The sequence below is a fragment of the Polyergus mexicanus genome, unplaced genomic scaffold (genome assembly GCF_030449975.1).
Source record: "Polyergus mexicanus isolate NDT 795.1 unplaced genomic scaffold, iyPolMexi1.0 SCAF_2, whole genome shotgun sequence".
NCBI lineage: Eukaryota > Metazoa > Arthropoda > Insecta > Hymenoptera > Formicidae > Polyergus > Polyergus mexicanus.
Genome location: NW_027223322.1, coordinates 1,625,922 through 1,902,058, shown reverse-complemented (window position 1 = coordinate 1,902,058; position 276,137 = coordinate 1,625,922). Strand labels below are relative to the sequence as shown.

Genomic DNA, 276,137 nt, shown 5'->3' with positions numbered 1-276,137 from the left:
TGCCCGGGCACTGTCGCTGCCACTGCTGCTGCCTCTGTCTCTGCCTCTGCCTTTGCCTCTGCCTCTGCCTCTACCTCTACCTCTGCTTCTGCCGCTTCCTCGTACCTTGGCGAATCTCTCTACGGTCTGTCTCTCTTGCCCGCTCGCCTCTTCTTTCCTCTCCTTGTCCGGTGGCCCTTTTCGCGGGGGAGACCCTACGATAGTAGAGCTCCCGCGCGACCTCCCGCCACTCTTCCCCTCTTTCTTTTTCGCTCTTTCGACAACTCGGCCTCCACGTTCCGAATTTCCTCTCTCCAGGATCGTCCTCCTGGTACTCGACCAAACGCTCGTCCGTCTCGAGGTCTACTTCGCTTCTTCCTGCCACTCGGTCGGAGATCACCGGCACATCGACCGAGACAATTCGATGGTTGGCGAAAGATTTAAAAATAGCAACTACTATTAGCCGATCTTATTATTATTATTAGACTCGGGTAACTTGCGGGTGATGTCGCCATTCCTCCCGTCGAGTGTATCTTCTCTCGCCGATGCTCTCACTCCGGGACACCGTTTAATTTTAGATATTGTTCCCGGAATTGCGAGTTACGATAGCCACGCGTGCAACCGTATGTCATCGCGAATAATACTTTTCATAGATTAAGCGCTATCTAATTCAGTTTATTTTCTACGTGCTGATCGCTCAGAATGTCTATCTCTTGAAAAAAAAAAAACGACTCTCACGACGATCAGCCGTAATCCTGTCGCGGGCAATAAAGAAACAACTTTGTACCCCACCAATGGCATGGATATATAAATCCCTGCGATGGATATTACTTTTTTAGAATACGAAATAAATCCCTTCTCACAAATATAACGGAATATCCTCCCGCGGGAGTAATTTGAGAAATTACTTTATAATAAAGTTGGTACAAAAAAAAACAGTCGCAAAATACAAACGTTCACTTGTAAATTCATTATAATGTTCCGCACGGGTCCGATAAAACTATTTGTATATTTAAAAATACTCTACATATATATATATTTTAAGCCAATATTTTACACGTGTCATATGGCGAATGTCATCGACTAAATGCGCGTGCAAAGAATGACAAATAGAGAAACGTCAAAAGCGACAAAAAATAATTTCAATCTTATTCCTCTATTTGATCAACGTGTGAAAATATCGCGATCATTATTAATAAAATTTCGCTTCGAGTGTGCGACGAGAAATAGCGTACGTACGTTATCTATATCTATTTTTAAAAGCGGAAAATATAGGTCTCTCTTTGCAACGCGACGTTTAATACAACGGGCCACTGGAAAATATTGCAACTGGAATTATACAAAATCGTAACTTTTCGGGAGAATTAAAAAACTTGCGCGCGATAGTCTCCTTTTTTCGCGTGCGAAAAAAAAACCTTTTTTTTTTGTTTATTACAATAAAGCATATTAAATAAATATAGATGAGCTTATAGACGAGTTAGTAAAATGCGCTTAATTCTTTTGAGATAGGATGGCAATATGAAAAATTATTGTAACTGTTCGTAAAGGATACCGCGTTACGATACGTCAAAGATACAATATTTCTCTCATTTGTGTGCCGTCGAATTATTTATTAATCCTTTATCATTTCGCGTTCGATTTCTCGCGGATCATCCGGCTTTATCCGGCATGGCTTGTCCGCGGTGGCGAATCGCGAGATCCGTTGCGACAGAGCTAGGCACACTCCAAGGGGATCACGACCTACTAGCAACGATCTACACCGAATGCTCGGTGCTCGTGGGGCGGTAGAGAGCGAAGAAGAGGGTGGTTGAGACAGAGATCTCTGAGCTAACGCTATGAGAATAGCGGCAGGGGTAGAGGAGTGGGAGATGGGGGTGGAATTTAGAATGATGGAAGTGATTGTCCTGAAATTACGAGGTACGATCTTTGGCGTCGTTAGCAGATTCGAACGTCTGCGAACGTGTCGTAGGAACGAGAAAAAACGAGGAGGGTAGAGTAATTGACTTTGAGATCCGACTCGGCTCCATCGTAGGACAAATTGGAGTGTTGAACTGTCAATATTTGTCGTTCTATATCGCCATTGTCATATATTCAAAAATCTCGATGAATACTGGGTGTACATTATATTGATCTTGTTTATGGAAACGCATTCTCTGTATGTGCATCTCTACCTTACGCGACGTATCAACAGGCATATTTGCCCGACGCTAAATTCCCAAATCTCAAGGAACGAGCGAAACCGGTGTGTATTAATGATCACATATATACAATTACGTGTATTAATGATCACATATATTAGGAACGCATGGTTGCGCGTGCAAGCATCAACGAGTCTCTATAAATAAATACCTATCGCGCTCTGTAATACAATGACAAAGTTCGTACATACGAATCTCGGATGATCGGTGTTAACGAGTTTTGTTACGATGAAGTTTCCGTTAAGATTATAACTGTAACTAGAGAGGGATAATTAAGGGCCGATGATAGCGATTGTTCCAATATTACGACGAACAATAGTTGAGCCCTATTCGCGAGAGGTCGTCTTTCCCTTTATTTAATTTTTAATCATCTCAGATTAAGCCCTTTTGTGTATCGCTACTCGTGCCTACCCTTAGTTCCGCGTGTGTATATGTTTCCTTATTACATATTTACGAATTAATTTATTAACATACCGTATCATAAAACATCGACGAATAAGCCGATAAGCAGGATTAAAGAGCGTCGCATTTTATGATTTATACTTATTAGTACCGTGAGCTTCGCGCGCGGGGGGCAGGGCCGGGGGAGGGGGGAGGGTGGGGGGGGAGGGAAAATCACGCGACTCGAATAAAATGAGCGCGGCACAGAAAGGTCGAATAAAAAAACGTTAATAAGCTTATACGGGATAAACATAATACCCGTTTCATTAGGACGCCACAAAGCAAAGCCGTGCACATGTGTTCGAATATACCCGAAATTTATTTCTCTTTTAAATATCGTATAACTCGGATCGCGCGTAGATATTTCATATAGAAATATCTAAAATAATAAAATAATAAAATAAAACACGAAAATGTGCGCCGACCGTTTCACTTTTATACAATATGACGGGAAATGGTTTCGGGTTACTCGCACACGTGACAAACGTTTTCGTCGTACTTCTGGCAGCAACGCGGTCGCCTCTAGCCGCTGTAAAAGCGATTGTATATTCCAGCGTTATTACGGTCATATAATCAACAGATGAAGCCGCTGCAATTAATCGTGAAAGAAATTAATCGCAGGCGTCACGTATCACAGATAAACCTGATAGCTGATTAACTTCATTCGCGCCGGGGCAAGAGCGTTTCGTTTCTAACTAATCAAAGAATAGACATTATATGTACGAAGGTACGAGGAAAATATTTCGTTGCTACTAAACTAATCTTTATTTTTATATAATATATGGTATGCGTTGGATGCACCAATCTGTACTTGTTTATAAATATCAAACAGATGAGAGTTTCAAAGTTGCTGCTTTACGAATTTGCTTCATTTCTTACGAGACATTCTCCCTCTCCTTTCTCTGTCTCTCTCGCTCTCGATTAATGTCTTATTTATACATTTTAAAATCTAAAATATAACACAGGATGTTCTCTCCCGGCGGACACAACTTACAATCCAGATACATTGCGAAAATAGTTTGACCAGATAAAAGTTAATTCAGTTCTACCTCGAGCCTCGAGTTCTTGCAAGAAACGATCTACGCGTATATTTTCATTCTTAATTAATTCCTCGCTCGCTATCCGAACTTTTGCGTGGATTTAGATTGCGCGCTCGAGAATGCTGAATCTATATACGATACGAAACGTAATCGCGTTGTATGGTAAAAAAAAAAAAAAAAAAAAAAAAGAAGGGACAACTTCTCTGGAGCATCGGTGATATGATATTAATAATTCATAAGACGCCGATGTATAATTTTCCCCGAATGCGAAAATCGAGATAATTTGCGATAGCTTCTCGCGAAGTTGATTGTTAATATATGGTTAATGTGTAAAATTTGAAGTGTACTTGACATACTTTCGTAATAGCGGAGAAAGAACGAAATGATTAATACGTTTTGTACAGCATTATTAACGAGTATCTGATTAGGGACTACTAATTTCACAAAGCTTTGACTCGAATAGCGAGTCAGTGCAAGAAGTTCGTTAACACGCGTGACGTTTCAAATAACGTTGTAACTCGCGTATAATCGAGCTCCACTGTAACAGAGAGGAATTATAACAGATTTCAAAAGAGAAATCCTTTTCAAATTTTTCTCGCGCGGATACGCGCATCCAATCGAGGTCATAATAACATCTCGAAAAAGGTAACAGAAATGTTGGGTGTCAGCTGATAATCATCGATCGGCGACTCGCCTAGTTGTACCGCGGTAGAAAAAAGATAGTCGATTAACATTCACGTTGTGGGAGTTGCGAAAGGAAAACGAGATTTGCGTAAGCAAGCAAGGAAGTAACGCGAGGCGCGATGTATACGGCTTAAAGCGAACAGTCCTTGCCGATAGTTAATTATTGGCGGGCAAAACTGATTTGCAAGTACGTCGTTTATAATCCACTTAAGCTCTAATCGAATCCTGGTTAGTCTCGGGGACAACGGATAGACGTGGCTTCCCTATAACCGACGTAGGTCGCATAGTCGATCCTCGGCATTGGGCTTAATTACGCGCTCCGTTTACAATCTCTATGCGTTGGACGCGTATATTATACGCGAGAGATGTTACAAAAAAGCAAGGTACGCTTTAGAAAAAAAAAAAAAAGGAAATTTCTATTTTTATTTAATAAACACACTCTTGTATGGAATTAAGACTTATTTATTCATTATTTCTCTGTTCTTCGCTGAAATCCTTTCGTTTTTTTTTCTCGCGTGGATGCGTATCCAATTAGGATCATAATAATACTTCGAAAGAGATAACAAAATTTACATATTTATCTCAGCATAACGTTGAAAAGGATTGCAAATATATTTGATTTATCAAAAATCTATTTTGACTATTTTTATGTGAAATTTGGATCACGTTGGGGAAAAAAAAATGTTTAAATCTGTTTGAAGATTACGCGGAAAAAATAAAAATAGCATTTTTATTTATTTATTTATTTTTTTTTTAAATCCTATTTTTCAATTTTCCTCGCGAGTCGCATTTCGCCAAATCTGGCGTTTCATCGTCAGGAATGTGCATAGGAAGATTTTTAAACGTATCAGTTGCAACTTTAAGATTAAAGGGATTATTACATTCCACTAATCGGATTCCGTCCGATAATAACTGAATAAAATCTTTTTGGAGGGCGGATAGGAAAGGACCAACAAAAGAGAACGTACAGTAATGGAGAAGAGCTGGACCAACGGTTAGAAAGGCTCTCATCGAAGATTGGAAATGATCGTCGGGCGGGAAAGGGCTCGACAAACCGAGCTCGGTTTCTCATGCCGATCAGATTCCGAAAGAAGAAAAGGGTACCTTTGCCGAGACACGCGAACGTCCTTTAAAATTCAACTTGATTCTCTTGCATTGTCCCGAACTGTGTAACGCTCGACAAACGTGTTACAATCGCGACGATATCAGCGAATATGCAAGACGAGGCATAAATGACGGAAATATTCGATTCGTCCGCAAATCTTAAATGAATCCATGCGGGTTGAACTACGTAAGAGCGATAGAGAGTAATGAGCGAAGATAAAGAGCCGCGGTGCCGCAAAAAATCGAACGGTTGTGCATGAAACGCGGGAATGGCAATACAAGGGGACTCGAATTTTCAATTTTCTCGCACGATTCTATTTCGCTATACACCTACTTTTCTCTCTTGTAGATGATATAATAATTCGGTCGTATGAAAATCGTTTTTACGCATTATATCGCGAGGCAAGTGAATAAAATTTTCATGTTACGTTATATATGAATTTTTTATATTCACGAATCTCTAACATGTTTTTTACATTGCGTATAACGAAGCAAATGAGAAACATAGAAAAAAATTGTCGCGCGTAGCTTGAACAGAGTTTGGTTTCGGAATATATGCCCGAGAATTGTAATAGAAAGTCGCTGATTTTACGAATTTTTAAATTATCCTGCTGAGAGGACATTGACGTTCGACGGAAAAAAATTTCCAACGTTTATTATTCATGAAAATTATCGATTCATCAGTGCAACCATTCAAATCTGCACCGATAGTTACACGTACAAAATCCTTTTAATTTTCAACATTCTAGTACACGTTGCTACGGCGAAAATGGTCCGTCGTTGCTTCGAATTCTATCAGAATCTAAGGATAATCTCGTCGAAACTGTAGATCTCATCGAAAAGAATAGAAATGTCCCGAATCCTGACAAGTCCGCTCGTTTGTTCCAGTGTTCTCTCCTCCTCTTCTACAGGAAATGGCCTTGGCGACTAAGCGCCAAGGTTCGTCTAATTCGTGTTCGTTTTTTATTCGTCTCGCGTTTACCCGTCTTAAATTATTTTTACTACGACAGTTCCTCCTCGCTCACGTTTCTCTTCGTACAATTTTTCAGGTTCCAGAATAGGGAAGCGCGCGAGCTCGGGATCAGCGCTTATTTTCTCGGACCATACTTCTCTCGTGTGTGTGAACCTTACCTCCATTCTAAATTCTCTAATAAGAGGTCGCATGGCGTGTTCGAGAGAAAGGGAGTTAAAAAGCTTAAAGAACTTTAATCCCTCTTCAAGTGTTACGCTTGAGATCTTTTATATTTTTTCTATTTAATTTCTTTTAATACTTTAACAATTTGAGATACGAGTGTATCTGTAGATTCTACCAGCAAAAAAAAAAAAAAAAAACTTTTACAGATTTTCATGATTTTCTATTACGTTGTATCTTATAAATTTATAGCATTTCGCGCTCTCTGCTTTCTCATCTATCACGATAGAATTGCAGCGCAGCGAGAAGCTAAAGCAAAAAGAAATAATGACGATCGAAGATGATTCGATAAACGAAAATAACAATCTTTTCCTTTCAATAATAATGACCTGGTGATGCCAGCGATAATAATAATAATAATAATAATAATACTGTGATAAATTTAATACAAATCTTTAGTTACAAGGGATTGCATTTTCTTATAATTTTACGACTTTTTTTCAATCCCTGTAAAAACTTGACACTCTAAAACTCTAAAGGGATTAATATATAAATGCAATCCTCCAAGCTTCGCAAATGCAATCCTCTTCGTGCTTTAGTCTCTTTCTCTCTTTTCTCTCTCTCTCTCTCTCTCTCTCTTTCTGCGTTTTCTCCATTATATTTTCAAGTATCGAACAAGCCCGCATCTTTTCATCAAGTGAATAAGTCGCGACTTACTAATGGGCCGTTTCCCGTTTCGCACGGGGTTACCCTTTCTCGGAGATGCCACGATGCGGAAAGCCCGCATAGAAATAGCGCGTCTCGAGAGTCCTAGGGATCAAGGCTAATTTCTTCTCGTCCTCTACGTCTAACATATATCTCCTGTTCCTGTCCGCCCGAGTTACGTTTACATTTTATTACGCCAGCACTGTCCTTATTTCTCATGAAACATTCACTACGCGATTTCCGTTTTTCATATAGCCGTCCGATACCGTCTTTTCTCCAGAACCCCCGCTATACATAAAGATTCATACATGTTGCAACAACAATCGTGTTGTCGATAAACAAATTATTTGAATAATTTTAGTATTTTTTTTTTTTCGCGCGAAGCAATCGACAGCGTTATATTTTTTAAACTCTTATATAACACCTACGTTGTGGAAGGGTTCCCCCCATCTTTCTTTCTCTTTACGCGCAAGTTCCAAGTCGTCGCTAAATCCCGCAGTGGGAGTTCACACGGAAATAATGAGATACGACTTTCCCGAGCTAATTTCGAGCTAATTTTTTCCCTCGTTCTCTGCAGTCCAAACGCTCTATCTTTCTCTCTCTCTCTCTCTCTCTCTCTCTCTCTCTCTCTCTCTCTCTCTCTCTCTCTTTCTATCTCTTTCTTTTTATTTTCTCAACATTTTCCTCTCTTCGTCGGTCAATGACCGTGAAGCGAACGAAAGCGAACGGCGTTAAATCGCTCGTAAAAATTCCAATAGTAATTGGTCTCTAAACTATTTTCAGCACTTCTTGATTTCCTGATGTATCGTCTTTCAAACTCCTTTTGCGTTTTGGTTTTAGCGAAAAAAAAAAAAAAAAAAAATAGTGCGCTAATACCTTTAATCAAAGTTTTTTTCCGTTGAGTTCACGTTTCTTTATGACACACGCTAAGGTATCCACAATCATTACGTTATTAATTATAAGAAATATATTTTAAATATCAAACACGCGCCTGTCTCTTCTCTCTTATTCATCTTTCGCTGCTCCTTTATTTCATTCACTCGCGAAAACACAGTTAATTACGATCGCGCGAGCATTAATTAATAGAATGAACAGAAGGTCTCGACGCTCCCGATGTTAATCGCATTAACGCCGACATTAAATCATTGCTATTTTGTGACAGGACAACAATGCGAAAACTACGATCCGTTCAAAAATTACGTGGCCAAATTAATCGAGAGGAAAAGTAATTTCCATCGAGAGAATTCGATAGAATCACTATCGAAGACTGCCAAGATGGAACTTTTACATCTATCTTAATGAACGTTGATAGGATAATAATAATCTTTTAATAACAAGTTTCTCCGCGTGGCCCTTTACGATATTTTTGTGTTAGGAGTATACTCCCTAAGCATTCCGCCAAATATGTAAACAAAGACGCGTCGCTCTATCACGAAGAATTTAGAAATCAGCTTATTGTCGATACCGTGATATTACTCGATTATTTAAGAAGAGACGCGATAAAACATATAAAAATATATATACGAACCTCAATATCGCGAAATTAATGTGCTATTTCTATTTTATAGATAAAGAAATCGCATAAAATATCTGTCTATTGTGAGTATATATTTAGGTGATGCATTAAGCCGAAAACATAGAGAAACAACGGGGATATTCTGAATTTGAAGCGAGAGAATGGCGCACGCAAGAGGGAAAAGGAGTTCTTTTCAAGGCTCAAAACGCGTTTTAAGATTTCCCAGTCTTTTCACTACGGTATCCATCGGCCGCGAAAAGAGCCTGATCGCTGCAGACAAAGGTTCGCTCTCTTTGGTCGCCCGCACGAAAATGAGTTCCATTCTTCGATTTATCGACAAGACGGGAAGATCAATCGACCCGACGACCTCAGGTCTCAATGACTTGTTCCTACTGCGGTTAGAATCCGCCTCGGAATTTTGACACTGTTATTACTCGCGTTGCTCTTCTCGTTTTGATTCTCCGATAGCAATTCCGTAAAGTGGAAGATCTGACGCATCCTGCTTCGCGGTTGAATTTTCATTCGTCTTTGTGAACAATTCTCGCCAACGATGATAAATATACACGTCGGATTTCTACTAATAATTTAAAAACTTTCCTTTTTCTCGTAATATTGATGGATTCTCTTGAAAATATCATCGAAATACAGATAAATGGATAAAGGCATAATATTTTGCGGTAAGACAATCTTGTCACGAGCGACAATATATTTTGACAATGAGCTTAGCCACGCCATTTATTTTATAGCTTATATTTTTTTTAATCGACTATCCTCATTATAAAGATATTTTTCATCTTTAGTCAACGGATGAGTAGGATCCACCCACTGATACCATTTCGAAATAAATATTATATTATATATATATATGTACACGTAGGAGTTTAAATTCAGCGATTTAAATATAATGCGCAGAAAAAAAAATTTAATCAATTGTTATATCGAGTAAAAAAGAATCCTGAATTAATTTATTGATATCTGTAAATTAATTCATCTCAACAAACTTTTTTTTATTTCTGTCATCTGTAGTGACAACCTCGCTGTATTTGCTAAGGACATCAGATTATTTTCATTTAACAGCAGATTCTCTCTCTCTCTCTCTCTCTCTCTCTCTCTCTCTCATATCTACAAATAAATTTATTTGGCAAGATCTTTCAATTCTATCAATAAAACAGCGTATGTTTAATAACCGATTACGTTTAATAATAGCGATGCGTTTGATTATTATTCTCACATCGAATTGTAGGTGCAATTATGCATTAAAAATAAATGTTTGATTTCTCGGACAAACATTATGTTGTTTATCGATTTATTACGATTACTATTTCAACGAACATCGATCGGGACGGTCTCGCGAAGCTCGACTTGCCAATCCGCCGCGTCGTCGAAAGATCGATCTAGCGAAACGCAAACGCGAACGAAGTTACGCTCTATACCGCCGCTGATATTCGCGCGCGTCGCCATCAAAGGAGCCATCTGGACGTAAAAGTAGTGGAAAATTTGCTGTTTACGACGCGGACGAAGAGAAGCTCCTCTCGATGCGGGCTTTCTTCTCGACGGTCGTACGTGTGTAACGTGCGTACGTGTACTTGTAAAGGTATCTTGCTCTTCGTAATATCATCGTTACGACGCACGTAATCGTACAAAAGATTGTCTTCTCTCTTGTAAACTCGTCATCACAATCTATCGCGAGAACAATAAAAAGAACATAGAGAACCTAGACGAAAATTATACTAGGATTAGTACGCAAATTTGGCCTCTCACGGAATTAAGACAAACGTAAATTGAATGTAAAGTGCAAGGAAGGAACAACTTTAATGACAATAAATAAACACAATCAACCGCTCGGTCTGGCAGAGAGATGGATCCGAAGAAGCGATGCGTGTAGCGATTTTACGCAATACGCGGGTGAATTTAGCGTAGCTTTATAACGAAAAAAAAAAAAAAAAAAGGAAAAAAAGAAAATCGGAATTTACAGAATAGAGATATATGCATGATTTTTTTATTTAAATAATAAAATTCGTTTTGCGATACAAAAATCAAAACTGTATATTGAAACGTCCATCTATCAGATATCGCCGAACCGTATCTTTCCGCTATCCTGTATCGCATGGAACGTTGGTTATTTTGTGCGAAGAGTTTCCTCGTCGTGACGCGCGCGTACGTTTAACACGTTCTCAGGAAATACGGTACGTCCGCGACATATTTCACGCGTGAAAATAATTCGATATCGATAAACGTAAGTTTGGAAAAATGTTACACTCGCCGTCCCTCCAGCGAATTTTACACAAGTGTACTCTGATGTTATATACGAGTAGGTGATCACATTTGATCGATAACGCTTTCGTTTCGAAGGAAGAAAACCGTGTCGCGCGTTGCGTATGATTTTTTTCTTACGGATATCTTATAGATTAAACTCTTTTGACAAGTATTTTTTTGTTTCTTCGCATTGTACTTGATATTTTTTATTATGAAATCCGACGACGAAGATAAATGTAATCGGTCAACGATCCTAATAATGATTTTTATCGCGACCAGTCAATTGCTCTGTTTGTATAAAAAAGGTTTAAAACACAATGGTCGACTTAAAGACGAAATGCAAAGTTATATTCGCGAAGCTTGCTTTGGCAGGAGTATCGAAATGTCGAATAATTTTATTCACGCAGATTGTCATGGTATCAATCTACAGAGCTGACGATGAACGGCTTTAGCTTGCACATAATGAATCTCACGTTCAAGCAGAAGAAAGTTTTCGAAACACGCACGCTTCAGTTATACGTACATGAAAAAAGTTTTATATTTCTACAGTTATAGTATTGTTAAGATTATTCATTCCTCCAAACATAAATGACCTCATTTTATTCAATTTTTCTTTTTCTTTCTCTCTCTCTCTCTTTTTTTACGAGGCTTTTATTCCTTTAATTAACCTGCTATTATGAAGAGATAGACATACACTCGAAACATAAATATACTTATTTTAAAATGTAACAATTCTTAATTAACATAATAATCGCAAAAGTTCAAATATATAAATGAAATAGAGAGAAAGAGAACAAAAAACAAAAAGAGAGTAATATATTTATCCATTGTGTTGTCTACTTCCTTTATTTATTAATCTATTAGTAATCTCTATTTACAAAAATAACGTTACTATAAATTATTTTCAATAGAGAAGAGAGAGAGAGAGAGAGAGAGAGAGAGAATTTTATTCTAAATATTTTGTTAAAAATATTTTAAGAGCATTTCTCAATAAAAAATGTAAAATATTTTACATTAAATTATATCATGACGTAAAACATAGATCGCGCGTAAAAATAAAGAGCTATTAATTTCATAAATAATCGATGATAAAAGAAATAAATGATAAATTTGCTCATCTTTTAGTTGTTCCGTCGTTGCCTGTGATGTCTCATCTTTTCTCTCTTTCGCCAGTTCTTCATTGCTCACTCACTCGTGAAAACGCAGTTTAATACAATCGCGCGCGTATTAATTAATAAAATACAGAGGATCGCGCGCGACACTTTGTGAGGATCGCACATTAAATCATTGCTTTTTGTGACAGGACAACAACGCGAAAGATACGATCCGCTCGAAAATAGCGCGGCCGAATAATTGAGAGGAGAAGTAATTTTACGGTTTTTAACACTTCTCTTAACGTACATCAGAGAATAATAATAATCTTCTTGTCTCTTCGCGTGATATTTGTGCCTTTTCCCTTCTCGATACCTTTATTTTAGTAAATCGCGCGTTTGCGTGGTGACATTTTTAGATTATCGCAATATGGGAAAAGTGGCGTAAGGCAAACCGCAAAACGTCACGAACGCTTAGCGTCAACAGGTAGGGATTCTCGTTCCTTCTGCCTGCTCGACCTCGTTCCTCCTCTGATCTCCCCTTCGCAAATTCATTCCGATTATTTCATTTGTCTCGCGAATCATGGCCCTATGGATGACTTATTCGCGGCTGTAGACTCGAAAGAGGAAAAATATTGTCTAATCTTGCTTTATTAAAGCTAAAAATATCAAATTTTGTCAAACACACTATTACGATCAATAAAAATCGGATTGAGAAGTCTTAATTTTTTCAATAAATATTATGTTTTATTGGCTCGTTTTACACACGTTAGATTTAAACAGTTGAGATTTAAAGTATCTCTTTCCCATTGAATCAAGTACATGTGTAAATCTCTAATTTTATTAAGTACAATTTAATATAATTTTATAATATTATTTATATATACATATATTTAATATATTTTTATAGTAATACTATATAGAAAAATATACACACACACACACTGACAATGAGAAAAATCATATTGCTTAAGACTTAAGCAATCATCTCACTTTTTCTTTTTCTCTTTTTCTCATTTACTTTAAAAGATGTTTATTAATGTTTATAATTTTTATCAAAAATATATTTCCTATTTATATTTTAATCATAAATATTTAATTGCATTTGACCATTCTATAAAATATACAACTGTTAATTATAATTTTTCTCATTTATATAATTATAGTTTACTCTTGATGAAATAATGGTTTTGATTTTATATTAAAGCTGAAAATCTATTTCTCATATAATTTTATTGTCGACCGAAATGATGAAAAGCTCGAAAATGTCGAGTGCAACGAAATGTATATTTATCTACCATTTACACATCCGTATTTTGTAATCCACTTAGTCATAATTCCGTTAATCTTCCAATTACGATTAATATATTTGTTTTGTCCGCTATATTAATAATAATAATATAATACGCGAACGGATTTGTATCAACGACGCTCGCATATATACGTAGAAGGGATCGCGTAATGTTTACATGAAATATTCTGTTCCGTAATGACGATTTAAGTTCGTAACAATCTTTCTTTCGGTCTCTCGTATACTCACGCGCGGTACGCTTTCCCACGTATTACGTCTTCGGGGTAGGAGAATAGGATATAGGGGGTAGGTGAGCAAGAAGGTGGTGGTAGGTGAGGTCACGCTTCGTCTGGTCCTCGGTGAGATTGCACACCGTGACCAACAAAGTAGCACGGTTTACGGGATGTAACTCGCCAAGTGAGTAGAAGGGCGAGGGGTTGGGGGTAGGGCGGAGGGGAGAGGAAAGGACAGATGAGACGGGGTAAAAGTAGAGAGCAACGGAAGGGGAAAACGGAGAGTAAGAAAGACGGAGAAACTAAAACAGCCGAACTATAACAGAATGGAAGGGAACGGATGGATAATGCGAGCGAGAAAGCAAAGCGATTGAAAGGTCGTGTTGTCTTGCGAAAAAAAAAGAAAGACGGCCGTGCAGAAAAGTCGGCAAGAAAGGTAGGAAAAATAGAGAAACTCATACAGAGAGAGAGAGAGAGAGAGAGAGAGAGAGAGAGAGAACGAAGAGATGCGAAGAAACAGCGGAATGAAAGGAAAGAGTAAGCGAGTTTTGCAGATCGAATAATAAAATGAGAGGAGAGATATTCGATTAGGATGATTACGTTACATCTAGAGGAAGACTGAAATCATAAATATAACGATATTTTTTTTTACTGTTATTCAGAGAAAGAGGGAAAAAGACGAGAGAGAAATATATACATAATAATAGTCGAGAGACTCGTGAAGTTGAAAAATCTAGGCAGCGTAAAGAATGTATTAACACGTCAAAGGGAAGCGAGTGCGGGGATAAGAAGGATGAGGTCAGAAGAGAAGATCGCGGAAAGGAGTAAGATATTAGAACCTGACGTTTTGTATACAGTCGTTTCGATAACAATGGTGACGATGCAGTTTCTCTGGAAAGACAAGCTTTAAAGCATTCCGTTCCGGAAAGCTTTTCCGCTTGTGTATCGGTCAAATTCAACAACGGTCAAAGAGAATGCAATGCTCGAGTTGCATGATAGTGGTCTACCGATATATCTCTATCAATGTTTCATACAAAAAAAAAATATATATATATATATATATGTATACATATATGTATTGTTAAAAGTATTTTCTGTGCTACTGGAAAGCCAACCTGAACGATACTATCGTTCATTCGGCGCAATCTATATTCGAGAATAGTTGGAAAAAACACAAAATGATATACATCCGCTGATACGACTTACGCTGATGAAACAGTCGTTTTTAACGCAGAAGCTAATAAACGAGTAGTTGTCTTCCGATCGCGGTATCCGGCCGGGTCGGGCCTCCCTTATTAACAAGCGAAGCTCTGTCTTAAGCAACATTAAATTGACCGTGAAGCGAGACGGAGGCAAAATGAAATAAATGGAGACGAAAGCGAAATGTCGATCCTATCGGGCAAATTGGATTTAATTAATCCAATTAGACGCGCTTCAGCTTCTAATATATTTACAAACTTTGTAAACTTATGATCGACTGTGATGCACTGGCGTTAATTAAAACTGTGCTAACGAAATCGTTAACCTTAATTAACAGAAGTTATTATACATATACGTATAATGGAATAATCTAAACTATATAAAACATGCCAAAAGTTATTTTTTTCTATCAATTTTTTTTTCCATCTCTACGTCGTCTTACATAACGTGTTTCAATTTTTTTTTTTTAATCATTATTTAATAGACATAATCCTTATTTAATATAATCGCGACGCTCTCTTTTAAAGAAATAAGTTACATTAACTTTTTTAGGTGCGCTAATATTTTCTATCGAGAACGACTTTTTGCGATGCTAATTTTATATATTACTATTGAAATATTTTATCGTTAGATATACGTTAGGTTAAAAAATATATTTAAAAATATATATATTTTAACATATTCATTTTTTTATCAATTTTTAAAATGTATTACGAATCCTATATATGTGTATAATTTCGCATATCGTATATCGGGCTGTTCTTTATCGTGCTTATGTTACTATTACATGTAAATTACGTCGATACGTGTGGGTTTTCGATCGATAACGACAATAAAGACAATTCGATGGAACCTTTTCGCAGGATGAAAAACATCCGCGCGTAATGTCGACGCGTCGAGCTTGTAACGGAATTTCAGCTCAATTTCTGGTCATCGCGTTCGCACTGACAACCTTACTCTTAGAGTTTATTGAATTGTGGGAATAGTTGGAAAATAGTTTGTTCGATAAATTAGAACTGCCGAAACGAGTAGGAAAACGAGTTTTAGTAATTTATATTACCACTAACGACGCGATCTCAGTCCAGCGATATTTCAATTTCCGCGAGCCTATCGTATAATGATACAAAATTTAAAAATAATCTATCGCCTATCTCACTGAGCGTCGTCCATTTATTTTTAACATAGCCGAAAATTATTCGTATCAGAATTTTATTGTATAAATAACTTTACATTACGAATCATTATCATCTTCGCTTCAACCTAACTCGAAAATGCAAGACGGATATTCGACTAAACATACAAATTATTGATTCCAGTAATCTATCGATTACCTCACTGAACGTTGCCCATTGCTTTTAAACATAAACGAACGTTTCTCGTATTAAAATTTCACGAATATCTCCGTATTATTAATCATTATTGTTTTTAAACTCGAAAATACACAGAGAACGAATATTTCATTAAACATATAAATCATTGACTCCAGCGGTAAAGATAATCTATCGATTATCTCACTGAACGTCATCGATTGGTTTTAAACGTGTAAATAAACATGTTTCGTATTAAAATTTTATAAATAACTCCGCATTACTAATTATTATTGTTTTCAAACTCGAAAATGCAGAACGAATATTTGACTAAATGTATATAAATCTGTTGACTCTTCACCGGGGAATATTTTTGTTTCACCGATAAAAATTGATGACGCGAGATACATAATATATTTAACATATTTAAGCGAAGAAGTGTTTTAATATCATGGAATTATAATTTTTGAAGCATACAATTAAAATATACATTTTTTTGGCCGTCTCTCGCGAGCTCTCAAATATATTTTAAAATACGCACAATCTTTTTTCTTATCGTCTCGTCTAGAAGAATAGAAACGCGTAGGATTGTACAAGACTTGAAACAAGACATACGATATATAATACAATATTCATAAAAATATTATATTATTGGTATTGAAAATTTTCAGAAACTTAAATCTTATCTTCGTCCTGAGTGAATCTTGGCAGTAGAAAATCTCGTCTTGTTCCCTCATATAATTTACACACAAATTATACATATTTTAGCTTTCTTTAAAAATCAATAATCTTGACAATCTTAATCTTAGTATTATCTTGATAATTATTTAAGAATCTTATCTTGTGATTTTCGAGACAAGACAATATCAAGACAATATCTAGTCTCGATATCTCGTGCAGCCGTAGAAACGCGACACGTATTAGTCGTTTTATACTTTATACCTTGACATATTTATTATAATCGCGTAACGCCTCATGCTGGCTGACATGATCGATTTTACGAGCATTCCCCGGATAATTAATCCCAAAGTGGCAAGACGGACAGAAACGGACTCGTGGGTGAAAGTGCGGGGAGTCAAGCCGGACCGGTACCATGACGAATCAATTATGCAACGACCGAACTGGAACATTATGCTGCTTTCGAGGGGTGACCGTTGCAACGGGAAAAGTGAGGGCGAGGAGTGGATTGATACGGTTAGCGACGGAGATCGATCGACCGGGGTGATCGATCGACTGTGCGGCGGGACGCGGTTCTCACGCGCGCGGTCTGTGTAACGGTGTATTATGTATACGTTGAAGAAAGATGCGCTTTCTCCAACTTTCAAACTACGAGCGAGCGAATTTGTATTCTATAGTTCTCCCGAGAGAGAGACTGTCGGAAGGGATTTCCACGCGATAATAAGATTAAGCCTATTATAAACGAATATACACACACACATATATGTATACAATATATATGTATACACGTATAGGATATCTCTCGCTCTCTTTAAGCGTATTTTTTTTATCTACAGATTTTTCTCGAGCAATTTTAACTTTGTTTCTCTCAAATTCTGTATGTAAAGTGTTTAAATTTTTAATATTATATATATATATATATTAATATTTTAAAAAGTCAAATTAAAATGTGTTTTTAAATTCACTGAAACTTGCCTAAAGAATAAACTTTATTTTATATTTTTAATAATTTTTGGTCTGTGTGAAAATTATAGATATTTCGACATTTATGTAAAAAAAAAATAATCACTTGGGTGAAGGGAAAAATTTGCAGAAATGTGCAAAATGTGAGAAACACCCATATAAAAAGAATGAAATAAATTATGTTATCGCGAATATATAACAATGTAAAACTGAGTAACAACGATGATACGATCGACATAAAAGATGGGCAAGGAAAGGAAATATGTTTCCGGTGTACCATACACCTGCGCGGAGCGGAAACCACCGCGGGACTCGCGTTACGTCTAACATCCGACGTGGATTTAGTTCTCGATAAAACATGCTGGAAAGGAGAATAAACGGAAGGTACAGAATCCATGATCGTTTCCGGATTGTCGGAGAAAGGACCACTCTCGAATCTCGATATCCGACGTATAACCGACGTCGTCCCTCGCGAGATAAGGAGGAGATTTGAAATAAATATGCCGAAATTTAACGGGTTGAGGAAAAAAAATCCATCGTTTTACAAGAGTGTGAGAAACTTTCCTCTTTCCGATAATAGGGTATCGGTAATCTCTCGATCCTCGCGATCGCGCGTCTCGCGTACCGTCTCGGAAGGTGGAAGTCTGTGTAAGGACAGCCCTGCCATGCCGATGCCGGGGGAAGAAGGTGAGGCAAGAACAAGAGCGGAAAACTGGCGCTCGAGGGAAGAGGGGACGCGGACTGATGGCACCGACGATATCTCGCCGGATAGACGAAGTCGACGAAAACTTTGCTGCCCCGTCTTCCTTGATAGTTAAAAGTTTTCCACGGCTCGGTGTTGATCTACTTCGTCCGCGTCCGGATTAATCGCCACGATTCGCGCGTATGAACCAAGTGGCTCGAAAGAATCTCGCGCGACAGCAGCGGCGTGAAAACGACGGCATAAAGTAAATTGAAAACAAAGGAGAGAAAAGGGAGGGAAACGGGAGATAGGCGGGGCAGACGAAACGTAATCGGTTGTGCGCGCTTTTGTATATTTATTCGCATCGCGGGCGGCGAAACGCGGCACCGTTCACTCATGCAAATAGACAACTCGGTTACACGCTTACTCGGTTGCCGCGGCAACCCTTGTAAAATTCCAAAGCCGCTCGCTCTCGCTACCTCTTTCTCTCTATTTTCTTCTTTATTTTTCCCCCCTCCCCTCTCTCTCTCTCTTTCTTTCTCTCTCTTTTCTCTTCTCGCTTCTTCTCTCGGCGATTCCTTGAAAATTTTTATACCCAAAGTAACAAGGTACGCGCGAATTCACCGGGCGTACGGCTTGGAGCATGCTTTATGATTAACGTGCCTTGAATAGACGTCGAGCCTGGCATTGCGATCTGTCCTGGATGTGGCCGTCCAACCTTCGGCTGGATGCACGTAACGCGGATAAATGAACAACAGCCTAGAAAACTAGTACGATTCTTAAACGTATTCATATCGCCGTCGTGCCTAACGCAGAGTAAGGTAGGATATTTCGATGATACGTGAAATTTCGTGACAATCGTTTAGTCATCATCTGTCGTATTTCGTACATTAATAATAGATTCATCAAATTGCTCCGAAACAATTTAGCGCAAAACCCTGGTATTCGCTGTACCGTATGCATTCGTGTGTGCGTATGTGTTGAATCGCTAGTGGAGATAGATTAGAGTAGAGAATTAAGATTTTCTTTTTAAAAAAAATATTAACGCAGTAATATTTCACACTCTTTCATCGCTTTGTTTTAAGGAGGCATTTTATTTTCTTTGTATTTTTAATATTATTTTTTGTAATAGTATTACCTGTCGTAATTTTTTCAATTTCGTTACGGACGCACAAAATATTCGTTGAAAAACAAAAAGTATCACGAAGAGGCAGCGTTCCTCGAAGAATATTTTGAGTATATATATACATCGTCTTACTCTACATATATTCCAAGAATATTATAAGAATAGAATCGTTCGATTTAACTCTAAATAGAAATCGAGTTTCACGTCAGCTAACGCGACATACAATTTCTCGTACTCTATTTATTATATGAAAAACAATCGTGATGACAACAGTCGAATGAATGTCGGTCGACGGACAGCGTGACAGCAGCAGCGAGTACATACTTACATGGCACATGCGATAAATGATTCGAAGAAGAAGGCACCGCGTGTAAAAATCAATACACGATAGTAGTCGCGTCGCCTTTCTGCATTTTATAGTTTTGCCAGCGACGTACACATACGTCTCTCTCTCTCTCTCTCTCTCTCTCTCTCTCTCTCTCTCTCTCTCTCTCTCTCTCTCTCTCTCTCTCTCTTTCTCTCTACACGCGCAGCACATGGCTGCCCGTACTTAAATCCAGCGTGCCTCGAGAGTTTAGCGCGGAGCTCTCGTACGGAAAAATAAATTCCAGACGGGTCGATGGGAGCGGGGATGGCGGCGGCGGAGAGGATCCCGGCTGAAAGAAAACTGTGCAAAGCGAACGTAAAAGCGGAACGAAAGAAAGAGCGAAGGACGCGAGAAGGAGGAACGGCTGCATACAGACGGAATTGGATTAGTTCGATGTACTTTTCTCTTGATGGTCTCCCCCCCTCTCTCTCTCTCTCTCTCTCTTTCTCTCTCTTGCTCTCTCCTCTCCTGGCGTCTCCTTTCGTTCCCCAAAAAAAAGATGCGCTCGCACACGTACGCGCGTGGTGATGCCGAGGAATCCAATTAGTTGTATTTCCGCTCGAAAGAGTCTCGGGGGGGCCTATGCAAATAAATTTAGCCTAGATGTTTTTCTCCTCTCTCTTTCCTCCTTTTTCGCATTCTTCTCACTTTGTCTTCTTCTTCTTGGAAAATCCGTGGCAGGAACTCTAATTTCTCTCGTTACATTGTATCTGCTTCCTTGGGGACTACTCGATTCCGAGACATAAACAAGAGGATTTCCCGCGCGACGGCGCAGCTCGGCTCGCGATAATTTCTTCTCCTAAAAGCGTATTCGGGATAACGGTCCACGAGCTCAGCGATGCAAAGCTGCCGGTAGTCTCTTTCTCTCTCTCTCTCTCTCTCTTCTCTCTCTTGGCTTTTCTTATTTTGCCTCGCAGTGTGCCAGCGCGCACGTTCTCCGATTTAATTTGGCATTCATTAGCGGACGCCGCAATGAAATACGGTGAGCTTCTGCTACGCGGAAATGGCGAGGATTAACAAAGGGAATAAAATATTTTCAGCGCGCGTCCCCTCATAAGATCATTCGAGAGTGGAGAAAGGGGTGGGGGAGGCGGTAGACATTTCTGTTTTGCTTTTCGATTATTTCTTCAATCTAATGTAACTGAAATATCAGCTTTTCACGTGTCTTGCAACTTGTGGTCTCTTACACGGAAAAAAAAAATGCTGTTGCTTCAATTGAAGTCTACGTCACGGGCTGCCACGAACATACATAGTTGATTCAATGATATTTTTATTGGACCAAATATCTGGATTATTGAAACAACTATCCAGATATTTGGTCCAATAAAAATATCATTGAATCAACTATGTATGTTCGTGGCAGCCCGTGACGTAGACTTCAATTGAAGCAACAGCATTTTTTTTCCCGTGTATATTTTCGATATTTCTGTATCTTTATTTTTGCTAGCTTTACAATTTAAATATACATACATATGTATGACGTATTATCTTCGTTTTATAATATTGATAGAGTCACTTGGCAATCGAGACAATATCTATACCATTGCCCGTTTTTAGTTGCAAACAGACGAACCCGTTTTAACATTCCACCTAGCTATTTAAGCTTCTCCATTTCTGTAAGCTGTTCCATCTCCTTTTAGCGTAATCCTTAAATTTCTTAAAACTGACGCAAATATCTCTCAGATTATATGTTGATTACGCGTACCAAATTTCGATAACATAGTGCAATCATCACAGAGTTAAACTATTTTCTCCGCATTATTACCAGGCAGATATTTGTCGCTTCAATATCCCTCTTAAAAGGGGAGTTTTTTAATGAACCAAGCAGGATATGTATTCTCGATCTGGTTTGGTAAACACGGAAAATGGAGAACAGAGCGTCCGAAAAAAAGTAATATATCGCGAGGGGGAAAAAAATATCCGGATAATAATAAGCATCTCCGATTCAATATAAAATATATGAAATTGCTTCATTGAGATTGTCTTCATCCGCCGCTGTTTCTGAGTCCTGCGATGCGAATTAAGCGAGCGAGAACCCAACGCGGTCGAAAGAATAGGTCTGCGCAATATGCGTTCGTACTACTTAATACGACGAGATGCGCATCTACGGATACGGTAAATGATGCAAGTTTTTTTCCCTCTTAAGAAAATTGGTACACCCGAATTAATGCGCTCCGATGAATTTCTAAGATATCACACTGTTCAATTACACAATCACCGCGTAATTATAACAATCTTTTCTCTCTTCCACGCTGGTTGTTAGAGAAGTCTCTTTTAGACGACGAGCGAGGATGCCAAAGTAGAGGAGGCAGAGCGCGGAGAAGGAAGTTGAGAAGAAAAATAAAAAGTATCCACACGAAAGGAGTAGTAAATGAAGGTGATTAATATGCATCGGACTTAATATAAGGGGAAAAAAAAGGGCAAAGGAAACAATTTCCCAAGAACCGGTGCTACGAGAGAGAGAGAGAGAGAGAGAGAGAGAGAGAGAGAGAGAGAGAGAGCCGTTCTCTGCGCATAGTGGCACGAGACTCGAATATGTATATATATATATTTTTTTCTTTTCTTTTTTTTCGGTCGTCGCTAGCTCGCGCGATAACGAGAGAGAGGAATAACGCGTACCGATTACATCGGCTATGGACGCACTTTGGTGCGCCTTTCATTAACCACGTTCCAATTGTTACCCAGGGGATAACGATGCGCGAAGAGCTCTTCCCGGACTTTCCCGATTTCGATTTCGCGATCCTTTTCCACTATTGCCGCTGCCCGACGATTACCTTTCCTCTAATGAGAAAAACCGGAAGAAGAATTCTCCCAGAGAGAGATTATCGTACGTGTGTGCGTGTATAAACTCCATGGAGTGCGATTCTTTTTTACGCATCTTATATAGTGAGCGATACGCGGCCCGTTTCGCTTTACGAGAGAGAAAAATTCGTCTCGCGTGGATAATTCCTGCGTACCGGCCACATATCACGGTCATATCGCAGATTTTATTCGACATTCGCTAATTGGCTTCGAATTGCCTCACAGTTTGCGCGTGTGTGACCGCGAGCGTTATATTCGGCAGCAACGAGACAAAACGTCATCGCAACAGTCGCCTTGTTCTTCGTATATATGTACGATTAATAATAACCGAATTCGCCGGAGCGTTATTAACGTCGCGGCGGCATTCTAATTGTAATGTCGGGGAGATATCGATTTCTAGATTAATACTAATTATATCAGAACGAGAACAAAGCACGCCCATCTCGTAAGCCTCGTAACGGTAAAACAATAAATGGCCGTCATTACGATGATTAATTAAAGGAACTGCAACGATCGAAGAAATGTAAACTAAAAACATATAAACGGGGAAATATTTTCGTAGCGATATATGTATATATCGAAAATATTTTCTTCGACCTGCAATTTTGAATATTTTATCAAACATGTAAGAAATTATTGTACAGAAGCTAAAATAAGAAATCGTCTTGAAATTTCAGAGAAATTTAATTTTATCTTATTTTTAAATAATTCCATTTCTTCAAAAGAATGACGAATTGAAAAATGTTATATGTTATTGTAAAATTTGATCTTGAATTTCAATGTCCAGATAAAAAAATTCTCGCTTTTCTAAAATGTCTCTACATTAATGAACGTACGTTGAAATTTTTTTTAAATTGTTACCTTCCTATAGATTTGTATACTTGTTTTATGGTTGACACACCCCTTGAAAATTCACCCGATATATTAGATAATTAGATACATGATATGCGTGAACGATATCGCTTATTTATAATCATAAAGTGAGCCAATTATGGTCTGCCTGTAGTATTCAAAAACATCTACGACGACGACTCGCTAAATCGCGATATCTTCGCGACGCGAGACGCGATGGATCGTAATTACCCTAGCTCGCTAAATAAGCGAGCGAGCAACCATTATAAAGTTCGTTGTGCCAGGTCGCACAATCGCCGCGAGACCGCACTAGCCCGAACACGCAAAGGTTGCGGAATCCGGAAGACTGCGGAAACTGATGCGGTGAGAAAATCAAGGCGCGGCTCTAGCCACTTGACAGCGACCCTTTATTTATGAGCCGATTTAGGGTCGTGATTCTTGTTTGTTAGACCAGAACAGGAGGGATGTGCTAATCCCTAGTTCTTCCAAGAAGCTCTAGAACGGTGTGCGACGCTCTAACGGCTCGCGATTTATTTTCGTTGAATTATTAGCACACGTCCCAAAGTGCTCCCGGGACCCGACATTGTCGAAGGGGATCCTATGTACATATACATATGTACTGTCCTATGGGTTCTATTAATGCGTCGCTTTAATATTATCCCCGCCACCTGTATTGTTTCCGCCGTAATATGTGTCTCGCGACGTGTTTCCGTATTAAAAAAAAAAAAAAAAAAAAAAAAATCGTATTATCCGATTTATGATTAAAAGGCATATTTCGGCTTAACAAGGGTTTCCTTGCACGGTGATTAATTATACTCGCAACGTTCCGCGAAGTTCAGCAGTAATATCTGCGAACTTCGCAAACTTTACTGATAAACTGCACGTTGACAGGTCTAACAATTTATTTCCATGTTGCACGAAGGACGCGAGGTGAGAACCGCGTTAAATTTCTCGAGCGCGAGTCAAGATAAATATCGTTCGACTGCATTTACGTAAACATAATTTGATTCGCAATCGAATCAAATCGATATCCAACAATATAAGTAGCGCATATTATTCTTTAATCGCTATGAACAGCGCAGTAAAAATCGTGAAGAAAAGAAGTCAATAATTTTTTTTAGAATCTTTTTTACATTTTCACATCTTCAAACTTATCAAAGTATTTTTAAATAGAATTATAGAAACAATTAAGTGAAAAGACTAATAGATAAGAGCCAAGGCGCGGGTATTGATACGCGAATTTATTATTGTTAAATTTTATTAACAACTGTGCGTTAAAATGTATGTTTCGAACTGTTCTTTAGTCCATCTTTAGCATAGATTTAAATATATAAAGATTTAATTGTATGTAATTTTTTAAAACTTGACATACACAATACTTGTTGTTGCAGTCAAATTTCATATTAAAATTGTAAGAATTTGTTTCCAAAATCTGTGCGAGTTTTAGTGAGCCTTTCTTTCTTTTTATTAATTTTAATTTGACATTTAACTGCAACAACAAATATTGTATGTGTCAAGTTTTAAAAAATTCTACAATTTAATTTTTATATATATTTATATTCATGCTGAAGAGACGGACCAAAAAACGGTACAAATACATACATTTTTTAATGCACATTTATTAATAAAATTTAACAATATCCGCGCCTTGGCTCTCTTATCTGCTAATCTTCCCACTTAATTATTTGTACTCTGATTATTATAGAATTATAAAAATATAATAGAATTATACAGTTTTTTAAAAATATTTTTCTATAACTTAAATGATAGAAATTTATAACGATCTCTAGTTACAGATACACGATTGCATCTCTCATTCCATTTTCTTGGAAATAAAACACTGAATTTGTAATTTGCCTCGAGAAGAGCTGGAACTGAAAGGGTTCAACTTTCACGTTTTATTCCGCCAGTTCTAATGGCGAGGAGGGAGCAAGTTGGATTCTCGGGTTTATTTTCGCGAAAATAACGTGCATTCCGAGTTCTAACTCGACATAATAACAATTTTATTGTACAGTAAAAGCGATGCGCGTGAATGTATCTCGCGGGAGATTGGGAAGCAACGTGCGCACGTGGACTGAAAAAGAAGATGCGGCAAAGATGGGACATACGCCGCGCGCGCGGTAGGGATTTCCCGTACGTATTTTCGTGCGAGATTGAAAACTGAGCCGCCGATGCTTCGATAACTATACGTCATACGATCTCTACTTCAACGTCAAATGCAACGTTATTATTGTGTATCGAGTCACGCGTGAGAGATTTCAGCGGTTGAATAGTATTGACGATTCTCTCTTCTCGAATCGTTAGTCGCGAAAAATCCTCTTTTTAATCGAATCGTCATACTCATATACCGGGAGATCACTAAAATCTACATTTAAAAAACATTTGCTAAATGTCGACATGAACTGATTAATGCAAATAATTTATATCACCCGCGTTCCTTTCTCTCTTTTATTTATAAATTTTCTATATTTTTTTTTCCACTGTATTCCTATTTTTTTCCCCATGTATTCTTAATTATCTCTCTTTATGTATCTTCCTTTTCTCTTGGTTATAAAAAAATCAATACCACCTACGTGCGTAGGTTGTTTTTATCTTATTTTATCATGTCTTTCCACTGCATTTTTGTGGATTATATTTTGTTCTTTTAAGATAAGGAATATATATTTTTAGAGCACACACAATAACATTATTATTACAACGCTATTATTATTATTAAACTCGCAAGTTTTGTGGTTAAGTATATATATCCATTAATATAACGGATTAATTTAATTTTTATTTTATTGTAAATACACATATCTTGTCATGTATGTCACGTGGGCATGCTATTCATATTTATCGATTGTTAAAGGGTTAATCGAAACTGTTTTAAATTCTGATCATATAACACAGTTGTTTTGTCGATCGTGTACAAGAATTTATTGTAATATTCCATTTGTGAAAAAAAAAAAAAAATGAAATATGAGGAATACACGTACTAAAAATACGTATCATCGGAGATAATCCCAAAACGTGGTATGAAAATTACCAAGCATTAATTTATTACTCAGAGAAACACTTTTATTTTTTCATACTGCATATTTCGTTTTTTGTGATATAATATTTTTTTTTTTTTGTATACTGAAAGCATTTGAAAGTATAGCTATTAACTTTATTGATATTTAAAATTTTTTCACATTATATAACGAATTATATTGCGAATATATTTACGTTTCTTTATATTTAATGATTTCATATAATTTTATCGCAACATGCAAGTATAATTATCACTTACCTAAATATAAATATCACAACGTGAAACAAATTATAATAGAAAATCATGCCTAATAAAAATCATAGTAGACACAAATGGAATGAATATAAAAAATGTATGAATAACTGAAAGATCTTTCTTAAATGATTATGAATTATGATGAACGTATAGCGCTGAAAGATCTTTTGAAAACTAAATATTCGAGCGAGATAACCGCGTCTTGCCTTATACATCTTTTATCTGTCAAAATTACAAAAGCGAGAAAAGGTCGCGTCAAAGATCGAAAATCTTAAGACCGCGATATGGAGCGTCTTAAGATAAAGTAAGATATATTTTAATGATATATATCGAAGAAATTTTGCAATAATCTTTTAATTATTGAATTACGTATACTAATATAATTTGACAAAGTTGTCACTGGATTCCTAATATTTCTAACGTTATCATTTCCTGCATGATTAGTTCGTTAGCAAGATTTTATATTTCAAATGTAAAACTCCCCAACGCAGTAGTATTTTATGAGATTTTTCGAGCGAGATAACGATAACGTTGCACCTGGAAACGATCGTTTTCGATTTTCCGATTTCAAATGTGTAGAATTCAGTTGTAAATAATATAGAGAAGAACAAAACCGTGATTGATTTTTGCCGTTAATTGATGTTTCCTCGATATACCTTCGCACTAAATTTGGGCGGGTTTCCCTCGAAATTGGAGGATTTTGCGATGAATTTTTAACGATGGTTGCATCATCATATAAACGTTCAATTAAGTATACAAAGGCATTGATTTATGAATGACATCAGGTATAGCTGAATTAATAATATTCAAATTTCTCTGTGATATTTAAAAAAACATACATTTCTCGTTTATATAATTGATTGTATGTTTTAATTATTTCGGTATGCTCGCGGAAAACGAGAAAAGTCCGTGATAAATCGCGTGTCATAACTTATGACACCTTATGACTCATAAGGTATCTTCATATTACGAATCCATTGAACATTATTAACGCAAAAGATTACGAATAGTAATTTTCTCAAACGAATCTTTCCTTTCCGTTTGTAATTATGAAATATTTTGAATTTAAATTTCTAGATCAATTTTAATATATATCTTTTTTCAATTATTTCTTCGTCGGAACGAAAAGTGGAAAAAGTCGTCAGTTTATATATTATAATAAATCAACAACTCTGACATATCTAATCTTATCTCTAGAAAATTAACGAACAAGACTTTAATAAAAATGGACATGTATTATGGATTTTCTCTTTTCATTGATTCCCTAAATTATTTTTAAGAATCTAATCATCGGGGTTTATTTAAAAATATTTATCATATTTTTCTCTATCGAAAAATCTTCTCTCGTCGAGCGTATTTTAGTATATTTCAAGATTATTCGTATTAATAAGGTTATTGGAACGTTTTAAATGGTTAGCCATATCGACAAACTTAAATAAACAAATCGTCGGAGTTTTATCCCATCTCTGTTCATCTCACTCTTATTCGATCGGATTTATCGGAGTATCGCGTGTCGTGATTTCGCGTTCAGACGAACGATTCGGAGAGATTTTAATTGCGAGCGAGATATATCGGAATATATATCGAAGTGGAATCACGATGATGGCAATAGTTAAAGCGGCATCCGAAGACGGCGATGAGGTGACGGGAATGACGACGGGTCACAGCCGGCACTATTTTAGCCGCTTCCCCAAACCGACCGGAGGAGTACTCTTGATAGACGTATCTGGAGCGGGCGCGCATCGGAAAATTCCTCAGATATTTGTTCGTCGTCTGAATTCCCGCGCGTATGAACTCCCCGTGATGGATTAAGCCTTTTGCGTGCTATCTCCCTTCATTCATGCGCCGATACGCGTGCATACACAGTACATATATATATATATCTATCCCGGCATTGACGCGATCGGGCGAAAATGAAAAGCCGTGCGCAAAAAGTACATCGCGGCAGTTTCACGACTGCGCTCGCAATTTTTTCTTTCTTTTTTTTTTTTTTTTTTTTTTTTCCCCATGCGATGCACCTCGGCAGTACTCGTATGGAGGAAGGCATTTTCCGGAAGAGCGTATAACGGTCACTTTATAATTAGGCCGCGGTGAATTTTAGACGCGCGCTCTCTGGCATCTGTTGAAATTGTCGCGTCGCGTCGCGAAACGCGGGGGGGTGGGGTGGGGGGGGGGTGATATAGACCTCGCTTTAGATTCGCCGAACGGCGTCGCTTAAATGTCGCGGAGAAAATTTTCGTTTCCCCGTCCCTTCTTCATCAGATCCTCCTCTCCTCCCCCTCCCTCCCCGCCCCTCCTCCCCCTTCCCTGTCCTCGACTGTGATTGGAATTTTCAAGTGGGTTCCTCTATCGTCGAATTGACGACGATGCTTGGAGTGGCGTCGACCGGACTGACGGAAGACGACGACGAGGGCGCGGGATCTTCGAAATTAATGAAACTGAAATTCGCCGAGAGTTTCCTTTCAACGGAAATCATGGAAATGCCTATCGATTCCGGGAGGACCTTACTCTTTCACGAGGGAGATACGGCGGCGGAGTTAGGGCGTTCAGGGGATAGTTGTGGAGGGGGGATTGGATTGGGGGGAGAGAGATGGTAACTAGTTGTCGCGGAAATCGATTTTCGTCGTTGAGGGGTGGCATTACCCACCGGAATTTGTAACCTAATATTATTCGACGTCACCATTCGCGCGCGATTGTTATTTAACAAATCCCCCGGCGAGTCCCGGAGGAAATCGCGCGCGTTCACCAAGCGAACACCATAAACCGCAAGGCTGCGCTTCTCGCATTTTTATTTATTTATTTTTTCTTTTTATTTTCTGCACAATTGCGAGATATTCTCCCGACGTTATTTGTCAACATTGCAGAGGAACGATAATACGTTGCTCGATTATCATTAGCGTATATAAACAGCATTACTACTAACTATCGAGAATCGATTGAAAATGTAAAAAAAAAAAAAAAAAAAGTCTCGTATCTCGCATAAATCCCATCGTTATATTCGGCAATATTCGGTTTTGTGGAAAGCGTGGTATTTCGCTCACGCTATCGTGTCTCGCTGTAACAGAAGGAAGGATATTAAACGACGCTTTTTGCCAGCTCGGAATGTTAATACGTCGGTGAAACGTCGAGGTTGTTTCGCATATTCGCTTAATCCCGGCAAATATTCGCCCGGTGAGGAGCATTTACCGAGATCCCGCGACCTCGAGCGTCTCTTTCGCGCGCAAAAACTTTGCTCGCGAAAACGGGACGGATATTGAACCGTGTTTGGTGTTCGTATGCGAAAAATGAGCGGGTTGCGTAACGCTCGCAATTTCCACCCACGATTGCTTTACATAACGCGCGTGCGTGTCTCCTTATAAATATAAATATATCTTTCGTGTCGGATGTTCATTAAAGCATATATTATCGGACAAATAGTGTATTACTCCTTTCTTTCTTGCTCGCCATCTTTTTCCTTCTCTCTCGCTTTCTTTCTTCCTAGATTTTCTTTTACATCGTAACGCTGTTCTCGCCGCCTCTTTCATCCTTGATTACCCCGTATCTCGTCCTTATCGAGAACGACAGATCGCACTGGACGTTATATCGAGTTATTGCGCTCTCACATAGATAATACGTCTCTCGCGCAATGAAATTCCAAAACTTTTTTTACATCGCCACGTTTGTGCAAAGCTTCGCTTTTAACGCGGTTTGTACTTTATCATTTAATTTCACTCGTTGAGATTATTCCGCCGCGGGCATTGTAACTGCGTTTTATCCCACTTCGCTCCATCGAAATATTCAGAAAAAAGATTCTGTTATTCGCGATATGTATTATATGTTTTCGACGGAGAAAAGTTTAGATGCAACAATAAGCATTCGACGGTAAATATTGTATCTCTATACAATGAGATAATGATAATTATAATTTGCGTTTGTTGTTTTTAACTAGGGCTTCGAGACAAAAGGATCGAGCGCAAACAATGCGTTCCAGCAGAGCTCGAAAGAGTTCCAAGTATGTATAAGTAATATTCGAGTTTTAAGTTTGTATTTGTATATGAAGATCGAACGGAAAAGAGTGACGGTCGAGCTGTTTGATCGAGTTTCGATATCTAAAAATTCAATTGTCAAAGAAATTGCGCGGAGAAGAATTCGAAGCGATATGCAATCGCAAACAGAAATATCCCGCTCTCATTTGAAAGATCGAGACAATTTATACTGTAAAAGAATCGACTGAAACTTTAGACAAAGTGTCTAAAATATCTGCAGCTTTTTTTGCAGACACGCTGTGCGAATTTTCAAACAGAATGCTGCCCGAGTCTTCAGGCGCACTTCAATTTTAAATTAACTCTTTTGAACTTGCAGAGACATAACTCTGACGATTAAGACAGATGGTCTAAATTTCTTTCAGACACTCAGATTTCTGAAAATTCGGACAAAAGTGTGTGTGAATCTTTAGAAATTTTTTACCGCGTAAGATTCGAGAGATTTTTGTCTTAAACCATCGAAAAGTTTCGAATGTTAGTTTTAACGCGTTTCTCGTTCGTCAATCCTGCTAATTATCGCACTATGCGTTCGCGATAAGATGAAAGAGATTAGCATTAATTGGATTGATAAATCGATATCCGGTCAAACGATCGACGCGGCAGAATCCTCGATCCAGTCAGCTACGCGCCAATTATTCTATCCAGCAGAGCATCCACCTCTCGCGTTTCCACGAGCTTCGGCCCGAGTTATTGCCCGGCTCTTCAAAGGCGATATTTTCCTTCGCGAGCGTATGGCGGAATCCATCTCGCCGACTTATTCATGCGGTCGTCGTTTGAAAAACACCGGACGACGGAGACGGTATCCAACTTTTCTATACAGCGCATCAACAATTACAAGACCGTGCAATCGAACAAGATTGCGAGTAGACTCATAAAAAAATGCAATTTTCTATTTTCCTTGTTTCTTTTCGTTGCGTCGCGTCGAAAGTGAGAGATATTCTCTCTCTCTCTCTCTCTCTCTCTCTCTCAATTTGATTCAGTAATCCATTCTCAGCGCAGGATACACTTCTCCGGTTATATGTCGGTTCGTCGTCGGTCAGAATTCTTCCATGCTGTAGCATCTTCTCCTCGCCATTTGATAAAAGCATAATTTATCACGAGCGAGAAATATCGCTTTCCTTCAATCACTCGATTGTCTTATCGCGAATTCTTTACCCGGTCGATCGTCAGGCGGCTTTTCGCGAGCGATTGTCGCGCTTTCCATCCGGAAATAATCCTTCGTAGGATGAGTGCGGATATTTCTTTCCCGCGACACGTACTTCTCTAATTAAAGAGCATGTTACATAATCGAATGCAAATTGACTCGAATAAATAATTTAATAAATAATTCTTTTCATCTTTTTATTTGACCAATCAATTCTGTCAGTTTCTATCGACGCGATAAGGCATATATCTTTACCAGGCATACCCTGATATATCCTTACTCCGTTTAATTATACCGTTTAGTGATTGTATCTGTTTGGATCGTTAATGCGACGTTAAATGGAAGCTTCATTCGACATTATACGAGAATAATTGGATGCGAGATGTTAATACAACAATCATGATTTATTGAAACAATATCGATATATCTCAGCGAATCGTGAAAATCGTTTAAAACCACACGTTTTATTGCCTGTCTTATGCGTTCTTTATCTCTCGGTTTGAAATTATTATCGTAATACAAATTATTATCGCATTGAAGAATCATACTTGTCCGCGGTTATAAACTTAACGATAACGATCTTTACCAAGCCAATCCTGGATAAGCGGTGTCGAGAGGACAGGCAATGGTGGAGCAAAGTTAAGTAATAGCGGTGTGTGTGTGTGTGTACTGCGATATCGATCCATCGATATCAACGCATTCCGCGGGCGGTACGTGTGGGAACTTGTGGTTTAGCTGTTTGCCTCGCCTTCGTTCCTTATGTAAATTACATTGTTTCCCCAGCGATTCGCGAGTTCTCTTTGGCGCGCATCTCATTCCCGCTTTTCTCCGTATTCTCTCACTCCCCGCGGCTTATTCCGAGGCAAAAGGCAGTGATGAGCGAGATTAAGACTAATGTCTGCGAACAGCGGTTGTAGAGGATGCGCTTATGTACGCTTTAGACATTAGCACGCCGGCTGCGTGCGAGGGGAATAAACCGATGATAACCGCGGAAAAACCTCCACCCTCGGAATATTAGAATATTATATTCTGCAGGAACAATTATATATATATATATATATATATATATATATATATATATATATATATATATGACGAAATTATTCTTGATTGCGGCTAGATTAGCAATCCGGCAGCTCGAGTTTCATCGTTTTATTAATCATTCTTCTAAAGATGCGATATGCGCTAGACGTGATAAATGGTTAACGTTCACGTTGGATACGCAATTATATCCATTATCTAATCTTTAAACAGACACATGGAACATTTTGAAAAATTCACATATATATCGTAATTATTTATAGAATAGAATAAAAAACGATGCCGAGCAATGATTGGCAATTAGCGTTTAATGTATAAGCGATTTGTGATACACTAGAAAGCTTAGAAAATAACTTTGTGAAATAATAGAATAAAATTTGTTTAATGTATTATTTTGAGCGTTAAGGACCTAGTTTAATCTAGCAGTATGAACAATTGATGATTTTTAGACATTTTTCTTTTGAAGACTTCTTATCAGAAATTGACTTTTTTGGCATTTTATCGATGTTTAAACTCAATATTTTAATACTTTAGTAGTGTTTTAAAATTTTAGATGTTTAAATCTTTTTTTTATTCAATACGAGCTTCTGCACGTAGCATGTTACAAAATGACGGTGTGATATCTTGCTCCTCGTGCAATTATCTGAAATGAAAAAATAACTCGGTTTAATTTTATTTCGTAGGATATTTTTGGTATACCGGACGAAATTAGAATTAAAAAAATTTATGTTTGATATTTTTCTGTTTTTTTCAAGGAATAAAAAAATTTCAGTAAAATTAAAATATCAAATTTTTAAATGACGCTACTTTACTATAATTTATCAATTTTTTGTAATAATGATTTGATTTAGTATCCCAAAAATATTTTATGGAATAAAATTAAACTGAGTTTTTTCATTTCGGACAATTATACGACCGTGCAGCGTGTCGCACGGTCATTTTTAAACTCTGCTATGCGCAGAGGCTCATCTTAAATAAAAATAAGCTAAGTGTCCAAGATTTAAAGACACTGACGCAATATTTAAACATCAATAAAAACATATGTGAAATGTCTCAAAAAATCAATTTTTAATATTCTTAAAAAAGAATTCCTACAAAAATTATCAAATATCTTTCATACTATTTGGCCCTTAAAAAAACTCTTTCTCTCGTGGATAAAAAACTAAATTTTATAATGCATATCAATATATAAGCTTTGTTGATTTGGAAAAAACTCCGCGTCTAATAAATGAAACGATACTCTTTTGATGCGAAAGTGTCGAGACGGTGATGAGAGCTTGCGGTTCATCGGCGTGAAATTAATGACAATAATCTTAACCCGAATCCCTCGTTATGATGAGAGCTATGCATCGATTCACATCGATATCCCCGTACTTCGTGAAGCCCGTACGTACGGGGAATTACGTACGTGCCTGTGGCTTAGCTACTTAGAGACGCCTTGCTTCGCGATTTCTCATGTAAATTGCGCCGTTTTCGGTTGACGGATCACAGCCTAAATGTGGAACGTTGATGCATTCTCTATGTATACGACATGCGTCAAATCGATGCCGCCGTTCCGTTCTTCCGCATCCCCGCAATCCCTCCCTCCCTCTCTCTCTCTCTCTCTCTCTATCTTCTTTTCCCCGATTCGCTTAACTCTGTCTCTTTTATTTCCCCATTTGTCTACGATTCGCCACAATCGTACCCGATACACTCGAATGCCAGCGAATTCCATGCGAAAGCCGAAACAGTCGCGATAATTGACGTAAATGTTCCACCCATCGATAAAATTTGAATGAAATATCTTCGATCAAAAAATTCTTTCTTAAGATAATATATATATATTTTTTTTTTCCTTTTTTTCAGTGCGATAACTCAGAGAAGCAACATATTGCTTTTGTCGAGCATGGGTTGTTAAGCATCCGGCGGAATCCTCCAAAAAAAAAAAAAAAAAAAAGAGACAGAGAGAGAGAGAGAGAGAAAAAAAACAGTTCTCTCAGTTATTAAATCGCGTCGTGTTATCTGCGCGTCCGCAGCGAGCGGACGTGGAAAATCTAATCCTTTGGCCTGTTCTCCATGAGTTACAGATTGAATCTGCACTTTTAATCAACGCGTACAAATCGAGCATTAAATTCGGATGTATAATTTAACACGACGAGATAATCTGTTGTTAAAAATATATGTCTTAATTCCTTCATTAAATCGTATACGCATTAAACAACTTAATAAATTGCAGTGAATAATCATCGACGAATTACGGTTTAAAAATACAAATATTCAGCTCACCTACCGTGGACGACAAACCGAAAATGCACCATGTAATTATACATACATTACGGATTAAATGTGCGTTAATTAATTAAATGAGAATGAATTACTATGCCATCGGTAAGTGAAGCGAAATATCGGAATAATTTTATTCAACTTTCGCGATACGGTCTTCTTCGAGAGAAACGGTCGTATATAGGTAGTATTGTCTCTTCTTTTTCTTTCAAAATTCTCCCAAAACAGAGAAAAGATCTGTTGAATTATATAAAATTTGAAAAAAAAAGAAAAAAAAGAATTTGAATTCCATAAAAAAGCGCGACAAATGCGATATTCCAATCTCAGTAAATCACTTATCATTGTTTAATTATGTGAAATATATGTATAGATGGAATAAAAACCCTACCTTATTGAAATCTTTCCTTTGAAAGATAACTCGATAGTATCAGAATCAACAGAAATTTTATCATTAAACCAGTAAAGAACTAATTTTGTTTCAATATTTCGCTAATTGCTTATAATATTCCCATCTATTTTTTGCAGCGCCATATTAGAGGCTGTAATAAATACAGAAAAAAAAAGGAGAGAAGAAAGATATTCCTTCTTTCAGATTTTTCGACATGCAAAATCGGCGAAGTGAGTTAACGCGACGTATTACATTATTATACAGTAATATCGCTGCGTCTCGAAGATGCGTGAAAAATGTGTTCGCGAAAAATATCGTAGCGGCGTCTTCTTATCGTCACTCCGCGCCTACGGAATTGTCTGGCTGGGTCCTGCCAGTATCTACTTGCTACCTATTGTCCTCGGTATAGGCGTATGCGTCAACCGCGGTTTGAGTGACACATACCTTGATTTATATTTGTAGAAACTGTGCCACCCGCGCACACGCCGGATCCTTATCGGTATCGGATGAATGCAACGTTTGAAATTGGAACGTGCGCAGCGAGATAGATTTATTCTATATTCGAGCGGGGGCTCTCTGTTTCAGCGAAGCGGAGATGCGTTTCGGATTTGTTTTCGGTGCCCGCAACGAGTCAAAATTTGTCATGCTTCTAGCATTCAAATACCCCCCTGGCTAATTCTGTTATTTTGAAATTCATTCCCTCTCTCTACAATATTGACATCAACGAATTATAATTTCGATGTATTAATGTAACTCGGTTGTCGCGCGTTGCCGCTTGTATTAACCGGTTCCAAAGCGACCTTCCATCACGAACGGACGTTCCATCACACCTTGTACAAACTCTGTTTGTCCGCGTCCTTCCAAATCTGCTCGTCGTCTTGTTACGCTTGTTTGCATACCATACAGTTCGGGCATACAGATGACCATCGATTTGATCGTTAGCAACTGTCTTGTATAGTTAAATTATTCCTCGAAAATAGCGTGCCAATACTTTGTTTGCGTTCGTCATATTCTTTTATTTATATGCCATTTAACTGGATAATATTTGAATGCGAACGCGCTGCGCAAATCAAAGTTACCAGTGTGTATCTAGGTTTACGAGAAGTCATGTTATCGATCAAACTTCTTTATTAACCATGGAAATAGTTGTTCCACTTTTGCGAGAACGCTTCATTAACGTTTCCTAATGCGCTTAACTTAAAACATGACGCGATCACGTTATATCAACTTGACATGTCATACCCGACATACACGTGACTGTTATAATTTAACGTATAACATGAGCTGAAACCATAAGACATTCGCTACAATTGACTTGTAAAACTTAATCATTAATTATTCATTGAGAAATATAATACGACACGATCTCTCTCTCTCTCTCTCTCTCTCTCTCTCTCTCTCTCTCTCTTTGTTATCCTTTGAGATAATATTTATATTACCTTTGTCGAAGTAATACATATTTTCTTTGTCAAAGTAATTCGTACATGGATCGACGCATAAATTACAGCTCTCTTATATTATTCTAAATGCTCTTGCTAGCATGTGTCACTCTTGTTTGTTCATAATTTCCTTCAGAAACATTACATTGAAACGAAATAATAAGAGTGGCAAATTTTGTGCAAATTAACATTTCGCTTGTATCTTTCAGCTTTAACAAAAAATAGCTTAACAAACAGTAAGAATAGTCGGCATTATCATTGAAAAAATGATGTCTCCGCCAAGTCGAAAATATAGGATAAAATTTTTCCCGAGACTTTATTCTCGAGAACGTTCATTTTGAAAATGGAGAAATTAATCATAGGTTTCGCCATTTTCAGCTTTTCCAAATCAATTTTATATTGCAATGTCCAGCGCATCTCAACAACTGTTGTCGAATAATGAATTAAAAAACGCTGCATGTATCTTGTAACAATCTATTCATAAAAATAAAGTAAAAATAATCGAGAAAGCGGAGTCATTTGTAAAATATTATTACTGCCCCTCTTTTCTTAATAGAATATTATGCTTTTTATTTATATTCTCTCTCTTTCTCTCTTATTTTTTCTTTATATAAATATTTTATATTTGCATATTTTTTATTTAATCTTTCACATATGCAGAATCATCCGTTTTCCCATTCTACCAATCTTTATAGTTGATGGACGTAACTCTCGCTTGTTATAATTGAAATATCAATTTGCGCGAGCCGTATTTTCGTTAATTGTAACGTTAATTAAATATTAAATATGATATGATAAATAGGATGTAGAGCGCAAAGCGTATATTCCGAATTGTCTGGATGCATTACGCAACTTCTACAACATTATAACGAACACTTCTGCGTAACGTAATGTATGGCTACATTGGCGAAACGATGCGTAAACTTTGTATTTTATTCTGCTTTCGTATTATCGCGTTACCCCTTGTTGTATAGCTGTTTACCGACCGTGATTGTGTTGGCGTATCTGTACATACTCGGTATATTCGCGTGCGAGAAAGAGTAACAAATTCTGTTAAAATATTCTTATATTCGAGAAATTCTCATAAAATATTCACTTTTTGATGACTTTATTTAAATGCTTTTAAACTTAAAAAAATGATAGAAACTTAATGATAATATTTATAATATTTCCAATCAAACAAGATTTTCCATTCGCACACGAGTTACCCTCAATGTTATTATCATCGCAACTCTCATTAGAATATTAGGTAAAACTGCATAAAAGTTAACGCACCTCCGATTTTATCGCCACTTAAATATGTTATAGGGGAGATTCTTCTGAGTAATTCCCAGCAAGAAAAAAAAAATAGAAGACGGCATTGGTTTAGGAGATGCAACAAATTAAAGTTTAACAATTTCAATACTTTTTCTCGAGTATTATAAAGTAATATTAGGAAAACTGAAGTTTGCGTACGTTGTATTTATTGTAGAACAGACATGGAAAAAATGTTTGTTTACATTTACGAGATAGATACATGGTCATAAATATTTTGTCAATAATGTGTTTCTCGCAGTTCGTTAACAGCTTTCAACATGTAACTACACGAATTTGTGGAGAGGGGTCCCGTTCCTCCCCCTGCATCCCCATCCAGAAAAAAATCTAATCTAACTCAATCCGATTTTATTTTTTAAACTGAAAATAGTTTTGGCTTAGATTAGAATTTTTTCGGGGTGAAGGTGCGGGGGGAGGAACGGTGCCCCACCTCTGTCCACGCGTAAATGTCATAAACAATGTTTTTTAATGAAAAAATAATAAATTATACAGCATACATATAATTTAATGTCAAACTTTAATTTGTTATATCTTCTAAACCAATGCCTTCCCCCACTTGTTTCTTGCGGGGAATTACTGAGAAGAACCTCCCCGATAACATATTTAAGTGACGATAAAATCGAAGGTGTGTTACCTTTTATGCAATTTTATCGAATATTAGAATCGTTATTAATGCAAAAATAGAACTGCCGTTCTCATCATTTATCTCAGCATCTCTTCTGGCTTCAGCTCTGACACGCCAACATTCTAGTGCAAACAAGAAATCAGAGCGCAAAATCCCAGATATATATACCTTACCATTCCTTGATTCCTTTAAAAAAGAATTTAGAAAACAGGACTTAAAAGAGGAACAAAAATACGGAAATATTTAAAATCGTACATATCTAATATGGCGTAGCAGTGGAAGAGCAGTGAGCAAAGCAGAAAGCTTCAGAAAACGAGTTCGGAGGCTAATCGCGAAGGTTTTCCTCGTGAACGATAATTCGTTGAAGTGACACGGTACTCGTTAACGTATGCTCAAACAGATGTAGCATCTCCACGGACAGAAATAAGAGTAGAAAGTTACGGTTCATTCGCATAGTTAAAGAGCGGGAGAGCGAGCGTTTTTGCGAGCTATTTGCTTGAGTCAGCGAACGTATCCACGCCTTCATCCTCTTTTTTTTTTTCTTTAAGTTTTCCTATCTCCATCAAAATTTGCAAATGGTATACATCGATACCCTCGTAGCCCTTCTTAACCTGATTGTTCTATCCGTTTTATCAATTCGCACGCCCTGTTTATCAATTTTCTTAACTTCGAATACTTGCGAGTGATATTGCGGAAACGTACGAATCCCCAGGTTGGCTTCACGGCCAACCTTCAACGTTTATTTATCGTTCTTCGATAAAAAAAAAATCCCAAAGTTAAAGTTAAACTAGTCTGAGAAATTCAGATAATTCGCGTATAATCTGATAAGTACGCAAAGTGAAGCAAAGTTTTTTCTTCTTCCTTATTAATGATACGAAAATAAATATAAGAATAAACTCTATTAAAGGTATGAATAGGGCTGATGAAGCGAAGGGACAAATTTCGATCGTATTTGAATGCGAATAAAAAGTGTTTATGCAGTTTACATAAAGAAATTAATGCATTTATACACGAGTTTTTTTTTTTTTTTTTTTTTATTTCTACCTTTATTAACTTTTTTTTATTTCTTTCTATCTTTGTCTCTCGTTTAACTTTTAATTACATTTCATAAATTGTCCAATGTATTTTAACATTGGCATAATATAAATAAAACAATTTCTATTTATGAAACATATTAAATGATAAAATATAGAATTAGAAAATGGTTGAATAAATTATTCATAAAGAATGAAAAATGTAAAAATTTCCTATATTTTCTTAAATAAAGAGATCACGCTTTTAATCCTGATTGATGAATTTTCATCGAAATGATTTCATTGATTTATACAGTATCGTAGAACGAGAATTTAAGATATAGTAGTTTGAAGGAAAATGATTCATTAATTTTCGATTTTCTTAAAAATGAAAGTTTGAATTAATTTTTCGAAAATATTATGCAGAATTACTTCTTTCCCACTTGTATAACCAATGACGGAGCATTTCTATATCAATTCCGTCAATGGTATATCTCTCAATATTTAATTAGCTCATCGAAACGCATGAATCTCTCTCGCACTCGTTATCTGTCATTGTCGTAAATATTGAAAGCGATCGTGCTTGGTCGTATAAAAACCGTCTATATATCTACCTCTAATATTGGTCTGTTTTAATTAGATTTGCGCTACTTAATTAATTTTCATTTAAGACTCTTTTAAAGCGACTCGCAAGCGGCAAGGGTTGACTATCCTGAATAGAGCCGCATCCTGCATCTAGGGCTAATGATACGCAAACGAGCATGCGTTCCTCGACTGTGGGATGCGTCGATGCATGTGCAATTTAGTGTAGAGGATTACGGAGGATGAGATCCAAAATGAGCTCGTCGGACGCTAATTTTGCTACTACCGTGAGCGAAAAGAGCAATGTACGCGGGTTCACGCTATCGCGTTAATAAACACTCATCATGTAAGATAATCTCGAATCGACATGTAATATCGATGTTAATTGTTCTCATTAACCGCGTTGAATGTTTTCTAGTTGCTCATTGCTTTACCGAACCGTTGCTAAGGGAATCGTCTAATTACAAGTAACGCGAGCGGTGAGGAAAGAGAATAAACGAAAGAGAAAATAAAAAGAGAAAGAGAGAACGCAGAGAGGAAAGTATAACGTTGTGTATACAGAACCATGTGTCGTAAGAACTTGGCACGTTGACAAAAAGACCGCGTCTAATAGATCAAATTAATCCAAGGGTAGCTAATTTGTAGCACGCGTCTCGCTTTTTGAACAGGAGAGTAAAAAATTATGGAACAAAACACGAGGAATTTATTTGAAGGAATAATTTAAAACCGATCGTCGCATTTCTCTTGCGCGAAATGCAACTGCGCGTTAAAATATTCCCTGAAATAAATTCTTATAGATCGTAAAGTCCGCCGTTTAATCCGCATCATAATTTTGCAAGGCTAATAAAAGATATCGCGTATATTTTACGTATACACATAATACATACAGATACACACACACACACACACACACACGCGCGCGCACATAGAAGATAGATGTCTAGCTTTAAACGCGTATTATAGAGAGATGATTAAGAGTGACGACTTTGCTGGATTATTCCCGAAATAACTCGTTAGGCTGCGCGTGTCCGTTATAGGGTAAAGTCGAGCGGTGTGGCAATAAGTATCGGACGCGAAAATAACATAGCGAAAGCGGGGATGGCGGACCACGTTTCCCCTCTGGGGGGCTAATGGTATACGCGGCCGGGTACACGAGGGATCCTCGGTGTTACGTGCGTGTGGTGCCGTGCACGAGACTCGCACGAGGGTCGCGCGCGAACAAGGGATGGAGGGAAGGGTCAGAGAGAGAGAGACAGAGAGAGAGAGAGAGGATCAGGGGCAAAGTGTGGTGGCGGCGGAGCTGTATCGATGTCCGGGCGCGTTCGCCACCGCCGGCGTACACGCCGCCAGTATCCTGCGAACGAGTGGCACGCCGCCGCCTCTCTCTCCGGTTCCCGGCCTCCCTTACTATCGCATCGCCAGGACTGCCGCCACCTCCAGCTTTCAACATTTCGCTTCCGTCTACTCTCGCGCGCTCCGTTACCTCCGTTCACCCCTCCGCGATCTTCAGCGATCCTTAGCGCGACTTTGCGAATCATCAATCGCCCGTGTAAATTCCCACGTTCCTTTTATTCCCCGGATCGAGGAATCACGCGCGATGTGTGCGTTTCGACCGATTCGAAACTCCTTAGAATACGTATGAGACACCGGTGCGTGCGCGCGCGAGAGAGAGAGAGAGAGAGAGAGAGGGAGAAAGATAGCACGCCGTGCGTTATAATAATTCTATTCTCCATCGTGATTCGATCGTCCCGGAGACCCTCGTGTCCCGGCCACATTCTTCCGGGCTGTCGTGATCTAAGGTCCTTCCGCGCTTTTCGCGAGCGCGCTTCGTGCCGCAGCCCCGGGATCGTAAATGTTTTCCGCCAAGATTAATCGTCCGGAGGGGAGCGAACAAGGGAGGATCTACCTCGTCTCGAGAGCGAGAATGTGGCTTTGATCGTGAAAATAATCTCGATCGCGACCATCTTTTCTTCTCTCTTTCTATCTATCGATGGGGTCCGAAGTTTTTTTTTTTTTTTTTTTTTTTAAAGTATTTTTTGGACACCTGGTGCAATATTATTATTTTGCACAGCTTGTTTAAGAAACTTTTCCCGATTTATTATTTTATTTATTCTATATTTATATACCCCTTGCTTTACATTTCGCGCACTTGTCATATTAATGTATTAATAATCTTCTACATTTGTTATAGAGGGCATTAGATTAATATAAATAGTGAGACATATGGGAGATTAAATACACAAGGTTTGAATAAAATATGACGGATAAATAATTAATTTTTGTTTAGCAAATATACATATATTAAAAAAAAAAAAAAAAAAAAATGATAAGGGAGATTAATCTCGATATAAACGTGATTATATGGAATGGAAAAAATAGACAACGAAATAAAAAAGAATTTTTAATATTTTATATATACAAATGAAATATATTAATTCCATTTTGTTGCGACTTATATTATAGGTACAAAGAGTACTGGAGTCTTATACGGATCTAGATCCGAGAAGACCCAGGCACTGAGCGCGATTTAATATCGCGCCATCGTTATATTGTTAAAAAGCAGGAAGGGATATCGATCGTAGCAATTTAAAGCTATTTGTAAAAGCCGCCATATCATATTTACTAAAACATACTTACTTGATATAGGGATGAAACTTTTTTTAAGCTTGAAATCGCAATTCGCTTGTTAAGGTCATGAGAGAGAGAGAGAGAGAGAGAAATAATAATTTCTAAGAATTTTTTTTAATAAAACTTCAAACTGTATCTCGAATAATTTTGAATTCTCAACAATCAATAGTATTATATTCTAACAATGTTTTATATTTTTAAATTAGTTTGATATTATATATGTCGTAGAAAATATTATTCATCAGATGCTGTACAAATAAATATCGCGCACATCAACTGCAGACATATATATTACGCGTATTATTCCGTTAAATTAATGAGAATACAGGCGATAGGTACAAATGCTTGAAATATCACAGTTGTTCCACGATCTTAAGCATGTTTACGATTAGTATGTGTTTAGCAGACACGCCAACAAAGAGCTCGCAAGAGGGCTGTTTACGAACTTAGATTCGTAGAACTGTGTATATATTCCGCGTAAAAGTGCACGCGCTAAAGATATATTCCCTGGTTAAGATGATAAGTTTCGTGATAAGATAGAATTAGAACAGCCCTCTGATGTTAGCTTTCTTCTCGCTCGCTATTCCGAAGAAAAATAATGAAATATTTCTAATACTGCCATGTACAGAGATACAGTTTCTCTCGGAAAGATGAAAAAAACTTCGTGGACTGGGCCACCATCCATGGGGCTGTTATCGACGGCAGATGTTCGATGAATCCAGCTTTTCGCTCTGATAGCGTGTTGCTCTGTATATCAAAGGTACATCCGCGAGCCTTTTGACACAGCAATAATATATCGGAGAGAGAGAGAGAGAGAGAGAGAGAGAGAGAGAGAGAGAATATACACGAAGATGTACATCGAATTTTTGGATGAGAGAGAGAGAGAGAGAGAGAAAGAAGAGGAGGGAAAAAAAGAAAAAGGGAGACGAAAATACGTATGCGAAATGCCCGAGCTATACAATGTCTGTGAATGCCGGAAATATTTCGTTTACAGGTCACACGGCTGCTGCGATTTCCCGCGTAGTATCTCGCGAGACGAGACGGGCTTTCGACGCGAAAAGCCGAATGCTGCTGCGAAAAGAAAAAACTGCGAGCCTGAGAAAAATATGCCGGGGGACCTGCATCTCTCGGGGAAAATAAGAGAGCGGGGAAATTCGTTTTCGAAGCGATCGTAACTTGCGCGAGCGCGCTACTAGCTTTGCAACGCGAAACGCGAAAAGCGATTGTGAATTATATAGAATAAAAGTGTAATTAGCGGCAGAGGAAAGAGAGAGAGAGAGAGAGAGAGAGAGAGAGAGAGAGAGAGGGACGATCTACGACGAGAGAGGAAAGAGGGGAGGCAAGGAAAAATCGTATCGCGGAAAATACGGTGGGAGAAAAGAGGAAAAGATATCGCGCTCCGATGATTCGAAATACACGATTACCGCGAAACTAATAATAAACAGGACGGCAAATTGAATTAATCGCTCTCTAACTTGGTTTCCGATCCATTGGTCGATTTCCGTGTATTACTCGCCAAGCTCATTAGGAGCTGTTTAGTTGCGCAAGAATTTCCGGAAGTACCGTTGGCGCTCGGTATCGGCTACGCTCCCAGCGACTATCGTTTCCTCGTTAACGATAATGCTTCTGAGTTTAGAGAATACAAAAGTCCATACTACGAGCAATCAACTTACGTTCAAATGTTCCCCCGGTAATGGGAACCAAATCGCTTTCCCCTTCTCCCCCCCCCCTTTCCCCCTCCCCAATCTAAACTGGGAAAAGCCGGCTGGGACGAGATAGGTATGGGAATGAAAGGAAGAAGGAGAAAGAGCGCATCCCCCCCAATTCGCCCGCACACCGAGGCTTGCATACAATTAACTCCGAAAACAAGTTTCTCGTTTCTCGTACAGAAGAAAGCATTCGGCTACGAGTCTTTAGACGTGCCCCCCCGCCCCCCAAAAAAAGTATGCTCTCGGGATGTAATATCGGTTTGTAGGACCGATGGTATCTATATTCGAGTAACATCCGAGAACATTCATATTCTTTCTCTTTCTTTAAGGGATCATCCTACTTTCGACGCTCTGAAAATAAGGCGATTTTTGGAAGTTTTTTTTTTTTTTTTTTTTTTTTTTAAGAACAGTATAAAACATATTAATTCTAAACTTTGCACATTTATCAAATAACGTTTCAAATATATCCTGAATTTTTTGCAAACAAAAATGTTTGTTCGTTTCGGAGTTGTAGTATAGTCCAACCAGGATATTTAAAATAAAAAAAAAATAAAAAGATTCTTAATCTGTATGAGAGAGTGTAAACTAGAATTAAATCGATATTTGCAAGATTCGAATTTTGCGACTTACAAAACAATTTTTTGGTGAAAAATGAAACGTTTTTTTCAGACGCTGCCATTTTTCTACTTTTCAATATTTTTTTTTTAAATTCTAATTCACGCGATAGTCACATTCATACAGATTAAGAATCTGTTTGGTTTTTTTTTTTTTATTATTATTTCAGGGTGGGATTGTGTTCGCCACGAATAACAATTTTTTTTTAGACACCCTGGTTGAGCTGCTATAAATCCGAAACAAAAACAAATATTTTTGTTTGAAAAAAATTCAGAATATACTTGAAATGTTATTTAATAAACGCGTGCAAGGTTTAGATTTAATGTTTTATATTTTTCTTTAAAAAAAATTCCCAAAAATCCTCTTATTTTCAGAGTGTCAAACTAGGAAGATCCCTAAAAATAAATATTTTCTTTCTAAGAAAATAAAAAAAAAAATATATATATATATATTTATTTATTTTAAAAATTCTTTTTTTCATTTCTTGCACTCTTCTATAGAATTTAAAACTGAAATCAAAATCCTTAATCACTTTTTTTCCTGGACAGTAATCGAAAAAACGCGACGCGGTCGACGCCGCGAATCGATGTTATTCCCTATTTAGCCGATAAATAGATAGCGTATTATGATTTTAAAAGAGCATTCTCCGCGCTATTCGGCATCCGTAGTTGTTATCGAGGTAGAGTGAATCGTGATGGATTGGGCACGGATCAGGTGGTTAAATTCAGCTGGGCGAAACTTTGCACGCTCGCAGATCCATTCCAGCGAATACTTTTAATGCGTTTAACGCGCATACAACTTTCGAATAAACATATTCTCCTGTGTATATACGTATATATAAACGCGTCCTCTCTCGCGTCATTACCCGCGGAAACGAAACTTTATGATTCTCCGTGCCAAGGGAACGGCGGGCCGCGGTCTTTGAGCCCGTCGATGCTAATTACTAACCATCATTAATACAGAGGTTGCTATACCCGACTTGATCCGCCGTAACATCAAACTTTACGAGAACGCTTAGAGATCGATCGAAATATCGGTCAATGAACAATTTTAACCGATCATGATCGCGAGCAAGCGATTGTCCCGGCAAATAATCGTGCAACCACCGTAATCGGCTCTCTCACTCGAATCGTTCTTATTTCCGGCCATTATACATGTACAGATGTATCGAGCGTGGTTTAAAGTATTAGACGTTAATAATTTCGTTAGTAGATAGTACTAACATGTCGATATATCGATCGTCAACTACGTTCTACTCGGTAACAAAAACCGATATATCGGCTTTTAGGTATTACGAGGGTTAATAGTTTAATACTATACTCAAAGAGAGAGAGAGAGAGAGACAGTTCTCTTGAATACAAAACTACAATCTGTAAATTACAAGTGTGACGTTTGCGAATTTTTATCTTGGAGCCTCCTTTAATATCTAGTTGAAAATAGAAATATCGCACATTTTAGATGCCTCTTATCTGAAAAAGTAGCATATATTTCGATTTGAATATTTATGATTATTATTACAACGGGAAAGGACAATTCTCTTTGATTCAAATAAAAAAGTATATATGATATAAAAGCATAAAATAGAAGAACAAATTACAAAGTTGACAATTAGAGATTGACAATTATGAATGATTAAACATTTAGAGAGATAATGTCTTTCCTGAAATATAAATCTAAACGATATTAATAAATGCATATTTATTAACTAAAATATTATTACTATTACTTAACTAAAATATTAATACTATATGAAATTCCTCATTTATTCAATATCAACAGTCTTAATGTACAAAAAAATTTGATTAATATTGTGACCAATAATAGACATAAGTTTTACTGTTTACTAATTAGACGTAGAAATTTGTTTTATTCCAATTTAATCAAATAGTTTGCATCTGTTTGCATTTTCAACTTTTTCAAATATTTTCTGTATTACACGATACACATATAAAGTTATAAATAAAATTCATCGCGTATATATTATAAATCGTATAAAGAGATCTTTAGAAAAACTTTAAAAAATTGAATGTTTAAAGCACGCAAAAGATGCGACCTATTTAAATACGAATGATACACTGTTCCATCGATAGCATCGGCAACAGTTTCAAACAATATCCCGATGCAAAACAATTAAACGGAAATTGATAAACGATGAAGCTAGATCCGGTTTAGGAAAGTGCAGAGAGAAATTCGATTGCGCATACTCCGGAAGAGCATGAATTCTCAACAAACATCGACAACTCGCAGCCGCGATAAGCATCGTGCTATATAATAAACACGCGGAAATCGCGTTAGCGGTTTCGTGTATTACGAGTGTGCGAATTTACAGTATAGTGACTTATCGCGATAAACCAGTCCAACTTGCAATTACAAACTTCAAGTGCGAAAGAAATATCCGAGAGACTCGCCGATTTATCGATGCTGACTAATAATAATACTCGTGCGATGCGACATAAAGGGCTGCGAATAAAGAAATGCATCAATGAAATTACGAATGTCCGTATATTTGACTTTAGCAATAGTGTGTACGTGTGTGTATGTGTATATGTTTGTGTGAATAGTAATAATAAAAATAATAATCGTCGTAATTATAGTATACATCGCGTCTAACGATCGTAACGTTCGTAAGAATAGAAATAATAGTAATAGTACAATCGATATATAAATTGCTGTAATAATAATTATGAACTATATATACTGTAAAAAAATCATCACTACCATCTTTGGGAGACAATGTGTAAAGAGAAAGGATAATCAAGGGGAGGGGAAATTGAACGCCGTAGAAAGATTAGAAAAGTAGGAGAAGAGAGTCGAGTAAAGATACAAGAATACAAAGACACGGGATACAAAGAAAAGGGAAGTCCTTGTATAAAATTAGTTCGCGCTAGTTAAGGTAATTAATAATATTACTATCATATAATATTATATCCACATTCCTGCCAATCGTAAATAACCGTCCGAAAGTGCAGTATTTTTGCCAAAGATCATTCTCTCTCTCTCTCTCTCTCTCTCTCTCACTCGCACTCGCTCTTTCGTTCTCTCTTTGCACTCTCTCCCTTTCTTTCGTTCGGTATATCCCACTCGTTCTCTAGTCTCGCGCGATAAAAAGTTCCCTCCATTTAAAAAGCAGTCTTTCGTTGCACTATACGGAGCTTTCCGCCCCTTCCTGTGCCTTCTCGTGGATGGTATAAAAAATGTTTCGTCGCGAGAGTATCTATGCATATACGTTATCAACGATAACGTTGACAATTTACAACAGCGTTTACAACGTATTGCAATTTCACGATTGCAATCCGGTATCGCTAAAAAAAATCGCTGTCGATCCAAGTAAAATGTATCTCCGTGTGTGTCGCGTATGTGAGACACGTCACATATTTATTTATTTACACAAATAAAGAAATGAGTATACAATCTCTCTCGCGTAGCTTGATTTTTGTCGATCATTAGAATCGCTATCGCAATTACCTAATCGTATCGTAAACACGCGCGTCGTATTACATGATGTCTTAGTATTAAAAGTACAATTTTTTAATCATCGACAAAGATCGGTCACTTTAATCGCTCGTTTCAAAACGCGCGACAAGTAAAGATATGTCAGCCTGACCGCAAGCCTAGACAAAAAGGGAAAGAGACATTTTCAAAATTTTGCTTACCACGATATTTCCCTATAGCATCAAAATTGTCTTATTCTCAAATTCCAAAACAAACAGTGTTTTCACAGTCGCATAATTAACGTGATCACAATCATGTTTATTAACCGATAATTCTTACGTTAATTTTACTAATTCTTACCACACACTTGCTCTCCCCTGTCATGTTTCCCCATGTTGCTACATTTCTAATGTATCTTTTATCGATGAAATCCCTGCAAGTATTACGTATACTAATTACGTTCAATGACTTCGATATCGTAAACAACATGAACGAAGAAGTAGCGCAATTGGGAATTTGTTCCTTCACCATCCCGTTATTAACACTGTAAGCTCGCTTAAATCGGCTAAGGATAATCCAAAATCAATAAAAGTACATTAATTATTAAAGATTTTCTTTCAACCAGGGGAGAGTATCTTTGAGATTATAAGATCAGATCGTAATAACGCTTTGGAAGCGAAATAGCGATCCGCGATCAAGAAACGAGAGGGAAGACGGAAGGGTGGGTTGCTCTCTTTTAGTGCGCGTCCTCTCGCTAAGTTATAAATTTATTACAAAAGCTGAAGACTATATCGTCTATGTTGATCGTTGACGACGTTACGACGAAAGATTGTTGTGCGAATTTGGTTTCTCGTAGTACAAAGACGCGTATTGAACATAACAAGAAATTATTAAAAAAAGAAACTTGACTATACAACATCGTTTCAACCTCGCGCGTTGCAAAATCCCTACAGTATAATTAATCTACTATTTGTGTAAAAATGCGATTTTCATTCATCCAATGTTATCCTACCACGTTATCTTATATCGCGTCATCGTCATCGCGTTTGCCAGTACGAGTCCGCGGAAAGAATTCTCAGCTGCTATAACTATACAATTAATTAACGTTAGTAATTACTCTCACTTAATTCTAATTTTATTTCATGATATCGCGTCGTACGCAACAACGTCGTCCCCATTTATTATGGCGTCAGTCTGTTATAACGTGTTCGCTTCTATTAAAACGACGTTACACATTTTGTTAAGACTACACACCAGAATTGAAAAATTAACAAACTGACAAAAAAAAAAAAAAAAAAAATCACGACTGCAAATATTATACCAGCTTCTTTTTTTTTATTCCTCGAGATTTCCGATTCTTTATACGACATTTGCAATTTAATTATCGGTATTTTCTTGCCACGGTTAGCAAGCAAGAAAAATCTCTTAGAATAAAGTCTTTTTTTTTTGTACAGATCAATCCAGCGATATTGCACGAACTTTCTTATGCTGAAAACAGTTGCACGGTATAACCAAAGAGAAGAAGTCTCTCTGATACAACAATCAGTCAGTTACATGATCGCTGTGTCACTGGTAATTCATTAACACTGTACTTACGTCTATCTACTCGCAATTTTAAAAAGATCAGAGCTCAAATAAAGTTTATGTTTTATTACGTTATTCTCTAAATCATTCTTCGTATAAAACATTCTTAATTATTATGTATTCATCAGACACATTAAAATACACTTTGTTCCGTTTTAACATTAAGTTTTTGCGAGAATTAAAGTTTACATATACATGTCAACGCGAAACGAATACAAGCTTATCGTAGTGTAATTAAAGCGATAAATTTGTTTTTTTTTTTCTTTTTAAGAGAGGGAAAATACATGGAGAATACCTTCAATACGATTTACCAGCATGCAATACTTTGTCGTGCGCGCTTTTGGAAAAATTTGCTCCGTGTTTCAGCACCGTGTTAGGCCACATCGCGCAATCCGCAGGGCGAGCAGGTGAGAATACAGAGAAATCTCTTGATGAGAAGATTCACAAACGTTAATGTCCCTGGTGCGCTTCGCATGGGCTGACAGTATCGTTGGAATCTATCGTCGCACTCTTCGTCCTCTTGGTATTCATAATTGTAATTGTACGATGTTGAAAGATTATGCGGATAATAATAAGAATAATATTGACGATGACGTTGATGATGTTGATGACGCTGCTGATGCTGTTGTTGATAAGGATGCTGGATACGATGCGTGCACCTCCTAGTTTCCAAGACGCTGAGTCCTGACAGTGAAGGGCGGGCGAATGTACGCGCCGACGCTGTATATCCCGATACACGCGGACGGGGATTGTGCGGTGTTGGTACTCGCGAAGATAATCTTGGGGCCAGATTTGGCCTCATTCGGAATCACCAGTTGGCCATCCCTGGTTTGTTTAATGTCATGAAATAAATCTGGCACGAACTACCGCCTTTCGCCGACGAGAAGAACACCTGAAAAGCGATATCATATATAAATTTCACGTAAACAATAAAATGACAAGCCTACAGAATTCTTTATCCAAAATTTTGATCAATCGTAAAAGCATGCGTATTCGCGTCGAGATATATCATACGCACCTTATCATTACGTTCACAGAGGAACTTGAGCCGTTGAGCCTTCTTGTGCATGAAAACCCCGTCGAGGTGACCGCTCTCCACACTTCTAATTTCGATCGCCTTGTTACCCCAACCCATGATCTGCCCCGTGCCGATGTATGCGACGCTCGTAGGCATCTCGCCCCATTGAAGAACCATCGTTTTGGATACTCTTCCATAAGTGTTTACGTATACGCCCTCGTTATCGTAACAAAGTAGCAGTTGCATGCCATTACTATTAGGCAATGCTACTATACAATGCGGACAGATGGGGCCCTGGGTCTGCGAGTAGAAAAAATAGTGCACGATAATATACATTGTCATATGGCTTTAAAGCAAATAGAGGTAAGTAGATAGATATACATGACAACTTTTTATCAGCTCTGATTTGAGCGATTTATCATTTTGAAAAATCGCTTAGAGAAATTTGATAATAGATACAAGTTCATAAACAATACATACATATATATGTATATATACACACTGATGTCTCCTTATAGATAAATCTGAACAATTTACAGACGGATTGATTTTGACGAAGAGTTTGGTCGTAAAAAAAATATCGTTTCCTGTTGTAAAACTTGTTCAATATAAAAATCTGCCGATATATCGTTAGTTACTGTAAAATATGTGTATGTATTCGTGTGTGTGTTCATGTTAGTATTCAACGATAAATCGTGCAAGAGAGATTTATCACCGGGAAACCTGCCCAATTTATGAAACGAGCATGTCGGCCAATAAATCGTATCGTGTATACCTACCTACCTTTCCTATCCTATCCAATTTTGAATCTGATTTCTCTTACGTGTTTTGGTAAATAAATGTCGTAAACCGTAGCGGAATCCAAATCAACCGCGTGGAAGCCGTCGGCGCTACCGTAAATAACTTTTAACCTTGTACCCTCCTCGACCGTAAGGTCAACCAGTAGCGGTCTATGCGCGAGTTCGCCGAAAGATTTGAAAGCCATGAATTTGTGATATGGCTTTGGCGCCCAAGCGTAAATCTCTATGGAATCTTTCAGCGCGATCACGAGAAACTTTATCCTCTCGTATTTCACTATTTTGAAATGCACGGCGCCTTGCAGATCGCCTACGTTAATCCAACCATTACGTCGTTCAACTTGCTGCAAATAAATAAAATAATATTTTGTGGTAAAAATATTCTCATGCTAAAGATCAGGAAAGACAATCTTTACGATATATAAATAAAACTTACGTCGCTATGACCATCCGTTCGCAGAATCTTACTCTTCAACCAAGATAGATAGTAGACGCGTACTCTGTTCTTCTTACCGCTGATTGTAACAAGAATATTTTGACCTTCGAGGACCTCCATCTGTTGAAAACGTCTCCTGCTGATCAATTGATAAACCTTACCCTGACCGCTTCTGTCCAATAACATCAAGCCGTTCTCGGTACCGATTAATAGATTTACTCCTGTAAAATGGTTAGAAATCGATTACACAATTCGACAAAGCTTAAATGCCGTATAATCAAAGAGATTTTGTACAAATGGCTGCACATACCCCATAACGCGGCGCAAAGAATCTCGCTGTTAAAACGCTTCTTGTATTTGCGTATCTCGGGCGTATCCGATGCTAAATCGTGGCTGGTGGGTGTTACGTTAACGTTTACGTGAGACTCTCTTCTCGCTGGACCGGCCCCGAATCCGAAAGTCAGGAAAGACCTCTGTTTCTGTTGAAGCGCAAACGGAGGTGGTGATTTCACCGCTTGTCGATACTGCAACAGAGATGACTCTGCCGTTTAAGAGACCCTGGGCAAAACACATCAAATGACACAGTAAAATTTCTACTTGACACACAAAAAAAGATGCTAAAGTCCCAGAAAATTTATCTTCAACCCAAATACCCGAAAACACTACTGGCAGAAAGATATAATCGTAGAAAGATTTCAATAGTAAAAATAAAAGAAGAAAAAGATAACGTGCAAAGGATAAATGAGGAAATCGAGAAAGAACAAATCAGTCAAGTCAAATATGCGATATCTACATAGCATTCTTTCACAAACAGATATTACCTCGTTCGTAAAGTTAAAGCTTCTATACGCAAAGTAACAAGGAACGCAAAAAGGAACAGGCATATTCGCAGTAATAATAAACCCATATTATCGAAAGGATGCATTTGATAAGCAGATTCGAAATTAGCAAACTCCGTGTTTAATGGCACACATTCACACAATTATTAGCTTATTTATTATCGCGTCGCGTCGTTATTGTCGAATACACTCGACGAGAGATTAAACACTCGTAGACATCGTGATACGCGCGGATTCATCTCGCACGTTTGCCACACACGTCTCACGAATGAGAAACAAAATCCAGAAAAAGGATAGAAGGAAGAGAGAGATGTGAGAACAAAAAGCAACGGTGGCCGCGACGATCGTGTTAGAATATCGCCGTTTATACCATGTGACATCAAGAATCAAGAGAATAGAGGATCCCACAAACCAACAACAAAAAGAGGATAAAACGACCCGCGCGCACAAAAACTGGCATTCATCTCGCGGTGTGCATAATGAAAAAGATCACTGATCAAGAGCAAAGTAACACGAGTATATGCCCTTATCCCTTCTATCCCCTCCCCTCGCGCAAACGCGAGGAGGGAGAAGGAGGGGGGGAGAAACAATGTTGAAATTGTGTAAATGGATGAATATAGAGATACTTACATTGTAATTAGTATTGGGATTGGAATGGTCAGTAGAGGGCCCTGCCCTTCGGGTTAGAGCTCCCGCGTGTCCCACAACACACAACATAATCCTGAATTAGTCACGCTGACAACCGTATAATTGATCGCTTATAGGGAGATCGCACGTGAAACAGAGACATGGCGTGTGGCCTACGATTCTACTGATCAAAGCGTGACCGTAATAAAAAGAAAAACAAAAAACCTTTCGTTATTCTATGTAACAAGGCCTGATTAACTCTACTAGCTCGTTTTGCGACTTTCACGTCTCTTCTTGCACGTGGATTGCCAATAAGAGAGGTTCATATAGTGCTCTTGCACCCGTATAATCGGGATATATTTTATTCTTCGACATAATTAGTGTATCTGTTTTTTCTTTCTACAGAAACACTAACTATCTAAAGTCAGGGTAGAAACGATGAAGAATATCATATATATATGTCTGCGAGAAACTATCTCATTAAGCGAGAGATGTGCAAAGAATATTTAAGGATGCCAGGGTACTATCGCGTACGATTCTTATGGTAACGAACTGGGGATGTACGAGCCGTTGAATCACAAAGGCTTCTCTGATATTGAACCTGATAAGAGATTCGAGTAAAAAAAGATGCGTTTCTAAACCGTTACTAGACTAGTGGTAACTTTCATTCTCTCTCTCTCTTTCTTTTTAAATCTTTTTTATCAGAAGTATATAGGAAATACGACAGCTCTAGTAATAGAATCGAATAATTTCTTTTGAGAGTTGATATTTTCGATAAAGTCAAACTCGCGAAATTGTTCGTGCTTCTGCTAACATTGTACCTTCATGTACAATAATGTTTATGCACATAAAAAAAATAATAATAATGTAAAATCAAAAACCGTCGAGATCTATATACCAATTGCTAAAGTTCATAATAAAATAAAAATGCAACTTAAAGGAATAAAATAACAGATTGATACGTATAGTTAACAAAATGCACTTTGTAGGCTATCACGAACAATTAACAAGACACTGACACAAAGCATAAGCCGCCTCCTGTGTGCGCAGACCCTCATAAACTTAAACAATATATAGATATATGTAGAAATCACGCGCGCGAATTGATTTCCACGTATTCGGAATTAAAGTATTGAAGCGTCGAGCAAACTTCTTATTGCATCGTATCGTTTTACTGTCGTTGCCACTAGTCTCTCTGTTCACAAGAAGCCTGGCGAAATCTAAATAATGTATCGAATCACAGGTTTGCGGATAAGAACATAATACCAACGCGCTACGTACCTATTTTGCGACGTATGCTTAGAATAATCGATGTAAGATAAATATACATAGTATAAAAACGTTTTTCTTGATCCAATCAAAAAGCATTACTTCTCGGACAATTCGGTAACACGGAAAAAAGCATTCTCATTACTACTGAACGAAATGCTAATCATCTAAGATTTTTTTATCAATCATTGTACGACGTTGTTACGTCACATCGCTCACAAGACTCACAAGTCTCGACGAGAAACATAGAAGTATTTTGTATAATAAAGTAAAAATAAAAATAAGTTGTTTGAAAATTTGATGCATATGCGCGTACTCGTGAATGAAATTTGCGTGAGCGATTTTTGCATTAAATGTTTAATTTTCAATAAAAATTGTCGGCTTTTTTATTATTATTGGTTTACACTTTGTATAATACATCGAAAGGTATAATACTCATACATGAGTGTACACGAGTACGTGCATAAATCGATATAAAGAACAGAGAACATAGGATACATATAGACAGATGAATCTGACCTCCTCGCTAGTCGACTTGTCCTGTCGTTGACCTGGTGACGAAGTCAAGAGATCCGGTAAGACCGAACTGGGCCGCGAGCCTGGGGACGAATCTGATCTCTGGAAATCACCTCCGCCTCTTGAACGATCACCCTCGCGATTCTGTAATCACCAGCGATTCTCCATTTAATATGAGACAGCCGAGACAATGACTGAAAGAAAAAGCGAATACAAAGAGAAGGCTCGAGATCGGGACCTGAATTTCTATTTTAGATTGTTTCGTGCATGAAATTCCTTCTTTTTATTCTGGTCGTTTCTTACATACGTAAAATTGATAATGCACTTTAAAAGGTATTATTTTTTGCTTTGTCTATCTTTAAGAATTCAGATCTCGATACTCTGCGATATAGATAAAGTAAGATAAAGAATTACGCCGAAATTATAGGAATAGAACAGTAAGAGAAATAAGGATTAGAAGGGAAATATTGTCAACGATATGAAGGATAATGAAATTATGTATGAAAGTGCGGATTATGTCACGGAAAAGCGGAAAGGCAAGCAGAAACAATAAAAGAGCGGAAAGAGAACGAAGACTGCAAAAAAACAAAGACGCAAAGAGAACAAAAGCTATGAAAAGAACAAAAATAAGAAGAAAAACAAAGAGCAAAATAATGATGTTAAAAAACTTATATCGACAGCGCACATTTAAAAAAAGAAATAATGAGTTAACAAATTAATGAGATTAATTTCTTCTCTGTGAATAATAACGCAACAAGTTGTACGACTTATATATGTATTATTGATCAGTATGTGTAAAGTGCACAACACATAAAAGGAAAACGCAGTCATGCGAACTGTCGATTAGCTAATATCGATCATATCTAATTACTACGTAAACTCAATCTCATTAAATAACAATATTATCAATTCACTGAACGTTTTACATTCGTCTTATTATGACGACACATAAAAACAATATATCAGAAACATTATAATATAAATTTCTAAAACAGCTCATTAAATATTAATTTCAATAGAAACGTAAACTTTACATCCACGTTATATAGTCTCGACAAAGTATGCAAAGTCACAATCGCAATCAAAAATTAAGAACATATGCGTAATAATAAGTAAAAAATAATAGATCATAAAAATAATAATATACAAATATATATATATATAGTAGTTGCAACGATGTAATAATTTATCATTTTTTATGCTTCTACTATAGTATAAAAATTAGACTTATACTAGAGAAAGAAATTAGCTAATAAATGCAAAATTGAATGCAACTATTGTTTTCATTTAGACATTGCACGACGTTAATGCAATAATTACATTCAATTTTTTTATAGCTAACGAGCGTAAGATAAAGGATATCTTAAATTCGATGCGTATTCTAAGCCTTTCTCTAACGCACGTTAATCTCGACGAGACGGCGATAAGAATAAACATAAAATCGTTGCATATCATGCCAAAAGAACACATGTAAGATAAAATAAAGCATGCTTAGCACGTGCTGCAACACGAAGACATGAAATGAATGTTATACGCGTTTAACGTAACGGATATATGGTTTGGGCACAACATTCGTTTATTGCAAGCGTCATGCAAGACGGTGCTCGTGATAACAGTCATGGCCTCGTACGACGTTTATAAAATGATCCATCGTCACTCTATATTTCAATCTCGATTGCTCTCTGAGATCGTTCTCTCTGCCTTAAAATCATCTTCCTCTTCTCCTAATATTCAATCTTTGTTTCGGAACAGTCTCATTGCCTCCTTCTATTTTTCTTTATCTCTTTTTTTCGGTCGGAATCATGCAGATAATATTAGAGATTGCGTTAATGACAAACATACACTCAGAAAACACATACACGCCAGATTGATTATTGATCTTTATTAATATTGTTCTCGCGGTTTTTCGATCTCTGTCTCTTTCTTTCAATTGCTTTCACTTTTTCACTTCCTTCCTTTCTTTCAACTTTCTCTCTCATTCTTGAGATGCAAAGATTGAGGTTCGAGTAATAAGATTTCTAATAGACTAATACGCAAAAGAACGTAACGTGGCTATTGCAATGTTAGTCTTTTTAGTATTTTAGATAGCATTTTAGTATATAACTCAGATTAATATACATAAAAAGAGTCAATATCAAAATCTACTCTATAGTTAATGCAATTATTTTTTATATCGTTCAAGATTCAATAAACAAATTTATATGTTAGTAAATCGATCTTTAATAAAAAGATCAAAAGAGTAAAAATCTAATTAAAATCCAGGATCCTCGATTATACGAATGGTTATAAAATTATTAATTCGTTGTTAAGAGATATTGGCTTAGAATGTATAAATGTCAGAATTTAAATTTATAAAATGTTAATGCAATCTTTATGAGCAAATATTAAGTATATCACGATTAAATACATACAAATATACAAGTAGCACTAAATAAAACATGGAAGCATATCTCTCTGAAGCTCAAGGTATAATAAATATAAAAATTAAATCAGCTTGTATTTCAAGAGAGATATATATCAATGTTATAACAATATTTTTGCAAAAAATACTTTAATTAAGATATTTTGATTGCTGAGATTTTTTATAAACGGTTCTTTTTTTAAAACCGCACTTCCGATTATTTTTATCGATTTATTAGTCACGATTAGAATGTTAAAATAGATCCGCGATCCGGAATTACGCGAAAAAACATTATATTAGAAATATGTTAACGTAATCCGGGGAAATAGTCTTCGTGATTCATCATCACGAATTTTGATGCGTTCTTTTTTTTTTTGCCAAATCCCGCGACGTGTCATTGCGCTGATGGTAACGACGTTGTCGAGTATCCCGAAGAAATTCCATGCTGTTAATCCTTCAGTCCCAGATTTCGTCGTCGTAGATGTATGTCGTTTTTCTGCATAGCATAGTACGCATCACTCAAACAGTAGAGGACGAGGCTCATTTGCCGGGAAGGATATAGAACGATGAATGGAAGACGGAGGAATTCTAATTTACGGAGTAGCAATTAATAATTCGACATCTCTCTTTTGTTGATTTGTCGCTCGTTAATAATCTCACGAAAAATCCCACAACCATATTTCATTTCAAATAAAGCATCAGAAGTTTACATTAGGCGAAACATTGTATTATGATTAATAATGTTAAATCCAAATGCAACGCGAATTAACGCTACTCGGCAAATACGACACATTTGCAAAAAGCCTCCTTGTTGATAAAGAATAGAGGAAAAAGTGAAGAAGGTTATTATATCAGCAGCACCTCTCCCACAGCGAGAATCTTCCCCATGTCCTTAAGTGTAACAATAGGAACTAATAGTAGAACACTAATAGTAGTAGTAATAATAGCAGTAACAGTAATAATGGAATGTTATTAAAGTAAATATAAGGAGTAGTAATACTAATAGTAATGGAATTAGTAATAGAAACGGCGATAATCTAACGTTGCGCTTCAACGATCTTCCGATATAGCTTTTAAATGAAAATGATGAAAAATCTAATCGAAATATAAGAGACTGTATTAATACTGCTAATATGATACTGATAGCACTAGTAATTAATAATGTATCGCTACTATTTATTTGATAAATCGTGGAACTGAATGATGATATATGATAGAAAGAAGAAATGCGCCTAAAAATCGAGCGTAGCTGATTTACTAGCTTTCTATGTGATTGGTTATGCCGTTGGATGTCGAAAAATCAGTCACAATGGTCTCGGGAGAAAGTGTAAAGAATCGAAGTGTCTATGAGCGTAGGTAATTTCGTTAATTAATCAAATATAATCTTATAATTAATATTTTTTTGCAACAAACTGTACAAATATCGTACAGCATGACGAAAAACAATATAATAAATGAGATATCTCTATAGACACTTTGAAGATACATTCTGGAGATGGACGAGGAAAGATAACAGGCAGAAAATTTCGATAGGGTGATAAGAAGGGTCTTTCAGGCAAGCACACAGGCAGGAAGGGCTCGCAAAGTTTTTTCGCGAGACTCGGGGGGAGGGGGGCTCGCAGGACTCGCTTAGGGGACTGACCTGAGTGACAATGGGGCTGTACTCGCTGGCCGTCGTACTGGCCGTGGATTTAATCGTTCCCGCATCGTCGACTACGGCAGAGGCCGTAGCATCCGAAGGTCTACAACTGCGTCTTCTTGCGTTCTCGTCTTTATTACGTCCGAAATCGAACCTTCTCACCTCGTGCCTATTACCGAAGACAATCTCGCTCTCAGTCTTTTCTCTCCTAGGCCTCTGGAGCCCCTCGCGGTTCAACGAGAAATCCGTTAGAATCGGCTCTCCGGAACTGAGCCCGCCGCCACCGCCTCCCTTCTTACCGATAATACCGGCGACGCTCATCTCACTTCCGCGCCGATTACCGCTAGCGAATATACTAGATCTCTGCGACAAGTCCGATGACTTCTGCAAGTACGCCGAGTGTCTCGCGGATGGGAAAAAATCTGAGTTTTCACGGCGAAATGCGCGCGTGAAGGCGTTCGATGCGTTGCCCAGTTTCGAGTCGCTCTCTTGCCGCCTGTGAACCGGTTTCAATTGATGTTGCTTTTGGTGATGTTGCTCATGTTTTCTTCGGGCCAATTGCTCCTGTCTCTTGAGCGTTCTTTCGCTAGACGAAGAGGAGCGATCCTCATTGGATCCGGTGGACTTGCTCGCTTGACTGGCCGCTTCTTGCTGATGCTCCTGTTTCATTTTATCCAATTTGTCGTTAAAACCCTGAAAGAAGCGGGTGAAATCCCACTCCTTCAGGAGGAGCTGCTCATCTATCTCTGAACGCCGGATGCCGCTAGCCGTTGCACGATCGTCTGACATCTGACTAAGTTTCTAGAGTGCGCGTACGATGGCGAAGATAATGGTACGGTGACAGAGAAAAAAAACAAGAAAAAAGAAATACGTGCGATAATAACATCGTGAAACGATGACTGTCAGTGAATGGTGGTGAAGTGTAATGATATAATGTAATAAAAAAAACCGACTATCTTTGCCACGGTAGTGAATGAATTAGGAGTAGAAGCTGAGTGTAAATGAATGATAAAAGTTTCAAGATTAAATATAGAATTACCCATACAACAAAAGATCGAAAAAAAATAATAATAATGAGGATGATGCGATACATCCATTACAATTTCACTACCGAAACAATATAGTCTGTCTGTAGCAACGTGCTATAGACATGTGTTCATCGTTTATATATAAATGTGCATGATGTATCGTACGACAGCGGCAAAAGTACAGACACAAGGCAGTGCACGGTAGATGCACCGTATAATGCTCGCTTGTAATATACAAAGTCCTGACAAGTACGTAGAGCGAACAATGAAGGGAACGGACAATGCCATTAAATTAGTCCCGATTATCTCTCAGTTACATACATATTTGAAAAAAAAAAAAAAAGAAAGAAAAAAAAACACAGATATGCAGCACAATCGCTTGTGTTTCCTTTCCTTCTTTTATCCTTAAGTCTAATCTTCCACTCTCGCATTAATAAAGATCTTGGAGCAAACAAATAATGTCATTTAAGCTTCGATGTAATTATGACACCTGTAATTTATACGAATAGTAAATTAAATAAGAAAGGAAATACAATCTACTGCTTTGTGCGAACTACTAAAACGTGATTATACACAAGTATTGGTACAAATTACATAACAACGTTATACGGAAACTTCAACGATATGCCGAAACGAAATTATCCGAATGGAAGATACATAAAAAATATAAATATTGTAGTATTTAATTTGCATCGCAACCTTGAGAAGAAAAGTACTCACTCGTTTCATGACTAGCGTACGATCGCCCGATTCTTCCTCATCGGGGGTTGGGGGGAGCGGACGATTCGGTGCTCCTCCTATAAAGATTAGATAAGACACGATGTTGAATCAATCGCGTAATATCATTAGTAGTGCTTCTTGAAAGTAGCTACCTTTCGGCTTATCTTCGTGATGAGAGTTTTGGGCATTATGTGAAGATGACGATGACGAATCGGACGACGGTCTGAAAGGAGAAAATTCAGGACTGCAGCAGTAGAAATAGAGATTGCAGCGGAACGACGTGACAACGGATGAAGCACACGTAATGCGTTGCCGATGTTGCGAGGCGAGGCGAGACGAGGCGACCAAGACGACCATATGACACGAAATGTCGAAGCGTGGGGTAGGCATGATGGAAGATGAAACGAAATGACATTAGTAAGATTAATACGACACACTGCAATCGCGTCCTATATTCTATTTATTACATTATAATAAAAGCGTTAAAGAATTAGCTTTGCATAATGTTATAAGATTATTTTTTAATACTTGTCTCTTATTGGGAATAATTTCATAGTAAAAATAAAAAGTATTATAACTGCACTTTTAAAAAATATTTTGTGATCGTTTTTCAAAATCAATCGCATCGTACTGTTATAAAAACTATATCCCTCCGAAAAAAAATAAGCTTCTTATATTAATTTGAATGTAATTCCAAATTCTTTCTCACGGTTCTAATTTCAAAAAAAATACTAATAAATCTACTGAAAAGTTGTACATTATTCGTATATATTGTATACAAATTATTGCAATCATAATTTTTTTTTCATTAGAGTAATTAAATTAATATATGTTAATTACATACGTATTATTAATTAGTTTAATTAGATGACGATAATGGAACTTTGACATAGCGAGTGACATTTAATATTTTACAAAATATTTCTAAGTAAAAAGTTTGAGATAACTGTCATGATAACCGATTGAATGTTAGTTTATGGAATCTTTTTACTTACAGTGGCTTGGGTGGATCGCTAGCCAGTAATGTACCGTCGTTTCTCAAGTTGTTTCCTCCAGCATCTTCGAGATCGTCATCACTATCACTCTCGATCGACAGAGCCTGGAATGACAGAAAATGATATATCATTTTTAGAGCGTCATTTTCGCACTCGTGTGACATTAATATCTCTGCATCTTTCTTTGTATACTCTTTACCTTAAACTAGACGCAAGGCGATGTTAACGTGTCTCTCGCGCAATAAAAAGTAGAAAGAAAAGAAAAGGGATAATGTAACAACAAGGGGAAAGGGTGGATGCAGGCATAGTAAATTTTTGTTGCCGAAATATCAATCTTTGTCACATCGTGGCTCCAATCGCTTACTTGATCAAGAATACTGGAAGATTGCGGCATCTGTTTGTTGTTCTGATCGTTACTTGCAGGTTGCACTGAATTCGACGTAGATGAGGCTGCAGGGCCCTTATGTTGCCTGTTCGGCCTTGGCGGGGCCTCGGGGCCCTGTGACACACCAAGCTCGATGAGTTGAGCAGCCAGTATCTCCATGTCCTACCACCCACACGCATACACGCACAACCCCGTTAGTCACTGTTCCGAGACCTTTGTGAATCTTTTGCTAGAAGCCACCATCGGACAGCCAAACAAGGCAGAAAGGCAAGGAAAATTTCGAAGGGAACATAAAGTTATACACTTATAAGCGCGAAATACTATTAACGCGCAAATAAAACTTCAACAGGATAATTCAAAAATAAGTGATTCTACTTTATAAGAACGTGTTTTATTCGCTTTAAGAGGAAAGGTCATCTAAAAGTTCCTGGCATTAATAAACGTTATTTAAATGCTCAAACGCGCTTACGAACTGATCGATAATTTATTTGATTACTATGTCGTACTGTTATCAACAAATCTTGTATCAAAACTTGCGAACTTGTTTTTTATAAAATTTTATCGTAAAGAAACATGTTTAAGTCGAAAAGAAAACGGATCTTATATAATTTACAGATTACCTATATCACTTTTTTTTATTCTTAAAATGAATAAAATATGCTCCTCAAATATTCTGATTTTAGAATCATCCTGTATAATGTTAATATGATCAACTTAACACGTTTAATAAATAATATTATATTAGACTAGAATTTCTTAAAGTAGATCAAAGCTAAAATATAATAAGTTAATAATTTCAAACCATCAGATTTTAATTTAATGAATTAATTAACGATATTCAATTTTTGTTCAGAACATATAGCTTAGCATATGTTATCCAAAAGATGAAAGAGATATATTTAATCATTATAAAACACAAAATCTAAAAATATGATATTTTATGACATTCATATTAATTTTAAAAACTTCAAAAATAATATCTTAAAGGAAAAATATTTTCTGTATCATATTTGTTTCTTGAAATTATGTTTGTGTAACATCTTTTTATATCTTCAAATCTAGAAAAATTATTCAGATGTTCCTCTATTTTTGGTGGATCATCAATCTATATCAATTATTATTAAATGATTATAAAATAACCAATATATTGCTTTACTATGATATCTCTCTTTAATCGTAGATACAATTAAACATATATGTTATGCTTATATTTTAATAATATAGTAATAAAGTCAATATTTTCTCGAAACTCCAACAAACGTGTTGTGTATGTAAATTTCAATATACATACAATCTGATAAAGAAAACCCAATTAAACGGTCATTTAAAAGCCCAATATGGGATAATGCAAGTGCTTAAGCAGAGGGACATTAAGAGGATAGATTTGTTATTATAAAATAAATTTAATAATAAAAATCAATGCATTCCAGAATATTCTATATGTGAATATTTAATATAAATATTAATAAATCTATAGAACCTGTTTTTTATTTATTGCAGAAATAAATTTACTAGATGGATTATTTAACATCATATTATCCTTAATTATGATATCTATTATCTTACACGGAATCATATTATAGCTCACATTTTTTTATTATGTACAAATGTAATTTTGAGATTGTAAGAATTATATTATTTATATATAATTTCAATTAAAAACTGTATTTACATCAAATAATATATTTATATAAATATTCAATTCTTAAAGAAATATTAGTAATAGTAATATTAGAATATAATATTTTTTCAGTAATATTTTTTAGAATCAAAAGATTGTATATTTGATCTCTCTTTTTAATTAGCATAACTTTTCTTCATTTCATGAGAAACTTTATTTCTTGTCAAAATAAAAAATTATTTTCATAAATTTATCAATAAAATAATTAAGAACATATTTCCAAGTCAAACAAATGAATTAATTCTTGCACTGATTGTTATTATTAAATAATGCAAGCATCTGCAGGAAAGCGAGTTGTCAATATACATGTAAGAGAAAAAGAGAGATAAAGTGTGCGTGTTATCTTACCTCTGGTTTCTTCGGTGGCAGCTACAGTAGGTGTGAACATAGAAAAGAAATAAAAACCAAATACATTCCAAATTCAAGTGCCAGGAGCGCTTTTGTGTATACTTGTGTATGTGTAATAGAACGCATCAGCGTGTATGCCAATGACATATGCAATAGGCGAAGTAGAACGCGTGCATAATGGATACGATAAAAATATATAATATGTCGCAAGTATATAGAAAAAAGGACATATAAAGTGTGAGCTATGCGTTATAGAGAGAAAATATATATGTATATATACTTGTATTGAGATAAATATAAATTTAAGGCAAAACTGCAAAGAAAAGGAAACGACAGCATATGCCTTTCTACAGATCTGGTCATCTATATATTTTGTCTATTTATATGATAATCCTTATTTGCAAAATGTAATGCAAAGAAAGGACATTCGGTTTGGATAATTAAGAAAGAATATAAAGTCCGCAAATTTATTCATAAAAACTTACCATAGGTTTAAAAACACTGTTCCTTTGAGGCGCGGGCTGTCCACCGGATCCTCCGCTACCTCCTCCTCCAGCAGGTGTCTGATGATTAGAAGGCGGTGTAGATACTTTGTGCGGTTGCCGAGGATCGTCCCTGGGTGTCGGAGGTAATGGACGAGACGGAGGTTGCGGATCTGGTACCACTATTCGTAGTTATACTCATATTAGTAACGCAAAATAGATTTTATAAATAGGCCAATAGTATGTCATTAGGGGCAATTAGGGATTAAAAAGCCAAAGGTAGATTAAAAAAAATTGACAATTGCTTGGTCTAATAAAAAATAAGCAAAAACATCGTAAAAATTGTATTAATCGTTCAACAACAAATTACTTAATTGAGATAAATTGTTTCGAATCATATAATTATGTGATTAAAATATTTCCTGAATAACATACTCGACTTATAACGTAAATTTTAATTTACGTAATTCTGGTTACGTAATTTCTTTACTACGTAAATTCTTTTATAAATCTTAAATGTACCTATAAGTCTGTGCGGTATAGCGGGTCTCGCGGGCGGTCCGGGTTCCGGTACCTCTCTCTGAGATCTGTTTCCAGGTTTTTCTTTAACGGCAGGTGCTTGAGGAGGTATATCCTGCGTCAAAGTCCTGCCTTCCTGAATTTGTTGAAAATTACGGCGCAAAGTGTCACCTCCAGGTGCTTGAACTATAGACGACGGTTCGCCCGCCAATGCCGGCTCGTCTTCTTCGTTTTCACTACCGCTATATCGATAGTCGTCTCTTTCTGTAATGAGTAATGGATATATGACAAGGTGCCGCTGTATTTTAAACAAGTTTCAAAAATATAACTTTTTCTATTAATCTTCGCACCTTTCTCCTGTTTACGCTTTTTACAGCGATCGATGTGATCTTTAAGCTGTATTCTGACTTGTCTTTCCGTAGGTTGGTCCCGTATAAATGGATGTTTGAGGAGCTGTTCTGTATAGGGTCTTTGATGATAATCCTTAACTAGCACCGTTTCGATAAATCCGTGAAACTTTTTGGCCCACTTCTTCGACTTGAGCCGCGGTGGTGGGTTACGAGGAATCAAAAATAAGGCCTGTTTAACAATGTACGATCATATAGCGACATATAATTTTAAATATGAGAATATCTTTTGTGATATAAAAATAGATTTAAACGTCAAAATTATTGAGAAAGACTCACTCTCATGGGATGCAGATCGCAAAGCGGAGGTTGTGATTCAGCCATTTCTAAAGCGGTAATTCCGAGCGACCAAAGGTCGCTTCTATTGTCGTAAGTGGCGTCTGGATTTTCATCACAAGCAATAACTTCTGGTGCCATCCAGTAAGGCGTACCGATAAATGTATTTCTTCTACCTATCGTTCTGTCCAATTGCGCGCTAACGCCAAAATCAACTAAAAGAATATGGCAGCATAATTAGTGCATCAAAATAAAATATGTCGCATAATAAATATTAAGTTTATGCAAAAGCTTCATCTTTTTTGTAAAATTTTATCTTAAAAATAAAGTAATCAATCTAATTATTAAAAAAAAAAGTATATCTGTCTTCTTGAAATAAAAAAATGAGCTAAAAAATATCAATAAAAATTTTTTAAATGTGAAATATTTCGTTTTCAATTTCATTTTACGAATACGATGTGAATTTTTTTCATCAACCTAATTATTTATATTCAAATCTGCTTACCAAGTTTGACTTCCGCGTTGTCAGTCAACAAAACATTTTGCCCCTTAATGTCCCTGTGGATGACTTTATTGCTATGAAGATAACTAAGTCCTCTCAGTATTTCTCGCGAGATATAAGCTATCCATTCTTCCTTCAAGCTCTGACCCTTTGTTGACTTGACAAGATCCGTCACGGAGCCAGCTCCGCAATATTCCATAACCAGCCATAATTGATCGTCTTTGCCGGGTGATGACTTCTTTACGAAGGCACCGTAATACGTAGCTATATTTCTATGATTCGAATACTGCAACGTAAAAAAAACTCGTTTGTATTAATTTATTCTAACGATCATCCATAGTGCCTTATGAAATTTATGCACACTCACCCGCTTGAGTACATTTATTTCTAATTTAATTTCCTCCTCTTCATCCTATAACAATAAACAAAAATTTGTTAAAAGATTGTATGATATTTAAAACATTAGCAAATTTTTCAAGTAAGTCATTGTCGGAAATTTGCATCTCTGATCTGTGTTCTACTTGTTATATCTGTATAATTATTTAAAAACTATAAATTCAAGCTATTTATACATAATAATTATGAGAATAAAATAAGAATAAAATTTATAAGAATACAATCATTGAAAGACAGACAGACTTAGACATACTATAAGATAAAATCAGAATGTGAAAATTTCTTTCAGTTATCTAGAAAAGCAATCTGACGTTAAGTAGGTAAGTAGAGTTGAGATTTTTTTCTCGCGTGTTACGTGAGAGAAAAGAAAAGAGGGCACTCAAGAAGAGATATATGAAGAGAAGTGAAAGATAATCATATCATTGAATTCCGATTCAGCATCCGTCAATTTGAGAAGAGAATATAAAAAAAGGATAGTTACGAGCACGATATGGTAATATTATAACGCTTCTTAATTTTTTTGCAGTAGGTATAAATAGAATAATAAGAAAGAATGCTCTTCACCCCTCTTCTTCCTGTTTACTAGGAATATTCCATTACATAAATATATCGCTACAAGATGATTCTCATCGCAATTATAAAATGACTTTTTCATAAGCTAAATATAACGATAATGATAGAAAAAAACTATTCTATTACGCAAATAATTTATTCGAGTATTGAACAATTGCAAACATTGAAAAAGCATTACTAAGCATACATCTCTCTCTGCTTGATTATATAATTAATTCTAGATCCTGGAAAATATCGAGTAAATCTTTATCGCTCACAGGTTCATAGAAATGGTCTTTGTCTTCTATCGGCGATAATGATACGCGATAATTCTCTATAGAATCGTTTCTAATATCGTCTTTTATGCGTTTTCTTCATGCTGATAAAAACTTATCTATCTGCGGTTGTGGGACGCGCAGGCATTACGCCTATTTTCCAGAATTGAAAGGAATCTTTCCCGACAGCTGTAAATCTCGCGTAACAAAGTTTTATAAGCTGCGGCATGACTGTGTCATATTTTACTCCGACGCGAAACTCTTCGTATTATCCGAGAAACCGATCTCGCAACCGCAATTCTAACTCTTCAATGATAAAGTGAAGCCAAGTGCCGTACAGTAACGTTGTGAACCCCGCAAAATGAGAAAGTAATTAAATCATGCAACCGAATACTTGCCTCCGTGACGTCCATGACCTTGATAGCCGCCAGCTGACCGGTCTTGGTGTGCCGACCCTGCGGAGCAGAAAAGCGCATTGTCATTATCATCCGTTAAACGCATAAGACCCCGAAGCATCGAGATGATGGAGTGGCGGACTTGTATACTCCGAAACTTATCTCCTAACGTAATCTCCTATAAGAATTAACCGTCGGGGTTCTCCAAATACAATATTTTTTTTATAATACCTCTACACCTTACTTATCCACGCAAGTTAAGTAGTATCAACTCTCTGGTCGTTTAACCTATCGATAAAACGTCTACCTACGATGGTTGGATATTAAATGGATTATTAAAAGAAAATGACGCACATGCTGCAATTGGCGCGAAACAAAATGCATCCCCCGCGTCGTTATAAGCATCTCATTTCTCTCTCTCTCTCTCTCTCTCTCTAGCCGCTGAGAGATAGAGCAAGCAGGGTGGCGTGTGTGGCGGAAAAAAGCGTCACCGCACTCTTTATGTGCGTACGACCTTTTTTTCAACTACAAAGCCGTGCGCATACAAACGCAGACTATGGATATGCGCGTCTCGACCGTCTATCCTCTCAAAGAGAATCGGCCATACAGTCTCGTCGTTCTCGGTTGCTCGCTCAACGAAAAACTCCACTCTTGCGGACTGCCTCTGAATCTCCACCTACGTGTAAATGTCACTTGACTCGTATAAAACCAAGAGTTTTCGATTCTAAGCGAGAAATCGAGGAGAGATACGCGCGCGATGCAGAGAGAAAAGTTTTCCTCAAATATTATTGTTTTACGGCCTTTTAAAAAGTTTTTCTTCTCTTCTTTTGGTCGAATTCATTTCTCTACAAAACAACGCGATACTGGGGAAAAAAAAAAATAGCAAATTTATTCAACGGCTGTTATGCGCGAAAACTTTTTTTTTACGGTGATGATACGTGACAAATTGCAATATTAAACTAATAGCACTGTTGACTGCTGTTATTTAGATAGAAGAGCTTATTTTTTCGAAATATAAATGACAATGGTGAGATAGTGTTAAGAAAGACAAACAATAGCAAGATAAAAATGTAATCTATAGTTTTAAACACGCTATGTACATAATTCAGTTTATCGACATATTACGAATAAAAATAACATCTAAAAATAAAATGCACTTCTATCTTAAAATGTCGATAAAAGAAAATGTGACGAAATCATTTTTCGATTATCTTTTTGTCAGCACAAACAAGTAAAAACTGCAACTTAGGGAAAAAATCGTTTATCTGAATAGTCTTGAAGTGGCACGAATCGATTGCTCGGAAGTGACGTTTGAATTATAAAACGCATTCGATCAAATCATGCATATGTATAATGAAAGATGATTATTTAATTAAACTATTCTCAGAACTAGCTATATATTTTGTTAGTGTAATGATGTTTGAAATATGGATTCATGTGATTTTGTCTTTTTGGCTTCTGTTAAAAATTATTCTATGTTATATTTAAAAGAATTGAACATGAGTTTATCTTTTTTTTATTACATATCATAAAAGAATTAATGACAAGCGAAAGTGCGTTAAACTATGACAATAAAGGTAACAAAAGAAAAGATCAATCAACGTTGAATCAGATTTTTCTTAGATTCGTAGTCTTATCATCGATTCTCTTTTATAAATCTTATTGTTAGGATAGTATGATTTGTGCAAGATAGCGCGCGCGCATTTGTCTCGCACTCAAGTTTTCACGCACACGCGTACGTGTTCGACTCATTTTGTGCCGTCATCGGCAACGGGTCATCGTCCTCGTCCTCCGCTTCCCTCTCGTTCTCTCCATCTCCGCATAGCCCGAAAGTAAAGCGTTTAAAGAGCACAAGTGCTACAAGATGGAGGATAGATGCGAATGCGAATAGGGGACGCATCTCGCAACCGATGAATGCGCGTGTGCGTTTATACACAGTTAAAAAATTTGATTTTTTGACATATGTCCCAAACGGTCCACACAAATTTTTATGTTAATTTAACGTAATATGATATATTAAATGGTGACACTAATACTATATTAATATTTCAACACGAAATGAATGCAAACTTTATAGTAATTTAAAATAAATTTTATGTAAAATCAATATATATATATTCTTAATGATAAAATTAAAAATATTATATACATTGTATTATTTTAACATTTTTTTCAGTTCTTTTAATAATTTAATATTTGAGTTCAATTAACACAACAGCAATATATTAAATTAACACATAAAAGTGTTAAATATTTAACACAAAAATTTTAACCGACATATCTTTTAACGAGAAAACATAAATTTTCCAACTGTGTAAAATTCCTATGCGAATCTTTTTTTTTTTTTTTTTTTTTTTTTTTTTTTTTTTTTTTTTTTTTTTTTTTTTTTTTTTTTTTTTTTTTTTTTAGGTCGTCTAGACACAAGTATGAATTTCCTCTCCTAATTATTCATCGTAGTGAATCGAATGAGGTGCAAACGAGTGCGATAAATGCAGCCGCATCTGGGTGCGGATAACGTGAATTAATTAATTGTGCCAGAACAACTTTCATTTTGATGTCGTTTCCGTGGAAGAGAGAGAGGGGTTGCCGCCGGTAATATCTCTTTCTCTCTCAACGTATACTATTTATCATCTCCTTTCGATATAAAGCGAATATTATTTTCCGCTTATTCAAATTAATTAATAATACGGGTCTAAAAGTTCATTTCGACGTCGATGTCGATGCGAATGCAATTTATAAATCAGAAATGTAATTCATACATAAATGTAACGTATTACGACACATTGCGTATAAAGAAGCCTACTTTACTAATAATAACTTTAATAACATTTTTCTTCGTAATGGATTGCGTTAGATTGAGTTATATGAACATGCATTAATAAATATTCTATAATATTCTATAAATATTTTATAATATTCTCTAATATTTTGCAATAGGTAACTCTCTCATCATTCTTCGTTCAAATTTTAATCCGTCTATATGGATAATATAGATTACTAGGTATATGATTTGTGTAGCAATAAATTCATATACTCGGTTATCATTTTTTTCGCGTTACAATGACTGTCAACTATATTCAAAATAAAAGCTCATTCTTTCCTAGGCACATTAATAATGCAAATTATATATGACTCTTGCGTCCTTCCGGTCGCGGGATTCTCAACCCATCTCTCTTTCTCTCTCTCCTATGACCATTTTTCACATCGGAATATTCTCCCAAGGATGACCTCGTCAAGGAGAATTTTTTCAAAGTGAATCATCGGTCTCCATCGTGCTCTGTTACAGGTGAGGAAGAAGTCTTCTCTTTCTCCTCCTTCTCCCACACAAAATTCGACCTCTTCATATCTTTATCTTTATATATTCCAACAGCAAGTATATATTTTCTGTCATATATAATTTTTATAAATATGCTATTTTCATTTAACTTTCTAAATTTTTTAAATTATTTTGTGTTCATATGTGCGTGTTTAAATGAACTTAGAATTCGAAATGGCACCATAAGGAAACGAAATAATAATATCAACCGTCTGAATATTTCTGTAAGATATGAAACTGGAACGGCAGGAACTTGTCGTGAAAGACAACTTGTATAAGAAACGGAGAAAGGCAATTTTTTATTTCTTATAGGCATTTCTGCTATGTGATTCACGACGCTTGCTTCTGAGCTCACTAATTCAATCGCAGGTCAGTCTCTAGACACAAAGGAGACATCGTTATCTCTTTTTTATGCAGCAACAAGAAAACGTTTATCGCGCGTCTTCTTAGTGTAAGGAGCCTTACATTTATGCCGAGGTGTAAAACGAATACGAATATCGCAAGAACGCAACGCAATGCTACGCTATGTATCACCTTAAACATGAAAGTTTCCCACGCGCGTAATGTGGTACACAAGTACAGATTTCTATAGGACGGATACGAGGCTCGCGATAACATACCTAAAACGGAAAACATAGACGTGTAGTGTAAGTGTGATATAGGTCCTGATAGATAAGAATTATATGGATTACTCAAACGGGAAGTATGATAACTAATGTATATATATGAAAATTACACACGCGATCCTTAGATATGTGAAACGAAATAGAATATATTATATATACATCATAGAATATATATTCTAACAATAACAAAAGTACTGAAATTTTTCTGAAACATTTTCCGATATCATTTTATCAATACTGTGTCCTAAAAAAGTATCGTAATTCTTAATCCACATCATTTTTATTTAACATTTTTGTACTTCTATATTCTCTCTCGACGATTCCAAAAAACTTGAGAAAAAAAATAATTTTCATGAAATGTTAGTGTTGCAGTTGCAATACTTTTACTTCATGTTTGTCATTTTCGAAATCATTACGAAGCTAAACAAAACATATTTATTTCTCGAAGGAGAAATCAAAATGAGATAAATTATTTCAACGAATTTTAAGACTGTTACCCGGAAATAATATTTAGAATATATGCGAAAATCTTGAACACATTATCTCTTTTTCTTGGAGATATTCGCGCATTATCAGTATTTTCTTCTTCCTGCCGTATCATTTTGATGTTTACTGGTTAATTTAAAATATCACAGCAAAGAATATTATCACGCCACCGTGAAATTAACCAATCGCATAGATGGCAAAACTGGAGAATAATCAAATGTCAGAACAATTATGATAATATATGAGAAATAATATTAAATTATTCCCCACTAAATTACGTAATATATATATAATATTAAAAGTATTATAATACGTTTGAGTTGCGTGACGAGACGAATAATCTTCGGGTTACTCACTTTGTAAACTTGGCCATACGTTCCATTTCCGACCACTTCTATTAGCTCGAAGATTCCAGCAGGCTCCTAAAACACAAATGGCTAATTAATATTTAGAATGTATAAACCATTTTTCATCGTGAAAAATAATATCGGGTTTGGCGAACCGTCCTGTTAATATTTGCGATTATTGCTAACGCGAAAAAAGTTTTTCAATTTTAATTAATAATTAATTAAAAATTTTAATTCAAATTAAACAAATTTAAATTTTTTCAATTTTAAAAATTCTGACCTTAATCAAATTCTCTCTGGAAGAATAAAATGAATAAAAATAAAGTAGTATTGAAAAAAAAAATATATATATATATATATTTTTCGACGAGGTAATTATTTATTACAGTGAAAGAAGTATTGTAACGTATTTTAAATTTTTACTTGAATAATAATCCCACGAACTGATATTACAGAGAGAAAAGAATTCTAGTGAGAATTCTTGAGAATTTCAATCGTCTAACGCATGACCGATAGTAAAAAGCTAACACATTTCTAAAAGTTTTCGAATACATTTTATCGATGCGACCATGCTTCTTATCTCGTAACGATAAATCGATATATAACGTGATAATTTAACCTATATCCTCCGTCAAATAAAAATAGACACGCTTTCTGTAAGAAATCTTTCCTTTAGATACAAAATCTAATGGAATAAATATTTATTTCGGCGACAAATTCGAGACCCGAAGACAAAATACACACACGATTGTCAGCCATTTTAAAAGCAGACTGTGACTGACTGTGACATTAGATCATAGACGTAAAAATACAAACCCAATTTTTATATATAAAAATCACAATTAATACGTTTTCAACCAACTATCCGTTTTTTATCTTGGGATCAAGCTCCGGTTTTTTTTTTTTTAATCTAATTAAATGTATTATGCTCGTTTCATTAAAGCTTTATACTTGTATAATAATCGATATTGAGAATAACCTCGAAATGAAAAAAATTGATCGATTCTCTTCATTATACTTCTCTAAAACGAAGAAACACGAGGGATAATCTACGCCGAAAGATCCCGTTTCGCGAGATGATGTCTCTGTCGAATTGTCAACGAGTGTTGCCGGACGTAGTTTTGATATTGCATATGTATATTATGGCATCGAGATGAATTAGAAGGCGAAATATCAATCTTTTTATACGAGAATTACGTGTAAAAAAAAAAAAGACCCCAATATCATTTGCAAAGAATATCGAAAGTGATGCAATTATATCAACTCTGGCAACATTAATTGTCAATGATGACCATGCACGAATGCATTCGAGCCGTTCGATTTTTTTCTTTCAACTTTACGTCTCGACCACGCGACATTAATGACGCGAGAGAGAAAAAGAAATGGAGAAAAAAAATTCAAGGAAAACGGATTTCTCTCCTTTTCCTCTCATCGTCACTACATCGTCGTCGTTGTCGATTTCCTCGCGAGGTTAATCACCACGTATATATAATAAGACGCGCGTGACACCAGGCGGGTCCAAAGGTAGAGGGAGGATAGGAGGGGAGGGGAGGGGGGGAGGGAGTCAGACGGGTTCAGGTGGACCGGGGGTCGCCGGGACAACGCGATGCACGCGGTTGCGCGACTCCTCGCCTCGCGCGAGATGTCGCGAATTTAATCCCCCGTATTTACGAACCTTCAGAGCGTTCAGGTCAATGTCGTCGAGCGAGCAGTTGACGCTCGGTGCCAAATTATGCGCCATCTTGATATACGCCACTCGCGCTCCCTCACGTTATCTCTCTCTCTCTCTCTTTCTCGGTTGTCCGCTGTTGGAGAGCTCACCGATATTCTAACCACCGACGAGCGAATCTATCGCTTGCTTTCTCTCTCTCCCTTCTTCTCTCGCGCTATCTCTTCCTACGGCTCGTGAGCCGAACAAACATGAAAGGACGAGGAAAGAGAGAAGTGCGCAATTGTTGAATTTCACTTGCGTGCACCAACACTTCGAGAAGCACCGATGAGCGAAGCACTTTGCTAAAGATACCCAACGCACGGCTACGCGACACTTATCGAACTACGCGCGACGACGAACCGCAGGGAGGAGACACACGCGGAATGGTGACGACGGCGCGGCACATGGCGCGCGCGGAACACACCTAGGTAGTGTCCGGACTCGACCCGAGAAACGCGATACGATATAGAGGAGGAGACCGTCAAACCGTACAGCGTCGCGCCTCCATCGCGCTTTTCCACTCTCGGCTTTTTTCTCTCTCTCTCTCTCTCTCTATCTATCTATCTATCTATCTATCTCGGCACGAAGGGTGCGCCAAGTTCGATTGAGAACTCTGCGGTCTATCTTTCTTTCTACGCCGGGGAAGAGAGACGACACGAGCCCGAGACGCGGAGAGCGCCTAACACGACTGGATCACTATATCGTCATAACGGATGAGAGAGAATCGGAACCGAGACGAGACGAGCCGAATCGAACCGAGCCGAGCCCACACACAACGTCCTTTACATCCGTCGACGACTGCACAATGCACACACCGTTTTGTGCACCGCTTGTGCACTCTGCCTACCACGGATCGCGCGCGCCTCTCTCCCCTTCTTTTTCCAAGCTTGCGCACCACGAGCGCACGCTACTCGCTATATCTCTGTCTATCCGTCTTTGTTGTTCGTGCGATTGCACACCGCTAAGCGTTCTCTGACGTCAGTCATTGGACTAAACCAGCATGGCGACCAAGAATCACACATTACATATGTATGTGTGTGTGCTTGCTATACCACCACCCTTATTAAGCATTTATATATATGTATAATACATACACAAATACATAGGTAGTTAGTAAGCTTGGCGAGTAATGTGCATCATCGCGACATTTATTAGTCATTAATTGTTCATTTATTAAAAAAATTTCATAATAGATAAATCTGTTTAGATAGAAAGAACGAGAGAGAAAGCGAATTGTCAACATTATGTTCCTTGTTTAGATAGTTTAGATATTATCCTTACATATTTAATGGGAAGAAAAATAAATATAATTACGTAGAAGAAAAATAAATATAATGTACATATACACACATACCACATGCGCGCGGACACACATACACACAACAAAATTATACATATAAAAGTGGGTATACATACTACTTTTATATGTATAATTTTTGTATACTACATTCCAAAACGCAAGTTGTAAAATATAAAGTCTAGAAAAAATATCTAGATTTTAATACTAGAATTTATAAATTTTACAAACTTAAGAACATAAAAAATTAGGCTATGTTATAACTAATCATAAGGATATGTATATATGTATAAATACATGAGTGACTTTAAAAAATATCTTATTTTTTCGCTTTTAACAATAACAATTTTAATTATATTACAATTCTAATAAATTCTAATAACGAATTAAGCAGGTTAATCAACCTGCTTAACTATCTTAAAATCGAAAAAATAAATTTTCTTTTATAACAATAGCAACAAATTATATAATTACCTTTACTTTAGTAGCATAAATATAAGAGATGCTGCTTATATAGATATTAATTTTTTTTTCTATATATATATATATATATGTTGTAAGCTTCCATAGAGATTTGACCAAGTCTTCAACATAATGCTGCCAACTTCCGGACTGTACTCAAATCACGAAGGAGCATCTGTACAGTTTGCTTAGTACGAGGCTGAACATGTGGCTCCAATGCAAGTTCATCTGGATCCATTGCCTCTAGAGCTATGCAAAATAATAAACTTTTATTTAAGCATTTTGTGATACATTCTTTTTGTTTAATATCTTTTTCTTATTACCACAAATTTGCGCTTCTATAGATGTTAATCTCGTATCAAGATGGCATTGAAAATGTTCAATATGCTCCAATAATCTCATTCGGCATTCGGTTGGATCAATCGGCGCTTCAGGCTCTGGTATAAAAGGTTGCGGGAGTGCAGAAACTTCGTTTTCAACATCGGCTATACTCGATTCTTGTTGAATATTATCAATAAGCGGTCCCGAGTTGAGAGAAAGACTTTCAGATGTAGAATTATCATTCATAGTTTTATCGGCTAGAAAATCTATATATTATAAAAAAAGAGATATATAATAATGGAAAAATATTTTATCCATATATTTCTTTTTCTTATTTTACTACATTACTGTACCTGTATTCTCTGCTTTAATGTCTGACATAGCAACGTTTCTTTCCTTTATGTCTGAATTACCGCTCGTTAATGCGTCCAAAAGTATGTGACTATCCTTTGAGTTCATGAAGCCTTCCCTTTTATTGATAATCCTAGATTCATCAGAATGCGTGCTATCCTCTTCCAAAATTTTCATTAATTCCGAATCCGAAGCGATTGATTTTTCATCTTGATCGTCCTTTATAGATAACTTGACATCCGTTTTTACTTCAACACGTCGTGGAATTTCTAAACTCACATCGGTAAAACTCGGTCCTGCTTTCACTATTTCCATTATTGGTACTGGTTCTATATCTATTTTTGGTATTTCCATTTTTTCCCAATTCTTGGCCCAAAGGTATAATTTGGGATGATCTTTTTTTCTTTATAAAAAATTAAACAAGTTATTTGCTGTAGCACAGATGTAATTTCTGTCAAATAAGCAGACATATCACTTACTGTGCCACATTAATTTTTACGCGCAAGCTATGAAGAAGTTGTTGTATTTGCAAAAGTGCAGCAACCAAGTCATAAGAACGCTTTAACATTGCAGTCCTCTGATTTATCATGTACTGATTCCGAGTTCGGTTAGGCAAACTAAAAGTTGGAAAATCAATATGCAAGTGAAATTATTATATAAAATAATTGTATGTTATATGTATAATAAAAATTACCTTGGCAATTTTCCTTCTTTAATCCAATCCTGATCATGAAAGTATTTCTTAGATGGCCGTTGCCGATACGGATGTTGGCATATATAACATATATATTTTTCAGGAACATCCTTTTCCCTTTCAATCGCATTGCAATGACCGTGTTGCCAGCAGAGACAAAGATCGCACTGTATCATTAAACCATCTTCTTCCATATAACCACATGTACAATTTATTATCTCTTCTCTCCGAAGTTGTTCCACCTTTACCATTTCTCCATTGATCATCATCATCACTCCTTCGCTCTCTGCGATAATAAATTATCACATACTCATTTAAAAAAACTTATATAATATAGAAACAATATAAAATATTCATAGTGAAGAGACATATATGTTGAGAGAAATATGCTAAATGTGTGTACATTTCTTATAAAATAAAATATAATAAATAAAATAAAATAACAGTGATGGTACCTGAAATTAAAAAGCAAAATCAATAAAAGATAAAAAAAATAAACAATGTACCTTCTGTATCATTATTAATATCTGTTTTGATATCCCCTTTTAAGGGATCACCTTTTTCAATGCGAGAATCATTTAGTTGACCTAAGAAACAACAGAAATAATGCAATAGTAAATTTTATCAAAAACATACAAATTAAAAAAAAAATCCCATATATCCCATTTATTAAATCAGAGAAAAAAAAGTATATCTAAGAACTCAAAACAATTGTTTTTGTAGCATTATAAGGTACGCAATTGAAACATTGCACTTACTGTTTTGACTGTTCTCATCACTCTTTGAATCAGATTTTCTACGGCTATATCTGTACATAAGTGCTGCAGGTCCTTCCGCATCCATAGCACTATCATCTAGATCACCGAAACTGTCAGTAAGGTCTGATGTACCTATGTAACATGTAAGATATCGTGTGTTATATATTAATTTTATATTTTGATTTGTAATTTAATACAATTTTAAAACTTGTGATAATAGCAAATCAGTATATATGAAAGCAGTTTACCATGTCGTTTTTTTCCTTTAGTCAGTGAATCTACACTATGTTCGGAGATTTGTCTCTTCTTTTGGCTCTTCGTACGTTCAACGTGCGTCATTTCATCCAAAGGTTTTGCTTTATCGACTTTTTGCATCTCTGATGTTGTAGGTGGCCTTACAGGTAATAATGTTTTGATTCCACCTTGTGCTTTCTCTTCTTTTACCTTCATGTCAAATAATGTACCAGGAGACAATGCACAACTATTTTCTCTTTTCTTCTCGATATCATCATCTATCTCCATACTGTGATTAGATATTGAAGACATTGTTTCAATTTTCATATCCTTCTTCTGCAAATCATTGCATTTCTCCGTTTGATCCATTTCTTCTTCTAATTCTGGCATAACTGAGCCAGGAATTGAAGGAGACGCCGGTTGCATAGTGTTCAATGTTGACTGTAATAATGTAGATGATTTTTCCGGAAGAGATTTCTTCTTAGCAAATTTGTTTATTTTGTCTAAGAATGTCGTCGATTTTTTTGGAATAATATCATCTATAGATTCCCCGATTGTCCTTGCATAAGCCAAATCTTCAACCTTTGGAGTAGAACCCAGAAACTTGGAATATTCAGGATGATAATGCTTGATGTGCATTTGCAGCAAATTTTCTTTTCGAAAATTTTTATTGCATCCTTCCTTAGGACACTTATAGGCACTGTCCTCCATTTCTACACGAAGTCCACCACGAAGTCCAATGAAAACGGCTATTTTTCAGAATAATAATAAATAAATTACGTTATAAAGCATATTATCCACATAATATATGTATACATTTTATTATTATAATTACATTATAAAGAAAATAATAATCAATTTATTAAGGTTTGTAAAAATACAATATCTGTACAAGTACTTACAATAGATCATCTCTGATGAATTAGAGTGGAGTATAAAAGATATATTTCAAAGATTAAAATGTGATACGCGCGAATTATGAAAATCTAACATATTGTATAAATCTTACCACCATCCGTAGAAGATGTGACAGGCGTTGAGATGTTAGTTGTACTGATAGTATTTGGCGTTTGCAGTGATGTATTCTCAGATGTGGGTAATGTTTTTGTTTTGGGCAATAAAGTTTTTATCTTTTTTTCTGGTGTAGCTTCTTGTTTCAAACGAGGTACATGATTTCGTTTTCTACGATGTATACAAAAGTCAAAGTTTTCAGGATTAAAATCATATTGCCCTTGATTCTCCAGGAATACTCTGATATCATTTCTGGATCTGAACTTTTTTCCTGTCTGCTTACTTTGAAACAAAAACATAATTATGTGTAAATTATATTATTTAATAATAGTAAATAACAGATTTTTATATTTTATCTTACTGTATGAATAAAACATCCCACTTTCCAGCAGATGTACCAGCTTTTCTTTGTGTAAAGTGTTTTTCCCAACCAGGAGGTAATCTTTTATCTGGTACTATTATAGAGCGACGTGGTCCTAAAATGTAAATGTTTACATTATACATTAAAATAGTATTGCAATATGATCAGAAATAAGAAAAAATGTATTTCATCGAGAAATAATATTTGTAACTTACCATCATTGCCATCTACAATATAAGATTCTGTTCCTTGTGGTTCTCCATCGATCCATTCAGGACCAACATCTTCTTCGTGATCCGTATCATTTTTAGGCATTTCCTTTTTACTTTTCTTTGAATATGATTTAATTTTTGAGGGATTAGTTTCAAAGCCTCTTAATAAATCTGTACCTGGATCATAACAGGCACCAAATAAGGTACCATCTAATTCGACTTTATTTTCTGTAGAGCTTTCCCCACTTTCTTTGACAACAGTCTCTTCCCTCTTTGACGTTTTATCAGCATCATTCTTCGTGCGTTTTCTCGAGTGAGTGTTAAACAATTCCATAATTGTATGCTTCCGTTTCTTATCCCGTCTTTCTTGTTTGCTGCCTATATACCCTTCTAATTCACTTAATTGCTGTTTAAGAGAAATAAAGAAATAATTTTCAAACAATATAGAAAGTGTAATGTGATGCAGATTTATGTTATATACATGTAAAAAAATTTCAATTTAAAGAAATCTAATTTTTTTTAGGTTTCATGAAATCATTTTTTACATTCTTATGACTTTTGTTGAGAGATAATAATTAAAAATTATATAAAATGATATCAAATCCGATATATTCGGAAAAGAGAGCTAATGATAAATATTAAATATAAATTAAAGATATCGTTCGATTTTACTAATTTGACAAGTTCGAGACGAAATTCCATCAACCTTTGTGATCCATATCAGTTACCAAGAAACAACAACATAACCTCAATCTAATGCTTCATACCTTGGTTGGACTTTCAGCGATCTTGGTCATTTTCGACGACTTGACGATTTTTGCATATCCATCATCAAATAATATATCGTACCTGTCTGCGAAAAAAATTTTCTTAACACTATATGCCGAGGTACAGTACTCCGTTTAAATAAAAAAAAAAGATTATATACATATCCCCCTAAACGTCAAACGGTAGTCTACGGGGACGCAGTCCCTTTTCTCCTCTTATGGGTTTAGGTTAGGTTAGATCGCTTACCGTTTGTCAAGATCGCATTAATTTTGGCAGGATATTTTCTACCGTCCGCCCACGTAGCGAGTACCCTTTCGCCCACTGAAAAGTCTCGCGTCTTTGCCTCCCTGTAGACGCGAAATCGTCGCATTACGAAATTGAATACAAAAAATATTCGACGAAACGAGAAAGCTACAAGATATATGGTTGACGTTTCGTCGCAATTCAAATTTTATTTTTTTACGGAAATAACTTCGCCTCGTAATTCATCTGTCAAAGCTAATTAGGGTTTGGGGTTCACCTCACACCAAAAATTCAGAAAACTAAATTCGAAAAATCGATTCGGCAATATTTCAAGAAAAGTGTTATTGTAATGCATTTACACACATAACAAGAGGAGATATATTAACAAAAATAATTAATACTATTTGTTTCTGTCAAACAATACATGCGAGATACAATATATAATTAATATTGCATCATATTGCATAACAAAAGTTTTCTATATAATCTACTATTCGTAACACAATAAATAATATTTTCATTTTATACATTTATATAACAAAGAAATGAGATTCAATGTATGTAATGAAAAATGAATTTTTTATTTGCATATTCCATCGTTTAAGATATTATTTGGGGATATGACGAAGATATTTACCATCACCGTTGTAGATATAAACAATCTATAGGGTTCAAATAATTCTCTCTATTTAACTCTTGTTAATCACAGCATATTAAACAAACGCTACTAAACCAAAAACTATACTTAATAGCATAATGTTCACTTACGGAGACGGCGGGATCCAAGCTTGTTCGCTTAAAGAAAGACAAAGAATGGCTTATCAAGATGAATCTTTGAGTCTTTGAAGAATGTATTATAGAAGAAAATTAGATAACGAGTGCGAGTTATCAATGCAATATTTTAATAATTTTAACAAAGCATTAACTTACTGCGGTGGGGTTTGCAATATACGAAGTCTGGAACTATCCATTGGTATCCATTCGTCAAATCTCGAACTCCATTTGTCAAAATGTATCAAAACTTCTCTTTCATCCCAATCTGTTTCTACCACTTTCGCAGAATACCTATAAATATTGATCAATATATATTTATTTTATTTCAGTCATAATACCCATTGACTATTAAACTTCTAATTGATATTTTGAACACTTGGAATTTTCATATCACACTATAACTTTTTCACATTCAACGATACTTGCCACTTATCATTAAAGTCTTTTGCTTCCAGTTTAGCACCGGGATAAAACTTTGTGCCATCACGATTTAAAATCTTTGGTTTTAATTCTTCTGATTTGCCAAACTCCTTGTCATCGGGTAACTTTATGTTTTTCAATTCTTCCTTTATTATCAAATCTTTACCATCAGCCTTCATTGTTGCTTCTGCCTCAACAATACCAAGCTGCATTGCTACCGTATTTACTTTACTGTCCGAATTTTCAATCAACTTATCTTTCACTAATGTCACAATTTCTTCCTTTAGGTTTGCCATTTTGCAATCGTTTTCCATTACTTCTGAACAATCAGGGAGATTTAAAGAGTCCGTGGACGATTCAGGTCTGGAGTAACACGTCTCACCACAACTATCCGATTTAGGCGTTCTTGCTTCTGATAATAATGGTGAAGCAGAATGTTCCAAATTAAGTATTTCTGAGTTGATCAGATCCAAGTCTTCTTGCGCATAAGATGTAGAAGATTTTACTGACATAATCACTGGATCTGCAAGAAAAAAAAAAAATAATAATAATAATAAACATCGAATTTTACACTTATTACATAAAATATTTACATACAATTTTTATGCTATAAAATACAGCTAAAAAAAAAATCGATATTTTCGTTAAAGTAAAATCTATTCCAAATGGGTCAAAGGATATTTGTTACAAAAAGGATACTAGGCCTTTTTGAGACACCCTACATAATCTAATAAGAAAGACCGGATTCTAACATAGAGATGTATATACAAATGAAAATGTTTTACCGCCGCTTGCTAACAATAACGCGCGTTTTTTGTCAGTAAACAATCGAACACACAAATGGACATTCGAGTGTCGCGCGAATTATTCGATCGCGAATATTTGCCAACATTCGGCAACGACAATGGGTGCGTTCAGGTGACACAACCGTCGAGTAGCAATCGAACGTGATTGGTTCTTACTTCTAGAACCAACAAATCAACGTCGAGTGTTGACAAGACGATGCTCAACGGTTGTGTTTTCTGAACGCGCCCAAAGAGAAACTGTTGATGAAACAGCGGCATTGTCGGGAGAAAAAAAAAACGCGCTCTTATAAATTACCGGCATCGCGCGCGACGCCGGCGTGGCTCGACGCGACTCGACAAACTCGAAGCTGCCGCGTATACGCATCGAGCACGATGCGACGAATCGAGGAGGATGGGAGTGGAGGAGAGGGGGAGAATGCAGCGGGGGATACATGGCGGAGCAAAGAGCAAAGCGGTGAGGTGGATACAAGGAAGAGGGGGAGAAGGGGGAAGAAAGAGAGAGAGAGAGAGAGAGAGAGAGAGAGAGAGAGAGAGAGAGAGAGACAAATAGATGCGCGGAAGTAACTACGTTGTGCGTTTTACACCTCGCAACGTCCACTTGGCCCTCGCGGCACGAGATAGACCGGTCGTCGGCGCGCTATCGCACGTACCGGGATGATTGTCATAGTCGGCGAAAACCGTGGGCACGCTGCCCCTCTTGAGCAGGAACTTGTGACCGCCCCGTGCGGCGTGTTCGTAGTCGGCGCGTTTGAAATGCCTATGGCAGACGACCTGGCCCGGCGTCGGCTTGAAACTCTCGTCGAATCCGCCGCTCGCCAACCACCTGTCCCTCAACGCGACGTCCTTGGGAAATTTGTGTAGCGGTAGTCCTTTGGCGCGCGCCTCCCGCACGTCCGCCTCGCAGCTACGCACGCAGCATTTGCGCGCCATTCCCATCGCCCCCGCCGCCGCTGCCGTCGCGGTTGCGGCGGACGATACCTTTCCCACGGCACGCGAGCGCGGTATACGCCGCCGCTTCATTTACAGCACACACAACCGGCGCTACATGGCAGCGTGTTTGCCGACATTCGCCGAGCGGAAGCCGCCCGTCCGGGACTAAGGATTTCCGTTCGTCGCCGGGAAACTCTGTTTCACCACGCTCGTAGATACGCTTCGCGGGTAAACTCTTCTTACCGTTCGTCTTTACGACTCGTACACACTCGCTCGGTCCCGCTCCACCTGCCGCATTGACGTACCGCGACCAAACGTTACGGCTACACGCGCGACACTGATCAACCAATCGATACGGCAGCATCGAGCACCGGAATGTCGCTATTGTCGCCGCAACTCGATCTAATGGCGCTAGCGTCGCCGGTGTTACGACAGTGGCGCGAATACGATCGGTAAAAATCGCGTTTACCCATCTACAATAAAAGTGATAAAGAACTATAATTTTATATGTGTAGATTTATCCAACTGGCGTATAGGCAAATTCTCTTATAGAAGACTAATTAAATATAAAAAAGAAGAAGTGTGTATATTTATTTTCAAGTGACAACAAATGCGTCTGAGATTTTGAGAAACTTTACCATACAATAAAAGAAAATGTATATTCATAGTTACGTACTAAGCTGATTTTCTGTATGAAATATAATTAACAAGGGTCGGAAACATTATTGTTTAAATATGGTAAAGTTTATTTAATAACATCACAGATACAATAATTATGTACATAAGAAAGCACCAGCATCCAAGAGCTGTACACTTTCATCTCTATCCCATTGTCAACACTAAGCACTGAAGTACTAAGTTTCGGGAAAGGAAAAGTGCTGCACGAGGGCGGATATTCAACGATTTCAACGAGATTAATTCCGCTCCGAAATCGTATAGTCTAAAATTATCCAGTTCCGTCCGAGACCACGCATTTTTTTCTTTTCTTTCGAACTGAAAATTTGGCTAAGCACCTTTTAACGCACGATTTTACGTACGATGTTTTCCATCTTCGAGATTAGATATTATAGATTGTCCTCAGATGAAGACAATTTGTCGAATACATAAAGTTTCAATTGAGCGTCGTGCCTCTGTGGTGCAGCAGAGTCGGTCTTCGACATCTGCGAGGCACATGCAGGATCTATGGTACGGGATAACAGAGTGCGATTGATCTCAGCCATCGAGGCAGTTGGGTCCTTCAAGGGCAAGGTGACCTCTCTCAAAGAGTCTGTGGGTGACGGAGGAAGCACCACTTTTTCGGGAGCATTTTGAATAAATATCACTCTGGAATGTAGAAATTAACATTGTAATCTTAATTCGAAATATAAGTATGCGAGTGTGTGAAACATTGAAAATAATACAAAACATACCTATTAAACGCTCGCCACTTTCTGCATAATGTAATGTACGCTTTGCATTGAATATACATGAAGACTAAACCACCGGTAGAACCGATTACGACGACTATTAATTTAGTCCAGAAAGACCAGTCGACGAATCCACGACGGGCTTCCTCCACAGATCGTTCGACGAGTACATACAACGACCATGCTACACAAAGAGCGGCTATAGCGTGAAAAGCGACCGCACACCATAATTTTCGCACTTCTAGTGCGGACATTTCGAGTTTCTCCCACTACAAATATTATGCATTATCCATAATATTATACATTTGGTATAATAAGAAAATTAAAACTGTAATCGGATCAAGATATTTTTCGTTCTTGAATTTCTTTTCTCCACTGAAGAACAAGTTTACTTACTTCGCAAAATGGTTTTGTCTTGGCATGCATAATAAATGTGAACTTGCATAATTCACAGGCGCGTGTATCCGAAGCCTTTATCCATTGTTGAAGACAAGCCTGATGCACATAACGCAAACTGCCACTGCAATAGCAAGGCGCTAACAAAGGAGCACCTTCTTCACCTTCGCAATGGCAGATCCTGTTTATAAAAAGTTAAAACTTTCTCATAATGAAATAAAAATTGAAAAAAAATATATATATATTATAGTTATTGTAAATACTATATATACTATATATACTATATATATATATATATATATATGTATAGTTATTAATATACATACGTGCACATAAACGCATTCCATTTACCTGCAAATATCATGGTTGGTTGAGGATAATGTGCTTACAGATGAGTGACAATGATCCGGTATAATAGTAACTACTGTGGCATAACTCGATTCCTAAAATAAGTATAATTCTATGAATCATCAACAAAAGAATTAAAGTATAGCAAGGTATAGTATTTCTTTATTTCATGAAAGCTGAATCTGTTTTCTTGAAATATTGACAGTGAGACCAGAAGATCAATTGATTTACGAAATTTGAGCTTTATCAGATAATTGGATAAAGCTTAATTACTGATTTGCTTGACAAATGGGAAAACGACTATCTTTTGATGAAGTAAAATATCTTTTACGAGATGAGGAAATACTCTATTTTTGTCTTTTATATAATTCATGTCTGCATATAAGTACATTTTTTAATTATGTTATCGTGTTATATATTACTAATTATTAAGATATATAAAATTATATGCAACAACAAAATATTACATTTTAACACTATTTGTATTTTATATTCTTGCTCTTTCCTGATATTGTTTTCTGTTCTTGGCTAAATGATTCAATTTCTTTTTTTATAATGTATAGAATGTCCTATAATGATCATATTTCCTTTAAACTAATGAATTCTTTAATAGCTGATTTTAAATCAATTTATATAAGGAAGGTTACAGTTTATTGTATATAACTTTTTCCCATTTTTAACATTAAGATACACATATTTGTATTTAAAGTTCAAATTAGAATTCTAAAATCTATTTGAAATAAACTGAATAATAAAATTTTATTATCTATTTATTGTTCTAAAATTTAATTTTTGAAAAGCCTTTTCTGTCAATTTAAAATTTGATAAATTCTTTGACGTTAATAAAGAAAAACTCGACTCAAAGTTGAATAAAAAAACCACAGTTTCCAGAAAAGGCATTTTGGAGATACTGTTTGTTATAGATTACTATTTTGTTATAGATTAAAAATAATTATTAATTCTTGATGAATAAAGAATTACCCGTGGTGTCCATTCTGGTAAACTTTCTCCACCAGCAGGACTTGTATTATTAGAAGGACTAATTGACAAGGGTGGTTGCCAGTCAGGCGGATTAACATTAATCTGATGAACCGGCATCACTCTCCAACTTTGCCAAATATATAATCACTGATGAATGAATTCGATTAAATGCATCTTAGGTAAATGACTATTGTATTCCTAATAATATTTCAACACAGATTATATATTCATTTGTGTCCTGTGAATAGTATTCAGCATTTAGGATCAAATTGCAGAGTCTAAAATATACACACACAAATATTTATAAATAGATGTATACGAAGTTATAATTTATGTATGTATATATATATATATATATATATATATATATATATATATATATATATATATATAACAAAACAATAGATAATATATAAAACTTTTAGCTTATATATATATATTGATATATATAAACAAAATATGTTATAAGCTAAAATGCAACATCTATATATAATTATATAATAATGTATAATTTTTCACTTGCAGCAGCAATTTTTTAGACATCATATATATAATGTTTACAATTCTATTTTACCAATGCTTTTGCCAATGCTTCTGCCAAAAATAAAATACACACACACACACACACACACACACACACACACACACACACACATACATACATACATACATACATACATACATACATATATATATATAATGTTTAAACTGCTAACTCTTATCTAATAAATGAACAATTAATTGATTAAAACTACCTACGCACATTTTTAATCAATAGATTAATAAATTAAAGTATAAAAAATTTATATATAGATATGTATATTATAAGATCATACGAACACATCAACGACATCCAATGACATTTCACGCAAGGGTAAAAGATTACACACCGCAGATAATAGATTTTTTTCACGACATTCAAAAATTCGCACGCGTATTTAAAAAATCGTTTTAGCTTAAAAATAAAGTTTTAAAAAAAGGACTAACAAAGTGATAACGAATGATGCACGTCGCGAGTCTTCAGTCTTCGTTTATCAACAAGCGTAATAACTCGTCGACTAGCTCTGATCTGCGAGATTTAGCGACACTGAGAAAACGCGAAGAAAACAAAACGCACTGACGTTGTCATGTATATATGTCCTTACTTCTGCTAACGCTCGCACGTATGTACAAACAAGTCGCGTCACGGGACGACGCACCAGCCGTACAAAGATTGTCGGTCGGCGAGATTTTATTCGCGGAAGAGATTTTAATGTCTCTCTCTCTCCCTCTCCCTCTCCCTCTCTCTCTCTCTCTGAAGCACCGTGGGGAGAGCAGGGAAAAAAAAACAGGTTCGGGTAAATTTTGACACTTCGTCCTGAGTCAATGACACGACACGGGAGACCCGTTCCGTATTGGCGTAGGATTACGTAGGGAGCTCTATACGCTCGTCTCGGCGCATCTGACACACATCGCACACCGTACGTCGCGAGAAAACGCGCCGACACTCGTCTCAATACGCGAAATGACAACAAAACCGCGATCCGTCCACATCGCAGCCCTTCCACCGCAACGGCCTGTGTATCTCATTTTTCTGCTCCGCCGCCATAAGTAGGCGTGCCCAGCCAATACGACGCGGGGGAGCGTCGTCGAGTAACGTCTCGTTGATAATAGCGCGAAATTTCGAATTTCGTGAAAGTAGAATCTTCGCACGCGGTAGGCATCGCTCTTTATAATTGATAATGCATTGAAAATTTCCGATTACTCAATATCCGGCGCGATAAAATCTTGCTCTTTAAATATTATTTATCATCAACTAAGAATTTATTCATAAAACCTTCATACATTGCCATTTTTATACATGCGTATCAGAATCTATTCAATAATCCATAAGAATATAGAGGAAAAATACTTCTTTATGTGTAGATGCAAACAAAATTTAAAAAGGTATCGAAATATCATATTTCGTAGAGGATATTAAATTATACTCATTAAATTCATACTGATTGATATCTGAAGATTCGTAATCATTTGGAGTAGAAGTTAAGTTTGCCTTTTCCACATCTACAATTGTATTACATACAGCAATATTACTGTCAACATACAAAGAGATATTTTCATTAGAGCTGTCAAATGGATACTCAATAATGGTTCCTGGAATGTCTTCTGTCTTCTTGATATTCAATAAATCTGATTTTAATGTCGAGTTGGCATTTGAAATTGTATTCTCGTGTACATATATTGTACTGTTATGTATTTTTTCTTTTACATTGTTAAGGAAACCTGCTTCTGCATTCTGAGATAAACTTTTTTCCTCGTCTAAAATCTGATAAGATTCACAAGTAGGTAACATCTTGTACAATTTCACTTGTTTGATTGGTGTCTTTGTATCAATATTTATATTTGGATCACTTAATGCTGGTTTTGATAATGGTGCCATTAGAAGTGTAGAAGCTTCGATATTTTTCTCACTATATCTGGGAGCACTTTTAGAACGTGAATGACATTTATTAGACACATCATCGAGCTTTAATATCTTGCCGATAGATTGATGGACAGAAGCATCTACCAAGTAAAAATGTATATCAGTACATAATCAAAGTAACATTTAATAACATTTCAATAAATAAGTGATAGCATTAAGTTATCTTACTTTTAATATCAGACGTATTTGGGTATATCTTATTTTGAATGACAATGGATGTATTTGAAGATAAAAGTTTTCCAACACATAATCCTACTGCAAATATGTTTTATATTACAATCAGTATAGATTAGAATTGACCAAGATAAATATTGTAGTCTATACCTGTTACTCCTACAGCAGCCCCGATATAATATTGGGCATTTTCTTTTTTTAACATAATTTTTTTTTTTCTTTTTCACAAAGAATATCAAAAAGATAATTCTATACCTCTTTAAAACAAATTTCATCTATTAACGGAAATATTCTGTTTTGTTTACATAGAGAATAGCCAATAATTTTTATTATTCTTTTGTAAAATAAATCGCACAAGGTCAAGTAATAACAAACTTGATAACCAAAATAATATAAAACGAAATTCAAATTAAAATATATTCAATGCTCAAGATGATCAATAATAAAAATACAATATCTCAAAAAAAATATAAAATGTTATTGTATACCGTCTTATATATGAATTTGAAGTTTAGTGATAATAAATTAATATTATATTTGTACTTTCTCTATATATTATAATTATAAGATCGATATAAAATCCATAAATATTTAAAAAATTTATAAAATATATATATATCTATCTCATTAATTTTAATATTAAAAAATATATGTAGTAGAAAGCAATATTATTTGTGGATTATATAAATAGGTATTTATAAAGATATCAACAAAATTGCATCATTTATCATATATTTCAAATTACTTCAGTTTCACTATTACATCTTAGGGGGCAGTTTTATAAAAAGAAATAAAAATTATTATTCGTATTATATAAAATGTTAAATCTATGTTTTAAATAATCATAATACAAAACTAATCATCTAAAGCTGTCTGGAAGCAGCAAAACTTTTATTATAAAAATATTATACAAAATTTTTATTATAAAAAAATATCCATTAATTATATAATTTTGTTACAAGTCATCTTATGATAAACGACATTTATGTGAATGCGATTGAATAATTAGAAACATAGTAACATGAAAAGCATAACTGACATTTTCTCTGAAACAGAGAAAATATATTTCACTGATCATTAAGACAATGACAGATTTAGAGAAAGAAGAAAAACGAATGAAGCAAATTTAAAATTATTTTTCAAATTATGTGCAATAGAATCACAATATGAAATATTCAAAAACTTATAAAACTTATACAATACTCGTGAATAATATACATATTTAAAGATACACACGAATACAGGATCTTAATTTTGTAGTTGTTTTACAGGTTGGACAATGTTTATATTTTTGAATAGATTCTTTCAAACAGTTTTCACAAAATAAATGTCCACAACGAGTAGTCATGGGTTTTAACCTAGAACATAATGTTTCCAAACATATTGGACATGTTAAAGGTACTGGCATTCTATTATCTGACTCAAATGTGTAATATTCATCTACGTCTTGTTTATCATTTTTATCTTGTTTATCTGCTTTTGCTTTATCATCTTTAATTTCGATAGTATTATCAAAATTCACAATTTCATTGATGCTTGCAATATCAAAATCCATTCTTGTTCTCTCTGTAAGATAATCTCTAAAAAAAAAAAAAAAGATATTTTATAATATCATAAAAAATATCATATAAGTATGTGCATAAGATGCATAAAAAGATTAGGGCCAAATTTACAATGTATTAATTATACAATGTATTTTAAAGCACTTTTAAAAAGTTGACAAAAAATTTATATAATTTTATATCAAACACAACTCAAACATCAGAATATATAATACTAAACAAATAAGAAAAGTGTAGAAGTTACAAGTAAATATAAACAATAAGCACCAATTATTAATTAAAACCAATAAGAATAGTTTTATTGATAAATCATATTAATTTTTTTTATAATTTGTAATAAAAATTTCCTGGACATATGATTTCTAAACATGGAACATAGATTTTTTATACTATGCAAATCTACTTCATCATAAAATTCATTTTAAAATATTGTTTTGATCCCAATCTTTTTTAACACTTTGTATATCTCTCTTAATTTTTATTGGGATATAAGCAAAATATACAAACATTTGAATATTTTCTCTCCTTCCTAGAACTATAGGGAACAAGACATTTCTATGCAAGCTATGTCTAGACGGCCTAGTTATATGACGACTCGTAGATGCATTTTCATTACATCCATGACATGAAGGTAAATGTGAAGGTTTGTTTCTTGGTGATTCTTTAGTTAAATCAATAACATCAATCAGAGTAGGTGATGAATAATCCAAAATTAGTTCTTCTGGATCTGTGGATATTGATGTATCCATATTTGAACCCATTTCTGTATCCATATTATCTAAGATTTTAATACAAAAATTACAATATTTCTTTTATTATAGATATCTAGTTTCATGGTTATAATAAAAGAAATTAAATTATCTAATATTTTTAGTTATTATTATAAAACAAAAATCAACAAAATTTATTTCGATTTATTTCACATAAAAAATAATATTATTTAGTACGATAATAAAATACTTTTTTTTTAATTAAAGAAAGCCTCCAACTTGTAAAATTAACACGTGCATCTGTATATTTGATTTAACGTGTATACGAGGAGGTTAGATTGCAAATAAGATGGTACAATTATACTTCAAATCATGATTTGACAAAAAAACATATATTTATCGTCATCATTCATCATTAAGAATTGAATTTGAGATACGTACCTGTTTAGAGAAGACTGTCTCGGAATTATTATTTTTTATTCTGCTCGTTGAAATGTTTTTTAGATTGGTTAATGCAACGCCTCAAAGCATTTCTATCGTCTTCCCGATCGCAGCCATAAATAAAAGCATAGGCTGCGGTCAGGAAGACGCTAGAAATGCTTCGAAGCGTTTGATTGACCAATCAGGACAAAAAGAGTAAAGATTTCTTTATTCTGATTGGTTAATGAAATGCTTCGAAGCATCTCTAGCGTTTTCTCGACCGCAGCCATAATCACAAGCATAAGAAAATTGATTGGTCCATTTTCTTATGCATAACGAAATTGACCAATCAATTTCCTTATGCTTATGATTATACGCTTATGCAAAAATGTGTATTCCCCGCTTAATTTATTATGTTGTTTCTCTTGATAAGATGTGATAGTGGACATTTCACTTTTCACATACAAAAATTAAGACTAATATATGACATTTCTGCTCTTCCTAGATCGAATTTTAATTGACTCTAACGAGTTTGGACATTAATATTATTCCGTTTGCTCAAGCAGAAAATAATTTTATTTCTATCATATATGGACGCGTATGTATATTTATTCTTATTTATTTATTTTTAATACTACATGCGCTTACGCAAGATAATACGCTATACATATATACACAATATTATACGATCATTCCAATTATGATGATCAGTTCAATAGTCCAATGTCCATCGCACGCAATATACTATAATAATTTAATGTAGGATGAGGGTAAGGTTGTCAATTGATTATCGCGCGTATTTAGGCGCGTATGTGGGTGACGTCTCTCTGCAGAGATGTATTTAAATTTAGACTTTGTCATTTGACAGAGGGACATATTTTGCGAATAATGAGCTACGTTGAACGTTCAACTCATTTAATATTTCACATTATTATTAATTATTATTAATTTCTCATCTGTGATTCCATTCATTTTCGAAAATATCGATATATCGTTAATTTTTGTTTTTTAGCATTACAGTGGGATTAGACTCAAGTTTTTTAGAGAAACCAACTATGTACAAAGTATTATCTAATGTGTCAAAATATACAGTAGGTACATTAGATTACTGATTTTTCATACAGAACTAAAAACTTAATAAAATTGATTGAATCAATACACACATCCACAGGTCTACAAGGAATTGCGTAGAACACCATCGATTCTTCGTGGACCATCTATAACGACTTTAAATTTAAATAAGCAATTACTTCCTAAACAACCTGTTCCTGATCTCAAACAAACTGCAGAACGTTATTTGAGGTACATATCTATTTTTTTTTAAAGCACCAATAAATATATTTATATAATTAAATAATTATTATATATTTTAATTCAAATAAATTATTTATACTTTATTAATTATAGGTCTTTAAAGCCATTGTTAACTGATGAAGAACATAAAAACACAGAAAGGATTGTAAATGAATTTATAAGCAAGACTGGCATAGGACCTCGATTACATGCTAAATTATTGGAAAGATATCAAAATACTGATAACTGGGTACTCATCATATATATGACTAATATATATATATATATATATATATATTCATTAAAAATATATATATATATTAATCAGTTAGATAATGTATTACAATGAATGTTTATTTATTTTTAGATGAAAGAATGGTGGTTGCAAGTTGCATACTTGGGATATCGTGCTCCTGTGATTGTACATTCCAGTCCTGGAACTGTTGGACCACCAATTGCTTTCAACAGACCGGACGATGTGTATCTATTTGCGGCGCGTCTTATTGTTGGAGCATGTAATTACAATGAAATGGTCAAGAGGCAAGTTTTATATAGTTTATAACATTCTTTTATGTCTCTCTCTAATATACTTTTCTATGATCGCGACATTGCAGTGGAAAGATGAAACAAGAAATGGCTCGCAATGATCCGCTTGACATGCAGCCTTATGGCATGATACTTGGCACACATAGGCAGCCCAACAAAAAGATTGATAAACTGTTGCATACAGACGAGGCCAAACACATAATAATTATAAGCAATAATCATGTAAGTATAATTATTTAAATGGGAAGAAATATACTTGGATATATTCTATTTTTATATTACAGTTCTTTAAACTTTGTGTTGTCGATAAAAATGGCATTTTAAGTGAGGGTAAATTTATGACTGCTATAAAAGATATTGCAGATCGCTCATGTATGCCAGGGAAGCCTGTAGGAATTTTAACTGGAAATGACAGAGATACTTGGGCAAAGGATCATAGTTTACTTTTAGGTCTGTCAATTCACTTTTGTTTATCTTTATATATGCATTGCATCCTTTTATCCTACATTTTTCTACATATAATTTCACTTATCATCTATTAAGTTATTATTATGTTGTATTTTTTCAGAGTTGGGTAATAACAGAAATATAATCAAGAATATAGAAACATCGTTATTTATATTATGCCTGGACAAAAATATACCTAAAGACGCTTTCAAGGAAAAAAATAATGCTTCAGTTAGAGCAGTTCAGACTATGACAGGCTTCAACAGCTGTCTAAATGCTGGCAACAGATGGCACGATAAAACTGTACAGGTGAAGCATCTTTGATTAATAAATATGATAAACTATAATTATAAACACAAAACGCAATTTAAAATTGTTAAGATATATTGAAATCATATCTCAATGTTGAGATAAACAAACAAATATTTTACAGTATATAGTATCCGCAGATGGTTATGTTGGTATGGAATATGAACACAGCCCATGTGAGGGTATCCCTGTTGCTGTCCTTCATGATTACATATTAAAATACATGTAAATAATAATCAATTAAGTAATTCATCTTTCTCATAATATAAATAAAAATTTCTGCTCATTTTCAGAGCAGCAAGAGAAAATAGCGCAAAATGTAAAGATTCTAAAGATTTCCCCAGAGCAGAACTATTAAAATTCGAAACTAACAATGTTATAGAGAGTGCAATCGAGAAAGCTATTGATACAGTAGATAAGTAGGTTGATTATCTCTATAAGATAATATGTATATCACGCTAGAGTGTCGTCAAAAGTATAATAAATACAATCTTTTTAGGCTCTCAGATGATATAGATATGGAATGTTTTACATTCGACAAGTTCGGTGCAGATGTGATAAAAGCAATTAAACTTAGTCCCGACAGTTTTATCCAGATTGCGATGCAAGTGACCTTCTACAACTTGCAAAGGAAACCGCCAACACATTACGAAAGTGCAGCATTACGAAGATTCATTAATGCCAGAACCGAATGCATCAGATCTACTTGTATAGAATCTGTGGAATTTGCAGAAATGTTATTCTACGATGCTGGCTGCAAGACTAAAGCGCAAAAGAAAGAAATGATGGTCAAAGCTATAAACGCTCACAAAGAAATAGCTGGACAAGTGAGATATATTCCTCTGCTAAAATTATAATGCATCTTTAATCATATTTTAATAATTTGATACATAACTAAAGAGCTTACGATTTCTTTTGCACAGGCGGCGATAGGTCAAGGTGTCGATCGGCACTTATTCGGCTTAAAAATGATAGCGCAGAGTGAAGGAATAGAGCTCCCGGAATTGTATAAAGATATTGGTTACACCAAAAGTACATATTTCAATTTAACATCCAGTCAGGTAATTCAACCAAAATTTTTATGATATGTGTTTCTGAAATTGAAATGTTTATATATTCTAATAAAGAAACAAAGGCATAAAAAATTTATTAATTTTTATTGTTCAAAGGTACCATATACTTCAGCATCTTTTATGTGCTATGGACCGGTTGTTCCCGATGGTTACGGTTGCTGTTATAATTCACGATCGAAAGATATTCTATTTGCCTGTTCCTCGTTTAAATCTTGCGAAAAGACCAACACGAAAGACTTTGCTCGTGTTTTACAACAGACGTTGTGCGACATGCGAGAGATAGGAAGCGAATAATATTGTAGAAAGATATGCAGTTTTGCTGCAATGGAAGTTCAATCAAGAGATTTATATGTTTATATGCAATATCTGTACAATGGCGAGCAAAATAGAGTGCCTTGTGGATCAAACAGATTTGTTTTCTACACTTTTTTTATCGGGAAATATGTATCAGGAAACTAAAAAATATACTTTACGGAATATTGCGCTACTTAACCTGGTTTGTTTTGTGCATATTACAATTGTATTTTTTTCCAAAGTCGACGTGTTAATTACTAATTTATTATATTAAATTTAATATATTAAAATATAGAAAATCATAAAAATTTATTCATTAATTATATCATCAGCACATTTCACAAAATTATAATTCTGAATGAGATATGAAAGATCTTTCATTAGGGAAGCCCCAGAAAAATGTTGGAAATCCCTTGACTTCTCTTTCTCTGGCTACAATAGCAGAGAAAGAAGAAATGCAATTTCCTATGAAATAGTTGGCTCTTCCAAGAATTGCTAAATCCAAATGAGGCGATGCCGGTGGTTCTTGTCGAAATACTGGTATCTATATAAAGATATGATAATGATAGGATAATCATTAATAATATGATAATGACATGATAAATGTATAAGCTTACCTTCATACGTGCTAAAGCTTCTCCAAGTTTATCCAGCATGTGATTACTGTCAGATGCCACAAATACTGATTTGATATCATTGCCATTGCGAATGACACGTTTCAAATGACGTACTATTAATTCGAATGATGGTAAGCACATAGACATGGTTGCTTTGCCACGTTCGTTGCGATATCCAAGGCACTGAGGTGCAGCGAAGAGATTCGGCGTGAATGATATATGTTCGCAGGCGCGTATCTGAAGAAGTCATAACAGAAAAACATTATTTTCTAGAATGATTAAAATTATATTCTTTGCATTAAAATATAATAATAGCACAATTACCCAATCAATTCCATTCCGCAAATGTATGCCAACAAAGGCACCTTTTGGCAATTTTTGCTTTATAAATGCTTTTGCTTTATTAAGCATATCATTGTTCCAATTGAGACATTTTTGTAAATGCTTGTTTTCAAATTGCACTGGAAAACTGCCAGGTGCACCTGTGAATGCTAGCACTGGCCAAGTCGCAGCTGGATAATGTTTTCGCCACTGCACTTTCATGTTAGTATGATACACATCATAATGGAGCGGACCATAAAATTCTGATCGAACAAAATCTATATTATACGTATCCCAAAAAGGACCAAATGGATTTCCTTGTTTCGCATTGCAGGACTTTTCCTCGCTTCCCGTACGGAGAGAATAACAAAATGCTAAGAAAAAATTATAGAGCGATGAAAAGTTTACTTTCTTAAAAAAAAAAATATATTTACAACTTACATACTCTTTCCTCAGGTGGCCAAACTCTCGGTGCAATGTCCCTCATAAAATCCTCCATCAATAATGCTTTGTGGCAGTTTTGTACATATGAAATGTTAAAATAGGTATCAAAAGGTACTTGTATCTAGAAATAAAATCGGATTTGCATATTGGGCAATGTCAATATTAAATGTTGCAAATGATATTGTATGGAAATGTGGCACTTACGGATCTCATTTCTCCTGTACGAAATTCGACCCACGCTGGTAACAGTAGAGTACGGTTCAAAGCCTTGGCAAATCCTAAAGCTCCTAAGAAATGATCTACTTGATTGCCGAAACGTCCCATGCAAGGACAATAGGCGATGTAGCCATTTCTGTCAATGTCAATATCTTGGCAATATATGTAGCCGACATTCATTAAAAATATAAAAATTGATATTTTGAACATGGCGATGAATTATATTTAATACTTTTAGCCCTCTATAAAAATATACGTTAAAGTAAAATGATGAGTAAAACGATTCTTCTCAATCATAGCATTTCTTTTCACTTCTCATCAGTGCCATTATGACGCAAGCGCGATAATCCCGGTCCAAACAATAACATTGGTTCCCATGGAAATGAACATTGATTAGAAACATGAGAAATGAGACTCGTCGGAAAATATTGGAGCTTTCTAGCAAGACACATAGGTAAATAAAATGTTACGTGATTGGCTATCAAATAAAGAATTTTCAAAGTCTCGAGAATGTTATTATTGATCATTATTATATTATTATAATAATTATTATTACTATCATGATTATTATTTTCATAAAAATTTTTATGAAATCACTGTAAAAAAAAATAGTTTTAGTAAATTGGATAAATTTTTTTAATGATTTCATAAAAATTTATTAGATTTACTAAAACCATTGTTAATTATGCATAATTGCTAATGGTTTTGATAAATAATTACCGATAATCATGCATAATTGCCAAATTAATCAAATATTCAATAACATGTAGATGACATCTGCGTCCCCGACGTAAATACAATTTTCTTGCATTTTGAAGCACTTAGCATGGGAAAAAATGCTTTGCATGAAGTTTATGAAATATCTATGATATCATATATATATTTTCTTTTTTCAATATCAAATCATTGAAATACATGAGTGATATTATTGTATATTTCATGATTCGTTCAGCTCTCTAATCCCAAACAGACATAGTCTTATTCTTGTTGGTAGACAAGATGTATTCCAAATTCATGGCCAGCTTAATCATGGCTCCTTTGTGCGGTCGATATTGGCCTAGTTTACACCAATGTATTTTGATACATATACTAAGTACTACAGTGGCCAATCATCGCCATTGTTCTAAAAAATGAAATTTTTTCTAATCAATTTTCCTATTTAGCATCGAAGACGAACAAAATCGGATACTTATCGATGCTGATAAATTGTAAAAAAAGCAATATAATTTTATATCTTTATTGAGAGCAAACACTTAAAAAATTATTCATTATTTTATGCCTACAATATAATCAAATACAATGTCTCTCAAACAAATTTGTATCGTTAAATAACATAATTTTATATTTCTATCACATAACTCACAATATATAAAAATATTCTTTTGTATAATCATGAATAAACACAAATTTCTAATGAGTTAAAAAAAATGTCTTCAATGCTAGCAAAAGCACTATAGATTGGGATGTTGAAATGCATGAGAATAACATATAATTTTATTACAAGTACTGGAAAGTGTAATAAGACGTTCCACAGTAATAAACATATTTAGTAGGCATGTTTTTTTTTCTTTATTGTGATGTTACTGATGGTGGTGGTGCATTGAGACGAGCTCCTCTGTAGTTTGGAGGAGCATTCATTGGCGTTAATGGTAATAAAGAGCCAAAGAAGACATGTTGAATAACAGGAAACTTTGCCAACACCTGAGAAACAAAAATGATAATTTTTTTTCTGTTATAGAGTCTGATATGTGATTATTGTTTTAAATTACCTCTGCTTTATACATTTTGATAAGACCATTGTTTACTTTCGACCATGTGGATACTGCGCTAACGTTCCACAATTGATTCGAATGTTCGGCAAAAGGTCCTATTTTCACCTAATAAAATAAGCATAAAGGTAAAAAAATATTGATTCTTTAATTTTTGCAGATAATGGATGCGTTCCAATATTCACTGCCAATACTAAAAACCTATAGTATACATAATGTAAGCTATAGATTTTCAGTGCTGGCTGTGAATATTGAAACACAGTCTACATATATCATTATAAGAACACAATATTGTATCTTTGTACGAAATTTTTTTATACCTTTGAAATAAATTCAATACAGCCAAGGAACATGTATTTCTTGCTATACGATTCTACAATAGCTTGGTCCACAAAATGACGAGGTTCTATCCGAGGATGTCCTAAAATATTACATCATATAAAATATATGAATTAAAATTTATATTAAAAAATAAATTCTACAAAAAATTATTACTATATTACTAAAAGACTGATACCAATAAGCTGAGCACTTCCCCATATAAAGGGTATAAATTGATAATCATCTAAACTCCAAACACCATGGCTACCTGCTGGTTCCATACGATATGTCAACTGAAGTCTACGTTCTAATTCAAGATACCTTTAATATTTAAAAGATAAACGATTTAAACAACTAAATAATCCTTCTCAAGAAAATAAAATCGCAAATCGCAGACAAATTACTTAAAATTAAAAATACCTATTAAATACTTTTATTACAACAGCAACTTTATCATCATCTTTGAATGCACCTATCTTAAACATGCAGCAGAGAAACATGAGAAAAGCCATTTCATGGCCTGTTCCATAGTCTATACGAGTTGGATTTCCAAAACTTTCACATAAATATTGAACTATCTCTAGGATTGCACGATGCAATTCTTCTGGTAACACTTGCTTCAATTCGTCTACTGCATTCTGTAATAAAAAAGTGAGTCACAGACTGAAATTATCTAAATCTTAATAATTTTTAAACATAATATTGATGCATAAACCTGCTGCAGTCTTTCGTGCCATGCACGGAATGATTTATTACCAAATCGCTGGGGCTGTTCAGTAGGTGGAATTTCTGTTATCCATTCATCAAATTTGTTTAACATCTGTACAACATTATTTACTGAAAGAGATTGTGGACACTCTGCATCCAAAGCTTTTCCTTGAACAGCTTCATTTAATGCTAAAATAAATCCCAAGTATTCCTAGAAATAAGACATATAAATTTATTATATAAATTATTATATAAATACATAAAAAAATATTAATATTTATGTAAGAATATTAAAACTAAAATATTTATGTAAATTACTCTAGTAATATAATATTGTAAAATATAAAATTAACATAAACAATAAATAAATATAAAATAAACAATAAATATATACAGAAATTATCTCTTACAAAGTATGCTTCAGATTTTTGCCAAACTGCTATATCAGTCGGTATCTTGATACGCTTTTTTGGCACAACAAATTCATGTTGATCAGCTGAAACAATAAATCAATATATGTACATCTTATAAAATTCAAATTTCAATAACACTTAATATAAAAATACATACGTAATAATTGTGCTTCTTTCACAGGAAATTTTGGTGTTGCCATAACGAACACTTAAAGATTTGGCTGTAATTTCTTGACAATTTTATTAAGGAGCGAAATACAGTAGTATTTTTTCCATCACTAAAAGCATTTAAACATTCAATAATGCGTAATTACACGATCGGCTCGTATATATTGTAAATAAGTAAACTACGCAGCCAGACGATGTGTCATTCATAGCTTTGCAAAGGAGTCGTCACTTGTTACAATAGCAAAAGAGTGATATTACCACGAATTATCTTGTCGAGCGTATGGATTGGCTGCTATTGCAAGAAATTACCAGAACCCTAAAAATTCATAATTCGATCGACACGTCATTGGTTATATCTGACAATATCGAAGTTTTGAAACATTTGATAGGCGAATTTTTCGCGCATACATGGTAGTGATAACAAGTAGGTCTGTTCGATTTTACTCGCATTTCTCTAGAATTAGCGATACCATTTTCATCGCGCATGCGCGAGAAGGTAGCTTCATATACCGGTAAATATGAAGTTTAATCTTTTAATTGAAAAATCAGAAAATAGCTTTGCTCTCTTTACAGATTCTTGATCATTTATAAATATGGCTTGAAAATAACCGTATTTCAGCCATAAAGCGGTACGCTAGAGGAATAAAGATAGCATAATCGTTGATCTTTTTCTACTTTTCCTCTTCACGATGGGCAATTAATGCAATTGTGTGTGTATGACGAGAGGTGTGAAGGCAAAATAAGGATTAGGGAGGGGTTCTTTTGTGATTATATAAAATATAATCACAAAAAGTATTTGTTAATGTAATGACAACTTTAATTTATATCTTTTTCCAATACAATCTTATTTTGTAAATGTATGTTTATTATCAATGTTGCATGATATTTTGCATCACTGCGCTTGCGCCAAATAGTAGCTAATCAAAAATAGGCACAATTTACCTCATCACTTTCCCCTCATTGGCTTCAGCCACGCAACATTACAAATTACACTCCGTATTCCGTCCCTATCAGTATATCCTTCAATAATGTAGTTTTATTTCTGTTTAATGCACGATACACACACATATTTGCAGAATATAAAACTAACTTGTTTTGATATGAAGAAACAAAATATATTTATTTTTTGTAATTATTAAATGCATCAGAAAAAAGGATATAAAGGACAAAATGGGTATAATCTTTTTCTAAAAGATTATTTTTTCTTCATGAAATAATATTTTAGAGTAGTCAAAAATAAAACATTGCCTTTTTCGTAGATAAAAAATGTTGCCCTGAGGAAATTGAAAAGAAGCGTTTATTGGCATTGCAAAGGAGGCAACAAGCCCAACTGAAAACACAAACTACACCCATAAATAGTCCAATACAACAACCAAAATATAACGATAGTACAAATGTTTTGAGGCCAAATAAATCGAATAACCGTTTCAATCCTATAGAAGCAAAGAACTTTTTTAGTCGAACTTCGGTTTTAACAGGCAAATGTTATATGATTAGCAATGAAAGATTTGCGTTAGAAACATCTTCATTTGTACCTGCAATTATTGAAACATTCAAAACATTACCAAGTAGAGCATATGGTAATTGTGATTAACTTGAATGCAAATGTACACTTAATATATATATTTATAATATCTATTTGAAAATTTAATTTTTCAGATGTAAAATCTAGAACATGGAATTTTCATATCAACGATTATGACAATTTAATGGAGAAACTGATGCATCATGAGCCTAATATATCTGTTACAAGAATACCACAGACTATTCTGCAGGTAATTAGATAATATATTAATGCAAGGTATAATATAAATATAAGAGCATAGATTTTAAAAAACATTCTTATTTTAGATATTTAAAAAAAGCTTAAAGTCAAAACAGGAAAATATACTCAAACAAGATCTAACAAAAATTGATAACAAATTAACAGACAGTTTAATGCCGTTTCAACAAGATGGCATCTGGTAAATTTTCTTTATAGTAATTATATATGTATATATTTTTTATATATATCTTTATTGACATGTAATAAATTTATTCCAGTTTTGGTATATCAAAAGGTGGTCGTTGCATAATTGCAGATGATATGGGATTAGGGAAAACTATACAAGCGTTAGGCATAGCACATTACTTCCAAGAAAGTTGGCCACTTTTAATTGTAGTTCCGTCATCAGTTAGGTAAATGTTCTATGATAAATATAATGGAAAAATGTCGATGTTATAAAAATACTTTCCATTTCAGATATCAGTGGTCTGAAGCAATATATCAATTCTTACCATCTATACCTATGCATTATGTTCATCATTTCGCAAATGCAAGAGATTGTATTGGAGATGATAAAATCACTATAACTTCATACGATCTATTAGTGCGAGCTGTAGATACTTTTGAGAAATATGTATTTGGATTTGTTATTCTGGTATGTTATATTTAACAAATTGGTAACACAAATATTGCTACTATTTTACTTTGCGAATGAATCACAGGATGAATCTCACGTGTTGAAGAGTAATAAGACTGCAAGATTTCAAGCTGCTCAACGGATATGTGCCCATGCACGTCATGTTGTACTGCTCACTGGGACTCCGGCTTTGTCAAGGCCGATTGAATTACATTCTCAAATCAGTCTGATTTTACCACGTTTTATAAGGTATTTAAAGCAACAATAAAATATTTATATTATATATGTGCAGACCTTTATTAGAGGCATTATCTTGCAGGTATGAAGATTATGGTAAACGATACTGTGCAGGGCAGAAGAATATATTTGGATGGGACTTTACAGGTTCCTCAAATATGCAAGAATTACAATTATTGTTAAAGGCTACTTGCATGATTCGAAGGTTGAAAGCTGACGTATTAAACCAGTTGCCATCTAAGATAAGGTTTTGAGAGAAAACATTTTTGCGATATAAATAATTTCAAAAGACCTTTATATAATACATGTATTTTTAATATATGTTGCATGTTCTAGGCAAGTGATTATTTTAGATCCAGTTTTGATCAAAAGTCGTAAGCGAATGAACGAGATGTCAAAACAATTACAGGCAAACATTACCAATTTGGAGAGGCATAATACTCTATTGCAATATTATACCGAATCTAGTTTTGCAAGACTAAAAGCAGTATGGTATGTATATATGTAAATATACAGTATATTTATATTTTTTCAAAAATGTATCAGCAATCTGTTTCAACAATTTTAACAATGATTATAGCAATTATGTTACCACTTTATTTGAAAATAAGAGGAAATGCCTTTTGTACGCTCATCATAAAAATATTTTGGATGCCATTTGCAATGTTGCTGAATCTATGAAGATAAAGTGAGTACTTATAATTGTAAATTTATTTTTATATAACAATATATAATCTATATTTATATAATAATACAATTATAAGACTCGTCTGAATATAACAAGATAAGAAAGGCAATAAGAGCTAGGCGCGGTAATTAGGGCGCATATATTTTTATTTTTATTTAAATAACATATATTTTTATATATTCTCATATCTAAACTTATGAAAAATTTAATTCTTTCATAATTTTTTATATTATAATGGTGAAAATTTCCAGATATATAAAAATAGATGGCAGAACTAATCCGGAGCAGAGAAAACATCAGATCGATAAATTTCAGGAACAGGATGATTACTTGGCAGCAGTTTTATCAATTACTGCTGCAAACGCAGGTGTTACATTAACGGCCGCGCATCTTGTGGTCTTTACCGAATTATTCTGGAATCCTGGTGTAATTAATATTTATCAAACACATATTAATGTAATATTATATATATAATATATTGATATATATTTTGTTTGAAATTGTGTAAAATTATTTCAGATTTTATGCCAGGCAGAAGACAGAGTACACAGAATTGGGCAAAACGATAATGTCATAATCCAATACTTGGTGGCAAAAGACACCGCAGACGATTACATATGGCCTTTGATAAAAAAGAAATTGAATGTTTTGAATGCGGCCGGTCTCAATCAAGATTTATCGATAGATAATGTTGGCATGACGGCACAGAAAGAACACGGACAACAAGATCTGACTTTCTTTATGGATATCTCTTTATCGCCGGAAGAGCAGTCGCAATCACAGGAAGAAAAGAATGATTCAGTTTCAGAAGCATCTGTCTCCACAAACGATTTTAAACAATTACTCGAAATTGATGAAGAATATTTCAATTGCTGCAATTGGGATGATATTGCTTGATGTGTAATGACTATATCAAATGTTTTCTATTTTCTATAAAAAAAAATTATTATGTTAAATAAATAAATATCTATTTTCCTCAGATGAAAGTTTAGACAAGCATCACAGCATTAATATGTTTCTTGAAATTTTTTTCTGAATTGTAAACGATTATTATATGTAATTATTATTATTTTTATATGTCATTATTTTATTAAATTATATATATATAATTCGAGAGAAGAAATTGTCAAACCTATTTTATCGAAGTTCTTGCATCTATTTATTGTAATATTCTGCAGATGGCAGCTTCCACGCGAAAGAACTTTCACAAGTTTTTCTCGCTCTTTGAGTCCGCGATCACCGGTTTATTAACACGCGCGCGTGAATTTTGGTTTAATATTGTTTATAATAGAAAGTGAATGACAATGTCTCTTTTTAATGTCCGACAATTCTTCAGCGCACTATATCAACGTTACATGTTCTCGTTACCGACGATATACTTTTCTCGTACGCAAAAGGTAAGAATGAATTGTCAGTTCTTCAAGGTTATAGCAAATACCATAATTATTTGTACTCGTTATATAATGATATAAAAAAAAAGAATTGCTTAGTTACTTGTAATTATTGCGTAAAAATTTTATTATTATAATGCGGATTTATTTCGCCTAAAAGTATAAATCTTATTAATCGTATATCGATTATTTTTATAAATTAATCGTGTTTTTGTTTTAGATTTTTATCATCTGCTTTGCTGGTGGTTCAATACTACTGGGAGGATTGGCACAGTTTTTGAAGAGACGACGAAGACATCCTCTTCCACCTTCCAGGAGACTTTTCAGAGATTACAAAACAAGATTAGCAAGCGCTAAAAATTCCAATTTTGGTAATACTTTTGTAATATTATCATGTGACGCAAATTATAAAATTAAACATTATTTGGATGAATATTTTTTATAAACTATTAATGATTAAATATAGATGTACTGTCGCAAGCATCTTGGGCAAGAAGAAGCGAAGCCAGTACTAGAAGTCATATCAGTGACCGTGCATCGCTCATTTCTTCTGTATTAGGAGGTCCAGACGACGATGTAAGACTTACTCCGCAGCAATATGGTGTTCTTGGTGAGTCTCTCTCTCTGAAATTTATTAATAATATTTAGATAAACATGTTTCGTACATAGGAAAAATAACCAGCATCTAATTCTAATATCAAGTCTTGTAAAGTTATTTGATTTATATCTATAATTATTTTGCAATTTTTAAAAACCAAGTGTAGATTTAGCAAATGCAAATATTTTTGCAACATAAAAATTTTAAGAAATTTACGCAATCTTATAGGAAGCTTGCTAAAAAATGTAAAATATTGTAAAGTGATAGATATTGTGTACTTTTATTATCTTTTGATATTACTGGAGATGCAGAGCTTTCTTGTAATTAATTTTTATAAGAAAATATGTATTCAATTTCTTATATTTTTGCATCAAATAATTTGTTTATTTGGTTGAAAGGAATTGGTAGCATTGCTGTCAATAGAATGAGAATTTTTATATGTACATAGTATTTATATTTACATGATAATGTACAATACAGCAGCATATTCACAAATAATACATCTGCATCAAATATAGATATTTTTAGAATAATTCTTGGCTTTGTCAAAGTCGATAGCTAGTTTTTTAAAGACATTTACGTCTCTACTTATCGGCGTATAGGGTAAATTGTCAAGAAGCAATAGATTTACGATCATGCATCGTATAAACTCGTACAATTTTCTTCTTCGAATTTACGTTGCCTTGCATGATGCACGCTGCTTCGTACTTATGTCATGTTCATTTACTCATTGTGGAACATTGAAGAAATATCGTCGTTCGCGCATAGGGATACTACAAATTATATTTGAATTTTTCTATCGTCGCTTTTATTCTCTTTTTCGCAACACTTTGCAAGTCTTTCTTCATCTCGCAACAAATTATTGCTTTTTCTAATAATTAACGAATTGTTCAACAGAGAGTGCTTTCTTTTCTTTTTCTTTTTTTTGTTTTGTGTCTACGTAAAGTTTTATTGAATATCACAACAAGTGTGGTTGATTAGGCGCTTAGACGTTGATAAACGTCGTTATAAACACGGAGACAAAGCACCCGTTAATCCGAAATAAGTGTATCGCGCTAATCCTATGTCGGTTAATCGTAAAATATATGTAAGAATTGTACTTGTAACGCTCTATTTATCGATAGAGAAAATATCTATAAATCATATTATATAAATAAGCTCACTACACAATTACAATTATCAAGGATCATATAGAAATACATATTATATACATATAGAAACTTCTTCAGTAAAAACGCTGACAACGTAATCGCGTATAAAAAATGATACGTCTTGTCTCCTAATCTTTCGAGTAAACAAAAAAATCTTTTCACAAAACACTAAACTCAATAATTTCAAATTTCGCACACGTATCAAAATATTCTATCTTCTTATTAGAAAATTGTTAAGAAATATATATGTCTTAACAATTTCAATTATTATATATACCAGTGGTTCTTCATCTTTTCGCTTACAATCTTTTTCAACAGTATTCTAGGATATTTGCAGATATCCTATTACTTTACAGAGTGCAAGAGATGGGTACACATACGAATCGTACATCATACTTGTTCCTGCTCTTTTAAAGCCAAAAGGAAATAATTATTATTATGTTATTGCATATTAGATAATGTGATTTGCACGATCACCGTTTCGCTGTATAGCTAGAATAATATAGCTAGAATAATATAGCTAGAATTTGATCGAATTAGTGTATACCCATTCATTTTTACACTCCCTATACGTTTCTCTCTTACTTGCTATCCTTATAAATTTTACAATCGTCTAAAATTATATCGGCAATCTCTCAAAAAATATATTGTAGCTGAATCAACTCGCGTATCTTGCTTTTTTTTCTTCTGTTGTGCTTAACTTCTATTTACTTCACCTTCCAACGCTATATTACGCCACTACTTATCCAAGATATTATTCGCGGCGATTGTATAGCTCTTTCTTTTCTTTTCTTTTCTCCCTAGACATAATAATCCTTAAAGAATGTGCCGTCATCTTTTAAAGCGATTAGGATTTCCTAAAGGATCTATAGAATACACTTTGCAAAGGCATAGGACATAATACATTATAGTTGGAAAGTCACGACTCACAGCGGGATTAGAAAAAGACGGAATGTTACAGTGTGTCACAGCGATCAGCTGTTCAACGGTTATAACGGATAAACGTTTCGTAGCCAAGTTAATACAAACAACGCATCGATAATCGCTGCGATCTCGTTCTTGTACTTGACTCATCGTCGAGACTAGCTCATCCTTCAATCGCGAAGATGCATCTTTCTTATTGTGCTACCCTAAGACGTGTGTATAATAATAGAGATATTTGTGTATCATATATATTATATATCGAGTTTCTTTTTAAAGGCAAGCATATATCAGCACCGCGTGCCGACGTGATTCAGCGAGTGCGTGTTCAAATAAGGGGGGATCGTACACGCTATAATCGCTATTACACGAAATTACAGCAATACTCTCATCCGCGTATATTTTTTTTTCTATTTTCTCTTTTTTAAATATTTTTTAATCTTTTTTGTTTCCTTCGGTACGTCTACTGAGTTATATATTACTATTGCAGATGGGGCGGGGAGGGGGGGGGGGAGGGGGAGGGGGAGGATTTAGGAAATTAACATTAAAGGAGGGGTAGCGCGTAATGATTGGATCTTCACGTGATTCTATGAAGGATCAATAGCAGCAGCGGCGAGACAACGAGCGTCAACAGGCTCGATTTCGCGCACGCGACGCCGGAGTAATCTCCCTTGTTCTTGAGAGACAACGGGCCGCCGTCGTCGTTCTGCATGCTCGTTGATATGTCTATTTTCTTCGGCGGTACGATCAGATTCTCGTCATGGTCCATCGAGTCCACCGCGTTGCCCATTTGCCGAGATCGGTGCGTCGTCTCCTGCGGCTGCATCGTCGTTGTCGCCGCGATCGTCGTGGTCGGCGGCTCGGTCGTGGTAGGCGGTGGTACAGTGGTCGGCACCACGCTGTAATTGCTCAGAAAGTAGATGGGTCCAAATTCCGGCACGATGTCGAGCAGAGTCTCCTCCTGTCGAGTGCCGCTGATCACGCGCGACATCGTCGCGCCGTCCTCGTAGTGCGAGATCAACGTTGCGGTATACGGCACTTCCGTATCCGTGTAATTGGCCTTCAGTGTCACATTCACGCCCGTGCCGGGCTCCAGGAAGACTTGCACGCTGTAACAGATGAAAGAAAATCCGTCCATTAATAATAGGATAGAATTCTCAGAATTGATAAATACATGTCCATAAAATTAACCATCCAATTATAAAACACATACAACACATGTGTTTCGCATTGTTGTATTATCCTTCTATATGAAATAATTCAATTTTAGCACCGTTATATCTGGCCTAAAAACTTATGTTCTCTTTCCAAGTACGAGATTCGAAGCAGATACGTCGTTAGTTTATCGCGTAACGCTGCAACTGGAGCGCGGATCTGATGCACCAACATCGTAATTGCGTTGCGTTGAAGCGTCACTTAAGCCGCGGAGTATTCTAGAGCACATGGAGCTGGAAGGGTGGCGTGAAGTCGCAAAATGCACTCTAGTCTCACGTCCGCCGCGCGCGAGAGGTTCAATGATGTACAGGAAGTGACAAAGTGCCCCGAGGGGCCGTCTACGAGCAAGTGAGACGGCTACGAGGAATAAGCTCGCGCTCTAATTATATCTAATTATAGAGATGAGATTTTACGGATACCGTCGTAAAAACCGTACGTTCAAGTTTTTTTTTAACCGACTGAATGTCACGTAACGTTGCTTCGTATCATAAATCCTCGGGATTATTTTCTTCAATCTATTTAAACGCGCAATAGCGTGTCAAGGATTGTTCCACGCTTCGTTATCGTAAGCGAAGCTCGATGACGAAGATAGAGAGAATAAAATTTATTAAAAGCCAAAGGTTAAATAGACATTCACTTCAACATCGATCTCCCTGTATTTTTTTTATGTTTTCAAAAGTAGATTGTTTTATCTTCGAATATCCGTGAAAAAGTTTCAATTTGCGGGAGAAAGAGAGAGAGAGAGAGAGAGATCAACAGCTGAAGAGACAGATACTCACTTGTAGGCCTCCGTGCGATTCTCCTCGTCGCGCATGCCCCACGTTATGTTTGGCAAGGACGTGCCGTTAGCCAGCGTGATCGTGGTGCTAAGGCCGTTAAGGATGGCGTGCCTACGACCCCAGTAGACCGCGTACTTGTACGTATATGTGCAAGCTTCCGCCAAGGATGCCGGTCCCTCTCCATGATTGGTGATCGTCACGTTGTTGAGTATGCGTGATATGCGTGGTTTAACATCGCGCCTCTTAGGCCAGTTGAGTTTAACGGCGCTAAGCTCGTAACGGATTGGCTCGGTCTCTACCAGCAGATCGCCAGTCTTTGCGGATTCCTCCTTGCCATGCTGTAAAGAAGAATCGAATATTAGATAGTCTCCGACTCCTGACGCACAAGTTGATTACTTCGATGCCTCGCCATTAAAACGATGACGGCTGTAAGCATCTCTCCCCGAGGTCTCTTCGAGACGTTTTCATTAATCCTTATTATTATCGAAACCTTATTATTAAGGTACCTTCCACGATTTCGCCCCCCCCCCAAAAAAAAAACTTACCTCGTTCACGTAGATGATGGTGCCCAAGTTCTCGGAGCTGAGCGTGCCGATGTAATGGGTGTATCGCGGCTCCTTCTTGTCCTTGGGGACCATATGCCGGGCGATCAGCGTCTTGCTGTTGACGTACACCGCGCCCATGTGAGGCTGCAGATACGTAACCCATGCGATACGCGCGGCCCCGTCGATGTTCTCCAGCAATTCGTACTTGTCGTACGACTGCACGACGCCGTATGTCGTCACCGTGCAGATCCTCTCCTTGTCCTTCTGCGTGCCGGCTACCCAGATGCTGCCGTGCATCGCGCGGCACACGTAGAGCGGTCGTCTCCTTGCCTCCGGTTTCTCCGCTTGATTGGCGTAAGTTTCATCTGTGTGTGAGAATATCATTATTATTATTATTATTATCATTATTATTCCCGAATATCTCTAGAATTCCTGATCGACCATATCGATCTCCTCGAGATATAAAGCAAGATTCCGATATTAATGTGACGTGAGAATAATTGGTATTAATTCGGATGATTTAATTCTACAAACAAATGTAGAATTCCTCGTCTCGACGCTAATAGCAATGTGACGTTGTACAGCTGAAGATACACGCAACCGCGCATTGTGATAAAAATGTCGCACCTTCGCCATCTGATATATTCTCGAAGCCACCGATGACTATCTCCTTGGATTCGTTTGGGTTGTAATGCGCCACCGGCAGCCACTTGAGAGTGGTCGAGGTAATCAATTGATGAGCGTACTTGGATAGTACGTGGACGCTATTGTCCGCGGTAGTCATCGACAGCAAAATGACGCAGCCGAGCAATCCCAGGGCGAAGTGACAGTTCCTTTGCCAAAGCATCTGCAATGTGCGAAGAGAGTATGTGATTTAAACCGCTGTTAATTGGCCGGCGAGTCAATAACATATGATGTAGAATAAAATTCTTTTACGCAGCGATGCTTTTTAAGTCCTCTAGCAATCCGAATTAATAAGGCGACGAATAAAACAATATTAAAAAATAGCTTGTCTTCATCCTAATATTATCGATCTAGCTTCTGATATAAGTGAAAATTTTTTTGACGATATTCTAAAAACGTTGTTTAATAATTATAATCTCGCGTTACTTCGGAGAATGATTTCGATAGGATCGTGAAGAATTAAATATTGTTTTCTATCTCCCTCACACTCTTTCTCTGGTTTCCCCAATCTTCTGCCACAGATGACCGCTGACATGACCGAGCTATGCAAAAAATGCGCGCGATTTTCCGGCGATTACACGCAACAGGGCGCACTTCCCCCTATCTGATTGCACATTACGATCGCGCCGATAAAGAGTAAAAAAAAAAATACAGACGCACAGAAACGCGAGCATAGTTTTGTGAGGTAACGTAACGCAACGCAACGCAACGAGAGGAACTCCCTAGCCGCCGCCCCTTGGGCTTTGTGATTACGTTTCCGCTTACTATGCCGAGCGTGTCTTTAACGCCGGGAACCCCCTCTCGCTCTCATTCTTTCCACGAGTATAACTGGACCCCGGCTCGGTTTTGCTCTTGGTTTCGTGTTTTCGCTTCGGTTAGTCTGGCGAGAAACGAGCGAAAAGAAAACTCCGCGAGTTTTAACGTACGAGAAAAATTTTACAATTCCTTAAAATCCCTTTCTTCCTGAGAACAAGTTCGATAACGTATTTACAAAGGGAAAAGAAAAAAAATCGTAACGTTCATCTAACATCTAACGGACGGAAGCGAGCTGAAGAAGTTTGAAATTAATTTCGATAAATATTTCTATTAAAAATGATTATTTTTAAGACGAGAAATGATCTCGCTGGCAAAAATTCTGCGAATCCCAAATCATTCGATTTGATGCGGCGACAAAAAGTCAAAAAGGTAGCGTTAAAACGCATCGACGCGGCTACTGCGTCTAATAAGGACACCACGTGGTGCGTAAGTGCTCGCTCGACACGTAATAATCGGGCGGATAAAGTTCGCGGATTGAGAGACGGTAATTCGAGAGACGCAGTTTCTCGTCTCGCACGCTTTTTTACGGCGGCATCTTTTGTTCCGAGAGCTCATACCCTCGAATCCGACAAATAATAAGCTTCCATCAAGTAGGTATATCGACTTCGAGTAACCGTAAACGATATCGTGCCGTATCCGTTTACACGATAACACAGTTACTTTATACCGCTCGATTTTTTGCATCGTATTCTAGGCGTGGAAGAAACTCTTCTTCGGGAAAGATTCCGAAAGATCCTGCTGTAGGATGATCGATGAATGGATGTTAACGGAAGTATAGATTTACAAATATCTCGTTCAAAATGTAGTTTTATCAAATGGATTTAAATATTTTCGTTAGAGAATAACGTGAAAAAAATTAGACATATAAGACGAAGATGAAGGAACAAAAAAGGGACATTTTTGTTTTCGTCATTTTCGTCAAACGATCTTCTCGCAAGAAAGGAGGAAATAAACCGGTTTTTCTACATTCGGATTCTAAATTCGGAGATGCAAAGTCCGATATCTCTCAAGGTCGCTTCTTTCGTTCGCATCTTTACGAATTAATCGATAGCGGATACATATGAAATTACATAAGGGATAAATTATAAGAGAAAATATATAATATATTTTTTCTCTCGTCAGAGAAGAGTTTCGCGGAGTGGAAACGTGCGTGACCTGCCGTAATATCGTTCCGCGATACCGTAGCATGATATCGTAATGGATAGAGAATTAATGATGATTTATCGGGAAGAGCTACGACAACATGGATAGTAATTGAAATATCGTCCCCGATGTTAATTAACGGTAACGTCGAGTGATAGCGGGCGAAAGAAGAACATTAAAGGTCGATGCGAAGAGAGTTTAGCGCACGATACAACTTAAAAGGATCAATTTCGTCGTCTTTAAGAGATTCCGTTCGGAGAGAGTTAATTTTTTATTCATTTTTTACATAGCTAAATAATTTATTTAATGATTAATTTATCTAATGATTAAATATATTCTGTATATATTACGTATATTTAATATTCAGTTATCCCGCGCAATTAATTCTCGTCATATTAATATTCAAGATTAATGAGAGATAAATCGTATGACTTATATATGCACGATATATTTTATTTATCGATATTCCATCTCGCGCACACCAGTCACATCAAACGTTCTCCGCACTGACAAAACGTTCTTCCGCTCCACATTGTTCACGGTATCGCGGAAGTTGTCATTGTCGGTCGCATTATTGTCACGATGGCATCGCTACAATTGTCAGAAAGATTCGACGCGGCTGATAATCCTTTCAGACCAATTCGCGTATATATATTTTTTTTTTTAATCTCACACGTTGCTTTTTTCTTTGGTCGCGTAACACTCGCAAGCATCGTCGTAATCCTCGAACAAATAATGGCGCGTTATATGTTCGTATTTATATAAAATGTATTTAAAAAGACAAATTTATTTATATATCGAGTTATACACGAGTATGATCTGATGAAAATTTTAAGAAGATAAAAATTTTCCAGAGAGATTCACGATTTCATCTGCCGGTCCGAGAGAGACGCATTAGAAATTCCGAGAACATTGCTCGATTTAAAAAAAGTGGTAAATGTCAAAAAGTTATCGACTGTATAATTACGACGCGATAGAATCCGCATGAAGAACATATTGATGAAAACTGCGAAAAGCGTCACGGTTCACATGTTTACACATGCATTCATCGCTTTCGATTCTATCGGAAGAAACGTGAAATATCGGATAGTTGAAAAAAATGTTGAGTAAATAAATATTCGGAAAATACAAAGTAGGGCGCGAATGAATTTTCCCTTTCTGTCGTGTAAAAAGATCTCTAAAAATTTAGACACATTTGTTGTCTGAATTTTCAGATCGGGATCTGAAAGAAATTTCAGACGATGTATCTTACAATTAATCATCAGAGTCGTTTTTCTGAAAGTTCAGAAAAGTATCTGAAAATTCAGACAGAAGATCTCGCGTGCAAAAAAATCTGCAGACACTTTGTCTGAAATTTCGGTCAGTTTTTTTTTTTTTTTTTTTTTAAATGTGCGTTTTTATCATCGCTCCTCGTCCTAATCCATACAGATATAATCTCGTTTTACGCTATACACGTAGGCAGCGTAAAAAAAATCCCGTTAGCCGCCAATTCCATCGGTGTTTGTCTCCGCGTAATTCTTCGCGAACATTCACACCCATTCTATTTTTTTTTTCTCACTCCGCAGTCTTCTCCGTTCTCACGAGGAGTTTGCCTTCCTCCGGATGAGCGTCTTAAAAGCGTCTTCTCATCGGATAGAGCGAGTAAGTTAACGACGCGGATATTGACTTGTAATTCGCGAAAGAACTTACTCGCGCATGCGGTTTTATTATCGTTTAACTTAAGTCCGTCAGGGGTTTATCTTTCGAATGACTTTCTCCGAATTCTGTACGTTGTCGCGCGCAAACGAGATTACGAGTTACAACGCGACATTGACTTTGTAACTCGTGTAATGTGACGAGCGCGTGTATGCGGATTTATTACCGTTTAACTTGGACCGGCGCGACTATGTCATAAAGACATTTCTTTATCCTCTCTCTTTACTCGCGATGGCTCGTCACCTTGTCGGTAAATTAACTGCAGTGTAACTTCTAACCGGTTTAAGGCGGCGCCGAGGTATCGTAAACACGTGTCGGAAGTCGGGACTCTCCTCCGTCTTCCCTTTCGCGCGGTCGCGACGAATCACTTCGCCGAGTCGTGTCGTCGTACATTTTTATTACGCACTTCATCGGAAAGCAAAATCGCGTAGAGACGTTAATTCAGGTCGCTAATTCGGTGCACGTCGTTAAAAAGCCGCGAAATTGCGAGGTGAGACCGCGGTTTCGCTCGCGTCAGCATGTAACGCGATTCTCTCCTTACGATGGATAGATATACACGCGTGTGTAATTGTATATTTATCCTTTCGCAGGCATATATCCGAGTGTATCTTGCGACAGTAGAAATATAATAATCTCGCGCGTAACAGGATACTGGAGAAAAGTTTTTTGATTTATTTAAATCAAATAATTCTAAAGAAAATTATATTAATTCAAATATTTCGTAACGATAACGAATCTCGCTCGCTGATTATAATATCTTTTTTACATCCAGATTAACGTCTTCCCTGGCTCAATGCAACTTTGTGCGAAAATAAAATTTTACATCATCATAGAGTCTTCGACAAAACTTGAATAATCGCGTAGCAAATTTGCATGCCTTGCATGCATTCAATCTTCAGTCGATCTATTTTCTCGGAATATATTGCATAGTCCGAACGTTGCAGTCACGATCGAAAAATCACGATGAAGGTCGAAAACGAGAATACACGCGCGTATCCTCGACGCGAAGATCTCGTTTCCATGCTTTCGAATATATATATATATATATGCAAGGAACAATCTCTCACATCGCTATGCGAGATATTTACGCTGCACATACAGACGTGCTTCTTTTCTCGCCGGTGATAAAAATCGTGGACGTGGGCGTAAGTCGTAATCCGTGAATCGTACTTTGCGCACACTCGCACTCTTGCAATCTTGTAATTTGTAATTTAATAAAAGAGCCAGAATGAGATATCGATCGGATCCAAGACGCTCGTATTCGTATCGTATATTTACAATCGTTTCATTTTAAATTACGTTAGGCTATAATCGTGTGAATAATCTTCAATGATCCATGGATTTTTTCACCTTTTTTTAGGAAGGAGCATTTGTCGAGACTCGATTAATAAATTGTAAAGACGTGAATGAATGAGAATAACGAGTTGATGCGACGACGGCTCGTGTGCGAATCGAGAGAGGATCGATCTCACGTCGTTGCATCGCGATTCTCATTCCGTATACGGTGCCTATGATTATATAGAAGGGGAGAGCCCCCGCGAGATTGCAGTCGTAAAAATTGATATTCAACGCGCGATATAGGCCAGCTTGATGCAGGATGGAGGGAAAGAGAAAGAGAGATATTACGATCGGTGCGTTTATCGCGACGACAAGCGTATCGAAGCTGGCAGAAGAAAATTTACAGGACGTCCGTTAAAGTAGAAAGATGTCCTTCATACGTAATGCGAAAGACCATTTGGGTTACATCTCGCGCGTTACATTTGATGCACCGATGACCTACTGGCCTTAACTGCGGCGCAGACAATTTTTATACGTGACCCTGACAAACGTTTGCTTACTTAATTGGGACCAATGCGTGATGGGCGGCACACTTCGCCAAATTTGTTCGAGACGATTGAAAAAAATTCGGGCTTTAACGATCTTAATCCTCTCGCAAAAGAATTTTTTTCATCGTCTAATCGGCGATGCATTGCTTATTACATTCATTTTTCCACTTATAACTCGTGGAAAAAAAATCGAAAATAGAAAAAAAAGGAATTCTGGAATAACAATAGGTTTTTTTCCGGATCAATTCTGCGCAATCAATTACGCATAAGGTGAGATCAACTGTTGACGACAGAAGAGAGGAGGGAAGCAACGACCCCGATTTCCCATCGATTATCCGCGAATCCAGGAATAGATGTAACCCAATAACGCAACAAACAATAACCAAGTCTCAATAGTTTAAATTTATTGGAGGTTTTTACAATTCCGTGTCGACTTTGGAAATAATAATAATATTGTTAGGAGTCGCCTCTCACGCATCATTTTAACTTATTCGCTAGTGAAACGTTGCGCGGCAACGGTTAGAGATTATTTCCGACGAAATAAGATAATTGACTTTCACGATAAATTCACGCTAATATCGCCGGTATAATTTAAGAGAAAGTGCATGCATGCATTCTGTGAAATGGACCCAAATGCTCATAGTAATTTTCTCTCGGAAGCTCGCGTGCGATGCTTTCGCGTTTATTCCGGCACAGATTCCAAAATTCTACGCGAAACCATTCTATCGTCATATCTATCGTCGCGTATTAAAAATACGGACAGAAACCGGTTGAAAGTATACAATAAATAATAAATAAAAGGGGGATCTCTCTCTCTTTTGCGGGAGAGAAAATCACTCGTTTGAAAGAAAAAAAAAATATATATATATATATATATATAATTAGGCTGCGAAGGATAATTTGTCAAATGTCGATAGATCCTAACAGGATTCTCCGCAGGATGCAGGACTGCGATATTGCGTGGAGATGCGATCGCGCGCGTGTCTCCGCATCGGGGACAACGCAGCCTAACTGCGGGGCACGTTCTCTCGTATAGGGGACAGAGGGAGAGAGGCAGATAGGGCATGCCCTTGCCTCGCGGAATACGAAATGAGGGAAATATCGATTTTCGCCACATGCGCTATCAGCGGACAGCGTTACCATGATAACACCCCCGCTGCCGCTGCAACAGACCTGCTGCAATCGGTCGGGATGGTCGGGAAGGCTCCTTTGCGATCCCATCGCTCTCAGCACGTGCGAGACTTGCGAATGTGGACGAAGAGGAAGAGAGAGAGAGAGAGAGAGAGAGAGAGAAAAGAAAGAAATCCTGCACTCCCCCTCGATAACGACAACAACAACGAAGAAGTGAATTGTGACGACTTGTGAAGCCGAGACGCCGCAAAGCAGAGAGACGCATTGTCGTCTCGCCGGTACACAATTTTCTTTCACAAGAAGAAGTCGCTCGCAAGCGCGTGCACAAAGAAACAAAAGCTCTTCTTCTCCCTCCCACCGCTCTAATTGACTCGGTTTCAAGTGTGGCGTAATGAAAAGAGGCGGGAATGCGGAAGAAAAGCTCTCTCTCGGATGCTGCGTCCGACATTGCATCACCGTGATTTGGAGAGATGGGCCTCTCGAGCGTCTACCTTCACCGAATAGTCCGAAAGAGGAGAAACACGGGTATCTCCCTCTTCCCTTGATTCCTACCTCTTGTATTTCCTAAGTATTTCACTTGGATCGTGCATTCGAAATATCTCTTACTTTCGATAACAGGGAGAAATGTATAAGAAACTACTAATTTATAGATTGAACGGCATAAATATTATTATCTTGTTAGCGCGATCTTTTTCATCGAGTTTTCTCTTTTAAAATTTATTAACATTATTTATTATATATTTTTCTCTTTTCTTATAATTAATATTTTAACACGAACATTTACTTCAAGTGTCTAATAATAATCTACGACACAAAAAAAAAAGATTATAATTCACAATTATAATTAAATAAGGAAATTAATGCGTTCGTTGACCGACGCATATATTTCTTTGAAGAAGAAGCAAATTAGTTTTTGTTCGCGCACGTTCCCGTATCAACAACAGTAACAATGACATTTCGAGCGGCCAAGAGTATATGTGAAATACGAGCCGTTCAGATTCCGGTTACCTACGGGACAAAACGTGTGGATGTCTCAGCTTCGGCACTTATCGTCTTACGTCATGGTGCCCCGCGGATGTTTACTTCCCTCTAGCCGGACGGATCCGTGTTGACCGTGCACTTCAAATCTCGCGAGGGAAGTCGACCGCGAAGAACCATCGTCCATAAATTCACCAAACCGTACTTTCTAACATACGCTGCGACCGATGGGGGGGGAAAAAAAAAAGAAAAAAAATCTCGCGAAAGCTTAATTGACCGTGGAGAAGCCTCTCTCGGAAATCAGATCTCACCTTCTCCCTCTTTCTCGATAGAGAGAGAACTGGCCGATCGTTTCGAATTAAAACGCTCGATGAATTTTCTCACCAGTTTTCACGCTCGAAGGCCATCGCGCGCGCTCGGCCGAACGGTAAATCGATAACGTTTTGCATTGACCTCGAGAGCGACGGTATCTCCCATTTTCCTTCACCGGCCAGTATTGTAGAGCAACGATCCCCGGAGAGAATCTCTGAGTTAATTAACTCGAGATACGGTGAACGCGCGTACAAAGCGCACGAGACGGTATTCTCTCTTCCTCTCTCCCTCGGCACAAAGCCAGGAAAGATCGCAGACTCGCGGATTAGAGAGGGTTAAACGCTAATAATCGGTATATCGATAAATACGTCAGATGCGTAAAAGGCACCATTACCCGGGTATCGCTCCTTCGAGATGCATGTCAGACGAGGGCGGAAGAAAACGACGTCGCGCAATTTGTCACTGTCAAGGGCACCTATGCAACCGGAGACCGTCTCTACATCGCCATTGTTAAAGTCATTTCCGTCGCTCGATTGCCCCAGGCGATATCACGTGGCATCGGGAACTTAACCGCGATTCTCTGCGTCTGACACACGGTCTCTCTTTCTCTCTCTCTCTCTTTGGGATCGTTGCGATATTACAACGATTGTTCCATTGTCGCAGAAGATAATTTTCTCTCCATTCTCTCGTTGCTTCTCCTAGCCATTCTCACCGAACGGATGAAGTCTAGTTACATAAGACAAACAGTGCACGCAAAACACGGTCATCTCTGAGTTTCATCGGGACAAATAAATGGAGAACGCGAAATTCGAGACGAAAACCAATCGGCTGATTTCGAGTGAGTAATATGTTCTTTGACGAGTCTCGAATATAGTTTCTTTTTGGTGAGAATTTAATTAATCGACCCCATGACTCTCTTACGTGAATGTATCACGAACAAGAAATCGATCTCGTATTTATCCAATCCGTAATAATCTCCGCGAAAAACTGCGACGATCGCGGCCGATCGTTCGAAAAAAAAAAAAAAAAAAAAAAAAAAAAAAAAAAAAAAAAAAAAAAAAAAAAAAAACATTATTACTGTTTTCCGCGACCGTTACTCGACTCGGAGTAAATACTAATGAAAGAAAATAATGAGCCGCTCCTTTTCCTCTCCTCAAAAAAGAACAATCATAAGTTCGCTGGGCTATTCGTCGAGTCGAGATTCACCGAGAGGAGCTTCTCTCATGGTTGGATGACGTGGCTCTCCTAGTTCAGTATGACCTCCATCGATTTACTTTACAACCAAGCCGATGTCCTGGGCAAGGAAGAAAGAGAGTAGCTTTATTATATGTACGATTTTATCATCCTTTGCTTCCACGCGATCGCGTATAGATCTTAAAAAATGATATTTATTATGTTTTAGTATATCTTTTCTGAATATACAAAAGAAGATACAAAATATATAAAAATGTAAATATTATTATAGCAGAGATATGAGATCATAGGAAATTTGTCACTGTACAAAACAACAATATTGTATGTATATATAATTTATATAATGTAAATATATATATTATATAATATATGTAATATATTAAATATTATATATTAAATATAATAAAATATATAAATGTATATATATTGTATAATGTAAATATAAATTACGTAACAATTTCTTTTATAAAATTTTATCTGTAAAGAAGCGAATGAATGATGTCGTGTAAAGAGACATATTTATAGAGTGATAACAGAATAGTCATTCTACAAAAAATAATAAAGTTGTTTGGGAAAAGAAACGTCCTAAAAATAATAACGAATCAAGCGCGGCGCGATATTGATTTTCATCTCGAGAATCATCGAACGTGATGTTTATTTTTATCAGACGCAACTGTCAGTTGTGTTTAGAGTCGCTGGAGTATACACAAGCTGTTCGCGAACTGTCTCATTCCAAGGATACGAGGAATATTAATATCCTAGCGAAGGCATCTAGAAAGAAAATGCGAACAGATTCCAGGGTCCTTCGTACTTGGTCGCGTCGTTGGAGGACACAATCTGACACGAGAGATGAGGAGAGGGGAGAAAGACAGAGAGTGTGTGCGAGAGATGCGCGATGTGAACCAGATTATGAAAATCAGAACGAACGGTCGTCGGTGTAGGTTAAAGGCTCGTTGCGACGCGGCCGGGACGTGTAATAATGTCACTTTTATTAGCCTCATCAGGGTCGGGAGAAGCCATCCTCCGACCCACGGGGGCGGGCTTCGTCGCTATTACCTAATATTCAACGTGATCGCGTATCTCATTACGCCGACAATTTGCATCGTTGGACGAGAAAATTTTTTGTGCGCTCCCCGTGAGAGACACAGGACTGCGTGTATGTGTGTGTGTGTGTGTGCCTGTTCAGATTTCTTCCGCGACTCTTCATTTTTCACCATAACTATACTTAGACCTCTCTCTATAACGTGATGCAAAATATTCTAGGTACGCGAGAAAACAATCTCAATAATATATGAAAGAACCAAAGACAACAACTGTCAAGCAACTGTTGACAATTACCATAAATATCAAGATTCAACGATACAAAAAAAGATGTTAAAAGTAAGAATTAATGTTGCTAAAAATTCTAAGGAAATTCGAGGAAAGATTTTTAAAAAAGTCGCAATTTTTTTTTCCCCGAGAGAAGATTTTATCCTCGCTTAGGTTGCATAAGCGGCCCGACCGCGGATGAGATTGTCAAGTAATTATCATATTATGTTTGCGGGAAATTTAATATTCCTCTTCAAGGGACTAGTCATTATCGATATTCATTTATACACTTGGATTTAATTAAGTGTCGTATTAAATGTAATATATAACGTAATGTTATTATTGACGGCTCGATCGAGGATTCACAAAGCGAAAATTAAACGACGAATCGGGTCACTCGATACGAAATTATATTTTGTACGCAAAGGCTGCTGAATTACGCGAATTCTCTACATTCAACCTGAAAATCGGGTTACAACACCCTACAGCTACCTACGATTAATTATACTGAAAGCGCACGTTGCGTAAATGCACCGTGTAATATGCATCTGTCATCGTTTTCCGACGAGTAGCAAAATCACACACGCAATCGTAGTGTAGAAAAAAAACGTGATAAAAAATTTAAATGCAAGGTTTATTTCTAGATGATAAATAACTATTTGGACATATTTCTACAAGCTTCTTAAATGCGAAGGAAAGTTGTTGGCGAAACGCGTTTTAATTAAAGCCACAAAAAAATCAATAATGATAAAGGTAGAGTAATAATACGGGAAACAAAGTAGATGAAACAAGTAGACGTTTATTAGAAAAGTAGCCGGCGATTGCGTGACCTAACATGTATGGTAAAGTTAAAATCTCATAATTCGTATACTGAATGTCAATCGAAAGGAGACAAAGTTGCAGCTGGTTCCGCGAAAAGCGATTATCCAATCTACAATTACCAAATAAAAAATAAAATCCAGCCTTTTCTCTCTTCTTTTTCGCTTTCCGTTAGAGGCGCGGGGGCAGCCCCCTATTTCCCCCTTTCACACGATTTTGGGACGTCGTTACACGTAGTTGCGTGCGTCGAAAGTATCACTTGGCCATCTCATCGCCTTGGAGAACGTTACTCAGCGTCCGTTGTACGTGTTATAAGATGCCACACGCGCGTCACTATCCCGATTAAATTGGCTTTAATGCAATAATATTAGGAATTTCGTAATCGCGCCAATTGTTGTCGCGGAAACTTCGCGATGTGGTATATATGTATTAATCCGTATAATTCCTGTCGCAACGATATACCTTTGGTCACGCAACGGAAAGCGACCCTCTTCCCCTTCACGCAATATCGAGCGGAAAAAAAAATAAAATTAATTGGGGAACGACGACTATCTTTGGATATTATTCCCAAGGAGTCGATTGATATGAAATTGCCGGGCAAAAGCAAAACGTATCAAGGGAAAAATTGACGAGACCCGATTTTGCTCTCGCAATCTCAGCACGAAGGGATCGAAATTGTATAAAGCGTGTTATTGTACGGAAGAAAAAAAAAGGACAAAAACGCTGAGAAAAGAATCGACGGTAACAATTAAAATATTTTCCACTCTCGCTTTAAATAAAATCTCGACGTTCTCGTCATCTTACGTTATCGAGATCATCTCGCGGGATGAATGTATCTCTTCCGACAGGATGCCGTGAACGTCCTCGGGGCAACTCTCGATGAATCATCTGGCGCGGATTTTGCGCTAGTCTCATGATAACCTGTTTCTTAATCAGCCGTGTATGCGCGTTTACTCAAGCGTGCGTTCATACAAGCGCGTGTATCATATAAGCGGCGTGTATAAACGAAAGAGACAAAGGGAGAGGGAGAGGGGGGGAAAGAGAGAGAGAGGGGGGGGGGAAGGAAGAAAGAGCGACGAGGAAGTGCGCGTGTGCTAGGGGAATTTCCAAGTTCACCAGGCACCTCCATCGATCTGCCGGCTATCGCGCTCTCGTGGTGGCGGCCGGCTATCGGCCGTTGCTGCATTTAGTGCCTTGGCGGCATTCACTTTTCCTCAAAGGTTCACGAAGCTCACCACCTGGAGGGCACACCGCCGCCCGACCGAGCTGTTGACCCCTGAACTTGACCCCCATAGAAACGCGAGCCTAAATCGCGCGACGAAATTCGCGTTCGGGTCGAGGAGATGAATTCTCAGGATGGGATTTTTGATAAAAATATTTTGTATAAATTCACAACGATCTCTCTCTCTCTCTCTCTCTCTCCCTTCCTCCCTCCTCGCATGTGAGATTGTAACGATCTTCGTATTCTCGCTTAAATTCCAAATCTCGTTCTCGTGTACGGGTTTTTGTTTGTTGTGAAGTGTTGCGCAATAAAAGGTACGCCCAGGTGTTGCTCCCTCCCCCTCTCAACAACCGCCCGAGGCTGAATATTGTTGAACTCTCGATCTCTCTCACGATAGATGCGTTCCCTCGCGAAGGGGAACAATAAGATTCGCTTTTTTTTGTTTTTTTTTTTTGTTCGGTCGAGGATAGAAAGGCCAGGATCAATTTTATTGATCTATTCGAGTAGTCGCGGGACGAAAGAGGATAAGATGTCGGAATAAGGTTATTAGAGAGATACACCCGGAAATAACGTAATCTTTTTATTTACAATTTGATACTCTCTCCTTCTCGAAGAGAACTTTATCGCGTCGAATATTTCAAAGTATCTGAAATACGTCGCAGGTGCATAACGCCTCGAGTGAATTTATCAAATATCGATTTTCAGAATCCCACCACCCTGAAGACTACAAAAATGGAAGAGCCAGGGCGCATCAAGAAAATTTAAAAGATTCGCGTATATTTAATAATAGTATTTCTCCCAGGACGAAGGAAATATCGCGTTTATTTACGAGAGAAAATGATTCCAAACGGAAATGTATTAGCCGATGCGGGAAGGATTTCCTCCTCCTTTCGAGAAGGAAAGTAAGGAGGGTGGGGGAAGGGTGAATCCTTCCGAGGATACTACGTAACGCCTCGCGTATCCAACTCTCTTGGATCTTTAAATGGCGCTTATCGTGACGAAAATGCGTTGTATCGAAGTACATATATCAATCAGAGATACTATTTGTCGCGGATTCGGATATTTCTTTTTAATGAGAAAATAAAAAACATATTTCTCGCAATGCATGTATATATATATATATATTTTTTTTTCTTTTTTCGTAAAAGAATCTGGGAATATCATCGAGATTCTCTATCACTCACCGTGATTCCGGATCTTCGGTGTACTCGTCGACAGCCTTTTTAATCCAAATAATTCGCGCGCGAGAGCGATAATCGCATAGGATACCACTCGGGGATTTCTCGCTTTATCTTATTCTCGCAAAGATCGTGTTATCGTGAACGATCTTATATTACTTTCGGCCGATGAATTCTCAACGACGAAGTGTCAACGGTCGTAAACGGGCGCGATCAACAGATGACAAACCGACGCCGTCGAACGTAGCCGAGTAACTAACTGACGACTGACGCCAGCGCGTAGCGCGTAATGCGAAGTTCTCCCAGTTCTCCCCCCTCCTCTCGCCCGACTGTTCGTCCTTGTTGCGCGTTCATTGGACGCTCGCTCCGTCCTCGTCGCGCTTCCATTGACCCTCCCTGCTGTTCGCCTGCGCGCGCATTCGCGCATCGTAATTTCAAATTTACGATCTTTTATTTGAATCTGGAAAATGAAAGATCGTAATTGTATTTTTCTCCTGCGAAAGATTAAAATATAATGCGCGAGACAAATCGTGAAACATATATATGTGATCATTATAACGATACGATATATACGTTAGTAATAGTTTTATCCGTATTTATGGCTTGACATTTAACGCGTTTGACGCGTTTGACGTTTATCATTTTGAATTACATCCGTCTAGTGTAAATGTAAAGTTAATCCATCGGGCTTAATTTCGATATACGGGATGAAAATCAGGGTTGTCACACATGCATCCGCGAATATACATACGGGCCAATGTTCAATTCCGACACAATTGTCCCCTTGAGAATTCTCTAGAGCTATCCCCCTCGCACGCTTTATCGACGAACGCGATTTGTTGTTCGAATTTACAAACTAATCGCGATCGTAGCTTCGGCATTAAAAACAGTTGTCCAGATAACATAAAAATATCCGACACGATTGCCGATACGGATGCATCGCGCGTTTAAGGTAAAGATAAAATGACATTTAGCGCGCAAAAGGCGCGAGCTTCAAAGCAACGCGCACGCGCGCGCAATCCGCGAACCGCGTGTCGTATCGACCCCTCCCCATTGGATGACGCATCCTCCAATGATCGGTCGGCGCAGCGATTACGTCATTCTAGGGGGGGGGGGGTATTATTGACGCCGGACGTGTGCAACGGCGTCGCACTGCCGCGTTTTCTCCGGGGAAGCATCCCTCCGTGTCTTACGACATCCCTTATCCAAGGGGTTGCGTAATGATCGGCCACCGGTATGCCGATCCGATGGATCGCGGTAGGTAGGCTTAATCCTTCCGAGGGATTTGACCCGGTGCCCCGGTAAATGATCTCGTACTTCCAAAATGTTTGCCACGCTTAATTTCCTGTATATATATATATATATATATATATATATATATATATATATATATATATACATATTGCTTCGGAAATAAAAATTATTGTTTTGAGTTATAATCTGATTTGGCATGAAGATAAATTTCTTCGGGATGTATAGGGGAGAGAGAGAGAGGCGGGGGGTGGGGGGTGGAGGGAAGAATGTATTATTTTCACTAATGTAGAATTTAATTTCTCGTTCATTTTATTGCTGCTCTAGATGACATAAGAAAAAAGCGGTACTTGTAAAAATAAATTTTGTCCTCTCGTTTCTAATCTTTAACTTTTCAAGAGGTCTTGCAAAGATAATTATTTTGAGAGACGGGAATTTTAACGCGGGACACGCGTTGCCGTGTTTTGACCTTCTCGTTCTTCGCTTAATTTCAGGAATGCGATCTTCGTCACAACCGAGCCGCGCAAACACAATCGAGAGGCACGTTTCGCTGTTGCATATCTCGCCCTGGTTTGAATTGAAGTCGGGGACGAAATTAGCGTTTGTTGCGGACAAGGAGTCACCGGCGTCGCCTCGACCAATCGATATCTCATCCATTTCTCCGAAGATCGGAGGCCGCGTATCGACGAGCGTATATATAAGTCGGTTTGAACTCATTTGACTTACGCAAGTCGCTCGTTGAACGCGAATTTTAAAGCTATAGATATTATGCATCGATAAATTAAAGGGTTTTAGTATTCTCTGCTCGCTCGAATATATTAATAATGTGTCTAACTTGTGTTTTGCCTCTATCTCGCTTTTTCCTTTCATCGGCATTATGTAATTTCTTCGTATGTTTTGATATCCGCAACATGCGACATTTATATTTCACAAACTCATTTCCATTTCATACGATCTTGACATTTGACATTTACTTTTGACGTGTAAAACTTTAAAAATTTTTCAACTCTTCAAAGCTGAAAATATAATTCAAGAAAATGAAAAATGATTAATCGCAATTCGATGAATCGATATAATATTTATCGCATTGCTATTTTATTAATCAGAGCGTCCAAATTAAAAAGCACGAGATATCGTAAAAATTTATCAAGTAACTCTCATTTAGTATATCTCATTTATTTAATTAACGTGCTTCGAAAAGATTAATTGTCATACAACATTGACTTCTCGCTGTGCATGATGATTGAACGATATTGTATAATTATCGATCGTCATAAAACGACGCAGATTGAAAATGATGATGGGTCCGCCTTCTCGGGACATTAGTCGGCAGACTCCCTAAATTAGCACGATATGTGCTCCACACGGACTTCCGTTGTGACAAATTGATGAACGTTCTCTGACGACTTACAGAAGATTGAATAAAGAAAGGGAAGGGAGAAATGAAGAGAGAAAGAACGGCGTCACTGACTCGGAATTCGAATCCTACATCTTCAAGTGATTCCCATTATCCTTGCTCTTACGAACGAAATCGTGCTCTCTTTTTTCTTTCCTTCACTTTTTGCCATCATTTGTGTGTCGATCGACCGTATCGAGATTAGCCTTACTCGAATCCGTTAATTTCCTTAAAAAAAAAAAAAAAAATAATGTATTTGTGCAAATTGAGGAAGAAGAATATATAGAGGGAAGACTATATATCCTCTTTCCTGCTGCCTAGATCTCGAACTAAAGTTTTTGCAATTAAATATTGAAATAATTATTACGTTTGACATAATTTGATGCAGGTGTGAATTCTCTTAAGCTATCAATAATACTAATAACTCATAATAGGCATTTTCTACTGAGCCAAACTTAACTCTCTTTCGCTTATATTTCTGAAATATTTTAAAATTATTATATCTAATCGAAGAGGACGTATACTATACATATACATACATATATGTATAATATAATTTTAAAATTATTTTTATCCTGTTATTACGAGTGAAAATACCGATCTTTCCTTTATTGAAATAAATTGATGCTGTTCATTAATAGGACTCGAGGCGTTGGAAAAGGCGCTCTACTGCTGGGAAGACGCGCTCACCGCGTTTAGCTCGACCCTAAGCAACGACACCCTGGCTCTACCGTCGAAAGCCGACGCGGCTTTCACGCACGATGTGCAGGAATTGCTCGACATGGGTTATCAAATTCAGAGTCACGCAGAACTGCTCTTCCTCGATCAGGTAACGGCGTTATTTCGCATTAATCTACCGATGAGGTTGCGGGAATTGCCTGAAATCATCGTACTCGGTGATTCAGCGAGAGATTCCGGTCCGGGGAGTCTGTCGTTCGCGGACCGCGGTCATCGTGCCGATACCGTTCCATTCCGCTGGCATTCATCATCAATTTCTGCCTTTCTGCCGGTCCAGCGAAAAAAAGAACTGCGGGAATTAATCCAATTTAAATGACAACCGCCCCCGGGGGTAATTAACGCAACGAGTCATTTGACCTGTCGCCGCGGCAGTCGAGAATTGTCGCGGACGTTGGAATGGCATAGGAAGTGCATGACTTTCTCCGATAGCAATTTGATTTTTTACCGTTTTTTTAATCATAATTATATGTATATGTATAAAATCATTGAAGTTCTATCACTTTCTTCGATAATCTTCTCGTTGTTTATCTATTTTCTTTTTCGTAGCATTCCGTTTTATTTCGCAATGAAAGCGAGGAAAGTCTCAATAAAACTTCGAACATCGGGACACGGATGTCTGGCATCAAGGATAAAGCCGATGCCGCATCATCGCCCGAATCGTTTGAATCTGCACGCGATGGGGTAAGTTGTGCAAATAAATACAATTTATTTGTAACGTACAGAGATCGACATATCGAGTACCTGCGAGATGATATTAATTTGAGGATATATATAACAATATTTAATTTTAAGCTATTTTATAATACGTATAAACTATTCTTTATATTAATTTTCTTTTAATATTAATTCAAAAGGGAGTAAAATAAATTAATTCTTTTACAATATTATAAAAATATTTTAGGTTGCGGATTTGCGCGAATTCGAAGAGTTCTCAGAACTCTTTCCACATTTTGAGAAACAAAAACTGTATCATGCTGCTCTTAAACAATATGAGGACAAGGGTATTCCTTGCAGGTAAATCATAGTTCATGACCGGTATAGTATACATCTTTTTTATATGGCTATATATATATATATATATATATATATGTAACTCTCTTATATTGTTATAGGAGATTGCACACGGAACTTGTAAAATGTGGCTCAGACGTAGAATATTTAGCGAAGGTGTACTGCTTACGTCAGGCTTATACAAAATTATTTAATTTACCCGCCGCAGCAGCATTTATGGCGGATATAGGTCGCCAAGTTATTAGCGATTTAATTATATATGCAGATAGAGTAAGAGAATAAATTATTTATCTACCCAAGTAAATAAGTATAAATATAAAAAAAATATTTGTGATTCGAAATTGATTAAAAAAACAAACTTCTATTATAGGAACCTAAAGATTATCTGCTGCATTACGAGCGTATGTTGGAATTCTTGCGAGATTCGCGCAATCATAGTATTATGGAAGAGGAATTGATCGCGCGAGGTGTCAAGTGCATGAATTTCTATGATGTTCTCATCGATTTTATACTCTTAGACGCATTCGAGGATGTGGAGAAACCATTACCACCTATTAGAGCTATAGTTCAAAATAGATGGGTGTCTGCCAGTTTTAGAGAAACTGTAAGTATGAATATTAATTTTTTCTATTCTCTGATATTTTCAACATGATTATCAATTATTCTTAAAGGCGATAGGAACGGCAGTCTGGTCCGCTCTCGCGGGTAAAAGAAGGATGTTGAAATACGATCGAGGCTTCTTGGCGCACTTTTACGCGATCTCCGAGCATGTCATACCAGTCCTCGCTTGGGGATTCTTAGGCTCCGAAGGCAGTCTACGTTCCACTTGTCATTACTTTAGGGATCAAGTGATCGAGTTTCTTGTAGATATATTTAATTTCTTTAAGGTACGCTATACCACTGTTGACGATCTTGCCGCGGATATACTTAGGGAAATGAAGCTAAGAGTAGACAATATAAATCAAAGATTGTCGTTAGAAGGTTGCTAGTCATATAAAACATATACAGACAATCGTTAGCGCAATATATTAAATGGAATTGATATATTGCGAATTGCGTTGCTTGTATACGCAGTGAAAATGGTATCTCAAAGATTCAAAATCTACATTGTAAAGAAGAATGTCACAATGCCAACAACATTAACGAAATTAAACCCACGATCTGATTAAGATTGTAGATGGTGCAAGATATTACTGCGTTTTAATTTTCATTGCCGCACCCGTCAGTAATTACACAAAGAGTAATTACTATCGTAAACAGTCTATTTTTGAAGTTATCTTGTGAAGTAATGCTGTGCGGAAAAACATTGCACACTTTTATCTTGCCATCAATTTCATTAAAAATTTCACACGTGTTTATTAAATTTTATTAAATAACTAACAAAGTAATTGCATAAATCTCGAATAAGTGTTAGTAGTTTCTGATATCCATTTTTACGAACTAGAGGGATAGTAATGATCAATATGGATTATACATAAATGAAAGTCTTATTTATAAAACAAACCTTTATTTATAATATTCAAAGAATTAGCTCATCATGCGCACAATTAAATATATGACATTTATTTTCAAATTATAAGTAGACATTATTAATAAAATAATGATATAATTTTTGCAGACATTTTATAAATCGTATTGTCATTTCTTGAAATTATTATATAATACTATTTGTTATTTGTATTAATAATGTAGCTTCACCGTTTTAATGTATGTTTCTTTTTTATATATTTTGGGATATTCATATTTATAAAATGTTTGTACAGTGACATTTTTGTGATATTTTTTGCATTGTTCAGGGAATTGTCATTTTTATTTTAATAAAGTCTAAACGTACTGCAGTATATAATAATTCATGTGATAAGTTGTAGAAGCATTTAAATGAAATCATATATAATACAACTATTTCTTATGCAGATAAGAAAATTAAGATTTGTTTCACAGATTTCTCTACAGTTAATCTAAAAAGATCACACACATACATTTAAATTTTATTAGCCAATTTTTCCGATGTTTTCATTTAATTTATATTTTGCTAAATAATTATTTGTTACATAAGATATTGGTACTATCACAGATAACGTAGTTTCCGTTGGAGCTGTTATGTTAAAATAGTTACCATTATCAAAATATTTGTATGTAAATTAATACAGATCATATATCATATGATTATTGTATAATTTAAAATCAAGTTATGTATTGCCAAAGTTCGTAAAACGTATTAGGAATAATCGTTTAAATAACGATAGCAGATTGTTTTTTTGCCAGTTTAGTAACATTCCACAATAGTAATTAAGTAATCAATTATATCAGATGTACATTTCATATAAGTATTTTTGAAATTTATGATTTAGTAAGATATTTTGATTAAAATATATTTATTTTATAGGAAAGAAGCGTATCTGATAATGATATATAAATTTTACACATTTGATTTTTTATATAAATACAATTTTGCAAATAAATATCTTTCTAAATATATTTTGTAGATAAACTTTTGATGTATATGTGAAAAGAAATATTATATGTTGTATTATATATTATGTTGTACAATAGGATATTTGTTAAAATATATATATTTGTTGTAACAAGAGATGTTTGTTTTGTATAATCATAGAAATAAAAACAATTTCAATAAGTTTTTATAACATGAAAAAAAAATATATATTTATTTTAAACTATATGTAACACATATAGTTCAATTAATAGTACAAAATATGATTTTATTATATCATAAAATTAAGTATTGAAAATTGACAAAAGAGGGAGAGGAACAAGAGAAAGAAAACTGCAAAATAATTATTTCCAATTCACAATCTTCAAAACTTATTAAAAAATTTAGAACCCTTCTAAAATATATTGTACATATATTTTGATTAATACTAAAAAGCTGAAATGCTTTATTATAAAAAGTGATTATCAAACCTAATTATCCTTTTTTTTCTTTACGTCGCAAATGCAAAAAAAAAAGATTGAAAATGCTTAATTAAGCATATCGGAAGAAATCAAGCTGGTCATCATCAGAGTCTTCTTCATCGCTAGACGGCACGACAGGCATTATATGTTCTATGAAATTTCGGCGTTTATACTCTTCAATACTTTCTATTATGAAAAAAGGAAAAAAATATGTATATAAAATCGAAAAATAAAAAAAATACGATTTATAATTTATCCCTATACATTTGAATAACAAGGCTAAATCAAACAGCCACATCAAATAAACAAGGCTGTCGTGAAAAATGTAAGATATAATTACCTCTAGCTTTAAAAATATTTTTCTTTCTAACATTATCTGCATCATGTATATGATCTGTATCATATGATATAAATGAATTCTTTTCTCTGGAAATAATCAATCTTAACCATGGATACCCTATTGAAGTATGAAAATATATTTATAAGTCTGTTTTGAATAAAAAAAAAAAATTTGTAATACCAAAAAATTTCTGAACAGTATACATTTGAGTGTTTTTGTAAGGTAGATTTTAATTTCCCTTCCAACATTTTTGTGTACCGTCTTTTCCGATATTACTGCTCCAAACAAATATAGGATAAGATAGTATTTTTTACTGTTTATTTCTGTACTGCAACATGCGATATAAAATTAGTTTGACATTCAGCAATGTGTCATGTATTTTTTTGGTAAATGTGCAGAATGCCTACTCTCTTACCAATATCAATAAAATTTTATATATGATTTGATCTTGATGCATAAAATAATAATATAATTAAAATTGTTATAAATAATTGTAAATCATTGAAAGAGACTTTCAAAAACTGTAAGAGTTTTTCAAGATGGAATAATGAAATATATATATATATATACATATGCACATAATGTTATTTATAAATTATATAAAAATAAATTTGTATTATCTTGTACATATCAATACGTATTATATTTCTTCGGTAATAGATTTCCTAACCTTACAAAGTATCATTTTGAAAAAAAGTGGTTCATAACTCTTTCTGCAACACCAATGATTTTAATTATCATTTTTGTATTTCACTCACCAAATTGCATAATACTTTATCAAGATTTTGTATAAAATGATAAAAAAGTCGATAAGCTACATATTTATCTTCTATTTTTCTGTTGTTTATTGCACATATAAATATATACCTAAAGAGCAAATAATCATCCTTGACTCGAAGATAATAATTAGATACATCAATTAAATGAATGCGAATGATGACTGTAAGATCTGTTTGATACCAACTAATTTTTGGAGTACTGTAATTGGAAATAAGCTGCGGGCAAGTCATGGCTGTGACTGCGAATAAGTTTTTTCGCTAAAGAAAGCTCACTCAAACGATGGTGTATATATATATATATATATATATATATATATATATATACACACACACACACACACAGGATGTCCGACAATATATATATATATATATAATAAATAATATAATCGAAATAAAAAGCTTTGATTAAAATAGATATATTGCCATATACACATATTACTCTTATTTTTATCATTCTCCATACATATATATATACATAAGGTGTGTTCAAAAAGTTTACCCGTAGGTTTAGACTAGTATTTAATTGACCAATCAGGACAAAGAAGTCAGCTCTTTCTGTCTTGATTGGTCAATCAAACGCTATTTTATTTTAAGATTTTTGAACTCATCCGTAAGTAGTGGGAGAGAGAGAGAAAGAAAGAAAGAAAGAGAGAGAGAGAGAGAGAGAGAGAGAGAGAGAGAGAGAGAGAGAGACAGTGTGTAAACAGCATAAAATCTCACGCAATCTTCAATTCAATACTTTCAATCTCACTTCTCGATTCCATTCCGTTAGAATTATATTGTGACAAATTAAAAATTCGTGTACAATCGTTAATTTATATAACTGTTGCAACAATCATTAAAGTAATTAATTATAGATACGTCAGCTTCTCTTACGTACAGAATACATATTTATCTTTTATTTTTAGCTTACTTGATTATGACAGAAATTTAATAGAATGAGCCACGTGTAATCTAATAGCAAATTTTCTCTCTGAATTAATAATCTTTTTGATATTACATATTTGTGACAAGTACTTAAGTGTGATAAAAATGATTGACGTAACACCGAAAAAAATTGATGAAAGCGTGCTGAAATTGATAAACAGCATTCACTATGGGTAAGAGAAATCGTATCGAACTTCCAAGGAAAAATCATCTAATGAACTTTTCTGTTTCAGAGATATCAAGGGCACATATAACATTGTATTGGCTACCATTTCCGTGCTGAAGGAAATTATCAACAATACAGAATGGAATATAGCAAAGTAAAAAGCTTTATGTATAATTGATGTTACAATTATTAATTGTAGTAGCATCCATCAGTTTCTTTCTTACAGAATACATATTAATCTCTGATTTATCTTATTTAATTTTGACAGAAATTTAATGGATAGTGTCACACTTAACGGAAAGTATTTGATCGAGGCACTTCCTCTTGAGGCTTCTATTGGAAATATGGTTAGAAGAATGTTGCAGATTATTAGGGAAGAATATATTTCAGAATTAAAGAATAAGATAGAAGAAACAGACCCTCAGGAGTCCTTGCACAAGATCCTTACTGCAGAGAGTGATCAACAAATAGACTTTAATACATCAGTGCCTTCTCTCAAATCTGCCCTCCTTGAGCACATTGTTGAATTTGAAACTGAGTTGGAAACATGGTGAGTTACAGTTATATCTATCCATTTTTAAAAAAAAGACATAGTTTGTCAATGTTGGAACGTATTGAATGTTGTTGACGTCTCTCTTCCACAATGCCAATGGTTCTTTGGCTTTGTGCTTTGTTAACAATTATCATTGTGGAGATGGCATACTTTAACAGTTAGTAAAAACAAAGAAAATTTTAATCCACTTTTCTTTTGTTTGTAATAATATCAAATTGAGATATTTGTGATAATATATTAATATGTGTTTATATTTAATGTAGATGCTTCCAATTAATATAAATAAAATTTTCAATAATCTTTCTTTTATTAAGTACTATTATTATTATATCTTTTTTACAATAAAAAACTTTAATATGCTTGCAGCTTAGAAAATATTACAGAACAAGCCTCAGAGCACATACATTCAAATGAAATTATAATGACTATTGGAAAATCGAAATTGGTAGAGGAATTTTTCAAAAAAGCCGCCAGTAGCAGAGCCTTCGAAGTTATAGTAGCCGAGGGTGGGCCATTTTTAAATGTAGATATACGCTTGATTCTAATATTCCCTCAATAAGAGAGAATCGTAAAAAAAATTTGCAACGAATAAAATAATTACAGGGTCACGAAATGGCCGTGAATCTGGCCAAGGCGAAGATTAAGACTACATTGATATCGGATGTGGCAATCTTCGCAATGATGTCGCGAGTTAACAAGGTCATAATCGGCACTCATACCGTCATGGCGAACGGCGGACTCAGAGCAATCTCGGGAGCGCACACAGTCGCGCAAGCCGCCAAGCATTATTCCGTTCCAGTTATGGTTCTATTACCACTTTACAAGCTCTCACCTCTTTATCATTGTTCATACAATCAGAATGGCTTCAACAAGCATGTTTCACCAATGCAAGGGGTAATCGACAGCGCCAATGCACAGTTACTTGAGAAAATACACGCATACAATCCTGTATTTGATTATGTTCCACCAGATCTAGTCACATTATTTATTTCAAACACGTAAGTTGAATGAAATTAATTTATATAATTTTCAAATCGAACAAAAAAAGAAAAATAAATTTTCATTTTTATTTTCAGGGGTGGAAACGCACCATCTTACATATATAGATTGCTTAGCGAATTGTATCATCCTGACGATTATGAATTGTAAATAACTCATTTATGTATTACATAAGCTAATGTAACCTGATATGTAAATGTTATTTATAAATATAGTAATTATTTTTGAATAAATAGAAATCAATATTTATTCTTAGATTTATATGTAAAGAAAGTCAATATCAACATAGACATAGCAGTGAATTACAATATTTACAAATTTATGATTAACTAAAAATTATATGTAAAAAAAAAAGACTTAGTCTTGAAATGCTATACATATGGGTTCCAGTTGCTACCATCCTCTGGTTGTAAAGAGTTTGTTACCAACAGGATAACATCAACGATCCACCATACACCCATACCGCCTAGTGTCAATAATTTGCCTACCGCTGTTCCAGTTTGTCCAAGACAAAATCGATCCATACCAAGAAAGCCCAGTAGAATGCTGTACAGAAGAGTTGTTGCGAAATAATGATCGCTGTATTTTATGCATGGTACACCTTCGCGGGAAAATGTTCTTGAACCGAAACATTCAATATCTGGTAGCACTGTACAAGATACTTTAGTTTTCTCCACATGTTCATACCAAGACCCTCCAAACTAGAACATAATCTTATATAGAATTGTATATATATATATATATATATCAGAAAAATGTATACAATTCGATGTATGTGTATTACAAAAGATAGAAAATTTGGATATATCGTACTTTGATACAGCCAAAACCTTGGCTCTCTTCCTTGGCAGTCTTATTCCCTTTGTGATCAATCGGGTCCTCGCATTCTATAAATTCCTTAGGTCTAAAAAAATTATATTGTACATATTTTATTTAACATTATTAAATATAACAAAAGTTAACTACTTAAAGACTTACAAAAATTTACACATAACAAGAGGACCTTCGGGTCTGTACTCCAATTGATCAGCGCTTCTGTTTGCGCTAGCATGTACTAAACATTTGTTTCGATTCCATGAAGAACAAATAATTGTCGCAATAAGAGTAAAGTATAATCTCATTTTGCCGTTGACATCTTAAACCCGACTGACACTATTGGACTATTGGAGTTATTGGACTTTCAGAGACTCAGAGTCTAAGAATAATGAATAACAAGAGAGAGTATTTGGTGTTAAGCGAGCGGACGGAAGTAATTATATATAAGTGGACGCTCGAGATGGCCGTTTATTTATTCCTCATTGGTGTCCCCACATTTACTTTATAACGCGAAGTGAGATCTCACATGAGTTTATAATTTTTTCACAGCACAAACGAAAATAATATGGCCATAAAGCATACTCATGTCTCTGCATTTCATCGATATGACATTTTCTAACCTAAATAGTCGTCAATTTTAACTATTAATATCTCGCTTCGCAAGGTAGAGCGACACTTTTTTTCTACTATATTCTTTCGTTTTATACAAAAAACGCGTCGAATGAGCATAATTTTATCGATATCTAAAGTGGGACTGCTAAATTGAATAATTACCAAAAATTTATTTTAAAAATCATGTTGACCTTGAATCGATTGTGCTCTAAGCCAGAAGCTTATTTGATGTATAAACCATTCGCTGATTCAATCTTGTCCAAGAGATTCAAGTATCAATTTAATTCCAAACATACATCAAAGGTATACACGCGCAATATATATTAAATGTTATAATTGTTAATAATATCACTTTAAATAATTTGTATTGATAAAATAATTTATAGAATAAAATATACTTTTTATCTTGTATGTATAGAAGTTTTATGAAATACTTGGTGTATCTGAAGATTGCGAGGATGAGGCTTTAAGATTGGCATTTGTACATTTAGCAAAACGATTTCATCCGGATAGTGGAGCGCCAGAAGCTGATGCTGTTAGATTTTCCGAGGTAAATGTTACAAAAGAATATTAATTTTTAAAATAAATAAAAAATATTTATTTCTCTTTATTATCATGCAATTATTCAAAGTAGATTGAAAGTGCCTACAGAGAAATTCGAAAAATTAGAAATTCTCAAAAAGATGAAAAAGCATCAGAAGTGGAAAACTTTGATATCAAGGTAAATAACTATCTTTTTCCTCATACACACATAAATATGTATATGTCAATTTGTGTTTTTAATTTTAAGCATACAGCACCACAGCATCGTCATTATTTGACCTTTGATGTAGGAATTGGCACACCAAGCAAAAGACAACGACTGCATACAATACAAAGAGCTCAGAAAGCAGTTGACAATGTAATGGAACATAGATTGAAAAAATTGCAAGCCGAAGAACGCAATACATTAATTGGTATGGATAAACAAAAAGCCAAGGATATTAAAACTCGCTATGGTATGGATCGTTTGGTGGAGGACTTAATTCAGGAAGCAATGAGCAAGGGTGAATTCAGTGATTTACCTGGAATGGGAAAACCGTTGAACACTACAAGCGTCAGAAATCCTTATGTTGATTTTGTAACCCACAAGTTAAATCAGGTATATAGTAGGAACATAGAACATTAATTTTAATGATACTTTGAACAACTTGCTTGTGCTGATTTACAATTATAGATATTGATAGACAATGGATTCACTCCGGAATGGATACAACTGTCGAAGGAAATCAGGGAAGAGACTGAAGAATTGAAAAAGAGATTATCAGAAATACGTAATAACTTAGGGGAACTGCCATTAACTCCAGAAGATAAATCAATGTGGGAAAATAATTTGAAAAAATTTGAGACCATAACAAAGCAGATAAATAATAAAATTGATAAATACAATTTGTTGGTTCCCATACTCCAAAAACAAATGCTTCATATCAAATTAGACGAACTTGCTAAGAAAACATTATTAATGCCACCTAAAAATATCAAAAAATATGCAGATACCAGTCACAAAAGTTCGAACCTAAGTATATCTCAGGACTTGTTTAGTTTTATAAGTGATTTGTTTAGTAAAAAGATTACTTAGCAGAACGTGATATAAATATTGTAAAATTATTTGTATATATATACATTTGTTAAAAAATAGGAATAATAGAAAGTAATAATATATAAAAAATGATTATTTAAAAACTTTGGTATATATGGTAAATATATTTGTGTTGTTTAATTAATTCCAACAGATGGTGCCATCTTCTTTTAATTTTATACGACCAGTCGCCAGATGCTTTAAAGCACGAGGATAAGCTCGATGCTCCGCTGTCTTCACGCGTTCTTGCAGAACTTTTTCTGTATCATCCGGAAACACGGGTACTGCTTCTTGTTCGATAATAGCTCCCGAATCAATATCAACCTAATAAGATATTCATCAAAAGCGTCAAATAACAATGAGTTAGAACTGTCTTTTTATCTAGGCCAATTAAACTAAATAAAAAGCGAATTTGATCTCCTTGCTCTCATACCTCAACAAAATGCACAGTACAACCCGACATGCGCACACGTGCCGCTAAAACATCATTGTGCGCGTTTGCTCCTTTGAAAGATGGAAGGAGACTAGGATGAATATTTAATAAAGCGCCTCTCCAGTGTTTTACAAATTGCTCAGAAAGAATTCGCATGAAGCCAGCCAGACATACTATTTCTACTCTAGCAGCGTCAAGTTTTACATTCATGGCTGCATCGAAAGACTCGCGATTTGGATAGTCACTATGTTTGATTACCTACAAATTAAACGAGTAAAAATTAAAAGAATATGGCATTGCAATATTTAATTTTTTTTATTTATAAGTAGTTATCTATACCTATGGCATATATATACTAATTACCACTGTTTTAATGCCGGCTTTTTCAGCACGTTTCAATCCTTCAACGCCAGGCTTATTGGAAATCACTAAGACGATTTCTGCTCCAATGTTCTGAGATAAGTCTTGAGTGGCGTTAATTAATGATTGGAGATTTGTTCCGCTGCCAGATATCAGAACAGCTACTCTCTTAAAAGGCTTGCCCAATGTTGCAACCAAGTTGGGAACATATTGTTTCATTTCCAGTTCGAGGACTTTTTCAAAGTTTTTGACTTGTATTTTAGCCTGGTCTGTGTTAACAAATATATAAATTAAAGTAATTAATGAGCTTCTGTTGCATTAATAGCAAAAAGTTTCTTACCACAATATACATTCACACTTCCAATAACTACAGGATTTTCATCCTTTAGTTTATTTAAAACTATGATCTTGTCCTTTTCGGAACATATTAATACGGCGCCAATTCCGCAATTAAATGTCCTTAACATTTCGTGTTTATTGATTCCACCTATGCCAAAAAACGCACATATTTCAATTAACATTTATGTAAATTATATTATGCATTTGTGTAATATTATAGTGAAATTTAAGTAAAAAATAAAATAAATTATGGTGAAAAAAAAATCAATAATATATTTACCCATCGTCGCTAACCAGCCAAAGATTGGTAAAATATTCCATTTGGTTGCGTCTAACATTACACCCAAGTGACTCGGTAAAATTCTAGGTATATTTTCTACAAGACCGCCGCCAGTGATATGCGCGAATCCTTTCACTAGATTTGTTCGTAAAGCAGGAATGACGCTTTTTACATAAATTTTAGTTGGTTCCAACAATTCGTCACCTGCAACATGTACCTTTGGTTGCACGCTATCTTACGATATATAAACTTAATATTATTAAAAGAAATCTTGTGGTTTAAAAATTGTGTTTCGTACCGATAGTTCGACTGTTTTTTGAGAAAGGTGCGACATCGGAGTAACTTTTGTCGGCGAGTTTCAAGACTTTTCGTACCAAGCTGAAGCCGTTGCTGTGTACGCCACTGGACGGAAGACCGATCACAACGTCACCTTGTTCAATATCGTCTACTCGCGGCAGTAAGTTGCCCTTTTCAACTGCGCCCACCGCAAAGCCAGCCAAATCGTATTCTCCCTCGCGGTACATATCGGGCATTTCAGCCGTTTCTCCACCAATCTGGAAAATATGAATATAATCGCGAGAAAATTCTGACTAGATGTACACATAACTCCAGGCAAAAAATTTCTGCCTAAATTGTATGCTGAACATTACCAAGGAACATCCCGCTTGCTTGCAACCTTCGGTTATTCCGTTTACGACTCTTGCGGCTATTCCAACGTCGAGTTTGCCGCAGGCAAAGTAATCCAGAAAAAACAACGGCTCCGCGTTGTGCGCGAGGACATCGTTCACACACATGGCAACCAAGTCTATGCCTACTGTGTCGTGTTTATCGCATTCGATCGCTATCTGTAGAGAAAAGATTATTACTTATGAATATAACAGTGGGTCAGTTGCAATAATAATTTTATTTATTACTTGTGAGAGATTCACCTTCAATTTAGAGCCGACACCATCGGTACCGGACACCAGAATAGGATCGTTGTAACCAGCGGCTTTTACATCAAAGAGACCTCCGAACCCTCCTATAGTGCCTAAAACACCAGCGCGTTTCGTAGAGCAAGTAGCTGGTTTAATAACGGATACAAGATGATCGCCAGCGTCAATATTCACGCCGCTAATTTTGTATGTTAAATTTCCCTTCTGTAAAATAGATCTGAAGCGTTTGACTGTTAATCTCATTAATCAAATATTAATTCAAATATTATCATTTCTTTTCATGATGTAAGAGTCAATCGAATGTTGGATACCTAGCAATTCCTTTGTGCGCAATGTCTGTTCTGAATTGTTTTCCGTCAAACGATACGTGCCGAGCAGCTTGGGTGGCTCTAGTTGTTGCCATCGCTAAAGTAGATGCTATACTGACAGTGATAAGGACTCTTCCACCTGTAAAAGATAATACATTAAATTATTTAATTATTTAAAAATGTTTAGATGTTTTTTTCACCATATTATGATTACCGTTAGTTACTAATTTGCGTTCCGAAGAAACGGCTGTGCCGCAATGAAAGACGAAATAGTCCTGTTTGTGCATCACTTCGGCAATGCCTTTTATAACTTGACCCTTGGACGAAGATGCCGGATAGCCGCGAGATGCTAAAATCACACCCACGGCAGACACATTCTCTCGCCACGAAACAAGAGACGTGCTTAAAGTTTCTTCGCAACAAGCCTATAATTATAGATATGTTGACGTAATGCAGAAAAATGAAATATTGTATATATATATATATATATATATATATATATATATATATATGTGATTTCTAACAAATTAATATTAAACCTTAATAATCTTAAACAGGTCTGATGTCAACAGTGGTAATAAAACCTCTGTTTCAGGATCCCCGAATCTGCAATTAAATTCTAAGACTTTTGGGCCATCCTCAGTCAGCATTAAACCAGCATATAACACACCTATAATATTTACATTTTATATAAATTATATATATATATATATATATATAATATTCATATATCATTGTCAATAAAAAATAACAAACCGACAAACGGAATATTTTCTCTTCTAAGTCCATCCACAGTTTTCTGGAGAACATTTACTTTCACCTGTTCGTATTCCGTTTCACTTAACAGTGGACATGGGCAATAAGCACCCATTCCACCTGTATTTGGACCAACATCTTTGTTAAAGATTCTTTTGTGATCTTGCACAGGCATCATAGGTACGACAGTCTTACCTAAGCATAAAGTTTAACGAACGACTTTTAAATATTTTTCAATAAAAAAATTATTAATATAATAAAATTTTAAATGCAATTTTAAATAAAATTTTATTCACCATCTGTAAATGCGAGTACAGATACTTCTTCGCCTTCCAAGAGTTCCTCAATAACAACAATCTCGCCAGCAATTCCAAATTTTTTTTCATTTAAAATCTCATCTATTGCATGACAAGCTTCTTGCTGATCTTTTGCTACCACGACACCTTTACCGGCTGCCAAACCCGAGACTTTCACAACAAGTGCCTTAAAGGATGCACTATAATCAAGAAAAGTATAATAGGTTCTTGTTTTATTACAATTTATTAAAATATCTCTCTTTGACAGATTCTTTACTTACGTTTTAACAAAATTCTTTGCATCTGCTGCAGACGTAAAGCTTTGCCATCTAGCAGTAGGAATATGATTCCTATTCATAAATTGCTTTGCCCAATCTTTATTAGCTTCAATCTGGGCTGCTTGCTTCTGTGGTCCAAAACATCTCACCCCCATTTCCTTTAGATCATCCGCTAATCCTTGAGCCAAAGGATCCTCTGGTCCAACCACGACAAGATAAATATTATTGTCTTTGCTCCATTTGGCAATTTTCTGTGAGAAGAATAAGATATAATTGATATTATATATAAAAAAATTAACTCTAAGAAAAATTACAATAAATATATATATAATATATATACAATCTGCATATACCTTAGTATCCTTAATATTTAAGTCAACTAATTGTACTTTATCCACTTGTTTAATGCCAGCATTCCCAGGAGCAACTAAGATTTCTGTCACCTATATTAAATAGAATGCATGTTATTTTAATTTCTATACTTAATCATTCTTACAATTTTCATTGATTGATTCACTTACGTGTGTTGATTGAGATAATTTCCAACAAATGGCATGCTCTCTGCCACCACTGCCAATGACCAGAACTTTGTGCTGCATCATCTGCAAAAATGAAAGATTTACACGTTTGAACCATAATAGTTATACAAATATTTGCATATATAAATTACTTGTTTATTTATCATAATTCATTAGTTACTCATAAATATTTATATATACAATTATTTATTTGTCATTACGAGAAACACTGACAAATATGTAATACACTCATAATATCTAAACTTCACATTTTTCGAGATAAAAATATTTTGTAAATTCTATTATTTACATTACAAGACCGGCGCGTTTGATTCTTTATGATTTACTTTTTTCTTCAAGTTCTGTGTTAGAATGAAAATATCAATCGGAAAGATCGCTAGAAATTTTTCTGATTACGCACGTGTCTTCGAACGAAACGTGAAATGCCACAAGTGGTCGGAAGATCACGAACGCGCTCGCGCGACTACTTTCATCAAGCGATAAACACGAAATAATGCATCGCCAATCGCTTGCCTTACGCGATAGAAGTGGCTCCGCTACGATTTGTAATGTTTACGTTATCATACATATATATTATGACGTAATAATAATATAAAAAACACCTATATATTCAACAAAAATATTCGAAATCGTTATTTCTTTTTTTCATATGTATATAAAGATATCCACAAAATAAAATACAAATGCAATTATATATGTCGTCATAAAATACTTATTAAGAAATTTAGAGTGATAAACATTCTTTTACATACATATATATATATATATTTTTCGATATAATATCACCAGAGTTATCAAGAACTTTGTTCCGAGATTCGATAAATATCTGTAGATAGATGATATGTTGAAAATTAAACAAATGTAAATAGCTTTTATTATTAGATTTATTAATAAGTATTTTATAAAATCCACAGAGAGACATTTATATATATATAAAATAAGTATGTGATAGTCATAAAAAATAAAAAAATAAAATTATAAGTGTATTTGTATCTCTTTATTTTTTGGATGTCCCTTTATTTCTTTTTTTTTAGATGTTAAGTCAACTGATAAAAATTTAAAAGCTCTCTCAAACATGTCCACGAAAGGAATAAGAAAAATATATAATATATAGCTTTGGCACGTGTTATTTCAGTTATTAAATTTTGATCCGAATATATTATTGCGTTGCGGGGGATCTCAGTATGACGAAATTATTTAGAGATTACTTGGCGATCGTGAGGTCATGCACGTCATTCTTATCGCACGATTGTTGTAACTTGTTTGTTACATGCATTTTCCTCAAGGACACAATCTAAATTCTTCCATTAAATTGAAAACAACTTTGAAAATCGGCGATTTGTGACGACTAATTAATCATAAGAAGAATTTTTTAATGCGCGACAACATAAATTAAAGACTTATTTTGCAAATAAACGATTAAAATGCGCTCTTATAAAAAATGTATCAAAATAATTGATAAAAAATATAAAATATTTTATTATATATATTAAAGATAAATATTTTGAACTCTTTCTCGAAAAAGATCCTAAATAAAAATAATAAATGAATTTCGATTTAAACTTTATCGAAACTCCATATATATAAATCGATCGCGCTGATGACATAAATTTGTCGCGAACCGTCCATGAAGTTTGTCCGCTCGATGATATTTTGTTCGCGTGGCATTCGCATTTCTTCAGGATATACGCGACGTAATGATCAAAATTGCGCGACGCGATATCACTAATAAGGTATCGTCTTCGAGATAATATCGTTGAGGCGACGACGACGACAGATCGCTGTGACAAGGATGGTCATGTTTGTCGCCGTGAACCACGGCGGATTCACGGGCCGACTTTGGTCGCGCGAACTCGCACGTCGACTTCGCGGATCGAGGTTGTCGTCGACATCGGCCAGTAAGACACAGTCGTCCGAGGTAGAAGCGGCTGTAGCGGCTGAAGTTGCGGGTATCGCAGCATGCAAAATGCCTCCAACAGTTAGTTCTACGCTTCAACGTATACGAGAAAATATAATCTATATAAAAAAAAAATCCTCTCCCCCAATTTACAGGAAAATATAAAAATTCTTCTCTTCAAAGAATTTCTCAAATATTATTTTATAATATATTATAATAGTATTTTTTATATTCCTAAAGAATGAAATCTTCTATTAAATGTCGATTTCTCATTGACAAATTATGGTCTCATTATGGCCGAAGTGTCTAAGATTTATTTATAACTAGGCATATATATTGATTGTGAAATTCTTAAATGCTCTAGAGCATTACGGTATAAAAAGAGAATCTCTACAAGTCTCTTAACAAACCTTTATTGGAAAGAGACCAACGCGCAAGTTTAGAGGCAATCTGTTATTTATCTGTTCTTTCGCAGATGGCAAAGCTCGAGCCGAGACTACAAACTGTTCGTATATATCGATGGAATCCGGAAACGCCGCAAATAAAACCATACATGCAGCAGTTCAGCGTGGATCTGAACAAATGCGGCACAATGGTCCTGGACGTGCTAGGATTGATCAAGGCGCAGCATGATCCGACGCTGTCCTACCGGAGGTCCTGCCGCGAGGGCATCTGCGGATGTTGCGCGATGAACATAGACGGTGTCAATACCTTGGCTTGCATAACGTAACAATCGTCGTTCTATAATTTTTGCCAATATACTCAATATAAGAGACATTTTGAGGATTTTCCGAATATTTTCTTTCGAGAATCCTATGTATCTGCATCTTCGATGATTTAAAATATTTGTGAGCCGAAAGCTTGGGATTTTGCAGATGCGGATATCTGAAAGAGGAGGCATTATACATCAATATTTTATGTATTATATATACATGTTTCTGCATAAAAACTACTTACTTGTAATCTTTTTATTGAAATAAAAAAGAAATTATTTCTAAGATAAATAATACGAAATTACCTGTGAAACATCAGAAAAGTGAAAGAATCTCCGAAGCCGCTGGTAATCTATCCTCTGCCACATGCGTACGTGATTCGGGACTTGGTGCCGGACATGGAACAGTTCCTGGAACAATTCCGGTTAATCGATCCGTATTTAAAGCGGCCGGGCGAGGACAGTTTTCTCGGTCTGCGGCAAATCTTGCAGAGTCCGAGGGATAGGAGCAAGCTCAATGGCTTGTATGAATGCGTAATGTGCGCGTGTTGCACGTATTCGTGTCCCCCTTATTGGTGGCTCGGCGATAAATATCTAGGACCTGCAGTTCTATTACAGGTAACTTATAGAAATAAATGTGACGTCGAGATAATTTTTCCACAACTAGACACCGATACATGTATACATATACTAGGCATACAGATGGGTGATAGACTCACGAGATATGGCACATAAAGAGAGGCTGGCAAAGCTACGAGATTTTTACTCGGTTTATCGATGCAAAACAATCTTTAATTGTACCAAAACATGTCCAAAGGTGAGTAAACACCATTACTTATTATCTTTTTGCAATACAAATAACAATTATACTTTTCTAAGAGTTCCTAGTTTTTCCAAAAAGACAAAAGATAAAATATTTAGATTAATTCTACGCATTGGTCAATATCTTTTTCGTATCTAACAGGGTCTAAATCCGGGAAAAGCGATAGCGCAGCTAAAACGTCTACTAGCAGGACTTATGAAGAAAGAGAAACCAGACCTCGAGACAACGCTTCCAAATCCCTGCCACGGCGAAGAGCAATATCCTTGCAGAAAAGAGTAAAAGAAATAAATAATTAAAGATGTTTGTTTGCTTCCTTTTATTGTATAGTGCTGTCCATTATTTTGAATAAAGAGCCTCGTATTTTTATAATGCGATAATAAAGTATTTTGTTATTTTATATGAAAAGTAATTTGAATCCATAGCGATAATTATATTTCAGTATTAAATCTACATTTTTTGCGGCACTAAACGCATATATAAAATGTCTTTACTTTTTTTTTGTTACTCTAAAGACTTTACAATTTTCTAAACGAATATTTTATTTAATAGGTAAATCAGTACTTATATATATATAATACTGGTCACAAAACAATTTTCACAATTTGTTATATATCTATTTCATACACAAAAGGTACTCTGTATTATAGTTAAATCACAAATCTGAGAGATTGTACTCGTTAATTTGAGATACGTCAAAAAATAAAAAGATATAAATATATCGCGAAAAATATGTATCTTATTCAACTTTTTAGTTATTTCGTTATCTTACATTTCTATTTAATTGATTTCTCTTTCATGATTTCAATATCAAAATTGATCACAGTCATATTTAACAGTAGATAGTACAACTAAACGGAATGAAAATCCTTAAATATCTACTTTGTATTCTATGTGAGATCATTACAATAATCAAACCAATTTGAACAAAAATTACTCTATTTAATAAGTAGGTAACATCAATGCCTAGTATAACCACAATCACGAGATTTAACGAGACGCCAGATCCCGTAAAGAAAATATTAAATATTGTATTCTGTACTTTACTCGCGAGAAACTGATGTTTGACATATTCTTATCGTAAATTTTCAAATATATTCTCTCACACTACAAGCCGTGCACGTTTTATTATACTTTCTGGATCAGCCTCATGGCGATTTATCAAGACGTTCAAAGGAGGCGCATTTTCATCAGCCTCCACATGTGATATTAGCATGTTCACTTCTTCTCGCATATGTGGATCTCTTAACCAGGGATGTAACATGGTTTTTGTCACTGTTATACGTTTTATCGGATCCACTGTCATCATACGTTTGATCTAGAAAATAACGCAATATTCAATTATAATAATTGTAAAATTGATCGCAACTAATGTAAATATAATTGTTATTATTGCATACCAGCTCTATTGCATTATACGATACATGCGCAAAACGCGATGATGGAAATTCGTACTTTCCATGTTTTATCTGTTGCTCTAAAGTGATATTTTGATTTTGAACATTAAAGGGAACTATACCACTTAAACAAGCATACAATATCACTCCTAAACTCCAAACATCAACCTGAGAGAATTTCGATACAATAAAAAAGATACTCATAATTTGTCACAATTATTTTTCATTAGAAAAATGTAAATACATACTTGATTGGTATAAGAGCTTTGTCCTAAGTTCGCCAGAATTTCAGGAGCAACATACATAGGAGTCCCACAAAATGTTTTCATCATAGTCCTGGCATCTACTATCTTTGACAAGCCAAAATCTGATACTTTGACTAAAGGTCTGTCAGAATCGTTCTTCAATAGTATATTCTCTGGCTATGTAAATTTATTTTCATATCCATTATACAATAAGATTAATATATCAATAAAATGTTAAAGAAACAATATCCTAAACAGTACCTTTAAGTCTCTGTGTGTGATGCCTTGCTTATGAAGATAATGAACAGCAAGTACAACTTGATAGAATATCAGTTTTGCACATGATTCTGATAATTTACCTTTACTTCTTATTTTATCAAATAGTTCTCCGCCTTCCATCAATTCAAGAATAATATACATTGTTGATGGTGTATCATAGATATCTTCCATTTGGATGATACAAGACTAAAATAGAAATCTTTTTTTTTCTATCAATATTTAAATTATGAAGATATAAATAAACATGACAAGTATAACTTACATGCCTCAACTTCTTTAATATTTCAACTTCATTTCTGATATTACTAGGATTATTAAAACAAGCTTGTTCACGGCTCACATTATTCATCTGTATAATTTTGACAGCAAATCGTTTAGAACCATCTTTTGAAAATAGCAGTCTTACTTCACCGCAGGCACCAGCTCCTAACTTACGTCCGAGCGAATACTTTTGCTTTAGTTGCAATGGTAATTCACAACTATTGTCAGACATAGTGCTCATAAATACATAAACTGTAAAAATTATGAAAAATTGTAATTTGTTTTATCTATATGATAATTTTTACAATAGAAATTCTATTACAAAGTGCAGTTACTTGAAAGGTTTATCCTAGCTACAGCTATTTCAGAATTATTTGTAATAATGACGCGATTTCCACGACCAACTTTGACTTTGTCAACAAACGTTCCATTGTAACTCATATCTTCAAGGTATATCACGAACTCGTTATTAATACGTTCTCTGATTATACGAAAATGTACTTTGCTGATTGCATTCAGCCATTTTAACTGCATTTCATTCGTAGTAAGAGTAATGTCGCAGCTTGGGGAACGTCCTAAGGTATAAGATTCTTTTACCATTTCTGTAAAATAAAACAATATTTTTCTTGATGTTTCATTATTAGATGTGTTATTTTTATTTGTATGCAAGAGATATACAACCCTTACCTATATTCTTCAAAGATACATATCTGGACAAAGTTATGCTGGGGCAAAGTCTTCCCCAGACAACTAATGTTGACTCTTGGCTCAACACTCCTTGCGATTGTGTTAAAACATCTGCATTTTGGGTGTCAGGTAGACTGCATGGGATCTGTTCTTGCGATGCCATTCTGCTTTGTGCGTATTTTCGTCGCGAGGAAAAGCGGAAGATTTATTATTTAAGAGTCGCCAGAACACGAAGATGATAATTTATTCTAATGAAAATACATAAATCTAAATAAACAAAAAGAGCTTAAGCACTGTACGACATCGCGGAAAATGTTTTCTTTCGCACACGTGCGCACTATTGGGAGACAAAGGGACAAAGACAAATTTCGTGCATGCTATATTTTGTTGTAATGAAGGATGTCAGAATCCTTGCGAAAAAGAAATAAAAAATATTAATGCTACATCTTTAATATATAGCATTAAATACTTGTTACACATTATTAACATAAATCGTAATAAAGAAGTGTTTTTTAAATTTAAGTAATCTCAATCTTAATAATTTAAATAAGCGCTGTGTGTAGCATCTTAGCACGTGTATGTTAAATATATATTCAATGACAACTCACATGCATCAAAGTCTCATCGAGATTTGTTTTCATCTCCCAACAGTGCCACGTGAATCTAATTAAGTGTCTCACTTCTCCCTAATAAAGTATTACATTTCATAAAAAAAACGGATGTCGCATTTTGTTTAAAAGTCTCCAAAAAATATATATCTAAAAATATTTTAGAAAATCGATAAAAATGTTATAACATCCGATGATATATTATCTCACGAAACGCAAAAGGTTCTATTTCGTATACAGGATGAACGGCAAATCCATTCTTCAAGAATAATTTCTAACCATGAACTTTTGTCTATTCGTTTTTCAAATGGCCTCTTTCGAATTCGAGATAAAGATTAATATTAAATTTTAAGAGACTTGATTAGCGATGCTTACTTAGCTCCTAATTGTTCGGATTTTTAGCCGCCAAGATTTTCGTGCGTCCTCTCGTTCATAATCTGCTAATAATCTGCGATCTACATCGTATATCATTTTTACATTATACGAGGTTTTGTAGCTGAACTTCTTGCACTTTTTGCTTTTCTTTTTTGCTCTTTCTTTCTCTCCAATTTCTAAATATATATATCTATCTCATTTTATTCTATTCAAATTCAACAAAGAACAAACCTATAAATATTGTTACTACGCATGCGTGAAAATGCGCGGCAAAATAAATGTCTTTTAGTATAATCTTATATCGATAAATAAATTACCGATGTTATCTATCGTGGATACTATGTAAATCTTCATTATCAACAGTTTTTTCAAATGAAATGAAAAAACTTTTTGTATTATATATCATATTATTATACACACACTCACACACACATATATACGTGTATATATAATATGTGTGTGTGTGTATATATTCTGTCCTCTCAAATATTATGAGAATATTCCTCCAATCAATTAAAACCGGATTAAATTCAGAATAATTTTTTAAATATATTTAATATCTAAGCTTATAATTAACATAATAATTTTAATTGATTGAGAGGCGAGAGGGGAACTATATTAGTGTAACCAAATAAATATTATTTCTTAGATAATGAGATTGTATCTTTTCTTTCTATGCTTCAAATTATATTAATTAAAAGTTGCACAATCTTTTGATATAAAAGATACTTATAAATTATTCAAATTTAAGAAATCAGTATTAATACATATTATTGCAAGTTGTTTCAATCTTTGTAAAAGATATTCTTCGACGAAGAGCTTGTAGCTTTCTGCTTTTTATAGGATCTCAATAAATGTTTATCAATCGTGTATATCACAAATGACGAAGGGTACTTTATTGTAAATCTACTTGTTGGTATCATCAACTCCCAAGCAGATAGAAAGCAAGTCACAGAAGCTATCATGAATCTTATGAAAGGCGCGACAGATATACATAACTTTTTAAATTACATCATCTCTACGTATAAACACGCACAATAGATGTTTGGTATGCGTTTAACTTACATTAATACTACATTGCTCTAATTCTTGCCCTATTGTACTATATAAAATACTGTCATGCGTGTAGATTAATATATATTGCAGAGTTGGGAAAATTCTTAAGTCTATGAGGAATACAGAAATTCTAATCGAAAATTAACAGAAATATTATGCAAATTCAATTACTACACGCAGATTAATACGAGAAATTTGCAAATGTAGAAAAAGAAATACCGGTTCTAAAAACCAATATGCGAATTATAGGTGATGATATATAGCATATAACGATTTCACACGACTTATAGTGACAATTCTGTTTATTATTCATCAAAATAATTTAGTACCACATTAATTGAGGAGGTATTTCTTCTCAGGGATTTGTATTTTTCTTATATTCGTCTTTGAAAGCTGAACATGGGAGAAACAGTAGGAAAAGATAGCAGACAATAATTAAATCTTTGAAAAATCAATCTTAATTAAGCGATTATCGATTAATGATTTACACGTTTCATTAACGTGTGTGATTATTTCTTTTTATCGAATATGCGAAAATTGGACGCTTTGTTGTATGCGTGTGTGTCTATATGGTGTGGTGTGGTCGATGAACTGTTTGTATCTCTCTGAAATTTATTCTCTTATTTTCCTTCTACCGTCTAAATTATGTCTGCGCGCTATCACTAATAATAGTTAAAACTAAAAGATACAACTAGTACTAATACACACCTCTTTCTTGGGATCCATGCAATGAATTATGTGCTGCCAAATTTTTATATGCATTATGCGTTATATTAAATCTTTTTCCATCTCTTCTCTCTGTTTTACTTAAACATTTTTAAATTTTAATTATTGGACTTTCTAGATTCTCGGCTGTGCATCTTTTGTAATATTATTAATAATATATAATAAATTTGGATGTCAAATATACAGGTCTATTTTTCATTGTCGCCATTCTTCGTCTCAATTATTCTTCAAGTCTCATTAGATAAGAATCACCCGATTCTCTACAAGTATGTGTTTTATTTGAGAAAAGAAATAAAAATTTAACATTGCGTATATATACGTTTGCAAAGCCTTCACTCGGTTCGACATTTTTTGACTCTATAAGATTCGATTATACGTAAATGTATGTAATACATTGTATGTAGTATAATGGAATTCATATTATAGGGACACGCATTTCGCCGAAAAAAATCCGTTTTATACATATAGACATGTAACAATATATTTATTTATCCGGTTGAGAGACAGAGTTTTGGCATATTATTTTTTTTATTTATACCATTGTCATCTTATTTGTGTATATCGTTTACGATGTTACGCGCGTTACGTGTCCCGTGAAATAAATTTTTATCAATGCGGCAGATGAGTAATATACAACACAACTCAGTATCTATCCAAATACACGCGCGAGTCGACATTAGACGAGACATTTGACGCTCGGTACTTTGCATGGTACAAAGCAATGCGCGTCTATACATGCGTGTAATATGTTTATATATTTATATATATTATGTATAGGGTGTTCCATAAAGATTGTAATAACGCTTAAGAGGAAATTCTTGAGATCATTTGAAGCCGACTTTTCCTCAGCGAAAATGTCGAAAGAGATCATCATTTTTTGCAAGTTTCCAATTTTTTCCATCATATATCTTTATTTCTAACTAAGCCTTAAATTAAAATTTTGTCTTTTTATTAAAGTAAATTCTATCTGAAATTAACTAAGGAAAGTAATTTTAAATCTCTATAAAGTTTAGTTTACAAAAGACCCTTCTTTTTGAATCACTTATAACACAAAAATTATTAATACCTTGATATTTTTGCTGAGAAAAAATCATCTTAAAATGATCAAAAATTTACTCTTAAGCATTGTTGCGGTCTTTATGGAATACCCTGTATATATATATATATATATATATATATATATATATATTTATGAGTAAAGGAGCGGAACATCTTTTTCGTTCTTTATTCTTTTTAAGAAAACTCTCGAGGAGAGCGCACGAATATAAATGACAATGAATTCAGTTACCGTCGTGTACGTAGTTTGCGTGAAGGTGGACGCCACAGCCGAAATTTTCGCTACCATCGGTAGAGGACTAAAGAGATTCGACGCGATTTCTCTTATGCAAGATCATAATCGAGGACTATTTTTCTTTTCTCTTTCTCTCTCTTTATATATGTGATCGGCTGGTAATACTTTAACAGATACATTGCATAAGCAGGATTGCGAAGAGAGGAGTAAGAGAAAATCAAAGGAGTTATACTCGTCATCGACATCAAATTTCGCGCTGCGTAAGGGCACGTATTATGTACAAAATAATGCCTACTACAATTGCACAACTGTCTAAAGGAATATAATTCTTGTAATTGTATATGGCATTAATACCCCCCTCCCCATTTCCCTCTCTCCACCCATTCCGCGTCCGTAGATAATCCGTAATGCGAACTCGTGGGAGCGTCCTCTTGATCATTTGAACCTTATGACCATCTTTCGGTTCACTCTCCTCGAATAGTGCAGTTCATTGCCGTAAAACGATGTATTGTAATATAATTACTAATTATACTTTATTATAAATTAATTAAAGAGTTTTTAATCATACGTGTTTATGTGTGTAGTTTATGTATAATAATAATAATAATAATATTAATATTAATAGCATATGTACGATAGCTTTTGTAGCAGCTTACTCTTTCGGCCGATTCCATTAAAATGGACGCGCATTCGTCTTTTCTCTCATTTTCATACTTCCCTTCTCTTCCGTTCGCGATGTCTGACGGAAAATCTAAAATTCGGTGACTAGCGGCACTCCCAGATCTTCACCGTTTGATCGACGCTCCCGGTGACCACGTAAGGATGATTCTTGTGGAAATCTGTATGTAGAAGAAGAATAGAATATTACCAGGAATATACTTTTTCATCTATCTTTTCATATATAAGAAAAATAAAAAAATTACTCATAAATCAAGTGTGTTTTGCGGATTGAGAACAAAGCGTGAAAAAGAAGTATACGAACCGACAGAAGTGCAGAAGTGAACGTGCGCTTCCAGGGTCTTCATCACTCGTTTGTTGCGCGTATCCCAGACTCGTAGCGTTTTATCATCGGACGCGCTGACGATAAACTTGCCGCCAGGATGGAAGACGATGCATCGCACCCAGTTGTCGTGTCCGATGAGAGTGAAGAGGCACACCCCGGCGGCGATGTCCCACACACGAATCGTCTTATCCCGAGAGCCGGACGCGAGAAAGGGTCCCTCGTGCGCGCCCTTGTTGTCCGCTCCGGCCGCCGTATTGATCGACGCTCTCGCACTTTCTGGCGCCCATGCGATGCACTCGACCACATGTTCATGTTCTCTGAATTCGACCTGACATCGAATTTTTGTTATGAATGTAAATATTGTATTATGATTATCTAGGAACGGATGAGAATGTATATCTCGTTAAATTACCTTTGTCTCTTTCGTCGCTATGTGCCATACTCGTACAGTCTGATCGTTTGAGCAGCTGGCGATAAGTTCGCCGCACGGACTAACTCGCGCCATTCTCACCCACTCTCTATGCCCGGTGAGCGTCTTTACGCAATAGCCCGTCGCTACCTCCCAGATCTTGATAGTCTTATCCCTAGAAGCGCTCACTACAAAGTCACCCTGTGGCATAAACGCGACCGAGTTGACGTTATGATCGTGGCCGTGCATGGTCTTGACGCAGGCAAACGACTGATGGAAGTCCCACAACTTGATGGACATGTCTGCGCTACAGGAAGCGAGCAGTTTGCCCGAAGCATCGAACGCGATGTCCTGTACACTGTCGGTGTGGCCTTTTAGCGTTCTCTCGAAATCGCCACTCTCAAAGTCCCATACCTTTCAAGGGAGAGAATAGAGAATAAGCGTAAAAAAATGCATGTTCCTCGAAAAATATGATAAATATAAATTAAGTATGTGCTCTCACCTTAATAGTGGCATCTTCGCTAGCGGATACTATGAGACTAAAAACGGGATGAAAAATAACTCTATTGATGGGGGCTCTGTGTCCGGTCAGACTGAACTTTTCCGGCGGCCTCGGTATCCATTCGGACGGTGATCTCTTACCACGCGTCGGTGCGCCTTCTATGAACTCTTTTTCAGCCTCGGAAAGTTTAGATTCCAATTCCATTACCTACGATATTATTATATGTTATTCAAAAGACTACTCAGTTAACGCAATAAATGTAAATAAATCTTGCGACAACAGCATAAAATCAAAAGACAAGAAAGAAAAAATATTTTTCAACTGTTTTAAAATAAAGAAACTTTATACCTTCTTCTGCAATCGTATGACCGAGGTCCACTTTTTCTCCAAAAGGCCGCCGTATTTCCTCTCCACTTCTCCTGGCATATCGGCTTCCTTTTTAAATGCCTCCAATGCATCTTGATAGCCATTAGTGCTAAGATAATCCGCAATCGCCTTATTTCTGGAAGCATCAATTTGCATTTATAAGCCAAGTGTAAAAATTTGTCAATAATTGTTTTTTTCCTATTTCCGTAAATTTCTCATTTATTAGCCAAATAAAAAATAAAAATTTTGAGAAAAAAATTAAATGGTAAATTTCGTCAAACTTTATTGTTTGCGTCATTCTTATTCATATATCCTTTCTCGCCAAGTATATTGCTGCGAGTGGAAATAAGAGGAAATAAGAGAGGGAGAGATAGCTTTAATCTCCAATTGTTTCGCGGTTGCCGTCTACCTGTTTATGATGTAAAGATAAAGATAAAACGCCGGATAATACCTGCGATCCGGTACAATAGAAGACGGGAGAAGAGGCCGTAAGGCAGGTGTTAGATACGTGGGAAAGAGATTGAAAGTCGGGCAAACTTGTATGCCAGGGTGAAAGGCCTCGAGTCGGCCATTCGTCTCTATTCACCTGACTTTCCTCCACGTGATGGCAAATTATCGCTCGCAATCATTGTTTTGCGATTAACGCGTGACGTATATGGGCGACTTCTAAACGTATGTAAAAGGGGAAAAAACGAACCTGCCTTAACGAGAAGCGTTGCAATCGCTGAATCATCGTGTCGATGTGCTAAACTGGTTTGACATTCGTTCCAATGAATGAAAGAAAATCTATCATTCTGACTTTATGGCATGATTCAAAATGATTTCTTGAGAGCAATAAAAGTATTTAAGCTTTACAATAAAACACGTAAATAATAAAGATCACTATATTTCTGCACCTCAGTGTAAATAAAGTATAATAAAAGCAATAAATTGTTTAACGTATGTAAAATTTTTGACAGACAATGGAAAAATTTTTATAATAATGTGTAATGTTTGTCATGTTATAAAACGCGTGGGATCATAAGAATAAACTAATACAATTATCTGTTACTTGATACCAGAGCAAATTAGGAGTTGGCTCTTCTTTGCACGATCGATAATAAGCTAACATGGACACAAGTCAAGTATAACAAGCCCCAATAGCTTAATCAAATATTAGAAGCTCCAAAAGATAAACAACAGTTCTAAACGTTATAAAAAATACTGATGTCTGTATCATATAATAATTTCACTCTTTTAATTTTACTCTTCGAGGGAAAAGAATTCGTATGAAACTTAAGAAACTTATATACTTAATGTATTAAACTTAGAACGCTGTAAGACAAAGTCATACACGCTATAATATTACAATCCGTGTAGTTAATTATACATAATTTGCGAGAAATTAAGAAGGGATCCGTACAGCTAGATAATGACAGAGGTGAAAAGTTCTTAAGAAGTTTATAGAGTGCGGTGTGAGAAATTTTATATCCCACACGCACAATATGCTGGCAGCAGATGTTACGCGCTGCAGGTAGAGAAGTAGCAAAAGAATGATTCGAGAGGCAAGCAAGCAATTTTCAATGTAAGGACGAAAGGCTGCTACCTGTCGCTGCTACTTCAACCCTCGTAAATTTTTCTAATTCGGGAATAAAATGAAAGACGAGGGAAAGATCTCGAGCCAAGTTTCTCGCTGAAAAAAAAAAAAAAGAAAAAACGAAGGTAGAGCTTGGATATTCGTTCTAACGGCTGTATCCATGCGAAAGTCACGACATTCGAAATTAATTCAAAGTCGATACGTCGTGAGCGAGTACGAGATTTAATTTATTCCAAGCCGCGGATGGAATTTGCTTTGTTGAGATGCTGAGAATATATCTCGGATTGTAGTAGGCTTAGGATATATTTACTCACGACTGATTTGCAAATGATGACGGAACTGAGTATATTTTCCTTCGCTCATAATCGGGGGCGCATAACTTAAAGATTATACCGACGATATAATGTTTCGAGAGACGTTTTCTCACATAAAGAGATCAGAAGGTGAAACGGTACAACAGAAACTTGGTTGTTTCTTTCTTTGCTTCCTCTTTTGCTTTGCGATAAATACATATAGATCAAACCGCGATATTTTAAAATAATGTCCTTGCTCCTTAATTTAAAGATGATTCATAAAGAAATGAACGAGAAGTACGAGACAGAAAATAATTTATTTCTTCTGATTCTTTGCACAGGTAGACGCTGATATCAATATAAAATTATAATTCGCTACATTTAAGCTTCACGAATAAACATGTTGAATTAATTTCCTTCAACTTGTAAACATTCTATTACATGTATAATCTTAATCTCAATATGCAAACGTAGTAAAAATCATTTTTCATATTTTAGTTTTTTAAGATTTTATAACAATCTCTCAATATTTTTTCAAAAATATATTTTCAAAGTAATATTTATATTACTAAATACATATTTATTAATTACTAAATATTAAATAATTTTTCAAAAGTAATATTTTTATATTATCAGTGCTATATACAATACTGTATATATCATAATTATCTTTGCAACTAATTTAAAATAATCAGAGTTTTGGAGAAATTTATAAAGCTGGGGTATCTAAAGAGAATCTCACGAAGACATTTAAAGGTTGAAAGTTCAATTCATATTACGAAATAATATACATGGGATATTGACTATCCGCATGGCACGAAGAACCACAGGCAACCATTCGGCGAAGGTGCGCCTGTTATAAAATCTAATTGTCTCCCTAGTTCACCCCTGTATCATCTTACGGGAAGCTCGAGAGACGCACAGCCTCTGGAGAGCAGTCGTGGAAGGCGTTCTAATTCAAGATGGAAAACAACATGGATGCGATGACCTGACACCTGCGTCGATCAATGAGAGTCTCTCCCTCTTAGCCAGCTGGCGGGGAAGCCAGTTCGTCTCTCGTTCTCTTTCTCGCTTCGCCCCCAAGGTTCCACCTACGCCGATTCGTTCTATCGATCGTGCAGAACGCGCGTGCTCCCTCGACGGACACCCTCGCCGCCGACCGTCATCCTCCCCCTCCCCCTCTTCCCACGAACGTGCCAACCCCGACAGGATCGACGAGATTTTGCGTCATAGAAATTAACTAGCATAGATCGGAGGATGAGATCGATGCTCATGGCTGTGTGGTTGTATTGTGCACGAGGAAGGTGAAAACGGAATTTAATCATAAACGGTCAATTGAATAATCCAAGAGCGTGATTCGAAGGCTCCTTCAATTCGAATTCGATTCCTAAAATTCCGGTACTTTCAAGTCACAAAAGAAAAAAGAAAAATTTTATCGAGAAATTCTAATGATTTCCAGAATCTTTCTAACGAAATATATTTGTATAATTTTGAATATATCAAACAATGCTCTCTATTATCGCAAACACGTTTCAAACATATATTCTTCGATTTAGACGAGAGGAAAGCGAGATTCGATTGCCTCAAGGTCCCGCGAAACATTGAGGACGAGAAGAGAAATGACTAGAGTGTCGCGCAAAAACGCGCGTTGCGTCGAGAGATAAGGACGAATTAGGGACATGGAGAGATAATGACAGCGATTGGCGTTCGATTCTCTCGCATGACAGCGCTCGGACAGGAAACACAGTCGCATTCGCGAGAGCCAAGGAACTCTCGCGGATCATTATTCACTCGCTTATTTGAGTGATTCACGTATACGCGTCGGGTTTCTCTCCTGCGTGAAATCGAAGATTGGAGGCATGGGAAAATTCAAGAGCGTCTCCCACGCGACTTATGCGCCCACGATTATGCAAAATAGAAGAACTAATTACATAGTTAGCTCATTAAGACCCAATGCCAGTTAATGATGTCAAGGTAACTCGAAAGATTATCGCATAGCAATGTAATGACATTCCTAGCATGCATTTCAATTGTTGATAAACATTTACGGAATATTTAAATAATGAAAGAATGATTGTGAATCGAGTACTTCGAGGAGATTTCAAGATTTCCTTGACGCAGTTATCTAAAAGAAGAAAATTTTTGATTAAAAGTACTTAAAATATATAATATAATAAATATAAAAATAATAAAATAAAATAATAAATAAATAGAATAAATACTGCGAGATCTCAGAGAGAAATTCTTCCTCATGCATCCTAGGAATGCATCTGCGAAGAAAAGTTTCCAAGGATTATGAAAACAATGCGCATCTATTTGTGCAAAGTATACAAAAAACAGGTTGAATGCTGCGAGAGAACTTTAGCGTAGGTGGATAAATAGATACGTAGGTGGTGCGAGATATACGAGGGGGAGCCTTTCGTATTTTCTCGATTGATCCGTTCCCAGACTGCAGCACGCTTTCGCATGTATCACCTCCGTAGATGGTAAGAAAGAGACGATGCGGAACGCATTTCCAGAGGAGAATAGCGGAAACCTGGCGTGCGCCAAATGCGCGCAAATGTCAAGATTGGAATTAATAGCGCGGATCGACGAGGAAGAAGTTTTATCGGGAGACTTACAGCTCCTCCCTCTGACGTTGAGACAGCACCATTTTCATGATCCTCGTGTGTGACCCGGCTGGATACCTCGATGGTGAGTCCGCGGAGCCGCGAGTAGGTTTTCCAGTCACCTCTCAACGACCTCAGTGCCGCGTCATCGGCATCGCCTGTAACAAAAATTACACATCCCTCATAGATATAGGTGTACAAAGTTTACATATATCAATAGCTTTAACTCGCCTTTGCAAATGTCGTTAAAATTAAGCGAGGTATTAACATTTTAATTACGATCGATTGCATAATTCACTTTAGAAAAGAAAAACCTTGCAAATCTCTTCGCTTCTCTTTTGATATATCAGAATCCACATCTTGCGATAATATTTGTTTCAATTGTACAAAATTACTCCAGCAAAAAAAAAAAAAAAATCGCTGTGGCGAGCAAGTGCTTTTTTTTTCATTCGCTACCATATTTTATTCCTGCTACGATCTGGCCATACATTGTTAGTCTTGTATATTTTTCTATCGCGGGAAAGGAAACTTCAAGACGGCGATGGACTCGTGAGAGTCGAATTATTTCCGCAGGATAATGTATATCGCGCGCGCGCAATTCGCGCCTGAATCAATGTGTCGAGTGGTTTATTTTACTTTCCATCGTCGAACGCGGGAGGAATCAGCGTGCATGGAATGAATGTCACTCGCTTCGAAACCGAGCTTCGCGTCGCCTGCGCGAAAGCGGTCGCTTTCGTGACAAGCTTAGAAGACGGCATGATTTTGCCGGATCGATAACACTTTTTTCGTCGCGCTGCGTCAAGGGTGCACGAAAGGGAAAGGGAAGGCTTGAAAAGTGAAGCGCGCAATCGCGAGGCGATTATACGGACGGTTATGAGAGCATGATCGATCATGATTACGGTATTCCCCGTTTTATTTCGAATCGGAAGTATGTAAGATCCCAAATTTAAAGGCGCAAAACGATATGTCAAAATGACACGTCAAAATATATCGATTGTCGAGCGTTATCTATTGCAAACGTAGAAAAAATTAAATTTGAATTTTTTTTTTGCCGAGGAAGAATTGATAGGGTGAGCTATGTAACTTGACTGCTACGAATATTTGATATTCGTATTGATTAATATTCTTCTAACTCTTCGTAAAAAAAAAAAAAAAAAAAAAAAAAAAAAAAAAAAAAAAAAAAAATTACAGATTTTCGATTCTGTATTATATTATTCGAGACCATAAAAATTGATGTAACAGTCCGGATCAACAATACAGATAATCAAGATAATATAATTAACTTGTCAAATAATAACGCTATAATCACAAATTTTAATTTCTTCCCAACACAAATTATATTGAAAAGTATTAAATATAAATTATTATTAAATATATAATTTAGATTATAAAAATTAAATACATATAATAATTTCATAATTAAGATAATCGAGAATATAATACAATTAATATATTGTGCGTTTATAATATATTATATATATATATATAATATATCTGTCAAGTAATGATATATTAAAAATTTTTTTACGCCCTGATGATACATTATTATTATTATTTTTTTTTCAATAGAATAATTATATTGAAAAACGTAAAATAATTTTGACAGATCGCGCGCGACAAGAACCCGGATTGTAAATGTGAATTGAACTCCGAATAAGGAAAAAGGAAACAATCCGGAGGAAGGACCTTGAAGGGTTGTAAAGACGCGCGTCGGCGCAGCGCGTCGCGACGCTTCCACGGCGATGGGTTATCCGTCGTGCGATGCGCCGTGATCGATAAACCGGCGCGAGGTAGCACGCCCACCCTCCGGCGATCGCGTATATTTTCGCCTTGCGGTGCATTTAAATATTCATAACAGGCCTCTTTCTCCAGCTCATGGCAACATTGCCGTAACGTTAAGGAGCATGTTGTGCGATCCCGAGATTGAGGAGCACAAAGCGAGCTCTACGCGCCGTTACAGATACGGAGATACGCGTTCATCTCTCTGAAAGATATTTTGATATATATGAAATAATAATGATAAAAAATAATATCTACATTTTAACTGTACATTTTACATATTATATAGTATTGAAACTTGAATAAACGGTTGAAATTTGTATATTTGGTACACTATTTTAATAAATTAATTATATATAATATAATATATATTATATATTTATATATATATATATATATATACTCCTATAAAATATATATTATATTATATATAATTAATATAAAATATTGTGTATATACATATATAATACTATTACTCTTTGGAAATAATTGTTAAAAAATGTTATAAATATTCGAGAAAGGATATATGAAAACAGAAGAAAAAAATTCGTAATGTATGCATTTCTCTGATATAAATATGAATAATGGTATTAATCATTTAAGATTAAAATATACTTTGTTCGAAAAATTGGATCTTGGACTGCACGCGACGCGGTTGGGACACCGATGAAAAGTTGAAAGTAACCGCATATAAATGGGAAATACGTATAATTTATGGTGTCCTTGTTACGAATACATCATAACGCGCAGAAATTCCTTTCGGGACTTTGCCCGTTCAACTCTAAACGGTCAAGGGTTCTCAGTGAAAAATAAGAGGCCTTCGCGAAAACACTGTTACTTTTCTTTTTAAGAAAAAAAAAAAATTTTTTTCGCAGACTACATATAATATAGTTTTCTAAATAAATCGTGCGTGTTTTTTTTTTTTTTTTTTTTTTTTTTTTTTTTTTTTTTTTTTTTTTTAAGAAAATCATCAGTCTGATTTTTTCCATAAATTATTCATTTATGTAAAGATTCTTTTTCTTTTATATAAACAGATTAATAATTTTTCCCAATTCCTTCAACGTACGTTGGATTTTCAATAATTTATTTCAGAGAGAAATTTGTTATATAATTCATTTCAGAAATAAATTCGTAATGATTCATCTCTAGTTCCTTGTACTTTTATGCAAATAACTCGTTTAAATACGCAATTGAATATGGCAAAAAAAATATAGTAAAGTGACTGTTATATGCTGTATCGCATGTAAACGCGTGACGCAATTTTAAATTTTTATCGTCGAGCTTTCTATATCGTCGTTGATCGATTTCACGTTGGACCTCGCTCTGTTATCACCGGTGGTCCAGGTGAGTGACTGCCAACTTTCTTGACCTCGCGAGACGCGCACTTGGATTTGTCTTACGCTGCTTTTCTCGGCCAATCTACTTACACGATAACACATAAAAATATTATTTGTTAATAGAAATCAATCGATCGATTAAGACTGCTATCGACGCAGGGAAAGCAGTCTATCCTGAAATCATACACTCTAATCGATCCTTAAACTTTCACGGTAGAGTCCCGGTCTAACGGAAACCGGTTACAGGAACTGTCATCGCGTTCGATAAAGCCATATACATATCTCGGTCATATCAAGGTTTATATCTTGATATTTTTAGAGTTTTAATTGCAACGACGATCGATCGTTTGAATAAGATAACAAAGGTCGAATTCGATAAAGGATCAAGTTTTTATTAATTCGACGCTTTGTCGTATTGTGTTAATTACACTTCAACCTAATTGACGCGTGCAAAATTTTTAACTTACAATTAATGTCAAATCAGAGATCGAATCTCTTATCCACGAATCATCGCGATTTAATTATAGTCACGCATTATTGCACGGTTAATTCATTCAGGATATAACGAATCAATCGTGCAATTAAACGAGATGAGGCAACGCAGTTACGATGTAAAAAAAAAAAAAAAAAAAAAAAAATGAAGCTAACGCAAAAATAAAAGCCAAGACGTCAACATTTACAAAAATTAATATACAAAATTACTTTTGTCCGGAATTGTTAATTTGTCGCAATGCATTTAAAATATGACTGATTATGAAAAAAGAAAATGATAAAAACATAATATGTGGGGCGAGTCGTAAATCGGGAAAGCATTGACCGTCGACGGAGACATCGACCACCCCGCGAGGTCGAAACGACTTCGATTGAGCTCCAATAGTAGGCCTTGTTAAGATCGTAAATTACTCGGAAAAATTGACAAGATATTTCGAGAAATCATCGCTCTGGCATCGTTATGATAATATATTACAGGAAAATATATTATGTGAAAATTAGGGAAAAGATAGCTCGAATAATCTCTTCAATTGATGTATAGAATATGGCATCGATGATTGATATCGCGAAAGTCTCGGGTTAATTCTTCAATCGACAGGTAGAAACAGAGAAAGAGAGAGAGAGAGAGAGAGAGAGAGAGAGAGAGAGAGAGAGAGAGAGAGAGAGAGAGAGAGAGAGAGAGAGAGAGAGAGAGAGAGAGAGAGAGAGAGAACAGAGTCGCGCGATGACAGCTGATCGCGCATTATCAGAGTCGTCTGTCAAAGGTGCTCACGCATCGTCCGCTCGAAACGCGTGGATGAGATAAGGACGCGCTGGTTTCGGAGATCTCTCTCGAAGGGCCGCGAGACGCGGCAAGGGCGCGGGAGCCATCGTCGCGGCGCGCATCTCATCGCGGCGAAAAAATCAATTCGCATTCGGTGATGTGCGACACGCGAGGGCCATCCTCGCGACAATCGCGCTCCGGGATGTCGCGACAATGACGACGACGACGACGACGACGATTACGACGACGACGTCGACGACCGACGTTGGAATTTGTCGCGACATCGGCGTATCGTCCGCGCGATACGAGTGTCGATCGAAACGAACGCGCGCCGCGATACGCTCGTAATCGCGTTTGTTGTAGATCGCGCGCGGCCATTTTGCCAGAACTCGTCACCCAGTCGGATCGCCGTCGCCGCTTTTCGGCCGCCGCGAACGCTTCGAGAGAAAATCTTCTCGCTCGCCCCGCGCCGAGCCTGTCGCGGATACTCACTTCTGTTTCACGGAGCAGCAGCAACGGAGGGGGATAGACGACAAGGCCTGAGGCGACGACGAGACGAAATTTATCCGCGTGAAAACCGGGCAACCGCGACTATCAACGAACACCTCGGGATCACTTCTGCGATCGGACTGGGCTCCGCAAGGTGGCGTCTGCGCATTTCCGGCGCATGCGCCAACGACGCTGTTCGGTGCGTCATCCCCGATCGTCGCGGAAAATATCCCCGCGCCCTTTAGCGCGAGATATAAAATAAAATGATTACTAAAGATGGCGCAGCTAGCCATCTTTCTGCCGTACCATGAGAACTCCAGGTTCTTGTATTTATATACCGATCGATATTTGATGAGAGAGTGCGCGGCTGAAATCTACATAAATAGGGTGTGTTCCGATATGCACTGCCAGGATTGACAATACCACATGAAATTATACAGATTTATCTTTGTGTGTGGATTAGACCTTTAAATTTATTGAGTTTACCGACTGATTTCTAATAAGCTAATAAGTCCGGATCTACAATAAGGTTTAGTAAACCCTAAACCATAATGCGTCGTCTACAATGGCAGTAACAAGGCTGTAGGAGTAGGAGAGTATACTGTTTTTAGTGAACGAAATGAGCAATTCCCATTTGCTCTTAAAACCAACTCTTAAAATCTTACTCCTCACTCATCTGTATTGCCTACTGCCATTGTAGACGACGCATAAGCCCGTATCAGACTACGCATTGAAGATTGAGATTGAAGATTGAAGATTGAAATTTGACCAATTAGAATAAAGAAATTTTAGTCCTTTTTGTTCTGATTAGTCAAATTCCAATCTTTAATTTTTAATCTTTAATTTTCAATGCGTAGTCTGATACGGGCTTTAAGAAATTGACTAATCACAGTCAAGTATTCTTCTCATACTTGATTGTGATTGTTCAATTTCTTAAGGCTAAAGGCTTACTACATTTATTATAGATGGATGCATCCATTGGACTCAACAGTTGGGTGGCAATCGAATCTGATTGGTTCTCACTTTTAAAACCAACAAATTAACGTCGAGTGTTGACAAGACGATGCTCAATGGTCGCCTTCGGCAGAGACAGCGCTCAATTATCGTCTTGTCAACATTCGACGTTGATTTGCTGGTTCTAAAAGTAAGAACCAATCACATTCGATTGCTATTGAGCACTTTCTCTGCTGAACGCATCCATTGTTGAGTCCGCTGAATGCGCTCTATCTTTCTATCTGTTATCTCGAAGAGTTCTTCGAAAAGGTTAATATTTGGTAAATAACCTATGATAATCCTTGTAATATAATCATAACGTCATTGACTTGATATTTACCAAGTGTTGAATTATTTATGTAAATTTCATGGCTTTTTCACAATCGAATTCTAGAGGTAATCTTGATATAAATGTAGATCATTTTTTTTTAAATATCATTTAGTACATCAGACTATACTAAACTATACAGACTACATACTTTGATTGTTGTTATAGAATTGCAAAATAGAAAGATCTTAGAAGAGCTACAGTTGAAAAAGCAGATGCTATTAAAGCAAGGGGTTGCACCCACTTTAAATTCATCATTGGGTGTTTCGTCAACTGGTTCTGCGTCAAATGTAGTGAGTATATTCTGTCAATATTACCTTTTTAATTGCCGGCAATGTTTGTTTTTAAAACTTCAGCTTGATGACATATATCTTTATGATTAGCCTGCAATACAATCTAATGATGGTGTAGCGATGAGTGCATCTCAAAGAGCAGCTTTGCACAATGCACATGCAGCCTCATTCGGTTACTTTGTGACACAGGACTCTTCTTTCGGAAATCTAATATTACCAGTTCTCCCTAGATTTGATAATAAATGAATTATTATTTGCAAGATCATCAAGTGTATATAAACAACTAAATATTACTAAAGACTGTATGTAAATAATATTAATGAATTATTGAACACAAGAATTGTTTTTATAAGTATTTGTTGGATAAAATTCTGTGGAGAGAAATTGCAATTGACAGTCTTTGAGGAGATAATGGCTAGTCTTCGACTTCGTCAATTAGAAGAGTATCTTCAACAAATGGATGTGTTTGAAAAGCCAAAAATCTTGCTTGAGCAATATGCCACTAGTGCACATATTGCCTCACACATGTTGTACACTGCGCAATCACAGTTCAACGATATAGAAGGTAAAAGTATAGCAGATTTAGGCTCTGGATGTGGTATATTGTCACTGGGTGCCAAAATGCTTGGTGCTGAATATGTAGTTGGATTTGAAATAGATTCAGATGCAATTGATATACAATATAGGAATTGCACTGACATAGAACTTTTTATTGAAGTTATTCAATGCGATATTCTGCAATATTTACCAGGTATGCGTATAAGTTTTCTACTAGATTTTATTAAAAGTAAAAACATATACGACACAATGTCTGCTATGTTATAGGAAAATATGAGAAGTTCTTTGATACTGTTATAATGAATCCACCTTTTGGCACTAAAAAAAATGCCGGCATCGACATGAAATTTCTCGAAGTGGCAATGAAACTTTCGTCTAATGCGATTTATTCGCTACACAAGAGCAGCACGCGAGATTACATTCTCTCGAAGGCGGCACAGTTCGGCGCAGAAGGAAAGGTGATAGCCGAACTTAAATACGATTTGCCGAGGGCTTACAAGTTCCACAAAAAAGCTTCCGTCGACATACAGGTGGATTTTATAAGATTTGAATTGAAACGCTGATCTTTTCCTCTGAGATCAACGCCCGTTTAATTTATTCGAACTTGATGCCCTGAGCCAGAGGAAGTTCGTTTCCGTGATTGATCGTGATCGTCGCGCGTCGCATATACTGCTTCCATGCGTCGCTTCCGCTCTCGCGACCACCGCCCGTAGCCTTCTCGCCGCCAAACGCACCACCTATCTCGGCGCCGCTAGTGCCTATGTTGACGTTGACTATGCCACAATCTGATCCGTGAGGGCCGATCCACTGTGTAAAATCGAGATTCGATAAGTTAATCTGATTATATACTTGAACGTATAAATATACACGTACATTTACACGTGTTAATTGTATTTATATACTTACCTGAAATACATTTCCGATGCTTTTAGTAAAGAGACTACTGCTCAATCCCTGCTCCACATCATTATTAAGATCGATAGCCTCCTCTAAGGAATTCGCCTCCAAGATGTAAACGATCGGGGCAAAAGTTTCTTGTTGGACCACCTCCGCTTCGGGCGGTAGACCTGAGATGATCGTCGGCTCGACGTAGAAACCGGGTCGTTCTATTTGCTTTCCACCGAACTCTATCGTGCCACCGGCTTTCACAGCTTTTTCAACTGCTGCCTACAATCAAGAGTATTGGGTTAATCAAAGAATTTTTGTTTTCTGAAGAATTTTTGTACTAATACACGAAAAAAAGAAACGAACTTTTGCTCAATTTAATACTTTGCTTGAAAGATATTGGAACTATTGCATATACCTTGTATTTGTCGATCGCTTGTTGATTATGCAATGGTCCATACAGCGCACCGTCCTCCAATGGATCTCCGACTCTTTCTAGTATACTTTTGTATGCCGTTTTTAATTTTCCTAAAAATTTTGCAAACATAACAGTACGCTATATTCCGTGAAGATATTTCTTCTATTTACATTATTTATCGCGAATTATGCCTACCTAAGAATTCGTTCTTTATTTTTTTGTGCAATATTAATCTTCTGGTTGTGGTGCATCTTTGTCCAGCTGTTCCAACGCATGAGAAGACCGCAGCTCTCACTGCCATTTCTAAATCCGCATCCTGCGCAACTGTCGATAGAAGAGAAATAGTTATGTACACATGTATTAATGCACGGAGAATTGATTATTTCATCGAGGAGATATACGTACTGATCAACGCATTGTTACCGCCAAGCTCCAGCAAGGATCTTCCGAATCTCTGTTGAATTTTGAGTGCCACTTGTTTTCCTACGTTCGAATTTCCGGTAAACGAAATAAGAGGTACCCTGTAGCGATACCAGATTGTTACAGTTTCCGCACGATTCTATAGCGTATAATGGATCTAAATTCAATTTCTGACCGTTTATCGTTCACCAGAGTCTCCCCGACATCCGATCCACCCGTAATCAGGGACGCAACGGAACCCGGGATACCATTGCGCTCCAAGACACCCGCGATTATCTTGGTGGTTGCGATGGACACCAGGGATGTGCTCGGCGCTCCTTTCCAAACGATAGTGTTACCGCAGACCATGGCGATAGCGCTGTTCCAGCCGTACACCTGAGACAAATCGGCCAAATCAGTGCAAGAATTCTTAAAGTGCGAGAAGTCGAGTTCTGAAGATAACACATTTACCGCTATAGGGAAATTGAATGCGGAGATAATGCCGACCACACCCAGAGAATTCCACTTCTCTAGGAGCGCGTGATTCTTTCTTTCCGACGGGAATAGGCTGCCGGATAGCGTTCGCGACAAGCCGACTGCGTAATCGCATATATCGATGAATTCCTGAACCTCGCCTATACCTTCCGGTAATATCTTTCCTGTACATGCATATATGTGCATGTATATTAATTACAAATAAATTTATACTATTGTATATACACAACTCAATTAATTATACGAGCTGTTATAGTATAGAATTCTCGTTAAAACAATAATTAAATTACCCATTTCCAAGGATACCAAGCAGCCTAGTGGTTTCAAATTTCTTCTGAGTTCGTCCCCTATTTGCCGGACAATATCTCCTCTCGCTGGCATCGGGATAGATGTCCATTGTGGCCATGCTTTACGCGCTTCCGTGATAGCATTGCTAGCTTCCTGCGGCGTCGACTCCCGGATCTTTGCAATCACTTTGCCGGTCGCCGGTGATATCGATTCTATCAACTATATTTAAAAATATCTATTTTATTAACTGTATATAAAATTATTTTGAGCGACGTATATATATTATTGTTATATACAATGTGATTTGTATTCATTTTTATTTAAGATTTTCTTCGGCCTTTTCCATAATGTACAAATAATCAATTTATGATATTATCAATATCGATAAAAAGAGATAAGATCGCTTACCTTGCCGGAACCACCCCATCTTCCGTCATAAAGTCCGGGATTCTCAATGGTAATACCTAATTGCTTTAAAAATCCGTATTTTGGATCAGTCACCAGGTATCTCTTTGTCATTTGGAATCGGGAGATGTAGTAAGGACTCTTTTCTAACAACACACGTAACATTGTCAGTTGTTACTATTTGACTCGTCGAGAACCGCTGATATCAATAAATAGCTTGGGTTATCAAAAGGTGATATTCTTTATCGAGAGGGAGAAAGAGAGAAGGGAGAAAGAACACATATCTTGCACAATCCAAACAGCCAAGTTCACAAACAAGCAAAAGATGGATGGTGATAAGAAGACTCAAATCGATTTCAAAATACCAGTTTTTTTTTAAAGACGCGGAATCGATTTTCTTTCATATCTTTTTAAATATAGAAGATATGGAGTCTTAGGAAATACAAAAATATTTATTTTATTTCAATATCAAAATTTATTTTATTATTTTTTATTTTAATATCAAATATTTATTTTATTTCAATATCATTTATTAAGAAATATTCTGAACTTAAATTTGCAATGACCGTCAAAATCCGAAGAATATATTTTTTTATTTGATCGCAGTTTTTTGATAGAATGCATTTATGTACCATAAAGATTTTTACACATATAGTGTATGACTACATAAGACACAAAATATATGTGGAAAATTGGTAGTAGTACTGCAATATGCGAGTAGTAATAAAAATAAATTACAAGATACGGTCTGTTTTTTACGATTTGTTGCGAATGTTATTTGGAGAAATAAGCTGTCTTATTTATTTGGTTGTTATTATTTATTTGTTTTATTGATGAATCAACAAAATATTCCACTAGAGTAGTCTTGTTTAAATAATATAGTTAATTGATCAAGGACAGAAAATCATGCTTTTATTGCTAAAAATGAAGTAAATATTTTATATTAGTAATATTATCAATTTTATAACAAAAACAATTGGATTAAGGCTTTTATATTACCATCCCCATTCTTTGTAAAACATTTGCTGTCCTGAAGTACCATTTAAATAGTAGACTAAATAACTTATTTCTACCGACCATTTTTCTATTTTTTTCGTTTCTCATAAACAGTAACAATAATCATTATTTTATTTGTTTTCATAATTAAAACAATTTATTATATATGTGCTTATTGCTATTTATTCCGATATTATTTAACAATATGCTATATTAATATATACATTGTTCCGCGGTTAATAAATTTTTTTTAACTATCTAAATGAACTAATAGAAATAACAATAATCTAAATAAAATAATAGAAATAAGAAATAAATTTAAAAAATATAGATATATGTTTTTTCAAATTTATTTGTCCGTTGATGCGCAATCGGTGCGAAGATGATGATCCTGTTGATAATAAGTTGATCTAAACAATCAAAATAAAACAGAATTATAAAGTGGAAAAATGTGAAGGTCAATCAATTAAATACCGGTATATAAGTGTCACTATAATATAATTCGATTTAAATGGATAGAGTCGGCTCAGTTTCTGCTGACAATTGCTGACAATCTGACATATCATACATATGTATATACATATATATATATATATATATATATATATATATATATATATATATATATGTATATATGTATATGTATAATACATGAGATTACATACTCGTGGTGCAACTTTGTCGATTGTCGACGAGTGGAACTGGTGGATATCCATCGGACGCACCACGCACCAGACGCACCAGACGCACCAGACTTGTTAGCCAACCAGACGCCAGTTGAAAAATGGCAGACTGCGAGAAGGAGGAGGCGCACAATCTCGTAAGCTATTTACCTTTACTTAACATTTATCTAATCACTTAGACGGCCTTGCGCGCCGTCTCCCTAGTCGCGAGTTCAGTCGGATCCATACACATCGTCAAATTAATCATCTATCGTTTCACCATCTCGTTGCTGAGCAACGAGGCTTGAGGTTATTTGATTTGACATTTCCTCGATAATTTGCCCTGTGCAGGTAGTATCGTTCGAATCGATGTGTAATATGTTGTTAAATCTGCTTTCAGCAAATGGAGTTCGAATGGGTGCTCCATGAGGAAGTGCACTCCTCGTTGTCGCAGCTCCGAAATATCTTGATGGTACGTACAATAGAGAACCAATATTTCTATGTCCAGATTGATTAAGTCGCTTTATACTATATTATACCATCTGTTAAGAGAAATCGATTCGTAACGCGCATATTAATTGTATATATTCATTTCTAGGAATGCGCTCAGCGATTTCCATTGGCACTCTTTGGTAACGATCAGCATAACAAAACTGACAGATTCGTCTTTGCGGCCCAACACGACCAAGTCAAATGTGTCGCTGTTTTAACAGGCGACAGTATCACAAATGCGGTAAAGAGTTTTAGTGTATTATTGAAATTTGACTAGGATTGGTGGCTATATGTTAAAATTATAGCTGATATATATTTACTGTTATGTTATTGAAGAATTATCTGTATTTATAGGAAGTGAATTTTAAAGTACAACGACAACAGAATATTAATATGAGAACGAGTATTCAGAATGAACATCCATGGAAGTTACAACAAATTCAAGATGCCGCCAATCATTTACAACAAGGCATCGCCCATATAGATAATGTAGACAGACATTACCTTTTTAAAACCTCGGATGAAGTGATGCATATATTAGGTAATATCTTGGGTTGTCTTCAGAGGAGCAGAACCAGTTTAATTGTTCCTAGAAAGAAAACAATTGATGATCTTATCAAGAGTCGAAATATGGTGTGTATTTTCTTCTGCGATGGACATGTGTCCATCTAGTGCAACTATATTAGTAAAATTGAAAAAAAAATCTTTGTTTACAGAAATCTCTTAATCCAAACCTTCCAGAAAATTTGGCCATTAGCTTTTACATTCAAAGCTACAAACTGGTTTTAGCTATTTATCAGTTAGAAAATGCACATGGCAGTGTCAAGTATGAAACCCAGCAGGCGGAATGCAGTGTGCCGTGGTTAAATGACGCTCTTGTATTGCTTACTATTGCACTACAACTTTGTCAACGATTGAAAGATAAGGTTTGTAAAGAATTTCTCTCTAATTTGATAAATTTTCTGATGTTATAAACTTTTCAGATATGTGTCTTCTCCCAATACAAAGATTTTACGGTAGGTTCTCGCGTTCCTTCCGCGATGGGATGGTAACCTAATTTAACACCAAGAGAATTTTCATATTTGAACTTACATATAGCATATAGTGATGCTATGCATAAGTGAAAAAAATTGGCCTCAACCAGTAATACTTGCTCTGGCCTTTGTTTTTACATCTGTTGATTGTTGTCCTTTTATCGTATTTCTCATTGCACTAGAATGTTGTTCTAGCGTTTTTAAATCAGTATAGTATGCGCCTAGTATAATAATAATAATAATTTATATATATATATATATATATATATATATATATATATACAGTGTATTATGTAATATATTAACTATTGAAATGTCGGATCAAAGATTCACATGAATGTGTGAATCAGCAATGCATAATAACAAATTATTATAGGTCAGAAATGGAAGACTAAGAACATTTTGCCAATTATTGGTGTGCCTATCACCATGTTATACTGTGCTCTTCCCATTTCTGCAATAGTTTTCATGAATGTCTAAATCTTTAATTTTGGCATATAACATCTAAAGTTATTTCATCTACAAGAATTGATAGAGAGAATGAAATATTTAATACATCTACTGTGATTCTAGAAATGTATACTGTAATCCTCTCCTTACTGAATTAGATCATGTTTTCATATATTAATAGACACATGAATTTTATCTGTTTTCTTTTACATTGTTTATTGTTTGTGCATAATCATCCATATAGAATTTTTTCCAACTGTCTTAATATCAGAGTTGTCCATAATATAATGTCATTTTATATTTTAATCTTTTATATTTTATCCTAACTTTTAATTTAATTAATGTTGATACTTGATAGAATTAATTGAAATAAAAGACAGATGACTCTATGCATTTCTGTATCAATAATTTGTCATCAGGAATTAATGTCGGTGTGATCAAAATTTTGCGTCATGCAAAAACACTATATCTTTTCGAAATTGATCAGTGCCAATCTTTTAACGTCCTGTTCATTCTTGATCCAATTTCTCATAATACTTACTGACGGTAATTGTTTCATTATTTTGAAAAGTTGATAATACCTGCCACTGTTTACCAACCAGTTACTACTATTTATATCAAGAACCACTTCTACGATAAAAAAATATTGAAATTTTAAGTTAAAAAGAAACAATATTATTTTTCAGACAACCTATTTATATCTGTGTATCATCTTTTGCAAAGAAATTCTTCAAAAATATTAGAATATAAAAATTCAGATGCAATAACTTAGTATCTTTCAGCTAACAAAGGAGATGTGCTAACTTAACAATGACTATTGCATATAGTTATAACAAAGTACTATTTTATTTCTCAAGTATATTATTTATTTATATGAAAATAAGTAGAAAAATGCCATGTGCCTAATGATTCCGAATTTGGATAAAATATGAACCTTTTTACATGGTACAATTTTTGTAATCAATATTTTTTGATTACTAAAATTACCACAGAGAAAATATACATATAGTATGTGTATATTATATGTATTTGTACGCATAAAAGTGCATACAAAAACGCCTATATATACATATACATATATATTTGAAAAAAAAAGAGAAAGGAAAATAAATTGCCGAAAAAAGATATTATCCTAGATTATTAACACAGTAGGGAAAGGATTATTTAAAATTAGAAAGAAGTGCTTAAATATAATAAGTAATAAATTAATAATTCTAAGAATTGAACATATGTAAGGAAAAATAAATAATTTCCATACAAAATTTCTCAACGGCTTAGTGAAGTGACTTTTAGATATTGATATCATGTTTTTAAAAATTAGGGATATTCAACAGCTATAAGCAATTTGAGAAATTTAACATAAAAATTTCTGTGTTGTAACAGTTAAATGGTAAAGTTATATATAACTTCTACTTTAAAGATAGCTGTATAACAAGAATTACTATAAAAAAAACTCGCCCAAGTCATTATTATGTATATAATATTTCCACATGTCTGTGTACTAAAAAAATTAAGACATAATGTTTATTATTTTAATAATTTAATTATAAAACAATTATTCTCGTAAAACATATATATATATATATATATATATATATATATATATATATATATATATATAAAGTTGTAATATTTTAAATATTAAATTTATGTATAAAGCATATTATTTATTGTTAATATTATAAATATAATCTGTTCTATATTTACTTGAGAGTTTATTAGATGTAATTATATTTAATTGTACTTATGTAATTTATATGTTTAATTTATTTGCAACAAGATTAATAAATGTTTGAGTTGAATCATTTTTTATTCTCGTATGTTTTTGCCATAATTTGATTTTATTATGGAAATTATCATTCTGTAAAATCTTAAAAAAAACCGGATAAAACGAATTATTTTAGATTACAGAGACATTACATTAATTTGATATGTTATACTCGAATGTAAAGATAAGAGATTTTTTTTAAATTTCTGGGCTCTTTCTAAGCGCTTGAATTTTTTTCCACCTTTTTCGCACTCTTATAGATAAAATTATCGGAGTTAAGATAGTCAACTTGATAAAATTTCATCGAGATATATATAGAAAAAATATATTCCTATGAAATAAATAGAAAGCAATATCTGTGTATATAAATTTTAGCACTATATAGATAGTGCTATAACTTGAAGCTTGTATTCGAAAAGTACCATTACATGGCTCGTTGGTCTAGGGGTATGATTCTCGCTTCGGGTGCGAGAGGTCCCGGGTTCAAATCCCGGACGAGCCCGAGATTATTTAATTTTTGCTGCATCCATTATTGATATTTTAATCTTTTATTTAAAATTTAAATAATTGGCCGATAATGTTACACACAACAATGTAATGCGCGTATAAATCTCATATATATGAATGAGAGTTGTTTTAAAATAAATAAATAAAATTTCCTTCGAAAACATATGATACAGCAGCATATAGCATATAGCACAACCACAGATGATACACATAACTTGATGTATCATACAGTAATCAGCAACAGCAGCATGTCGCTTGTGTGGAATCCATCTAAGAAATACAGCGAGCGCGAAAGGCAAGTTTATAGTAATACTACAAAAAGCACATGTTCAAATATTAATTTATACACAATTTTTTTAAACATAACATGATAAATTTTTTCATAACACACAGTTTTTTTCACAACTTATAAGACACATTACAATCTATATATCATGCTAACCTATAATGTCAATTTGAATCATAGTTTTCTAATGTCAAAATTAGATAAGAACTAAAGATGTTACAAAAGAGTTTAGATTTTTTCTTTACAAAGAACTTTGCCTTATCTTAAAGAATAATAGAAATTATTTTTAATATTTTATATTTATTAGTGTTTTATTGAGGCTTCCGAGTTATACAAGTATAAATAATATTTGCCATATGTTGTCATATCTGACATATCGCTTTTTACAGGTGGGTGTGCATTTACCCAATATATTTGAACAGCAAAAGGAGTTTGAAGGGCGGACGAAAGTTGACCAAAGATAAATGCGTAGAGAATCCAACGCATCAGGAGATACGGGATGTGTTGGTAGCAGCAGGCTTTAATGTAGGCGTTGAGAACAAGTTACATCCAAAGGAACGCAGCAAGGAACCTCTGTATCGCGGTCGTATTCGCATACAGTTGAAAAACGACGATGGTACACCGATACGATCTGAGTTTCCTACTAGAGATTCTCTTTTGGCATATGTCGGAACTACAATTCCAAAGTTAAAAACTCGTCAGGGCAAACAGAGTTCTAGCGAGCAAGCGTCGCAGTCATCTTCATCGACATCAAAGAAAGGAAAAGGCAAAGGAAGGAGATAAAGAAGAGTATTTGGAACTATTCATAATGTGAAATGGTTCTTGCTTATATTTCTCATTATATGAAACATTTGTGTTATGTGCATACATACATATATATATATATATATATATATATATATATAGATATATATATATGATATATGATCTATTCACATTTTAATTCTATATTGTTTTTATATAAAATATAAAATAAAATTAAAATTAAAGCGATTCAAAGTTTGAGAGTAAAGTTAGTATTTTACCAAGTTCTACTATTATAACTTACAAATCTGTATTAAAACTTAAATTACAATATAATGCAAGATATTAAAATAGTTTTGTCACATTTATAAATTTGTATTAAATTGGTTTTAAGCATAAAAGTTAGATCAAACTAATTAATATTTAAATTTTTTGGAGAAAATATATTTAATATTGTTTGTCAATGAGAGAATGTAATAATGAAATCGTTAATTATTTACTGTATGACGGCACTATAATAATATTAAGAAATTTGAGGTTTTAGACAAGATATAAAAAGACATATTTAATTTATATTATTTTATTATGATTTGTTCTCATTTTTTACTGTTTCGTTTTTTTCCTTATTTTTAATTGCATTAGTAGACTGTTCTGCCTCATTATTAGAATGTGCAATGTTGACAGTTGACATTTCATTTTTATGCTCAGCATTTACATTATTTGTGCAATAAGAATTTGGATTAAATGCAGAAATCAGTGGATGTGATGTGTCATGCATATATTGTGGAATATATTCAGGTTGGATAATATATCCATTAGTTGCAGGATGAAGTACATTAATCAGGGGATTATGGTAAGAAGTATATTGATACGGGGCACTAGAGAGTCGATATTGGCTCGGTTGATATACTGGATTTGCATTGAACATATATGTCGGATTTCCAACAATATTTTGGTCAACAGATTTATCCTGAAAAAGATAAATTTTAATTTGGAATTTATCTGTTTTATCTGTTTACAAACAAAAATAATTATATTTAACAATTTTAACATATCAATTAATTATTTGTCAGTTGTATTAATATATGGATTATTGTAACTCGATATATCAATATACAAAGTGTTACGATTTGATGCGTCAATATTTAGAATATTGCACGATTTTTGAACTTAATTTTAATGACAGATTTTCCGACCATTTCTCAATTCTATTAAAAAAAAATTACAAAATTCATTTAAAAATCAGTCATAATATTATACTAGCTGTGAAACATATTGTATACTTTCTAATGAAACTGGGCAAACATATTCATTATATTATTAAGGAACTTACAGCATTACTTCTGGCAATAGGAAAGTCTTTAAAAGCAGTAGAACTATCATTTTCACCGGCAGATTGATCAGCGGAGACTGGATTTATATTCTGTAATGATTAATATAGAAAAGATATATTTTTAAATACATTCTTATTTTTATTTATATATTATATTTCACATTGTTTATTTCAAATTAAAATTATTCTATGTATATATATATATATATATATATATATATATATTATATATATTATATATATACATAGAATATATATATATATATATATATATATATAAAAGCAAATTCTTTACAGGAATTTTAATTTTATCAAAAATTGTATTGCAGACGTTAGTCTAGAAGCTTTATTCAGAATGAATGGCATTTGCCGAAATTCCTTACACGGGATTGTAAATCATTTTGTTAAGCAGTGCTTACATTAGAGTTTCTGATGAAACTGCCATGATACACAGGATGATGATGTGGCCAATGATGATGACCAAACAGATTCGACAAAATCCCTCCTGGAAAATTGTGTAAGGTATGATGGGAGGGCAATCCGTGTCTGTAGGGATGAATAATTGAACCCACCAATGGGTTTGTTGCGTACAATCCGTGTGCTGGATAACTGAGAGCTGGATTTATCATTCCAACGATCGGAGTTTCTACGCCGGACACAGCTGGATGTGCGCACGATCCTGTATCTGGTACCATGTACAATGGAGAATCGCATGTATTCCAAGAAATTGCACTATTTAACGGTTTTTCACCGTGAAATTCGTTTTCGGGGCTGTTCCCATCGAGGATGCCCGAAAATGAATTTGTTGCAAAATCGGCGCTATTATAAGCCGCATTGAACGCTTTGATAAAATGTGAGTGACCAGCCGTTGGCCCTCCACTGATAAAATATTGTGCCACTTTGTCGGCATCTCCTACAAGGCAATTCGACGGTCTTTACTTTAGATATTAGACACTGGTTGTTGTTCAAATATGTAGAAGAAGACGTTTTTCAATTCTCGTAGCGTTTTTTAAACGTCTCTTATACTACATCTTTTATTTCTCGTATTTATAGATATTAATTAAGTTAATTTTCTACATAAACGAAATTATTTTTATATTGATTATTAAAAATGTGTCAAACTATTTTCCAAGAGGAACGTTTCCAACACCAATTTAAATCGTCTCATCTTTTTAAATTTTTGAATATTTTATGGCAGTAATGTTTGATATAATTGAGATGCAAAATGAGCATAGCATATGGAATGTTTCTTTAAATATTTATGTAAATAGAAGATTGGAATGCTCTACATGGTTACTTCTGTCTTACCCATTCTGAGACGACGTCTGGATGTTAAAATGGAACGTACATCTCGCTCCTCATCCGTGAGATCTTCAGAAAGTGTATTCAGATCGATAGTTTGAATCTCTCTCTGTATACGCTGTATACATTCTGCTCCTAAAATTATATATCGTCGAATGAAAATGTACGATATATTGTGTATGTGATATTATATTTCAGCGCAATCTATCTTTTTTAAGATAAGAAGAACTTGTAATAATACCTTTGTCATTATTGTCAGAAAAATTACATTCACAGCGGTCATATGCAAATATTGCGGAGGCATTACATTGTTTACATAACAAGTCGCAAGATTTAATATCATTTATGCCCAACAGTGTGCTTTGAACTATTGCTGCAAATATATTACATTAATTACTACATTGATTAATTCATTAAAACAACTAGATATATAAAAATTAATGATTACAGATATATCTGCAAATATTTCAAGCAGAATGAAGAAGATTTATAAATGTTCTGTATGATATAAAAATATTTATGTTTTATATATATATATATGAATTTTCTATACATAACAATTAAATATCAATGCAAGTTTTTTTAAAGACTCACATCTAATCAATTCTTTAAATCAAATGGTTCAAGTTTCAATACGTGTTACATAAATGTATTGAACTTTTATATTATATCAAAAAAAGGTTGTATTGTTGATATAATTTTGATAAAATTATAATGTTATTGGATCTAGATTGAATAGACTTAATTAAAAAGAAATATACGAACCAACACAGTACACAATATAAATTAACCACCGAATTCGATGTCGAACAGCCATATCGTTTAATAAATATGTAACAGAAGTGAAAAATATAAAAATCAGGTACAAATCATGTACGTGATCCTTCACCGCACTGCCATAAGAGACATAACTGTATCTTGATTTATAATAGTCGACATTGCACAACTTGCTGATTATTTTTCAAACTGCTTCTCTGGCATCATTAATGCAATTTTGCGTTCTAATTTACTGAATGCAATCGGCTTGCATAATGTCCCTGACATATTGAATGTCACAATTATATTCGGAGAACGATTGCAATATAATATACAATATCTGCGCTCCTAAAAAGTTTGTGTTTCACATATTGCGTCTTTCATAAATTCCGTCGAATTCATTCCAAGGCGACTGAAATTATACAATACACACATACATTTTATATATTGATAATTATGAATTATAAAGACGTGCATATAACAGATTTATATATATATATACAATCAATAACTATCTTAGCAAGTGACAATACATTCTACAATAAATAATTTTGAGTCAAAATACATTTTGCGTAAATTTAAATAATAGAGATTTATTTTTTACTGCGAAAATGCTTCTTTTAACCATGTTTAAATTAAAAAAAAAACATACAAGATAAAAAAAAAGCCTTCGCCGTGACAATGCTTTCTCACGCATTGCCGTGACCAGGATTCGAACCTGGGTTACTACGGCCACAACGTAGGGTCCTAACCACTAGACGATCACGGCTACCGAAGGTCGTTTCAACGAATCGGATTTTTAATGATAACATTCGCGCGACATATCGAGTATTTTCGAACATTACGTAATTGTAAAATAGATTATAATATATCAGATTATTCACGTATACAACTTAGGTGAAAAGGAGAAATATTTTTGAAACGGATATATACAGATGATTTATTGGAAACTTTGTAGGAAAATTATTGGAAAATAAATTATTCGCGCATGATTTATCTGACCTTTAAAATGCGAAACGAGATTATATCCTACGAAAATTATTAATATCTCATAGCTGAAATTTCGTATAAATTTTCATATAGAATAATCGCCTCGGGGGCATCAATCATCGCGTATGGGAAATACATATATTTCTAGAATTTGAATGTGAGAGCGTAATATGAGGCAACTTGGCGGGCTCGCGAAAAATGGCTTCACCCATTCTACCCATTTCTATGTCCATGATTTATGTATCGGAAACATAGGTTGTCGGCCATTGCGGCGAAATATTATCTCGGCAGCGCGACAATGAACTGTACACATACTGGAATTAGCGATTTCTTTGTTTTTAACTGTCGCGACTTTTTCGCCGAGAGAGAGGTGCGTTTAGATGATGGCATCTCTTTCTGGTATTACCTGATTGGTCCATGGCATGTCACGTGACATCGTCTAAACTGAGAATGATATCACACGACATGCCATGGACCAATCAGGTAATACTAGAAAGGGATGCCATAATCCAGACGCATCTCTCTCTCGGCGAAAAAGTCGCGACAGTCAAAGGAATCGCTCATACAGTTCACTGGAGTTCGATGGTGCATTTACATCAATCGCGTTCAGGATCATATATCGATTTACTCTTTGACGGTTAGAGAATGTCTTCAGAGAAGATATTTTCTCTCAGTTAATCTTCCATCATCCAAACTTTCGCGCAAATTAAAAGTGGGAAGAGTCATTATCTTATTTAATTTCGTGAGTAAGTTTAATTAATTACTTAACGATTAATATGTGTCTCATTATTGAAATGTTGTAGACACTGATATATTTACTAATATATTTTGCTTCAATTTTATTATTGAGATATACTTTTTTTAACGGTTGTTCTCTTTTATTTTATCTTATATTTATTATAGCTTATATTTTATATACACATGAGGAAGCAATATATGAGAATTCAGTTATCAATGTGTAAATTATATTATATACAGCTTTCAAACAGAATCAAAATCGTATGATGCATCAGAGGATGAGCAGCATAATTTGAGTGCTGTAATGTAAATCATATTTTGCCTTAATATAAGCTATATTGAAAGCATTAAATTTTGAAAATTTTGTTAAGATAGAGGTTCAATATATCAATATATATATATATATATATATATATATAAATAAAATTTGTAATAATTAGATATTGCATGGATGTTATTTCATTTTAAAATGAAATAACATCCATACAAAGTATCTAAGTATTACAAATTTTATTTGCCTCAAAACTGCATTAATAAGAATGTCAAATATTTCAGAAATCTCAAAATAAATTGGTTTCATCAATCAATAGTAATGAAATGTGGTATAATTGAATATTGATATTGCCATCGGTTCTTTTGTAGGAAATAAATTTGCTGAGTGGTTAAAAATGATTCAGAGTTATTCTGGTGCTGATTATATTACACAAGTATACCGTCGCGGTACGTTCAATGGTTACATCGCAGACGACACGTTCCTGGAACGTCGCGTAGGTGTCTAACACAAGCCACGTAAAACCACTTGCTTCAGCATGCTTTCCCGGTCACAAGACTCTCCGGGAGAACCTACCCCAACTACTCTACCACTAAGCTAATAACAGGGTCTGGTGTCGCCTTGCCTCTCTTTTCCATTCTCGTTATTCTCGTTTCGAATGTATGGGATCGTATTAGGATCGATAGAGAAAATCACGCGTGCGAAAATACTCTATTTGAAGGATCGCGAAGATTATTTTATGATATTGTTGTTACTGAGATTATATTACTGTCGATCACATCTCGGAAAAGATTTGAATGAATATATGACGCGATCTGGCAAGCAGAAAGAAATCTAATGATTTTACAGAGTGTTCTAGAATTATTGAAGGTACTTAATTGTATAATTTTTTTATTGAAATTTTCATCATTGGATGAAAATGTTGAAGGTATCATTATTTAATATTTAATGCATCTATCCAACTTCTCAAAATATAACATAAATATATATTTTTATAATTAAGCTCTAAATTTTAGATATCTATTAAAATTGTTCACAAAATTGAATTAATTAAAAATTTATTAAAAAATGTTAATTCAAAGTAAAAATGGTTTCCAATCCACATAATAATTACGGATAAAAAAATTATCGCAAAACAAGATATCTTAAAAAGAAAATTTGGTTGTATCGTTTCACACACATACACATTTTATAAACGCATTAGTCGATCACATATATAAAAATCTGACGGTATGATTTGAAATTTAACGATACATTTTTTTTTTTTTTTTAATTGCGCATCATTTTCATTGTGTTTCATGTTTTTGTCGCGCTTTTCTCGAAATCTTTGAGCATTTTGTCGATCCGTTTTGTGCAATCAGCAGAATATTTGTGATCAATGTCGTACACCTTTAAAGGTAAAGAGACGCAACTGAATATTTACGTAAATTTCTGGAGGGAGATATAAATTGTTTAGGAAAATCGCTTATACCTTTTTAGTGAAATCAGTTTTTAATCTTTTGTCTTGGAATATCATCTTTTCGCCTGTTCTCAAGTTATCGAAAACTTTTACCCGCAACGGTCCGAATTTCTTTTGAAACTTTTGCACGTCTCCCGCGCACTCCTCCTCCAATTTTTGTATATCGGCGTGAATCTTTCTTTCGTCTGCTCCCAACTGGTCCACTTTCTTGTTAAATTTTTTTATGTCGTTATACGCATTCCTATAATCCTTTCGCGTTTTCGTTTGTATTTCTTCGAATAGCTAAACATTATACGATAAAAAATTAATTTGCGATATATTTAGCACTTTTTATTTTACAAATATGTATAACTAAAGAAAAAAAAAACCCTAAAATTTATTAATTTTTTAATCCTAAAAATTTTAATATTGTCTGACGCATAAAGATTCTGTAAAAAATAAAATTTATTACTTTTTCGATTCCAGTTCTGACTTCATTTTTGAGTACATCCGGTGCTTTCGCGAATTTCTTGAATGATTCGTCAACCCGTGTTTGATTAGTTTTAATCCACGTATTGATTTTCGCGTCGATCTTATCGTCATCATAGTCCATCAGGAATGTATCTTCGTTCGTAACGTTGTCTTGTACTCGTGCCAACACTTCGGAACTCCAATGTAAAACACGATCTTTTTCCTCCAGGAGACCTTGCCACGTTTCAGGCATTCTACCCATAGTTTGACCCATTTTGTCAAATCTTGTCAAGCTTCTCTTTCAGAGAAATTACCAATTAATAATCGCTCGCGATTAAAGCGTAATAATTTGATTTGAAGGATTGCAAATTTTTTACATCTTTATAATCATATTAGATCTCTAACCTGATTTTTTTGAAAATTTTACGCGTCCTTTACCAGGTTTATTAAATTTCCTGTTGAAATCTCCTCTGCCGAAATAACGTTTCGTATAAGAATAATAAAGTTATTCGAGGATCTTTATATCGCCAAACTGAAAATTTTGTCAGCCAGAAATGCTTATTATTACAATCTAATCGGAAAAATTATTTGATATTCGCTTCGTTATGTCAAACACTGCGCTCTTTTGTTCGTCATATTTACGTAATGAAATTTAACGCAGCGATATAATTAAACTGTATAGCAACAGTATAGCAACAATATATCTGAATATTCAAATTTTTTAATATTTCCTCAAACTTCTAATTAACGTCAACATAGCGCAATACAAAATATAGGAGTATGTATATCTTTATAATTGTATAGGGATAATTTTGTCTCTCTTGCACACATATCATATTATTTTGCAAATTATAAGTTTTAAATAATTCCTAAACTTTTTCCCATATTTTTATCACTTGCTTCGTTATCATTAGTTTCTCATTAGAAACAAAAAGATAATATTAATAAGAGAGAATCAGATGTTTTTCCTCGTCGATTCCATCAACTGCAGAATCGGGTAGGGAAAGCACGTGGTCTCTCTCATCCCCTCTTACCCTATGCCGTTTTCTTGTCTTCAATGGGAGTGCGCTATCTATATAAATCTATAATCCATGGTCATTGTAGCCCCCCCCCCCCTCCGCCTCTTCGTACGGTAGCGCCGCCCGACGACAGTTCTTGACGCTAACATCAGCGTTATATTCGCGCCGCTATTGATAAATTTTTCCCGCATGTGGTAAATGCGTATTATAATGACAGGCGATGAAATTACGTGGAAAACGAGCCAGCCGGTTGTCTTTCATAGCTGCCTGAATACGAATGTCGAGTTCGTTCGCGTGGCGGGGTAGACGAGCGATGAGGGGAAGAGCGCGAGGAGGAGGAGGTGGAGGAGGAGGAGGAGCGCGCGCGGGAGCGAGGTCAGAGCGTTGAGCGTGCGCCATTTTGCTTTCGCGTGGTCGCGGGGACTCGGTGGAAAAAGAAAGTAGGACGGATGTCCGCCTGTCGCGGAAAGCCCGCGGGATTGAATCGCACTCGCGCGTCGACGGTGTCAATTCAAAGCGACGTAATCTCCGCTCAGCGCAGGCCAATAATCGGCTTATTGATTTCGATTCGCGGCCGCCTATGTATGTACGCTCGTAGAGAGAGAGAGAGAGAGAGAGAGAGAGAGAGAGAGAGAGAGAGAGAGAGAGAGAGGGAGAGAGGGAGAAAGAGAAACCGCGCGCAAGCAAATACTGACTGCGAAAATTAAGCCCATCGTGCCGGAGACTCTCGGTTTCCGAAAGAATTTTCATTCGTGTAACAAAGGTAATGAAAAAGTGTTTATTATGCGAGTCAAGACTTTCGAATTACGAGATGATACGAGTTTGCAATCTTTTCTTTTTTTTGTATTTTCGTCTTATTTTCTTTACGTATTCTAGAATGTTGTCGATATCAATAGATATTACACGATCCATAATTTATTACACGGTTTCTCTCCTATAAAAACGACTTATTGTCATCCCGTATCAATCGAAATACTCTATTTTTCTTTTTATCTTATTATTAGTACATTATTCACGCCAAAAGACATTAATTTTCATGTCGATTTGGAGATAATACATTCTTATCACTATGTCAGTCTTGTGTAATACAGTTTTATTTATGTACAATTTTAAAATAATTTCTGTCATACTATCAATATACTTTTCCATACGATTAAACTCGAGGAAAGATTTTTTTTTATTGAAAATCTATTTCTATTAAAAGAACGGATATCCATATAGAAGCTTTGTTGATAAGATACTTGTAAGATTAGCGCATTGCAAGATGCTTATCCAATGATCTACGTGTGCCTTAAGATATTTTTGACGGAATATTGAAATTCAGAGATATCTATTAAAACGGACCTACGCATAAACATTTTGTCGAAATATATTTTTCGATCAGCGATAAACGCGCGATTGTCCAACATAAGTAAGCGAGTAGTTTTGATACGCGGTTCGCCACGCGCTCTTTTACAGACTTTATAAATTATTTCGCAGGAATATTCTTCTTCGAAAACGTTCGTAAAACAGTCTCTCTTAACTTTTAATACTGTTACATGGTCGAGGGATTTCGTACTACGGCGTCAGTAGGAGTTAATCCTCGCGACGTTCGCCTCCCAGGGGATCGTCGCGGCTCGGTAGGACCGTAAACCAAGGAGGTTTGGTGATAGAGGGGGAGGGAGGGGGAGGGGGGAAAGGGCATCTTTATGCCCGATGATGATGGGAACTTGCTTTTCACGGAATTATAAAATAATCCCCTCGCACGCGTACCTGCGTATTAAAATTGTCGCGCGCAAAGCGAGAGTTTCGTCGCGATAACTGGTTGACGCTTTTAACGATCCCGGCGACGTTTATTGGCACATGCTCACGTAAAAGCCCGTAATGTACGAGGTGAACCCCATTCTTCCCTCCCTTCCCACTCCACGCCCCCATTGCGCCGTCATAGGTTATTGCACACGTGTATGTGTATACGTGTACAGGTATAACGCGGCGCCCGATCGGCTTTACGGTACCGTTCGAGCGACAAATTCAACTAAGAATAACCGCTTTGCGCGCCGATGTCACCTGACTACTCGTGCGTGCGCGAAGGTGGCCTCGCGCGCGTCCAGTACGGAATATACACTTCACCTGGCTGCTCCTTTGAGGCCGGGGCGCCGGGAAATCGCCTTGGGAATTACGTATTCACATGTATGTACGCGGCTTTTTACAGAGCCTGTGACCTACCTAGCTTTCTCGCCCACGTTAAATATCGCTCGGGATCATCTACGGAGCTCGCTCTGTCGCTCTAGCGATTGAGAGTTCGCAATGTGCCGATATTGCGAGAAATGAATGCGGATATTAATGCAGGGGAGACTACATTTTAATCCTTTAATGAATTTTCAATTATTATTGTATGCATAATATATTTTTTATATTATTAACGTACAATATTAAGATTTCTTCGTAAAAGAGACGCGATTTTGATATCTATTACTAATACACTGACGTGTATTAGTGACAATTTTATCCTTCGCGTGACATCGCAACGAAACATCGATGCGTTGCCACTAATCATGCCGCTAGTGAATCTTGACAGAATATCGTGCGCGCGCCGTCACTATTCACAAATATATGTGATCTCTCTTCGCGTGTACGAGCGAATGTGTATGCGCAGCCTCGAAACTGTTCGATATTTTTACGGACGAATACAAGCCACACAAGCATATCCCACACAGGGGAACGTGTCTCGTCTATTCGACTATAGATTCGATAGTGAATACACGGACAACTTGGTTGAGGATGATCGGATCCTTCCACGCGATAGATCAAAACCGGGATCTCGCCGAATCGACACATCTAAATACGGACCAGCTGACACAAAAAGGGGGCATCGCTTCCGGTTTTATCAGTCAGAAAGAATTGCATGTGTGTACTAGCCCGCGTATCAAAGGAACTGACTGTAATATCGTCATATGTATGTGCATATAACACACAGAGAGTAGTTAACGTGTTATTGTTTTGGGAATAACTCAGGGGCGTTGAATGTGCGATTATTTGTTATTTTATCTAGTATATCTACATTAAATATGATATCTTTACGCGCATTTTATTTTAAAGTCAAAATTACATCTAACTTTTAGGATTATTAGTTTTTTTTTTTTTTTTTTTTTTTTTAATAGAAAATTCTCGCAATTCTCATTTTTTTCCCTATATTTTGTGATTTGTCGTCAATTTATTATGCAACATTTTGCGGTTTTTTCTGTTTCGCAATAGTTTTTCTTGTCAATTCTTTTGCAGATAAATGCAAATTTTACATTTGTTTATAAATGTGAAAAATGATTGCGAATACCAAATCGTAAATTTATGAAATGAAATAAAAATATGCAAATCAAACGTGATAATCATACGATACGATTTCTGCAGATCGAGTAACGCGATTATCTTACATTGCAGATCAATTAATTATTATATAATTCTTCTTTTAGAATTCTATTCTGCGATTTATACTTCGTGTACTTTTTACAAGCATTTTACTTATCAATTAAATGAAGCATTCACATTATATTAAGAAAGTTATTTTTCGAAAACACAGAATATCCCGAAACGTTTATGACAGTAATTCATACAATGGCCTTATCCAAAATTAAGGAATAAACAAAATTTCATTCCATTATTAACGCGATTATCTTACATGCAGATCAATTAATTATTATATAATTCTTCTTTTAGAATTCTATTCTGCGATTTATACTTCGTGTACTTTTTACAAGCATTTTACTTATCAATTAAATGAAGCATTCACATTATATTAAGAAAGTTATTTTTCGAAAACACAGAATATCCCGAAACGTTTATGACAGTAATTCACACAATGGCCTTATCCAAAATTAAGGAATAAACAAAATTTCGTTCCATTATCATACGATTGTAAAAATCTACAATATTTATTGGTTCTTGACAAAATTTGTCTTTTTCTCCTTTATACTAATAATAAAGTATTATAACATTTTTTTTTTTTTTTTTTTTAATAATAATCTGTACACTGATTTCGCGATTATTTCTGGTAGTGTATCATTTTATCAGCACTTTAATTAAAACGATACTCGAGTGATCTTTCAATACGATTAAGAAGCTATTCCGGATTGTCTTGGAATTTAGTTTCTCTAATTGAGTCGGTCACCGCACGCGGATGACCCGAGCGAAATTACACAAATTGTATAGCGACAGGGCAAACACTTTTAACTTTTAAACTTGGCGTACCGGTGTGTCTTGATTCAATTACCCGTCGAAATCCCTTTTGTCGTCGGGTATTAAAACCAGGTCTAATCCCGGGGTTATGGGGGGACACGTGAGACAAGGACGATCCTCGGAGCTGAGCTTCGCTCTCTTTGGAGTAACGGTAATCGATGAAAAAAGCTAAAACGGTAACAATGGCGGCGCTATTCATCGCGCTGCACTTGGTAGCAGGTAAAGGTCGGAGCTATGTTGCGTTTAGGATTTTTTTATAGGCGGAGAAGAGGGAAAACGAAAGAGGAGATAAAGTATTTTCCAAGAAACATTACTCCGCGAGATTTTTACTTGTACAAAGACGTTGTCTAAGATTAAAAAAAAAAATTATCACACAGCATATCGTCTTTCAATATCTCATTGTTATTTATAAAAGAATTAATTTATAGAATTGAGCAAACTTATCTTCTCGGCTCATTTTAAAAGCAAAGTTTGAAAGTAACAAAAGTTTCGTTTCATGTCCCCGTATTTGGTTATCCAAATTTTATTTTCCTGGATTGCATATAAGAAAAATTCTTTCAACATATTAAGGATGTACGGGATGCACGAGAAGAAAATAGAGATCCGTCGTGTCTTAGGATGGTTTGAGAATCTCGGAAGCTAAGGAACGAGGAAATCTGAATAGACGAGGATGGATTCTGGGCACGCAGGACAAATATTTTCAGAGACATCATCTTGAAATCATAATATCAACCATAATATCAACTATATCATTTCGATACGTTTTCTACATTCTAGAAACGTCTACTTCTCGACAACACTTTGTCTCTTTTCTTCTCGCGTTTTTAGATTTCCTTACTATGCAAATATATTTCTTAAAATTTTGTTTTATCCACGTCGGATCTTCTCAGATAAAAAGAAAATTACCGAATTCTCTCTCTTTTCTTCTTTCTACTTTCCAACTGCGATAGAAAAAAAAAATAAATAAATAGAGGACGATAGGAAGCGCGGGCAATCGTGGTTATTTTCGCTCGGTCGACCCGATACGTAGAAGCCATTGTTCGCGCGATCCTAGTTTGGCAGTGATCCTCGGTGTCAGCCAGTCTAATAAAAGCCAGAGAAAGAGAGAGAGAGAGAGAGAGAGAGAGAGAGAGAGAGAGAGAGCTTGCAAACGAGTATCGGTCCCGATCGTGATTCATTCCCTCTGTTGTAGCAACTCCGGTATGGAAAAACCATCGTCACTGTCTGTGTGTGTGTGTATATATATATATATACGTGTACGCTCTATCGCTCTTTTGGGTGAGGTAAAACGTCTTTTTTTTTTCTAAAATGGTAGTTCAAGGATTGCAAGAGAATAACCGACTCGCGGATAAATGCAGAAGACAATAGTTATCAATAGCACTCGCGGCTACTTGCGCTTCCCATAGGGAAGCTCTCCGTAGACGTTCATCCGATGGCGAGCTGCCAAGCAGACACAATCCATACTATAAATACTGCTGCACATCACTACTATCCTATCCTGGCGTACCGGTTACGTTCCGTTTCGCATGGCCACTCTCCTTTTGCGACTTTTTGCTCGCAAAATCGTTCCGCGCTTCTTTAACATGGTCAAAATGTGGTCCCGACCATTTCAACACAGTGTAAACGCTCGACTTACTCTCGACACTATTGTTTTATATCGAGTAGAAAAAATTTCGCGTGTCAAAATTAGTCACGGGTCGTCCAGTTGAGATTCTAATAGACTAGATTTTAACGAAAATAAATTGTAACGTATGTAAAAATTTTATTAGAAAAAACACAATAGAACCTTCATTCAACATGATATGGAAAAAGCAGGAGACAAGTAATTAGCAAATATATATATATATATATATATATAATAATCTATTTAAATAATAAATTTATTTTGTGTTAAGGTAGATTTAGAAAGAGATTTATTTTATATAAATTTATTTATTGCTAGAACGACAGAGAGGAAGAGAAAATCAATTGTCAATCTTCAATTATAGTATTAAAATCAACTTTTACAGGGCAATTGAAGAATTATTGCAGTTATTGTAAGACATTACATACTAATGGAAAACAATGTATCTTCGACGAGGGACAATTTCTGTGTAAAATAGTCGAGGGATTCGTCGTGTTTCTGTGAATAAAAAAATATAACAGTATACGACAATGCGTTAATGTAATTGACATAAAAGCTACAAGCTTTTGCGCGAGAGGCGGGTATACAAAATTTCTGTTGTGTCACGCCACAGGACTCTCATGGCTAATGGCAGCAGCCGTTTATTCAACTCGCGTCCAGACTGAAAATGGTCGAATATCGGTTTTTCGGTATATGATGCGAGAGGTGAATCTGTACCTAGGAGATTTTACATCGTCGAGCGAGAGAATCGATCGTTTTAATATGAGGCAAACTAAAAATATTAGCGGCATGCTGAAAAAGAAAGTGTAGCAGCGGTGGAAGGAAAAGGGCTGGAGGGGGTTGGGGGGGGGGAGAGGTAGAGGGGAAAATGGGACGAGCAGAGCCAAAGAGTGAAACGAGAGGCGGAAAAAAATAAATAAATAAATAAAAAGAAAGGGAAAAGGGAAGTAGCGCGGTGGAGAGTAACGTTTATTGGACGTTATTAAATATAATGCCGCGAGGCGTGTCTTCCTTCGAGAGAGTTTTCCGATAACTTTGTAATTTGCTAAAAGGATCCTCGTTACGGGACTTTTAAGACGGTTCGCGGGAAGAAGCGGATCGTCTGCTATCAGTCCAGTACACACCTCGTTTTCTAACGAGGTTATCAAAGTATCTAAACAATGAGTGTGTGCATGTATGTGTGTGTGTGTGTGTGTGTGTTTGTAATATATGTGTGTATGTCGTATAACATTATTCCACGGAGCAGCGTAGCGATTATATTTTACGATGCGTGTATGTTGGGCAACAAACATTTATTTAACACGTGGATTGTATTTAATTATCCACATTCCTTTCGAGTTTAGCGAGAGAATACAATGTTGAATTTTATTTCAGGAAAGATGTTGAGGACTGACCGATTGTTCGTGACGAGTTACCGGAGGACCTGTCTATTTTTCAAAAACTATCTTTTGCCATTCAAGTTTAAGCGCTACCAAATGACGGCCACATAAACAGGTAAATCCCGTTCGTTTGTGGAAAGATGAGAATGACACTTCTATCTAATAATAAGCCAAAAAATATTTTCTTATAATTCTTATAATAGAACTATTTATACGTATTTATTCAATTGAAAATGTTTTAGCAATAAGATTTTATACTATCATATTTGTCTATATAATCCATGATTGATAAAACATCAATTCTGTTGTATTAACATCACGTAAACCATCTCGTTCATCGAAGTTTTCAAGTTTAACGTAAGATACACACGGGCGGTGAATCCGCCTGATACTCTCTCTTTGACTAAGAGCCATGGCATGTCGTCCTACTGGCAGTGTCGACGAGTGAAATTTACTCGAAAATCGCGTTAGAACCACGAAGTTTCGGCTGTGCGTCTAGTATTTCCGGCGGAGATTATCACGAAAGGAACTCCTGCAACGTCGAGCTCTTAAATTGAATCAAGATTACGATGGCGCTTCGTGCGTGCGGGTCTATCCCTTTCGCGAGGTGGTGATGCACAAATTTTCTCGGAAATTCTCAGAGATGCGCGTCGCAACGTGCGCTTCGCATATTCAACGTCAAGTCCACTTTAATCGATCTTCGATACCGAATATATTGTGTATTTACACATTAAATTTTTGTTAAATAGATTTATTAACTAGAATTTTATTAAATAGATCATTTCACGAGTCTCGTTTCGTTTATTGCAATAATTTTCCAACGATTTTTAATGATATCTGATTTCCGCGTTCTTTATGTAAATAAACATAAGCAGATGTGGAAGAACGATAGCTTGAGTACACGTTATGTACGTAAGTGATAATTATTCGTCGAAGCGCGTTTTACCGAGGATACGACGATGTAGGGGTTGCGGATAATGGGATGCGTTATAGAACTTCGTGATCCACCCTGGCTGCATCTAGCGGATCGGTTATCACTTTGGAGGCTTAACCAAGGATCCGTGCAAATTGAGCGCCGGTATCCGTCCCGTCTTAAGGTGGTACTTCGTGTATCGGCCTCTTTGAGATTCTGGAATTTGCGCTCTGCGGGATGTGAGAGCAAGCGGATAAGTGGATATACCCTGACTTAATCGATTATCCATCCTGCCGTGCGACGAACGCATCCTCCCGGGATATTTGCAACACGCTGATACGTTTACCCATACACACAACGTCGCGTTTTAGATTTAAATTTAGTTTTTCCACGACCACATCTCTCCGCCATGCTAATACGTGGCCTTGATTAAGAACGCTGTAAGCGATTAAAATATTTCTCTTGCAATTTCGCTTTGTCTCTCTTCTACATTTTTAACCTACTAAAGTTTCCTATTGCAAACTATGCACGATGTAACGTTAATAAGCTTTTAATTATTTTGTGTCATGTCGAAATATTAAGTAACGCGATTTTTTTCGCTTCTAATCTCTTTACCTATGAGCTTACGAACAAGATGTATTCCGTTAAATCTTAATTAACATTCTTAGAATTTTTAACGGTATAACTGAATTTTTAACTGTATTTTAATTAAAGTTTTTTCTGTTTCTATTGAGACAATTTTTTTTTTTATACAGTCAAATTTAATTTGATCTATGTATATATATACTTTTAAGTTAAGAGAAGTTATGTTAATTTGTGTGTGTATGTGTGTAGGATTGAAACTATATAATTTTTTTTTTTCGTCTAAACTCCTTCTAATTCTTCGCGTCTTCGAGTTTTGATCGCTGTCGAGTTTAATCGTGTACGTAGAATTAAGGATCGTGTTAACGGGAGGGAGAGATAATCCGTCTCTCGTAGTTAATTCATGGAGATTCGACAGTGTAAAACCTGGGAACGCATAGCAAAACCGGAACAATTTATATCTACCATAAGGGGATATAAGCAAGTTTCTCACACTTTGGTTTATCACTCCCGTAGTCTTCTTTCGCGGTGACTTTAGCAAGGACTTGACTTTAAAGAACTCCTGGATGAAACGCTTCGCCGTAACTTGAAGCATCGCGATATGAAAGAACTGGAAAATTCACGTAGAATTTTTATCGATATCTAAAGGTTCGGTATCGTTTTAACCTTACGCTTTATCGCGCGTAGCAGAGAAATATAAATATTATTTTTTATGTCGAGTGTTTGTTCAATTATTTATAATACATTTTTCTTTTTGCCTAAAGTTCTTTAATCGATTTCAAGTTTTTTGTACGAAAAATGGACCTGCACTCTAGATCTTATAAACGATAAAAATGGACAATAGAACTTTATGCTCTTTGAATGCCACTTAAACGCTAATTGGTATTTTTTAAATTTCATTTAGAACATTTTTTCTCTTAATTAATATTTTATTTTTCAAATGTAGTATGATGACATTTGCTATTTAAATAAGAGAATTAAAATTGAATCTAATCGATTAGTTCGCGCACGTTAAAGTTTCTTTCAATTGGAAAATAATTTTTGAAGAATGATATATTTTTATCGTCTATGCGACGACATGGGTATTTATTGGCAGTATCGTCTAATTTGTTACTCGAGTAAGCAGCTGAATAGGAGCGAAGGCTGCGCTAGTATTTGTGACTGCATTGTATTATTATCCTCATGCGACACTCCTGTATAGATATAGTAAGTATCGACGAAAATCCGACATTGTTCTCGCGTTATCGGAGGTAACACAAATAGGCTAACTTCCAGAGTCATGAACTAACATAAGTGACAAATAGCACGATATACAAGGGATACTTTTGGAATGTGAATTTACGCTCGGGAAAATTGAAAATCAAATTGAAAGATCTAAAATGATCGCATCTGTGGTCGGTCGAATTTGTATCTGTTTAGCTAGATGCATTATTTCTAATAAGTACTAGTGTATAAAAATTTTTCACGTTTGATCGTAAACGGAAATCAAAAAATAGAAACGTGTTGTGACTGGCCGAGGTCTTTTTTTTTTTTTTTTTTTTTTAGAATTTCTTCGCATAAGGAGATCGTGAGTGGCGAGAGATTTCCACGGGGGAATCTCATGGATTAAAGATTACAATGCAGTTATCTTTCTTTAATCTACTTTCTTCCCAACCTTTGTCCATTGCTACTTTCTACATCGAATCTCTAGCTCTTTATTACCGCGATATCTCGTGGGAGCCATTCGTGCTTATTACAAGAGAAGCACAGCGTGCAGTCCGTCGTTTTATCAAAAATTTTTGACTACGAATCGTTAAATCCTCCTTGTAAAATTAACGATAAACGCTTGATATGTTTGTAAGAGAGAACAAGAACCTCATGCGAACGCTAAATTGTTTCTAACTCGATACAAGATGTTCCAAATCTAGCTAACCATTCTTCACTTATAAATTTTTTGATCGATTAAAAAAAAAAACAGAGAAAGAGATAATTTTCGGAACAAGTCGGATAAAAACATTTTCAGACGACGGTAAAAGTACGGTAAAAGGGAAGAATAAGGTCATCGATACATGAATAGCGCATCATTAAAGAACACGGTTAGCCACGCAACCCCGACATTAAGCGGTTTAATCGACGTTCGATACTTTATCTAAGTGATCTATTAGCGTCATCCTCGCCGGGTGGTCCTAGTTGGCCGAGGGACAGTGCGATCTCTATTCACCGGGAGGTAAATCTACGAATGGCGATTGGTCGGCTAGAGTTCTTTCTGGCAACGTGTCCAAGATCATTGTTCCCTTCTTCGCCCGTGTCCCTCATCCGCGCGAGGCAGTTTCGACGCGCGCAAAATGCGCCGTACTCGTGCGTTCGCTCATTCGTTGTCTTCTCTTGCATTTAGTTCGGATCCTTAACTCTAAAATTAGTTTATTTCCCCGCGATAATCCCTTCCTTCTTTTTCTCTCTCTTTCTAAAAAGACACAAGGTTGTTGTCGCCATCGGCCGACGTTGCTTCCGATCGAACGCGTTTGCAATCTTGTCACGGTCCGTTAAGTAAATTCGCAAGAGACTCTCGATCGTTTCTCTTTCTCTCCGTCTCCTTTTTCTTTTAACCCGTTTCCGTTTCTCCCTGTCATATAAGAAAGCACGGTTAACAAACGGTAGTGTCGCGAAAGTGAGAAGAAAACTACGGCTACTGGATCTAAAGACCGTATCGCTCTTCTCTCGTTACAGGCGTCGTCATAAGGAGGTGAGACCCGAGCTTCCGCTGCTTCTTGACCGAGTGTCTTCAAGCTGGAGCTGGCAAAGAGGGCTTTCGGCCTGAGGGGGTGAGTAACCAGCTTTGTTCTTTGTTTTACCGGAAGTCTGCATCGAGTACATGTGTCTGCCGGTAGATGCGATCTCTGATCGTTCTATATTTCTCGTTTTTATTGTATACACGTGTCTAGCAATCAATCAGAATTTCACTTGTTGTTCACCTCTCTATCGGGTCTTCTGGCTTACGTGGATTATTCTTGCACGAAAGATTGCTAAGAAGAATTTACGATAGCTTTGTATAAATCATGTATCCAAAGAACAAAAATAATTTATATTTTACAAATATTTGATGCTTATAAAAATACGTACAATTTATTATAAGGATTATCGGATTAAAATTATTCTGCAAAAGACATCGTTTTTTCGATGTTTGATTATATTATGTGTACATATATATATATAAACAGTTGCAAAAATTTTTATTTTCAACTAGAAAGAGAACTGCTTTCCTCTTCTCTCTTTTAACCTTATTTATCTTAAAGATAAATTTAATATGAATAATGCATCAAGTTGATCAATTTAATATTCTTTCTCCTTTTTATTGAACGTTATCACGATATCGTCATATTTTCTCCACAAATAGAGACCACGACCACGTCCGGTCTCAACAAATTGCTCTGGCAAAAGCGACGATATCCGCCGTATGATTGATGATGGCTGTCGCATAATTGGCGAAAGGTTTGAGTAGCTTTAGTAGAGTAGAAAGCTTTGATGCGAGATGCGCACCTTTGACAAGATCCACTTAATATCTAAATATTAGACAAATGGATTCGTAATGGAGTCGTTACGGCGAATTTAATGTTTATACGCGTGTGCAACGATGAGGATACACCGTGTTATCCGTGACGAGCAACATTTTGGTCATTTCAGAGCCACATCAGAGAGAGGCGTAATGTTCTTGGCACGGCGGTGCGATACAATGTTGTGGCACTTTGATTAGTAGCTCTCGGTAAGAGCGCATGTACACCGATGACCTGTAGTTGACGTGTATTCCCTATCGGCGTCTGTTTGACCTAAAACGCAGCTTGCTCTTGCAATTATCAAACAGACGATACGTCACAATTGACGTTGCCATATGTAAAACAGCGAGATTTTTCAACGCTACACATAATAATCCCGTAAATATGGAATATTTTTTTAATGACAGATTTTCTTTGATTAATCTGGATTCGATTTTTCCTTGGCAAAAATATCGATAATTTTTTAGCTTTATAAGCGATCGAGAAGGAAAAGTTTTTTTGCAAATTAAACTCTGTAGAGCGAAAGAAAATGGAATTATATTTTCTAATTGGTCTCACATGGAGTGCGAATGAAATTTTAATTTGACGCTCAATTATTACAAAGATATATAAGATGAGAAAAATGAGATAAAACTTGCAATAAATAACGATCTCATTCGACACTTTCCCTGAAATAGACTTTAAATGGAAAAATCGATTTCAAATTATTTGTTATTAAAAAGATATCAGATGGTTTTGGGATATTCTGTACGCGATCATTGTTTTCGGATACGAATTTCAGATAAATTTCTTTATTTTTTTTCTCAATTAACACGTACATTACGATTTTTACAGATAAATAATATCTAATTTTGCTATCAATTTTATATATACAAGAGTTTATACATTCACAAAATACAAAAATTAATATAAAAAATTAGCGGACTGCCGCACTAAATTTGATAATCATTTCTTGATGACTAATCGCCGACGGGGATTTGGTTTTGTGTGTCGCGCGTTGTGATTAAAATTAATTTGCGACTCTGCGTTTCTCACTTTCTCTCTATCTATTTACCTCTCTGTCTCTCCACGCCGTACGAAAATTTATACGCTATCACGATCCCCGTGTTTCGACCGTTTCACGCGTGGATGGCGACGTACATTTTCGCGTAAATACATCCCCCGATTTCCGCCGAAATCGGGTCAAGTCAATACTCGTCATTTAAACAAGCGTGATGATATTATATACCGCGCTGCGATATTAACGACGATTAAATTTATCGCTACTTATCGCATGGAAAAAGAAAATACTTGCACCATTTACATTCGATACGTAATATATAAAAGAAATACACATAATCACACTTTCTCCCTGGTCATCTTACCTAATAACATTTAGATAGATAATGTCTTTCGGAATAAAAGAATTTATTTGCTAGAAAGCTTTTCTGTATACATAAAGATGTATCATTCGTAATTTTTATATTTACTAGACGCTGAACAATCGAAGTTGTATCGCGAATAAAACACAAAGTGTTTCGTGGACTTTCTAAAGCAAGTTGACATGTTAAATAGTTCACTGTCTACGTGCACAACGATAAATGTCGGATCATTTTTCATCTTTCTCCGTCAGCGAAACTTTTGAGAAGTTGCGGTTATTTATTTATATTACTCTTTTAAGAAAATAAAACGAATTACACCGGAAAAAATATTACACTGCACAATTTTGTGCGATATTATCTTGAATCCCGTCAATTTTGACAAGCGAGCAAGCAAACTCTCGCCGAATTTTCAATTTTTAAAAAATGGAAATGTGTAATAGGGATCTGTATTTTTTCAATTTTGTAATCTAGAGTTTCGCCCATAGGCATAACTTGAACACGCAATTCCTTGCATATATAGAAAATGTAAAGAAATTATAAAAAGAACTTAATACGCACATTTAACAGAATACATTTGACAGAATTCGAGAGAGGTGACGATAAGCAATTTTACACTCGCTTTGATGTTAAACCCGCGAATCACGGGAGCGCCAGCCGAAAATTCTAGATGAACCGTGTCTTGTCGCAGGGGTGTGGCGGCGGGGGAGGGGGGAGGGATGGGAGGAGAGGAGGGACAGAGAAGGAGAAAGAGAGGCTTCGTGTGAGCCGATGAGAGTGAAAAGAGGGTGCGCGCCGCGAAGTGGGGGTAGGCACGACGGTGCATTTAATAATTAACTCGCTGGATACACGACGATGGATGTCTGACGGGGTTTCGTCAAGAGGGATCGAGGAGCGCAGGGGCAAGGGGAGAGGAAACGCAAGGGGTTTGTTGCAGAAGTGGAGGTCGGTGGAGAATGGTGGCGCGGACGCGGAGAGTAGGGGCGAGTGAATGGTGAGGGTGAGGGAGAGGGGGAGAGGAAGGGGGGGGGTGAGGCGAAAGCGATTGCAGACAGGACGCGAGGGAAAGGGGGTAGTAATGCTTGGGGTAGGTAGGAAGGTTGGCAGCCGGAATGGCTCTCGTGGATGCTGCGCAACGATCAATACACCACGTGATGCCACGCGTCACATCTCTCTCGCTTCCACTCTCCTCCTCTCTCCCCCGCATACCCTTTTTCACTCACTTTCTCTCTCTTTCTCCCTCCCTCCCTCCCTCCCTCTCTCTCTCTGTCTCTCTCCCTTGCCGTTTCTCGGTCTTCGTCTCGCTCCCTTTCTCTTTCCAGCGTAGCGGCGGTCTATCGCCGTTTTCTTGACTTCGTGACGTAATGCCGATCCAAACGATGAGGCGCATGACGCGTTTATTTTATTTCTGAAAATACCTCAATTGAAAGATGTTATATCGTTTCGTTTTAAATGAAACTTTGATCGCTGCAACTTTTATTAGTTCTTTTATCAGTTTTTTTTTTTTTTTTTTTTTGTAAGTACACTAATAATAATATGCCATTAAACGGAAAGGTACGGAGAGAGAAGGAGAAAGAGAGAAATACTGCTACATCTTTTTTTTTTAAGATATTCATAACTATATATGCGGAATCTGTCGGATATATATGACCATTGTCGAGGTCATATAAAAGAGCCACGTATTCATCACTCTTTTACGTTGAGAAATAAGGACGCGCGTTAATAAATTTAAAGATCGCGATATGTATATCATTCTATGCTTCTCATTAGTTATGACGATCGCTAAAATATCTGAGAAATCGGAAGTTCATCTGATATTTTCTGGTTATTCGATTAGAATTGATGTTCTGTCATAATTTTATCGGTCGCGCGGCGCGACGGTCTGCGCGACTCGTTTCCTCGAGTTTGCGTTGAGTTTACGTTTCGAATTTCCCCCAGCACACACCTCGACGATTCGTCGTCTATACATCCTTTGTGTTTGGATACTATGATATACTTCGGGAATGTGATTTATGCCGTTGAAAAGCTCACGTGGATTTAACAATGCGGCGACTGCGAACTACCATTCGCGGAAATCGGCTAACGAATTTCGTAAACTGATTCATACGGTCGCGCATAGCGTAATTTTAGAATAGAATTTTAGGAAATATTTTAGAACGAAAAGGAAACAATCGCCGCGGATGACTTTGATGAATCAATTTCATTAAGTGGATGCGTTAAAAGAAACATGAGTTATAGGGAGCGTTCGAGATTAACCATATTTTTTACGCAGTATAAAAAGCGAAAAAAATATATTATAAAAATAGATTGTATTACTTTCCAACAAAAATGAAACCAATTCTGTGACTTTTGCAAATTGGAGAACGAATCTGCTATTTTTATTCACAAAGAATTTCCTGCTTTTAGTCTTTTAATCACAGAATTATTATTGATTATTCTTTTTCGTGATGTTTTGATAGGAAAATAGATGATCAGATAAAAAAAAAATCGACAAATGCAATAACGCGCGAAAATTGATAGATTTATCGTAAGCTTCAACGTAAAGTACATTTTCAGAAAACGCCGTCTAATTACGCTTTGATATTTACATTTATACGTTTTGAGAGAAATATACACACGCAAACAATTCCATATAATATCACGGATTGTTCTACAGAGAGATGGTATTTCCAGGACTTGAAACTAGACAGCTAGAATTTTATAAGAATCATATTTATGATGCATGGGAGAGAAAGAGAGAGATAAAGAGGAATTCCTTATGCAATTAATGTTGGTAATTATTTTCTAGCAATAATATCCGCTCTAGTAAGGACTTATTATATATATTCGCGAATATTTGTAATTTTGTGCTCATATAAACTTATCGAGAATACGTTTGTCGCACATATATCGCGTATATCCATCTCCTCTCTGTTCCCCCAAAAAAATGGCCGGTGAATTGTCATATTTTTTTCTTCTTCTTCTTCTTTTTCCTTTTTAGCGAAATAAATGAGATGCGAGAGGCTTGTTGCGAAAATTGTTAAACGCGTTTATCGGATGTAATTTGCGCATAGACTCGCGCTTAATATTTCCTGCGGTGAAACTTGGCCGATAAAATTTAATTTGCGCGATGTACGAAGCGGTTCGCCGTTTAGGTGTATGTACCAGTGCGATATATAACAGGCGTAAAAATTCTAATAGGAAAAACTTCGCAAATGTACGAGCGAGGAGGACGCTATAGACAATGGTTTAAGCTGGATACTTTCAACGTTAAATAACGATGTAGAGCAAGATGAAATAAATTTAAATCGCGTGGGCGCGAATTATTAACACATCGCGCTTATATAATTAAGCTCATTATACTTTAATTTGGTGTAAAATATATTCTGTAATTATTACCGTATGGTATTTCCGCGATTTTTTCTGGCATCTGATAAATTCATACAGATTTAGGAAAGACATGAAAAAGTTGTCAATGTTATCGACGTTACTGGAAAATTCTCTGTTGGCGATACTAATACAAATTTAATGTATGTGTGTGTGTGTGTGTGTGTGTGTGTGTGTGTGTGTGTGTGTGTGTGTGTGTGTGTGTGTGTGTATGTATATCGCGCGCGTGTATGCGGAAGGATAACGATTAAGGGGAAATAATGCAGCAGAAAGGATACGTTAGCGTGCCACAGGTTTAAATATTCATCCAAGATCAATCGACTGGATCTGCAATTTCGGATCGTTCTGGACGATGCAAAATAAACGGTCGGGCATCCAACTTTTTTATCCCTTTCTCGTCGAATTTAAAGCGAATGTCTTTTTACATCGACGATATTGAGCTCACTTTTTTTAAAGATGAATTGTCATTCTTGGTAACGTCAATTTGCGTTGAAAAATTATATTATTTTTGTGCAACAGTTGTCAACCGGATCTTTTTTCAATATCTTCTTGATGAAGATAATATATTGATTAAACTTTATAATATGTATATATATATATATATATATATATATATATATATATATATATATATATATTGATTAATGGAGGGAAGTGATCATATTTTGTAAATTTTTAATTTATTTTTTTATATACATTTGTAACTAAACTTTAAATAAATTTTTTTTTTGTCGGAGTAGATGAAAATTCCGTTAAAGTAAATTCTTTATTTGAAATTAAGTAAAGTCTTGTTAATTTTTAAATTTCACAAAGTTTAGCTGGCGAAAAACTATTACTTTTCAATTGCTTGTCTCAATTCAAAAATTATTGACGCTTTAATATTCTCTTTAAAAAAAATTGGCTATAGAAACTACTATAGAACTGCTGTCAAAAAAACATCCAGTATTTTTGAAATATCCTGTATTGATTGTATATATATTTACAGCTCCGAAAGCATCTCTAATTGTTTCCTATATATTTTATAGTGACAATGAGTATTAGATTTTTATTTAGTATATAGTGTTTTCAATGTTAATGTTGGATTTTGAAAATTATTTTCTTGTATTCGGTGCACAAACTACGCGATAAAGATGGGGCTAACTTTGAGGAAAACTCTCTCCACAATATTGCAGAAGACAGATCTTATTGTACTGTCGTGTATATGTACCTGCCTGCGCGAATTTCAACATCCTTTCATTGTTCGCCAAGCTTAGCGCGTGCAAGTTGTCAAGAACAACGAGGTCCCGTATCCTTCTCCCAAAAGTACTTCCAAAGCTAGTATTCTGAAAAGATCTGCAACGCGTTATTTGCGCAATCTATTCTTCGGATTGGCTTTGTGTCGAGCCTTGTGTGAATTCGGCTTCCTTCCTTCCCGGCCAAAAGCGCGCGAAATCAATTTTCTTGTCTTCAATCGATGACGTGACATTGCGCGGCCCGGCATATTTTCAATAAACAGTGTAGCCGACATAAAACTGCCAAAATGTCATCGATCGGGAACGCGTCGATACGAATTAATCGTTTATTTTTGTCCGGCTTTGCTCGGCTTATAATTTCCGGAGAATTTCTTTTTTTTTTCGCTTTTCAAAAATTACACATATTTTATATATATACATTTAAACCAATCTTATTTTATTTTTAAAAATGAATATAAAAGATCTCACCCACATATACGCTTATTGCGAACTGAATGTAAACTAGACAGGAATAGTATAGAGAGAAATAAAAGTAATGAAGAAATAAGACAAATATAGAAATATATCGAAAAGCAATAGGTTTTTTTTTTAAGATCACTCTCTCTTAAAGGCATTAGAGAGAAAGATGAATAAAGGTATATGATTGATAGCTATGAACGTAGTTTTATCGAACGTATTTTCTAGAAATAAGATAACTTTTCCAAATTCTCGCAGGAGCGAATTAAATTCTCTCTCGCGCGCGCATCCCTCGTTCCGTGATTCCGCTATTTCCGCGGTAAAATACAAATGAATGTTCGTCCAGGCACGAAAAAGCCGAGATGCGACGAGTCAGCGCTGTCGGGACTTTTTTTTACGAGAACCATGGACACCGGCCAATCAGTGAGGTGACAATGATTTAGGCGCGCGTTCGCCGGATTGCCGTCCCGGCAAACACGACCACGCACGTGCGTGTGCGATCCCGCGCGGGCGCGTGTGTGTGGGAGCGAACGGCCTCATGAAACATTCATGCCCCGATACTGCCCCGTGTGACACCGCTTAACCCCGGCTCTCCAAAACGCGCGATAGACGAGATAGGCGACGTTGTATTTTCGACATGGCGGTAAGTCACCTCTGGTATGTATCATCTAGTGACTTTATGTATATATATGTATATATATCGGAAACTAATTCTAAACTTTCGTAAATAAATCCTTGAATAAAGTGCTCCGTCTTATAAAAAAAAAAAAGGGGGGGGATATTTGGATTCCCAAACAAAACTCAATTATATTATGCGAGAGATGTCTAATCATAAATATTGGAATTCTTTCGACGACTCGTAACAACATATTTTTCGCACAATTTTTTTTTTTTTTTTTTCAACGATCAATTATTATTGAAGAATGATGGTGATGTTTGGAGCGACTTTTCATCAGCAGGGGCATAATTTTCTGTTTGCAACTTAACTAAACTATAGACGATGGAAGGAGTCGGAGCTGCGACGAAGTTATTAATCCCACTAACAGGAAGCAAAGTGTACTTTGTACGCTCGCTTTGCCTGCCACTCCGTGTTTAACTTTCCGTTCAAAAGCATCAAACCATAACAGGGCGATATATTCGCACGTGGCGTCACAGTTTGAAAGCTCCTCCCTCCCTCCCCCCCCCCCTTCCCCCGTCTCCCCTATCGAACTTTCATTTTCCCATGGCGGAAGTTCGGCGTCCGAACTGCCGATATCACTGACCAAGATATGTGAGCGAGAGAGAAACTTCTTTGGAAGCTTCTCTCTAATTCTTTCTAATTCTATAATTTCATAAGATACAAGAAATCATGCATCTCCGTTATGTCAAAGTTTTATCCGCGCACTCCGAACTATGCGATACCAGAATAAAAGTATAAAAAGAAGATAAAAATGTAGATCAAGTTGTGATATAACACAGTTCTACAAGAAAAACGTAAAAAAAAATTATCTTTTTTTTTTTTTTTAATGTCGAATACGATCCTTGGTTTTGTTTTAATTATCCGCATCTTATAATTATCTTATAATTTCGAAAAATTTGCGATTAAGTAAATATATAGTTAAAGTTGCTAAAAAGGATCATTTTAATGTATTTTATTATATTACAATATAATTAATATAATGTATGCTACAAAATTAAAAAAAAAGGTTCGCGTAATTTATTAGTAGATTTTGTTATTTTGCATTTACCAATTTCGACATTGCAGATTCATATTTGGCGATCTTGAAAAGTCTCAAGTTTGAATAAACACGTTGAAAGATATTCGATAGATGCTCGATAGTTTCGTTCGCTATTTTTCTGTAATAAAAATTCCATATTAAATATTTAATAAAAATGTGTAAAAATATATTAAAATAGTTTTTTTTTACAACTTTAGCCATAATTTTCTCAAAGTTATCACGTGATAGAGCAAAAAGTCAGAATCGTATTCTTTTTTTGCATTAGAAAAAGAAGAAATTATTTTTTCTCGAATTATATAACAAATATATCTATATTATATTCTATTATAACCTTCGTATAATCATAACAGCTTTATAAAACGCCTCTTGAAACGCGTATAAGCAAGAGAGCTTGTTCGACCGTTAAAGCTAATTTCGAGCGAAGCGATCACCTGGAACGAAGAAAAATACAACCCCGATAATGGCTTAATCCCATTCGATTATGGCCGAAGCCCCGCGAAGGAATATGCACCTTGGGGAGTCGATACGGTAAGCGAACGCGTAAGTTACTCCCTTTTCTCCTTGTTTCTTCCCCCCCCCCCTCTCTCTCTCTCTCTCTCTCTTCCTCGAAGAAACTGGAAGACATTATAAATATGATTAATGGATGGTTTAGGAACGGCGTGTTCGGCATATCGATAAGTTCCCTATCATCGTCTCGCTGCCCGAACGAGATGAGAGTGAGGCCAACTAAACCTTGTTCACCAACTCCAAAGAGTATTGATCTTGTTCAGAAAATTGTGGGAAATTGTTGTATTCTCTGGAGGAGTCTTGTATGGGATGTGGCCAATTATTTAGCATCCATAGGCCAGCTATCAACTGACGAGAAAGAAAGACCATCATTTGGAAGCACACTATAGCCGGGGATTTATGGCAGTTGACATAGCATTCATTAAGCGATTTGCATCATACATTAATTTTTTTAATATAACAAAATCTACATAAAAAGAGAACTCAAGATCTGTGAAAAGAATGAATACTCTAGATTAATAATTAGCCCACGTCATTCAACGTAAAGCGGTTTAAATTCTATTTTGGCATTATTTTCTTCTGAATCTAATATTATATTTTTTTTAATTTAATATTTGCGTAAAATGTCTGTTTCGTAAAAAGGAGGATTAAAAATCTTACGATCACAAAATGAAAGATACGCAGAAATATGAATATCCAATAACTAATTAATAGAGTAATAAGAAACCCTCGGGACTTTATATTTCTGGAAAACATTTTAATTAGAGAATGTGGCGCAATTAAAAGTTTTAGAGAAATTCTCTAATAACACACCTTTTCTCTCTCTCTCTCTCTCTCTCTCTCTCTCTCTCTCTCTTCTCGGCTCACCCGCACTCGCATTTATGCAACGATACAGCAAATCATAGCGATAAAACTTGTTTCGTCTCCGCGCAGGCTCGCCAATGTCATTTCCTCGCCTCTTTTTTCGCGTACGCAAGCAACGCGAAAAAGATGTAATTCCAGCATCCGTAAACAACGCGATTACGCTCGCCGCATCGTGCTTCTCTCCTTCCGCTATCCGCGTTTCCACTATCACGGATTCTCTCTGACGACCGCGTGTAATGGCGAATTTCCATATTATTTTAGTTCCTTGCGCTCGTTTCTCTGTCTACACAGTGCTCTTGTTTTAAAATTCTTTATCTCTTTCTTAGACAACGTACGATATATTTGTTTCACGATAATTATGTTTCTATTTGCTGCATTTTTGCAATTGTCAATTTTGTAAATACATATAAAGTAAAGAATATAAGGCCCGGACCCTTTTGTAAGGGTTCGCATCTCGCGGACCTAAATCAAAGATCCGCCACTGTCCCGACGAGAGTTAAAAATATTTCATTAAAATTAATGAAACCCCGCTAACGCTCACACATATATGGGGAGGCCGGGACCATAATTGGAGAGGTCTCGACTATGGCAGCTGCACAACCCTTTGTACGGCCCATCCACCCCCTTCAGTCGCTGCAGCCCTCGTTTAAGCATATCATCCTGTTTTTCTATGTCACCTTCCCTGAATTCAGTCTCTCTCTCTCTCTCTCTCTCTCTCTCTCTCTCTCTCTCTCTCTCTCTTTTTGTTTTTCTCCACCTGTTTTGTTATTTAAAAAAATATTACTTTCATAAAGCAGAGAGATCGAATGGATCGACACGCAAAAACAATACAACCATCATATATCTATGTGGGGTTGTTACGAACCTAGTGAATTCGCATCCAATGCTAAATGTAATCGCTTATTGTTCGGCACACGATAACACAGTAAACGTTATATCATCAATTTATATTAGATAGACAAAATTCGAAATAAAACGTATTTAGTTAAATGTGATGGATATTTATATATTATATATATATATAAAAATTAAATATTCACATATTCAGGAACTCGGAGAGAAATTATTTAATATTGTTTTCAAAATTATTTCCTTCTCCCCCTTTTTTTATGCATTAGATGCTAAAGTATTCGAAAAAGATTTATTCTCAATAATGACGATTCGTGGATCCCTTTACGTGCGGTCCGAGAGACTTGACCCTTTAAGCCAGACGGGCTTTTCTATGGCTTCCACCTGTGTATGGCTGTGTATTGTAAGTCCTCTCTTTCTCTCTCGTAAAAGAATTTTTTGCACACACCCACACGCTCGAACGATTACGTGTACACTCGGGTGAGTTTGCTCGCTCGATACACGTGCATACATGAGCGCGATATCCCATATCGTACTGCACAGAAACTCCCTATTGAGGGAGAGAAAGAGAGAGAGAGAAAGAGAGAAAGGGAGTGACAAAGAGCGGAGAGCTTTCAAAGCTCTCGCGCCTCTCGCCCAGACTGTCATTTCGATCCTGACTGAAACAGTCCCAGCGGTTCTCAACTGGGAAAACTCGTTGCGAAAGGTGGAATAAAGCCTGGCAGGGTTTTCGCCGAGAATTCGATGATTGACAGCATGCGGCTAACGTGGATAACGAGCGACGCGCTTTATGGAAAATGTACATTGTGACGTGATTCTCTCGTACGGCCAATAATATACAGGGCGACCGGTAATTGGATACTATTGTCAGACGATATTCATATTTTATTAATACGAGATATCTTCATATATAAACGCACACATGCGAAATATCTTAAAACCACTGAACGTCCTTTTAATAACATTCTTTCTGTTGGATTTAGATGATTGTTCCTTTGGAGGGATTAATCATTTTCGAGTTATAAACGATTAAAAAATGAGCCTTTCATATAACACACTACATTTGGTGAAATTAAAAAGTTAATAAAATATTTCAATTCTAAAATATTTCTTTTTACTATTTTAATTCGAAGTTATCAAAGATATATGTAATGGAAAAATTTGGAGACCTGCCAAAAAAATGATGATTTTTTTTACATTTGCGTTAAGGAAACCTCGATTTCTCTCCAAAACCAAAGAAATGCTACTAGAGGGATGTCCGGAGCTTTTACGGTATATATATTACGGAATATACTTAATTCTCAAGAAATTTCTAATTACTGCTTCAGAATCTTGCTTCAGAAAGATGGGTTACGATATTCTTTTCATGAAAAATTCACCGCGAATGTTTTTAAAACCGCTGCCGACAACTATATATTTTTGTATTCACTAACTTTTTCTTCTTAACAAATAATGACTTTAGATACGTAGAAAATACGAAAACTTTGTTAATATTAAAAGCATATGCTTGTAGTCACAATAAAATCTTTCTTAATTTCATTTTTTGAAAATACGAATATATCTCGAATACTTTCTGTCGCGTGGTTAGAAGAAAAATGAAACTCAAGAAGTAAACAAGCGCGACTCCCGGAAAGATAGATCTTCTTTTAACGAACACCCGGTATATCCGTTGTGTGTATGCAGCAGTAGTGGGCCCGTTGTAACGCTTCGGCTGGTTCCTCTCGCGCCCCTTTCTCGTCCCGTCCCCTCTCTCTCTCCCTGTGCCTTCGTGGAAAGCGAGGCGGAGGAGGAAGAGAGGGCGCGCAGACACCCCACCTGCTCCCCCTCGTCTCGCTCGCCCCTTTTCGCCCTCCCTCTCGCCTACGCCATGATCAATATTACGCCCCAGAGCTACGGCATCCAAACCGACCTCGAGACGGACTTCTTCTTGCTGCTCAAAGCATCTCTCCGAGAGAAGCGGCGGCGGTGCAGCTTCCGTCTCGAAACTTTTCCAAACCACGCGAAACCGGAAACCGAAGCGAGAAATTAAAAGCTAGAGGAGCATATCGGGTCTGCCTGAATCATGCTAGAGACTCCCACGCTGCGAAGTTTCTCTCTTCCCCCATCTCTGCCTCCCGTCTTGCCGGAAGGAGCCAGAATGGAGCCGATAATAGTCCCGGTAATTGCGTTGTTCGCTTGGGCTGTCATACGAAATCACCGAGATTGATTTCGCGGACACGATAAGTGCCGCGGTTAAGTCCGATCTGGATTTGTCGATTACAATTGAGCGAACAATCCTTTCCCGACAGCAATGAGTTTGTCGCCCCCTTCCAATGTCGTTATATCCCGAATCGTTTCCGCAACGTCGTTGATAAAGTCAAGAGTTCCTCAATTTCGGATATTCCGTAGTAAGATGGAGAGAAATTATTTTTTTCTTACAATAAAATAAGTAAGACGAATATAAAGCTTCACTTTTTATGCAAGTTATAAAAAAACATGAAAATTAACTAATATTCTTTTAACCCTGAATATTGCAAGTTCTTCGTATTGAGAAATTAAGTCAATAGTATATTAACGTTATCGCTGATTGTAACGTGAAAAGGATACACATGCTTATACAGTCAACGATGGTCCAACTAGTTCGATCGTGGTGCCAGCTTACGCTCCGCGTAGATCCATATCACTCTGAAGCTATCAATCTGATCCCTCGTGAATCTTTTGAAAAATACAGCGATGGATGATGCGTATAGCAAAAAGATAAGCTAACAGCTTCGATCAATCAGGTTGAGAACCATCGGAGGACAGATCCCTCGTCTGGTCGGGATATGTTTGCGTATTTGTACAAGTAGTAATATAGTGGTTTGATCAGGCGGGAGACAGCGCGGTAGAGTGCTCATTTCGCGTGACATTCGTCCCGTAATCTTCTGGACGGACTGTACGCGGCTAGGTCAGGGACTGTACGTCTGCCTCTCCAATCTGCAAGCTATTGTAACAACTTCTCCGCGCTTCAGTCAGCCTCTCTCGTTCTCGCTTCCTTTTCTTCGTCCCTTTTTGCGCGGTCGTCGTCGTCGTTGTCGTCGTCATCGTCATCGTCTCCTCGGCCTTCTTTCCGCGCCTTTTTCGGCCTCTTCCATCTGCTCGAAGCGCCTCTTTGCCAATCCTCCGCGCGAAATCTTCCTCCATCGTCTCTCATCTCTTCATCCCCGCAGCGTTATCCGTCAGGACTAGACGACGCGGAACCGCTTGTTTTTCGCCCCCTCCCATCGTTAGGCGCGAAGATCATTTGCCGCTTTTCTCGCGGACGCCACAAAAAACAGTTATAAAACAATGCCAAGAGTTATGAAATAAAGCCAAGTACAAAAAAATAGAGTTCAAACGGTCCAGTAATGATCTTACAACTGCTATTATTAATACTGTAATTGGTACTGACCAATGTATAATGAGGTTGAATATTAAAATGTACGTTATATCGTCGTGAAAGCTTAATTAAACCTTCGTGTTGGTAGCTTTTAGGTTGTAATATATAAAGATCTCTGTAAAATTAGTTTTGTCTCTGTCTATCATTCATTTTTAAATTTTATTATTTTTTTTCTACGTTGAATATAATATATAAAGTTTAATTCTCTTATAATTTAACATTTTATTAAATTTATTATCCTTACTTTTATGTACGTCGTCGTAAATGTAAGACGTAAATACATATTGTAAATTGCATAATGAGAAAAATTATTTTAATATATTTGCGCGATTCGCTTAAAACGCGTTTTACCTATTTATATTCCTCAATCATCTACCACGCTCCGTGGCACTGTCATCCTTCAGGGATAGATAATGGAATAGATAATGGGAACAATGAGATATTGCTATTGTAGAATCATGGTGAAACGGCTGTCTCAACATCAGGGAAATTTTAAATATCGACTACGCGGAAAGAATTATCTATTCCGAGATAGATCATGTCTTTATGTAATTTTTTTTATAGCATCATCTTAAAGCACTATATACAAATGTTGAAAATGACGAGTCGTTTCTTCTTACGAAGTAATTCGTATTCGCCTCGCAATTCTCGAGAGTTTGACGTTTACCAGATCGCCGGAAGAGCAGAAATGGCGTATAATAATTTTCGCGATTGAATAGTCCGTTTGCTATATTTATTCTCGCAAGATACTGTATTTTGTAGCGTCGAATTTTCGCTGAATTTATTCGCGATTACTCGGAGTAGCGCGGATTAGCCAATTTCGCGATATAATCTACGATATCTGCGCAATCTCACTCTCTATATACCGAGTTTCTCCTCTTCTCGTGGCTCACGGTAACTTGATGAAGTCCTTATTAACCGCGAGTTTAAAGCCGCCAGACGGAAGGCCATTGAAAGATGTGCGAAATGGTAGGAATATCGATCAATATCCATGATATTCGCGGATTCTTTTGCGAAACTTTCAACTTAACACGAGTCTTATTGGGAAACTTTTTATTTTCCACCATCACTTATCTTTATAATATGAAAACTGTGTTTGTCCAATAATCCAAAGTTTATATTTAGCATTATAAATATAGAGATTTATTTATTTAAGCACAGGATATATATATATATATATATATATATATATATATATATATATATACGACAATTGTGTTCAACATTTATTGTTATATGATCGACAACAAATTTAATTAAATATTATTAATAGATGCAAAATTAGTTTACAATTATAAAACCAATGTTTTAATTTAAAAGAGAAAAGGCATATTCAGGTATTATTTATACGTGTATAAAGAACTCTTTTTTTCTAATATAATAACTCAATTTCTTTTTATATTTAAAAAGGAAATTGTGTTTCGTGCAAATACCTTCTATATATTTACCGTTCGTATTCTTTTAAGAAAAAGAGAAAGAAAGAGTGCGCACACAAGAAAATAAATATAAAGTATTTGAGACATATAGGAATACACGTGAATCTTAAATACACTATTTTTTTATAATGATAGCGGAGGAAAAATTATTGAGCAAATTATAAACAAACATTTATGACAATTAAATCGTAGCCTTTTATACCTCGTGAATATCTTCCATCTTGTGCGTTGGATAAAAATTCATAAATATAATATACTTCTTTCGCGCGATCGCTTAACAGAGGATAGAGGTCTCTCTTTTAGAACTTCGTCGCGCAGGTCTCCTTCGCAAGTAGATTTTCCACCCTTTTCTCGAAAGCACGATTCTCGGAACTGATTTATCCGGTCCCCTTTTGATGGATGGGGGCCGCCCCGCTTTTAGTTAGATAGCAGCGGCCCGCGAAATCGAATATATGTATATATATAGAGAGAGAGAGCTATACGTACGGAGCTGCACTTAAGAAAAATGTTTGTCGCAGGAGAGAGGCAGATATCGGCAAGTTTTCCCTCACATAAATCCACTTTGTTGCTGTGCCACGGCGTGGGAGCGATCGGCAAAGAGGAAAGACGTCATCCGCTCCAACTGGATAATGCACAAGTGACGGCACATTCCAGGAATTATATCTTAAATTATAAATAAAATAGTGACTGTCTCTCTCTCTCTCTCTTTCTCTTTCTTTCTCTCGCTCTCTCTATTATTCTTTGTGTACATTATTAATATACAATAGATATATATAGAGAGAAAGAGAGAGAGAGAAAGAGAGAGAGAGAGTGAGAGATGGCCACTATTTTATTAATATACATATATATATATAGGTACGAGTATCGACTGTGGCGGATATCATCGTGTAGAGATACGTGAGAATCGCGCGTATTTGTGCGCATACACCAGGCGAGATCGTGTGCGTGTATATGTGTGTATGCAACGTTGATTAATCCCGCAATCGCATCTCGGCTCGAACGATCGAAGTTGCCGAAGTTCCAAAGTGAGGTATTGCCGGATTTCGATGGAAATGCATCGTGGGATGTTGCAAACGATGCGTTCGCGAACAAATCAAACTTCACGCATAATAGCGATAGTGGATTCGTAGAATCGCGCATTATTGTTGATTGAAGATTTGAATGAAAATATCCTCGGTACAGTGTTTTTATTAACGCAATTTGGCCGAGAAAAATCTAAAATATCTTCAACGTTGCTTATGACGCAAAATTATAATTCGTCGAATTTTCACATGTCGCGAATTCAAACGCGATTAAATATCGTTCATCGTAGATGAGATAATTGCGACTCACGTTCGATCAGGCAGATGTGACGGACGTCACAGGACGAGCGTAATTTCCCGTTCAAGTATTTTCCTATTAGCATGTTATATCTGCGGCATTTAAGCTCAAGCGAGCCCAACATTTCTAGCTCCTTGCCGTTTCACAAGTAGACGCGAAGTATTTATATGTAAATGATTAGATAAATCTAGAAAAATTAAAAAAAATTGGAAAAGAGTCAGACACTATTTATAGTACACACTGGTCATAAAATTCAAAGGCCCAAGTCAATCCAAAAACAATTTACCGCTCTTTCTGTACTAATAATTTTACATAAAACAAAGAAAAAAATTAAATTTCAAGAGAAAAATATTTAATTCAATGCATATCTTGCGACGTAGCATGCGAGACAGGCCTGTGTGGCCGAATCGATAATTTTCGACCTCCATAAAATACCCAGTAGGTGCATCATTGTCACAGCACGGGACGTCGATGCAGCATCCTCCCCGCTGGCGGGATGTCACCGCGAAAGGCACTCTAGCGGGCTTAATTGACGTAGACTCGTTGCTAATTAGTTTACATTACGCTCTCCGTATCCTGTAGGTCTCCTACCAAGTCGCTCTCCGGCCTGCGTCTCGCCCTCGATATTGCAAGGGGGCTCTTTAATGTCGAGCTTCATCGCGCCGCACGAGTTGCACAGCACGGTTGTGTATGTACATAACTGTGTGTCACCCGTGCCGCCGTTCGCATTCTGACGCACTTTCGCCACCCTTCCGAGTGCGTTAGACCGCGTTGCGTATTTCTCGTTACCGGCAGCGCCGATAGAACATAATATCACGGAAATGCATCCGGATCGCTGAAAATACATTCGACAGCGATAAAATCTGTAAAATATGACATTATTATCATAGAGCGAGCTGATGATAACGGGGCACGTAATAATGATACATACATGTAATAGAGATGATAATGACGTCCAATCGCGAAACCGGGAAGGTAAAAGAGTCTCTCGAAGATGCAATTATCAGCGCGATTTATTGATATCCGTAAAGTAGGAATTAAATTTCCAAATGATATCATCTTCTCTGCATTCTTATTGATGATCACTATACGTTAAAAAGTATACGAATTTCCTATGCGTCGCGGTTAAATAGTGACATAAAAGAAAACGACGCGATAAGCAGATTGTTTAATTTATAAAATGTAAATAATATAAATGATAATTATGTAGAAAGGGATATAAAATATTAAAAAATTATAAGAGAATATATTTAATTAAAAATAATCAAGAGCTACGCGGTGGAATCTTCCGAAGTAACTTCTCGTTGAAATTAAGTCTCGACCAGTAGCCAGCTTCCGGACCATGTCGTGGACTCAAAGGATGTAAAAGACAAGGGTAGTCAAACGGAAGGAACAAGCTTTCACTTTTGTAAGAATACATTCCTCGGAGCAACACTTTGAAATGCGGTTAACAAAGATAAGGCAAGAAGATAAAAAAACGGGAGAAAAATAGTTTAACGACGATGTCCCCGAGCGTAATCAACTTATGTTAGTTATGAGAATTGAGAAGAAAGGAAAAAAATAATACACACAATATTTACGAAATACATCGAAGAAATTCCCCCAAAGAATCTGCTTTATTTATGAAAGTTTTTGTAGTTTCTGTTTATTATAAACAATCGAAATTTTCTCTCTGGAACTCTCTTTAAAATTGTAAAAAAGATAATCGTTTAAGTCTTTCAATATTTTATAAAAATTACAGTATAATATTACATATTTTCTCCTTTTTTTTCTTCGTTTTCAACTCATAATCAAATAAGTTGCTTACACGTGCGGAGAGACTTTTGGTGAGCTATTCTTCTCCTATTTATTATATTCTCTTGCCTTGCGTTTGTTAGTCTCATTTTAAAGTATGTTATTCCGAGAACTTTCCTTTCCGGAATTAAGAATGGTTTTCTTCATTCGACGATTTTTGTTATTTTTTTTCTTTTCTTTTCTTTTTTTTTTTTATAAAATACATCTTTCGATTCCATTATGCAAAAATTTGAAAGTTATTGATGGATAGTCTACTTTTTTAATCGTTACTATCTTTAGCGTTTTTTTATTGTACCGTGTAATGAGCCTGTCTGTCAGAGAAATTTAAATATATACATTAAACGTGTTAAGTTTTTTTTCTTATATATCTACATATTTAATAATACGATAAAAAACACACTTATTTTTAAACATTGATAAGTTTGTATTTAAAACTAACATTTCATTTTTTTTTTTTTCGCCATTGTCATATTTGCATGTCGAAATAACGAGTGCGCTCAACAATCGAAATAATCCGATCAAACACGGAGATTTAATGAAACGTAATAAATAGGCGGACACTTTATTGTGAATTATACACGTAATCACGATTGACTTCGCCGACGGATAAATGGTAATTTTCTTAAAGACAAAAAAACAACGCGAAAGACAATTTCAGTTATAATGAGAAGATATCATATCGGAGGATACCAAAGACGGAATCCGATTATAAAAAGCAAGAGACGTCGGAGGAAAGAAAAGAGTAAATAACGATCGCGCTTCCTTTGACAATTTAATTCGCGAATTAATCATTCGGTTCTATGGTCCAGCTTTATGCGCCGCTTGAAAAGAAGAAGCTATCCCAAAACAATTGCCTCTCTCTTTTGCTGTATTTTAATTTACTTTGGAATGGCTCATCAATAAGCAAAGTAACGTCTTTCATTGACGCGAGACAGAAGCTTTAATTTACATTGCTATTTAATGCTAATTCGTGTTACTGCGATTTTAAATAAACACTTGCCAGATAGGAATATCACATTTATGGTAATCTTTTTTTCTTTTTTTTTCCCACGGAGATTATAACTGGAAAAAAATTACTATTCGTAAACTTGATATTTTTTCAGAGAGACAGATCGCAAATTACAATTCCAAGGAAATCCACTCGTATTGAAATAAAATTTATGTTTATAATTTATATTGAAAACTCATATTAATAACACGAATCTGATTCCACATATTTTCGTTAAATGTTATTTATTTTCCAATGCATCTTTCTCCGCAACTCTTTCACTTATAATTGTGAGAAACTTTTCACCGTCGAGTCGCCTTGGAGAAACATGCAGTTTGCGAGTGCATTGTCGTGCATACACTCTCGGATACACGAGGCAGTAGTATCATCGTTCTCTCTGTTATTTTCGCTCCAACACCGCGACTGCTTTTCAAATATGTCTCCACTTTATCCGCGATATTTTCCCGTAGCGGGACGTCAAACGGGAACAACGAGACCATTGTGACACGCATATCAATGTGTGTGAGATCCGAGCTTGTATTGATACCGATTTCCATTACGCCTTCATATCCAGTAGACACTATCGACACGAAACTAGTTGGCGAGACTTCCCAATTCGATTTCTACAGTTTAAATTGTATTTCGAAGAAACTGTGATATAAATATACACGCACATATATAGTAAATCTTTGCGTTGCACGATACTTTCATCTAAAAAAAAAAAAAAAATCGTATAAATTTCAAGATTTAATTTTTATACTTAAATTCAATTATACTTTATCGGTTTAGATGAAATGAAAAATTATATAATTTAAGTTACATAATGAAGAACTTTTTAAATCTTTTTTCTCATTTTGTTTTAAAATAAAATAAACAAAACTTTATTGTTATAGTGTGTTGAAAACAAGTTTTATGTGTAGTTTATAATAAACAATGTATTTCTTAAACTTTATGTAATTCATGAATATTGTGTAAGAGAGGTATTATATGAAATACAATATATTCCTTCCGTTATATAAGGATTTACTGTAGTTATCTAGATTGAATTGTCCGAGTTCAAAATCTCGCTTGATTAACGATTCCTTTGTATTACAAGGTTCATTAATTGGATTCAGATACAGATTCATTGCCTCGAGATCGTCATTATTTAGAATTATCGTAGCAGTAAGTGATCGTCAACATTATTCAAACGTTCAACGCCGTGAGGAATGTCCCACGTCGAAAGAACCATCGTGTATGCAAGGCGAATCTTTTGACCTGTTGCAAGTTTTCTCGTCGATTCTAATCGAGCGTCCTTGATGAAAGTTCGCGGACGCGATGCGTTTTTTCTCCTTTCCACTTCGCTTAACGGCTGTTCGTTCGCTATCGGTAGGAAGAAGTCGCTCGACTATGAATAGATACTTTCTTGCAATTATTATACTTGTACTTAAGTCTTTCCGAACACATTCTATTTTGGGATAGCTCGATATGCTGGTTCGATAGATACTACCTGCCAGTTTAAATATTATGAGAAATGTAAAGGAATCTTTTCTGATATATATTTTATATTACACACACACACACACACACACACACACACACACACACACACACACACACACACACACACACACACACACACACACACACACACACACACACACACACACACACAAAATAATATATAAAATATATATTAAAGCAGATTCAACTATACGAGTTATGATATTTTAAAAGTGAGCAAATAATATACCGTTCTTGAGAAAAATCATCAAAAGTGGCGATTTTATATTAATAAAAAATCGCTCTTTACCAAAAAATTACTTAATTAACTCTTAGAATTTTCAAAGAACTAGAGACGTCCTATGCGAGATTCAAACTGTAACAGATGTCCGACAAGAATCATTATGTCTTAAGGGGTTAAGAGGGGGAGAGGGGGGGGGGAGGGTGGTAGAAAAATTTTCTCTAACTCGGATAATATACTTCCCTCTTCCTGCAAATAAAAATTTCGTACAGCCCGAATCCGGCGCTTGGATCACACACACACACACACACACACACACACACACACACAGAGGCTCGGGAATCACTTTCCGAGGTACTTAACACTCTTTCACGGTGATAAGGAGTAAATTCATTACACGTCGATCCAATTTGAAATTCCACGGTCACTCGACCTACCTCGTAGGGAGATAGCCCCCTCCCTCCCCCCCGTCACCCCTCCCTCATCCCGACGGGTTCGCGCGCCCTTCGAGTACTTTATCCCGCTCTCTTCCGGGATTGGCTATATTCCGGTGTTGGGCGCACATGACGAGGGCCGGATATGCGCGCCGGCGGATGCGCGCGGTGCGCGCGCGTAATACGCGCTCGCGAGCAGTGTCGCGTCAGCCCCCGGCCCTGCTGCACCACGTACCATCATCCAGGTCCAAGAACCTATTACCTGTTCTCTTCTTTCTCTCTCTTTCTCTTTCTCTCTGTCTCTCTTCTCTCTTATCAACTGACCAACCAACCGACCGACCGACCGATCGACCGACCGACCGACCGACCGACCTAATCCAATCGACCCATCCGCCAAACGTCAAATCGCGGCCGACCGTCCGATTGTCACGTTGTCCGAGAGTCTGTAGTCGATCGAACAGTGCCCCACCGTTGTTGTCGTCGACGTGGTTAAGCCGTTCCCTACGCAGAGCTAATCATCAATTGGCAAGTTCCTTAAACACTTCATTATTCTCATTCGTATACGGGATTCGATTGCGCAAGTATCGATCGGTTGATGCTACCTAGATCAGTGTTCTCCGATCGATCAGTTCGTTTATCATATTATAGAAATTTGTGTTAAGCTTTCGTTGGCTTGCAAATGGAACGCAATGCGAGTGTTCGAATGTGCCATAACAGCAATTGTGTAAAAAAAATTATAAAATATGTTTTTTAAGAAAAAAAAAGAGGGGCGGGGGGGGGGGAAAGCACTGATCTAGATCATATATATGAATCACGTGATCGATATCTTATCGAGTGTTGAGAACGCGATGAAAGAAGATCAATTGATCGTCAAGAGATTGCGATGGAAAATTGATTGATCCTTTCGGAGCTACAGAAATGTTGGTCACGTGGTATCGCAGAGATAAAAGTCGAAATCGAAAGATCGTCTTCAATGGAGAGATGAACAGGTTTTTTTTTGTTTTTTTTTTTACTGGAACGCACGTGCCAGTACGTGTGTTGAGTATATGTACGTTTGCATGACTGCATGTACGTGGGTGGGCGCACACGAGTAGAAACACGTGCGCGTAGATGTACATGTGGAGTCTCTTGTTTTGATCATAAATGCCACACACACACACACACGCGCGCGCGCGCGTAGATCAGCGACTTGACGATGATTCGGATAAAATATGAAAACGGTAGAAATATTTAAAAAATAATTTTCCTCGGCGTCATTCTTTCGCTTTTTTAAATATACATATATTGTCATTTAATATTTAATAAAAAGGTACTTTGTTAGCTATTTGAATAAAGTAAATATACGCTACGACTAAATTAATATGTATATTGAGGTATCAATTTATCATATATTATTACCATTAATATATATATATGGTATATATATTCCGGTGATTATAATTTATTAAAAATCCGTTAAAAATGGAACGTAATAACATTAAAGTATTACATTAACATTGAAACAATATAATTAACATTAAAATATTATATTAACATTAAAATAAACCGGACTTTTATCTCTTACGCTTATCCGGTATTGGAATGATTAACTCTATTCAAATTTCAATTAATTTTTGCCAAAGATAATTTCTAGAAGGAATCAATCGCGTTCAGTAAATTACAGCGTTGATAGTCAGAGGTATCCGTACAATCGAGAGGCATGTAATAAATCAGAGTTGAATGCAGGTATTTATAAACTGCGTAAACCCTGCGCGCCAAGGAACGGATAATTTATGCGTTATAATTAACTAACTATATTACAGCTATCTAAACTATGACTCACGCATCGAGACGAGCGCGAAACGAGGACTTTGCGAAACCGAATTACGATTAAAGTTTCGCGCCACGTCCGCGAATTACTTAATACAAATTCGATTCATTTCTTTTTCTTTCTCATCGTCAGACGCAGAATCCTTGACGTTGTAAAGAAATTTTGTCAAATGTTACTTTTAACTCGTCTCTTTAAGAATCATTCTTTCTTAGCTAAATGAGCATTTCGTATGAGAAGCCTGCCAAATACTATTACGTAATTAGGAAATCGCGAGAAAGAGCTTCATGGCGCGCGATTTTCAAGAGTATGATATTATAATGATAAAAAAAAATTATAAAAATTTCAGACGCAAACCTATTGAATTATGTTTTGTTTGGCGACTTTGTCGCGGGAGATTAGACGATAGTTTGCGTGCTCCGACAAATAGTGTATATATTCTCGCGTTGAGAATACTATTATTACATCAAGAGACAACAAGTGCGACTCATAGGGGGTATGCACGTCGCGGCTTAAGATGCGGATCCGTTAATAACTCACGCTTGGTGAAAATAGACGCGCCGTTTACAGAAGGGGGGTGAATACGCGCCGCAGAACGCGATGTACTTGGCCGGTTAGAGAGAGAGAAAGAGAAAGAGAGAGAGAGAGAGAGAGAGAGAGAGAGAGAGAGAGATCAGGTCACCGACTGTATTTTCTCTTAACTGAGAGAGATATTTCGGGATGTTTCGCGACTTTTAATCTATATCTCCGAGAGAAAGCTTCTTCACGAATCGCTTTTCTTTTTCCTCGCAATTATATCCTACGAGATACATTCTTCTTTCCTTCACGGCGGCTACGAGCGAATCGCGGAAACAGACGTAATGAAATCCACGTGTATTCTACGTAGGATATTTTTCATTTATTTTCTCCAAGAGAAACGAGTGATATAAGAATTGAATAGGATATCAATCGCGAAAGGCAAACGATACATTTAATTAGAAATTGAGAGAGAACGACTTTAGCAATTTTGCTCAAGATCATCTGACGCGTCGTTCCGCATTACCTTATTTAAGTATCACTATAACATATTCTCTCAATTTCAGATTATACGCATCTTTTCAATTTCCCTCTCTTATCCCTCTATATCGAGTTGCAATTATTAAGAAGGCCCCTTAGCATTCAGCTCCCGACGATACCATCCTTGCTCCCGCTTTCTCTCTATCTCTCCTTCTCTCTTTTGTTTCGTCTTTAAAGGAAGACTCAAAGCTGGAGAGAGGCTTTCACATTATCTTTGCCATGGCGGCAGTTGACAGTGTGTGTCGAAACTTTTGTTCCAGTTACGTTAGTCTGGAAAGAGAGAGGGTAGAGAACGGATAGAGGAAGAGACGTACACAGAAGGTGTCTGTCAAAAGAGGCGTCGTCACGTACCGGAGGCGTATTTCCGCTATCTTCGTCCGCTTGTCCGTTAGCGTGCGAGAAAGGGAAAGACGAAGAAAGAGATAGAAAGTATACATATATATGTACATACGGTGCATGTATTAGATGGCGCATGTCGGGACGCAGAATAACTTGCGTATCTCCCCGAGCTCGGAATTTCCGTGCTCTGTCCACAAAATGCGCTGATAAATATCTTATCAAAAGTCCCTTCGTGTCGCGCGCGTGCCCGTATTAAGGATAGACGAAGAGAAAAACAAACTGCTCTTTACGATAGAAAGACCGCCGCTCGTCACACCGTGAGATACTTCGCAACAATGAGAGAAATATCTTTCTAGCCGTTAATCACGGGATACGCGCTGCAGCTTTTATAAACTCTGATGCGCGAACATCGATAAATTATTGGGCCACTTTTCGAATCCGTCCCTGTATGTTTATCGGCGCGTCGCCATCTCGCCGAGCGATCATAAAAATGTTATAGCAACGCACACAGCTAAAGCTAAAAAGATTTACTTTCATTCTCATGTTTAGCACATTTTTTTCTGCAATTCATTTGCATTTTTCTGCACTTTTACATCGAGGATATTTTATAAAGAGGTGTATTTTTTTTTTTTTTTTTACAAAGATAAAAAAAGAGAGAGCACAATTATTTTGCAATCGCATATCTGAAATAATGGCGGCGAAATTTGTTTATAGCTTACGATCGCACGTGTACCGCTTCTGTCTCTGGCGATGAAATTTTATCCCCGCGATTCTCTCGGTCGGCGATAAAGTACGGATACGAAGTACGAACGGATCAGGCATGAATGACGAGAGCTCTCCAGCGCGAGAGAGTGATCCATATTGACTTCAGAGAGCACAATACCAATCAGATTGGAAGCGGATTATTCGCCCTCGCATTTCATACTCCGTGTCAAACTTTTTTTCACGAGCGCACCGGAAAGTATTCTGGATTTTCACGAAGCGCCTCGCCCATCTCTCTTGTATCGCGGGAATCTCGAGGGTGCAACGTTTGAGATAAGTATTACAAGGAATAAAAGGAAAGTGTTAGACGCACATCGTCGGCGTTTTAATCAAACAATCTTTCACGTGCGATTTTTCATTCGCGTGATGCGGGAAGACGAAAGATTCTAAGGATCTGGGATCAACTACGGCGAGAATCGAATTGGCAAGAAAAACGTGAAATTTACGCTTTACTTTGTCGAATCAGCCTGAAACGTGCTGGCAGAAAAATCGAATTCCGGCGTGTTAGAGATCAAAGGGGCGCGACGAAGAGAGACGAGTAACTTAATTTCTTTATTTTTAGCTCGCTCTAGCTCGTAAGTGCACTGTTAGAACGATTCGTACTCTGAATTTCAAATTCCCAAATTTCTTTCAACCGCCCTTTTCATTCTTTTCTTACGTGCGCTATATAAAGAAAGGGAAATAAATCGAAATTTAAACTGCTTTATATCTTAAACAAAAGATTGAGAGAGAAGTCTAAAAATAATTCTGTGAAAATTAATTTGAATATATGTCAAGAATTAAAGTTAATTCGCTTTAAGGATTAACTGAAGAAGAAAAAAATATTATATTTTCACTCGAAAGTATAATTTTATATCTAGTTTTTCTTAATTAATCTTTTTTTATAAAATTTCAAAATATATTTTTATCAGATCTCATTTGTAATCTGATCAGACATTCAATTGACATTATTCGTAGGCATAAAAAGATGATAGATTCTAAAAAACACGTCGCATGGCCTATTTGTTCCTTGCAGCGGCGACTTTCCAATAAATCACTGTAGATTAAGCTGCAGTTTTGTCAAATAAATATGTAGAGTCATTTTACGAGCGACCTACTTTTGGCTTGGTAATGAAATATTCAACAATCATCCGTCACATTTTTTCAAATTATATTTTCATCGTTTGTGCTTCGAAACAACGCGATGCATAATTCAGTTTTTTATTTATAAGAATGACTTTGGTGTCGAGTGAATGTAACAAAAAACAGACAATTAAAAAAAAAATTAAATAATATTGTCGCAAATAAAGATCCGCCTGTGAACTAAATGTTAGATTATATTACATTCAATCAGATTTAAACTATAATTTGTATTCATTTCAGTTGTTAAATATTTGTTGCGTTTATTGCATAGAATAAAATTTATAATTTGCGGCTGTAATTTGAATTTGTGATCGCAGTGAAAAAAATGCAGTTGAAAGAATTAACTTTTCAACGCGCATCAGAGTAAAATATATATAATTTTTGCTATATTCTTCGAAATTAATTTCATCAAAGGATATAATATATTTAAATCCGAAAAGAAATAAACTTCAAATATTATGTACTGTATCTAGCGTTAAAAATTAAAGATATTTTATTACACGAATTTTTTTGTCCTGGAAACATATAAATCCTCCGATCGATTTGATCCATTAATAAATCAACGAAGACTTTGACTCGTTTCTTAGGTAGAGAATTTATCTAGCGTTGTCGAATCTCTTAACATAGTCTATATCGGCGTGACCGAGTTCGCGGAGGTCTCCGAGGCCGGCGACCTCCGAGAGAGGATGTGTTCCCTTCCGATGGATAAAGCGTTACAAGCGACTCGATCGCAGAAACAAAAGTGCGACATTATTCGAGGATGGTCCGCGGCACGACAAGCGTTCGTCGCGACGAAAGAAGGGGGATCAAGAGTCTGTTCGATCGAGAATCCCTCTCTCGCCGGGTCGCTTGAGTCTATAATTATACGCTGCAAAAACAATCCTTACTTCATGATACAACGGGGCGATGCGTGTTTCGCAGTTCGACGGGGTAATTAGGCGACCAGCCAAGAACGCTCCACGATCCCCGCGCCAAAGCGCGAACAATGTACTAGTTGCTCGATTTTTTTCAATCCTTCCCAAAAAGCATTTCTCGGGATATTCCTCTCCGCTGACTAATTCACGAAACTTGCAGTTTGCGTTTAAATTAATTTTGCGATACAATATCTTTTTCTTTTTTTTTTTTCAAATTTTATTTTGGTTGTATAAATAATTTTATTTAATTTTTCGATAAATTATTTGATATTTATTATATTTGATATATATTTATTATATTTGATATTTATTTTAAATCAGACCTGTGTATGTTCGCGGCAAAATTCGCATAATTTTTTCTTTATAGTCTTTTTATGTTACTTCAGATTTTACGCGAGAAAGATTGTGGAAAGAAAATCATACGCGTTCACTGTACATCTTTGGAAATAATGTAATCATGAAGCTATAGGAGCTTTGTTAGAATGTAAAGGGGGCAATGGAAGAGAGTGAGAGATAAGACACAGTGTGAGAAAAATAGAATTTTCCGCCATATAATTTATAGGTACATACGAAATACATCGCTGTAATGTCGCGGGTATAACCTACTTTCACTTGCAGTATATGAGTTTTTTACACATACGCGCGGGTAATAAAGGAAATAGGTCGAGGGGTAGTTTCCGTTCTATAGGTGGTTTCGCTAAATGAATATTAATGCGCGTTTGCTGCGGGCCAATCCTCGCATTTTGGAGTTTACGAAACGCTCACTATGCGCTTGGAGAATAATTCTTCGCCTCCTCCCTTTTCCCATCCTTGGTAAAGATTCCCCCAAAGGAGTTTCCCCGAGGAGTTTACAAAATTATTGCATCTTTCCCCGATAGGAGAAAATCATATGTTTCTATTCGAGTGAACTGCAAAACAAATAAAATTGATTAATTTATTGATTAAAAAAGGAGAGGGGAATGGGGGAGGAATAATAATAGAGTTGCAGGCGCAAATGTAGAGAAGATAACTGAAGAGATTCACTTTCTTCCTTTAATCAAATCTTCTCTCATTTACCGGGACTCATTTCCCAGCGGAAAATGAGATCCTGAATCGGATTTCAAGCCTTCCCCTACGGGCTAGGTACTTTTTTAATCGGTTGCGCGCGGAAAAAAATATTATCTGAGTAAACCGAGGGCGAGAGAGAGAGAGAGAGAGAGAGTATCAGAATTCCCGAGCAGATAAAAAAAAATTTTCCCGACGTGAATGAATCCGGCGGCACGTCGAATGTAAATGTCCAATACGAGAGATTGAAAAATGTCGAGATAGAGTAGAGACGAGAGTACTGTGTATGCGTTAAGCGTTGAGCGTCAGCTAGTCCGATTTAAATGTACGTCTAGAACCATCCACGCGATTAAACAATCGATCCGTCCTCCCTCTTCGCTTTCCGTCACATCTCGAATTTCTTAGAAAAATATACCGGATCGCCAGCATACTTGGACGATATTCAATTTTACCTCGTAAATCTTTCTTGGAGAGGATATACTACATATTTATCCTAGTCGTCGCGCGAGCGATCCCCGGGTGTATTCGTCCAGGAACGATGGCGGCCGCTTTTCCTTCAACGGGCTCGTTTTGTTCCCAGATGCGTTAATCTTACCGTCTCTCGTCCACGTCTGCTCGCAAGCCGTTCGGTAACCGCGGAGCCAGGATATTTCGTGCACGTAGTCAATTTACTCAACGAAATGAGCAGCTTACCAGAGTAATGGATCTCGCGACAGAGCATCATCCTATTAACTGACGGACGACGAACTCGAGTTGTATTAATTAATAATGAAAAAAAAGATTTGTAAATAAACTGGATCTAATTGCAATTTGTAGAACAAATTATAACTTTATTTACAAATAATTGAAAGATGTAATTAGAAAAGCAACGACAAGTTTAGAAAGTGCTGTACTTGACGAATTTTACGTACAATATAAAAAAGATTACATCATCGAGGTTTAAAGGATTTATCTTCCGTTTTAAGAAATTATCAAGAAAAAGAAAACTTTCACATCTCGTCGATCGACTTCAAATCACATATAGTCAAACAGAATATATTACGTACTTTAGGTCGAAAGTTAATAGAGTTATTTCTTCTTGCAGATATATAATATGGCTATACTGTGAGAGATAAGTAGAAACATAGAGCGCGAACTATTATATATCGGCGAGCGCGGAAATTGTCCTATCCGTATCTCTAGAGATTCTATACAGTCAGTTGTACGTTCCCGATAGTTGTACGTTCCCTGCAAGAAAGTTCCGCAAAAGTTAAAATTAAACATGGAATCTCGCGCGCGCGCCTGGATACTCCGTAGTCTCTTTAAACACAACGGAATTGCTCGCAATTACCCTTGCGCAATCAAGTCCAACTTGATATCCCCTTATCGTTCCCTCTAACGAAATATACATGATGCTTGTTTTTTTTTCTTTTCTTTTTTTTTCGCACTAATGCCAAGAATAGAGAATGCTACGCGAAAAGGGGACCGAGCGCATCGAGACTCGAAAAGACGGGGGGGTGTAATAACATAAGGTATTTTTGGATATTTTTCGATGAAGGAAATTTGCTAGATACTTGAGGAAAATTATAGAGCCAGAGATGGAACGACGTATGTGTCAAGCCAGATCCCGTGTTTTCAAACTCAATTATTGTCTCGCAATTAACGGCCGGTCGAGCCCCCGGGAGTTAGGCAGATTGCGAACTAGCGGAAAGTTGGACCTGCGCGTCATAATGCGATTGATTCGCCATATATGCGCGTTACTGACAAGCGCAACCTATCCATAATTCGACCGGAATTTTCAAGATGGACGCTACCCGACATGAGGAGTGTCAATTTGCTATATAAAGCGCGATGACATAAATATATTTTAGAGGAAATGCCAATTTTTTATATACAGTTGCATGTAAACATTCAAGGCAGCAGAGCACAATTCTTTTCTTCACCCAAGATTTTTCTCTTATATTTTCATTAATTTTACGAAATTGAGAATACATCGCTCCTTTCCAATTTTGATGAGCTTGGAACACAATGTAAAGTAGCTAAACATAGGAGACGCGTATTTTTATACTATATTCATGCTTTTCGCTCTTTCTCTCTTTCTCTCGTGTTAAAATTTCACATTTCATTTATCTCTCCCTTCTTTTCTCGTTTTATCGCTAATCGGGTTTGTCGAACGGTTTTTACAGTACGAGATAATCTCAATCGTGCTGAAATTAAATTCTTCTTTATATCTGGCTTTTAGCTCAACCGATACGTAGGTCTGGAATTGTCGAGATTAAATTTAATTCTTACGAGTGTCGCAACCAATGATTGAAGCCATTCTCAGCTCGTATATAATAATGTTTTTGATTCATTAAATACACCATTTTTACATATTCATATCTAGATATGATATCAAGACGCAATCTCGAGAGAGAGAGAGAGAGAGAGAGAGAGAGAGAGAGACGCGCGAGAGGAGAAATAATATTAATATAAGAAAAACCGATCGCGCGCCCCCTCTTTCCAATCTTTGTCATTCTTCCCGCGATGAATCGCAGTGTCGAGATTGAATCAATATAATCAAAATCGGATATCGAATATTGAATCAGTCTCCACGACTGTCGGTACATAAAACGGCGAAAGATTTCGCGCACATTTCCACAGTATAATTTCAAGCCGGCTTTAATATTTCTGCCATAGAAGGAGAGAGAGAGAGAGAGAGAGAGAGAGAGAGAGAGAGAGAGAGAGAGAGAGAGAACTGTATTCTCTACTTTATAATTTATATAAATATCGAAAAGAAATTGAGGTTACTAAAATTATTTTTTAAAATTCTATGAAAAATATTATCTGGAATTGTAAGATAAGATATTATGAGATTTATAAGATTTTAAAATTGATTGGATTATGAATTTATTATAAGATTTTTATTAAATATCATAAAATCCAAAATTGAACGCAGAGCACTGTGCGCTCTTGACGCGTCTTCGTAATTTGCTACATTTTTATATCGAGTATAATAAATTAATACACTCGTTGGATACGACAAATTTGGACACGCAATCGTTAGTAAATTGAACATAATTTCATAAGATTTTGGTAATATAAGGAGAGATCAAAGACGCGTTACTTTTGTATTCCCACACAAAAGGTATTCGATCGATTCGATCGATCTAACGACATTTCTTTGTCTTGTAAGTGGAGAAGTCCCTTTCAAGATGTTCGTTCTCTCGAATATTGCGATCCAGGGAAAGAAGCTTCCTGTTTCATATTATTCCGCATCAGAATATTGCGATCTTTACGCGTGTAACGGCAGAAGAAAGGGAGGTCGCGCGAGAGGGTGAAGAAATAAATGCGGTGACTTGCTTAAGTCCCTTCTGTTCGATAAAACGAACGCGAGTGTTTCGCGTCAGAACCTACGTTTACGCTACGTTTTACGCTCGACGATCTGAGGAAATGCTATCTACGTGAGTAGGTAAGGTTCTATTTTCGACGGCGCGTTACATGTTTACAGGTCGTACCTCGAAGGCTTCCCTCTTATTGGATGAAGCCATATAACATTGCCGCTATACAATTACGAAATCCTTTTAATGCTCCTCATTCGAGAAACGAGTACACTTACTGCAATATATTATATCTTCCATCTGTCTTTCTGCTAAATTATTACTTTATTCACAATTGCATCAAATAATCTTAAATAAAGATATTATAGAGAGATACAAAAATTTATTAATATTCATTAAATGCTTATCGAGGGCGAGTTTTTTTTTTTTTTTTTTTATTTCAAGCACCGATTTAAATTTCATAGGAATTAAAGATCTTCTTTCTTTTTCTTCTCGCAATCATCTCGTAATCATGATTACCTGTAAACGCGGATCAGTTGGAATCTTATCCGGTTCGGATTTCGCTTATACCGCAACGAAGACGAACGAGCGACTTGAGAGCAAAAGTAATTCACGTGCTGCGGCGAGACTCGAAGTGCCCTCGAGATAAAGCTGATCGTGAAGGGCCGAGGGAGATGAGACAGAAAAGTTTCTTCCCTCGTCGGATGCGCGACAGGATCGATCTTTCGCCGCTCGTACGTTAAGTTCGATCTGGATTTCACGGCGTAGCTTTCCCGGAAATTCCGAAAGTTTCGCGACAGTTTTCTCTCTTCGGTGATGAGACGACGAATCGAGGACGGCGCAATCACAAATGCGATAAAATCGATTCTTCCGCTACACGTTCAATATCGTCAATTTGAAATTTTATAACTGAGTATTACACATTCTAAAATGAAAAAGTCATCTTTCGTTTACCTGGAGCTTTTAACCAATCTTGAAGTCGATTTATTGAAATTATTCAAGATCGTCATTTATCTCTCTTTAACGAAAATTTTAACGATGCTATTTTCACAATGTTTTAATAATCGTGATAAGCTTTTGCGTTCCTCAACTCCTTTCCTTTATTACTATTATAATGCAGCGCTTTTTCCTGTTTCTTTTTTTTTTTTTAGAGATTTAGACGCTTTTACCTTGCAGCGGTTTCGTTGCATTGTTTTATATTCTTATGTATAATCAGCTCTCAAGCAACATCGTAATTAACATTCTTTCCATCTTCGCAAATTGCATTTTCTTGTCTTCGAGGTACGTCCCCCACCCTTCCACCCCTCGGGCATTAATTTAATAAGGCGCGATCAAAAAATATCCACCTTCACACTCGCAGCCGGTAATTAACAAGGCGCGAAGTATGAAGTAGATTGTGTATACGAGAACTCGAGTACCAGCTTGTGTGATTGCATTTTTCCACGTTCTGCTTGATGTCACACCGTCGTTAATTATGTCATAAATTTTATTCTGCCGCACGTTTCTCAGTCGATGATTTCGAAAATTACGTTTACCGTCTGGCGATTTCCATCCCTAATCTTGCTTAACTCCACGCGAGCTAACGCGCTTTACAGAGATAATTCAATTGAAGCGATTTTAATAACATCATGTATATATAACGTACGTTTAATTACGAACTATGTTGAGGTTTAAATCGTATTTATGCGCTGATGAATTTTATATATAAATCGATATGCGAATTAATTCGCGCGTGTAATTAATGATTCGAATAATATCGAATGATGTTAACCTTGATACTTTTGTATCTCATATTTTTCTCGATAATTTAATATAATATTATTTTATAAGGATGAATAAAAATAACGAGGGGAATATCGAGGAGAAGCGAAAAATCTCTCCGTCCGAAGGAGTTTCATTTACAGTGACATAAAGCGCGATATTATGTGGTGTTGCGCGAACAAGTGTGTAAATTAATTCCGCACAACGGAATAATATAATTTCACATAATCTGATGCGACTGGAGCCTTCTATAATCCGATACTGCCTCGTAGGATCCAATAAGAATTTCTCATTGTGATTTAGTCAGAAGTACTCTGATATTATAACGTGGATATATATTAACGTAAAAAATCTCTCTCTCTCTCTCTCTCTTTTTCTCTTTCGAAAATACGATTTTAATCTCGCTTTTCAAAGCGGTATAAATTAGCATGGAGTAACGAGAAACTTTTGCATTCTCACCGACTACATTAAAATAATGCATCGGATAATCTTAACAGTTTTCCACATTTGAGAATACAGGATATTATCCTGTACGAGATAATACAATATTTTCAAGAGCTATATTCGTTCTTTTTTCCTTATTAGTGTAATTTGTCGAGACAAATCGTCTCGCGTGCTTATTGACATAATCCGGACGCTTGATTGACCTTCTGTAGCGAATGATCATGACCGAGCGGCGAATGATGAAAGAGCGTCTCGTTCCATGATAAATCGAGTGATAATTTCGCGCGAAATGCTTTGTGAAATTCAACGCCGCTATCGCTGACCAATGCTGGTAGCTACATTAAAATTCCCTTCATTTAACGAATTTGCGCATCTGCAACACACAAACATTATACATATGTACACACACTCGTAATGCTTTTTGCACATTTTGTACAAGCAAATGTACGCGGCCCTACCGAATGACAGGATTTTCTCTAATTACTAATTGCCAGTGAATTCGCCCACTAGCCATATAACCGATCTTTAATTGAAATTTTCAATCATCGAATTCAAATATTTACCAGGACAGGTAGTTTCCCTCAATGTACTCGCGACAGGATTATGCATTTTCGTCTGCCTTCGAAACACGCTCAAATACCGCGTGTCCTATCCTAAATGCATAGATTTTAGAGAAAGCTTCGTGCATTTTCATATCTGTCTTTTAGCCATTTTTCTTGATTAAATTTCTATGCGAATTTTTATACACATTCTAAGGAATTTATAGGACGGTCAATAAAAAAAAAAAAAAACGTATAAAAAACGAGTAATAATATGATTTATTTCTTTGTCACGCTTCAAGGATATCGCTAGATTGACTCTTGTCAGCTTACGACTTTTGTATTATTGTATTATATAATAGGATAACAATTACTTTTAATTATTTTTTGTGTACCAAAAGAAACACAATACGAGAAGTCTTGATGGTTTTTAGTTTGAAAATTATGAGCACCACATACCACACGTCAAGTATGCATAATAAAAAATTTCCGGATATAAAAATATTTCTTCTATTTGAATCAAATTATAAATTTTTATATTTGCATTAATTTAGTATTCTTTTTCCTAAGATTGTTGCATGATTCTTCAAGCTGCGAGCAGTACTTATCTGAATTTATCGACTATTTGTTTAATAGTAATTCTTAACAAAGAACTTTCTTAAAATTCCAAACATACATACACTGACTATAATTTTTTTCGGAGGAAGATTGGCTATGGGAGCAATTATCACTTCTTTCATGTACTTATGATGCGTGTCACTGTCCATTTAAAAAAATGATATATTTTTTATAGTATTTTTATATGGCAAATATCGCAAATAGAGAAAGTGGTGAATCGTTGTTTTTTTTTTTTTTTTTTTTTTTTTTTTTTTTTTTTTTTGGTAAAAAGAACGGAGTCCATCCATCGTAATGATTTATAAAACCAAGCTTTATTAAATGCTTACACATGGTTGTTTTCATATATATTTTTAGTATGTCTTATCTTTCGTATAATTTAACAGATTTTTGAAATTGCTTTTCTCGAAAACGGAATATCGGGCGAAGAAATTTTATTTTATATTTTGTAATTTTCTTTTGTAGAAAGATTACCTAAGAGACATTTGTATTGCCTTATTTCTTTAATAATTCAAAAACATTATTTGTTGTTATTTTTTACTTTAATCACTTTCAGTCTAATCAAAATAAGATAAACACATCCATCCAAGTAATATCCTTGACGTCTATTAAATAAGTAGGTACTAAAATATCGTATTGATAGAAGCAAGCATCACGTTCGCTTCAAAAGTTTGCTTTAATTAACTACATAAAATTGACAGCACGAAAAGACAATTATCTCAATTTCAATCAAGAATGAAAATGGTCGTATTTAATTAAATACAGCTTCAAAAGCTATTCTCATACCATGTTGTAGAAATTATCGGAATCTCCTCCGATCGCGCATTTACGATCAAGCCGAATCGCGAGGATTTTGATTCGACTCGTGGCAATATATTAGAAGTCGGAACCGAGGCTTGACCTGGTCTATATAATATAGTAAATATAGTAAATATGCATTAAACGAGTGAGGCAAAATATGGTATAGAATGCTTACGATGGTACAAAATGCGGCTCGATGGAAATTCAAGCGTGCATTCGGAAACTTGACTTGAGATTCGCCTAGAAATTCAACGCAAGTCTCATAATGCGAATCTTGTTTGCAAGATTTCGGTTATAAGATCGCAAGAATTATTCTTCCATTTTTGGAACGAACGAGTCTTGGACTTTAGTTTGACTTTACCAAATAACCGGCTTCTCGTAAAATGTTGCTCTATTTCCTCTCAGCGAACCATCAGGACAATTTATTTAGTAGCTTTAAAAGCTCTAAAACAAATCTGCATGCCGATTGTAAGATTGACTTGATATTCGATGCGACTCAATAATCACATGAACGATACGATTCTTTGTAATTATATCTTTCATATCTTTAGATATTTTTCTATTTGTAGAAATATATGATCTTTTTAGTTTGTCAATAATATCTTGTACAATTTCTCAAAGATCTGTCATTAAACCGATCGAGCTTGTTAAAATGTAAAGATTATTGTACAAATATATTAAATTTATGACAATTAATTTAATACCATTTTTTAAAATGCAATTTTGATGAGCATATTTTATTTGTAAGACATGAATGTGAAAGACTATATGAGAAATTTTTAAATATAATTATTTCCAATCTTGATTGTGAGATAATTGTGTTTATTTATAATTAGGAGTAAAAACGGATACGATAATTAACATTAATTAATTTAGAATGAAAATCCAGTTATTTGAATATTGAAGATAAACGGTGAATACGAGAAAGATAAATTAAAAATGTTATTATTATTATTTTTTTTTTTTTTTTAATATCATCGATTTTATTAAAGCGAATTTTGGAAGCAAGGGCGATGCCTGCCTCTGCCAATATACGAGTAATATATTTTGGCCTACTTAATAACCGAACGTCGATACTACTTGGATGATTTTATCGATGGGATAGAATCTCGGTAAAAGCCTTTCGACCTGATGAACAACCATGAGCTTTGAACTCAAAGGGACGTACACGAGCCGTTATTGAAGTCTTTTTCGATTTACGCATATTTCACTGAACAGATTTAACATGTTAAAGGCTATTGTCGATACGAGATATTTTTTCGATGCTAAAAAAAAAAAAAAGGATCGCGTCTAAATTCGAATTCTAAAAATATGACAAATCTGGAAAACAATAGCCGCGTTTCGAATTATTGGTTAGTAAAGAAAAAAAAGGAAAAAAAAGTTTCGCGCTCGCGAATTTTAAGTTAAGCAAATTAACGCGCCTCGCTGCGCTTTCGCTGCATTGTTGCGTTTGCAGTATTCCAAGTTACAATATTGCTGAAACGAGTAACCTCGACAACCGGTAAACCTGCCAACGATTCATTCGATAACGAGTTTTGCTAAGCGCTTTAATTAACGTCATGTGCGTCGCGCTGTGCTTACTTGTATCGAATGTACTATATGTCACGAAAAACTCTAGAATCGACCAACTTGATCATCGGAGCAAGAAATAAATTTATAATCTTTTACAATTAGAGAATATATTTAATTAATATGATATCGATATAATCATCATTTGTTGAAAAATTTTTTTATTAACATACATACGTGATATTCTTCTATAAAGAATCATTTACATTTAATATTTGATAAAAAAATAAATGTAAATGACTTCAGTATAAAAAAAATAAATATATAAATATCTTTAGTAACTGCGTACGAGACGCGCTATTTTAATAGAGCTATCACGATGAGAAATTTTAAATGATCTTTAATTCTCTCAGCTATATAGATTATTGCCTAAACAATTATTACACAGATATATAAAAAAATTTTTGGATATATTCTCTTTCTAATGTAATATTTGGAAGAAATTATTTGTAATTAAGTCGCTTTATTTAAATAATACAAAATTTGCGATATCTAAGAGATACTGTGCTTATCTCGCGATAAAAAAAAAGTGCTTTTCCCAGAGGCTAATCAAAAAGTCACGTTCAAATAACTATTGGATAAGAACACAACGAAGAAGAGAGCACAATTGCTAGATCGAAATGTATTTCCAGGATTTATTTATATATTGTATATATATATATATATATATACCACGCACATTTCGATAGCTGGTAGTACAGTTCGCCGGGTTTGCGGAATAAAATGCATTCTTCTTTACAGCCGAATGGATTGCAGAGTCGATTTTTATTCGCATGCCGTAGTTAACGGATGGGAGGTTCGCCAAGTTTGAGAGTAGTTTTGCTGGCGCGATGAAAATTCGTCTTCGAGAGAAAATGGATTTGAAAGAGATGTCAAATTTGAAACTAAATTCGCGGATAATTATTCGATAGTAGATATAAGCTTCTCTCTAAATAATCGGCTCAATCCATCGCGATTATTCGAATTACCCGCTTCTAACTGTTGTTTGAATTAGTGATATACTTTGATTTATCGCAACGCGGGTGCAAAACGCGTGTATTTTAATTAAAAAAAAAAAAAATTGACGTTTTTGAATGTATTTCGATAAGCTATTAAATTGTCGAAAACATCCCCTCGAGACCTCGCGTTTGTTGTAAATCGATTTAAACTCTCGTTAACTTCAACGCGAGAGCGGCGTGCGTTCGTGCGCGGATGAAAACGAATTAGTTGTTAGAGGAGTTGACGTGCAATTAGAGTTTCTAATCAACGCATCAATTAATAGTATTGCTGATTCTACTCGCCTATTATACGTCGCTTTCTAATCAGTCCCACGATAAACGATCGACACGGCAAACTCATTACAGCACCCCATTTGTTAGTACTTAACAAATCGCATTTCGATGCACATTCGTGAGCTCGCGGATCATCTTTTAACAAGATGTTCAAAAGTTACCGGATTTTTTGCTATATTTTTGTCGAATTAAAAAAATACTGAAATAAATATTAATTATCGATTAACCGATAAGGAAGAGTGCGAGTTAAATTATAGAGGAACGAGCAAATTTTTAGAATTAATATAATTAATATTAATTAATTAATATAATTATAATTTTGTTGTTTATTCATATATTCAAATAGATTAATAAATATATTTTAATTTTAAATTATAGTCTCAAAGATACTTATAAAAAAGAAAAATCGACGAATAAATATTTGCTGAAAAGCAATTTTAAATCGACTTTAAGCGCGAGGCGAAAAATTCATAAAAATTCATAAATAAGTGTATAATATATACTTTTTGAGAATATTATTAAACTAATATATTAAATTCATATTTTTTATAATATATAGCTAATACGATAGAGAATAGAACAGCGAATCGGATTAAATTTAAGAAGTTGCGCACTAGAAAGTTTAACAACTCAGACGTAAGAGTGTCGACTTACCAGCAATCGGGGGAAGGTTAATGACATAAATGTGGACATGAACTTAATTCTAATTTTAAACGTGAATCGTACTCTTAATTTTTTATTATCAGTCTATTTTAAAAAAATTTTTAGTTTTCCAAAAATATTAAAGTGGATTATCAGAGTTAAAAAAAAAAAAAAACTTATCCGCGCAATGAAAACTCTTTCACTGATACCATAAAAATAATTATTTAATTTGGTATATCTGCTTTAAAATAATTTCTTTGATTGTGAATATATTTTTTGCAATATTATTTCTACTTCCTCAATCATTTCAAAAAGTCCTTTATAGGATACTGTTTAAAACATTTATGGCTTCTCTTCATAAATTTCTTCACATCGTGGGAAATCAGTTTTTTTCCTCTAAATATTTTCTTAAACATATTAGGTATCCCGGAAGCGTCGATTTTTATAATTTCAAACCAAAGTTGGACGCAAATGCATTGCTCTTTATGATATAAAGACATTATTTTTCATCATGACACGATGACTCTTATATTTAACTAAAACAAATAAACGCGAGGAAAAATAAAACTTATTGCATTATAACTTTAAAACTTGATATAGAAGAGATTGGAATATATGGTTTATAATGGTTATTTTTCCTGTCCATCTCGTGGCTGTGTCCAACATTATAAGAGAATAAGTATTTCGTCAAATTTCTAAAATTTATAAGACTCTAGATGCTGTAAAATCATTAGAGCCGAGTTATTGAATTTTTAATTTTATGATTCCTCTAAGCGCACACCAATTTAACTTTTGAAATTATTTTTTGCCAATAAAACTTGATTAATCTACTAGAGAGTTCGAATTTTTTGTCTAATGGTGTCTTATTCTCTGCTTCTTTATTTTTGCGCAAAAGTATAAATAATTTTAAAACATATATCGAAGAATAAATAAATAAAATACTCATAAATATATCAGATAGATATTTTTTTCACTCTCGTAGCGTATACATTTTGAACGCGATTCTATAGCCTCGTTCAAAGGCTCGTCGCTCTCCTTCCGATGTACATATATGGTTTAAGCTTCGCATGCAAGGTATTCTAGCGCCCGCAACTCCAAGGCTCAAGCAGCACGACTAGTTTGGCAACTATTTGATCGTACCTCGTAGCTAAAGGGATGCCTCAGACAACATAGACGACCCAAGAAACATTCGAAAGATGCCTAAGGGATCTGTCAAATATTCTAGACTTTGTCACTTCTTGATGTTATCTTAGACATTTCGAAATAATCTACTAGAGACTCTCTCGTATTGTTCGTTGAGAAGATGAGACTCGCGTCAAGAGGCTCATATAAACCGTCGCGCGTGCAATCGCGAGAGAAACGCTCGTTCACGGATCGATATACGCGGGTATATCCTCAGTCAGCAGCGTTTGTGCACGCTGATCGCGCGCAATTTTCAGAACTCATGAATTTCAAGAAATTCCAAGGGATTATCCGGCGAGGCGACAGGTTCTGAGACGACTCGGCCTTTTTCGGGATGAAAGAATACCCTTTCCTCTCTTTTTTCCCTTCCCTTCGGTAAATCGGGAGGGCGGTTAGCAGCTGGATTTATATGGCCGGCATTAATATGCAGCGTCGGGAATTTCAATGGGGCAATCGCAAAGAGCAAGAGAGAGAGAGAGAGAGAGAGAGAGAGAGAGAGACGGGGAATCGGACGAGAGAAGCAAAAGGGGTAGAATACGTGAAGGAGAAAGAGAGAGAGACAGAGAGAGACAGAGAGAGAGAGTGGGGAAGGCATCTCGGGAGCTCGCCGAACTCGTCGATGATCAATACTTTTGTCTACGTTCACGTTCTCTGACTTAATAGGATTGAATCGCGCCTGTATGCGCGGGCAATCATGTACGTTTTTATATATCAGTCAAATCAGACAGCGATTCAGAACGGAAAAAACGTCCGCGAATTGCGCACCCTTCCATAATTACGAGCCGATAAATCACTTGTCGATTCGCGCAATCTCAAAAAGAAATAAGAAGCTCGAGTTGTATCGCGCGCGTCAAAAAAAAAAAAAAAAAAAAAACCGATGACCCTCGACGGCAAATTAATTTTATATCATTATGAAAATTTTGTTTCTCTCCATTCTTTTCTGTTTTTTTTTTTTTTTCAATTTTATCGTCTCGCCCCGTTTTATCGCTTGATTAATCATTTCCACGATATTGAATTTCTCAAGGTATATTTATACATGTATAATTCTTCGCGATGAATTATTTCAAATGTAAGGGAATCTTAAAAAAAGGCGCTCTGGAAATTGCAAAGTCCGCCCGACCGGGGATCACCGGGCCAAACCAGTGGATCAGAAAACATGTCGAGCGTTTGACGGAAATCGTATGTAGAGTGCGATTTCGAGGTAGATGGAGTATGTGACGTAACATAGATATAGACGTCTCTGATTTACACAAACATATACGTACGTACAGAATATTCTTGCAAACCGCCATTATTATCCTTATTGAGGGCAGCGTTAATTTTTTACGTTCGCTGAAAAAAAAAAAAAAAAAAAATTTCTTTTTCAGATCTAAGAATTAGACTCTCAAATTGTTCGCGATCCTTATTCGTACAACGGAACGTCCTGAAAATACCCGATAACTCTGAGAAAATCGATATGCATTTCTCCCCGGCGATTAATAAATTATCACGCGCGTTAATCGACTTTATTTGCCCCGGCGCATTGCCTGCGGATTGATAGATAACGCGACCGACCACTCGAAGTCTCGCACATACATACATACATACATACACATACATAAATCTCGGCTAATTGTTTATTAATATCGCGAATTGTCGTATCGTGAATTGTTTGTCGCTGACAGTGACGTGCAGCATGTCTATTGTTCTCAGCCTCAAATCGTTAATAGCCGCTCTCCATTCAACATTTCTGTCTCGCGATCTTTCCAAAGTCGCGATTCAGATATATAATCGATGGGGGTAAAATATACTTACGCTTATAACGATGAGTATGAACGATTTTCCGATCCTCGAAATATCCCGATTCCCGTATTTCTCTCTTTCTCCCCCCCCCTCCCCCCCTCTCTCTCTCTCTCTCTCTTTTTCTTTCTTATTCGCGTACATTATCTTGGCATTTAATTTATCCGAACGATCCGCAACGTATGATAGCGAGACGATATTAATTAAAGTTTCGATTAAAATGCGTCTATATTGCGGCGCGGACGCTTCCCGAACGTGCGCCATGATTACGGACTACTGCCTACCTATGGTGGGCTTTTTATCGGATTTCAATTTTCGCGTACAGAGCCGCCGAGAGAAAGAGAGAAAGAGAGAGAGAGAGAGAGAGACAGAGAGAGACTGGGATACATCTACGGATTAGTTAGAGCGAATCGAAGCCGCGGAATGGAATGAACGGGAGACTGAACTGACAGCGGGTTGCGCCATTATTGGCACATCGAAAATCGAAATGTATCAGGCGATTGTGCGGCATCCTTCTCCATTAAGTCTCTAATATATAACTCTTGCGCAAACTCTGGAAATTAAATGAAGGAATGAGACTCCGTACTCTTTCCATTTGCCGAGTAATTACGGAAGAATATGTTTTGTTTCTTTATAATCCGACAATAAGGATTTTCCTTTTTTCCACGATTGAACACTCGCGCTCTCGATTATTCGTATCGTATCTCGGCGTTTCGCGGATAATCTTAATTAGCGTCTTTCGACGTGCTTTAGTTCTGGGATCAAATTTAATTCTTGGTAATTGGAGCGCGGATTAATTAACCTATCTACGTAACCGTCCGTACAGTAAATATCCGGCATATAGCGCAAGCGAGGTGAATCGGAGAGCGGCGTGGAAATATAAATCGCCTTCGATCTCGCGCACGGAAATCAAAAGATGCTCTTGCGGATGTTCGAATAGCGGATATTCGTTACGTTCTCTGCAAAAGCTTACGAGAGTAAGAATTGCGTGAAGCCCGTGGCTCGAATAACGGCAAGCCACGATTGATAAAAAGCGAGTTCAGAATCGGAGCTATAAGAGCGAGTTCTAAGCAGCTGGTCGTAAGTGGAAGTTCGAGGGTATTGTATGTGTGTTTCGCGCAATAAATCGCCGTCTCTAAGATCGAGCGAAAGGTAAAATACTTCGGACCTTCCCCGCCCACTCGCGTCGCAATTTCACCCTCGACTCCGTGTTCCCTAGCCCTCTTATCTCCGTCGCTCTTAGCCCGAAGGCCGAGTCGAGTTTTCGACGCAGGTGGAAAACGTGTTTGCGTACGGAACACACATGTAGGTACGTGCACACGAATCACAGCATAACATCGTCGACTATATACCTACTCGCACATACCTACGTAAAATAAACTCGGGGGGAAGGGGGGAGGGAAGGGAGGAGGAGCGGAGCGATTCGATACAGCCGTTCGAGATTTTCATTTCCGCGCTCGGCCGTAAATTTTTCTCGCCATTAGAGGATTTCGACGAGAACGACTCTTTATCGTCCGCCTAACTCCATCTTCGCGTCGTTGACGTTTGTAACCGGGTTTATCCGAGATCCGGCTAAATCGTGCCCCTTCGCTCTGGCGTCCTCGAGCCGTCGCTGAGGACGATGAGAAAAGCGGTCGAGAAGCGAGAAGTTACGAATACACCCTATCCCTTTCTCTACGAAATTTCGGAGAGCGCGCGAAATTCAGGGCGTTTCGCCAGAGTTTGGATCGACCTAAAGTATTTAACGTCGCACTATTCCGTCGCATTCGACGATGCTTCAAGTATTCTATGTACATGAAAATTTCATGTTCTTTCAAGCAGCATGACATTTTACATCTTGGTTTTATAATGTGTTTTTTAAGATAGTTTTTAACTAATTAAATATTTGAATATATAAAATATATATAATATATACAAATTATGCATTACTATAAAAAACTATAAAAAAATACTATAAAAAACTGCATTATAAAGGAAAATTAAAAAAATGTAAACCGTTACTCTTATATTATCTAATAAAACAAATTTTATACAAATAGAATGTATCAAAAAATTATAGGAGCTTTTCTTAATCGTAAATTTTCTGGCCGAATTGAAGACGATTTTTCGTTAGCGAAAATGCCGAGGCACCAATAATTTTCAAATTGTAACGAACAATTGAAAAAGATCAATAATATATCGTTCACTTAATTTCAGCTAAAATGTATTTTAATAGAATTTTTTAGGCATTTTTAATAGCAAAAATATATGACGGAGGAAACTGGAAACTTGAATTATTTAAATTGCAAAAAATAATGATCTACCTCGATATTTTCTCGCTGAGGAAAAGATTCTTGATTCTAAATTGATCCGAGAACCTGTTATAGAAAGGACATTGAATGATTTTGAAGACATCCCGTATAATAAAAAAATAATATCGCATATAAAACCGACATGTGTCCCTTCCATCTTCCTCTTTTATTATTTCTTATCACGAGTAAGGTATATTCGGTATCGAACGCGCGCACCGAAAGTCCTAAATCGACGGATAATACGTTACGAATGCGTCGGATTTTCAGGATTTTCCGGATTTTCATCGCGATTAGTTTGGCTCGCGTTTCGCGGCCACGCGCGAAACGTCGCTCGAATCCGGTTGCCGGAGCTTTAATGCGATTCGCGATACGGGGATGTGACTATAACGTGGCGTGCGCAATCCGTCGAGTATTTGGCCGCGAGGCAATGGTGCATGCGGCAGGCTTGACACATATCAATCAGGCAATGGAATTCTCGGGAGCTCGGATGCTGCGGTATCCGATCGCCCCGCCAATGATCCTCCACCTGACATTTCAGTAGACACGCGCACGCGAACATCGAGTTTCTATGCGAGATCCTCTCACACTTCGTCTCGTATCGTATGAAATTAAATTGTAATTCATCACGTTCGCTATCGCATAACACGGCATCACAAATCCGTTATTTCTAATCAAAGTATCAACGGAGTCATAATAAACGTATCGAGATTATGTAAATCATTTTAAAATTGCAAAATTCTCTCCGTCTCCCCTTTCTTTTATTTAATTATGAAAATTGGTATTAAATTAACCCATCGATAATTTTTAAGAGAAGAAGAGATGGATTGACAACAGCAAACTGATGCTTTAAAAAAAAAAAATCGATTCTCCTAAATAATTAATGCATATAATGATTATATAATGGATCAACATTAAGGTAATGATTAATAATGAATTGATGATCAGCAGACACAATTTAAATAAAGCGCAGATGATTCGAATCGCGTTTCTCGAAATTTATTGACCTTTAGCGATAAAAGTATATATTTTTTTCTTCAAAATATATATATATATATATATCACATACGCATACAAACGCATAAAATATCCAAATGTGAAGAAACTTTATATTTATTTTTATCGATAAATTAATTCGGGAAAGCATAATTTGTAGTATATTTCACAAAATCGATATACGAAAAACTGGCTCTCAAACAAAAACGACGTATTATGCACAAATGTAATTCGCTTGCGTTAATTAAGCGATGAAATTCTCGCAAGTTCAGAGTATTCGAGCACTATAGCCGCTCGCGCATACATGCTGCAATACATACCTTTCACATGTATGTATTCGATCCTATGGTATCTCGCAGTGATTATATTGCTTCAGACTACGTATCAAGATGTAATTATATTGTCAAATTTCGCGATGTCAATACGTGATTAATTTAATATGCATTCTTAATGAGAGAAAATGATGAGAGCTTATTTATGGTAATACGTCAGTTATTTTTATAAGAAATTATTTACAAATTTAGAAATCGAAATACTTATATTACTATATTAAAGAAATTGTCGATTTCTACACGCAGCCAATTATTATTATATTAAATATTATAACAAATATTTTTTTTGCGATTATTTATTGACGTCTATTTGATATTATTTTTTTATATATAACTAAAGGGATTTTCTTCCTGTTTATATAAATAAATGGAAAAATGATTGCAATTACTATTACATTCGGCGATTCGCAATTTTTCTCGAATATCTGTTTGATATTATATTTGACGTCTGCACGAATGTTAAATTTATCTGAAAAATTCGCGGGAGATGAACGAAGCAGGAAAAACCAATCCGTATTCACGCGCCCGGCAAAGTTCGTATAATTCTGTTTACTCGGTAAATCTTTCCTGTACAAATTCGAACTCTCCTCGCCGAAGAAGGCAGACAGAGAGGAGGAGTAGAAGGCCTCCTTCCGCCGGTAAATTGCGAATTCAAAGTTTCACGCCGCGTCGCGACAAGAGGCGTCCCATTTCCGGATCCGGGAAGATTCTTAGCGCCGAATAAGGAAAGAAGGAACAAACTACACGAGATCTTCTAATTTACATTACCGTACGAAAAAGGGATCCGTCGCCCGCGACACACAGGATCCGAGAAAAATTTGACGCACAGCGTGGCTCTATTCAAAGTTTGTTAATAATGGAGTTCGCGTAACATTTTTTTTTTTTTTTTTTTTTTTTTTTGTAATAACGTTGAATTTACCAATCTTGAAAAGCTTTTATCAAACGAGAAATCTAGAATTTACATATAAATCAATGACAGACACAGTTATCACTCGATCATCGCGTTTTTCCAAACGCAACTATTAGCTATTGGGAGAATCCCGGCCTGTCAATAATGCTTTCCTGAATGTTGAATCAATAATATTGATGACGATGCGTTCAAGAGGGATACGTTTCGCGCGTGCGAACGGGAACGATACCGCGTATCAAGGATTATGCGATCTCGGGGAACGTATTTCGGCAAAAGCGCGTTCACGTAAACATATCCGCGGGCACATTCCCGTGTTTTACGGAAGCAGATAAAAACGTTAGGCAGACTCGAGACAGCAGACGGTACGGTTATCTCGCGTACATTTTATGTTACGCTTCGCGAGACTTGAAGGGCGTCGCGCGTGATTTGTCGCCGGAAATCCCAGCCCCCTTTTCGATATCGACGAGACACCGTTATAGGGGAAGGGAAATCGACGGATTTGACGCGCTTCGGAATTGAATTGCGAATCGGCTTCAAGGGGAACGCGTAGTTTCATGATTTGTAACCTGTTCCGTAGTCTGGCTGATATATTCGATAAGTAACGAGCTAAATGATTCATGGAGTCTCGAAGAAAAAAGAAAAATTGATTAGAAGAGAGCAAAAATATCGGGATACGACTATAATGCAGTCTTTAATTAATAAGGAGTTTTGCAAATGGAGTAATCAATTTCCATTCAGCATTTTCGCGGTCGAATCTCCAACAACACCGTGCTGTTTGTTATTTTTGTTACGGGAAATATAAAATTAAAAACGCAAAAGAATGCTCTTCGTTAAAATAGAATGACATTTGAAAAATGCTACGTGTTTTTAATCTCGAAAGAAGACAAAGTTTTCAGCCCAAGCTCGCATTTTTCCGCGCGTAATCTATCGATGTACGGAATTCTCAATAAGCCGCTTCAATTCTCAATAATTTTCCCTATTTGTCCGTTAAATTCAAACAGATACTTTTGATAAGTGCCGTTGATCGATCCAGTATTCTTGTCCGGTTTTTGTTTCTTTTTCGCCTCGATATTCGACGAAATTAATTATACATGACGGGCAAATCACGACGCTTCCGATCAAAAATCAACAATTGCAATTTCTGAATACCTGAATATTCTGTGTAGCTTGGAAAACTTTTACCTCGAATGCGAATTTAATCTCGCCGGCGCATTGATATGTCACTTTATTGTTTCAGGGCAAAAGATTGCTCCGATTCTCTTAGTGTACAAGTCTTTAGTTTGGCGCAATATAGGAATAATTCGAAACAAATGGCGCAGTCTTCTATTATTCGATTTTCCTCATCATTTAGAAACCGGTATAGAGTCGATCCCAAGTTGATCCCAATCCCACTATTTCACCTTTCACAGTCCTCCTTTGAGTTCCCGAATCTTTGCACCACGAAGAAAAGAAAAGACAGATATCGAAAGAATGTGTGATACACCAAAATCAAATCTCTTTGAGGAAACGTTATCGCGCGAAACCCAGGCTACTCGCAGTTGAAACGAGCGATGTCGTATCGAAAGAACGTTGCATCGATCCGAGAGCGAGCGTCAAAGTTTTAAATTTAGAAATACGGAGACTGATTTAAAAGTCAAATCGCAAATATTGACGGGAGAAAAATGAAACTCGCCCCTTGTCTGAAATTTTTCTCTTCGCCCGCAACTCGATTCTTCTCGACACAGAGGACGTTTACGTTAGTTTACATTTAGTTTTCACTCCTTGGAGTTTGCTCGTTAGAGTTCGATACTGAGAAACAGAGGTACATAAAAGATAATAACGAGATCCAAACGCGATTCATTATTTCCGCTCATGCTTACTCTTTAAAAAATGAGAACAGCGAAAAATGTCGTGCTTTATTCCAGTTTTATTAAGCGCAATAGATCTGACCAATTGCGAGCTCTCCTGGCCGTGACACATCAGAGTTTAGGGTTAAATTGATTAATTTACATTCACGAGGAAATGTCACGGTCGGTAGGAGAACATAATTCGCCTGACATGACCGGCGATAGCTGGCTTTCCACGTTCACCTGTAACGAGCATATGTCTGGAACTTTACAAACGATATAATCGCGCAAAGTACCTGTACTAAACTAAATCGCGCTAACAAGCGTTGAGAGTGGTATCTCGTAAATCGTGCCGATAACATTTTACATAATTACGGATATTTTCGAAGCTACATCGGTCGGCGCGTATACGTAATCACGATTAAAACAATCATGTTAATTTTGCAATTATCCATTTACTAGTTTACCAAAAAGTTTGTCTTTCGAAAAACGAAAAGGAGAAAGAAATGTAAAAAAAGAAAGTTTTATCGAAAATGTTACGAAATAAAAGTTATTTCAAAAATGTTACATATGCTATATCGCTTTCCAGTATTTCAAAAGTAAAAAAATAAAATAAAGATTTACAAATTTGTGAATCATTCATTATTTTCGATGATTATAATGATATTTTTTTTTCATTTATTTTAATTAATTTATTCTTTCTCTTCTTCTCCTTTTTCTCTTTCCTTCAAAAATACATACACTCACATGGCAATAATTTATATCTGCATTTTACACTCAATAAAAATGAATTTTATTGCAATTGGAAGAGAAAGAGAGAGAGAGAGAGAGAGAGAGAACTTTGTAATTAAATATGCTTTGCTTTTTCAATCAAAGCAGAAGAGACACGTCGCTCTTCGTTATTTACGTATCCAGTTTCTATCTCGCTTGATTAGTTGATTGAATTTTGCGCGATTCTCGTTGAATTTCATATAAAATAATATCCCCAGAGAAGAAATTCATAATCCGATTTTTTTTACAACCTATAAATATCACGGCGACTTCTTGCCGTCGAATCAATATGCCGCGAATACTCGGCTCGTCTTCGACTTTCCGATTTCCGAAATTCCTATTTTGTCGTTGCCCCCGAAGCATTATAGGCAGCCAGAGGCATTTTCATTTTCCCCGAATTTTCCATTTCCAGCCGTTGCATCCGCTCGCCCTTCCGGCCTTCGTTCACCGAGAAGATAAGCCAGAGTCTCCTCGCCCAAAGATATCCAAATCAGAACCAGTCGAGGGGAAAGCACCGAGACCTTTTCGCGAACTTCCTGCTTTCCTTCCATATTGCTCTCTCCACCTCATATCCTTCCAAGCAATTTTGCTGCTACACGATGGACACGTTTACAAATTCGCACCTTGCGAATCGTTGATGTTCATCAGGGTTATTATCAGCCGAACAGATTTTGTTATGGCAGTATCGAAGATATTTTTATAGAACGACGTTGATTAATCTCGTCGATAATCTCATCGATTGATTATCTTTTTATTCAATTCTTATTGACGAATTTCTCGGCTAATTTGGAGTTTTCTCAACGAAAATATATTGCTAATATTTTTTTTTCTTCCAGACATAACAGCTGATTTTTGACAGCTTTATAATGACGGATCTTCAATTTTTTAATAATTTTCAATGATTATTCCCTTATATCGTTGCTGAATCTTGCATTTTCACGGTGACATTGTCGTTATTGTTAACTAGAAAAAGCGATTGTAGTAGATCGAATCTCTCCTCATCAATGGAAAAAGTTATTGCGATTTCGCTCCTGAAAATGCGAAACCATACGAGAATTTAATAACTCGACTGGATTCCTCCGGGATGAGGGCAGATGTTGGGACATGGTTCTGCGGAAATATATAGATTTCTCCGAGAGAACATATGTAAAGACACGAAATACTGATTTACGTAAGAGTCAACATTTCGCGTACATGTATTGCGGGTGTATTGGGTCGGAATTCATCGGAAAGTGCTGTTTCGCAGTTTCTGGCAGGGAATGAAATATGATCTCGCATCTCGAAGCCGTAAAGGTAGATAGTCGGGTATAAACACACAGGAGCAAAACAAACATCGATATCCCGTCGCGTATTTTCCCTTTGTTGCGATTTGATGCGACGTCGCGTGAGACGAGCAAATTCGTCGAATCCCCCTATCAGTTAAGCATTTATCGGATCGTTTAGTTTCGGTTCGTTGATCCTAGCTTCTCGACGATAGCAAACGCTGTGAAAATTCACGCGTGAATCTTAAATTTCATCGTGTCTTAAGTTTCACCACGATCGCGAATCAAAGTGTTTCAATGCTCGACTCGACAATGAACCCGAGAGACGATTTGCCTCTTATCTCACTTATTAATCTCATTACATTGTCACGATTTCGAGAGACCCGACTCTCTCAGACAGATCTATATAGATCTCGTCTATTCAATCGCGTGGGTTGCCTTTCGATTTCGAGATCCCCTATGGCACGGCAGGAGAGACGTAAGTACGAGCCGTACTTGAATAACGACGTATCCGCTGATGCCATTCCGGCTGTCAGTTTAATCCGCCATCGAGCGCCAAGTCTGGGGGGATTCAACGTGGACGCGCAGAATCTCCTCATTTCCCCCGAAACATCCGTCGTATTGTGTCTGCGGATTCCTCTTAACGTTTATTTTCGAGTATCCCAACATCATCCTCCCTCTCCCTCTCCTCGGTGATCCGACATCGAGGATACTCGTGAGTGAACGGAGTGTTTTATATCTGTCATCGAGATCTGTCGACGGGAATCTTATGTTTAGCAATCCTATTAGTATAAATTATAACCGATAAAGGCAATTCTATTACATCGTAGACGGCGAATTATGTATTTTTCGATCAAATTCCGCAAGATATTTCGTCCCGACAGGAGACAAACGAAGCCCGCGCATCGGTTAATTAGGAAAATTTGCAATTAAATGCGCATCAGCGTTATTGCGCAAACTTTCGTCCTCGGGGTGAACTTTCAACGACGTAAACATGGCGATAACAGTCGATGCTAATTACCGTCTCGAATGGGACGGCACAACGGGAGTAAATGCCGTTTTAATTATTTCTGCAGGGAATAGAGAGGTGGGGAGGGTGCGGGACAAATAAAACGTCATACACCTTGGAAATGATGAAACATAAAATTCTCTTGAGTTCTTATTAAAATATTTAAACATCTTTAGATCTATTTAGATTTTTTTGCTTTATTTCATTTCTTTTTCTAAATTCTCCACAATTATCGAATCATTGACAAACAAGGACGGAACGATTTTTTGGAGCCTCGTTTCGAATGGCGGACGGTTCGACTTCACTCCGCGGTTTTTCCGATTTTTCGGAAAATTGATTAGTTTGTAGGACGAATCGTGTGGATCGAATTAATCTTTTTTAATATAAGATTTTAAATAAATACGGCCGAATCGAGACTGTCATCTTTCGACACAGGATCCTTGGATTCGTTGCATCTGGAATCGATTCGACGATGATTGAACGCGAAAAAAAATGTCCGTTGTTGATGTTTATCAGATAGAAATGTATGTGCCATTGTTTTATGACGACGTCCTTTGCCTCTCGGTAACAAATCAATTTCGGCGACCGCAATATTAATAATCGCCCGACCAGAACCCGCAGGATCCATCATGTCCAGGCAATGGGTTTCGTTCAATTACGGATCTGCCCGTTCGTACGCGAGGACCCTCCGAAAAAGCGAAATGTTACCTATTCCGCTATAATCCGGAAGAAAACGCGATGAAATTATGGGCGCTGTCTGTCGCGGTAAAACCGAAAATTGTCAAAATCATCAATAAATACTTTTGTGCCTTATATCAATGTAAATGTCAGGTTATTAATTTTGATCCTTCGACTATTAAATTGATGTTATATGCGCGATAACTGATGAGGCCACTATAACGCTCATCTCACAGAGAACTTCGAGAAGTCGTTCGAAATTCATTAGAAGCACTTGCTGCAAGGATAAGTCGACGTAATATCGCAAAAGGCTTATTTTTGCGTCCAAGTCCGGATTCGAACTTACTTAGTTTATATTTTAAGTAAATTCGCCGCTTAGAGACTAAGCATTACAGGCGCTTTAAGCATCTCTATAATGATAGAATCTTTGAATGAAATCCGAAACCCAATAACGTCGCCTGATACTTTCACTCTCGCGCGATCGTGAGAAACTCTATTTGGCATTTGATCTCGTTCACGATAACTTTTTCCAAAACGCGGGCTTCTTCAAGTCACCCCTATCTCGTTCCTTAATCGGTTTTAGGAATTTAATCGCACAAAGAATGAAGTTGAAAAAAAAGAGAACAATAAATAAATAGTTTCATATATTGTAGAATATGAAATAAATTATTTTAATTAAATTATGTTTTTTTATTAAGCAAAAATATAAGAGGTAAATCTAATTTCGCGATCCAATACGAGACCTCAAGCACGTTATGAAGAATAATTTCAAGCTCGACGATAACTGTTGAAGGGCATGCGATTAATGTACAGAAAAACTGCGTGTTTAGAGAGCAGTTTTATAGTTTTCTTTACGATTGCGATATCTCGATTTAGCCAGATCTTTCGAGTCGACATGAGAACAAAGATCAATTTGGGATAAAGAAATGATACGGAACAGTCCGACGATTCGGTTTTCACGACAACAAACTTGCCTATATCGCGATGCTACTTACGCGAGTCGAGTCCCTTCTCCGCTTTTATGAAGCACTTACATTTACGAGCATTGCTTTGTGTCGCTCGCTGGTAATAAAATAAATTATTCATCGTCGCGCGTTTACGCAGCCCCCATTCTACCGATAACGCCGATAAACGTTTGCGGAGCGAGTTTTACGCGATGGAAGAAGCTCGTTAATGCGTCGCCATGTTTGCGGTTCTAGTCCGTAAGCGAGAAGAAATCGCGCACTCAATTGGTCAACTTACAATTATTATTTCGATAATTCTCTCTTCTCCTTCGTCAAACAATGTCGATGATCTGGCTTGCTCCAATCGACTAGCTTTTTGATTTTTTTTTTTCTTGTGCGAATCAGCACATTCGAAGAATTCGAGATCACGCTATAAAATTGGCTCAGATTGTTAGCAATAACAATCTTCCGAGTTGCTAAATATTCTTTCGTTTTTCCATTCGTTATATAGAGCACGTGTATTGATTTATAAATATCTACGCAGAAAGTATTCTCGATTAAGCTGTACGCTTAATATTCCACATGTATTGCACAATATTGATCATTCGTATCGAGTATAAACAGATGTTGCGACTGCTTTTTTATGCTATATGTTTTTGTACAGAATCGAGGGGGAAAATATAGAAATATTTGTGCTCTTATTTGTTTAAAATTTGTCGATAAAGTGAATATTTCACGTAACAATATAGAGATATATTTCAATATAAATATACATTCAGAGACAGTCAAATGGAGAGAAACACGATTTGACAATCTAAATAATAAAATACATTTTTAAAAGAAAAAAAAAAAACTATCTATAAAAAAATGACTGACGAATTTATCAATAATTTATAACAAAAAGATTGTGACAAAAAATTTATTTCGCTGACAATTAATCGAGACAAAGTCTACTTATATTTTTACATTATTTTGTATATTATTTGGCGAACTTATCAAAAAGTGCATATATGTAATATAATGTAATTATATCTTTTATTTAATTTCGAGTGGATTTTATCGGTATTTGTCTTTCGATTATTACATATAATTATTAAGTGTAGTTTGATTATAATTTGAGTATATATTACAGATACTTAATGTCAAAGGCCATAAAATATTATCCGATGAATTATATATATTATCCGAGGATCGTGTTGAAAGAAAAACGTGCGTACTTATCGAAATAATCACGGAGAAGGAGTTCTCAATAAGCTCGCTCGTTCGTAACTTGCTCATTCAATATCAAAATAATAGCGGTTACTGTCATTCTCTAGCAAGGCCAGGTTCTATTGGCCATCGCGAACTAAATTTCCGATAATTGCTTTCCGCGCGTTTAAAATGATAATTAAATTTCCGGTTGCGTACCTGCGGCATACCGCTACGGTGGAGAAACTGCCTTCTAAAAGCATCGCAGTAAGAGAAGTGCTCTCCTGTGTATCCTAGTTAAAAATATAAAAGAAAGAAAAAAAGTTATTTTCGTTCGAATAAGCGATGCAAATTTCAGAATTAGATTCGTAATAGAAGCGGATACTATCTTCTCCGATTGTTGAGCCGACATATATATACATGGAGACGCGTTTTGAGGTGAATTTGAAAAATCGCGCACTTGTTGCGATTTCTTTTAAGCATGTACAGTACAAGTTTTTTTAAACCAAAAATAATAAAAAAGGATAAATATTGAACTGTTTTTTATTAATAGGGGGGCAAAAACGATCTTTTACATGAAATAAAAATATTTTACTCGCAGAAAACGAGAAGAGAGAAGCACAAGAGCGTAAATAATTAGGCTTAAGATAAAAGAAAAAAGTGCTCTTGTCTAAAGCGAAAATCTTTTTTTGCACAAAATTATTATTTTGCTCTCCCTCTTTCGCTCTACTCTAAACAAAAAACAATTTATTTATTATACTATGGTTTTTGTATTGAGCGATGTTATTCTTCAATTTGCGCGTGAAAGGGACATTCCAAGAGAAAAAATTTCAATATTAGACATTTATACATTTCTGTATATCTTCTATAGACATGAAATATACTTCGCGCGGTTTATCAATAAAAAATTCAATTCATTCGTTTCGCGATTACTCGCGTGATGTCGGATGATGTCGTTCTTTGATTTACTTTCATTATTAAGTTTCGATAACGTTCACTTTTACGCCTTCGACGAACGACCTATTTAACTTACCGTCCTTCAAGTCCGTAGGAAAGTTGAATTACCAGAGACAGAGAGAGAGAGAGAGAGAGAGAGAGAGAGAGAGAGAGAGAGAGAGAGAGAGAGAGAGAGAGAGAGAGAAGAGAGAGAACGAGTTGGGGAAAACGTGGTAATCGAGTTTTCGTTGAACGTCAGTTAGATTTATACATGAATAACGTGGCGTTAACATACGAAGCAATTAGTAGCGTATAATGCATTTTGTCGAATTGTTTGGAACACCCGAAATAATCCACTGTTAGATGCTGCGCGAAACATGAGCCACAAATACAATAAGCAGATTAAGCAAAACGAAAATTAGAAAGTTATTACTGAAATATTAGTGGGATAATCTTTTGAATAATATAACAATATATAATTGCTTCTATTATTTTAAAGATCTCTTAGTTATAAATTAGTGCAAATTACGTAATGAGATATTGCTAAATACAAACGTTTTGTAGGAATATTTGTAAAAAGGTCTTCTTAAGACGATTATATGGTATATACGTGTAAAAATTATACACAGTAAGATTTTAGTAATTTTAATACTTTTGTGCAAAAGCTTTTAAAATAATTCTCTAATAATCCAAATCTTATCTTTTTGGGCATTAAAAAAATGGGGGTTGTTAATTTCGAGATAGAGTTTTAATTAATGTATATTTTTATTAAAACGTTAAGAATCACGTTAGGGCAAGTTAAAAATTAAATTATTTGAGAAATATTTCTAACGAATTAAATTAGTAAAAAAATTGAAATATGAAATAAATTTTTTCTTTGTTTCAAAAATGTTTATTTTTTAAACGCTTTGTTTTTGAGAATTCTTTAAATACGATTCGTCTATATAATTGAGTTGTTTGTATAATTTATATTCTAAAATAATATTATATTTTATGTTAAAGAAGACACGATTTTATAACGACAATTTATATCCATTGCTATTAAATTTTATTAATATTTTAATCTTATAAATTAAACTGATGGAAAAGATTATAATATAACAATTTCATATCGTAAAAGATAAATCTCTTTTTCTCCGTCTTCTTTCTCTTTAATTTTTCCTTTCTAAAGTCTTTTTTTATTTTGTATACATAAATATTCGCACACATCTCTTTAAAACTCGACTAAATTATAGATTAAACTATTTGGATAATTTTTGAATTGAAGAGAAAAGGAAATACATATATTTAAAGGAAATACATATTTTTATACGCTGTCGGAATTTTTGTTTTTCAAATTTGAATTTTACACTAAATCGTTATTAAATCTTAATATTAATTTTGATTTTATGACTTAGAATAAGAGAACTATAATAATCTCGTATTGTAGAAGATAAATCTCTTTTCTTTCTTTATTTCCATTTCCAAATTCTATTTTTTATTTTCTCCACGTATATCTCTTTAAAATTCCTGTGTCGATTAAGTTTCAAATCAATCTACTTGAATAAGAACTTGGAAAAATTTAAAAATTAAAGAGAGAAAGGAGGAAGTATATAAATCTCTTCACTTTTATTTTCATTTCTACATTCTATTTTTTATTTTCTTCTCGTACGTCTCCTTAAAATTTTTGTTCATTAAATTTCAGATCAATCTACTCGAATAGTAACTTGGAACAATTTAAGAATTGAAGACAGAGAAAGAGCGAGGAGCACATAGTATCTCCATACAATATTATTAATAATATTCGTCGGGATATTTACGCTCTTCGGATTTGGAACCTTACGTGATCGCGCGCACAAATTCGTATATGCCGCCACGGACGCGCGGATCGGGTCGAGTTGCGCGCGCAGCCGGTGAACACAGGAGGCGCCACTTGCGGGCGACGTCGTCGGAAAGCGGCGCACGTAGCGCCGCGCATCGTCGGAAGCGAAGCTGGCGGTCTCACGGCCGTGGCAGAGAGAACGAGGATCGCGTTCCGCCGAGGTGGTGCAGTTTCGCAAAGTGTCGCGTAGTGTAGTGTTTTACTTCCTTCTCTTCTCGCCATCCCTCTCCCGCCCTCTACCCCCGCGTGTCGAGTGCAGTGTGCATCGATGAGGCCGCCTGTACCTCCCCCCTGATGAACTGAGTAGTGTGCATTTAGGTAAATCGTTTTACATATACATACGTACATATATATATATACAAACGTGAAATAATTTTCCGTCTACGCGACCGCACCCCGTCGTCGTCGCGACGAAGATGAACGCGAGGACCGCGAATTCCGCGCGCCATCATCACGTCGCGGATGCACCGGTCGGCGTGTTCCCGACGCCCGTATACCATCCGCGCCGAACGCGTTTCCTTCCGCCAAATTGAATTCGGGAACTTCGCGAACGGTTACCGCGGAGCGGTCCGCGTGTGCCTTTAAAAGAAAAAAGGAAGCGGAAAAAAAATATGATAGAAGCGGATACTGCGAGCTACTCGTCGCGTTTGAGAGAAATTCGGCCGAAAAAAATTTAATGCGCTCCTCCATTTTTCTGTCTTTTATTCTCGCATGGCGTCGTCGCGGATTGAAGCGACGCTCCACCGGCTCCACGCGCTCGAACAGTGAACGTTCTTCTCTCGTTACATCGATTCGCGCCAATGAGTATCGACGCGAAGTAGCTCTGTCCTCGTGCTTCCCGTACGTGTCGATAGCGACATTGGCTGTCGCGGTAGTCGTGGTCTTAGGGCGCTCCTAAAGACTCTCGGGAGCGAGTCGATACGCAGAGGCGACCGAGCGGGCGCTGCCAGATCGAACGATCGATGAAGAAAAATCTACTTGCGACTCGCAATCCCGATCGTATCTCTGGATTTTCATCGCCGATCCTCGTTTATTCTCTATCGGCTCTGCGGGGGAAACGTAGTTACCTAGCTTTAACCAATATCTGCCGAAACGATAATTTCAGCTAACCTTCGCGTAACCGGTATCCGAGCTGGATTACGTGTCGATGATCCCATTCAAAAATTATTAGTCCATGTGCGATTAAATATCTCTCATTTCTTGTGTGATTCTCTTAAATTAATTTAACGCATCGTGGCTTTTCCCTTAGAGAGAGATAGAGAGAGAGAGAGAGAGAGAGAGAGGGGGGGGAGAGGGAGAGGGAGAGTTCCAGCGAGCCTTGTGGTCGCAAACAGCCTCCGATAAGGCGTTATCGAGAAGAGAAAGAGAGAAGAAAAGGTCGCCGTTGATTTTCTACCACGACTGTACCGGCGCTTCTGGTCGCGCGCGCGAGACCGACCAACGACGACTCGCATGCATCTGCTGCGTGTGTGCCTCCTTCCGCGCGCGCGCTCGATACGCGCCGCATGTTCCTCGGCGTCGGCGAACAATGCCGTTTTCTCGCCCGTTACCCGGTACATTCGGGGGCAGGGGGAGGGGGAGGGGGAAATCGCGAAAAACGTTGCGCGCGTTTCTCGTCGAAATAATTCCGAATCCCGCTTTGCGAATGCGATTACGGCGTCCGCCGCGGACATCTCGAAAATCGACGATGTCCCCTCTCCCTTTACATTCTTCATCGTCGTGGAATAAACTTTGGATAAGGAGTTTTATTATCGCTCTTGCGGATCACCCGTATTGGTGGATTATAATATTCATTAAGCGTGAGACACGCGTATGTGTCTAATTTATGTAAATTACGATGACGCACGTGTTCGAGGAAAACAGAAAATATCGGTGCTTCGAGTTTCGTGTACGTCTTTGAAAAAAATATTAGAAGCGAAGGGAATATCTCTTTTGTTTGATTACGTTGTCTATTTGATACAGAAATGTTTCACTTTCTCGCGCGAGAAAAAGCTTTTTTTTTTTTTTTTTTTCCAGATTATGATATTGGAGTTATTTCGTGTGAAAATTTCATCTTCGCATTTGAAGAAAATTAATTGCGTTTATATCTGTTTACGCTGACAATCGGATGATCGAAGATTTGAATTTTATATATATATATGAATTTTATATATATATATATATATATTCGTTTGTTGAATCGTGTATAAAGGGAAGGCCCACGGTATTTGATAGGGCGATTCATTTTCATGAAAATGTCGCGAGGAAAATTTTAATGAATCCTTTGATTTTTTCGCGCCACGTCGATCGACGATACGATAGATTCTCGGTGAATTATTTTCATGGGCTTTAATCTCGTCGTCTTGATCTCTCTTCGCGGGTTTAATCGTCCGTTTACAATCGGTCTCGTATAATGTAAATTGAGAGTCTCGTTTCTTCATTTTATTCCAGACCCAGACATTAATTTTATTTCGACACGAAATAGCGGTGTATTAGTTCAGAATATTCAGACGGGAAGATTGAATAAAAGGAAAAACGTTGATATCCCGGAATCGATTGACCAAATGCCTCCGTTTAGTTGATATTGAATTTAATTCGGATTTAAATCGCTCGTCTTTTCGGAATCGTATCGTCGGGGAAGTTTTCGCGTCCGTCGATTGAAATCTCGTATATTAGTGTTGGCAGGTGTGCGAACGATTTTAAAGGGAGAGAGAGAGAGAGAGATATTAAAGACGCGAATTCGCACCGTACATCGCTTTGATCATCGGCTTCTGCAATTGTGCGTGCGTTGACCTGGGTAATTTATATCTCGCCTCGAGTCGCGGAGAAGTTTGAAATAAATAATCGAGAAGAGAGAGTGCGCGCGCGTTGTTAAACGTCCACTTATGTTAAACGCACGCATAACGGAACGCAGATTGCACTAAATTCCACAGTCCAATTGCATCGCGGAGAATTGCAGCAGAGCGAAACGACGGTTGTCCGCGTGGCCGATTCGAGAGATAGCGAGAGAGGCTATAATATAATATACTACGTTTCTCTCCTAAACGCTCTCACATGACGCGCGCGATAAAACGTTTCGCCTGTTCGCAACACACTTAATATGATATAGCTGAGTGTGTAAATCGATATGCATATATTTTCTCGTATAAATTAAACGACGAATGAAAATTAGAAAGGGCGAAAGGAGCGATTAACGAACGTCAGTAACGTATAATCAGATTTTAAGATAATCGAAAAACACGCGAGACACATTTAATAAAATTAAACAACTAAATTTTATAATTTACATTTTGTTAATTTATATGTAGCGCCTTAGTTGTTTAATTTATTAAATGTGTTTCGCGCGCGGGGGTTTTTTTTTTTTTTTTTTTTTTTAATCTGTTTATATAACTGACATCCGTTAATTGCTCCTTTTATCCTTTCTAATTTTTACTATCCTTGAAGTTTTTCTATTATATATATTTGAATGACAAATGTATATTATTAATGTTTGTGTTAAAAAAATCCATTCGATAATTATAAATTTACAAAACTGATATAATCAAGATATAGATAAAGAGACACTGATATATATTGTATATAAAGAAGTTGAAAGAGCTTCTTTCGCAATAAATTGGAGGGTACACAGGATTGTAGTCCTAGAGGGAGGAAGGGGATAATTAAGTAAAATAAAATGCTGGAAATCTTGTCGCATTTGCGGATGCAGAACTAATGTACGACAATCGCGAAGCTTAAAGCGGCAAAATTCGCTTAAAGAGTTGCGCTTTGCGGGCAAAGTGACCGTGTAAACTTTTGCGCAAAACTGTCCGCGAAACACGATAAACGTACTCCGGTCTTGAAAACACGTCATGTCTCCCCGCGACGTTACAAGTCTTTCCTTTATACCGTATATTATACACACAAGTCCGTCGTACTGTAAACATTTGAATCATGTGGAATCAATGCTTGCCAAGTTCAAGACCTATAGAATTTATACGTTATACGTATGTATGGTAGTATACCGCAATAGAAATACTAATCTAATCTTGACTAATATTGTGAAAAATTTTAAACAAATCTGTCCTTTAAACGCAGGTATAATATACGTCGAGTCATCTTTAAGATGCGATCTGAAAATCGTAAAATTGAAAGTTGACGATTTTGGAAATTTTATATTTTTTCTTTTCATCGCAGGCGCGTTTGATTTCTTTGTTGGAGACACGTAACGGAAAATTTTGACGCCAATAATTTTCTTCCCCCTCCCTCCCCCTCTCTCTCTCTCTCTCTCTCTCTCTCTCTCTCTCTCTCTCTCGCTCTTTCCGCGCGTGCGTGAGAGAAATAAAATGTGCATGACCAAGAAACGCGTTCTGTGCAGTTCCTAACGGATCCGAGAGAGCAAACCTGTCTCGTGCCGCGCTCGTAGGGGTCCCTCTTATTGAAAAGAGAGGAGGGGGGGGGGAATGTGGAAGAGAAGGAGAGAGGCGCGGTTATAGGCCTCCTTCCCTTAGAGAGGGAACGGAATATCTCGGGTGAACCTCTCTTCGGACCAGGTTTCCAACAGCCTATCGATCGGCAGTGGCTGTAATTAAAGTTATAGCCGACAGAAAAATAATACCGCGAGAGATAATACGATCACCTACGATTAGAAAATAGGGGAAAAAAAATTTTCTCTTACCAACTTTTCTTATCGCCTAATTTTATTACATTGCAATATGACGTCTAAGATATATGTGGGAAGTCTCGAAATTCTCATGGGAAAAATTCTCTTTCGCTTTTTATACGCGCAATTATATTTTCTTCAACTCGTAAATATGTATGTATCTTTGTTTAGGAAATTTTTCGCAATCTACGACGAGTAACATAAAAGTGTGGTATTTCTGCGAAAAATCGCGGGCCCTTCTTTTCCTTGTGTCGGAAGGTAAACTTTATATTTTCGCATCGTCGAGCGAAGATATCATTTACAGACTCCACTACAGTTTCGAAATAAATAACAATCTTATTATCTTCTCATCTTCATAAGCTGAATAATTTTTTTATTACACCTGGTGAAACTTTTACGATACAGCGGAAGGCGCACGCTCGACATCTTCGGCCGTCGATTGCAATTTAACGATATCGAGCGCGATGCTCTGGCGTATATAACATGTGGATCAATTTTATAGAGATTCATAAATTCAGGCGTACGTTATAGTCTTATAATTTTCCAACAGACTAGCCCAAGTTTAATACAGCGATGTATCGCATTCCCGGAATCGCCGCGCCTCGTCGGCTGCTCGGCCGCGCGCTATTGTCATGCTAATTTTGCTCCGAGCAATTTATTTCTAAATTCAACGCTCTGATAAATAGATTCCACGACGACGGCACGACTTACGGCGTCATATAAAGTTCAAGTTTACAGATATTTTATCGGATTTATTCCCTTTTTATTATCTTTTCAAAATATTGTACAAACGACGTTAACCGAGGTTTCGCCGACGAGATTACTCAAAGTTTCTTCCTTTCCCGCTCGAAAAATTGTGAAAGCACATTCTAATGAAAAGATAAGGGGAAAAGAAAAGAAAAGAAAAGAAAAGATATCTATACGGATTGCGTAATCTGAACGTCGTTTCTCTCTGATTTCAGTACAAGGACCGAGAATACCTGGGAACGCTTGAGAAGCACGTCCCCCGAGACTCCCCCGATCAAAATCACTCGCCTAACCTTTCCCCTGTCCTCCTCGTCCTCCTCCTTTCCCTCCGAGAAGATATCTCATCGAAACCGCAGGATCCGTAACCACGCGATGGACGGTATGGACAACAAGCCGGTGCTTAACGATGATCCCTCGGTCACCCTGACCATTCGCCTGATTATGCAGGGCAAAGTAAGTTGCGTCGAATTTACGGTCTATATCGGATACACTTTAATCGAGTTTAAACTGACATTTCGATGAATCGGTCATCGAGTATTTTATACCTTTACTTTTACGCTCGGTTCGATTCTTCTCATTCATTCAAGAACGTTTCGATTGAGTTTTCTGTGTAAGAAATTATATATTGAATCTTGCGTGCGAGAGATAATTAACGTTTTTTAAATGACAGTTTTTGCAATCATTAGATGATTGAAATAATAAGTAAATTTAGACACTGAAAAAAAAAAAAATTGTTAACTTGACTAAATCCATTCAATTAATTGTCATTTTTTTTATTTAATTGAAATATTTAAGTCAAATATACGTCATGCTAGATTTAATATGTTGTATTTGATTTAAATATATAAACATTTCAATTTAAAAAATGATAATTAGTTGAACTTAGTCAAGTTAACAATTTTTTTTTCAGTATATATATATATATATATATATATGTACGCCAGCCGTTGCTGTGTGAGATTATTACTCGTATGATACTTTGTGAAATTGGAGAAGTAGAAGTAATAAGATAATACATTATCGAGGGCGGAAATACGTGCATGTGTGCTCGAAATCTCGTCATATCAAACAGCCTCCCACGGAACATCAACTGATATCGCTTTTCCGAAGAGGAGGAGGAGGAAGGAGGCGACCACGCGCGTTTGTTGAAAATATAAATTTATATACATTTATCGTGTCCTGGATACGATTTTTCTCGAAACGCATATCATTTCAGAAATGTCAAGCATGCTTCGACCATTTTTTACAGAGAATTCTAGAATTGTGTCAACAAAATATATTTGATATGTATCGATACGTTTCGAAATTACTGCTATCGACACGATAATAAAAAAAAAAATATATATATATATATATCTGCCGTCCTTTTAAACTTTAAACTATGTGTTGACTTCGATTCGTTGCAATCTTTCGACAAGGAGACGCAATAACTCAGTTGGCGTGGTAACAACAAATCTCAGACACGGCCATTCGCGTTTCTCTCTTCCCTCCGTGATTTACTACGTTCTCTTTTTGACAATTACCATTGAATTATTTACAAGAGATCGACCGCTTTCGACACATTATCTTAGAATTCTGGCACGCAACGTGACTCTTTCGTTGAAATAGAAAAGCTGGATTTTACTTTATGCAGCTGTCATATTCGTACAAAAAATTACAACTTTCCTTTTCTCGTTCATCGATTATTTCACCGATTATGACTATGTTTGCGCATCACCTCTGATCCATTCGTAACTGGTTAAATGGCATTTTAAAATTGATCGATCACAACTATTCTTCTGAAGAATGGAATGATTGTGATTGGCCAGTTTTAGAACTACGGATGTTATCGAACCCGCTTAAAGATGACGTGTAAACGTAGTCGTTGACAATGTCAACTTCAATTTTAACGTGAGAAACGAGAATAAGATTCTGAAATAAATATGTTTTGCGTTATTGTATATCAGAGTCGTCATTTTGTAGAAATAAGATTGCGACTAATCGCGTTTAAGGATTAAATAACCGGCATCACCTGTGACATAATGCTAATGTCAAGGCAACTTAAAATCATTCGTCATAATGAGTCGCGCGATTTTTCTGCGTGGAGTAAAATATCTCGTCGGCTTTTCGAGTAAAAACATTTTAAATTTTCTCATTGGAAATTTGCATCTTCGACTGCGCACGAGGCACACAATGCGTCTCGAAGAGTGTTTGATACGCTGCCAAGAATTCGCTACTTCTCGCGTAAACCCTACGCTAGCGCCTCCGCTGTACACAGTGTCGTATAACTGGCGATTTTTTTTACTGCAGAAAATTTAGCAGCGGACTATGCATTTGGCTAAATCTCTGAATTAATTTCTGTCTAGGTTTATATAAAAATTTGATAAAAAATTGACACATTTATCGCAATTATTAGTATTTCGTGTTTAAGCTATCAACATATTCAGTGTCTCGTCAAATCTGTGTTACATTGAAGTGGACATTAGCTCGAAATTCGTTTTGTTATATCAAATTTGCGATGTAGAATTGGATTAAAATCTTCCATTTTTTAAAGGCATTTTTGCTTTAATAAAATTGCGCATATGAATTTTTTTGAAAATGATCGAGAATTATCAATTATTTGGCGTCGTCATTAAAATATATTTAAAAATCTATATGGGGATCTGTTCTTTTTTATATAATTTTATATCTCTTTTTTTATAATTTTATATTCTTTTGATTTTTATAAAAACATCTAAAGAGAAGTAAAAGAGAGAGGGAGGGAGAGCTCCTCCGGAATTCGAATTGGTGGATTTACGGATTAAAAGAGAGGAAGGATAATCATTGAAAAAAATCATGTAGAAGAATGGAGCGTAAAGCGCACAAACCTTTTAATTCTACGATGGTAAAGAGAGCATTTGTGGTTGAGTTTTAACTCTCTCTCTCTCTTTCTCTATCTAGCAAGAAAGAAAAGGGCATTGTGGTTATTACATCTTGAATCAAATTGAATCGTAACAATCAGCAATTTGTTATCCTATTACGACCTCTTAATCTTCAATCTTGAAAACTGACAATAACTTTTCTTTTGTCTCGAAAATTTCGCGATTGTAGTCTGATTAATGAATATATATTTTGTGATTAATTACGAATTATACGATTGCATAAACATGGAAAATTAATAAATATCCTAGTCTCTTTTCCTGCGGAAAAAAATTGCGATCCGAGAGTGAAAGTCCCTCGTAACGTAATTCGATATACGTATGTGTGTGGTTACATCATTTATGCAAAATTATCGCGAAGCGGAATTTCTAGCGAAAAAAAATAGCTCCGGAGCTGGCCTTTTGCGCGGGACAAGTGTCAAAGTTTATTTAGCCTGTGTCGGTACTCGTTCTACCCTCGTTCTAGGCACACGTCACTTACCACCGTTTCTGCTTGTAATTAATTATTGTGCACGAGGTGCAATATTGCTCGTCGTAGCACGAGTAATTAATGTCCGCCGTCTCGGTAATTAATCGCGTTAGCTAGACGCCCAATGTCCCTTTCGACGTACGGGATCTTTTCGTCCCGGCGATAGTACGCTCTTGCCAAGTTGTACAATTTGCTATTAATGCTTTTTCTAGTGTACAGCAGTTTCTTTAACAGCTCTATTTCGATTCTTACCATTTTATATTTATGCGATTAAAATTTTTCTGTACGATATGTATATAATAAAATGCAGGGAGAGAGATGAAATTAGGATTTTTTAAAATTTATGAGTTTTACAAAAAATAAAACCGCGCAAAACGCGAACAAAATTTATATTACAGAGTTCGGTGCTAAAATATGATATAGAAATTATTGCATATTTCGGCACATTTGAACGATACTCGGGGATACGCGATTAAGATTCGACCCTCTTTACTTTATCGATGCACGAGTCGCTCTTCTCAAGGGTTTTCCAACGCTCTGTCAAACATCTCGATCGTATCTGTATCTCACGGAGCCTAAATGAATCCTTGTTCTCCGCTATACGAGAAAATATTTCCCTCACAAATCTCATTACACACGCACACGCAAAACCGTGTTTTTCTCAACGAGATGCTGCCAACGATGTCATGACGTACCCTTTCGCCGGCGTTTTTTTCTCGAGTTGTTTGTATTTAGTTACAGCGGGATGAAAATCAATTCGCTTGAAAATCAACGATGAACACGAACGGGATTTTACTAATTACGTACATTTATCACGAACGCTGGATCATAAATAACAAGTAATCCAATTGGAAGATTACGCGGCTCATTTTTCGCGGATTAATTTTTTTTAAATATAAATTTGAGAATATTGCTTATATTTTACACGCTAAAGAGATTGGCATCTGATTCTTTAATGCTTATTTATATATTACGTTAGCGTATATTTTTTATTTCCAGTTTTATAATTATGTTGCTTTTTTGAAAATATTTTTCGTTAACAGATCATCCCAAAGGTATCTATAATAATTTCAATGCGATAGATCTCTCCTTAGACGCCGAGTGGAGAAGCGATCGTAAAGTGAAGATTGTGCATCTTCGGGTCATTGTTTTACAAACAATGATTCTAAACGCATGATTTTGCGATGACATTTATTAGCGCTTCTCTACTCGTTTCACCAATGCCGCGTATTGCAACACTCGTTTTGGACGCTTGGCAAATCGGTAAACGGATAGTCGAGTAGCCTCTTTCGCGCGAAATAAATACGTCTGGCCGCATTTTTGGCCAGGATGGCATTATGTCTGCTGCCTAGACTGTGTAGTCTTCTGGGACAGACTGGGCATCGGCCAGGGCCGAGAGCCAATCTGCCGGTGCATCGCGAATTATCACGATTTCATTATCCCTCCTTGTATGGAACGGTATTTGTTCCGTAAACTCCATCTCGCGATACAGAGAGGATAGATGCGTTTTCGTAAATTCATACATAAATAAACCAACCGTCAATTTTTATAAAGAAGTGGATAGATTCTTATTAATAGCCCTTGCAAATTATCGTCGAGTTTAAATGAAAAATTACAATGGCCTTGTGATTCGAAAATTATAATCGTTTCTTTCACGCACCGATTTTTCCATAAAGGAAAGAACTTTTACGTATCATTATATTATATATTTATATATAGTATATTTATATATCATTGTACCAATTTCATTAGCTTCCATCGTTACGCGAGATTCGCAGTCATTATTTCGTTTTGAACAATGTCATGGCCGTGTCTCTCCGATCTACGATACCGCTATGGCGTAAGTATTTGGCTAGAGTCCAGATTTGAGCTTATCTATCAGTAGCCAAACTAGTCCCAATATTTTCTTTTCGTCTCTCAGCCACGTAGTATCGGTCTCTGCCTCGTTCAGCTTCACGCGAGAGATGACGATTAATATCTTCGAATCGAGCGGAGGGACGCGTTTTTTCACCGTTTCCTCGCGGTATTTTTCTTTTGAGTTTTTGTATAAATCCCTGAACTCCAAGGAAATGTGCTGGACCGCAGCCAGGGCCATCGTCCAACCGGTCCATACTCGCATATAGGCTCCCGATAGTCTCATCCTAGTCCGCGATCGTAGAACGATTACAAAAGTTTTCTCGATCTTACACTATCTCTATCTCTTTCGAAGTAGACTAGCCTTACGATTAGTGATAAATGTGATAACGAAATCTTTATCGGTAATTTTGCTCGCTACTTGTTGCTTATTTTGTATTTACGATCTCTCGTCTCGTTGGCGCCCTTCTTTCGAGTCGAAAAACATCATTTAACATATTTAATGCAATGAATACAATGAATTTTTTAATTCTCTATCATTATATTATTCGCTATTTTCCGCCTCTTTTACGACAATGCGGTATTTACAGAAGTAGGACGCAATATCGGAAAACTCTTTTAATCTTATCTCATAAAAGTAGGCTGTGCGCACTCAAAGTATTGACCGGTGGAACATGGCTATACATAGCTCTTTTCTTTCTTTCTCTCTCTCTCTCTCAGTGGCAGCATCCGCGCGGAGGAGCCGCCACAATATTCTGCCCATTGGATTGATAATGTAGCCCGACGCGATCTGAGGATTTGCAATCTCGCCGATTCGTCGGTGACCCTCGTGGCTGGCGTATCGCCAAACATTCTCCTCGCTCATCGTCTCGCTGTCTTCTTGTTCCGGCTATATTTGCCTCTCGTCGTGCATCTAATTCGTCGACGATGACGCTTGCCCTATCGCGGTAACCTCGTGCACGTCAATAGGAATTCGCGATTACCGTCACCGATTTACTCACGTTCGCTTCGAAGGAACAACAGCTATCGTGTAAACGTGTAAACCTGATTAAGGTCGAGAGCCTTCGCGAGATGTATTTGCGAGTTTGGATCTAGCGCGTGATTCGATCACGAATTTGGTAAAATGCGTCGAGATAATGTAAAATGAGTTTCTTTTCATATGCGATGAAACTTTGATACTTCCAATTGACTCTAGAGAACGATAAACTTAACGTGAGATATGTGAAACTCAACATCCAAGGTACGTTGGCATTTCGTCCGGGAGACGTCGTCTAAGTTTAGATAGAGCGCAGGAATATATCTGCCATGCCGTTCTCTCGATGGCCTAACAGTGACATTATCTTGAGGTCAGACAGTGTCAGGGCAGACGCGAAGTCTAAGAGTGGACATCAGCTACTTATATGTCCGATGCTAACCATAGACCTGTCGAGTCGATTTTGTCATTCGTCTCACAGTTATGTACTTGTACGCACTGATGGGTTGACAAAGACACTATCAGATTTAGTAGAATTAAACATCTGCTCCACTAATACAAGAAAAAATATTTTCTACGATTATCATTCACACACTATTGATCGATGATCCAAGTGTAATTATATTTATCAATTTACATATTTACGATGGCGAATATAACAATTTTATACATTTTATAAGCTTATACTTTTTATTTTTATCTAACAGATCTAATAAATTTCGACCTAATAAATCCATCAACAATTTCTGCATTATTTAAAACATGATTAATGAAGAGCTTGCGTTATCGAGTTTAATATAAAACGAAAAAGCAATGTACGAGAATGACACCAAAAACTAACATAATTTCTTATTTTATTACAGGAAGTTGGTAGCATTATCGGGAAAAAAGGAGAAATCGTCAAGAGGTTCCGCGAGGAGGCAAGTATCAATTACATTCTTGTTGCGCATGTGTCTTTTAACGAGAAAAAATATAGAGTCACGTATATAATGTCATGTTAAAAGATAATATTCTATACAAAGCATGTACCTTATTATTACGATCTAGCAGTTGGATTTACAGATATTAAGGACAGATAAATTTGCACATTCCTCTCAAGTCTGTTTTCTGCTCGTCTCTTTACACTAATTTAATCTCTTAAAATAATAGACATTGATTATTTATTGTAATATACGAAACCAAAAATAATTTATTGTATATATGATCGATAATATTCTTTTTTCGGTTCGCAGTCCGGCGCGAAAATCAACATCTCCGACGGTTCCTGCCCGGAGCGAATAGTGACCGTCACCGGGCCGACGAACTCGATCTTCAAGGCATTCACGCTGATATGCAAGAAGTTTGAGGAATGGTGTTCCCAATTCCACGACATGCAAGGCGGCGGTGCCGGCGGTGGCGGCGGTGTGTCGAGGCCACCGATCACGCTCAGACTGATCGTCCCCGCTTCGCAATGCGGTTCTTTGATCGGCAAAGGTGGTTCTAAGATCAAGGAGATTCGAGAGGTCACCGGTGCCTCCATCCAAGTCGCTTCCGAGATGCTGCCTAATTCGACGGAACGCGCAGTAACCATATCCGGTACCAGCGAGGCCATCACGCAGTGCATATATCATATCTGCTGCGTTATGCTAGAGGTACGTATACATAGACCCGACCATTCTAGTTTCATCATAGTTCGTACTTTGGAACCACATTGTTTTTAGAAAAGTTACTTTTTGGAGCGACTAATAACCAGAAATACTTCACATTTGTAGAATCATTCAGAGTGTCATTAATTCGAATATTCAAAATGTATTTATAAAATTTCTTACATGTTTATTAATGACGGATAGCAACTACAATGGTATCAAGATTTGAATATATTTAGCATACTATAATCGATTCAACATTGGACGTGCACGGGTTTGAATAATTTACAATGTTGTTGAACTATGATGAACTAGAACAATCTACTAAAGTCCAGAATAAAATAGTACTAGCACACAACAAATTTTTTACTACATTTAAATTATTTACAAGCTTCTCGACTATGAAGCAACTTTTTGAGCTTTTTTTAAACGCAAATTGATACATCATTCTGGACTTAAAAGGGCTATTCTTTGTTAACGTTAGACGCTGTACAAAACCTGTAATGGCTCCATCGGTGTATTCGCACTTGTGCGTGTGTTTCTTTCTGTTTCAGTCCCCTCCTAAAGGTGCCACGATCCCTTATCGCCCCAAACCCCAAGTCGGTGGGCCAGTGATCCTGGCTGGTGGGCAAGCCTACACCATCCAGGGTAATTACGCGGTGCCCGCCCACTCGGACGTAAGTACAGTATTACCATTGCCCGCGCCCGCTGCCGGGCCCGCCCCGCCCTCGCTGAATACCCAAACTTTGGCGACCTCGCCCTTCGCGGCTCACCACCCCTCGTCCTCGGCCTTCGCCGCTTCTCACGGGCACCCGCTCCTATCCACGGCCCACCTTACAACCCCACATCATCCTCTCCATCCGAGCCCCTTACACGCCAGCGTGGCAGGCCTCGCCGACCCCCTGCTGAAGAGTGGACACTTGCAGGCAGCCCTCCCGCCCGCACACCTCGTGGCAGACGCCGTAAGTCTTTTGTTTTTCGTGATCCATCCTTACCCCGTACCTTTTCTCGACCACATGATAACACCCCCCTTCCCCCAGCTATCACTGCCATATCTCCCCGAATAACATATACATACAATGGATTTTTCCATTGTTCACTTATCCGAAGAAAATTGATACAACACCTCCTGTTCAGTGTCCTCTCACTGTACACGATCCTTGATGTATATCGAGACAAATTTCAGCTCGACGATGGCAGATGGTTTGAAGTTGAAACGATTACGAAAAAAATTAGATGTTTTTGAGAAAAAGACACATTCTTCTCTTTAGCAAAGTATGTCTAAAAACTTGATCGGCTTAATCTCAAAACAATTAGTAATTTAAATAAGCAATTGAAACGTTTAATATTCTATCGCAGCTATACAAATTTATCATCTATTTTCAATATTTTATTTTGATATTTATTGTTTCCTTTTTTTTTTTGTTAATACGATAGTTAGAAGAAATTACTCGTGTGCTGAAGCAACGCTCGCTCACGGCATTAGTAGAATTGCTTTGCGGTTAGATTAGCAATTTCGAGATAAGAAATTTTAGATTTTATATTAACGAATGGTCAACCGTGCAGTCATTCGTTTATTGTGACAGCGATTTAGATTATAGGCTTATATCTTTAAAAAATTCAAAGTTGTTATTGTTTGTGATCGGTTGACGTTTATTTAATCCGCGTTTAAGTTTTTTTTTTCTTTTTCTCTGCAATATAATATCATTAAAGCAATGTGTATTAGATTGAACAATGTGAATATTATATTGTACTGGCTATAATAGAAAATTTTCTGAGGATTGCACAAGTTCAAGTATTATTAAATCAAGATTAATACGAATTATCAATTTGAAATTCAAACGGTTGAACGTTATTTCAGAAGATTATGTCGGAAGGAGACGATTTAAGTAAAGTATGCATAGTCATTTGCATTTATCCATCGTCTATTCACGATCGATATACATCTATAATTTAACTTTCATATTCCACGTGGATTCAAAAATTAATCGCGCCAAGATGTTTCATCCGTTTTTTTTTCTACGTATATTATATATGTACAGTGAATTCCCGATTGTGTGAAGAATCACGAGACGATGTCGAGATGCATCAAAGTAATTCTTTGGCGAGTCCTCTTGGCATTTACGGTTATTTCGCGTAGATCACGAAACAATAAACAACGATGCGGTTACAATATATGGTTGAAGAATTTACGATCGACATAACTCTAAATTTAAAATCGTTCCAATTTCTACCGAATGCCCCATGAAAGCTCATAATATATTTATATCTCACTATTGTCTAGAATCACACCTGGTCCCCTCCTTTTGAAGCTTTTTGCTATCCCTTGTATTCCTTCTCATATATGCATCAACATCTTGACTTTCTGCTCGATACTCCTCCGTACAGTTCCGAGTTTCTTATCCAGGAATATTTGTATCGAAACATCTCGCAAGTTGTCGTCAACTGCGAGAAGAACGATAGAAAAGATCCTGTCGTACAATTAGCTCGGACCGTATATACCTTCAAACATTTTCTAATCGCGTGACTTCGACTGCGCGAAAACATCTGATTAAACATCGCGGAATAAGATAAGGCACCACGTGCCGTAATTATATTTAATAGCGAGTCTCTCAATGTGTGCTTTTTTTTTTCATTAAGAATTGCTTTGCCATCTCGGCCACTTTGAAAAGATTTCTCTTGTCAAAAATATAGCAGTGGATTTGCGATCTTTTTTAATTAATCAATGTTTCTCTGCGAATCTCACATTTCGGTAATCGCGTAAAGCTGATCTCTCTTTCGTATTCTTGAAAAAAAAAAAAAAAAAAAAAAAAAAAAAAAAAAAAATCTTTCTATAATTTTACGATATCAACGAAGTCGCGCGAAAAGTTTGCCAGCTTTGCTTTTCATGTGATCCGCACGTGTCGTTACGTACATGCTTTTTTTTCTCTCTTTCTGGATTATCTTTTTCTTTCTTTTCAAGTTTTAAACGTTCACCGAGAGACGCTTCTAACAAGTTCGACCCGAGCCTGCGTACACGTATCTCTTCCCATAATATGCTTGCGGTTTTGGGTAGTGGATTGATCACCTTAAAAATTGCTTCTCGTATTTTTCACAAGTGCATAAAGAAATTTAACGCTGCATGCTATGGAATGCGTTTGCACGACACGATATAAACTCTGATACCATGTTGAACAGGGAAAATTTGTAGCGTTCCGTATCCCGATCGATGTCTCACTCATCATTGTGGAGATTTATCTGGCAATTGACTTTTTAGCATGCCGTATTTACATTTAATTTTAATGAATAGTTAGAACTTAATAACAACATGAATTTTATTGATTTTTGTTGATTTTTAATATATATATATATATATATATATATATATATATATATATATATAATCATAATTTTATCTAGATTAATTTTGGGTTCTAGAAATTAATTTTTTATCTATCTTATTTTAATATTAGCAATTAATCAGTTGTATTCTCTTTATTGGCATATACCTATATGATGTATTGCGATTTCAAATCTATTAATTTGCAACTTGGTATCTGGAAGTTTTCGTCGTGCATTTAAACGTTACATTTACACCGTTCCATTGATGATCGTATTGACTGTTTTATTCTTTTGTATATTATAGGACTTACGTATACTTTTAGATGAGAAAAAAATACAGGATATGCATCCTAGAGTTAATCGATCTCTATCGTTTGTATCTGATACAGATTGATTGCATCGAGCAAATGCAGTAATCTGGCTTTGTCGATACGATCATCGTCCGAGAGCGGCACAAGCGCTCTCGGAAGGAATTTTTGAAGGCAAAATATACGAATTTGGTCCGAGTCTCGCGCGTCGAACGATCGAGTCTGCTTAGCATGAATGCTTGCTCACGAGTCGCACAATGGATTCGTCATGGCTTATTGTTGGATCCGGTCAGAGAGAGAGAGAGAGAGAGAGAGAGAGAGAGAGAGAGAGAGAGAGAGAGAGAGAGAGAGAGATACATATACAGAAGATCCCAAGTTATCGCCACAGGTCTCGACGAATAGTTCGAATGATCGATGAGGAGGCCTAAATCGATATCTCGTCAAATAAGTCGACATTATAATTTCGAGTCATCAATGATGGTGCTCTGAAAAATTCACTCGTCCGGCCGATCGATCGGCAGAAACGCCATGAAACGTCAACTTGATAAAAAATACCCGTATGATCAATTCGGCCGAGGAAAAGAACGACAGGAGACTTTATTCAGTGTTCGAATATACTTATACCGTATATTTTCAGTTATAAGTTCTTTTCTGTTATATTAGTATGTCTTTTAGTTTGGTAAAAAAATGTTGTAAAGTTATGTCACATTCGGACATCAGAATATCAAATTATCGGATTTAAATTCAAATTCTTTTTCAATCGGGATGAAAATGGTTCTGAAATAAGTTTTTCTTTTAACGAAAGGTATACAATTAAATTTTGTGTGATATTACATCGCAAGTCGATTGAAATAATTGTTTTTGTTTAACGCTCCTCCATCTTATCGATTTATGTTAATATTAGCTGAGGAGGATTTTTCACAACAAAAAATCATAACTCAATATTCAAACCAGATTTCCTGCGCGGCGAAATCTTCGAAATCGAAATCCACGTGAATGTTTTGACAAGGCATTATTAGGACGGCGTTATCGTTGCGTTTCACCTTCTGTCCTATCTCCTCTTTCTATGCGCTTTTCAACGACCGACGACCGACCTGGAGCCCGACTTCCTCGAGATTTGCTCTTCGGAAGTAAAACGAAACGAACGCGAGATAGAAAGAAATACGCGTCTTCATAGCATAATACATAATATCTCCCATTGTCTTTTCGGATACTGTATTGCGTCTTGACCACGGTTCTGTTTTTTTTTTCTCTCTTCCTCTTTCTTCCTGTTCGCGATCGCTCTTCTTATCTCGGTGACTTCGAGAGACGTGGCTGAAAGGACGGTTTGATCGGCAAAAGTTCGATGAGAATAATCTACTTACGACAAAATCACAAACGAACAGATATATGCATGTGTGGCACGAAAAGAGGTAGATTACCTAGGTATATTATTATTATTCTATTGCGCTTTATATCTACTCTCTTTCACGATCCCATCTTTAATATTCTTTCTCAGTTTTCCAGTCTGCTTGATATAAAGTCTACGGCTTACAGTACACGATTACTACATACTACTTCGCTTCTGTTTTTGTACACCGATTTTATGTTTCTATTTTTATTTATCTATCACACGATTTCTCTTACAAGAAAAGTTTCCCGTTCTCCTGAAAACTGACTTTCCTTTCCCAATAACAATGACGACCAAATTTTCCTTATACGAAAGAGAAAAACTCAGGAGAAAGAAACTGCAAACATATTTACTGACTCATTTAAATTCTAATATTTATTTCTCGCACCTAGTTG

At 36.1% G+C, this 276,137-nt stretch overlaps 26 protein-coding genes, 1 long non-coding RNA gene and 2 other non-coding genes across 67 annotated transcripts in view; 13 read left to right on the top strand and 16 right to left on the bottom strand.

The window, feature by feature from the left end:
* Positions 1-48,183: 48,183 nt before the first annotated feature.
* Msn (serine/threonine-protein kinase msn) lies at positions 48,184-76,622 on the bottom strand. 10 transcript variants are annotated; one of them, XM_070314383.1, is made up of 21 exons: positions 75,670-76,622; positions 74,004-74,069; positions 69,223-69,279; positions 67,969-68,013; positions 67,605-67,887; positions 67,103-67,314; positions 66,767-66,995; positions 66,420-66,680; positions 65,901-66,079; positions 65,416-65,436; positions 63,366-63,548; positions 63,002-63,105; positions 62,159-62,250; positions 62,007-62,083; positions 60,262-61,059; positions 56,222-56,362; positions 53,278-53,446; positions 52,968-53,188; positions 52,558-52,875; positions 51,735-52,034; positions 48,184-51,608 (listed from the first exon to the last, which is right to left on the bottom strand). In XM_070314383.1, the coding sequence occupies exons 1-21, from the start codon at positions 75,733-75,735 to the stop codon at positions 51,525-51,527; spliced, it is 3,906 nt and encodes a 1,301-aa protein (XP_070170484.1). In that variant the 5' UTR covers positions 75,736-76,622; the 3' UTR covers positions 48,184-51,524. The 10 variants fall into 10 exon arrangements, with proteins under 10 accessions (XP_070170484.1, XP_070170459.1, XP_070170491.1 ...); XM_070314358.1 differs by having other exon boundaries at positions 53,278-53,491; positions 75,670-76,621; XM_070314390.1 differs by having other exon boundaries at positions 53,278-53,491; positions 63,366-63,500; positions 75,670-76,621.
* Positions 76,623-77,322: 700 nt separating this feature from the next.
* Positions 77,323-85,673, bottom strand: Mbd-r2 (MBD-R2). 5 transcript variants are annotated; one of them, XM_070314327.1, is made up of 17 exons: positions 85,068-85,673; positions 83,618-84,134; positions 83,348-83,482; positions 83,186-83,212; positions 82,421-82,521; positions 82,174-82,259; positions 81,410-81,812; positions 81,195-81,309; positions 80,832-81,115; positions 79,837-80,571; positions 79,589-79,720; positions 79,337-79,417; positions 78,831-79,116; positions 78,616-78,753; positions 78,139-78,539; positions 77,788-78,051; positions 77,323-77,713 (listed from the first exon to the last, which is right to left on the bottom strand). In XM_070314327.1, exons 1-17 carry the CDS (start codon positions 85,435-85,437, stop codon positions 77,589-77,591), a joined length of 4,200 nt encoding a protein of 1,399 aa, XP_070170428.1. In that variant the 5' UTR covers positions 85,438-85,673; the 3' UTR covers positions 77,323-77,588. The 5 variants fall into 5 exon arrangements, with proteins under 5 accessions (XP_070170428.1, XP_070170441.1, XP_070170446.1 ...); XM_070314345.1 differs by having other exon boundaries at positions 77,324-77,713; positions 85,591-85,673; XM_070314352.1 differs by lacking the exon at positions 85,068-85,673 and adding an exon at positions 84,397-84,671 and having other exon boundaries at positions 77,325-77,713.
* Positions 85,674-86,054: 381 nt separating this feature from the next.
* Positions 86,055-90,054, bottom strand: LOC138943545 (E3 ubiquitin-protein ligase MARCHF8). 4 transcript variants are annotated; one of them, XM_070314448.1, is made up of 6 exons: positions 89,319-90,054; positions 88,479-88,756; positions 87,501-87,592; positions 87,150-87,330; positions 86,757-87,022; positions 86,055-86,670 (listed from the first exon to the last, which is right to left on the bottom strand). In XM_070314448.1, exons 2-6 carry the CDS (start codon positions 88,593-88,595, stop codon positions 86,412-86,414), a joined length of 915 nt encoding a protein of 304 aa, XP_070170549.1. In that variant the 5' UTR covers positions 88,596-88,756; positions 89,319-90,054; the 3' UTR covers positions 86,055-86,411. The 4 variants fall into 4 exon arrangements, with proteins under 4 accessions (XP_070170549.1, XP_070170568.1, XP_070170559.1 ...); XM_070314467.1 differs by having other exon boundaries at positions 88,479-88,625; XM_070314458.1 differs by having other exon boundaries at positions 89,369-90,054.
* Positions 90,055-92,260: 2,206 nt separating this feature from the next.
* On the bottom strand, positions 92,261-93,974 carry LOC138941296 (E3 ubiquitin-protein ligase rnf8-like). Its single transcript, XM_070310856.1, has 3 exons — positions 93,830-93,974; positions 93,186-93,456; positions 92,261-92,696 (listed from the first exon to the last, which is right to left on the bottom strand). Exons 2-3 carry the CDS (start codon positions 93,449-93,451, stop codon positions 92,339-92,341), a joined length of 624 nt encoding a protein of 207 aa, XP_070166957.1. The 5' UTR covers positions 93,452-93,456; positions 93,830-93,974; the 3' UTR covers positions 92,261-92,338.
* Positions 93,975-94,257: 283 nt separating this feature from the next.
* On the top strand, positions 94,258-98,046 carry LOC138943452 (carnitine O-acetyltransferase-like). 2 transcript variants are annotated; one of them, XM_070314308.1, is made up of 13 exons: positions 94,258-94,406; positions 94,821-94,899; positions 94,980-95,110; positions 95,216-95,351; positions 95,469-95,641; positions 95,716-95,869; positions 95,932-96,097; positions 96,216-96,403; positions 96,528-96,628; positions 96,697-96,822; positions 96,903-97,230; positions 97,327-97,464; positions 97,573-98,046. In XM_070314308.1, the coding sequence occupies exons 1-13, from the start codon at positions 94,399-94,401 to the stop codon at positions 97,768-97,770; spliced, it is 1,926 nt and encodes a 641-aa protein (XP_070170409.1). In that variant the 5' UTR covers positions 94,258-94,398; the 3' UTR covers positions 97,771-98,046. The 2 variants fall into 2 exon arrangements, with proteins under 2 accessions (XP_070170409.1, XP_070170414.1); XM_070314313.1 differs by lacking the exon at positions 94,258-94,406 and adding an exon at positions 94,560-94,578 and having other exon boundaries at positions 97,573-98,045.
* O-fut1 (O-fucosyltransferase 1) lies at positions 96,221-99,715 on the bottom strand. Its single transcript, XM_070314323.1, has 5 exons — positions 99,357-99,715; positions 99,150-99,273; positions 98,712-99,082; positions 98,388-98,624; positions 96,221-98,314 (listed from the first exon to the last, which is right to left on the bottom strand). The coding sequence occupies exons 1-5, from the start codon at positions 99,576-99,578 to the stop codon at positions 98,117-98,119; spliced, it is 1,152 nt and encodes a 383-aa protein (XP_070170424.1). The 5' UTR covers positions 99,579-99,715; the 3' UTR covers positions 96,221-98,116.
* A 1,129-nt stretch (positions 99,716-100,844) lies between these two features.
* Positions 100,845-102,973, bottom strand: LOC138941256 (serine/threonine-protein phosphatase 2A activator). The gene is made up of 8 exons (XM_070310759.1): positions 102,737-102,973; positions 102,577-102,662; positions 102,174-102,377; positions 101,879-102,096; positions 101,655-101,779; positions 101,458-101,558; positions 101,138-101,245; positions 100,845-101,069 (listed from the first exon to the last, which is right to left on the bottom strand). The coding sequence occupies exons 1-8, from the start codon at positions 102,777-102,779 to the stop codon at positions 100,938-100,940; spliced, it is 1,017 nt and encodes a 338-aa protein (XP_070166860.1). The 5' UTR covers positions 102,780-102,973; the 3' UTR covers positions 100,845-100,937.
* A 763-nt stretch (positions 102,974-103,736) lies between these two features.
* On the top strand, positions 103,737-107,112 carry Marcal1 (SWI/SNF-related matrix-associated actin-dependent regulator of chromatin subfamily A-like protein 1). The gene is made up of 12 exons (XM_070314282.1): positions 103,737-103,921; positions 104,007-104,327; positions 104,407-104,522; positions 104,599-104,711; positions 104,791-104,925; positions 104,990-105,167; positions 105,235-105,398; positions 105,469-105,633; positions 105,723-105,878; positions 105,967-106,074; positions 106,326-106,500; positions 106,594-107,112. Exons 1-12 carry the CDS (start codon positions 103,918-103,920, stop codon positions 106,969-106,971), a joined length of 2,013 nt encoding a protein of 670 aa, XP_070170383.1. The 5' UTR covers positions 103,737-103,917; the 3' UTR covers positions 106,972-107,112.
* A 151-nt stretch (positions 107,113-107,263) lies between these two features.
* On the top strand, positions 107,264-133,764 carry Miga (mitoguardin). Of its 3 annotated transcripts, XM_070314288.1 has the most exons (10): positions 107,264-107,471; positions 107,686-107,836; positions 107,932-108,075; positions 128,726-128,932; positions 130,269-130,456; positions 130,912-131,046; positions 131,267-131,379; positions 131,478-131,646; positions 131,747-131,980; positions 132,048-133,764. In XM_070314288.1, exons 1-10 carry the CDS (start codon positions 107,373-107,375, stop codon positions 132,363-132,365), a joined length of 1,758 nt encoding a protein of 585 aa, XP_070170389.1. In that variant the 5' UTR covers positions 107,264-107,372; the 3' UTR covers positions 132,366-133,764. The 3 variants fall into 3 exon arrangements, with proteins under 3 accessions (XP_070170389.1, XP_070170396.1, XP_070170402.1); XM_070314295.1 differs by lacking the exon at positions 128,726-128,932 and having other exon boundaries at positions 107,267-107,471; positions 132,048-133,762; XM_070314301.1 differs by lacking the exons at positions 107,264-107,471; positions 107,686-107,836; positions 107,932-108,075 and adding an exon at positions 128,182-128,237.
* LOC138943416 (beta-pore-forming protein unzipped) lies at positions 110,627-127,249 on the bottom strand. Its single transcript, XM_070314272.1, has 5 exons — positions 126,987-127,249; positions 113,302-113,521; positions 112,675-113,039; positions 112,130-112,467; positions 110,627-111,244 (listed from the first exon to the last, which is right to left on the bottom strand). Exons 2-5 carry the CDS (start codon positions 113,519-113,521, stop codon positions 110,713-110,715), a joined length of 1,455 nt encoding a protein of 484 aa, XP_070170373.1. The 5' UTR covers positions 126,987-127,249; the 3' UTR covers positions 110,627-110,712.
* A 270-nt stretch (positions 133,765-134,034) lies between the features above and the next one.
* Positions 134,035-135,719, bottom strand: LOC138943411 (uncharacterized). The gene is made up of 4 exons (XM_070314259.1): positions 135,497-135,719; positions 134,833-134,957; positions 134,630-134,746; positions 134,035-134,475 (listed from the first exon to the last, which is right to left on the bottom strand). The coding sequence occupies exons 1-4, from the start codon at positions 135,637-135,639 to the stop codon at positions 134,360-134,362; spliced, it is 501 nt and encodes a 166-aa protein (XP_070170360.1). The 5' UTR covers positions 135,640-135,719; the 3' UTR covers positions 134,035-134,359.
* Positions 135,720-136,105: 386 nt separating this feature from the next.
* Eif2bbeta (eukaryotic translation initiation factor 2B subunit beta) lies at positions 136,106-138,253 on the top strand. The gene is made up of 7 exons (XM_070314209.1): positions 136,106-136,251; positions 136,317-136,508; positions 136,569-136,655; positions 136,770-137,051; positions 137,421-137,577; positions 137,658-138,052; positions 138,131-138,253. The coding sequence occupies exons 2-7, from the start codon at positions 136,441-136,443 to the stop codon at positions 138,201-138,203; spliced, it is 1,062 nt and encodes a 353-aa protein (XP_070170310.1). The 5' UTR covers positions 136,106-136,251; positions 136,317-136,440; the 3' UTR covers positions 138,204-138,253.
* On the bottom strand, positions 137,386-139,237 carry Amrt (TM2 domain-containing protein 2 amaretto). Its single transcript, XM_070314243.1, has 3 exons — positions 139,032-139,237; positions 138,867-138,957; positions 137,386-138,754 (listed from the first exon to the last, which is right to left on the bottom strand). Exons 1-3 carry the CDS (start codon positions 139,172-139,174, stop codon positions 138,425-138,427), a joined length of 564 nt encoding a protein of 187 aa, XP_070170344.1. The 5' UTR covers positions 139,175-139,237; the 3' UTR covers positions 137,386-138,424.
* On the top strand, positions 139,147-142,188 carry LOC138943385 (dnaJ homolog subfamily C member 28). The gene is made up of 5 exons (XM_070314198.1): positions 139,147-139,784; positions 139,900-140,031; positions 140,116-140,202; positions 140,272-140,622; positions 140,698-142,188. Exons 1-5 carry the CDS (start codon positions 139,665-139,667, stop codon positions 141,097-141,099), a joined length of 1,092 nt encoding a protein of 363 aa, XP_070170299.1. The 5' UTR covers positions 139,147-139,664; the 3' UTR covers positions 141,100-142,188.
* Gart (trifunctional purine biosynthetic protein adenosine-3 Gart) lies at positions 141,118-146,136 on the bottom strand. 3 transcript variants are annotated; one of them, XM_070314121.1, is made up of 17 exons: positions 146,030-146,136; positions 145,606-145,688; positions 145,438-145,527; positions 145,088-145,335; positions 144,807-145,006; positions 144,511-144,705; positions 144,294-144,424; positions 143,969-144,179; positions 143,758-143,893; positions 143,441-143,663; positions 143,162-143,356; positions 142,810-143,065; positions 142,512-142,715; positions 142,233-142,379; positions 141,896-142,161; positions 141,533-141,790; positions 141,118-141,423 (listed from the first exon to the last, which is right to left on the bottom strand). In XM_070314121.1, exons 2-17 carry the CDS (start codon positions 145,684-145,686, stop codon positions 141,241-141,243), a joined length of 3,024 nt encoding a protein of 1,007 aa, XP_070170222.1. In that variant the 5' UTR covers positions 145,687-145,688; positions 146,030-146,136; the 3' UTR covers positions 141,118-141,240. The 3 variants fall into 3 exon arrangements, with proteins under 3 accessions (XP_070170222.1, XP_070170230.1, XP_070170240.1); XM_070314129.1 differs by having other exon boundaries at positions 145,606-145,686; positions 146,024-146,130; XM_070314139.1 differs by lacking the exon at positions 146,030-146,136 and adding an exon at positions 145,913-145,992 and having other exon boundaries at positions 145,606-145,686.
* Positions 146,137-147,293: 1,157 nt separating this feature from the next.
* Positions 147,294-149,424, top strand: LOC138943399 (succinate dehydrogenase [ubiquinone] iron-sulfur subunit, mitochondrial). 2 transcript variants are annotated; one of them, XM_070314223.1, is made up of 5 exons: positions 147,294-147,601; positions 147,996-148,246; positions 148,553-148,850; positions 148,927-149,049; positions 149,197-149,424. In XM_070314223.1, the coding sequence occupies exons 1-5, from the start codon at positions 147,416-147,418 to the stop codon at positions 149,332-149,334; spliced, it is 996 nt and encodes a 331-aa protein (XP_070170324.1). In that variant the 5' UTR covers positions 147,294-147,415; the 3' UTR covers positions 149,335-149,424. The 2 variants fall into 2 exon arrangements, with proteins under 2 accessions (XP_070170324.1, XP_070170334.1); XM_070314233.1 differs by having other exon boundaries at positions 147,515-147,620.
* Positions 148,100-153,247, bottom strand: LOC138943363 (serine/threonine-protein kinase Chk2). Of its 5 annotated transcripts, none has more exons than XM_070314163.1 (9): positions 152,905-153,247; positions 151,922-152,169; positions 151,570-151,836; positions 151,236-151,486; positions 150,956-151,159; positions 150,698-150,871; positions 150,453-150,617; positions 148,539-150,370; positions 148,100-148,405 (listed from the first exon to the last, which is right to left on the bottom strand). In XM_070314163.1, the coding sequence occupies exons 2-8, from the start codon at positions 152,082-152,084 to the stop codon at positions 150,155-150,157; spliced, it is 1,440 nt and encodes a 479-aa protein (XP_070170264.1). In that variant the 5' UTR covers positions 152,085-152,169; positions 152,905-153,247; the 3' UTR covers positions 148,100-148,405; positions 148,539-150,154. The 5 variants fall into 5 exon arrangements, with proteins under 5 accessions (XP_070170264.1, XP_070170288.1, XP_070170254.1 ...); XM_070314187.1 differs by having other exon boundaries at positions 151,922-152,088; XM_070314153.1 differs by having other exon boundaries at positions 151,922-152,085; positions 152,905-153,246.
* A 527-nt stretch (positions 153,248-153,774) lies between these two features.
* Positions 153,775-167,751, bottom strand: Lis-1 (LisH and WD40 domain-containing Lis-1). 2 transcript variants are annotated; one of them, XM_070314039.1, is made up of 7 exons: positions 167,599-167,751; positions 162,748-162,893; positions 158,240-158,393; positions 157,892-158,098; positions 157,393-157,803; positions 156,960-157,308; positions 153,775-156,816 (listed from the first exon to the last, which is right to left on the bottom strand). In XM_070314039.1, the coding sequence occupies exons 2-7, from the start codon at positions 162,783-162,785 to the stop codon at positions 156,743-156,745; spliced, it is 1,233 nt and encodes a 410-aa protein (XP_070170140.1). In that variant the 5' UTR covers positions 162,786-162,893; positions 167,599-167,751; the 3' UTR covers positions 153,775-156,742. The 2 variants fall into 2 exon arrangements, with proteins under 2 accessions (XP_070170140.1, XP_070170147.1); XM_070314046.1 differs by lacking the exons at positions 162,748-162,893; positions 167,599-167,751 and adding an exon at positions 158,955-159,099.
* A 945-nt stretch (positions 167,752-168,696) lies between these two features.
* LOC138943349 (SOSS complex subunit C homolog) lies at positions 168,697-169,455 on the top strand. The gene is made up of 3 exons (XM_070314107.1): positions 168,697-168,984; positions 169,085-169,209; positions 169,300-169,455. The coding sequence occupies exons 1-3, from the start codon at positions 168,957-168,959 to the stop codon at positions 169,453-169,455; spliced, it is 309 nt and encodes a 102-aa protein (XP_070170208.1). The 5' UTR covers positions 168,697-168,956.
* Positions 169,456-169,570: 115 nt separating this feature from the next.
* On the bottom strand, positions 169,571-172,853 carry Aldh7a1 (aldehyde dehydrogenase 7 family member A1). 2 transcript variants are annotated; one of them, XM_070314025.1, is made up of 9 exons: positions 172,661-172,853; positions 172,255-172,471; positions 171,941-172,128; positions 171,666-171,865; positions 171,476-171,591; positions 171,266-171,394; positions 171,071-171,180; positions 170,674-170,934; positions 169,572-170,574 (listed from the first exon to the last, which is right to left on the bottom strand). In XM_070314025.1, exons 1-9 carry the CDS (start codon positions 172,820-172,822, stop codon positions 170,362-170,364), a joined length of 1,596 nt encoding a protein of 531 aa, XP_070170126.1. In that variant the 5' UTR covers positions 172,823-172,853; the 3' UTR covers positions 169,572-170,361. The 2 variants fall into 2 exon arrangements, with proteins under 2 accessions (XP_070170116.1, XP_070170126.1); XM_070314015.1 differs by having other exon boundaries at positions 169,571-170,574; positions 171,666-172,128.
* LOC138943325 (rRNA N(6)-adenosine-methyltransferase Mettl5-like) lies at positions 169,600-172,868 on the top strand. 5 transcript variants are annotated; one of them, XM_070314084.1, is made up of 4 exons: positions 169,600-169,960; positions 170,035-170,578; positions 170,700-171,570; positions 171,683-172,868. In XM_070314084.1, the coding sequence occupies exons 1-2, from the start codon at positions 169,621-169,623 to the stop codon at positions 170,328-170,330; spliced, it is 636 nt and encodes a 211-aa protein (XP_070170185.1). In that variant the 5' UTR covers positions 169,600-169,620; the 3' UTR covers positions 170,331-170,578; positions 170,700-171,570; positions 171,683-172,868. The 5 variants fall into 5 exon arrangements, with proteins under 5 accessions (XP_070170185.1, XP_070170169.1, XP_070170194.1 ...); XM_070314068.1 differs by having other exon boundaries at positions 170,035-170,598; XM_070314093.1 differs by having other exon boundaries at positions 170,035-170,946; positions 171,332-171,570; positions 171,683-172,867.
* A 1,431-nt stretch (positions 172,869-174,299) lies between these two features.
* Rogdi (rogdi atypical leucine zipper) lies at positions 174,300-177,816 on the top strand. 2 transcript variants are annotated; one of them, XM_070310737.1, is made up of 6 exons: positions 174,300-174,473; positions 174,716-174,787; positions 174,914-175,048; positions 175,162-175,440; positions 175,524-175,733; positions 175,791-177,815. In XM_070310737.1, exons 1-6 carry the CDS (start codon positions 174,438-174,440, stop codon positions 175,857-175,859), a joined length of 801 nt encoding a protein of 266 aa, XP_070166838.1. In that variant the 5' UTR covers positions 174,300-174,437; the 3' UTR covers positions 175,860-177,815. The 2 variants fall into 2 exon arrangements, with proteins under 2 accessions (XP_070166838.1, XP_070166848.1); XM_070310747.1 differs by lacking the exon at positions 174,300-174,473 and adding an exon at positions 174,522-174,624 and having other exon boundaries at positions 175,791-177,816.
* Positions 177,817-178,489: 673 nt separating this feature from the next.
* Positions 178,490-178,561, top strand: Trnap-cgg (transfer RNA proline (anticodon CGG)). The gene has a single exon. It is a non-coding gene; the product is annotated as a tRNA-Pro (tRNA).
* Positions 178,562-178,715: 154 nt separating this feature from the next.
* On the top strand, positions 178,716-179,862 carry Srp19 (signal recognition particle 19). Its single transcript, XM_070313994.1, has 2 exons — positions 178,716-178,861; positions 179,242-179,862. Exons 1-2 carry the CDS (start codon positions 178,731-178,733, stop codon positions 179,633-179,635), a joined length of 525 nt encoding a protein of 174 aa, XP_070170095.1. The 5' UTR covers positions 178,716-178,730; the 3' UTR covers positions 179,636-179,862.
* A 244-nt stretch (positions 179,863-180,106) lies between these two features.
* On the bottom strand, positions 180,107-183,284 carry LOC138943270 (uncharacterized). 2 transcript variants are annotated; one of them, XM_070313960.1, is made up of 6 exons: positions 182,997-183,284; positions 182,473-182,604; positions 182,238-182,366; positions 181,349-181,842; positions 180,930-181,019; positions 180,107-180,566 (listed from the first exon to the last, which is right to left on the bottom strand). In XM_070313960.1, the coding sequence occupies exons 1-6, from the start codon at positions 183,046-183,048 to the stop codon at positions 180,180-180,182; spliced, it is 1,284 nt and encodes a 427-aa protein (XP_070170061.1). In that variant the 5' UTR covers positions 183,049-183,284; the 3' UTR covers positions 180,107-180,179. The 2 variants fall into 2 exon arrangements, with proteins under 2 accessions (XP_070170061.1, XP_070170070.1); XM_070313969.1 differs by having other exon boundaries at positions 180,112-180,566; positions 181,349-181,614.
* Positions 183,285-183,330: 46 nt separating this feature from the next.
* LOC138943282 (uncharacterized) lies at positions 183,331-187,939 on the bottom strand. Its single transcript, XM_070313982.1, has 4 exons — positions 187,930-187,939; positions 186,897-187,188; positions 186,458-186,727; positions 183,331-183,399 (listed from the first exon to the last, which is right to left on the bottom strand). The coding sequence occupies exons 2-4, from the start codon at positions 187,167-187,169 to the stop codon at positions 183,352-183,354; spliced, it is 591 nt and encodes a 196-aa protein (XP_070170083.1). The 5' UTR covers positions 187,170-187,188; positions 187,930-187,939; the 3' UTR covers positions 183,331-183,351.
* Trnah-gug (transfer RNA histidin (anticodon GUG)) lies at positions 183,685-183,756 on the bottom strand. Its single transcript has one exon. It is a non-coding gene; the product is annotated as a tRNA-His (tRNA).
* On the top strand, positions 184,559-199,416 carry LOC138943294 (uncharacterized). Of its 2 annotated transcripts, none has more exons than XR_011448450.1 (3): positions 184,559-184,719; positions 195,122-195,241; positions 199,328-199,416. It is a non-coding gene; the product is annotated as an uncharacterized lncRNA (long non-coding RNA). The 2 variants fall into 2 exon arrangements; XR_011448448.1 differs by lacking the exon at positions 184,559-184,719 and adding an exon at positions 188,580-188,677.
* A 22,385-nt stretch (positions 199,417-221,801) lies between these two features.
* The window catches only part of Mub (poly(rC)-binding protein mub), a 70,336-nt gene continuing 16,000 nt past the window's right edge, over positions 221,802-276,137 (top strand). The window contains exons 1-5 of one of the 4 annotated variants that reach the window (XM_070313927.1): positions 221,802-222,118; positions 263,121-263,358; positions 269,962-270,018; positions 270,331-270,729; positions 271,278-271,685. In XM_070313927.1, the coding sequence (XP_070170028.1) occupies positions 263,278-263,358; positions 269,962-270,018; positions 270,331-270,729; positions 271,278-271,685 (945 nt within the window). In that variant the 5' untranslated portion in view covers positions 221,802-222,118; positions 263,121-263,277. Of the gene's footprint in view, positions 222,119-257,605; positions 257,859-263,120; positions 263,359-269,961; positions 270,019-270,330; positions 270,730-271,277; positions 271,686-276,137 lie in introns of those variants that run through there. The other 3 variants (XM_070313918.1, XM_070313936.1, XM_070313944.1) reach the window with 3 other exon arrangements.

Bases quoted from the DNA above. Each gene is read 5' to 3' on its own strand.
- LOC138943363 (XM_070314163.1), bottom strand. From the start codon at position 152,084: ATGGCATCGCAAGAACAGATCCCATGCAGTCTACCTGACACCCAAAAT. The intron at 151,837-151,921 runs GTAAGGGTTGTA...TTTATTTTACAG, and splicing joins TGTATCTTTGAAGAATATAG to AAATGGTAAAAGAATCTTAT. The intron at 151,160-151,235 runs GTAAGTTATACT...TTTCTATTTTAG, and splicing joins TATTAAAGAAGTTGAGGCAT to TCTTGTATCATCCAAATGGA.
- LOC138943325 (XM_070314084.1), top strand. From the start codon at position 169,621: ATGGCTAGTCTTCGACTTCGTCAATTAGAAGAGTATCTTCAACAAATG. The intron at 169,961-170,034 runs GTATGCGTATAA...GCTATGTTATAG, and splicing joins TATTCTGCAATATTTACCAG to GAAAATATGAGAAGTTCTTT.
- LOC138941296 (XM_070310856.1), bottom strand. From the start codon at position 93,451: ATGGATACAGAAATGGGTTCAAATATGGATACATCAATATCCACAGAT. The intron at 92,697-93,185 runs GTTTGTATATTT...TTTTTTTTTTAG, and splicing joins AGGAGAGAAAATATTCAAAT to AGATTATCTTACAGAGAGAA.
- Aldh7a1 (XM_070314015.1), bottom strand. From the start codon at position 172,822: ATGTTACGTGTGTTGTTAGAAAAGAGTCCTTACTACATCTCCCGATTC. The intron at 171,592-171,665 runs GTCAGAAATTGA...GTATCGCTACAG, and splicing joins ACTCTGGTGAACGATAAACG to GGTACCTCTTATTTCGTTTA. The intron at 171,395-171,475 runs GTACGTATATCT...TTCTATCGACAG, and splicing joins CGGTAACAATGCGTTGATCA to TTGCGCAGGATGCGGATTTA.
- Eif2bbeta (XM_070314209.1), top strand. From the start codon at position 136,441: ATGATTGACGTAACACCGAAAAAAATTGATGAAAGCGTGCTGAAATTG. The intron at 137,052-137,420 runs GTGAGTTACAGT...ATATGCTTGCAG, and splicing joins GAAACTGAGTTGGAAACATG to CTTAGAAAATATTACAGAAC. The intron at 138,053-138,130 runs GTAAGTTGAATG...TTTTATTTTCAG, and splicing joins ACATTATTTATTTCAAACAC to GGGTGGAAACGCACCATCTT.
- Miga (XM_070314288.1), top strand. From the start codon at position 107,373: ATGACAATGTCTCTTTTTAATGTCCGACAATTCTTCAGCGCACTATAT. The intron at 107,837-107,931 runs GTAATACTTTTG...GATTAAATATAG, and splicing joins CGCTAAAAATTCCAATTTTG to ATGTACTGTCGCAAGCATCT. The intron at 131,647-131,746 runs GTAAGAGAATAA...CTTCTATTATAG, and splicing joins TAATTATATATGCAGATAGA to GAACCTAAAGATTATCTGCT.
- LOC138943399 (XM_070314223.1), top strand. From the start codon at position 147,416: ATGGTCATGTTTGTCGCCGTGAACCACGGCGGATTCACGGGCCGACTT. The intron at 148,247-148,552 runs GTAACAATCGTC...GTGAAACATCAG, and splicing joins AATACCTTGGCTTGCATAAC to AAAAGTGAAAGAATCTCCGA. The intron at 148,851-148,926 runs GTAACTTATAGA...TACATATACTAG, and splicing joins GACCTGCAGTTCTATTACAG to GCATACAGATGGGTGATAGA.
- LOC138943545 (XM_070314448.1), bottom strand. From the start codon at position 88,595: ATGCCGGTTCATCAGATTAATGTTAATCCGCCTGACTGGCAACCACCC. The intron at 87,593-88,478 runs GTAATTCTTTAT...TACTTATTTTAG, and splicing joins TACCAGAATGGACACCACGG to GAATCGAGTTATGCCACAGT. The intron at 86,671-86,756 runs GTATGTTTTGTA...TCTACATTCCAG, and splicing joins AAGTGGCGAGCGTTTAATAG to AGTGATATTTATTCAAAATG.
- O-fut1 (XM_070314323.1), bottom strand. From the start codon at position 99,578: ATGTTCAAAATATCAATTTTTATATTTTTAATGAATGTCGGCTACATA. The intron at 99,083-99,149 runs GTAAGTTGTAAA...ATTTTTTCTTAG, and splicing joins GCCACCTGAGGAAAGAGTAT to CATTTTGTTATTCTCTCCGT. The intron at 98,625-98,711 runs GTAATTGTGCTA...TGACTTCTTCAG, and splicing joins TGCGGAATGGAATTGATTGG to ATACGCGCCTGCGAACATAT.
- Srp19 (XM_070313994.1), top strand. From the start codon at position 178,731: ATGATACAGCAGCATATAGCATATAGCACAACCACAGATGATACACAT. The intron at 178,862-179,241 runs GCAAGTTTATAG...CGCTTTTTACAG, and splicing joins AAATACAGCGAGCGCGAAAG to GTGGGTGTGCATTTACCCAA.
- LOC138943385 (XM_070314198.1), top strand. From the start codon at position 139,665: ATGTTGACCTTGAATCGATTGTGCTCTAAGCCAGAAGCTTATTTGATG. The intron at 139,785-139,899 runs GTATACACGCGC...TTGTATGTATAG, and splicing joins ATTCCAAACATACATCAAAG to AAGTTTTATGAAATACTTGG. The intron at 140,203-140,271 runs GTAAATAACTAT...TTTAATTTTAAG, and splicing joins TGGAAAACTTTGATATCAAG to CATACAGCACCACAGCATCG.
- LOC138943282 (XM_070313982.1), bottom strand. From the start codon at position 187,169: ATGGGTCAAACTATGGGTAGAATGCCTGAAACGTGGCAAGGTCTCCTG. The intron at 186,728-186,896 runs GTAATAAATTTT...TATAATGTTTAG, and splicing joins TCAGAACTGGAATCGAAAAA to CTATTCGAAGAAATACAAAC. The intron at 183,400-186,457 runs GTATAAGCGATT...GTATAATTTCAG, and splicing joins AAACTGATTTCACTAAAAAG to TCGCCTTGGAATGAATTCGA.
- LOC138943349 (XM_070314107.1), top strand. From the start codon at position 168,957: ATGGCTTTTTCACAATCGAATTCTAGAG. The intron at 168,985-169,084 runs GTAATCTTGATA...TTGTTGTTATAG, and splicing joins TTCACAATCGAATTCTAGAG to AATTGCAAAATAGAAAGATC. The intron at 169,210-169,299 runs GTGAGTATATTC...CTTTATGATTAG, and splicing joins CTGGTTCTGCGTCAAATGTA to CCTGCAATACAATCTAATGA.
- LOC138943452 (XM_070314308.1), top strand. The intron at 95,352-95,468 runs GTACTCATCATA...ATTTATTTTTAG, and splicing joins ATCAAAATACTGATAACTGG to ATGAAAGAATGGTGGTTGCA. The intron at 96,629-96,696 runs GTAAATAATAAT...GCTCATTTTCAG, and splicing joins GATTACATATTAAAATACAT to AGCAGCAAGAGAAAATAGCG.
- Amrt (XM_070314243.1), bottom strand. From the start codon at position 139,174: ATGAGATTATACTTTACTCTTATTGCGACAATTATTTGTTCTTCATGG. The intron at 138,958-139,031 runs GTAAGTCTTTAA...TAATTTTTTTAG, and splicing joins CTTGTTATGTGTAAATTTTT to ACCTAAGGAATTTATAGAAT. The intron at 138,755-138,866 runs GTACGATATATC...ATTATGTTCTAG, and splicing joins AAGGTTTTGGCTGTATCAAA to TTTGGAGGGTCTTGGTATGA.
- Marcal1 (XM_070314282.1), top strand. The intron at 105,634-105,722 runs GTTTTGAGAGAA...TGCATGTTCTAG, and splicing joins CAGTTGCCATCTAAGATAAG to GCAAGTGATTATTTTAGATC. The intron at 105,879-105,966 runs GTATGTATATAT...CAATGATTATAG, and splicing joins GCAAGACTAAAAGCAGTATG to CAATTATGTTACCACTTTAT.
- LOC138941256 (XM_070310759.1), bottom strand. From the start codon at position 102,779: ATGGCAACACCAAAATTTCCTGTGAAAGAAGCACAATTATTAC. The intron at 101,780-101,878 runs GTATTTTTAATT...TAAATATTAAAG, and splicing joins GTAATAAAAGTATTTAATAG to GTATCTTGAATTAGAACGTA. The intron at 101,246-101,457 runs GTATAAAAAAAT...TTATTTTATTAG, and splicing joins GTATTGAATTTATTTCAAAG to GTGAAAATAGGACCTTTTGC.
- Gart (XM_070314121.1), bottom strand. From the start codon at position 145,686: ATGATGCAGCACAAAGTTCTGGTCATTGGCAGTGGTGGCAGAGAGCAT. The intron at 145,528-145,605 runs GTAAGTGAATCA...TATTTAATATAG, and splicing joins AATTATCTCAATCAACACAC to GTGACAGAAATCTTAGTTGC. The intron at 145,007-145,087 runs GTAAGTAAAGAA...TCTTGATTATAG, and splicing joins GCAAAGAATTTTGTTAAAAC to TGCATCCTTTAAGGCACTTG.
- Mbd-r2 (XM_070314327.1), bottom strand. From the start codon at position 85,437: ATGAAGCGGCGGCGTATACCGCGCTCGCGTGCCGTGGGAAAGGTATCG. The intron at 82,260-82,420 runs GTAAGCGATCTA...TTTTTTTCGCAG, and splicing joins TAATGCGATCTTGACAAACG to ACAGGTACGATATATTATTT. The intron at 80,572-80,831 runs GTAAGATTTATA...TCTGAAAAATAG, and splicing joins CACATCTTCTACGGATGGTG to CCGTTTTCATTGGACTTCGT.
- LOC138943416 (XM_070314272.1), bottom strand. From the start codon at position 113,521: ATGCTTTGGCAAAGGAACTGTCACTTCGCCCTGGGATTGCTCGGCTGC. The intron at 113,040-113,301 runs GTGCGACATTTT...TCTCACACACAG, and splicing joins GAATATATCAGATGGCGAAG to ATGAAACTTACGCCAATCAA. The intron at 111,245-112,129 runs GTGAGTATCTGT...CATCTGTTACAG, and splicing joins AATCGCACGGAGGCCTACAA to CGTGCAAGTCTTCCTGGAGC.
- Msn (XM_070314358.1), bottom strand. From the start codon at position 75,735: ATGGCGCATAATTTGGCACCGAGCGTCAACTGCTCGCTCGACGACATT. The intron at 65,437-65,900 runs GTAAGTTTTTAT...CACCTACTGTAG, and splicing joins ACAGTGTTTTTAAACCTATG to CTGCCACCGAAGAAACCAGA. The intron at 52,035-52,557 runs GTAAGAGAAATC...TTCTACTCGCAG, and splicing joins ACATTTATTTACCAAAACAC to ACCCAGGGCCCCATCTGTCC.
- LOC138943270 (XM_070313960.1), bottom strand. From the start codon at position 183,048: ATGGCTGTTCGACATCGAATTCGGTGGTTAATTTATATTGTGTACTGT. The intron at 182,605-182,996 runs GTTCGTATATTT...ATATATTTGCAG, and splicing joins TTATATTGTGTACTGTGTTG to CAATAGTTCAAAGCACACTG. The intron at 182,367-182,472 runs GTATTATTACAA...ATATAATTTTAG, and splicing joins TTCTGACAATAATGACAAAG to GAGCAGAATGTATACAGCGT.
- LOC138943411 (XM_070314259.1), bottom strand. From the start codon at position 135,639: ATGACTTGCCCGCAGCTTATTTCCAATTACAGTACTCCAAAAATTAGT. The intron at 134,958-135,496 runs GTATATATTTAT...CGCATGTTGCAG, and splicing joins GATGATTATTTGCTCTTTAG to TACAGAAATAAACAGTAAAA. The intron at 134,476-134,629 runs GTAATTATATCT...TTTTCATAATAG, and splicing joins AAATATTTTTAAAGCTAGAG to AAAGTATTGAAGAGTATAAA.
- Lis-1 (XM_070314039.1), bottom strand. From the start codon at position 162,785: ATGAAAATGGTGCTGTCTCAACGTCAGAGGGAGGAGCT. The intron at 158,394-162,747 runs GTAAGTCTCCCG...TGATGCTTCCAG, and splicing joins CAACGTCAGAGGGAGGAGCT to AAATAAGGCGATTGCGGATT. The intron at 156,817-156,959 runs GTTCGTATACTT...TTCTACATACAG, and splicing joins TCACTTCTGCACTTCTGTCG to ATTTCCACAAGAATCATCCT.
- Rogdi (XM_070310737.1), top strand. From the start codon at position 174,438: ATGGCAGACTGCGAGAAGGAGGAGGCGCACAATCTC. The intron at 174,474-174,715 runs GTAAGCTATTTA...ATCTGCTTTCAG, and splicing joins AGGAGGAGGCGCACAATCTC to CAAATGGAGTTCGAATGGGT. The intron at 175,049-175,161 runs GTAAAGAGTTTT...CTGTATTTATAG, and splicing joins GCGACAGTATCACAAATGCG to GAAGTGAATTTTAAAGTACA.